General features: G+C 36.0%; 2 protein-coding genes across 2 annotated transcripts; one reads left to right on the top strand and one right to left on the bottom strand.

The window, feature by feature from the left end:
- Positions 1–6,924: 6,924 nt before the first annotated feature.
- Glg1 (Golgi apparatus protein 1) lies at positions 6,925–194,867 on the top strand. The gene is made up of 23 exons (XM_090378712.1): positions 6,925–7,367; positions 26,357–26,395; positions 44,850–44,936; positions 62,840–63,055; positions 84,114–84,359; positions 88,664–88,844; positions 94,452–94,675; positions 100,233–100,354; positions 103,616–103,717; positions 113,974–114,136; positions 126,488–126,625; positions 130,796–130,945; positions 132,395–132,514; positions 135,031–135,119; positions 140,987–141,101; positions 144,704–144,796; positions 147,153–147,320; positions 158,327–158,527; positions 173,138–173,275; positions 183,361–183,453; positions 187,749–187,869; positions 190,991–191,097; positions 194,561–194,867. Exons 1-23 carry the CDS (start codon positions 6,990–6,992, stop codon positions 194,726–194,728), a joined length of 3,459 nt encoding a protein of 1,152 aa, XP_090234838.1. The 5' UTR covers positions 6,925–6,989; the 3' UTR covers positions 194,729–194,867.
- An 18,588-nt stretch (positions 194,868–213,455) lies between these two features.
- On the bottom strand, positions 213,456–225,626 carry LOC150082617 (adult-specific rigid cuticular protein 15.7-like). Its single transcript, XM_090378711.1, has 4 exons — positions 225,603–225,626; positions 220,334–220,426; positions 216,956–217,415; positions 213,456–213,682 (listed from the first exon to the last, which is right to left on the bottom strand). Exons 1-3 carry the CDS (start codon positions 225,609–225,611, stop codon positions 216,999–217,001), a joined length of 519 nt encoding a protein of 172 aa, XP_090234837.1. The 5' UTR covers positions 225,612–225,626; the 3' UTR covers positions 213,456–213,682; positions 216,956–216,998.
- Between the last annotated feature and the right edge of the window lie 3,820 nt (positions 225,627–229,446).

Raw genomic sequence — 229,446 nt, 5'->3', positions numbered from 1 at the left:
TCAGTTCCATTCAAAGAGTAATGCTCCTAAGGATGTGCATGGCATGCAGAACTGTGTCGACCCCAGCTTTGCAGATTGTGACTGGAAAATTGCCTATTGATCTCCATTTATTGTATTGTGCACTGGCTTACTTCATCCACTGTGGCATTCCCTGTTCTTTTCTGAATATACAGGTGGACATTTTGGCAGATCCCAGGAAGGAAAGAACAAGAATCTGGGATGCTTTGGTAAATGTTTGGCAAGAGCGTTGGGGTGTTTGTGATAAAGGGCAGATTACACAAATATTTTTCCCAGATTTAAGAATTGCAGCCTCGATAAAATTCAAATGATTTGCCCCAAACTTACAAGCTATATCTTATTAACTGGTCATGGTTCGATTAATGCAAAGTTGGATGACTTAGGAATTAATGAAAAATCTAGTTGCCATTGTGGCGAAAGAGAATCATGGGAACATATTATGTACAACTGTGAGGAGTACTGCGATCTACAATTCATTTGGTATCTCGGGTTAGTAATCGCAATCTTATGGCAGAAGGCTGCGAGACAATTCTAGTTGATAAACAGGAGAACTTCTTGGATTTCCAAGTCTTTGCAACTGCAATATTTGTTAGGCGGACGACTCTTCTGCATCTGGAAGCCATGGATTTGCAATGCGGTATGGTGTATGCCGAATTACCTAGAATTCTGTGAATTCGTGGAGGCTTGAATCTGCTATATCCACTGCCACTCCAGCTCCTTGTACTCAATTACCTAAAGTTCTGTGAAATCATGGAGGCTTGAGTCTGCTATATCCACTGCAACTCCAGCTCCTTGTGTTGGCATTTCTGTTCTCGGCAGCTCCTTGTGCTGTAATTTCTGCTCGCGGCAGCTCCTGGCGCTGGTATTTCTCCTCTTTCCCAGCTCCTAGCGCTGCTGGCTTTCTAACAGACTGTGAACAGATGCAGATCTTTCCAAGGAAGTTTGGACTTTGTCTGAAATATAATTATATGTATATTTTATTTTCTATGCAATTTGATTATTTTTCAATTTGTTTATATCAATGTTTTTTTGGTGATGGCAGGTTTTTTTCCATCCCTGTACTTGGGCAAACAGGAGAGGGAGTATATAAGAGTACTGCTAAATTATGTGTAACTGACAGCGGGGTTACCATTGGTTGGCTAGGACCGCTTTATGTAATAAATATCAAAATATCAATCTCTCTTGCCTGTAGGTGTGTAGTTAGAGGCAAATTTTGGGATTCGGTCTGGGTTCATTCTTGCTATGTGGCTGATCCATCTTTTCTGGTACCGTTTTATTTAATTTACTATGTTATCTACTTTTAATTTATCACAAATATCTAAATTTATTTGGCGATTTAGTCTTCTAAAGCCTAATAATGGTCTTAAAAATCTCATTTGTGCATCTTTGTGTGCATCCTTGAGGTTGTCATTTGGTCCTTGAGGTTGTCACAGACATTCTCTCAGATATGCCAGACAAACTGTACTTGCTACCTGGGAGTCTAAACGCTGATGGAACTGATATTCGGGTGACACTCAAGTCAAGTGGACCCAATTTCGGCGAAGTCCGGACGGTCTGTGAGAGCCAAATCCTCTGCTTGCACCTTCACGATGGTGGGTAATCCTGGGTATAACCTCCATGCACAAGTACATGGTGGGTGACCACCCAGGTGTGGACCAACGTAAGTAGGGGTCGAGGTTGGCGCCCACACCACATGGAGGAACGCCGCCCCTCTATGTTACCAGGCAGTACTAGGTGGTAGATGACTCTCATCAACCGGTGAAATACCACCACTTTGCTTATTGGAGGCTTGAAGTGGTGGAACCCATGTTTAGTCTCTAGAGCTAAGTTCCAGTCAACCCTTCTCTATCTCTTCCATCATGCACTATGATTAATGACTTTTGAGGTTATGATGTACGTCGTGGCGAGATCCAATATTCCTTACATTTCTAGGGTACAGCTCTAAAACGTTGTTCGCAGGCCGGCCGCTAGTTAGTACACCGGACCAAATCTATTGGTAACTCTCTAGGAGGCTTCCGGATCAGCTAGTGTATAACCTTGCTACCTCTACTCTGCCAGATAGTGACAGGAGGGAGTCCGAGTAGTGTGTATGCGGGGAGCATTGTCGAGGCCACGTTATGTCAAGGATCTGGGTATATTCTTACCATGTGTACGCCATATCCAAAAATTTCGTTACTTCATACAGCATGTCCCACCCACTTTTTCTTACTATCGAATTCACCATGAATTGTTAAACTAATAGAGCAAGCTTATCTGCGAAAAGATCTAAACCTCCCACGGACTTCCTAATTAATTTCACAAATATACGTGGTCTCAATTCTAATCTCAACGATGTCCATTTCCACTTGCAGTCTGCCAAACCCCATGTACTTTTTCTGACAGAATCTCAGTTATCGGTTGATTCAACTACTGCTCATCTCAGATGCCCAAATTATTCGCTGTGTGATTCCTTTCGCCTCAAAGGTGGTACTTGTGCATATGTCCGTTCTGATATTCCCTGTCAGAGACTTGGCAATTTGGAATCTCCTCTCTTTGATCTTCTCTGGCTTAAAATCTCTCTACCTCATTGTGTCAAATTCATCGGTTGTCTCTACCGTTCTCCCAACTCCACTAATCACTTGGAGCTCTTTGACTTTCTCTCTTTGCAACTTGACTTTCTCCAGTCCAACTTTCCTAAGAGTGAGGTAATTTTCCTTGGTGATTTTAATGTTCACAACTCCAGCTGGCTTCCGTTTTCTAGTCACACCAACCCAGCAGGTCGACATGCTGAGGCTTTTGCAATTACTAATGACCTAGCACAGATTGTTCATTTACCTACAAGAATACCGGACAATCCTAATCATACAGCCAATACGCTTGATCTTTTTCTCACAAACAACCCTTCTAAGTACACGGTCGAAGTGAGAGGTCCTCTAGGCACTTCAGATCACAACTTGGTGATGGTCTCTTCTCCAATGGAACCTTGATCTCATGGCTATTCCCAACCTCGTGTTGTTTGGCATTACAAGAATGCAAAATGGGATGACCTGCGAGACTTCTTTTCTTCTTTTCCTTGGTCGGATTACTGTTTCAAAACTTCTGATGTCAACGTTTGCTCAGATCGTGTCAGTGAAATTATTCTTGCAGGAATGGAATCCTTTATCCCACACTCCACTTTAAAATCTCGTCTTTTATCTAAACCTTGGTTTTCCAATAAATGTGCTAAGGCTGTTCAAGAGAAGAATGTTGCATATCGTAATTGGCTTGTTTCTAATTCTTCAGTTTCATTTTCTGTCTATACCAAAGCTCGCAACAATTGTAAAGCAGTTATTAATCAGTCCAAACTAGAGTTTGAACAGGCTAAGAGTAGGAAACTTGCTTCTTGACCTAATGGTAGCCGAGTATTCTGGTCTCTTTACAGAGCTGTTGGCCGCAACTTTTGCCCATCTCTGCTCCCACCTCTGTCCGAACCAGATGTTTCTGTTGCCACTTCAGCCAAGGATAAAGCTGACCTGCTAGGATTCCATTTTTCTTCCAGCTCATGTATTAATGATCTTGGTAAAACACCTCCCACCATTCCCAACACGCTCCATTCAATGCCTCCTGTGGTCATCCGTCAAAAGGATATCAGAAGGATCTTGATGAATCTTGATGCTAAGAAAGCTCCATTTCCTGATGGTATTTCTCCACTTGTTCTCAAAACCTGTGCTCCTGAACTTACTCCTATTCTTTGCCTCCTTTTTTCACTTTCTTATTCCAAAGGTGTTTTTCCTTCTGCTTGGAAATTTGCTCATATCCAGCCAGTTCCTAAAAAGGGTGACAAATCCCTCCCATCCAATTATCGTCCCATTGCAATTACTTCTATCTTTCTAAAGTAATGGAGAAATCAATTAACCGGCAACTCTTAAACTACCTAGAAATCTTCCGTCTGATCAACGATCGCCAGTATGGATTCCGTCAGTGTCGATCCACTGGTGATATTCTGACTTATGTTACCCATTTATGGACTAATTCAATGGAAAGGTTCGGTGAAACACAAATAGTTGCTCTTGACATCTCAAAGGCTTTTGATCGTGTTTGGCATAAAGGTCTTCTAAACAAGCTTCCATCTTATGGTTTGCCAACTGTTTTTAGTAATTGGTTATCCAGTTTTCTCTCTGATCGTTCACTGAGGGTGATGGTAGATGGCTCTCTGTCTTCTAACTTCTCCACTAATGCCGGTGTCCCCCAAGGTTCAGTTCTTTCCCCCACTCTTTTCCTCTTGTATATCAATGACCTTCTTCCATCGACTGGAAATCCTATCCATAGTTTTGCCGATGATAGCACATTGCATTCAACTTTCCATTTTGAGAAACCTTGTCGTGCTGAATCAGCTTCAACTTCTCGAAAATCTGCTTCCAATTCCTTAAATGCCGATCTTCAGGTAATTCTTCAGTGGGGCAAAAACAACTTAGTTGATTTCAACCCTTCTAGAACTCCGTCTTGTCTTATATCTCATAAAAAGGATTCTTCTGCTCCTACGCTTATCTTTAGTGACACTCCGATTTCTAGGCAAAATGATATATCTCTTTTGGGGATTACGCTGATGTCTAATCTCTCTTGGCACAAGCACATTAGAAATATTGCTTCCTCTGCATCTAAAAAACTTGGTTTTCTCTTTCGCTCTCGGCGTTACTTTTCTTCCAAACAGCTGCTCATTCTGTATAAATCGCAAATCCGCCCTGCCATGGAACATTGTTCCTACATCTGGGGTAGTGCCTCCAAAACTTCTCTCAGGCTTCTTGATTCCATTCAGAAGAGGGCAGTTAGGTTAATTAATGATTCATCTCTAACAGAGTCTCTCCACTCGCTTTCTCATAGACGCACTGTTTCTGCTGCATGCCTGTTCTACAGATACTTCCATGGGCACTATTCTTCTGAATTGGCTTGTATAATTGCCGGTCTCTCTTTCAAAACAGTCCGAACACGTGCCGCCACCAGCCAACATCCATTTACGGTCCAACTTCAAACCCACAGAACCAACTTTTCATCTTCCTCATTTATTCATTCAACTGCCGTTTTCTGGAACAACCTTCCTTCATACGTATTTCCTGAAAATAACAGTCTACAGAAGTTCAAGTCCAATGTCAACAAATATCTTCTTTCGTCTTCTCAGCCTCCATCCCAAGCACGGTACTAAGTACAATAGTTTCTAATACCTCTCGTGTTTGGGGTTCACATAAAAAAAAAAAAAAAAAATCTTTATTATTTATGACCCAAGTCTCACATGAGTAGAAGAGGGCTGATTTTGAAGTGATATTGTGCAGTCATAATTTTGTTTCAGTTGTCATTTGTTTCCGTAGTGGCGTTTAATCGTTCCGTTCACTTTATTATATTTTTGTAGTGTACTGTGGTTGTCTTTTCCTTCATTATATTAAATTTTTCCAAACATGTGAAATCAGATACTTGTTCTATTATTTTGTCATCAATAACAATTTTGACTCTTTGTGTGTTTTTTCCACATAATCCCATTGATTTTGTTTTTGAGGTGTAGATTTTCATCTCATACTTCTTATTTATTTTATTCAGTTCATTTGCTGCTCTCTGTAGTTCATCTTTGGATTTTGCAATTGTAACTGGATCATCCACATATAATATAGTTTGTATTTTATTCGTGTTGTTCAACTGTATTCCGTTTTTAATTGTTTGTTTCCATTCTTTAATAATTTTATTGATGTAGATATTAAATAAATTTGATTATAGTTTACATCCTTGTTTGACTCCTTTATTGGTGTTAATCGGGTTTGATAGTTGGCCATTAGAATATTTTATGAAGACTTTCGAGTTTTTATATAGGTTTTGCATCGTTTTCGACAGTTGGGTTGGGATATTTTCTTCATGTAGAATCTGCAAAAGTTTTTTTGCGGTTTACATTGTCATATTCTTTTTCATAATTAATAAACAGCAGAAACGTTGGTAGGTTGAATTCTCTTCATTTCTCCATAATTTGTTGTAATGAGAAAAGGGCATCTATTCTGCTTCTCCCTTTTCTGATCCCACATTGTTCTTCTAAGGATTGTTCACTATAGAGTATTCAAGACTTTATTCAAGAGTGCTTTGGAAAAAATTCGGGAAAGTGCAAAACTCCAAGAATTCCTACGGCCAATTACAAACATTACATAAATGGGTATAAAGAAGAAATAGCAGATCTTAGATGGAGGGTGTAGCGTTTTTTTCCCAGTGAATTATTCAGGGTTTTTTAAGGCTGCACAACATGTAAATTGATCTGTGAACACACTTATGTAAATATAATTCACTTAAGACCCCAGGCGCTAACATCTGGTCAGCATGGGCTTGGTAAACCCATGGACCTGAGCTGGATATCATTATTCTTCTCTTTCTATTTCTTGGTGATTCCTTTCTACTTCTCTCTCTCTCTCTCTCTCTCTCTCTCTCTCTCTCTCTCTCTCTCTCTCTCTCTCTCTCTCTCAGGGTAACTCGGGAATTTTTTATTTTAATTTTTTGGTTGGTGCAGCATAAGCCTCAGGCTTCCCTGCACCATATGGCTAATATTAATATTATTAATAATAATAAGGGCATGCTTGGGGGCCGTTAATACAAATATTTATTATTTATTTATTTTTGCACCACTGGCCATTTTTAACACTTCGTTCAATTCAACACTAGTTAGCGACGCTGTGACTGCGGTAATTTAGCTCGTGCCATTTATTCCCATTAATGTTTCTATTATACATTTGTATTCAGTTTTTCACGATTTTTTTTTTTTAATTCATAAAGCTACCTCTGGATCCATTGTAGTGTTCCAAAAACTGTCATTTGCAATGCATTTTTGTAATTGTGATGCACCGATTTACTGGCACCCCAGTTATTATACGTTGAGTTTGTTTTTCACCGCAAGGTGGTCAAAGTGTACTAGTCAGAAGAATAACCGTGTTAATCTTTGGTATGGCGGTGTATTTTTTCATCATTAAAAGTTGAGTTATAGAATCGCGATGTTAGTTTCCGTTGCGGTTTTCGCACTGTTATTTCATACAGTTATTGTACATTGTAATAATGTCGAAGTCGCTAAAAACGTTCTTCCTAAAAATGGAGGAGGAAGATTATCTTTTGGTAACCTGAGCGTGTCTAATTTGAAGAAAGATGGCATGGATAATGTAGATAATCGATTGAATAAACGTGCTGAACCAATTCTTCCTCGAAATGGTGATCTGAATGTGAACAGGCGTAATAGTATTATGAAACAGCATACTACTAGCAGTGGTATAAAATTATACGAAAGCCCTGAATGCTCATCGGATATTCGACGTATCTGTGCATCCAGCATTTTGACTAACAATTTTGCTGTTCTGGAATGTATTCAGAATGACAAGGTACGTTACCACAAATCATGAAATTGGTATTAACAAAACCATCATTATTGACTAGTGAAATGTCATAATTGCTGCTTTAGTGATTCGCTGACGTTTGGTAAGGATGGGGGCGAGTGACTGAATTATTCTATTTTTATTTTATTTTTTTCTTGTAATCTGTTTTTTTCAAATCTGAAATTGTGTTCATTAAAAAGAAATGAACGTTGCCAGTTTTGTAAAGTTGAAGGAGGGCCCAATTGAAATAAATCGACCAGCCATCTAGACTTATGATTTCAATCTTAATTTTACCATACGAATTTAATGTTCATGGAACTAAAGTTAGTAAAATTTAATGCAAAACTTCACGTTTAAAATAAACACATGCATTATTAAAGCAACATTTTTGTATTGTTGTACAAATGGATGTACTTTGGTTAAATGAGAATTGGAACCTGGGAATTTTACAGATAAACTTCAGTTCATCAAACAGCCATTTACTGATATCTTAAAATCATCATCTACATGAACAACTGTACAGGTTGGAGCATTGTGAATTCGAGGCAAGTTATTGCAAAGGATAAAGGGATAGTTGATTGGCAGAAGACGCATTGCTATTGGCACTACTTTTCATGGGCTAATGCTATTAGTGATGTCCCTCAAGGTTCAGTGCCTTATTGTTTTCATTACTTATTAACAATATTGAGGAAGTTATATTGTTTAATTTTTAAATTTGGTAATGGTACAAAGGTTGACAGGGTGATTAATGATAAGAATCAAGGTGTGCTACTCCACCAATACCTGGATCAATTGGGAAGAGGGTGCCTGAAAAGTGGTAATTGAAGTTTAAATTGATAAATGCAGACTACATCATATGTGTAGCACTAGCATTAGTAGAGGCATACGATGCAAGAAAGCAAGCTTATGCAGCATCAGCCAAAAAAAAAAAAAAAAACCTCCCGTTTCACCCCTCCATTCGTTCCAAATGCCTGTCCAGCTCAGCCTTAAATTTATTTAGGCTATTAGCTTCCACAACAAAAGATGGAAGCCTGTTCCACCAATCAACTACCCACTGGCTAAAGGTAAGATTCTGCACATCTATTCTACAACTATCTTTCCTCAATTTGAAACTGTGCCCCCTCAGGTTCTTAGTCTGAGCAAGAGCAAGAATCCCGTCAGCATTCAGCTTGCTCAACCCATTTAAGGCCTTATACATCTCAATCAGATCACCTCACAGGTGCCTACTCTCCAGGCATTGCAACTTGCAGAACTTATAAGCCTTTCTTGGTAAGAGCACCCCTTTGTTCCCCTCACCAGTCTTGTTGCCCTTCTTTGTACTCATTCTAGCAACTCTACATCCTTCCTAAAATTAGGCCTCTGAACCTGTACACAGTATTCTAGGTATGGCCTGACCAATGGGATAATCACCTCTCTGTCCCTTCTAGCAAAATTCCTATATATCATTGACAAGACTCCATGACCTGCCCTGGCAGCCCGTCTGCACTGCTCAGCAAACTTCATATTTCACTGCACAATTACCACCAAGTCTTTTTCACTTTCCACTTCCCTGAGTGTAGTACCACCACACATTTGGTTTGTTTCTCTTAGATTATTGCTACCATATGCAGTACCTTGCATTTGTCAATGTTAAACTTCAGTTGCCACTTGCTGACTGGGCTAGCCGGGTGGGTAAAGTGCCTGCCTGGCAACCCAAAGGTCGCGGGGTCGAATCCTGCCTTGGGCTTGGATCAGAGTAGAAAATACAAAAAAAAATACCCTTGGGAGATGCAATATGGCCACAGAAGACGATGTGCCAACAACTAACAAAAAAAAAAGTTGCCACTTCTCAGCCCATTTTCCCAACTTTATCTAAATCCAGTTGGAGTAGCATACTGTCTTTACTGTCGTTAACAACCCTGCCAACCTTTGTATCATCTGCAAACTTGGACAGTAAACCTGTCCAAGGCATATACTCCTGATATACCCTCATCAATATCATTGATAAATATACAAAACAACAATGAGCCCAACACCGAACCCTTGGGAACTCCACTAATAACATTTGTCCACGAAGGGCAGTTTCCATCGACTACCACTCTGTCATCTCCCACTCAACCATCCCTTTATCCATTGTAGAAACTTACCCTTAATGCCATACCTCTCCAATTTGTATAGCAGTCTTTTCATGTGCAACAGTAACAAAAGCTTTCCTGAAAGCTTTTGATTCTGATTCTAAGATTTGATACTAATTCCACAATAGCATACCAGTTAGGTGTTGATATGCAAGTTAGTTGCAAACAGAAAAAGATACCTAGGGGTTATTGTACAGACCAGTGTGAAATTCTCTGAATGGTGTAGGGGTAGGCTGCTAGGACAGCACATGGGGTTTTTCAGTGATATGTAGGAATTTTGCCATCAGGAACAAGGTGTATTATCCTGCTGTATAAGGCAATGGTTAAACTGCATCTTGAGTATTGCATACATGTATGGAAGTTTCATTTTAGGAATGACGAACTGTTGAAATGGGTACAGAGAAGAGCAACAAAGTTAGTCAGGGGCACAAAAGGGTCCTCTTGCCGGAAAGATTTCAATTTTTCATATTACAGAATAGGGAAACAGACTTGCAAGGAGGCCTGATAATTTTCCTCCCACAAAACATATCAAAAATTCACTTCTGTATTGTGAAGAGAAATTTTATGCACAAGATGTTGAATTTCTGAGCTCTGGTATCTATTATTTTTGATATTCATTTGTCCAATGAAATAAAATCATGCCTCATTGAAAAAAAATATTAATTCTGGGTCATTTCTTTGTAGTGAACTGACTTGAAGGAACTATTCACAAAATCTGATTCTGGTTACAGGAGATGTGTCTGCAAACACTGCACTAGGGCCACAGTTTTAACAATTTTGTCACTCATAGTATTCTTCAATATTACAATTTTTTTTGTGCAAGGCTTAAGGGATTTACTAGGTCAATTTCCAGACAAGTGCCAATTTCATTTCTGTTGATACTCACTAGTTACATTGTTGTTTATTAGCATTCACATTAGTAGAGGCATATGATGCAAGAAAGCAAGCTTATACAGCACCAGCCAAAAAAAAAAAAAAAAATCCTTCCCATTTCACCTATCCATTTGCTCCAAATGTTTGTCTAGTTCTGCCTTGAATTTATTTAAGCTGTCCACTTCTACAACGGCAGAAGGAAGTTTGTTTCAGAAATCAACCACCCGTTGGCTAAAGGCAAATTTCCACACATCTATTCTACAGCTGTCTTTCCTTGATTTGAATTTGTCCCCTCAGGTGATTAATCTAGATTAGAGGAAGAATCCCATCACCATTGAGCTTACTCAAATCATTCCAGACCTTATACACCTCAGTCAGATTACTTCACAGGTGCCTAGTCTCCAGACACTGTAATTTGCATAACTTAAGCCTTTCTTTATAAGAGCACCTCTTTGTTCCCCTCACAAATCTTGTTGCCCTTCTCTGTACTCGTTCCAGCAGCTCTACATCCCCCCCTAAAGTGAGGCCTCCAGATCTGTATATAGTACTCAAGGTGTGGCCTGATCATTGCCTTATATGAGGGATAATCACCTCCTTTTCCCTGCTAGAAAAATTCCTGTATATCATTGACAAGACACCATGAGCTACTCTTGAAGACCATCTGCACTGCTCAGACAACTTCATATCTTTCTGTACAATTACCCCAGGTCCTTTTCATTCTCTACCACCCTGAGTGTAGCACTACACAGTTGACATATTACTCTAGGGTTACTGCTACAAATATGCAGTACTTTACATTTGTCGGTGTTAAACTTCAGTTGCTTCCTCTCAGCTGATCTGCTCAACTTTTCTAGATCCTGTTGCAGTAGCATACTGTCATTAACAACCCTGCCAACTTTCGTATCATCTGCAAACTTAAACATTAAGCCTGATATACCTTCATCAATATCATTAATAAATATAGAAAACAACAATGGACCCAACACTGAACCTGGGGAACTCTACTAATTACATTAGTCCATGAAGAGCAGTGTCCATTGATTACCACTCTGTCTTTTCCTACCCAACCATCCCTTTATCCATAGCAGCAATTTCCCCCCAGTGCCACACTCTCCAATTTGTACAGCAGTCTTCCATGTGCAACAGTATCAAAAGCCTTTCTAAGATCCAAGTATATGATATCAAAATTATTCTTTGTGACCATATCATGGTAACCAATCAAATTGGTCAGTCAAGACTTCCCCTTAACAAACCCACTCTGTGTCTGAACTATAACTGAAGTCTTGGCTAGATGATCCCATTGTGCTTCTTTGACCAGTGTCTTCATTAATTTCCCTGGAACAGAAGTTAAATTAATAGGTCTATAATTACTTGTGTAACTCTTTGATCCTCCTTTGTGAATTGGGATCACATTTGCACATCTCCAGTTCATGGGTACCTCCTCTGAGTCCAAGGAAGCACTCATAATTATGGCTAAGTGTTTGCTTACTTCCTCTGCTGCCTCCTTTAATATAACTGGATAGATCCCATCCACTCCTGGTGCCATTCTTATGTTTATCTTCAACAGTTTCTGCTCCACTTTGCTCTTAGTTATTACAAAATCATTTAGCTCACTCCCAGAGTTTAATACACCTCTGGCATTCCCCTCCCTGAATAACTCCTTGTGTGCAAATATAGATGCAAAATACTCATTCAGTTTGTCAGCTACCTCAATAGGTTCATCAACAATCGAACTGTCGATATCAAGTGTACCAATCTGATTCACCCCCTTCCTTCTAGAGTTTACACAAGTAAAGAACTCTTTGCATCATTTGTCAAAGATTTCTCATAATCTGACTTTGTCTGCCTATCCTCCTTTGTGACTTGATTACTGACCAGCTTATATCTACCATAGGCTTCTGTGTCATCTGTTAATTTATATGTATCCCATGCATCTTCCTTCTCTGCCACATGTCTCATTAATTTATCGGACAATCGTTTAGGCCTAAACCTTGAACAATATTTCTTAGTTGGTACAAAAAGACTAGTAGGTTTCAAGATTAATTCTTTGAATGCTTCCCATTTAGAATTTGCTGTTGGTAACATCATCAGTTGGTCCCATTGTATAGAATTTAAAAACTGTCAGACCACTGAAGCAAAACCCTTCCCTTTACCCCTGATGGTAGTTACCTCTTTGAGTAAATCCCACATCAGAACACTGATCACTGCCACCTAGTGGTTCCTTTATCTGCAGATTTATAATGCATGAAGAATCACTACTGATAATCAGATCAAGACTATTACTCCCTTTTGTTGCCTCCCAAACATGTTGCTGTAGAAAACAATCATTTAATAAATCCACAAAAGCCTTGCTAATGTGTGAATGGCCAACCCACAAGTTCCAGTCAATACTTGGGAAATTAAAATTACCCATTATAAGACAATCTGATTTACTGGCCCACTCAATTTCTCTGTACATTTGTTCATTATACTCATCTGAGTCATCAGGCCTATCACACACTCCTACTCTCAATTTTGCTTTGCCAGTGTTTGTCACACCAAACCGACTCAACACTGCACTGTCTACACATATCAACTGGCTGCACTTCCTTAGGTTTTTTTTTTTTCTTAACTAATAGCATAACCTCTCCTTCCTCCCTAACCTGTCTATCATTTCTGTACACATTGTACTTCCCAACTTCCAATTCTGCATTCCTTATATCTGTGTGACACCACCTCTATGATATCCAACAATATCTGCTTTTGATGTTTTGACCAACACCTCAAATTCATCAAATTTATTTAAGAAACTCCTAGCACTGGTGTACACACAAGTATACATGCACCTGTTCTTATTCTTAGCTACCCTAACAGAGCCTGTGTATTTACTTGTTCTGCGATGACTCCCAGCAGTCTGGAATCCCCCGCACCTTGTTTTCCAAGTTGCTGCTCATTCCAATAGAAGCAGTGCAAGAATCTCTTTCACTTCTGCTAGTGGCTACTGCTAATCTTTTAGTCTGTGTATTAGTCTTACATGGTGTATCCAGGTATTACAAGCTAGGTCTTGCTACCTGGAAGTCTGAAATGGTGATGGAACTGATATTCAAGTAACACTTGAGTCAATTATTATCCAATAATACACCTTTTGTTTTTATTTTATTTAGTAAATTCAGAATCTTATTTTCATGTGGAATACAGATGTGAGGAAAGTTTCTTGTGACACCACCTAGCAGAATTATAGTCTATAACAATTATACAAGAATGCTTGCTGATCCTGTGTAAAGTTAACCATGACTGAAGTTAGGATAAGCTTACATAGAACCTGGTCAGATTATTATTATTGTTAGCCATATGGTGCAAGAAAGCCTGAGGCTTTTGCTGCACCAATAAAAAAAAAAAAAAATTTTTTTATCCTGGGTGTGCCATACCATACTCACCAGATGTGAGCCCCTGGGGTTGCTGTAATAATAAGGCTCTACTTGTCCTCATCATTGCAACTCAAAGCGACCTCTTGTTCACTCCAGCTGAGGGAGCATACATGCTGGCAATTTATATACACTTGTTGCCTTATGGCTGCTGTCTCCTGAGCCGACCGGGCTAGCCGAGTGGGTAAAGTACCTACCCGGCAACCCAAAGGTCGCGGGTTCGATTCCCGCCTCGGGCTTGGATCAAAGTACTGCAAAAACCTTGGGAGGTGCAATATGGCCACAGAAGCCGATGCGCCAACAACTACCAAATCGCTGTCTCCTGAAACAGCCTAGGGGAAAAAAATCTGTATTTGGGGATGATGCTTGGTTTAATGAACTTAGCATCTTAGGTGTTATGGATGCAGCTGTTGTAGGTTTTAGTAGTTGTTTTTCTTAATGTTGCTGTTTACTTTTTTGGTTTGTAAATTTAATCCCTTTAGCTAAAATCACCATCACCTACTAGTTATAAATGTTTCTTTTATTTTGAACACTTAACTGCATATAAATCTCTTGTTATGATTTATATAGTGCATTAGCATCTAAGAGCATAGTGTTAGATGTGATGTGTAGGCTGGTGCAGAATGGCTTACACTATTCTGTATCTTATTTGGGAAGAATAACTCACATGGAAAACCCTACCTCTGTTGGCTGAAATTACCTTCTGTTTTTATTTCATTTAGTAAAATAGAGACCAGAGGAACCCAATGGATTCTTCTTGTCTCCATTGGGACTCAAACTCAGACCTCTCCAAACAGGTGAAAAAGCACTGAAACCACAGCACTGCCACAGAGGATACATATGACCTTTGAGGTGTCACAGACATTCTCAGGTATTATAAGCTAGATCTTTGCTACCTGAGAGTCTGAAATGCTGATGGAACTGATATTTAAGTAACACTTGAGTCAAGTGGACCAAATTTCAGCTAAGTCCAGTTCTGTGACAACCATATCCTCTGCTTGCACGTTCATGATAGTGGGATTGTTAGTAACCCTGGATTAACCCCATGTGCAAGTCCTGAAATATGGCACCTAAGTATACTGGATGGTATCACCCATGTGTGAACCAACATAAGCAGGGGTTGAGATGTGTCATCCACACCACACAGTATAATGCCACCCCACTGTGTTATCAGGCAATACTATGTGGTAGATCACTGTCATCAGCCACTGCGCTATGACCACGTTGCTTATTGGAGGCTTGAAGTGGTGAAACTCATGTTTAGTCTCCAGTGCAGCGCTTCAACAACCCTCCATCTCTTCCATCGTGCAGTATGATTGTTGTTTGAGGTTATGATGGGCATCATAACCTCATATAACAATGGGTTTTTTTTCTTTTCTTTTTTTTTCCAGTGCAGCAAAAGCCTGTGGCTTCCTTGCACTATATGGTGAATACTATTGCTACTATTACTATCATGGCGAGATCCAGTCCTCGTTATATTTCAAGTAGTCTCTCTTCACATGCACCTGAACATTCAGTTCGTCCCTGTGGTTCTCTATAGGTTTGGGGTCAGAGCTCTGGGCTGGCCAGTCTAACTTTTCAATGCTCTTGTCCTCAACATGAGCAGTGTGATTTGGAGCATTGTTCTTCTGATTCAGGCATGGGCTTTATCTGACATGCTGCCACAGGATAGATAATGCTTTATTGTCCAGGACAATAAAGCATTATCTATCCTGGACAATAAAGCATTATTGTCCAGGACATCTAGATAGACCTTATCATTAGAGATTTTGTCTAAAACAACTGAGGTTCCCAGGCCAAACTGTGAAAAAGAGTCCCAGACCATCACACTGCTAAACTTCATTGTTGGGTGTGCAGTCTGCCAGGTAGCTCTTTCCGGGCATACACGCAGCCGTCAGAGTGGTAGACTATGTACTGTGACGTGACTCATCATTCCAAAGCAGAGCTTTCCATCAGTTCAAGAATCTTGAGACTTTCACCAAGCTAGACTGAGTATAGCATTAGTTGAAATGATTAGTGGCTTGTGGATGGCTATATGACCATGGTAACCTATATTGTGCAGCGTAACGTGCATTGAACCAGTGTTGATATGTGTCCCAATCATCTCATTAAGGGCTTGTGTTGTGTGCTGTGACAATATTGACCTGCATTCCAAGTAGGCGATTATTTGCATGTTGTTTCTTATTTTTGTTTATACTCTGGCATGTCTACTTCAGAAGAGTTAATCATTTTGACAATGAATACAATCATTAACTGTATTTAGTAGTCACATGGGCTTGAACCATGGTCCACTCGAAGCTTTTGTGATTCTGCTTTCGTTTGCAGATCACATCACCAGTTATCAACTTAGGGATCTTCAGTGCCATTGAATTGTCACAGACAGAGCAGCTGATTACTTAGTGTTCCCCCTTATTATCATTCTGCACTGGAAGTCTTAATTCCGTCAATTGTTTGCATTTTGCATTCATTTGTACCACTGTTTTCTCAAAGGCCTATGAGCATGTTTATAGTTGGTCACATCTTACCCAAGCACAAGAGATATAACTGTCGACATGGATGTCCAGATATTAAAACTAATATCCAAAAATCTCCCTAATATTCTATTAATATTATTATTAGCTCTTTACCGTACCTTGGAAGGTCATTACTTTGGTTCTTCCTATTTATATTTCCATATTATATTTTTTTGTGATTAAGTTTAAATGATGTACTGAATATTGTAAGTCATCCTCAGGACTGACAGTTAAAACTTGATTATCTGTAAACAGAGTGACTAAATATGTTCCTTGTTTTAAAGAGATATTACCATGGTATCTTCAATTGCTTATCACAGGTTTATGCAAATATTAAAGAGAAAGGTGAGGGCAGCATCCTTGTCTATCCCTTCTGTTTACTAGCTTCTAATCTAAAATCTTTCTGTTAATTGTTTTGTTATTGCTTTCTTCATGACATTAAATATGTATAGCTTTTATTATATGATTTTGGCTTCCGTTATCATTAATTCTGCACTTCATTAATTGGCATAAACCTGTAAGGTTCTGTTAAATAATTTCTAACATTTTATCTTTGATTGGATACTGTGATGTGGTCACAAAGGAACTGGATGCAAAAAATAATTTTGATATCATATACAGTACTTCGATTTTAGGAAAGCCTTTGATACTGCTGCACATGGAAGACTACTGTACAAATTGGAACACTATGTCATTAAGGGCAAATTGCTATGAATAAAGGGATGGTTGAGTGGTAATCAATGGATACTGTGTTTCATGGACTAATGTTACAAGTGAAGGTCCCCAGGGTCTGGTGTTGGGTCCATCGTTTTCTGTATTTATTAATGATATTGATTAATAAAGTATATCAGGCTTAATGTCAAAGTTTGCAGTTGATACGAAGGTTGGCAGGGTTGTTAATCACACTGACAGTACACTACTGCAACAGGATCTAGAAAAATTGAGCACAAGGGCCGAGAGGTGGCAGCTGAAGCGTAACATTGACAATATAAGGTATTGACCTTTCATTGAAAAATGTAAGGTACTGACAAAAGTTGAGTTGTTTTAACATAAAACTGAATTTTCTTTTCAGAAAACCCAATGTTCACATGCACGCACGCACACACAATATAAATATATATGTGTATATATACCTTGGACTCAGGGGAGGTACCCATAGACTGGAAATGTGCAAATGTGACCCCAATTCACAAAGGAGGATCAAAGGCTGACACAAGTAATTATAGACCTGTGAGCTTAACTTCTGTTCCAGGAAAATTAATGGAGGCACTGGTTAAAGAAGCACTGCAGGATCATTTAGACAAGACTTCAGTTATAGCTCAGACACAGCATGGTTTTGTTAAGGGGAAGTCTTGCCTGACCAACTTGATTGGATACTATGATGCAGTCACAAAAGAACTGGATGCAGGGAATAACTTTGATATTATATACTTGGATCTTAGAAAGGCTTTTGATACTGTTGCACATGGAAGACTGCTACACAAATTGGAGCAGTGTGACATTGGAGGCAAATTGCTGCTATGGATAAAGGGGTGGTTGAGGGGGAGAAGACAGAGAGTGGTAATCAATAGACACTGCTCATCGTGGACTAATGTTATTAGTGGAGTCCCTCAGGGCTCAGTGTTGGGTCCATTGTTGTTTTCTGTATTTATAAATGATATTGATGATGGTATATCAAGCTTAATGTCCAAGTTTGCAGATGATACAAAGGTTGGCAGGGTTGTCAAGGACACTACTGACACTATGCTGCTGCAACAGGATCTGGAAAGGTTGAGCAGATGGGCTGAGAGGTGGCAAATGAAGTTTAACATTGACAAATGTAAAGTACTACACATGGGAAACAGCAACCCCAGAGCAACGTATCAACTCTGTGGTACTACACTGACAGTGGTAGAGAATGAAAGGGACTTGGGGGTGATTGTGCAGGCAGATATGAAGTTCTCTGAGCAGTGCAGACGGGCTGCAAGAGTAGCTCATGGAGTATTGTCAATGATATACAGGAATTTTTCCAGCAGGGATAAGGAGGTGATTATTCCATTGTATAAGGCAATGGTCAGGCCACACCTAGAGTACTGTATACAGGTCTGGAGGCCTCATTTCAAGAAGGATGTAGAGCTGCTGGAACGAGTACAGAGAAGGGCAACAAGATTAGTGAATGGAACAAAGGGGTGCTCTTACGAAGAAAGGCTTAAGTTTTGCAAATTACAGTGTCTGGAGACTAGGCACCAGCGAGGTGATCTGATAGAGGTGTATAAAGCCTTGAATGGTTTAACCATGCTCAATGCTGATGGGATTCTTCCTCTAGCTCAGAAAAATCACCTGAGAGGGCATAAATTCAAATTGAGGAAAGACAGATGTAGGATAGACGTGCGGAAATTTGCCTTTAGCCAGCGGGTGGTTGGTTGGTGGAACAGACTGCCATCCCTTGTGGTGGAGGTTGATAGCCTAAATAAGTTTAAGGCTCAGCTGGACAGGTATTTTGAACGAACAGAGGGGTGAAGTGGAAGTGGGTTTTTTTTTTTTTTTTTTGGCTGATGCTGCATAAGCTTGCTTTCTTGCATCAAATGCCTCTACTAATGCTAATGCTATAGGAGTTAATAAACTTGATTTTTGAAAAGGTCTATAGATCTCAGTAGTTTGGAAACCACTGGCATAGAAAACTACCTTCGTATATTGTACATTTGCATGCGCATTACTCTTCTGCACTTCGTTAGCACTTTCAAAGAGACCAGCTGCAGAGAACAGTAAAGTGGTATAAATGTGGATCCCCCCCCCCACCTTCCAGAGGATATTTTTCAATTTTGATCAGTATTTTGGTAGATAGTACTGTTTTTTTTTTTTTTTTTTGTTTTTTTTTTTTGTTTTTTTTTTCCTCCAGTGCTTATAAAGCAGTGGCTTATATGTAAGTTGAAAACCTGCAAACTTAAATGTGTACTACATTTGCTTTTTTGGCATTTTTGAACATAGAAATTTTAAATATTCATTTTTTTTCCCTAACAGTTAATTCTGAAAGAATATTTTGGAAAGCACCAACAAAAAGATTTTGTTTTGTTTTGTTTTTTAATTTTGTTTAAGATTTTGTAAAATTTTTAAAATAAAATAAAAGGCTTCCATCTATTGTTATGGAAGTGGATGGGTTGAATAAATTCAGGGGAGAAATAGACAAATTCTTGGAGGGTACGAATGCGTGAACTGTTTTTTTTTTTTTTTTTTTTTTTGTGGCTGATGCTATGTGAGCTTGCTTTCTTGCATCATTTTCCATTATTACTACTACTATCAGTGGTGAGCTGTGAATATTTTAACAATGGGCTCGCAGTTTATCTTTCTTTCTACTGAGTAAATTTGATCAGTCACAGAAGTGACGTCATCCGCGGTTTCCACCAGAGGTGCTTCCTACACTCGCACTAAATAAAGTAGTGTGATTAGTGCTCGTGACGAATTTTTCGTGATAGGTATGATATCTCGAGTCGGGGCCAATTTAGGGGAGAGGGGATTGGACAGGTGGGCTGATTATCCCTTAACCATGCATATAAGTGTATGTGTATAACTTTCCTAAGTCTATCTTAATAAAAAAATATAAAAAAACCTTTAAAACCTGGTCACCATGCCTCCCCTTATGATGATACATGGATATGATAGTGTCTGGAGTTCTTTTTAGAATCTTTGAATAGTATAACGTCACAATCATACTTCCTGAACTGCAACCATACAAATATTTGACAATATCTTTATTTTCATTACATTTCATTGTTAGGTGCCCCTAACAGCTGTGTATGCCGTTTCAACTACAAGATCGGTACTTCAATCGACGCTGTTTTCCAGAGACATTTAGATATGTTGCAATCACAAGTATACATCTCTTACTAGGTGCATTATAGCCATAATAGCTTATGTGCCTTTAAACTCCCATAACAACATCTCTTTAGTTATCATAAATCTATTATATCTTGTCTTCCAGAAATTATGAAAATTTGTGAATGATCAATAAAATATTCACAATACAAAAGCTTTTATTTCGTAATCAATATATACAAATCAAAATACCCAAAAGAAATGTGAAGGATGTTTCACATAACCCATCTACCAACGAGCTCGGCACACGTGCACCTGTTTTTTTAACAACTAGGGAAATATGATGGATACAATTTTTTCATGACAAAATTTTAATATTGCAAATAAAAAATAACACGAAATATTTCCCATATCACAAATAACATAAAAACTATCACAAAACATTCCACAATATAAAAACTGATATTTCATAAAAAAAACTATTCTAGAAAAAGTACACAAAAATCACAGATTACATAAAAAAAAAAATAATGCAAATATTCAAGAAAATTTTATTCTAAAAATGGCAATTTACTTCTTTATTAATATTTGTTGTCGATCTTCTGCTTTGCTTAATAGCTGAGCGCAAATTATGCAGTTACGTAAAATCATTCCTCAGTACAGAGGAATGATTTGACATAATGATCCAGATCAAATTTAAGCAATGGCTTTCCATTTAGATGTATGGTGGTCATAATCTGCAACGTGTTTAATTGTCAATATTATTCATTCATTCACTCAATATTTATTTATTACGCTGTTCGCTCAGCTTCAGCACTTCTAATTGCAATGTTTTCAAAGATATTTTCTGGCTTTCTTAATTGAAAAGGGAATTTCACTTGATTTTAAAGATAAACTGTCTTTGACATAATCTCTAAAATCATTAATTTTTATTTCATATTTTTTATCAGAAAACTTAAATTTCTCATTCTGTTTTTGCCGTCTTGCCACCGAGACGAAAGTTCTTTCACATTCCCTGATTTCGTGTAGCATATGTTTAAAATTCTTTCAATTCCTCGTTGTCAATAGTATCATTATTTTCTTTATTTAATTTAAAATGACTCTGTTACATTAATAACTTGTCATGAGGTAATTTTTTAAATGTGTTCTTACTTTCGAATTTGATTCCTTCAAGTTCTTTCCACTTTAACGTGCTCTCAATTTTAGCTTCATAATTTCCTTCAGAATTTTTCAAATTAGCAATAGCATTGATAGTTCGAATAATTGTTATGTTGTTATTTGGTTTTTAGGAGCATTAGACTAAGGCCATATTGCTCCGGGGATATGCGGTGGTCATTCCCTGACCTTTCTGCCTCCTCCGTATTGGTGGTCACGGGCTCGAACCCCGGTCTAATCAAGAAGCGTGTGCTATGCACTGCTGCTCCTGCCCACCTGGCTATGGAGGCACCATTCGAATAATTAATTTATCTGCTTTTACCATAGTGATTCTATAAAGCTTCTGAAAGGTAAGAGGCTCCTGCAGGATGTCGATCATTAGTGCTAAATCATTAAGATATTCCAGATATAAAAGTCGATTTAATAATCCGGAATATTTGCACAAAGTGGGATAATTCCTCCAACCCGCAATTGCCGTCTGCAAGCTACAGGTTGCCAATCGTGGCCCGAACAATCTTTATAGTTTCCACATCAAGTCCTTTAGCAATCATCCTTAATTCATGCTAGTTCTTTGGAGATTGGTGATAGTTTTTTTAATTATTGCACCTATGCCATATTTTAGAACATTTTCTGCATAGTGAAAGCCTTGACGAAGTTTCAAAATCTGCCAACATTTCATCTTCGTAAAGTATATGTAAAATCTTAGTTGCCTCAATGCCTCCCCCCCTCTACGTTGCTACAGTCGTTAGTTCTTTGAATGCTGTGCAAAATGTCGGAATCGTGCGGATATTCAGCTACTGTGACCATGTAAACTTAGACAGGAGAAATTTACTGGAAGGCGTGGATCACTCACTTCTCCAAAAAAACATATCCTGTTTGTTGGGGTAAAGAGGAACCAAAATGCAGGTTGACCAGAGGCTATTACCTGTGTCGGGAATCTTAATCCTCTGACTGGCTATGGAAAGCATATTAATTAGCACGACATTCTCAGAATGTGACTGCATAGGTTTTAGGGACACTATTAACATTGTGAAATGGTAATCCTTTCACCCTTAATTCGCACTTTTTAATTGCCTAAAGGCCAGAGGTGAGAACAACGCATACAAAGTTGTCTCTCCTAATCCATTCATTACATGGAAATTTTCTTCGTTCAAAGAAACTATTTAAATGTAATTACTAAGAGGAATTAAAAAAAATTGTTATAAAGAAGTTGGTTAAACAGAGGTCAGACTGTAATAAAATTAAATGAAGCAATGTTAAAATACAACTGGTCGATTTCGCCATTAAAATGATGGGGATGGGGACCCCCGCTCGCGCCACTGTAGTTTTGGCTCTGGATACTCAGTGATTGCATTTAGGATTTCATTTGTAAAATAAATGATCGTCTCAACAATGGGCTTGCAAATTTTCAAAAAAAATAACAGTGGGCCCATGCGAGCCTACTATAGCTCACCACTGACTACTACTAAAATGCAATGAAATTAAATTAAAGCTACTAACAGAAAAATCCAGTAATTTGTAAAGATATTTATTCTTTCCTGTCAGGTGCAGCCAAACAATAAGCATCTAGCCTTTGTGGAATTGTCTAGGAGGTATGAAATACTATGGAAAAAAAGTGTTTTTTTTTTCCCCCATTCACTTTGATCCTTGGGGTTCTTGGCAAACAAAATAGAGAGCGAGAGAGAGAGAGAGAGAGATCTATTGTAAAATAAAATGGCATTCATGCTATTTTATTTACTTTACAATTTTTTGCTTTTCACATGTATTGGTTACAAATTGGAAAATATCATTTTAGCAATCATACAAGTGATATGCCTTTCTAGTGGTGCTTTCCCAAATATTCATTCAAAATCAGTGTAAGGTTAAAAATGTACATATGCTGCCTTACTTTGTTGTAGTAGGCTTCTGCTATTAGCCCATAAAAAAAAGTTAGGCTCATTAATGCTGAATATGTCAGTTTTCCAGTTCTGTAAGCTGGTTTCAAAAGCTGGAGATGATGTATTGAAATACAGGCGGGCCTTGATTAACGCGATTAATTCGTCCCGCACGCGCATCGCGCAAAGTGGAAACGCGTTAATCGAATATAATAACCAATAGGAAAAATTATAATTGGTTCTTGACCTTCTGGAATGTCCATAAAGAATTTTAAAAATACCTTTTAAATAACTTTTTAACTGTATATAATGTAAAAGATAATGAAAATAATTATGGAATTAAATGTTTATTGCATAAAACAGTGGTTCTTAAACTGTGCGGCGCGGAATATTTTAAATTTTCGAGGGAAACACAGCGATACTTGACATCTGTTGGACACCTCGCGAACTACTAGCTCGAGGTAGTTCACAGTTTCAGCATTTCTTATTAAGTTGTTTGGACCTAACTACTAAACGAAACTGTTAGGTATTTCTTTTGGTCTGGGTGCGCCTTGAAAAAATTACTGAGACATTAAAGGCGCCGTGAACCGAGAAACTTTGGGAACCTCTGACATAAAATACATAATGAAGAAATTACTGTTGCGGAAATATTTGAACAGTGTTGACTTTCTCATTTCATCAATTAATTTCCGATAGCCAACAACAATCTTCTCTGGGCCCTGGCGAAATAAATATCGCAGAGAACATCAAACGTTTTGTTTGAAGTTCTATGCGATATGAAAGATTTCATCTAATTCTTTTACTGTTATCTCCTTCACGGTAACATTTTCATCTGGCTCATTTAAAAATTTGAATTTTTAAATGCAAGGCTGCATTGACTTTATTAGCAGGAGACAAACACGTCTTCTTCCGATGGTTGATGGAACACACCGAGGCGGGCAGCAGGGAAACGTTTATTGACCGTACAACTCGCGGTAAGCTTAATGGGCAATTCAAATCTGTTTCAACTATTGCATAAAAAAAAAAAAGATCGCGTTAACTGAGAATTTGTAAAGTGAAAAGTGGTATCATTTTTCAAATAGCGTTAACCAAATATCGCGTTAATCGAACTCGCGTTATGCGAGGCCTAGCTGTACACAGTAGATCAATCTCTATTATTTTGCATTGTTAAAGTGCAAATCGTTCTTTGTGCTTTCTGCTTTATCAGGAAAGTAGTCAGTCATTCCATGAAGCATTGAAAATTCACTTGTTTCAGAAAAATCAGTAATATTTTTTCAGATAAATAACTGTACACAGTAAACCCCCGCTATTTGCGGGGGTTACGTTCCTGAGAAATGCTGCGAATACTGAGTTATGGTCCCCATAGTAATACAGGGGTTCCATTCCAAAGTATGAAATATATAAGAAAAACTAGTCTAAAATTTTGTCTATGAATGTATTATACATACCTTGATAATATGACATAGTGAACATAGTGACAGTACATAGTGAAATGTAAGCATAAGGCATTGAAATGAAAATAAGAAACAATTTAATATTAAATGTAATATTTATTAGAAATTTCAAACAAATCTTTCAATCCAGCACCTTTGCTATAGCTAAAAAACTTATCCCGCCAGTGCTATCACCAGTTTCGCTAAAGTGTTGATAAGTCTTTTGCCTTTTCACGAATGATGAGTGAACTTAAGGGAATTTTATTTTCAGTTCGGTCTTCTATCCACAGTTTTAAAGCCTTTCCATTTTTTCAAATTTAACATCACGAGTTACAGAGCAAATTTTTGAAGCAATTAGTGCGTTTTCACGGACACTACGGCGGATTTTTTCTTCCAATTTCTTGATTGATCGTACCGTTGACTTATTGATTTTATAATGTTTTGCCACTGACGAGTTCCTTTAACCATTAGAAATTTTGTCTAATAACTGAATTTTATTTGCTAATGTCATCACCTTCTTTGATCTTTTCACAATTCCCTTGTTATTCGTAGCCATATTTTTGTAGGGGTTAGAAAAGAATTTGTCCACAATAAAGTCACTTTCTACCATTAATACACTCGAAAAAGTCTGTTTACACTAACACACTGCAAAACGTTAGATTTTTCACTTTTGTAAGCATATCAATTTATAAATTGATAAATTTATTCAATTTATAAGCATATAAATTAAAAGCAAATGACGAAACCTTCCATGATAAGCACATAACACATACTGAACAAGGATTAGTGAGAAACATCCACGCTCGCGATTTTGTCACCCCTCTCCCCCCACCCACTGAGCGCTGTTTTGACTGGGAAAGATGATTTTAGCCATGCCCATGTTTTTTGTGGCGGAAAATGTTCACGGCGATTTAAAATTCACATTTTTTTTTAGGTTTCATTTTGTATTAAATCAGCGACCGCGAATATCGGGGGTTTACTGTATTCATTAGAATATACAGGTATTTATCAATTTCATCATTACAGTGTACAATGCTATTGTACACTGTAATGATAGTATGCACTAAAAAAAAGTAATAGCATAATTAAGTTACTCATTATTGCTCCTAAAATGACTGCGTATACTTACTTCACATTTTGTTTTTACATAAGTAAATTCAATGCATTAAGGGCTTATGCCTTAAGTTGTGAAAGAGTTAGGCTATGTATATCTTAGTGCACTTGCATCATTAATACACAGCTAATTATAGATTAGCCAATATTTGCAATAGCGGCATTGTTTAAGTTACATCTCATATTGTGAATACCTTCACGATGAGTTCCCATGACATTTTTATTTCGCAGCTTGAGGCATAAGCCCTTAATGCATTAGAGTCCTAACTTATATCATACACCATCAGGCATCTCTCATATTGTGGATTTATACTTCACAACTGTTTTGTCATCATTACATCACTTGGGTACCTACTCACCCACTGAAGAAGGGCCAAATAGCCCTGAAACGGTGCCATCTGGGTGGTGGTATCCACTGAGAATAAGTAACAACAGTCTTCTCCTTCGGGTGAAGCGTTACTTATTCGAAGTAGTGCAATGTCGTGGCAACCCGTCATGAAGGTATTCACAATATGAGATGTAACTTAAATGATGCCGCTGTTGCAAATATTTACTAATCTATAATTGGCTGTGTATTAATGATGCAAGTGCACTAAGATATACATAAGTAAATTCATTAAAATAAATTTTTCAGTTTGATATTCATATGTATAGACAGAGTGAAGACATTTTTTCTTCAAATAAATAAAAAGTAAAAATTTAATTTTAGATTTTCTTTTTTTAGAGGAAAGAAGATGCTGATTTAGATCCAGCATGTCATCATGTAAGTACTATGAGTCTTAATTTTTTGCTTTTGCTCTAGCATATTATTATAATTTTATGTAGGACAGCTGAAGAGAACAATCTTATTTTTATTTTAACAAAAACCTACTAATGGATGATTTTCAATTGAAGAGGTTATTTAATAAATGAAATTAATAAATATTACTTTAAATTCTCCCATTAGTGAATATCTTCTGGTAAAGAGTGGTTATAGTATCACTGTTTGGAATGGTTAAAAATTTTGAGTACATTGGTGTCTTACCTGTATGCTATTTCATAGTTGAATCTTATCCATGCTCATTGTAAAAATAACATATAAATAGGTGTTATATTTACTCCATTCTGTTCACTAATGATTAACTCTGTTTTCCAGGTACTTTTTTTTTTTATCACAGTTCCTTTTAAAATTTTGGGAAAATATTGAATAGAAACGGTGTGACAGTATGTTGTATTTGATTTCATATAACTTCCAGTGGATCAATAGCCCAGAGACAGTCTGGCCATAAGACTTACTGGAGAAACCCTGGCAAGTCAGAGGATGGGGACCGATGGAGGCCGGTGTGAATTTGGTCATAAATACTAGTATGAGGCCACTACAAGTTTTCCCCAGTAACAATTTTTGACCCAGACCACCTTTGATCAGGCCAGTTTGAAACTACGCATAAGGAACTTTCCAAACCATTTTGAAGATTCACTCTTTACATAATGAAACTGCCTGTACTTGTTAAAGCTTAGTAAGGTGATACTTGTTTTAATTTTATTGCAGACATTTTATTTCACTTCTTTTATTTTTTGAAAACTCATATGCTGATAAACCATAATTCTGTTTTTAGTGTTGAAGTACTCCTGTGAAGGAGTACTTTTATATATATATAAATTGAAACCTCTTATTTCAAGAAGAGGTCAGAATTTCCATATCAATGTTATCGATGGCTTAATGTATTAATTCTTAACACGAAGCTCTCACTCACATATAGGTTTTCCCCACTTGTTGCTCACTTGGAGAGGTCTCAGTTTGAATTCCATTAAAGACTGGAGGTATTCTTGAAGTTCTCTTCAGTTGGGCTGTAGTAATCCAATCTCAGATGGAGGGAGTATGCTTTTTCTAAATATTATTCTGACTTATTCACCCTGCACTTCATGCGTATTGGTTTGTGAAGACACTTGTACAATCATGATGCATAAGAAAACTAAGATTCACTGTTACAGTATAAAGTATGTTCAGGTATTATTCAAGAAGGAAAAATCAGGTGTGATCAAAGTTTCAGCTTATGTTCAGTTGGTCCCTTTATAATTTTAAGTTGAATTCCAATTTCAAACCCTCCCAGCTCTGGCAAACATTTTTTGAGTGTACACAATTGTTTGACAATCAGTAAGAATTTCGGTTAAACGTGTTCTCTGAATATTTGCATTCATGTGTTTAGTGGGCATTCATTATTTCAATTCATTGTATTTAAATTTTTATCAAACTCCAGGAGGAAATAAGTAAAGTCCATTATAAAAATTTGAGTGAATATTACTTTGTGAGGTACATGCAGTGAAATGGGGGGGGGGGGGAAATCAGTTATATGGTAAGTAACGAATTTGTGAAAAGTTAATTATTTATTATTTTTCACTTCTATTAATTGTAGAAATGGAAAAATTTAATTTAAAAAAATCAAATTTGCTGAAAATGTAATGCACTGGTACATTGATTCAACTTGTTTAATTTTAAGAAACTGATTTTTCTGTCCTATAAAACAGGAAAACCATATAATATACATAATTTGCACAAACTATATACTATTCTGCATGACCATAGCCTTATTCTTAGTAACCTATCCAAATAAAAGCACCAAAAGATCCAGTGGTCCAGACACCACTAATGAAGATCGGTGCCATATTCTGTCATAACGTGCAGAAATTTCTACATTTGCATTTCCTTGATATAACGTGTCTTATTTTAATGTAATTAAATACAGCTATAGTTTATCCACCATAGTGTTAAGCAACTGTTTACTTAGTATTCACCTGAGTTTCTGTTACAACTGTAGGAGGACTGGCAAAATTTTAAACAGGCATAAATGCTAAGATTTGCAAATTGTTATAAATATTGCATAGGGCTTCTGCTAGAAGACATATAAGATTTTTATTTGCAGGCAGATATTTTGTTTTTTATTTTACATGTGAAAATGGATACTTTCATGAAAGTTTATAATTGTTTTCATAGTAATGTTATATGTCAGTCAGTGAATTGTATTTGCTTGTGTGGTATCTCCCAGACACCATGCAAGTGAATGTATTCTAATGGAGGTTTTAAAATATTGTGAGGTGGGCTGAAGTTTCTTGAACTATATTCAAATTATTATTGAATAACAGTGTAATCCAAAGTTACAATTCACTGATTTCATGTTATTGTTAATTCACTGATTTCACATTACTGTTAAATTCCTGTTAAAATTCACGCCTTATTTTAATTATGAAAAAAAAAAAAAAAAGCTTTTTTACTGTTGCTTTTTTACAAGAATTAACATTGTATTAATTATGATTTTATAAACTTAATTGGAAAATGTCAAACAAAAATAAATGAAAGAAACCAATAATAATAATAAGGAAGGTTTAAAATATTTTTATTGTCACCCCTGAATTGAAATGCAGGTGTCCACATGGCATCTGGTAGATGAAATGTGAATGTGTTTTTTGTCAGCTCATATTAACTGCTATTCATGTTAACCAGTGAAACCAAAGCTCTGTGACAAGATTATCCCCTTCCCAGGACAATTTTTTCTGGAAAATGTGCTGTAACGGATTGACTTTTTTTATTTTACAGATTAAAAGTATGCATCATGGAAATACTTTGTGTTTTTTATTAGTTTTTTCATAGAAAATACATGGGAGTAATTAACCCATTTGGGCTATCCCGAGTTATCTTGTGTATGCCAAAAAGTGTGCAAATTATACAGATTTTTTTAATAAATTAGCACTTGAGCTAAAAGAAAGGAACAGAAAAACTCTTCTTTACTCATTATATAAATAAATTTAAAAAATCAAGTGGAATGCACAAGCAGTAACCTCTCACCACAAGCAATAATCACGAACTAACTGCATTCTGACACACAGCCACCCCAGTTGGATAGGCGAGGTAAACGTTGCTTACGGGCTGCAGCTCAAAAGGGTGCCAAAATATTTTTTGATATTATTCTTGTTAATTACAGTAGACTCTAGATTTTCCGGGATAGATAGTAAAAACAAATCCCGGTTAATCCAAAAATACAAAAGTTCCCGACATACATAAGAAATACGTTCCAGGACTTCTTACTTCGTCGAGTTTACATAACTCGGGAATGACTAATAACATATTGCTACTATATTATTATTGACAAATCTGAATTCTGCGTGATACTTGTTGAAGGTTGGCCATTTTGATACATCCTTATTATGATTCCTTAGAGATTTAACGGATGCACCGTTTTCAAACTTTTGAATAATTTCAAGTTTTTGTTTACCCATCATTTTCGCGATTTCTAAAAAAAAAAAAAAAAATTTACTATAAAAAAGATTGACATCCCTGACATAAATAACGAACAAAATTTGTCCTTTTACGCTGCAACGGAACACAACAATCGACGCGACGCACTAAACATTTGGTCTCTCTTTTTTTTTTTTCTTTCTTTTTTTTGAGCGGCGGATGTGAAGACAGCAGGGATTGCAAGATAATAGGTACACTAATCTCCCAATGACGACATTTAATGCCGCTTATTTACGACTTGCAAAATATCTGTTTATACCTATTCTAGTTATTACTTGAATTTTTTTGATATCTGGTTGATTTTTTTTTTTTTTTTTTTTTTGAAATTTGGAGTCTTGAAGTGTCCCGGTTAATCGAGAGTCTCCTGTATTTTTGTGGGTTCAGTATTCTTTTTTTGGACAGCAAATTATATTTTGTTTACTGGCGGCACAGGAACGCACGCTACTATTCTTACATTGCTGTACAATATAAGTAGTCTGTCCTCGTATAGCACGATAGTTGTGTTCCTAGAAACCCTCGTGCAATGCAAAATCGTGCAATATAAACAACAGGCCCTATGGGAAAAGTGGGGTTAGGTGCTGACCACCCAAGATTGAACACACATTTGGAACCAGAACATTACCAAACACAATAAATAATCTGGTAATTTTAATCCATTAAAATACGTAATAAAAATAATATAATATTTTTTATTATAATATAATAAATAAAAAATATTTATTTTTTTATTATTTATTATATTATAATAAAGTGTTTTTAGTATTTTTTAATACTAAAAAGTATTTTTTACGAATAAAATACGTATTTTATTCATAAAAAATTTATTATATTAAATAAAATAGTCGTAATAAAATACTTAAATATTTTATAAAAGTAAGTATAAATTATAATACGTAAGTCGTAATAAAATGCTTACGTATTTTATTACGACTATTACGTAATAAAATATTGCTAATGCTTTTGCTTCTATCGTAAGCAAACTTGTTTTTTGTTTGATTTTCTATCCAAACAGATAGAAAAGACAGCCGTTCCATCTCTTCCAATTCTTGTGTCTTAATCTAATGGATTTTAATTACACTTTGAGTTGTTCCTGCTATGAAAGTTGTTTTTATTTTCTCCGCATTCTTTGTAATTCTCGGTTGCCTCATTTAGGTCTGTAGCACGTGCAATATCACATGGTCTTTCATTTCACTCAAAGCGTTTCACAATTTCATATTTTTTTCTCTATCGACAGAGGCGGACTGGCCATAAGCTTTACCTTGGAAACCCTGGTGGGCCGGAGGCCGGTGTGATTTTGGCCATAAACCGTAGTATGAGGCCACTATAAATTTTCCCGGGTAAGAATTTTTGACCCAGTCCGCCTCTGTTTATCGATATTGCTTTTTTTTTTTTTCTCTCTGAATCTGCAGTGTCTTCGCCAGGACGCTTCCTTTTCACACCTTTTAAGTATTTTACTCATTTTTAAAGCACAATTACAAAACGAGGAGGCACCCTTAATACACATAAACAAAGCTGCGTGCGTGTAGCAACTGAATAAACAACACCGTAAAGGCCGAGATACACTATTAACACCTCACATTTTACTAAAGCACATTTCTGGGGGTGACTACCATAAAACAATTTCCAGTTGCGTTTCTGCTAGTGGAATCTGTTATAAACTGGTAGTAAACTCGATCTAATTGCATTTGCGATTACATCGATAGCTGGAATTGTGTTGGTTTTTACGTTATTATGGTGAAATGTGTTTCCCCTTCACTGATATAAAAAACAAATACATTTTCAGAATCTTCTCTTCATTCCTATCGTGTTGCGTTTGGTTGGGGTGATTCTGCGTTGACCGCCATTTCTTGTAAACACAAAGGCGAATCGTGCATAAGCGAATTCGGTTCGTGTTATATAAGATATCGTTCCCCTATTTATAAATTGTGTATGATCGAATTTGTGTAATGTAAACACATGTTATACGAGGACCGACTGTAAAACAAAAGCCAGTTGTCTGCTGCCAGGCATAAGAAAATCCTGAGAAATCTCGGAATTTACCTGGCTAATGCAAAATTAGCCAGATAAATGCCCGAGAAAATATGTTTCAGTCCTAAATTTGGAGGTATTATTGTTTGCTTTGGGTATTATTGTATCCCGAGATATTTTGTGTAGTTCCAAATAACTTTTTAAACTAAAAACAAGATATTTCGGGATAATCCATGAAGGGGTTAAACAGCTCTTGCTGGCATCTCACAGATTGCGCAGAGTAATAGGAATTGTTTATTGTTTATAATTGTTTAATCCTACACTGCTAATGTGGCATCTGCCACATTAGCAGTGTAGGATTAAACAAATGGCTGATTTAATAAGACAGAATAGGAACATAATTTTGAGTGGTATTACAATGAGTGGACAGAAACCATGGGATACCTACCTAGTAATGGGTAGGTATCCCATGGTATCCACAGGTATTTCCATGCATGCTGCACTGCTGTCCATAATTCGGTCACATTCCTGGGTGGAGGATCCAAAGCTCGAATGGACCTTTCCGCAGCATCCCAAAGATGCTCCACAGGGTTCATGTCCGGTGAACAGGGAGGCCATTCCATGGTGGTAAAATCTGCATAATGCTCTTCGAACCATGTTCTAGTCACCGTGGCTCTGTGAGGAGGTGCATTATCCTGCTGGAAGAGTCCATTGGCCTGTGGGTGCACGATGGTTTCCGCCAGATACACACCCACCCGTCAGCTTGAAATAACTGGAAACAAGACTCATTGGACCAGGGAATCCATTTACAATCATCCAGGGTCCAGTGTCTACGTTCTTTTGCCTAGTTGAGGCATAGAGTCCTGTGGCATGGTGTTAGCAATGGGACTCTAGTGGGTCGGTGGCTCCCATAACCTATTGCGACTAAAGATTGCTTGATGGTCTCGGTGGAGACATTTCTGGCATCTCCCTCATTGAAATTGGTGGTGATTTGTGCCACTGTTGCTCTCTAGTTGGCTGAAACAATGCAAGATGGACTTCGCCAGCTACATTCATCCACCACCTTTCTCCACCCGTAGCGCTGTCCGCGGTGAGATGTTATTCTGGAAATGGCATATTTTTGATACATTCTTGATACTGTCAAACTGGGATAGTGCAATTTCTGTAACACCTCTGCAATAGTGCCCCATATGTCGGGCATCCATTATCATCCCTCTTTCAAAGTCTGTTAACTCACCACGTTTATCCATACCGACATTGAATTACTGTCTACATGAATGCAGTGTACAGTAATACCCCGAAGTTACGCGATAGGTGGGTCCGACGAAAATCGCGTAAGTCAAATTCGCGTAAGTCGGGGTACAACTTTGCATATAAATACATATAAATTTTGCTTAATTGGGACCAAGGACTAACAAAAACACTAGTTTAGAAGAAAAATATTAATAAAATTGCAGTTCTTTATACATATTAATACAAAATATGTATTAAAAAAACAAATGACTTACGTAAAAAAGTTATTTCGATGTCGATGGCTTCATAAAATCTAACAAATTCGTCTGACGACACAGCGCCTTCTTTTTTTCACGCAGAATTTCTTCGTAGCAATCTAATAATTTTTTTATTCCTTGCTTTGTAGCTATAATGCGTTCTTCGTTGGAGTCTATGTTTTCTAAAATTTTTAAGCCCTTTACAATTGAGCCCTTTTCAATTTTCAACCTGTCAAGTTTGCAATTGTCATGTGCTTTTCGCCGTTGCTTCATTTAGGCCTGTAGCACGTGCAATATCACGTGGTCTGTCATTTCGCTCAAAGCGTTTCACAATTTCATATTTTTTCTCTATCGACAGAGGCGGACTGGCAATAAGCCTTACCGGGGAAACCCCGGTGGGCCAGTGTGATTTTGGCCATAAACCATAGTATGAGGCCACTATAAATTTTCCCGGGTAAGAATTTTTGATCCAGTCCGCCTCTGTTTATCGATAATTGCTTTTCTTTTTCTTTCTGAATCTGCAGTGTCTTCACCAGGACGCTTCCTTTTCACACCTTTTAATTAAGTATTTTACTCATTTTTAGGGAATAAAGCACAATTACAAAACTAGGAGGCACGCTTGATACGCATAAACAAAGCTGCGCGCATGTAGCAACTGAATAAACAACACCATAAAGGCAGAGATACACTATTAACACCTCACATTTCTAGGGGTTACTACCATAAAACAATAAAAATCCAGTTGCGTTTCTGCTAGTGAAATCTGTTATAAACTGGTAGTAAACTCGATCTAATTGCATTTGCGATTATACCGATAGCTGGAATTGTGTTGGTTTTTACGTTATTATGGTGAAATGAGTTTCACCTTCACTGATATAAAAAACATAAAAGCAGCAAAGTTGAATTTTGTTCATCTTTCGCTCTCATTCTCCGCCGTCGCACTGTATATCGATAACATATGAAAAACGACCTTGAAGATAGTGGGCGGCAGCGTTGCCAAACGAAAAAAATTAAGAACCGCGTAACTCCGAGTTCGCGTAAGTCGGGGTAGTGTAAGTCGGGGTATTACTGTACTTATATACCTGCTAAGTGGTGGGTTTGTCCACTAGTGAGAGGGGTGACAGTTGTGTTGCCCAGGAACCGGGTATTCATGAATTCTGTCACTTCAGTGTACATGCATAAAATAAAAATTATTATTTAATAAAAATAATATAAAAAGACTTATAATATATTAGTTCAGTGTACTTGGTTTGAATTAAACATATTTTCATAATATGTTCTTGTAGAGTAGTTTTAATTGCAATTTTACTTCTTTCCTTTGGAAAAAAAATGAGCAATAATTTTCACAAACTAGATTATTTTTACTTGGCGGGGGGCGATTCTCACCTCAAGAAATCCCGACAACTTAGATGACAGTATACAGGAAACCCACCTAAGTTTCCATAGGATGTATCTTATGAGGGCGATCTTGAGATGAGGGCGATCCTCATCTCAAGAAATCCCGACAACTTAGATGACAGTATACAGGAAACCCACCTAAGTTTCCATAGGATGTATCTTAAACTACAAGTTCTCAAATCATTTTTCCATCAAAATAGCCATCGTCAGCCTACATCAAAAGAGCCCAAAAAATTTGCAGCCAACTGGAATTACTGGAACAGGAAATCTCAACCATAAAAGCAATAACTTTAAAAAACCTATATCCTCTAGCATTAACTAACAGACAACATCATCAACAGAACTAAACAATAGTTCCAGACCTCCACACAAGAAAGAAGACAAACTTAAGACCAACACCATTATCCCATACATCCCAGGAATTAGCAGCATCGTAGAAAAATCCACAACACCTACTTTCTATGCAAGATCTCACTGTCTGAAACAAAAACTGTCCTGGAGGCAGCATTAACCATCTAACACTATAGGCCCCGTGTACCTTATCCTGTGTTGGTGCAACTCAGCCCACGTCAGAGAAACATATAGAAGACTTGAAAAAAGGATACAAGAACATAAACAAGACACTCAATGCAGCAGAATCAAGACAGCTGCACATGCCATTTCCTGCGGAGGCACAAGGGATTTCTCCAACACCATAGTTCTAACAACAGATTCATCCTACTCCAGAAGAATCTTCAAAGAAGCCTACTTCATAAAATGTTTCAGAAGCTCTGTAATCAACATTTAGGAGTTAACTTCTACAACACTTATCACAACCTAATCCATAGAGATGTCTTAAGAAGTTATCAGCAAAAAAGAAGATCCCAAACCTCTTAATAAGAAAAAGAAAATCTAGGGTCCCAGTCAAGATTTAAAATCTTAGGGCTTTAATTTTTAAAGCCCTAACTTAAATTTAATAAGCAATTAATCAACAAAAATTAATTATCAGTATTGTAATAATCGTAGCAATTTTATATAGACCTTGTAATAATCGTAGCAATTTTATATAGACCTTGTATAATCGTAGCAATTTTATATAGACCTTGTAATAATCATTGCAATTTTATATAGATCTTGTAATAATCGTAGAAATTTTATATAGACCTTGTAATTTAATTTTAATAGTATTGCAACACAATCAATTATTGAATACTTTATATGTCAATCTAATAATACCTTAACAGATTAAAAAGTTTAGAAATATCCATAGATAGGATATTTCTAAACTTTTCTTGATTAGACCAGGGTTCGAGCCCGTCACCACCAAATACGGAGGATGCGGAAAGGTCAGGGAATGACCACCGCATATCCCGGAGCAATATGGCCTTAGTTGCTAATGCTCCTAAAAAAAAATCAAAAAACCTTCCCTCCCTTAACCTTGGAACTGTTCTAATTTCTTATCATATTATATAATGAAAGGTGACACGGTAATTGAGGAGCAGTTAGTTTAACTTCTGTTCCGGGTAAAATAACGGAGTCACTGGTTAAAGATGCATTGCAGGATCATCTAGACAAGACTGCAGCAATAATTCAGACACAGCATGGGTTTCTTAAAGGAAAGTCTTGTTTGACAAATTTGATTGGATGCTATGATGTGGTTACAAAGGAACTGGGTGCAAAAAATAATTTTGATATCATATACAGTGAAACTTCTCGTAACGGACACCTCTCTTTAACAGACATCTCTGTACAACGGACATTTTCAAATTCCCCAACTCACCTCTATTGGTTTTAACATGTTTTCAGCTTCTCTCTAGCGGACATTCTCTGTAACGGATGCGGACAGGCAATCTGCACTGTTTTGTTTAGATTAGCACTTAATTTGATCTCCCCATAACGGACTGCGGGAGAGCTCACGGCCCTTTTTTCTAGGATAATCAACATTAATTGAAATTATAATTTAAAAATATTAATTCCTATTATAATTTATGTAAACAAAGGCACATTTAAATAATTTTTCTGTTTATACTCCGGGACGACCTTTTCTTCCATGTATTGCCTCATTCGTGTGTTTATTTTCTATTTCCGATTCTCTGAATTTTATCAAGGTTTACCTCGCGGTTCTAAACCCTTTTTCAAGAATTTTAAGGCACGTGTAAAACTTCTGATGAATTCGGTGTGTGCAGGGGGAGAGGGGGAATTTGGTCGGACTTTCGTATTTTCATTTTTGTTCAGTGTCGGATGTCAGTGTGCCATGTCTTCTCGTAAACATTTAACTTTAAAAGATAAAGTCGAACTCATTAATGCGTATGATTGGCAAAAAAATAGTGTTCACAATCTCGCTGCAAAATTCAAAATCGGGAAGATGCAGGTAAGCGAAATCATAAAGAAAAAAAATTAACTGCTCAAACAATTTTGGCAACACGAAAATGATCAGGTTGAAAAATCATTCCCGAAAACTGTTGGACTTCAAATTGACAATGTTATATATGAGTGGTTTTGTCGGCGCACGTGCTAAAAAAATTCCCATTAATGGGCCTATTATTAGGGAAAAGGCTTTGGAGGTTGCGAAATCTATGGGAGTAAATGAGTTCAAAGCTTCTGTGGGATGGCTAGACAAGTTCAAAGCTCGGCATAAAATTTCTTGGAAAACCATAAGTGGTGAAGGTGGATTGGGGTTGTAACAGAGTGGACCGTCAAATTGGAAGATTTCATGTTGTGATTTTGAAGCTAAGGATATTTACAACTGTGACGAAACAAGGTTGTTTTTTTAAAGCTCTTCCTGAAAACACAATGAGTCTAAAAAACGAAAAGTGCCAGGGCGGAAAAATTTCTAAGGAACGCTTGACTGTACTATTGTGTACAAATATGCTGGGAGACTTTGAACAACCTCTTGTTATAGGAAAACCGCAAAATCGTTGTTGTTTCAAGGGCATAAAGTTGAATCTTTTGAATGTTGACTGGAAGTCTAATAAAAAAGCGTAGATGACACGAGATATCATGAGCGAATGGATAAGTCACTTTAATCAAAACATGATTCGTCAAAACAGAAAAATTATTCTTTTCATGGATAATGCTGCATCTCACCCGCACATTGAATTGTCCAACATTCAAATCATTTTTCTGCCACCAAACACATCTGCAGAGTGTCAGCCCTTGGATCAAGGGATAATAAAAAAATTTTAAACTTCACTACAGAAAACGAGTTTTAAGACATCTCATTGCAAACATGAACGATGTAACATGTGCGAGTGACCTTGCAAAGAAACTCAGCATCCTAGATGTGATTCAATGGATTTCCTCTTCAGTAAACGCAATTAGAAAACAAACTGTCGTGAACTGTTTTGTAAAGTCTGGCTTCTCAAACGCAAAAATTGAAGTTGTGAACAGCAATGTGGAGCACCAAGAAGAACAAGAACTTCAACATCTATTGATAATGTACGATACTTCAGCTACAAGTGCCCCTGGCTACAAAGATATAGACTCGAACCTCACTACAGAAGATGGTGCTCTAGATATCAACGACATTATCATCGATATTTTTCAAGAAGTTCCTAATGGGAATGAAGAAATGGAAGGAGGTCATTTTGTCGAAGAACATATTAACGACGAACCACCGATGAAAATAGAAGAAGCGCTCATACAAATCAATCATTTAAAAATGTTTTTCGCAGCTGAAGAAGATACTGAAGGACTTTCGATGGTTTCTTCACTCCAAACAAATGTTGAAAACAAAATTATCAGCCGGAAGAAGGTGCAGAAGAAAATAAGTGATTACTGTATGTATTTTTCTTAAGATAAAGCCATAATATGCATAGCACAATTGTATGTATATTATTTACAAAAATATTGTGCAAAATCTGTATATAATTAATTTTACATTAAACGTTTAACGATTTTTCTTTATCTCTTGTGTATGTAATTGTATATTATTTACAAAAATATCGTGCAAAATCTGTATATATTTTAATTTAATTTTACATTAAACGTTTAACGATTTTTCTTTCTTTCTTTTTTTTTTCTCCCTCAGACTTCTTGTTAGCGGACACTTCTCTCTAACTGACAGATTTTCGTTCCCCATGGCTGTCCGTTAAAGGGAAGTTTCACTGTACTTGGATTTCAAGAAAGTTTTTGATATGGTTATGCATGGACTGCTATACAAATTGGAGCAGAATAGTATTAACTGTAGGTTGCTACAATGGATAAAAGGGTGGTAATCAATAGACACTGCTTTTTGTGGACTAATGTAATTAGTGGAGTTCCACAGGGTTCGGTGTTGGGCCCACTTTTGTTTTGTATGTTTATCAGTGATATTGATGAAAATATATCAGGCTTAGTGTCGAAGTTTGCAGATGATACAAAGGTTGGTAGTGTTGTTAATGACAGTAATGGCAGTGTGCTACTGCAGCAGGATATAGAAATTTTGGGCAGATGGGCTGAGAAGTGGCAACTGAAGTTTAACATTGACAAATGCAAAGTACTGTAATGGGTAGAAGTAACTCCAGAGGAACGTACCAACTGTGTGGTACTACACTTAGGGTGGTAGAAAATGAAAAAGACCTGAGAGTAATTGTGCAGTCAGATATAAAGTTTTCTGAGCAATGCAGTCAGGCTGCAAGAGCAAGTCATGGGGTTTTGTCAATGATATACAGGAATTTTGCTAGCAAGGAAAAGGAGGTGATTATCCCTCTGTATAAGGCAATGGTCAGTCCATGCCTTGAGTGGCCTGACCATTGCCTTATACAAAGACATACAGGTCTAGAGGCCTCATTTTAGGAAGCATGTAGATATGCTTGAGCATGTACAGAGAAGGGCAACAGGATTGGTGAGGGGAATGAAGGGATCCTCTTACCAAGACAGGCTTAAGTTCTGCAAATTGGTCCTTGAGGTTGTCACAGATATTCTCTCAGATAGGCCAAACATGCTGTACGTGCTACCTGGGAGTCTAAAATGCTGATGGAACTGATATTCGGGTGACACTCAAGTGAAGTGGACCCAATTTCGGTGAAGTCTGGACGGTCTGTGACAGCCAAATCCCCTGCTTGCACCTTCATGATGGTGGGACTGTTAGTAATCCTGGGTATAACCTCCATGCACAAGTACATGGTGGGTGACCACCCAGGTGTGGACCAACGTAAGCAGGGGTCGGCAACGTAAGCAACGGCGCCCACACCACATGGAGAAATGCCGCCCCTCTATGTTACCAGGCAGTACTAGGTGGTAAATGACTCTCATCAACCGGTGCAATACCACCACTTTGCTTATTGGAGGCTTGAAGTGGTGGAACCCATGTTTAGTTTCTAGAGCTAAGTTCCGGTCAACCCTTCCTTATCTCTTCCATCATGCAGTATGATTGATGACTTTTGAGGTTATGATGAACATCGTGGCGAGATCCAATATTCCTTACATTTCTAGGGTACAGCTCTAAAACCTTGTTTGCAGGCCGGCTGCTAGTTAGTATACCAGACCGAACCTATTGGTAACACTCTCGGAGGCTTCCGGATCAGCTAGTGACCTCTAATCTTGCTACCTCTACTCTGCCAGATAGTGAATGGAGGGAGTCCGAGTAGTGTATATGCGGGGATCATTGTCGAGGCCACGTTATGTCAAGAATCTGTGTATATTCTTACCATGTGTACACCATATCCAAAAATTTCATTACTTCATACAGCATGTCCCACCCACTTTTTCTTACTATTGAAAACACCATGAATTGTCAAACTAATAGAGCAAGCTTATCTGAAAAAAGATCTAAACCTCCCAAACACTTCCTAATTCATTTCACATATATACGTGGTCTCAGTGATGTCCATTTCCACTTGCAGTCTGCCAAACCCCATGTACTTTTTCTGACAGAATCTCAGTTATCGGTTGATTTAAGTACTGCTCATCTCAGTTGCCCAAATTATTCGCTGTATGGTTCCTTTCACCTCAAAGGTGGTACTTGTGGCATATGTCCGTTCTGATATTCCCTGTCAGAGACTTGGCAATTTGGAATCTCCTCTCTTTGATCTTCTCTGGCTTAAAATCTCTCTACCTCATTGTGTAAAATTCATCTGTTGTCTCTACCGTTCTTCCATCTCCACTAATCACTTGGAGCTCTTTGACTTCCTCTCTTTACAACTTGACTTTCTCCAGTCCAACTTTCCTAACAGTGAGGTAATTTTCCTTGGTGATTTTAATGTTCACAACTCCAGTTGGCTTCCATTTTGTAGTCACTCTGACCCAGCTGGTCGAGATGCTGAGGCTTTTGCAATTACTAATGACCTTGCACAGCTTGTTCATTTACCTACAAGATTACAGGACAATCCTAATCATACAGCCAATACGCTTGATCTTTTTCTTACAAACAACCCTTCTAAGTACACGGTTGAAGTGAGAGGTCCTTTAGCCACTTCAGATCACAACTTGGTGATTGTCTCTTTTCCATTGGAACCTTTATCTCATGGCTATTCCCAACCTCATGTTGTTTGGCATTACAAGAATGCAAAATGGGATGACCTGCGAGACTTCTTTTCCCTGGTCGGATTACTGTTTCAAAACTTCTGATGTCAATATTTGCTCAGATCGTGTCAGTGAAATTATTCTTGCAGGAATGGAATCCTTTGTCCCACACGCCACTTTAAAATCTCGTCCTTTATCTAAACCTTGGTTTTCCAATAAATGAGCTAAGGCTGTTCAAGAGAAGAATGTTGCATATCATAATTGTCTCGTTTCTAATTCTGCAGTTTCATTTTCTGTGTACACCAAAGCTCGCAACAATTGTAAAGCAGTTATTAATCAGTCCAAACTAGAATTTGAACAGGCTAAGAGTAGAAAACTTGCTTCTTGACCTAATGGTAGCCGAGCATTCTGGTCTCTTGCCAGAGCTGTTGGCTGCAACTTTTGCCCATCTCTGCTCCCACCTCTGTCCAAACCAGATGGTTCTGTTGTCACTTCAGCCAAGGATAAAGCTGACCTGCTAGCATCCCATTTTTCTTCCAACTCATCTATTAATGATCTTGGTAAAACACCTCCCACCATTCCCAATATGCTCTATTCAATGCCCCCTGTGGTCTTCCGTCAAAAGGATGCCAGAAGGATTTTGACAAATCTTGATGCTAAGAAAGCTCCAGGTCCCAATGGTATTTCTCCACTTGTTCTCAAAACCTGTGCTCCTGAACTTACTCCTATTCTTGCCAAAAAATAAGAAAGTTTTTCACTTTCTTATTCCAAAGGTGTTTTTCCTTCTGCTTGAAAATTTGCTCATATCCAGCCAGTTCCTAAAAAGGGTCACAAATCCCTTCCATTCAATTATCATCCCATTGCAGTTACTTCTACTCTTTCTTAAGTAATGGAGAAATCAATTAACTGCCAACTCTTAAGCTACCTAGAAACTTTCCATCTGATCAACAATCACCAGTATGGATTCTGTCAGTGTCGATCCACTGGTGATATTCTGGCTTATGTTACCCATTTATGGACTAATTCAATGGAAAGGTTCGGTGAAACACAAGTAGTTGCTCTTGACATCTCAGAGGCTTTCGATCATGTTTGGCATAAAGGCCTTCTAAACAAGCTTCCATCTTATGGTTTGCCAACTGTTTTTAGTAATTGGTTATCCGGTTTTCTCCCTGATTGCTTACTGAGGGTGATAGTAAATGGCTCTCTGTCTTCTAACTTCTCCACTAATGCTGGTGTCCCCCAAGGTTCAGTTCTTTCTTCCACTCTTTTCCTCTTGTATATTAATGACCTTCTTCCATTGACTGGAAATCCTATCCATAGTTTTGCCAATGATAGCACATTGAATTCTACTTTCCATTTTGAGAAACCTTGCCCTGCTCAATAAGCTTCAACTTCTCGAAAATCTGCTACCAATTCCTTAAATGCCGATCTTCAGGTAATTCTACAATGGAGTAAAGACAACTTAGTTGATTTCAATCCTTCTAAAACTCAGTCTTGTCTTATATCTCGCAAAAAGGATTCTTCTGCTCCTATGCTTATCTTTAGTGACACTCCGATTTCTAGGCAAAATGATATTTCCCTTTTGGGGATTACCCTGACTTCTAATCTCTCTTGGCACAAACACGTTACAAATATTGTTTCCTCTGCATCTAAAAAACTTTGTTTTCTCTTTCGTTCTCGGCATTACTTTTCTTCCAAACAGCTGCTCACTCTGTATAAATCGCAAATCCGCCCTGCCATGGAATATTGTTCCCACAACTGGGGGCAGTGCCCCCCAAAACCTCTCTCAGGCTTCTTGATTCCTTTCAGAAGAGGGCAGTTAGGTTAATTAATGATTCATCTTTAACAAAGTCTCTCCACTCGCTGTCTCATAGATGTACTGTTTCTGCTGCATGCCTCTTCTACAGATACTTCCATGGGCACTGTTCTTCCGAATTGGCTTCTGTAATTCCTACTCTCTCTTTCAAAACAGTCCGAACACATGCCGCCACCAGCCAACATCCATTTACTGTCCAACTCCAAACTCACAGTACCAACTTTTCATCTTCCTCGTTTATTCATTCAACTGCCATTTTCTGGAACAACCTTCCTTCATATGTGTTTCCTGAAAATTACAGGCTACAGAAGTTCAAGTCCAATGTCAACAAATATCTTCTTTCGTCTTCTCAACCTCCAACCCAAGCACGGTACCAAGTACTATAGGTTCTAATACCTCTCGTGTTTGGGGTTTACATAAAAAAAATAATAAATAAAATTGCAATGGCTGGAGACTAAGCACCTGCGAGTTGGTCTGATTGAGGTGTATAAGGCCTTGAATGGGTTGAGCATGCTGAAGTCTGGTGGGATTCTTCCACTTGCTCAGATTACGAACCTAAGGGGGCCATAAATTCAAATTGTGGAAAGACAGTTGTAGAATAGATGTGCGGAAATTTGCCTTTAGCCAGTGGGTGGCTAATTGTTGGAACAAACTTCCATCTATCGTTGTGGAAGTTGATAGCTTAAATAAATTCAAGGAGGAACTGGACAAACATTTAGAGGGAATGGTTGTGTTAATTTTTTTTTTTTTTATTTGGCTGATGCTACATAAGCTTATACACTTGCTTTCTTGCATCACATGCCTCTATTACTATTACCCAAAATCTGCCAGGTTTACCATGCAATAAGCTCCCATTGGCTACACCAAGCCTATTTCAACCTATATATACAGCAACCCACTCCTTCCACCTCATTCTTCCCGAACCAGACCAATAGAAACCATGTCCAGATCATGTTATGAATCACCATGTCCCCATATTGTAAATATGGCCTTGGGAAAATTTGCTCGAAAAGAAAAAAATGGAGTTTTAAAAAATGCAGCAGAATAATTTGATATCATGCCCTCTGCTGATGAAGGGTGGAGAGTTGTAATTCTCTTGCAGTTCCATTTAATGTTGGTGTCTGTCTTGGCTTCTCTGAAATTCCTTCTTTTGCTTTCATGTTCACTATGAACATTGTAATTAGTAAATTATAAATTCTGAAATCTAAATGATTATACTTTAAATCCAGTAGTTCTCCCCTCCATTCTCCTGCAGTCTCCAGTGGTATCACATATATTGGCATCTCTTCTCCAAAATAAAAGAAATTGAAATTTGGATATGAGGTGAAGATGGTTTGCCCTGTGAGATAGTTACTTTTTTTTTTTTTCTTTTTTGTTTGCCTCGTTTTTTCACAAAAAAAACTCCCATTAAATTCATAATCTTGTTTTTAAAGAAGTTTTGAAATTATTTTTTGAATTTTTGTAAGTGTTGATCATAAAAAAAACAAAAATTGATATATTAATATTTGAAAAGGCAATAAGTTATATCTGTACAATGTTTTAAATTCCTGGTATATTAATATCTGTACATATATTTTTACTTTTTTTTGTAGATATTTTATCACTATATTTATCGATTTTGAAATTGGTGTTTAAATAAAACTGGAAATAGAAAAATTCAGCAGGATTTATTTGAATGAATAATGGTTCTATAAAAATAATTCTGAATGATATTCATTGCAGTAAAATTACTATAAAATGATTTATGCGTGTCCAAGAAGTTCCTTCTAATGGGATTTTATTGTATTATATTTTTTAGTTATTTTTAATTAATTTTTAAAATAATAATAAAAAAATTTTTTTTTTCTTATAGCTCATTTGGACCTATAAGAGAAACTTGACACTTGACAATAGGTTTGTGACAACAGCAAAACGCATGTGTTCTAAATTTTTAGAAAGCGTAAGTATATTAATTTTTAATAATCTATTCATGCCTATCACATACATTAGTATCTTATATGTTAGCATTAGCAGAGGCATCTGATGCAAGAAAGCAAGCTTATGCCGCATCAGCCAAAAAAAAAAAAAAAAACCCTCCCATTTGTTCCAAATGCCTCCAGCTCAGCTTTAAATTTATTTAGGCTGTCAACTTCCACAACAAAAGATGGAGGTCTGTTCCACCAATCAACTACCCGCTGGCTAAAGGCAAATTTCTGCACATCTGTTCTGCAACTGTCTTTCCTCATTTTAAACTGTGTTCCCTCAAGTTCTTAAACTGAGCAAGAGGAAGAATCCCATCAGCTTGCTCAACCCATTCAAGGCCTTGTACACCTCAATCAGATCACCTCGCAGGTGCCTACTCTCCAGGCACTGCAGTTTGCAGAACTTAAGCCTTTCTTGGTAAGAGCACCCCTTTGTTCCCCCTCACCAATCTTGTTGCCCTTCTCTGTACTCGTTCTAGCAACTCTACATCCTTCCTAAATCGGGGCCCTCCAGACCTGTACACAGAACTCTAGGTGTGGCCTGACCATTGCCTTGTATAACAAGATAATCACCTCCCTGTTCCTGCTAGCAAAATTCCTATATATCATTGACAAGACTCTATGACCTGGCAGCCTGTCTGCACTGCTCAGCAAACTTCATATTTGACTACACAATTACCCCCAGGTCTTTTTCTCTTTCCACTTCCCTGAGTGTAGTACCACACAATTGGTACATTTCTCTTCGGTTATTGGGGTTATAATGTTAATAGGGAACTTTTTTGAAGAATCCTTTAAAGGGGAACTTGTGGCATATTACGCAATATTCTGCATTTGAAAAAAAAAAAAAAAGAAGAAAATTATTCAATTTCCCCTTGAATTTTGCCAAACTCTTTGCTTCAGGCAACTTAGTTGCCTGCAACAGTGGCTGAGGCATTAATGATTTTATATTTTTGCCTCTGGTCCTTGTCTCACTCACCAGTGAGAATATTCCTCCCACATTCATTTTACTATTTTTCCTCAGGATCTTATATACTTCAATCAATCTCCCCCTTCCCACCCAGGGTTGCCATTCTCTGAAGATCACATCTTGTAAGCCATTCCTTAGGGATAACACTTAGTGCTTTTCACCAGTTCTATTCACTTCCTCTAGAAGTTCTCCATCTTTCTTTAGATGTGTCCTCCAAACCTGGATATAATATTCTGTGTCTCTCTCATCATTGACTTAATGGAGAACTAAATCTCTCTGAATCCTGATTGATTAAGTACTGGCTTGTGGTGGTGGGTTTTCTGGCTGGCATTTTTAACAATTTCTGTACACCCATGATAGCTAGCATCACACCACTTCTGATTTCACTGGCCCCTTTAATGTTATTGGGCTGTGTTGGAATTGTTACATTTGCAATTCTCTGTATCGGAAGCCTTGTAGATCTGTTGAAAGGGAAGAGAGTTGTAATTGCCTTGCAGTTCCAGTTATTGTTGGTTCCCTTGTTGGATAGCCAAAGCTTCTCTGAAATTCCTCCTTTTGATTTGATGTTCAGTGTGAATGTTGTAACTATTAAATTATAAATTGTAATAGATAGTTTCACCAAGTTGTAATCAGAGTTTAGCTTATTTTTTTGTTTCGAAAGTTACAGCTTAATATTCATAGAACCCTTGTTATTGGAAATTTTGGCGGGAAATATGAGTCACAAATAAGAAAACAATTCAGTTGGCACACATGCACACAGACACACGCAAGGTGGTAATTAACCAGTGTTCTTCTGAATTTATAAATAGATATTTAAAAGTGATTATGGATTTGCCTAGAAAAGCATTGCCTATAAAAATAACAAAAAAAAAAAAGCAGCTCTTGTTTATACTTTAGCATGACCACCAGATAAGAGGAGTTTACAGTAAATCATGAATGTAATCATTAAATGCATTTAGCAGTTCGAAAATTGTAGATCCCTTAAAGTACCATTTATAACTGACACAATATAATAGCGTAGCTTAATTTAATTTATTATGATACTCACCTTTTTATAATCTGCATTGATGTTGGAATAAATTGGATGATAATTTTAAATTTAAGTTAGCATGAATGAGTTAGGATTTAAAAACAGAATTAAAATGTGCGCAGGGAAGTAGAAGTGCTCGTCTTCGTCCTTGGTTGTCAATGTTGAAATTTGAAACGATTTAAGTTATACGGTTGGAAACAGAAGGCCAATAGCCATAACAAGTGGCTTTCGTTTTACACGTCTTCAGTTGACAATGGTAGAATGAGAGTAAACGCGTGTATTTAAGAAGACTAAGTTCCCGTGATGCTCCTGGATACACGTGGGAATCTCAGGTGCATGAGATTCCAGACCGGTGCTATGTTATAGGGTAGTTTGGAATTTAATACTTGAAGAGTGGAATGGCGGCGAAACCATTCTATAACTAGGGCTTCGTATTGGAAAATTTTAAAGCTGGATTTTAATTTGATAATAGGAATGGCTGAATCTACTAAGGAGGTGTGGTTGTGGGATTGAACATGTGTTGCTAATTCAGTATTGGTCTGTCCTGTCCTAAAGCTATTGTAGTGGTAGTACGCACGTGTGTTTGATGTTTTGGTAGAACCGTATTTTGTGGTGGTGCTACCAAGGTAGCAAGCGTTACAGTTATCTTGACATTTTATTAAGTAGATGATATTATTCATGTCGCTAACGTTGTAATTTTGTGTATCTTTATATGAGTTGAATAATGAACCTAGTTTATTGTAAGATGAGAATGTAAGGGTGATATCAGTACTTTTGAATAAACAGCGGAATTGGTTGGCAAAATTACTGTGGTAAGGGAGGATAATATGTGAATTATTATTGGACATGCGTTTGGGTGGGTTGTTGATATTATTTTGAACTGTGATAATAGTTTGTTTGATTAATTGAATAGGATATTTCCTAGATATGAATTTACTTGTAAGATATTGTAGTTCATTATTAAGGTCATAATGTGTGGAACTGTATTTTATGGCATTGTAAATTTGATTATAAAGGACTGCTTTTTTGTATTGAGGGAGTGATGTGATTCAAAGTGTAAGTATTTGCCCGTGTGAGTATTTTTTCTGAAAATTCTTGTTCCTAGTTTTGTATCGCTTCTGTATATAGTGAGGTTTAGGAAATTAATTTGTTCCTTTTCTTCCAATTCCAGGGTATATTTTAATCTATTATGCATGGAATAAAATTTAATGAAAAGATCATTTATTGTGGATTTGTGCCCTATTAAGAGGATATCGTCAGCGTATCGTATAAATAATTTAATATCTGGGGGGGTATGGTTGTAATATATGATTTTCTACGGAGGCTAGGTAAATTTCAGATGGGGTGCTGAGATCCCTAATCCCATAGGTAGGCCATAGGTTTGCTGGTAAATCTGATTAAGAAATCGGAAGTATCTGGCATCTAATAGAAAAGTTGAGCTCTTTTAATTAATCGTTTAATATAATCGTTTCAAATTTCAACATTGACAACCAAGGACGAAGACGTGCACTTCTACTTCCTTGCGCACATTTTAATTCTGTTTTTAAATTCTAACTCATTCATGCTAACTTAAATTTAAAATTATCATCCAATTTATTCCAACATCAATGCAGATTATAAAAAGGTGAGTATCATAATAAATTAAATTAAGCTATGCTATTATATTATGCATTTAGCAGTTGCACAGGCTTGAACCACAGTCCATTCAAAGAGTATGTGCTACTGCACTCCTGCTTTAGACCTCTTGGCTATATTAGGCTTCAAATGACTGAGGAATATGGCAAAAATCTCTTTAGGCAGATTGAATAGTCTACTTCTGATACAATTAATTCATTATGGTGAGAGAGAGAGAGAGAGAGAGAGAGAGAGAGAGAGAGAGAGAGAGAGAGAGAGAGAGAGAGAGAGAGAGAGAGAGTGAGTGAGTACATGAAGTCTTAATATTATTGTAGGTCATTCTCACCAAGGAGCTTAATTGTAACAAAAACGTGACAGCGGATGCAGGCAATGACCATAATACCCTAAAATGGGTTTGTGTAAAGAAACTTATTAGGTAAAAGCAAAGCTTCATTTTCAAGAGAGAGGCCTATAATGGAATGAGATATTTCTTGGGATTGAATAACTGGAAAGTCTACTCTATGGTTGGATGCATAAAATACTAATATGCTAAGGGATATATTCAAAGCATTTATCCTCGAAGCCGCTAACATATTCCTATCAGTGATCAAGTTCTGTAATTGTTAGATGCCAAAATGGATGAGAGGTTGAAGTTAACAGTTTAAATGAGCAAAAGAATAATCATGGGAAAGTTGCAGACATTGTGTGATTCCAATTTGTATGAGTATTACACTGAAAGGACATAATTCATGGAATACCTGGTTCATGGGCAATGCGATGCTGTCACTCCTCTAGCTGGTGGAGAAACCCACCACTTGGCAGGTATATAGGTACACTGCATCACTGTATTCATGTAGATGGTAATTCGATGTCGGTATGGATAAATGTTGTGAGTTAGCCGACTTTGAAAGAGGGATGATAGTGGGTACCCGACGCATGGGTGACTATCACGGAGCTAGTACAGAAATTGCACATCCCCATTCAACAGTATTAAGAGTGTATCGGGAATATGCCATTTCCAGAATAGCATCTCATTGTGAACAGCGCTGTGAGTGGAGAAAGGTGGTGGATGAACATGGCTGTTGATGTCTGTCTCACATTGTTTCAGCCCAACTGGACAGCGGCACAAATCACCACCAACTTCAAGTCCAAGAAACATCTCCACCAAGAACATCAGGTGATTGTTAACCACAATAGGTTATGGGAGCTGCCTACCCACCAGAATTTCATTGCTAACACCACAACACAGGGCTCAACTGGGCAATAGAACATTGACACTGGACCTTGGATGATTGGAGACTGGTTCCGATGAGCCCCGTTTCCAGTTATTTTAAATGGATGGGAGGGTTCGTATCTGGCGGAAACTGCAAGAAGCAATGCACTTTTTTGAAGAATCCTTTGGCAGGCTATCTGATGATTTTAGGAACTGTTCAGGCAGGTGGATGGTCAGTAATGGTCTGGGTCATGTTCAACTGGCGCACGTTGGGACCTCTGGTACATCTAGATGCATCTCTGAATGGTCCAGGTTACGTGTCTATCCTTGCAGACCATCCTCATTCCTTCATGGTCATTGTGCACCCAAAGGGCAATGGACTCTTCAAGCATGTCAGTGTGCCTCCCCACAGAGCCATGGTGACTAGAACATGGTTCGAAGAGCATTTCACAGATTTTACCACCATGGAATGGCCTCCCTGTTCACTGGACATGAATCCTGTGGAAAGGTCCGTTTGAGCTTTGGATCCTCGACCCAGGAATGCAATGGAATTGTGGACAGCTCTGCAGCAAGCATGGATAGAAATACCTGTGGAACGCTTTTGTGAACTAGTGGACTCAGTGCCACGCTGTGTGACTGCCCTTATATGGGTGAAAGGTGGGGCTACCTGTTAGGTATCCCATGATTTCTGTCCACTCAGTGTGTGTGTGTGTGTGTGTGTGTGTGTGTGTGTGTGTGTGTGTGTGTGTGTGTGTGTGTGTGTGTGTGTATTATGACCACCTACTTAATACTGTGTTGGGGCACTGTTTGCACAGGATAACGGCCACTATTCATCCAGGCATTGACTAGATATTTGAAGACATCTGTAGTGATCTGTATGCTTCTCTGAACAGTCCAGGTTATGTGCCCATCCTTGCAGGCCATCTACATCCCTTCATGTTCATCTTGCAACCACAAGGCAATGGACTCTTCCAGCAGGACAATGCACCTCCCCACAGAGCTGTGGTGACTAGAACATGGTTCGAATACCATTCCGCAGATTTTACCACCATGAAATGGCCTCCCCATTCACAGGACATGAACCCTGTGGAGCATCTTTGGGATGCTGTGGAAAAGTCCATTCGAGCTTTGGATCTTCCACCCAGCAATGCGACTGAATTATGGACAGCAGTGCAGCAAGCATGAATGGAAATACCCATGGAACACTTTTGTGAATTGTGGAGTCAATGCCTCGCCATGTGAAAGCTGATTTTGAGAAAGAACAAGATTGGTGAGGGCAATGAAGGGATCCTCTTATCAAAAAAGCCTTAAGTTCTGCAAATTTCAGCGGCTGGAGACTAGGCACCTGCGAGGTGATCTGATTTAGGTGTATAAGGCCTTGAATGGGTTGAGCGCGCTGAATTCTGATGGGGTTCTTCCACTTGTTCAGATTACAAACCTAAGGGGGCATAAATTCAAATTGAGGAAAGACAGCTGTAGAATAGATGTGCGGAAATTTGCCTATAGCCAGCGGGTGGTTAATTGCTGGAACAAACTTCCATCTGTCGTGGAAGTTGATAGGTTAAATAAATTTAAGGAGGAACTGGACAAACATTTAGAAGGAATGGTTGTGTGAATTTTTTTTTTTTTTTTGGCTGATACTACATAAGTTGATACGCTTGCTTTCTTGCATCACATGCCACAACACAATTACTATTACATGTGACTGCCCTTATCTGGGCGAAAGACGGGCCTACCCATTATTGGGTAGGTATCCCATGATTTCTGCTCACTCACTTTATAATTGAATATGTCATAAAACCATCAATGGGATGAGTTGAGTGAAAGCTGATTTTGAGAAAGCACTTGCAGATAGAGAGAGAGAGAAATGAGAATGAGGATAGGAAGTTCTCATATAAGAAACAAGAGCTTAAATTGAATATATCACTAATTGATTGCAAAGGACATTCTATATAAATATAAATCCCAACAAAAGTGGCAGATGAGTTAACAGATACTTCTCAATAATATTTGTAGTTGAGAGCAAACTTAAATCTCTTGGGAATGTTAAAGAAGTCAGATTGCTGTTGAAATGCTGCCAGTAAATCAGAATGTCTTATAAAGGGGGATTTTAACTTTCTAGATGTTGACTGGAATTTGTGGGTTGGTCACTCGCACACTATCAAGACTTTTGCCGATTTCTTGGATGACTGCTTTCTACAGCAGCATGTTAGAGAGACAATAAGAGGAAGCAGTAATCTTGATCTGGTTATCAGCAGTGATCATTCATTCATTAAGAATCTGCAGGTAAAAGACCCAGTGGGTAGCAGCGATCACAGTGTACTAATGTGGAATTTAATTAGAGACATAACGCCTGTCAAGGGTAAAGGTTTTTTTCTTTTGTAAGGGTTAGTGTGGTGATCTCAGACAATTTTTAAATTCTGTGCAGTGGGAACAGTTGATGATGTTACCAACAGCAAATTCTAAATGGGAAGCATTCAGGGAAGTAGTCATAAAAGTTAAGCTTTTCATACCAATGAATAAACACTGTTCAAGGCTTAGAATTAAATGTATGCCAGATGAGCTATTGAGACACCGGGCAGAGAAGAAAAGTGCATGGAATTTATATAACTTATGTGGTAGATATGAATTGGTCTACTCAAGTTACAAAGGAGGTTAGGCAAGCTAAGACAGATTATGAGAAGTCTCTGGCAAAGATTGCCAGAGACTTTTCATAATGGGCCACTTGATGTCAATAGGTGATAACTGTTGATGACCCTGCTCAGGTTGCTGATAAATTGAATAGGTATTTTTCATCATCTACATTCACACTAGAAATTCTTTAGGGGAGGAGATGCCAGAAATCTAATTTCAGTGGAGAGCTAAATGACTGTGATAACTGAGAGGAAAGTGGAAGAGGAATTGTTGAAGTTGAACATAAAAAAGACGTGGGGTGGATGGGATATATCCAGTCATATTAAGAGAGGCACTAAGGGAAGTTTGCAAGCCATTTAGCCATAATCATGAGAGCATCCTTGGATTCAGGGGAGTTCCCTATGGACTGGAGATGTGCAAATGTTTCCCCAATTCATAAAGGGAGATCAAAAGGTGATATGAGTAATTAGAGACCTGTTAGCTTAACATCTGTTCCAGGATAAATAATGGAGTCACTGGTTAAAGAAATAATGCAGGACCATCTGGACAGGATTGCAATTACACTGCAGTCACGGCATAGATTTGTTAAGGATGGTCTGCTCAAACCAGTCTGATAGGTTGCTATGATGCAGTGACCAAGAAACTGGATGCAAAAAATAATTTTGACATCATATACTTGGATTTCAGGAAGGCTTTCGATACTGTTTCACATAAAAGACTGCTGTACAAACTGGAGCATTGTAGCATTAAGGGCAAGTTACTGCTATGAATAAAGGGATGGTTAAGTGGAAGAAGACAGAGTGGTTATCATTGGGGCTACTTTTCTTGGACTAATGTTATTAGTGGAGTTTCTCAGGGTTCAGTGCTGGGTTCGTTGTTGTTTTCAATATTTATTAATTATACTGATGATGGTATAACAGGCTTAATGCCAAAATTTTCAGATGATACACGGGTTGGCAGGGTGGTTAACAACAGTAATCGGGGTGAGTTACTGCAACAAGATCTGGGAAAATTGGGTCAATTGGCTGAGAAATGGCAGTTGAATTTTAACATTGGCAAATGCAAGGTACTGCATATGGGTAGCAGTAAACCCAGGGTAACTTATCAGCTGTGTGGTACTTACTATACTCAGGATAGTGAAAAATGAAAAAGACCTGGGGTTAATTATGCAGTCAGATATGACTGCACAATTCTGGCGGCATGTCTGCACTGAGCAGTGGAGACATGCTGCCAGAACAGCTAACGGAATTTTGTCAATGATATACGGAAATTTTGCTAGCGGAGATGAGGAGATGATTATCTCATTGCTCTTCATGGACTAATGTTATTAGTGGAGTTCCATAGGGTTCGGTGTTGGGCCCACTGTTGTTTTGTATATTTATCAATGAATATTAATGAAGGTATATCAGGCTTAGTGTTGAAGTTTGCAGATGATACAAAGGTTGGCAGGGTTGTTAATGACAGTAATGGCAGTGTGCTACTGCAACAGGATCTAGAAAATTTGGTAAGATGGGCTGAGAAGTTGCAACTGAAGTTTAACATTGACAAATGCAAAAGTACTACATATGGATAAAGTAATCTCAGAGGAACGTACCAACTGTGTAGTACTACACTAAGGGGATAGAAAATGAAAAAGACCTGGGAGTAATTGTGCAGTCAGATATGAAGTTTTCTAAGCAATGCAGACAGACTGCAAGAGCAGGTCATGGGGTTTTGTCAATGATGTACAGGAATTTTGCTAGCAGGGAAAAGGAGGTGATTATCCCTTTATATAAGGCAATGGTCAGGCCACGCCTTGAGTACTGCGTACAGATCTGGAGGCCTCATTTTAGAAGGATATAGATTTGCTTGAGCATGTACAGAGAAGGGCACAAGATTGGTGAGGGGATTGAAGGGATCCTCTTACCAAGAGAGGCTTAATTTCTGAAAATTGCAGTGGCTGGAGACTAGGCACCTGCGAGGTGGTCTGATTGAGGTGTATAAGGTCTTGAATGGGATGAGCAATCTGAATTCTGATAGGATTCTTCTGCTTGCTCAGATTATGAACTTAAGGGGGCATAAATTCAAATTGAGGAAAGACAGCTGTAGAAATAGATGTACGGAAATTTGCCTTTAGCCAACGGGTGGTTAATTGCTGGAACAAACCCATCTATCATTGTGAAAGTTGATAGCTTAAATAAATTCAAGGAGGAACTGGACAAACATTTAGAAGGAATGGTTGTGTGAATTTTTTTTTTTTTTTTTTTGGCTGATGCTACATAAGCTCATATGCTTGCTTTCTTGCATCACATGCCTCTATTACTATTACTAAAAGGCCTTGTTTAGGCTGCATCTTGAGTATTGTATACAGGTCTCTGGAGACCTCACTTTGGGAATGATATATATATATATATATATATATATATATCTGCTGGAACAGGTGTAGAGAAGGGCAACCAGATTTGTGAAGGGAACAAAAGGGTGCTCTTACATAGATAGGCTTCAGTTCTGCAAATTGCTGCTTCTTGAGGCTAGGCTCCTGCAGAGTGATCTGATTGAGGTGTTTAAGGCCTTGAATGGATTGAGTAAGATGAATGGGAATGGAATTTTTCTTCTTGCTGAGGGACAAATTTAAGGTGAGGAAGGATGGTTGCAGGTTAGATGTGTAGAAATATGTCTTCAGCCAGTGGGTGGTTGATTGTTGGAACAGGCTTCCATCTGTTGTGTGGAAGTGGATTGGTTTGAATAAATTGAAGGAAGAACTAGACAAATTCTTGGAGGGTACTGATGAGTGAAGTGTGTAATGTTTTTTTTTTGCTGATGCTATGTAACCTTGCTTTCTTGTATCATTTGCCCCTACTACTATCACTATTATGTGAATGTATCAAAATATTGGGAATATTCAGGAGAGAGAGTTATTATACTGTAGTAAGATCTCTTTTGACAGAAAAAGTGCTAATGTCTCCCAAATCCATAAAGGTGGTGTTAAAAAGGAGTTGAGTAACTGTAGGCCAGGAAGATAGTCTGGTTAATGATGCATTTCAGAAGCATCTCTACAAGAATGGTAGTGATGTTCCCACATGGATTTGTTAAGGGGTGGTAGTGCCTGACCACTCTGAAAAATTAATATGATATAGTCATTAAACAATTGGATGCTGCAGGTAACAATTTTGTCATTATATATCTAGCCTTTAGTAACACTTTTGATACCATCCCTCATGGAAATTACCATATAAATTTCTAGAAGTTCGAGTTGATGTTAAGATATGGATCACAGGCCAGCTAATAGGTAGGAGACAGATGTTATCCTTGTTGTTATATATGATCATTCTTCATGGTGGCTCCATGGGCAGGAGCAGCAGTGCGTAGCACACGCTTCATGATTAGACTGGGGTTCGGCCCTTGACCACCAAATACGGAGGATGGGGAAAGGTCAGGGAATGACCACCGCATATCCCGGAGCAATATGGCCTTAGTTGCTAATGCTCCTAAAAAAAACCAAATAACAAATAACTGTTATTTGGTTTTTTTTAGGAGCATTAGCAACTAAGGCCATATTGCTCCGGGAATATGCGGTGGTCATTCCCTGACCTTTCCCCATCCTCCGTATTTGGTGGTGACGGGCTCGAACCCCGGTCTAATCAAGAAGCGTGTGCTACACACTGCTGCTCATTCCCACCTGGCTACAGAGGCGCCCCAAATAACAGCAACAACATTCTTCATGGTGACCATTGTAACAAGTTGGGGACCCTCAGAGCTTGGTGTTGAATCCTCTCCTATATCTAATTATTGGAAATGATAAATGACAAGGGCATGTCAAAGTTTGTTGATGATTTGAAAGTGGGAAGGGTGGTTAATAATTCAAACTCTGTGGTGTTTCAAAAGACTTGGATCAATTGCATATATGGGGAGAAAAATGGCAACCAAAGTTTATTGCTTTTAAATGTAAGATTATATTTGGGGAACAGAAATACTGGAGACAGACAGACAGACAGACAGACAGAGAGAGAAAGAGAGAGAGAGAGAGAGAGAGTTAATGAAACAAATGTCATTAGCTCTTGACATTTGTCTGTGGTTGTATTAGTGAGCATATAATCCATGTTAAAGCACATTGGTATGCCCCTGTGTTTAATGGAAGTATTGGGAGATTTCTAAGAGAGCTTAGAGAGTAGCAGTTGGGTAGGATGGGTTTGTAGCAAATGTTAGGATAGAGACTAACCACTTGATGAATACCATCCATGAATGTTGCTTTCTGCAGTGGTGTAGATCAGGTGGCCTAGCTTATGTGTCTAATGTTTTCAGAGATGGAGGGTTCATTCAGAGTTATTGAGATTGATGTGCTTGAAAACTTACTGGTTAGTCTCACCTGGGTTGAGAAAACCTCTTAGGATTTTCATGATGCAACATTCCAGAATGCTTTGGTAGGTGACATTTAGGACAAAGCTCTTCACGCTGCAGTTTTCCACAAAGAGTTTTGATGATGTGGATGAAGTGGTCACCTTTCAGATCTTGTAGGGCTTTTCTCTTTCTTCTATGATAAGCATTTGTTCTTAGGGGAGAGCTGCCTTTCTGTTGGCCCTATTATTTAAAGACAGTTCCTCTTTTTTTTTTTTTTTTTTTTTTTGATTTGGTAGTTGTTGGCGCATCGGCTTCTGTGGCCATATTGCACCTCCCAAGGTTTTTGCAGTACTTTGATCCAAGCCCGAGGCGGGAATCGAACCTGCGACCTTTGGGTTGCCGGGCAGGTACTTTACCCACTCGGCTAGCCCGGTCGGCGACAGTTCCTCATGTGCACACTAATACTAGGAGTATAGTTAATAAATTTGATGAATTTGAGATACTAGTTAAATCACCAAATGCAGACATCATAGGAATATATTAGAAACATGGTGTCATTCTAATATGCTAGGTGCTAAATTTGAATATAACAAATATAATGTGCACAGGAGGAATAGATTTGGCACAAGGGATGGAAGAGGATGGGGTAATGCTTTTAATCACCTAGCATATAGATTCAAGACAAGCATGTCTAGTAGATATGCTTGTCTTGAATCTGCATCCATAAATGGCTATATTGAATCAGTGTGGTGAGACATAAGGATTGCAAAAACAAAGATGAGAGGAGTGTGTTATAGACTAAGTGGTGCACCAGAATTTTCATTACTTTGCAAAATGATTGAAGGATATGAAACAACATATTGTCCATGAACTAAGCTTGTCTATCACACTCCTTCAGTTGTGTTTCAAAGAATCTATTTTTAAGTTTTATGGTCCCATTCAGCTGTGGTAATGGTTTCTTAATATTTCTAATAATCATTACTTGGTGAATATAGAGTTTCAGATATGTGCGCTATCACAAATACTTGTAATTTCTCTCCTGCCCTTTTATTTATTGCATTCTAGTGTTATGCTTTCTTTCATCAAGTTGGCCATAGCTAGTAGTCAGTCTGAAAGAACAGAGTTTAACATGCCACATTTCAAATTCATGTGATACCACAAAATACACTAATATTCTTGTAAATTTCTCTATAATTCCTTCCTAGTACAAATAAAATGTAGATATTTATTTATCTATAATGAAAGTAAATTACATTCTCCCACAGTTGTCTTGGAGATGCAATGAGTTGTACTGTACTTTGACTGTAGATAATTCCATTTCATGAGAGTACAGCATTATATTGTATGATTTATGGATAAAATCAATAATAGCGAAAAATAGGCAACAAACTGTAGCATTAGAGTAATCTAATTTTTCTAACTTTATTAATTTATGATTTTATCTATTGGAAATTAATAGTTATTCATGTATATTTTATTGATGTTATAGGTGGACATAAGTTACAATTGGAGGTTGCTATTTATTTTTTTATCAAAACTCAAAAAAAAAAACAAAAAAACTTGTTTTTCATGTTTCTTCTGGGGAAAGCCAAACAGATTTCCTCAGAAGAAACATGAAAAACCCAAGTTGGTTGTATGCTTGTAGTTATGGATTCTGATTGATGGGGAAGTGGAGGTTTCCCAAGTGACGTTTCCCTCCTCTGTGCAAAAAAAAAGCAGCTAATATTATGCTGTTGTTTGCTGAAATATTTACATTCTTTCAGATTTCAACATTCCATTTAATAGTACATTGAAACCTAATTGAATGTGGTTGGACAAAAGTTCAAGAGAGTTTGTTAGGACAGTGAAGTCTGGAGTTGTTTGTGCAGTTTTGAAACTTTGTGTAGATGTTTAATGTAAGGTGAAAGGCATGCTTTTCAGGGTCTTTTAATGGCAGAATATCTTTTGAAACATTTTTGGGCTAACCCCTGTGCAAGTCATTGGTAGTGGTGCCTTTTGTGGGTGCTATCTACATTTCTAGTACATGTTTGATAATGGCCATATAGAATTTGTGTTTTCAAGTATTAACTGTTCTGATTACTTGGATATGATTGGGTCTGTGGTTGTGATATCCTGAGAATGATCAAGCAGGAAAAATGGTGGTGGTGGAATTTCAGAAGACTTGAATTGGTCAAATCATCCATTTAGGATGGTGTTGTGCTCTTATCTAGAGAGAACCACTCTTTCAATCTGTGCATTCCCAAGATAGTTTGCATTAAATATTACAACAAAAGAAGATATTTCAAAGAGAAATGGGTTATCCAACATAGCCCAGGCAACATTTACTAGAACTGCAAGAGAATCATAATCCTTTCCTATGGCTACCACTTTTTTTTTTTTTTTTTTTTTTTTTTGAAACATATTCAGTAAATCCACAAGGTTCCTAAGCCTTGTAAAAACAGAGTAAAAGTTTTGAACTTGTCTAGAAGCTGCATGTTAAATGTTGTCAACTTACACATAACTAGAATTTTGATACAATAGAATAACAACACCACTAATTTTCTTGCTGATGCAGAACCCTGGCAATTAATTACATGTGTGTACGTTATATTATTAATGCCCATACAACGATGTATAGTTCTTTTCATATAATATTAATCCTATGTGTTTACTCACTTCACTTTCATGTTTGATGGATCGCCTTATATGAAGGGCATTTGAAAAGTTCATGGCCTGAATATGAAGGGTTTATTTGAGAAGTCTAGTTAATATGTTACTTTTCAGTATAGCTGGTGGCAACTTTCAAAGGGGTCAATACATTTTGCCACTGGTGCTGCTATGCATTGATTCCAGCTGTGAAGTAAGTTTTCTCTTGGGCCTTCAGGAATGTAACCACTGCAGCAGTGACTTAGAGAACCACTGAAATTCACTCAACATAGTCCAGTGATATAAGACTGCTCATAACATCATCTGTTGTAGACATCAGTGAGCATAGCAGCCAAAGGCTCCATCACCAACACAAACCAACCAGTTTGTTATCCACACAGACAGATAGATGTAATTCTCCACTGAGGCTGCTGCACTACATGGGACATAATCAATAGGAGCACCATCCCAAGAAAGGCAGAGCAATACTGCTAGATCTGGTGAATGTGAGAGATGGTTCATTGGCAAAAAGAATACAGCATAAGTTCTTTCTTTGTTCCCTGGGTGAATGGACTCACGTGCAACCCACATAGGAGCCCTCTTAGCAACAGAAATGCAATTTTTTTCTTTCTTTTGGACGAATGTTTTATGCAGATGAATGTTTTAAAGGTTACACCTTAACATACAGATGGCTTCCCTCCTAAATTGATGTTATTATTATTTTATGGTGCATTTCCCTTCAGAAATATCTTGAATTTGTAGACTCACAGGATCAGTTAACCTTTATTTTAATAAATTTGTTTTTACTTCACAGAGCAATGTTTGTATTCAAATTTAACTGTACCCACATAATTTTGCACTTTGATCAGAAAAAGTGTTGCTATCACCCTTCGAGATACCAAATGGAAGGGGTTTCATGGTTAAAAATTGTTGAGTAATGCAAAGATTCATAAGCAGAGTAAAAGTTTTGAACTTGTCTAGAAGCTGCATGTTAAATGTTGTCAACTTACACATAACTAGAATTTTGATACAATAGAATAACAACACCACTAATTTTCTTGCTGATGCAGAACCCTGGAAATTAATTACATGTGTGTACGTTATATTATTAATGCCCATACAACGATGTATAGTTCTTTTCATATAATATTAATCCTATGTGTTTACTCACTTCACTTTCATGTTTGATGGATCGCCTTATATGAAGGGCATTTGAAAAGTTCATGGCCTGAATATGAAGGGTTTATTTGAGAAGTCTAGTTAATATGTTACTTTTCAGTATAGCTGGTGGCAACTTTCAAAGGGGTCAATACATTTTGCCACTGGTGCTGCTATGCATTGATTCCAGCTGTGAAGTAAGTTTTCTCTTGGGCCTTCAGGAATGTAACCACTGCAGCAGTGACTTAGAGAACCACTGAAATTCACTCAACATAGTCCAGTGATATAAGACTGCTCATAACATCATCTGTTGTAGACATCAGTGAGCATAGCAGCCAAAGGCTCCATCACCAACACAAACCAACCAGTTTGTTATCCACACAGACAGATAGATGTAATTCTCCACTGAGGCTGCTGCACTACATGGGACATAATCAATAGGAGCACCATCCCAAGAAAGGCAGAGCAATACTGCTAGATCTGGTGAATGTGAGAGATGGTTCATTGGCAAAAAGAATACAGCATAAGTTCTTTCTTTGTTCCCTGGGTGAATGGACTCACGTGCAACCCACATAGGAGCCCTCTTAGCAACAGAAATGCAATTTTTTTCTTTCTTTTGGACGAATGTTTTATGCAGATGAATGTTTTAAAGGTTACACCTTAACATACAGATGGCTTCCCTCCTAAATTGATGTTATTATTATTTTATGGTGCATTTCCCTTCAGAAATATCTTGAATTTGTAGACTCACAGGATCAGTTAACCTTTATTTTAATAAATTTGTTTTTACTTCACAGAGCAATGTTTGTATTCAAATTTAACTGTACCCACATAATTTTGCACTTTGATCAGAAAAAGTGTTGCTATCACCCTTCGAGATACCAAATGGAAGGGGTTTCATGGTTAAAAATTGTTGAGTAATGCAAAGATTCATAAGCAGAGTAAAAGTTTTGAACTTGTCTAGAAGCTGCATGTTAAATGTTGTCAACTTACACATAACTAGAATTTTGATACAATAGAATAACAACACCACTAATTTTCTTGCTGATGCAGAACCCTGGCAATTAATTACATGTGTGTACGTTATATTATTAATGCCCATACAACGATGTATAGTTCTTTTCATATAATATTAATCCTATGTGTTTACTCACTTCACTTTCATGTTTGATGGATCGCCTTATATGAAGGGCATTTGAAAAGTTCATGGCCTGAATATGAAGGGTTTATTTGAGAAGTCTAGTTAATATGTTACTTTTCAGTATAGCTGGTGGCAACTTTCAAAGGGGTCAATACATTTTGCCACTGGTGCTGCTATGCATTGATTCCAGCTGTGAAGTAAGTTTTCTCTTGGGCCTTCAGGAATGTAACCACTGCAGCAGTGACTCCACTGTCAGTGGGAAGAGAAGGCAGTTCAGGTATATTTAAAAAATTAGGAAATAGGTGAAGTCGAATACTGCTAGATCTAGTGAATATGGGAGATGGTCCAATATTTCAAAGTTACACTTTTGCAGTGCAGCCGCAGCACTGACAGACTTATGAGCAGGCACATTGCCCTTGGTATGTTTGTCTTTGATATTTTCAAGAAAATGCCTCAAGTTCTGTGTAATATATCCCTGTGACTGTCTGGCCTGTTTGAAGCTAATCCACTAGCAACACTTCATCAATATCCCAACAAACCGATGCCATCACCTTGCTAACAGAAGGAATTGACTTGACTTTCTCTGGAGGGGGAGAAGAGCTGTGTTTCCATTGTTTGGACTGCTCCTTTATCTCTGGTTGAATGTGATAGACCTATGTCTCATCCACGGCCACAGACTTTGCAATGAAATTTGTTGGATTGCTTGAAAACAATGCAAATGTTCACTTGACATGACTGCTCTTGTGTGTTTTTGATCTGCTGCAACTGCTTTGGGCGTCATGATGCTGACATCTTTTTCATAGTGAGAACCTGTTATGTGGTAAATGTGTTCAGATGAGATGCCCAAGACCCTGCAATTTACCGAACTGCCACTCGTTAATCACTCATGACCAGATCATGCACATTGTCGAACAACTTTTGAGGACATTTTAGGTCTTCCACAGCATTGGTGCATTAATATTTGCAGTGTTATTCATTAAGTACAGAAATTTTTCAGGCCATGTACTTTTCAAATCCCTCTTGTTGTACTATTATGTTACTGTGTAATGCTAAAAATTTAATTGTACCACTCTATTAATAGTATATATATTAAAAAATTAAATTTGACTTTATTGAGTTAAAATTCATATTACTAGAAACAGTTATGTTATTAAGTAACTTCAGTTCTGTTTATATGTTTAGTATCCCGAATGCAAGCCACTTGAAAATACCAGGGGACATCTTCTTTCATGTTTGATGGATCACATAGAAAATGCTACTGAATTAGAATGTCGTTCTTACCTTAGGAAGATGGAAGCTATTGTTTTCAGTGATTTTAGGCTTATTTATAAATTCACAGAAGAATGCCATAAAGATATTGAAGATTTGAAATGTGGTCGTTTAGATTTGACATCAGAGGTAAAAAAAAAAAAAAAAAAACTCCACTTAAGTAAAATTTTAATGTGGTTCAGTATAAAGAACCAATAATAATAATAAAGTTATGAATATATAGATTAATGAACATATCGAAAATCTAATTGGTTTAATTTTGATTTGTGCATATTTTGTTTACTGCTTACTGTATTAAGACTAATGAATAGAATAATAGATTGGAGATGGGGACATTTTAGGTTAGTTAAAGAAATACACTAAAAACTTTAGCATTCTGAAATCTGATACATTTTGAAAAGTTTACTCTAAAAAAAATAATTTAGGATTACTGGAAAGTGCTATTGTGTTAGCATTATAAATTTATTATACTTTAGTGTAGCTTCCAAATTCAGAGTGCTTCTTTATATTAATGAATCTCTACTGTTGTCATTCAATCTATGTTGTCATATAGCCTTTACTAGAATGTGATATTAGAAATCACTTTGGCAGCTTTATTTGAGCATGAGTTTTCTTAATTCTGGATAGCTGTTGAAAAAAATAATAAATAATCTTTGTTTCTAGGTAAGGCATAAGTTGTACATGGTATTAAAAAATTATTGCTCATCGTGGTGATATGGCCAGGAGTGTTACGATGAATAAGTGTGAACAATTAATTTGGGTATGCAGGAGGTGGACAGTTGGCTAATTGTAGCCAATTATTTACAGTGGTGGGGGGGGCGGCAACACAACAAAACTGTTACCATATTTCTTGTTTCATGAAAAATGAGTGCTATGTGGGTGCATTGTTGTGCAGCAGCTTCCAATCCCTCTCCTCGCCCACTGTTCTAAATGCTTGTTCTAAATTGTCTCTTACAACTAGTAGCTTGTGAAAGGAAATTTGGCAAACAACGAATTGTTATCAGATGCCATTACAAGATCATTACAAATTGTAATTGCTCATTGCATAAGTTGTTACTAAGCATCAAAGTCACCACATTCTGAACAATGTGGTGCATGTTGAAATCATTGCTTAAAATTCTATTACAGTTTCTATGTGGAATATTTAAGCTTCTGTAGGTTTATCAGCAGTCACACGCTGGTTCTGATGCACAAGTTGTCTGACTGTTTCAGTTTTTTTTTTTTTTTTTTTTTGGCTGTGCAAGAAGTTAAAGGTCTTCCAGCATAGTTATTATCTGTTAAACTTTTTTTTCCTTCCTCTTTCAATCTTCAATGCCATTCAAACATTGTAGTGCAGGATAGAAAATTCTCTCTAAATCTGATACCTAATTTCCAGTGTTTCAGAAGTAGATATCCCTATGTATTGACAAAATTTGATATTAAATATGTTCCAAAATTGATAATTTTCACACTTGAAAATCATGATAAAATAAATTTGCTTAAAATGCACACAGCATGGAAATGAGTATTAATCATTAGGAAACTTCTACATATATGAAGGTACTTGCTGAAATTTGCAATTTGACAACAGCAAATCATGTAATAAGAAGCCATTCAAGAAACTTCATGACTGTACTGTGTACAATATAACTTCAGTAATAAAAATCATATGTATATATAGACTTGTATTATGCTGTATCAGTTGCACTGCTCGACAAAATTAACAGAACACGTAGAAAATGTGGTGTAACTCACGCAGCTTGCAATGAAGCAGGACAAAATTTGGTACGGTGGCGTACTATAGAATGAAGAGACAGTGAGGAACTTCGAACAGTTATGAGGGACATTTATAGGGGTTGTATAAGAATTACCAAAAAGGTCACGTTACAGAAGTTCATAGAAGATGCCTGAAAATATGGTCACATGACATCAGTACAGTGTACGATCCTTCCAAAGGCTAAACAGGCCTGACAGTGGTGAACCTTGCTCGATATAAGGGTGTCTATAAGATTCTGTGACAACAAATATTCTTTCACCGGTGCAGACTTTAGCACACCAAGTGATCCAGGAGTTAGCTGTTGGTGTGTCATGCATGAAAAGAAAATCTGGGCCAACTGCACTCCTAAAAAATCTCACACAGAGTTCGAAGATCTGTTCTTAGTATTTCTGCACAGTTGCAGTACTCCTATCGAAAACATGAAGAGAGGTGCAGTCATTGATCGTTATTCCACCCCACATGCGAGAACACCACCTCTACCATAAGTGTCTCTGATGTTGGACGGATGGTACTGGAGATGTGGCTATCCCACTGAGCACTCCAAAAAACGGGAATGAAGTGATGTGGTCACAACCCTTGTTTTTATAGGCATGAATAATTAGCATAATGTGTGGCTCTGTAAGGTGGTAGCTCGATTTCTATTGGATACTCAGAATTTGCATGCCAGAATGCCTGTTATATCAAATATTTGCATTCAGTGTCATTGTTCACAATAAAATATTCATGAAAAACACTTTGTTCTGTTAATTTTGTTGAGCAGTGTATTATGGATATAGCACGCTCAGTTTGAGTGCTTTTAAATGGTTAGCAGGTTGTGAGAGTGAAATTTGAGGAAATTATTTACTGACCAGAAAGGAGCAAGTACATTTTGTGTTTGGATACTAATTATGGTTCCCAACCTGCAGTATGTATGCCACTAATAGTATTTACACTGCTTTTGAAATAATACGTGGATATTTCAAAAAAGAAATGTGTTGTTAGAAGTTTTTTTTTTTAGTAGTAGTTTGTACTCTAGTTGAAGGTTGGGAACTGTTATCTTCGTTGTAAGATAGTTTCCTGCTGGGATATGATTTTGTGGTTAATCTTTGTGTGATGTTCTGTATGTTTCATTAAGTGACATCACAAATATGACAAACTTCAGTCAGTCTTATGACAAATTTTGATCAATATCTTTCCTTTCTAAATTTACCCTCAGACAAAAACCTTATCTTATATTCCATATTTGATAGCATATAAGATGCACTTTTTTCTGAAAAAATGCCTTGAAACATCACCCTGTATCCTATATGCAGAAGTGAGTCCTCCCTCATCAGTGTCAGGGCAAGGGGCAGTTTGTGTTTTTCCGTTTGGTCAGAATATTTTTATTTCTGAAGGATAATGGGACACCCTAGGGTACTTTTGGACTTGCAGAGTTGTTTGGACTCAGTTCCAAGAAGTTTCAAAAGCCAGGGAACACAATGCAATGGAAGGCAATGGAAGCCCCAAGATTCTTCTCTAGGTTTCTCAATACAGTCAGTCCTCGTATAGCACGATAGTTGTGTTCCTAGAAACCCTCGTGCAATATAAACAACAGGCCCTATGGGAAAAATAGGGTTAGGTGCCGACCACCCAAGATTGAACACACATTTGTAACCAAAACATTACCAAACACAATAAATAATCGTAATAAAATACTTACGTACTTTATTACGACTATTACGTAATAAAATATTGCTAATGCTTTTGCTTCTATTGTAAGCTAACTTGTTTTTTGTTTGATTTTCTATCCAAACAGATGACAGCCATTCCATCTCTTCCAATTCTTTGTATCTTAATCTAATGGATTTTAACTACACTTTGAGTTGTTCCTGCTATGAAAGATGTTTTTATTTTCTCTGCATTCTTTGTAATTCTCGGTGTTGCCTCATTTAGGTCTCTAGCACGTGCAGTATCACATGGTCTTTCATTTCGCTCAAAGCGTTTCATATTTTTTCTCTATCGACAGAGGCAGGCGGACTGGCCATAAGCCTTACCGGGGAAACCCCGGTGGGCCAGAGGCCGGTGTGATTTTGGCCATAAACCATAGTATGAGGCCACTATAAATTTTCCCGGGTAAGAATTTTTGCCCCAGTCCGCCTCTGTTTATCGATATTGCTTTTCTTTTTTCTCTCTAACTCTGCAGTGTCTTCACCAGGAAGCTTCGTTTTCACACATTTTAAGTATTTTACTAATTTTTAGGGAATAAAGTGCAATTACAAAATGAGGAGGCATGCTTGATACACATAAACAAAGCTGGGCGCGTGTAGCAACTGAATAAACAACACTGTAAATGCAGAGACACACTATTAACACCTCACATTTTACTAAAGCACATTTCTGGGGGTTACTACCATAAAACAATAAAAACAATTTCCAGTTGCATTCCTGCTAGTAGAATCTGTTATAAATTGGTAGTAAACTCAATCTAATTGCATTTGTGATGAAACTTCCCTTTAACGGACAGCCATGGGCAACGAAAATTTGTCCGTTAGAGAGAAGTGTCCGCTAACAAGAAGTCTGAGGGAGAAAAAAAAAAAAAAAAAGAAAGAAAGAAAAATCGTTAAACGTTTAATGTAAAATTAAATTAAAATATATACAGATTTTGCACGATATTTTTGTAAATAATATACAATTACATACACAAGAGATAAAGAAAAATCGTTAAACGTTTAATGTAAAATTAAATTATATACAGATTTTGCACAATATTTTTGTAAATAATATACATACAATTATGCTATGCATATTATGACTTTATCTTAAGAAAAATACATACAGTAATCACTTATTTTCTTCTGCACCTTTTTCCGGCTGATAATTTTGTTTTCAACATTTGTTTGGAGTGAAGAAACCATCGAAAGTCCTTCAGTATCTTCTTCAGCGGCGAAAAACATTTTTAAACGATTGATTTGTATGAGCGCTTCTATTTTCATCGGTGGTTTGTCGTCTTCGACAGAATGACCTCCTTCCATTTCTTCATCCTCATGAGGAACTCCTTGAAAAATATTGATGATAATGTTGATATCTAGAGCACCATCTTCTGTAGCGAGGTTCGAGTCTATATCTTTGTAGCCAGGGTCACTTGTAGCTGAAGTATCGTACATTATTAATAGATGTTGAAGTTCTTGTTCTTCTTGGTGCTCCACATTGCTGTTCACAACTTCAATTTTTGCGTTTGAGAAGCCAGACTTTACAAAACAGTTCCCGACATTTGTTTTCTAATTGCGTTTACTGAAGAGGAAATCCATTGAATCGCATCTAGGATGCTGATTTTCTTTGCAAGGTCACTCGCACATGTTACATCGTTCATGTTTGTAATGAGATGTCTTAAAACACGTTTTCTGTAGTGAAGTTTAAAATTTTTTATTATCCCTTGATCCAAGGGCTGACTCTCTGCAGATGTGTTTGGTGGCAGAAAAACGATTTGATTGTTGGACAATTCAATGTGTGGGTGAGATGCAGCATTATCCATGAAAAGAATAATTTTTCTGTTTTGACTAATCATGTTTTGGTTAAAGTGACTTATCCATTCGCTCACAATATCTCATGTCATCCACGCTTTTTTATTAGACTTCAGTCAACATTCAAAAGATTCAACTCTATGCCCTTGAAACATCGAGGATCTTGTGGTTTTCCTATAACAAGAGGTTGTTCAAAGTCTCCCAGCATATTTGTACACAATAGTACAGTCAAGCGTTCCTTAGAAATTTTTCCGCCCTGGCACTTTTCGTTTTTTAGACTCATTGTTTTTTCAGGAAGAGCTTTAAAAAACAACCCTGTTTCATCACAGTTGTAAATATTCTTAGCTTCAAAATCACGACATAAATCTTCCAATTTGACGGTCCACTCTGTTACAACCCCAGTATCAACAGATCCACTTTCACCACTTACGGTTTTCCAAGAAATTTTATGCTGAGTTTTGAACTTGTCTAGCCATCCCACAGAAGCTTTGAACTCATTTACTCCCATAGATTTCGCAACCTCCAAAGCCTTTTCCTTAATAATAGGCCCATTAATGGGTATTTTTTTAGCACGTGCGCAACAAAACCACTCATACATAACATTGTCGATTTGAAGTCCAACAGTTTTCGGGAATGATTTTTGAACCTGATCATTTCTGTGTTGCCACAATTGTTTGAGCAGTTCATTTTTTTTCTTACCTGCGTCATCTGCGTCATCTGTCGCTTACCTGCGTCATCCCGATTTTGAATTTTGCAGCGAGATTGCGAACACTATTTTTTTGCCGATCGTACGCATTAATGAGTTCAAATTTATCTTTTAAAGTTAAATGTTTACGCGAAGACATTGTGCGCTTCACATGACACTGAACAAAACTGAAAACTCAAACTCAAAAGACGAAAGGCCGACCAAACCCCCCCCCCCCCGCGCACACACCGAATTCATCAGAAGTTTACATGTGCCTTAAAATTCTTGAAAAAGGGTTTAGAACTGCGAGGTAAACCTTGATAAAATTCAGAGAATCTGAAATAGAAAATAAACACACGATTGAGGCAATACGTGGAAGAAAAGTTCCTAGAAAAAGGACTGTGAGCTCTCCCGCAGTCTGTTATGGGGAGATCAAATTAAGTGCTGATCTAAACGAAACAGTGCAGATTGCCTGTCTGCATCCGTTACAGAGAATATCCGCTAGATAGAAGCTGAAAACATGTTAAAACCAATAGAGGTGAGTTGGGGAATTTGAAAATGTCCGTTGTAGAGAGATGTCCGTTAAAGAGAGGCATCCGTTAGGAGAAGTTTTGCTGTATACCGATAGCTGGAATTGTGTTGGTTTTTATGTTATTATGGTGAAATGTGTTTCCCCTTCACTGATATAAAAAAACAAATACATTTTCAGAATCTTCTCTTCATTCCTGTCGTGTTGCGTTCGGTTGGGGTGATTCTGCATTCGACTGCCATTTCTTGTAAACACAAAGGCGAATCGTGCATAAGCGAATTCGGTTCGTGTTATATAAGATAACGTTCCCCTATTTATAAATCGTGTCTGATCGAATTTGTGTAGTGTAAACACGTGTTATACGAGGACTGACTGTAGTTCGCCTATCCTTTAAAAGTTGATACAACTGGTGGGCCAGTTAGTTCTATGCGGGCTTTCGTGATGTTGACTGTGTCTCCGTGTATAGTAGTCAGGGCCGTGCTGTGCTATGATACAGAGAGGCGGCACCGTAAGGGGACGGCATAAGCAGCGAAATCAAAATACAATTTGAACCATTAAGGGGCGGCATTTCGAAGACTTGTATCATACTGAGAAAATCTATCCCACGGCCCTGATGGTAGTGTACTTTAATTGTGTGTGAAGTGACTGAAATAAAATAAAGAACAGTGTTAATTGTATATCAGTTGTTTTTAATTAGAACTCTGTTTCATAAAAATATTGTTTAATCTTGCCATTTAATATTATTTTAAAGCATTTTACCCTCAGAAAATGGCTACAGGAGAAAAGAGGTTGAGTGACACTATCAGATATAAATTAAACATAATAGATCACATTAAAAACATGATAACAGAGCTGCGGAAAGGTTTTTTGGGCCACCACCTACGGAAAAAATAATACTCGTCTGGCAGAAGCAAGAAAAAGAACTTCAAGCTGCTGAAAAAAGTAAATGTAACCTTTGTCATCCCGCCCCACATTGGCCAGAACTTGAAGAAGATATAAAAACAGTGGGTAGTGGGTGTAAGGAAGTTATGAAGAAGTGTTTCTACCAAAATGATTATGCATAAGGCCAGGATATTAGCAGAAGGACAAAGAATTCCCAATTTTTCTGGAACAGAAGGTTGGTGGATTTGTGCAAAGGTATGGTTTATCAATACATACAAAAACATCAATTGCACAAAAATTACCAGCAGATTATGAAGAAAAAAAAATACTGGAATTCCATAAATTTGTAATAAAGGCATGAAAACAAACTTCTTTTGAACTTAGCCAAATAGGAAAATGTGGACAAGGTCCCACTAACTTCTGATGCACCATCGAACAAAACTGTTGAATATCAAAGGGTCTGAAACGGTATCAGTAAAAACCACCGGGCATGAGAAAACACGTTACACACGTTACATAGTTTTGGCATTCAATGCTGATGGCACAAAACTACCACCATTTTTAATATTTAAAAGAAAAACTCCGCCTAAGGAAAAAATTCCAAAAGGTGTATTTGTTCATGTTCATCCAAAATGATGGATGGATGAATCTAGAATGAATCTATGGCTCCAAAAAATATGGACAAGGTGTCCTGTCCTGGTGGTCTCTTAAGGATACCATCTCTTCTCATTTGGGATCAGTTCAGAGCCCATAGAACTGAGGTCATTAAAAAGAGGGTGAGGGAATTGAATACACAGGTAGTTTTCATTCCTGGTGGGCTGACAAGCCAATTGCAGCCTTTGGATGTGTCCATAAACATTTAAGCAAAATAATGGATGGGAGAACCCAATCATGACCTCACACCCACAGGAAGAATGAAGAGGCCCACCATTGCACAGGTGTATGAATGGGTTAAGGAATCTTGGAGAAATATAAGTGGTAAAATAATTGTAAAGTCTTTCAAGCAAACTGGAATTAGTAATGTCATTGATGGCACTGAAGACGCTGTTATTTGAAGACAATGATACCAACATTAGCAGCGAGGAAGAGTTTTTGGGATTTGAAGGCGATGATTTTTTTTGGTTTTCAAAATGGCTGAACTTTCCATTTGCAGAACACTAATGTTTTTTACCATTCCCTCACTGTCTTTTTGTTCATTTTGAATTCTAATGGTAGTTTGCTTCATATAAAATATTCTAATGTAGCTAAGATTCTTTTATTTAATTGCTGTATTGATAAATTAATAATAATAATTGTGTTATTATACAGTATTAGTATTTTTCTTGCTGTTCTGATCACTTTTAGGATGAGTTTTTTCCTACTATACACATTTGAATAAATATTAAATGCCTAAATACACAAACTTTTTTCTTTTCTAAAGTGGGGGTACATCCTATATGCCATCAAATATGGTAATTTACAAAACTTAATTCTTGTAGTTCCAGTAATCTGTATAAATATCTGCCCTAAACCAACTAATATTGGACCTTTTTGCATTATGTAATTCACAATGCACTACTTGGATTACAATAATTATTACCTTTTCATATATAGCAGGGATGGCCAACTTAATTTGTGATGCGATCGACTTTTTTTCTTCAAAATGTGCCGTGATCTACCGTCTCAAGAATTTCATTGCACATGGTTAAAAAGATTAATCAACACATATTGAAAAATGTTGTTTATACATTTTTAAATTAAATACGATTCAGAATTCTTCTCTTAAATTCATACGTATTTAAATTTTTAATTTATGTGAAGTTTGTGTCTTAATGTGATCTGCCAAGCTTTCAAAATTGGGGATATATGTGATAAGGCCAACAGTAAAGAATCTTCTGTATGCAAGTTAGTAAGAGTAGAGCAATTCTTCGTCTTTTTTGTTTCAAATACGAAAAGGCCAATTCACATAGATAAGTGGAACCAAAACATGAAATTAAAAAGTTCACTGATTTTTTTTACATTTGAGTACTTTTCTCCGCAAACATATTTCAAAAAGTCTTTTTCTGATAATCTGGTTTTTAGGAAGATATCGTTCGAAATGTAAAAATTTCATTTTCAAGTAATATTTTCTCCATGCGAAAAATCTCAGCGATTTTTTTCTGCAATTTGTTTGTTAACTAACTCAACATTAAATGGATAAGAAATATATTGAACGATGTCTTCATTTGTTTAAAATCACTGAATCTAGTTTTAAAATCATCCGCAACTTTCTAAATTTCAGAAACATATTTCTCACTATTAAATTCAAAAACAGGATATTTTTGCAAATGATCTTGCATATTTGTAAAATGATCGAATTTTTTTTCTTTGAGATCCTTAGAAATTGCCAAAAATTGATATTTGTATGCAGAAATACTAATAATCATGCCATCAACATTTTTAATTTTTCTTTGTAATTCCAAATTCAGATCACTGGCAAATTTTACTGGTAAAATTTGCCAAAAAAAGCCAGATCACACAACCACTCTGTATCCTGTAGCTGTTGATAATCATCTACCCTTTGATCAACAAATTTTTTAATTTCATTCAGCAAATTTTTAATCTCTGTAGAAACTTACTCTGACTCAGCCACCTCACATCTGTTTGTAATATGAGATCTGGTTCATTTTCATCAAGTTGCATTTTGAAAAGTCTCTTTTGAAGAGATTATCCTCTGATGGAATTCACGATTTTGAAAGCTATGTCCATAACACTTTTAATATTTAATCTTTTGCTAGCTAGCACTTCCTGCTGGATGATACAGTGGTAACTCAAAACATCTGGGAATTCATCATACTTTTGGCACAATGCGATGAATCTGTTAAAATGCCCTGTCATTGCTTTAACTCCATCTGTTGTTATTGATACGAGCTTAAATAGTGGTAATTTAATTTTTTCAATAATATTTTTGAATGCGTTAAATATATCAAGACCTCTAGTTCTTTCTTTTAACGAAACCATACACAGCAGTTCTCTAGTGGCAGAATCATCGAAAACTATACGAACAGAAACCAGCAATTGAGCTGTATCACTGACAGCTGTAGATTCATCCAGTTGTAAAGAAAAGGACACGCAATTAGCAATATGAACACATTGTTCGCTCACATTTTTACTCATTTTTTTTAATGCGTTGCATCACACTATTTTGAGATAATTGCAGATCTTGAAGAGCACTTTTAATTTCATTTTTGTTCTTAAAATTTTCAAAAAGAGAAGCTGTTATTTCTAAAAATGCATCTTTGATGACCATCAGAAAATGGGTTGCATTTTTTTGTAAGAAATGACTCACTTTAAATGATGTTACAATTACTGCTTTAGATTGTAAATTAGGTGTCACGAAGAAATTTTGTTGTGCGAATAATCTGGATTTAAATTCTTTTAATTTATTTTTTCTAAGGTCACTATTAGGCGGAAAATCCGATTGGTATTTATGAGGAGCAGTGAAGTGCCTTTCTATATTTCCTTTTTTGGGTACAGCCACGGAAGCATTGCAAATCAAACGACAACATTTTTCTTTTATCATTACAAAAAAGTATTCTAGTTCTCACTCTTGACGAAAATGATATGTTTTACTCTTTTTCGTAGTATTCATTTTAAATCAAAGGGTATTAAATTAACAGTATAAGTACTGTCTAGTTATTAATATTAAGTAAGCTAAATAAGAGAGGCCTCCGTAGCCGAGTGGTCAGGAGTGGGAGTGCAGTAGCACACGCTCTTTGAGTAGACCAGGGTTCAAGCCCCTGACTGCTGAATACGGTCGATCTGCCAACCCACACTGGACCAGCGTGGCAGATTATGGCCCATTTCCCTCAGCATGAATTGTTGAGGAGGCTTCCTTCCTGCAGTGGGTTGTTAATAGCTGCACTTTACCTTTAAGCTAAATAAGAATTCGACGCATATGCTGTCCACAACGTAACTGCATGAATTTTCACTAGACAAGCCTAGCGGCTGCGTGGTGACAAAAGTAGTCATTTAGTTCAACGGATTTGTAATAAGTGTATGCAGTGGGGTGCATAATAATAATATTTTGATTTTGAATAATCTATTTTATATACAGGGTGTTTCAGTTAAACGTTTCAGAACTTCTAAGAGGGGTAGGGTACATCCTGACAACTCGAAATCATATAGCAATGTGGGGTCGGAAATGCTTTCCTGAAGCGGTGTTGTACACAGAAGCACCATAAAGAAAAGAGACCGTAAGTGAGAAATCGTTTTAATAATACATGAAAAGAAGCAAAAGGTACATGGATTAAAGTAAGTGTTCGAAGTTTCTTCCACGGGCTACAATGCACGCCTCACATCTCCGACGCATGGACATCCGAACATTCTAGAATACTCCAGGCGAATTTCTTCGGCAGCTACTGCGATTCTTGCAACCAGCTCCTCAGCATTGTCAACAGGGGTGTCATAAACTAGCGATTTCATATGACCCCAGAAATAAAAATCAAGACATGACAGGTCGGGTGACCGAGCAGGCCAACGCACGGGACCACCACGTCCGATCCACTGTTGACCAAATGTGACATCCAGGTAGTTACGAACATCTCCGCTATAATGGGCAGGGGCTCCATCGTGTTGGAACCACATTGTCTGTTCATCTCTCAAAAGTTGTGGCAATACTTGCTGCAGAAAGATCAAGTAGATAGGTCCGGTTAGACGACACGGTAACAGGTAAGGTCCGATGAGGTGATCTCCCATAATACCGGCCCATACATTGACCGAAAATCGAATCTGTGCTGCACGACGTCGTATTGCATGCGGGTTCTCGACCGCCCAGATATGGTCGTTATGCGTGTTGAAAATTCCTTCCCTTGTGAAGGATGCCTCATCGAAAAACAACACTTCAGCAGGAAAAAGGGAATTTCTAGCACATTTTCCAAGGTACCACTGTACGAAAGCAATACGAGGTGCATAATCCTCCGGTTGCTGTGTCTGGACACGCTGCCTGGAGTATTCTAGAATGTTCGGATGTCCATGCGTCGGAGATGTGAGGCGTGCATTGTAGCCCGTGGAAGAAACTTCGAACACTTACTTTAATCCATGTACCTTTTGCTTCTTTTCATGTATTATTAAAACGATTTCTCACTTACGGTCTCTTTTCTTTATGGTGCTTCTGTGTACAACACCGCTTCAGGAAAGCATTTCCGACCCCACATTGCTATATGATTTCGAGTTGTCAGGATGTACCCTACCCCTCTTAGAAGTTCTGAAACGTTTAACTGAAACACCCTGTATATATTTAAAATTCTTCGTGATTGACCGAAATTAAAGCCACAAGCGACTGGTAGATCGCGATCAACTTGTTGGCCACCCCTGATATATAGGCTGTTTTTTGTAATCAAATTTTAAATGCTTTTAAATTTTATGTCTCTCTAGATAGTACTGCAGTAAAATTTTTACTATTAATGAAAAATGTTTTTAAAAAGAGGTTAAAAAAGAGATTGTCACCACTTTTGTCATTACTAGCACTTGTGATATAAAAAATTCACCCATTTCATTTAGCATTATTATGTATGGAATAAAACAGTAAAACAGTACAGTTTTATTCTATACATATTCTATCATTATCTTGCTTCAAACATAATTTAAATATGGTTTTTATACCTGTATACAAGCTGTCATGAATTTTACAGACTTGTATTGAACTCCTGGAATTATTTTAGCTATTACAACATAATTTACCATATTCCTTTTTGTGATTTAGTCTACAGTGTCCTCAGATAATCCCCCATTTCAATTTTTTTAATGCTTTACTAGGGGCTCCGCCCCCTGCTCGCTTTGCTTGCCAACCTCTGTGCACACTTTTCTTTTCTTTCTTTTTTTTTTTTATGTAAACCCCAAACACGAGAGGTATTAGAACCGTGCTTGGGTTGGAGGTCGAGAAGACGAAAGAAGAAGATATTTGTTGACATTGGACTTGAACGACGGTGATTTTCAGGAAATACATATGAAGGAAGTTTGTTTCAGAAAACGACAGTTGAATGAATAAACGAGGAAGATGAAAAGTTGGTTCTGTGAGTTTGAAGTTGGACAGTAAATGGATGTTGGCTGGTGGCGGCACGTGTTCTGACTGTTCTGAAAGAGAGAGCGGGAATTATAGAAGCCAATTCAGAAGAACAGTGCCCATGGAAGTATCTGTAGAAGAGGCATGCAGTAGAAACAGTACGTCTATGAGACAGCGAGTGGAGAGAGTCTGTTATAGATGAATCATTAATTAACCTAACTGCCCTCTTCTGAATGGAATCAAGAAGCCTGAGAGAGGTTTTGGGTGCACCACCCCAGATGTGGGAACAGTATTCCATGTCAGGGCGGATTTGCGATTTATACAGAGTGAGCAGCTGTTTGGAAGAAAAGTAACGCCGAGAGCAAAAGAGAAAACCAAGTTTTTTAGATGCAGAGGAAACAATATTTGTAATGTGCTTGTGCCAAGAGAGATTAGAAGTCAGGGTAATCCCCAAAAAGAGATATATCATTTTGTCTAGAAATCGGAGTGTCACTAAAGATAAGCATAGGAGCAGAAGAATCCTTTTTGCGAGATATAAGACAAGACTGAGTTTTAGAAGGGTTGAAATCAACTAAGTTGTCTTTGCCCCACTGGAGAATTACCTGAAGATTTACATTTAAGGAATTGGTAGCAGATTTTCAAGAAGTTGAAGCTCATTGAGCAGGACAAGGTTTCTCAAAATGGAAAGTGGAATGCAATGTGCTATCATCGGCAAAATTATGGATAGGATTTCTAGTCAATGGAAGAAGATCATTAATATACAAGAGGAAAAGAGTGGGGGAAAAAACTGAACCTTGGGGGACACCGGCATTAGTTGAGAAGTTAGAAGACAGAGAGCCATCTACCATCACCCTCAGGGAGTGATCAGAGAGAAAACCGGATAAACAATTACTAAAAACAGTTGGCAAACATTAAGATGGAAGCTTGTTTAGAAGACCTTTATGCCAAACAAAATCGAAAGCCTTTGAGATGTCAAGATCATCTACTTGTGTTTCACTGAACCTTTCCATTGAATTAGTCCATAAATGGATAACATAATAAGCCAGAATATAACCAGTGGATCGACACTGACGGAATCCATACTGGCGATCGTTGATCAGACGGAAGGTTTCTAGGTAGTTTAAGAGTTGGCGATTAATTGATTTCTCCATTACTTTAGAAAGAGTAGAAGTAATTGCAATGGGATGATAATTGGATGGGAGGGATTTGTCATCCTTTTTAGGAACTGGCTGGATATGAGCAAATCTCCAAGCAGAAGGAAAAACATCTTTGGAATAAGAAAGTGAAAAAAGGCGGCAAAGAATAGGAATAAGTTCAGGAGCACAGGTTTTGAGAACAAGTGGAGAAATACCATCAGGACCTGGAGCTTTCTTAGCATCGAGATTCGTCAAAATCCTTCTGACATACTTTTGACGGAAGACCACAGGAGGCATTGACTGGTGTGTGTTGGGAATGGTGGGTGGTATTTTACGAAGATCATTAATACACAAGTTGGAAGAAAAATGGGATGCTAGCAGGTCAGCTTTATTCTTGGCTGAAGTGACAACAGAACCATCTGATTTGGACAGAGGTGGGACAGAGATGGGCAAAAGTTGCATCCAATAGCTTTGGCAAGAGACCAGAATGCTTGGCTACCATTAGGGCAAGAAGCAAGTTTTCTACTCTTAGCCTGTTCAAACTCTAGTTTGGACTGATTAATAACTGTTTTACAATTGTTGAGTTTTGGTGTAGGCAGAAAATGAAACTGGAGAATTAGAAACAAGCCAATTATGATATGCAACATTCTTCTCTTGAACAGCCTTAGCACATTTATTGGAAAACCAAGGTTTAGATAAAGGACGAGATTTTAAAGTGGCGTGTGGGATAAAGGATTCCATTCCTGCAAGAATAATTTCACTGACACAATTTGAGCAAACGTTGACATCAGAAGTTTTGAAACAGTAATCCGACCAAGGAAAAGAAGAGAAGAAGTCTCGCAGGTCATCCCATTTTGCATTCTTGTAATGCCAAACAACACGAGGTTGGGAATAGCCATGAGATAAAGGTTCCATTGGAGAAGAGACAATCACCAAGTTGTGATCTGAAGTGCCTAAAGGACCTCTCACTTCGACCATGTACTTAGAACGGTTGTTTGTGAGAAAAAGATCAAGCGTATTGGCTGTATGATTAGGATTGTCTCGTATTCTTGTAGGTAAATGAACAATCTGTGTAAGGTCATTAGTAATTGCAAAAGCCTCAGCATCTCGGCCAGCTGGGTCGGTGTGACTAGAAAACAGAAGCCAGCTGGAGTTGTGAACATTAAAATCACCAAGGAAAATTACCTCACTGTTAGGAAAGTTGGACTGGAGAAAGTCAAGTTGCAAAGAGAGGAAGTCAAAGAGTTCCAAGTGATTAGTGGAGTTGGGAGAATGGTAGAGACAACAGATGAATTTTACACAATGAGGTAGAGAGATTTTAAGCCAGAGAAGATTAAAGAGAGGAGATTCCAAATTCCCAAGTCTCTGACAGGGAATATCAGAACGGACATATACACAAGTACCACCTTTAAGGCGAAAGGAATCATACAGCGAATAATTTGGGCATCTGAGATGAGTAGTAGTTGAATCAACTGATAACTGAGATTCTGTCAGAAAAAGTACACGAGGTTTGGCAGACTGCAAGTGGAAATGGACATTGTTAAGATTAGAATTGAGACTACGTATATTTGTGAAATGAATTAGGAAGTGCTTGGGAGGTTTAGATCTTTTCGCAGATAAGCTTGCTCTATTAGTTTGACAATTCATATTGTATTCAATAGTAAGAAAAAGAGGGTGGGAAATGCTGTATGAAGTAATGAAATTTTTGGATATGGTGCACACATGGTAAGAATATATCCAGATCCTTGACATAACGTGGCCTCGATAATGCTCCCTGCCTACACACTACTCGGACTCCTTCCAGTCACTGTCTGGCAGAGTAGTGGTAGCAAGATTATAAGCTAGCTGATCTGGAAGCCTCCTAGAGAGTTACCAATAGGTTCGGTCATGTGTACTAACTAGCGGCCGGCCTGCGAACACCATTTTAGAGCTGTACCCTCGAAATGCAAGAATATTGGATCTTGCCATGATGTTCATCGTAACCTCAAAAGTCATCAATCATACTGCATGATGGAAGAGATAGGGAAGGGTTGACTGGAACCTAGCTCTAGAGACTAAACATGGGTTCCACCACTTCAAGCCTCCAATAAGCAAAGTGGTGGTATTGCATCGGTTGATGAGAGTCATCTACCACCTAGTACTGCCTGGTAACATAGAGGGGCGGCATTCCTCCCTGTGGTGTGGGTGCCACACGTCGACCCCTGCCTACGTTGGTTCACACCTGTGTGGTCACCCACCATGTACTTGTGCATGGAGGTTATACCCAGGATTACTAATAGTCCTACCATCGTGAAGGTGCAAGCAGAGGATTTGGCTGTCACAGACTGGCTGGACTTCTCCGAAATTGGGCCCACTTGACTTGAGTGTCACCCGAATATCAGTTCCATCAGCGTTTTAGACTCCCAGGTAGGAAGTACAGCTTGTCTGGCCTATCTGAGAGAATGTCAGTGACAATTGCAAGGACCAAATACATAATATGTACAGGTATGACGGAGTAAGTCAAATCTTTTCTATGTAAAAGATATCTGTCGAAACGCACTGGTCGATATCTAATCAGGAAATGACCTGTGTAATTATTTACTTGTGCATTTGTAGTGCATGGAATTCTCAAGGTCGAATAAATATCACTATGTAATTATTTATCTGTGTTTACATAGGCCACTTAGGAAAAGGCGTGGTAAAAATTCAGATTTTGGGTACCACTCCATACTTCGTGTAAAAGTCAGGAAAAAGGCAGTGATTGGCAGGTGCCACTCAGTGTTTAGTCCTGCCCCTTTCCTCCTAGGTTGACATTCCTGGGGTGTTTATCCCTCCACTTGCCACTGTTTTAAAATCGGGAACTCGTTTTCCGATTTTAAAACAGCGGGATGAAGAGGGATAAATGCCCCTTCCTAAGCTAAGCACCCCCCCCTCGACAACATCAAAATATATCATTGTCGTGATGAGACATCAGAAAGAAGAGAAATAAGGCTTTCTCAGATTCTTCTTTGTCTAGAAACAATCAGAAACAAAGCATTCACAATAATCACCCAATCACAGAACTCGACTGTACAGTCACTCTATTCTACAACCACGTCCACTGCACTGAGACAAATGGTACCCAATAATATATTTTAGCCAAAGGCCTTCTGCTTTGGATTCCATAATGCATGAGGAATATTGTTGTATCCAAAAGAGCAGGACTAAAATATTTAACTGAAATATTTGCTAACTATACAAATATTTAAAATATTTACAAAATACTAAACTATTTACAAATATACAACATTCATTAATATACAAAATATGTTATAATGGAACATCAAATGTTAGACAGTGAAGCATGTGCATGAGGTTGGTGAACATTATGGAGACAGTTGTCGATAATTTATTGCATTTGTAGTGATGTAATTGCCTCACCCTCTTCTCCCATTGGCTCGAATAAATATCAATAGGAGGAAAACTTTTTTAATGTATAGAGAGATAATAGATCTTCAACCTTTTAATTCAAAATTATTGGCATCTGAGGCAGTTGGAACTCATGCATAGTGCAATGCAATTTACATCTGCCACTCATTTGTCACATCTAGTGTGACGAATGAGTGGCAGATGTAAACAATGGACAGTTGCTCTTAAAATTTGTCATAATTACTCAATATTTCCTCCATCTCTTACTTTACAAAATGAGCTGATACAGTAACGTAATTTTCATCCTCCCAGTCCCACTTGGTATTTCCCAAATGAAGCAAACTGAAAGGCAGTGTTATTATTATCATTTCAGTTTAATTTTGGATAGTTTTAGTTTATATTTTATTTGGAAATGTTTTATAGAGGAATTCAGTCTGCCAATTCTCCTCAACAGTATAGTGCATTAGGCACTTGTTACTCAATTTGTCACTTGCCAAAATCTGGTTTCAAATTCCATCAGAGATGGAAGGAATTCTTAAAAGTGCTCTTCAGCCAGAGCTATATTTGAGTAAGCTCAGGCAGAGGGAATAGGGTTCCCTTATAAGTTATTTCAGATTTTTTTTAGCCTGCACATATAAATTAACATATGAACATACCCTTATGCATACCTAATAAACAATACCATATGAACTCCCATACCCTGTGAAGCAGTATTCTGATCAAAGTAGTCATGTGCCAGAAATTCCAAATCAATATCTGGTTGTAATGTCTCCTGCCAATTATATATTTAAGTGTGTACAACACTGAAGTACAGAAAGCTACTAACAGCTTTCAATTTGGGAAAAGAAAAAAAAAAAAAAAGCCTAATAATTACTCTGAACCTTTTCAGTATGTACTAATTGTATTACTATATAATTTATTAAACTTAAGTAAATAATGTGCAATTTGCTCTATGTAAGAAGATATTTAATTTTATAATAATTCATAGAAATTACAATGAAGCACTTATGGTCTTCAATATCTGAAGAAACTAGCTGTTACACTCTGTTTTGAGGCTTTTCTCTGTATTATTAAGAGGGTCCAAGGATAGTAGCTATACTTGAAACTGATGTTAGCAAACAAAACATATAGTTCCAAAAGTTTTAGTTTAAAACAGATCACATAACAAAATTTTCCTTATACTGTAACCTTTTACCATTGAAACCAAAGCTGTAATTTTTCTATATACTCTTTAATTATGCATAGATGTACTCTGGTGAAGATTTCATTGCTTTAGGAGACCAGGTTACTTGTTTTATTAGACTCCGTAGTCTGCTAGACTATGGAATTTAAAACAACTTCAAATACTGGTCAAATATTGTTCAACTTGGGAATAGTGATATCATTATCTCAAACTTGAAGGAGAACAGCAGGGCTTATTTGTATGGGAGGAAAGTACACTATATTCTGTTGGGATTGAAGGATTTTAGAATGTTAGTCACACAAATAAATAGAACTGTCTCAACCAATGTGTATCCATTTATCAACATGATGCCATCATGTTGATAAATGGGTACTTTTTTTGTAGAGCACATGGCTTGTTAGTCCTTCCTGGTATAGTTTTTAATGATGTTTTTTGGCTGAAAGTTTCCTAGCTCACCAGAAGATGTATTGTGGAATCAGGAATGTCATGAACATCTAGAGGATTTTTATAGAATGGAAGAGAAGCTCTAGTGTAGTAGCAGTGGATGTATAGTTGGGATTGATTATTGTACCATCATTTTGTTATTGTTATTACTGTATATATATTATTGATGAGGTTTGTATCAGAAAGCAGCCTTTTAAATATATTGATCCAAGTTGATGTAATCTGTGCTGATTGCTTTGTTTCCATTAAAATTGTTTTGGATTATTTGAATGAAATAGCCTGTTTTGAATGTGTCCAGACTAAGGATCTTAATATCATTATTGTATTTGATATTATCTGTCCATACTTAAAAGTCATTCTTGTGTTCCTTCAGTCTTTCCTTATAGTGTCTGTTTGTTGGGTACTATTGGGAGTCTAGTTGATAAACCAGGTTTCTGCACTGTTCAGTGGCTTGTTGGTAGTATTTTGTACTTTTAAATTGGAGCATTCCAATTTAAAAGCTATAGTAAACTGGGTGACAACATCACCCAACTGTTTTATGTTTTGGCTGCTCTTGCTGTTTTATGACCAAGACTCTGATGAAGAGAATGCAATTCCTGTGGGTTCTGGAGGTTTTAAAACTTCTGTCTGGTTTTCTGAATGGTTTTGGAAACCAGTTCCTCCGGATATCTGTTGTCAACAATTTATGTTACCTTGAAGTTCCATCTCTAGATTCAAACAGTTATGGCTTGTATGGAGAGCCAAATATAAATCCACATATAATGCCAAGGTTTGATTATAAATGTGACTGTGTATTCATGTGTAAATGTGTTTGATTATAAATGTGTGTGTGTGTATTCTGACACAAGTTACTCTACAGGCAGCAACACCTATCCCACTTTTAAATCTGCTGCCACTACACTGGAGGATAATTCTCTTCTATTACAGACACATTCCAGAAGAAACTACTCAGCTATGTCTCTTATGATGAATTGCCATTATGTGAAGAACAACTGCTTGTGGCAACCAATGCACACCACTCAACATTAGGCAAGACAGTTCCAGTCATTTTTTTGATCAGCAGTGTAAAAGAACCTTTGATGCCAAAAAGAATGTAACATACTTTTCTTCTGCACAATTAATTTTGCTATTCTCCTTCTGGTTTTTGAGATAATGTCATTACTTCATGTTGAAAGACCTTCAGCCAGAACTTCTAACCTGGGAGAATATAACATAAGCAACTCAAGTTACTCAGCAACATGGTCTATGCTGGAGCACACATCTGTGCATGCTCACTGAAGCCTGCCAAGAACTGACAGTTTTGGATTAAGTTTCTGTGATAAAATCACATTGCAAGGTAAGTGTTGTATGTGATTTGTTTTAGACCATGCTTATGGAACTGTATATATTTTGTGGATCAGTTTTTGTCACAGTTTTCAAGTATAATGTCACAGTTTGCAGTATAGCTGCTGTTCCCAAAATTGTGCTACTTTGAAAAGCCTCAAAATAGAGGTGAAACATCTAGGTCTTTAAATATGCAAGACTGTAAGTATTGCTTCATTTTTCTTTGTCAACCCATGTTTGCCCTGTAGAATACACATTTCATATAACTTATAATATGCTATATAGTTACTGTAATTATTAGATGTAATTTATAAAAATTATAATGATTTATAAAAGTGGTTTCTGTGGAATTTTTTTATAGGATAATCTTTCTCAAGGAGAAACAATTGAATGTCTTTCTAAGGAAACAGAGAAGTTAACTGATACATGCCGACATGAGATATTGAGAATTGCAGAATTGCAAGGAGATGATTTCCACTTAGACAGACCTTTATTCTTTGCATGCCGAGAAGATAGAGAGAGATTCTGTGAAAAAGTAGAATCTGGTGATGGCAGAGTGTACCGATGTCTAATGAGGCATAAGATGGAAAGAGATATGAGCCACGAGGTAAGTATTCTTATAAAATACAGAGGTTTTAGTATTTCCTGAATATTATTTGCCATTTTAACACATGTATGAAGATGAGCAAGTCTAATTTTGAAATCACTAATTTTGTATAGGTAAGTCTCACTTGCACAGCCTCTTCTTAGCATGAAGAGTCTTGCGTAGTTACCAATTCATTTCATCAGCAACATCAGGTGGTTTATCTAAGACTTTCCCACACCCAGTACACAAGGGTCCAATCTGATTCACTTTGTTGATTCTTCATTATATTCACATACATGAAAAATTCCTTGTTCCCATTATTTGCTCTCTTTTCCAGTGCTTTCTCATATGCAGCCTTGGCCTCCTTAACCTTATATATGGCACTATTACAAACCAGTTTGTAGCTGTTGTAGGCATCAGTACTTTCCATTGCCCTGTAACTATCCGATGCTATCTTTTTCTGATCTTATAGACTGGCCAGCTCCGCATTCATCATCCTTCTAATGCAATATTTTCTTAATGGTGTGTGTGCGTTCATGGCTTCTGTGATTTTTTGCTCTAAAGTTATTCCATAATTCAAATGTATTTGCCCTCACTCTGCACTGCAATCTACCCAATTAATAGATGCTATATAGCAGCTTACACTGTCATAGTCACCTCTTCTAAAATTATAATCTATACCTTTACCTTTAACTACTTCAACATCTTTCCTCATCGTCTAACAAACAACTGCATGATCGCTACCTGCCACTGGTTCCTATACTTTAAGCTCTCTGATGTCATCTGGTTCATGAGCAATGATGAGTTAAAGAATATTGTTTTCAAATAGATCCAGCAAATTTTTCTTGCAAGGTGTGTGACCACAGAAGAAATATTGGTCCATCACTTTCAGCCAGAGACAAAGGGCATTAAATTTTTTTCTCTATGGTTAGTTTCCCTCTCACTTATTCCAATTAATGTGGGGCAGATTGAAGTCACCCATAATAAGACATTCACATTTGCTAGCCCATTCCTTCTGCATGTAGAGATGCTCATCTTACTCTTCACAATCTTCTGGTCTGTACATTACTCCCACTCTCATTATACCTTTACTTCCAATGAACTCACACCACACAGTTTCTGCACTGGCAGACATAACTTCTGACTTGGTTTATCTTCCCCTTGATTTGAAATGTTGCTACCATCATAACATCTTGCCAACATTGATTGTTGCAGCAACAAACACAAATTGTTAAGGTCATTGCAAGTACGACTTTGACCAACATCATCAGATAAACATAGATCTATATTACCCTTATTCCCCCTAACTAGCAGTTTCCCTGAACCTTTAAAGTATCCTCAATGATAACTAGCGAAAATCCTTCTACCACCTTTGTTCAAATGAATACCATCTCTACAAAATATATTCCTTCAACCAGAAGGAATACTGCTCTGGTTCACCTTCAAGCAGAACAATATGCAATTGACTATTCTTTTGTGGGACTGAAATCAGGGCTGTCGCTTTTCAGGTCATGACATACTTGAGTGTCCTTGATGAGCTTCTAGTTACATTTGTTTCTAGGGCCAACACCTGTTTCTTCGATGATTAAAATTCTTCTTGTAATACACGAAGTTCTGATTTGAGATCGGTACATCAGGTACAAAGAAAAGAGTCAGTTGAGCTAAGTTTGTCTACTAGACCAATATTAAAATACATGCTACAGGCTATAAAATCAACAAACTCATGACCCACACTGGAAATGTCCATAGTCATTTCCAGTGTGGATCATTTCTAAATATTTATCTAAATTTTCAGACTGTTCCAAATCCTTTTCTAAATATAAAAATAGACTAACCTGCTCATAGTTACGCAGGTTAGTTTTTGAAATAAATTAATTCAAAAACTAACCTGCTATGCAGAGATTCATTCTGAAATGCACAGCCACACAATATAGCCTCGTTCCCAGTGTAAGTATAATTAGTATCATATTTTGTTTGATAATTCCTGTACAGGGTTAATTTCTAATATATTTGTCATTTAAATGTTATATGCTTGTTATTTTCTAGGGTGCTTAGTTTACAGCATCTCGGTCGTCGCTGAGATTCTGTGTGGTGTGTTAGAAAAATCCAGAGGAATCAATGACTTGCATAGGCCTATCGGCCTACGCAATTCATTGATTCTTCAGGATTATTCTAAAGTTCTAGTTAGGCCAGTTTGTCCTTGCTTCACTACATTCAAATATTTATCGAGTACACAGAATAAGAATAGTCTGTTTGCCACTGATAATTATTTAAATTTTATATTTTTAAGCACTTCATTGCAAGGAGAAGTGGGTTGGTAATTTGCATTAATGTAATATTAAATAACCATTTAATATTACATTAATGCTATTCAAATTGTAATAAAATAAAATAAAATCTATAATATAGATACTTTACTTAATTGTTCTTAATTAATAGTCATTCTTTAATTCTCACACACTGCTTGAAGTGGGTGCACTCTTTCTGGATACATGTACTAATTCCAAATTAATTCTGAGAAACTTTCTTTGGACATGTAGTAAAATGATTGAATTTTCTGCTTATCTTGTGAAAGTTCATTAGCAGCAGTGAACGTTCTCCAGTTTAAAGATAGATGAAAGTGCCATTCTTTTTTTGTTTTATTCTGTTTCATTTCAAATACCAAAATATAGCAATTAAAATATCATCCACCTCACTATGCATTTTATACATGACTAATAGTAAACAAGTTACATGTTGTGGAGATTTCTATTTGTGACAAGTCACAAATCTGGTCATCTTTGATGGGGAGAAAGGTCATTTTATAGTAGGTCAATGCGAGGAACACCTAAAAGCAGTACCATATTTTGTTTTCAATTTTAAATTTATACCATTGGAAATGGTAAAAAAAAAACGAGATTGAAGTCTAATTTCTAATTTAAAGTTTAATTTTGTTTTGTTGGGAACTTGAAATTATTTTTGTTTTCTAATAATTATGACTGTCAAAGACTACTGTAGCTAACAAAATTGGCTTTCTTCTTAGATCTGTTAACCACTATCTTGAAGTATGCCATTCAACATATTGCTTTAGTATTTTCTTTAGTATTTAGTAGGAGGCACCTCCGTGGGCAGGAGCAGCAGTGCATAGCACACGCTTCTTGATTAGACCGGGGTTCGAGCCCGTCACCACCAAATACGGAGGATGCGGAAAGGTCAGGGAATGACCACCGCATATCTCGGAGCAATATGGCCTTAGTTGCTAATGCTCCTAAAAAAAAAAAAACCAAACCAGTATTTAGTATTGGTGTTAGGTAAAAACTGGAGTAGAGTGCAGTTTAAAATGCATTTGCTTACCCTTAATTCCAGTTAGAAATTATAGAACCACTGGAACTTAGTAATTATTTTGTTGGGATGACCTCTTATAATTAATAGATTTATTTTATTATTTTTTATTTATTTTATTAAACCACATTTACAGTAGTATATTTTTCTCAATCATGCATTTAATCAATAGTATATAAAAAAAATACAGGCTGGCCTTGATTAATTCTTCCCGCGAGCGCATCATGCAAAACAAAAACATGTTAATCAAATATAATAATCACTAGGAAAAATTATAATTAGTCCGTGACCTTCAGAAATGTCCATAAAGAATTTTAAAAATACTTTTTAACTATATACCATGTAAAAGTTAATGAAAATAATTATAGAATTAAATGTTTACTGCATAGAATACACAATGAAGAAACTGTTTGTTATGGAAATATTTGAACAGCCGTTGGCTTTCTTGTTTTTCATCAATCAATTTCTGATAGCCAACAACAATCTTCTCTAGGCCCTGGTGAAATAAATATTGCAGTGAACCTCAAACCTTTTATTTGAGGTTCTCTGCGAATTTTTGACTGCAAGTCTGCACATGACTTTATTAGCAGGAGACAAACAAGTAACACATCTGCTTCCGATGGTTGATGGAACGCACTGAGGCAGGCAGCGGGCAAATGCTTCATTATTGCCCATCCGACACATGGTAAGCTTAGTGCACGATTCAAATCTTTTTCAACTACATGTATTACATAAAAAAATGTTGCATTAACTGGAAATTTACATTGTATAAAGTGAAAAGTGCTATGATTTTTTCAAATAGCTATAACTGAAAAACACGTTAATTGCACTCGCATTATGCGAGGCCTGGCTGTAAACACAAGATTAGGAATTTATTATTTTATTTTATGTTTTTCCAGAATGATACGATATGATTATATTATGTGATTATAGTTACAGAAATTGAATATCTTAGTTATGTAAAATTTTTGTATTGCTAAGTATTATCTTCTTTTTCTTTCAAGTGTCGGGAGAAACTGTTTCAGCGGGAAAGGCTGGTTGTACATGACTACAAGATAAATAGAGGTCTTGCAAAAGCGTGTAGGGAGAACATCAAAATATATCATTGTCGTGATGAGACATCAGAAAGAAGAGAAATAAGGCTTTCTCAGATTCTTCTTTGTCTAGAAAATACTTTACGTAAAGGTATGAATTATTATTGCATGAGTTATACTACGAATGTATAATCATTTTGGATTGTAAATTATAATTCTGAAAGGCATTTTTCTGGATGACAAGAAAAATGCCTTTCAAAGCTCTGACAGCAATAACAAGGAATTTTCTTGGAGATGATAGTCTTGCATTCATTTTTCATATGTTAACATTCTAACATGTTAGCAAAACATATTCAGTTGAAAAATTAATCTGATATTCACTATGGGAAGATTAAAGATAATCAAAATGTGAAGTTGACTCCAACTTAGCCACTTTGTGAGATAGTCACTAGCCACTCTAATTTAGGTTAATGGTATTGCTTTTCAGATCCCCATGTCTCTGGCCAAAAGTTATGGTATTTTAAACTTTTTTCAATAATTACATTGTATTCTATAACTGGATACACAGAAACATGCCTCACCATTACATGAGTTGATGGTCGCTGTTGCATGCCATATGTAAACCACAGACTTTTTTAGTTTTTAATTATTTTAGATGTTTTAATAATTTTAATTTTTTTTTATTTCATTTCAAAATTTCTTTGATTATACACATCTTATGTCTTTTATCAGTTAATATTTGCAAGATATCCTTTGTCTAGGATAAAATTTCCAGTGTCATAAATTACTTTCTTTGTTTTTGCATGTCTATCCTTTGCTGGTCCACCACTTTATCCATTTAAAGTATGCCTTTCATTTAAATACCTTTTCTATTTGTTAATCAGTATTATATTGTGTCCTCATAACTTTAATTTAATACAGTAGTATTATGTACACTTTCAAATATTTGATTTCTCTTGTAATTTATATTTTTCTCTGGCTTGTGTGCGTGTGTGTGCATGCACAGTATACAGTGCAACCTCTGTCCCTATGCCTCATTATCCTGTAGTTTCAGATATAGTGCAGATGTGATCATGTCCTCTAAAATGATTATTAAAAAAAATAGTTTATGGCAAAACACAAATTTTAAAATAGAATCTGCTAAAAGTGTGGGGGCATGCCCTTGGAGTTGTTTATATACATCGATGAGCCAAAACATTATGACCACCTACCTAATATGATGTGGTCCTCCACGTGCAGCCAAAACAGCTCGTACCCGGTGAGGCATGGATGCTACAAGATTTCTAAATGTGTCTTGTGGTCATCATCAGCTATTTTCAATCCACCGCAGGATGAATGCCTCTCCAGCAACTTTGCAGTTCCATCTGTTTTGTGCAATGGCCATCCATTTACTACCCACAAACTCATGAATTTCATCTGTCCATCTCCATTGTTATCTTCTAGCTCCTCTTGGGTACCGGTCCGTTATTTTCTTAGTCCATCTGTCATCATGTCTTCGAGCTGTGTGTCCTGCCCAAGACCATTTTAGTTCTTTAGTTTTGATAACAGTGTCCTTTACTTGAATTTGCTGCCCAATTCATGTGTTTCTCTTCTTATCTAACAGTCTGATTCCCAATATAATTCATTCCAGTCTTCGCTGTGTAGTTCTCAGCTTCTCTTCCATTCTTTTGGTGAGTGCCCGTGCGTCATGGTGAGGAGTAAACATTGGTTCATTATTTTACGTTTCAGACAAATTGGGATATTGCTCCTCAGTATGTGACTATATTTCCTGAATGCTATCCATTCAAAATTTATTCTTCTCTTGACTTCCAGCCATTTATCATTATTACAGCTAATGACTTCCCAGATAAGTATATAACTCCACCTTTTCAATTACTGCTCCTTCAATCATTATATCCCTTTCTGTGTCATACTTGTTCATCATTACTTTTGTTTTAGCCATATTCATCTTTAGTCTGAAATCCTTACTAAATCTACATAACTGATTAAGATTTTCCCCTAATTCTTTGGGATCGTGGCTTATGACCACAATGTCATCTGCAAATCGTAAATGGTTTAGGTACTCTCCATTCACATTGACTCCTTTCTGCGACCAGTCTAATCTTCTGAAAGCTTCCTCAAGGGCAGCAGTAAACAACTTCGGAGATATTGTGTCTCCTTGTCGAACTCCTTTCTCAAGTTTAAATTTACTACTGTCTTTGTCTAGTCTAATAAAGGAGGTAGCATTCTCATATATTTTCTTCAAAATCATAATATATGGGGTACCTATGCCTTGTCTTTCCAGTGCCTGAAATATTGCCCTATGCTGTATGGAGTCAAGTGCCTTTTCATAATCCACAAATGCCAGGCATAATGGTATTTTATATTCATTTGCTTTCTTCATTGGCGGCTCCGTAACCAGGTGGTCAGGACAGCAGTGCGTAGCACACGCTTCTTGATTAGACCGGGGTTCGAGCCCGTGACCACCAAATACAGAGGATGCGGAAAGGTCAGGGAATGACCACCGCATATCCCCGGAGCAATATGGCCTTAGTTGCTAATGCTCCTAAAAACCAAATAACAAGCAAACAAACAGCTTTCTTCATTAGATGTGACATTACGAGAAGGTGATCCATAGTTGAGAATATTGTCCTAAATCCACCTTGTTTGTTTGCTATTTGGTTTTTAGGAGCATTAGCAACTAAGGCCATATTGCTCCTGGGATATGCAGTGGTTATTCCCTGACCTTTCTACATCCTCCGTATTTGGTGGTCACTGGCTTGAACCCAGTCTAATCAAGAAGCATGTGCTACGCACTGCTGCTCCTGCCCACCTGCCTACGGAGGTGCCTAAAGCCAGCTTGCTCTTTTGGTTGATTCTCATCAAGTATTCTTTCTAATCTGTTAGTAATGACCCTTGTGAACAACTTGTAGATATGGGATAACAAGCTAATTGGTCTATAATTTCCAATTTCTGATTTATTTCCTTTCTTATGCAGCACAACTATGATTGCATTATTCCACTCCTTAGGGTCACACCTTTTCTAATTGCGTTTTGTGAAGAGTCTTGCCAGTTTTTGTGTCATGTCTCTTCCTCCCAATTTTAACAACTCTTTAGTAACTTCATCTTTCTCTGGGGCTTTCTGATTCTTCATTTTCTTCAATGCATGTTCTACCTCATCAGGTATGTTGTATGTGTTACTAATTTGTGATCCCTCTTTCCCACTGCTGGCATCAATTCCTCGCTCCTTGTAAAACTCTTTATAGTAGTCTTCTGCTATTTGAATTATGCCTTCTCTGCTATTTATAAGTACACCATCACTGTTCTTCAGTTTCAGTATCATTTGTCCTTCTGTATTATTGCTCATGGCTGCTGATTTAAATTCTTTGTTTTCCCTTGATGCTTGTTCTACTTTTCTTGTGTTAAATTTTCTTATGTCCTCTGAGTTTCTTTCTAATGGCTTTGCATAACTCAGTATACTCAATTTTCTCCTTGTCAGTGTTTTTCTTGCTCTTCATTTGTTGTCTTTGGTTCATCATGACAAGTGGTTCTTGACTAATTTTTTCTTCTTTGGATTTCTTTTTATCTATAGGTTTTGTGGGCTTTATCGCTTTCAGAAAGTTGTATTCCTTGTCAATATCGTGGTCCTGAAAGATCTGCAGAAGCTCAAGCTTGTTCTTAAGTTCCAGTACATACTGCTTTTTCTCCTCTTCTGTTATCTCAAAGATCTTTGTATTATTTACTCGAGTCAGTTTTTTCCTTTCTTTTCTTACATCTATACCATCTTACCATTCTGTGATCACTTCCAACATTTACCTTGTTCAGGACAGTAACATCATTCACGATATACCTTCTGTTAGTGAGGACGAAGTCAATTTCGTTAGTTGTTAATCCATTTGGGCTCTTCCACGTCCACTTTCCGTTCACCCTTTTCTTGAAAAAAGTGTTCATTACTGGCATTCCTTGAGATTCTGCAAATTCCACAAGTCTTTCACCACTTTTGTTTCTTTCACCAATTCCAAAATTTCCTATAGTTCCTCTTTCTGCACTGTTTTGTCTCTTTCCAACCTTAGCATTGAAGTCCCGAATGATGATGAAAGTGTAGTGAGTTTCTGTTCATCTAGAAGGCTCAATTTCCGTGTACATTTCTTCAACCTCTTCATCATCATGGCTTGATGTTGGTGCATAAATCATTATAACCTTTAGCTTATACCTCTTAGAAATCCTGAGTAGTAGTCTTGACACCCTTGGTGATGTGCTTTTGAATTCCAAAATGTAGTTTTTTATATCTTTATGGACCAGAAAGCCAACTCCACCTTTACTCCTTTCACTGTTTCCATTGGTGTACAGCAGATTTCCACTTGATAAACTTATAAGTGACTCATTTCTTCTTCTTCTTGTTTCAGCCAAACTGATGATATTCCAATTCACATTTTCTAGTTCCTTTTCCAGCTCTAATATCCTGTCTTCACCGATGAGCGATCTTACGTTTTAACAGGCCAAGTTCAGTTTCCGTGCATGGCAGACGGGTCGTACCCAGAGATTCTTAGCATCCTCTGCTTCCACTGTGATCCTCTCGCTGCCGTAAGAAGTGGAGTGAAAACCACTGGGGACTGAGGGCCATTTGTTTTGTCTTACTGTCATGTGCTGGAGGGTTTGGTCTTTTCCTTTTCACGCTGACTAGGCATCTTGAAGAGAACCACTCTTCACTTTCGTTGCCACCTAAGTGACATAACAGGGCTTACCATCGAGAAGGTGTGCATAAGTGGATTTTAGGGAGGCAGGCCAACCGGACTTCTCCTAAATCTTCTGAAATAGAAAGATATTGGATCCATCAGTGTTTTAGTCTGAGTAACTCCTATAAAGTCCGTGGTTGAGATGTCACAGATCGGAGTTGCTGTTCCAACACAAACCACAGATGCTTGATGGCATTGATGTCTGGGGAATTTGGAGGCTAGAGCAATAACTGGAAGTCTTCCTCATATTACGCGAACCAGTCTCATTTTTCCAAGCAGTGTGGCATGGCGCATTATTCTGCTGAGAGACTGCACCACCAGAGGGGAAGACCATTTCCATGAGATGTATACCTGGTCAGCAATTAAGTTTGGGTAGGTGGTAGATGTCAGAGTGCCTGGCTCGCAGAGCGGCCTGTGGCCATGCAGCCCCATTTTCAGCAGGGCTCGATTTACTGTGTGTTGTGATACATTACTCCTGTCACCAGCATTCCAATTACTGGCGAGTTGCACCACAGTTGCCCTTCTGTTGCCACATACCTCCGGGAGAGCCTTCGCACCTCTAGCATTGATGAGCCTTGGTTGTCCAACACCTCGCCGGCAGTTCGTGGGTTCCCCCTCCTCGGACCACTTTCGATAGGTACTAACCATGGCTAACTGTGAGCATCCCACCAGCCATGCCATTTCGGATATGCTCTGACCCAGTCATCTGGCCATTACAATTTGGCCTTTATCAAACTTGCTTAAGTCTGCTGCCTTTCCCATCTGAAGAACAAGAGTGACACTGATTAACAGCTGAGTATCAGGTGTTTTTATACCGTGTCCAGACCTGCGTACACGCTGTAGTTCACCTACAGTTGCTTCGATTTGCATAACGACTCGCTGGACATAATATTTGGCTCATCGGTGTATTACAGTTTTACCTGTTCATTATGAAAGAATTTAGTCATGACTGTAGTATTAAATAGCATTTTAAACTGCCTCGGAAATAAACTTTTATATAGAATTATTCATAACATGAAACAGAGCATCTGTTGCATTTTTAGGTTATCCTGTAGCTGGTGAATGCCAAGCAGAAATGATGGAACATCGACGAACCTTGATGGAGTATTATCAGCTTACTCCAGAACTAGCTTCTGCATGTGATAAGGATATTAAAACCTTTTGTAGGAGACTGGAATTTGGAGGTAAAACATTGCATTGCTTAATGGACCATGTGAAGCCATCACGTCATGACAATAATCATATCAGCGATAAATGCAGAAGAGAGGTTAGATTAATATATATGTATTTATATATATATATATATATATATATATATATATATTAACTTTTGTGTGTTTCAATTTTATGTATTTTATTACCATTCAGGTTTTAGTATACAGTCTATCCTTGTATAGCACGATAGTTGTGTTCCTAGAAATCCTCGTGCAATGCAAAATCGTGCAATATAAACAACAGGCCCTATGGGAAAAGTGCGGTTAGGTGCCGACCTCCCAAGATTGAACACACATTTGGAACCAAAACATTACCAAACACAATAAATAATCGGGTAATTTTAATCGTTATAAAATACGTAAGTATTTTATAACGATTAAAATACGTAATAAAAAATATAATATATTTTTTATTATAATATAATAAAAAATAAATATTTTTTATTATTTATTATATTATAATAAAGTATTTTTAGTATTTTTTACGAATAAAATATGTATTTTATTCGTAAAAAATTTATTATATTAAATAAAATAGTCGTAATAAAATGCTTACGTATTTTATTACGACTATTATGTAATAAAATATTGCTAATGCTTTTGCTTCTATCGTAAGCAAACTTGTTTTTTGTTTGATTTTCTATCCAAACAGATGACAGCCGTTCCATCTCTTCCAATTCTTGTGTTTTAATCTAATGGATTTTAATTACACTTTGAGTTGTTCCCGCTATGAAAGTTGTTTTTATTTTCTCCGCATTCTTTGTAATTCTCGGGGTTGCCTCATTTAGGTCTGTAGCACGTGCAATATCACACGGTCTTTCATTTCGCTCAAAGTGTTTCACAATTTCATATTTTTTTCTCTATCGACAGAGGCGGACTGGCCATAAGCCTTACCCGAGGAAATCCCGGTGGGCCGGAGGCCAGTGTGATTTTGGCCATAAACTGCAGTATGAGGCCACTATAAATTTTCCCGGGTAAGAATTTTTGACCCAGTCCGCCTCTGTTTATCGATGTTTTGCTTTTATTTTTCTCTCTGAATATGCAGTGTCTTCACCAGGACGCTTCCTTTTCACACCTTTTAAGTATTTTACTAGTTTTTAGGGAATAAAGCGCAATTACAAAACGAGGAGGCACGCTTGATACACATAAACAAAGCTGAGCGCATGTAGCAACTGAATAAACAACACCGTAAAGGCCGAGATACATTATTAACACCCCACATTTTACTAAAGCACATTTCTGGGGGTTACTACCATAAAACAATAAAAACAATTTCCAGTTTCGTTTCTGCTGGTGGAATCTGTTATAAACTGGTAGTAAACTCCATCTAATTGCATTTGCAATTATATCGATAGCTGGAATTGTGTTGGTTTTCACGTTATTATGGTGAAATGTGTTTCCCCTTCACTGATATAAATCACATAAATACATTTTCAGAATCTTCTTCATTCCTATCGTGTTGCATTCATTTGGGGTGATTCTGCGTTCGACTGTCATTTCTTGTAAACACAAAGGCGAATCGTGCATAAGCGAATTCGGTTCGTGTTATATAAGATAACGTTCCCCTATTTATAAATCGTGTATGATCGAATTCGTGTAATGTAAACACGTGTTATACGAGGACCGACTGTATTTTCATTTCATCTGCTGTAATAAGTAATTCTATATATGTGACCACTGAGGCCAAAGGAGCTTTCAACTTCAGTAGTTGTTTCAGCAAATAAACAGTTAAAATAACAGAGAACACTGTGCTGTGCATTTTTGTTGCAGCACAAGAACTCTATCTTGTAGCATGCATGCATGCAAGTGGCTGTATGTTATTCCAAGCCGCTGCAATTCTAGTATGAATATACAAATTTCGCCTTCTTGAGTATTTTCATTATTAAATTTAAAAGTGAACAATGCATTGAGTTGACACAGCCAACATTGCTTTTTTCCCCTTTAAATTGATAATTTTATTAAGTTTAACCAGTTCATAATTGATATCAAAAGAAATAATTTTATCAGTATCAGTATTATTCCATAGTGCAAGGAGGGCGCCTCTGTAGCCAGGTGGGCAGGAGCAGCACTGTGTAGCACACGCTTCTTGATTAGATCGGGGTTTGAGCCCGTGACCACCAAATACGGAAGATGCAGAAAGGTCAGGGAATGACCACTGCATATCCCTGGAGCAATATGGCCTTAGTTGCTAATGCTCCTAAAAACCAAATAACAACAACAAACAGTGCGAGGAGGCCATTGGCGAAAACAATAAAACAACCGAATAAAAATAAATATATGAAATTAATAATAAAATAAAAAATAGATAAAAAAAAACAAACAAGCTATATGTTTCTCTCCTTGTGTAGATAAATATCCAGCTGACCTTTGAATTTTCTAAGCTGTCAGCCTCAGCTATCCCTGTAGGTGATTTATTCCAGTAATTAGTAACGCTCTAATTAAAAGTAAACTTCCTACAGTCTAGTCTGAATCTCTTTTTCCTGTAATTTGAATTTATGGTCTCTAGTTCTGGAATCATTTATAAATGAAAAATTTCACCATGATTCATTTTATTTTCCTTCTCAGAGCCTTATAGACCTCAGTGAGGCCCACTCCTAGCTGTGTAGCCCACATAATCAGTCTTTCCTTGTACGAGTTTCCTTCCTCCAAGCAGGTTGTCATTGGACTCTTTCAAGAAGCTTTAAATTTTTTTAGGTGTGGTGTCCATACTTGGACACAGTATTCCAATTGCAGTCTTACAGAGGCGCCTCCGTAGCCAGGTGGGAAGGAGCAGCAGTGCGTAGCACACGCTTCTTGATTGAACTCGGGGTTCGAGCCCGTCACCACCAAATACAGAGGATGCGGAAAGGTCAGGGAATGACCATCGCATATCCCGGAGCAATATGGCCTTAGTTGCTAATGCTCCTAAAAACCAAACAAACAAACAACAACAGCAGTCTTACAGTTGTCTTATACTATGAGATTGGGACCTCCTTGTCTCTGCAAGCAAATGTTTGATAATTAAAAACTGTAGAACATTTGTTCTACAAGCAAATGTTCTACAGTTTTTAATTCAACCCTACTAAGTATATAAGTTATTTTGGATTGCTGTTCCACATGTGCAAGATGTTGCATTTTCTTCCATTAAAAGCTGCCACTTTTCTGATCATCTTTGAAACCTATCAAAATCATCATTAAACACTGGTCGGTGCTGATCATTAACTACTCTCCTGATCTTTACATCATCTGCAGCTTTTGACATCATGCCCTTTGTTCCTTTATCCATGTCATTTATGAAAATCAGAAACAGCAGTCATCCCAGAATGTATGTAATTTGTATGCATTTCGGGACTTATAAGAACTTTGCATTTTGGGTCTTCTAAGACCTTTGTATGCATATCATTTTACTGTCATTTTAAAGTAAAATCAGTTAGAAATGAACCCTTCCTTCGGAAATGTGTCTACTAACAAAAGAAAGTGTCTCTCGATTCACAAAAAAGTTGAAATTATTCGTGAGTTGTAACGTGATGTTGAAGTGTGTAAAAAAGTTTTTTTTGTCCTCTTAAACAGTATCGACATTGTGGAAGAATAAACATGTTTACATATCGGCACTGAAAAAGGATGTAACCAAAAGAAAAAAAAACAATTTAAAAAGTGCAAGATTACAAACATCGATGAAGCATTGCTGCAATGATTCACTACACAAAGAAGTGCTGGGGTTTCAATAGATGGTCTGATCTTGAAAGCTCAAGTGGAAAAATTTGCTAAACAATTTGGACGCATTGATTTTGTATGTAACAACAGTTGACTGGATCAATTTAAAAACCAAATACAAGCATAATAAGACAAATAATATGGCAGTATATACTAACGTTATTTTTTTAATCTCTAATAGTTCTTTTGTTTTTTTGAATCTATCTTTTTATCGAGTTATTGAATTAAAAAAAATAGGGGGTAAATTTAACTCATCACTGATATAGTAAATAATAGTTATAACGAGCAAATTTTGTTGGTCCCTTGATGCTTGTTATAACCAAGTTCGATTGTATATTCATTCGTGGCTTCTGTGACTATTGCCTTAAAGATATTCCATAATTCTAATGTATTAACCCTCCCTCTACTATTTGCCTAATTGATAGGTGTCGTGTAAGATCTTAAACTGACAGTCTCCTTTTCTGAAATTTAATCTTATGCTTTTACCTTTAATAACTACAGCCTTTAACAACTAAGGGCTGTGTGATCACTTCTTGCTAATGATTCCTCTACTGTGAACCCTATGATGTCATCTGGTTCACAGGTAATGATTAGGTCTGGAATATCCTTACCCCTAGTATTTTCTTTAACATGCTGATGCAAATAATAATTATGTTTATTTAAAAATTTTGTTCCACATGGTGGGGTTTCTTCCCACTTTCTCCAGTCAATAAGGAGCAAATTGAAATTGCTTACCCATTCCATCTGCATATAGTGGCTCTCTTCATAATCTGGTTGTTAGCATATCTCCCACTCTTATTTAACTTTTTACATCTAACTTCTTCATGCTACACAGATTCTATGCTGACATGCAATAAGTTCTGAATCACAAAAGGCTTTTGTTGTGCTCAAGCTGCTTTTGACAAAAATCATGACCTCCCTCCCTCTGCCCTGCATCTTATAAAGACATAAATCAAAAAAAATAATCACAAATACAAGTTACAATAGCATATTTCATGTTCAAATAACCACATCTCATCAGATTTATTATTATAGTTAGTATTATTACAGTTGTTAGACTGCTGCACTTCAGTTAGAAATGTTAAAAATATCTAAAGTTGCTCAAAAACATTTGTACTGATACTGTACAGCACCATTTTGTATGCATCTATATACATTAAAACAATAAAGTTCAGTTTCTGCAGGCATAGCAATCAGGCAGGTTTGGGTAACTGAGGCTAAGTAGATGTCTTTTGCCATAGTTATTTTAGCCATGCTGCAGGAACCATTCATCAGGAAGGTTCCTACAGCATATCCTGTACTCGACTAGGCAACTTTCCACATCAGGGATGGCACACTGATATCTGCATTTATGGTTCAAAAAAATCCCGATACGGAATTATAGTGGTGGCGGTAGCCATAACTCCCTGGGCATCATCCTGCTTATGCTCTACCACTTTTTCACTAGTGCTTGGATGACCAGACCTATTCCTGTGTTGAACACTTCCAGGTGTCTTGAATTTTGTATACAAGTTTTTGATGCTAAGTAATTGATTTCATTTAATGAACTATTCATCACATTGTGGTTTCTTCCTATAACCCTGCCATTTTCACTTTGCTAATGTGGTGTACCTCCAGTGAAAACAAAATCAATTCAACCCACCTTGAAAAACTTTCACTCACTGTATCATATCCAAGAAATCGTTTCTTCCTGCCATATTTAGTTCATCAGTTAGGACAAAGTGAAATTGTTGCAATGTTTCAGCAATGCCCTATAAATATTGTCATCAGACTACTCAACTTTTTTGTTATTTAGTTTATTTTCATAAAGGGGGGGGATGTTTATCTCCTTTTCTTTAATTTTAAAAATTTTATAAAAAATAAAAATTGGATTACTGTGAATTTACCAAAATGAAGTGATCTATTTTCATGTTCTAGTTGGAGAGTCTTTTAAAGCAAGCAGATGTTGGTGAGGATTGGAGGGTTGACCCAGTACTGCAGGAAGCTTGTCAACCTGTTGTTGATGCTGTATGCTCTGAAGTAAAACCTGGAGAGGGAAGGTATGTTTGCTTGGTTGCCTTTTGGTGTTTTATGATAAATTCAGACAGTTATCTAAACTTATTTATTTATAAATTCCTTGCCATGCAGATTGAAAATTGTAATATCTCCGTAATTGCGTGTGTTCTGAAACAAATTGATTTTTTTTTTTTAAAGAAACCTTTGGGTTAAAATTTATGGCAAGATTGTGAAACCCTACATCACTTCTTGAGAAAAAAGAAATTTGCATAACTTAAAATAAAACAGGAACTGCACATTAACTCCACTGCTTTCTGCCAAACTAGTGGGGGGGGGAGATTAGATAGCAATTTGGTGTTCAAAATCAATCTTTTATAAATAACAAGGATATAACTTGTCAGTATTAAAATCACCAAACGATATAAGGAAGCCAGACTTTTACGATGTCTACATATAAAATAAGCTCTTCCCCATTGTTAGCATGGCCTGCTAAAAGAGTAAGTGCCTGTCTAGTTCCTCCTTAAATCTCTCTAAGCTCTCGGCATAACAAACCTGGGACATAATTTATTCCCATGGTTAGTCACATTGTGGTCAGTGGTAGTCATATACTTCCTGATATGCAATCTGTTATAGATGACAAAAGCAATTATCTGCTTCTGCCATCTACAGAGTCATGTATATTTATGTAAGGCGAAAATACCCCACTTGGGTTATTGATTTACATTGATTGTGCTACTTCATAGTCATTTTTTAGGGTAGATAATGTAGCCATGCTTATCTTGTTTGACTTTGTCTATATATAAGTATAGTCCCCCTTATCACCAGTGGGGAGGCTTCAAGCTCAATTTGAAGCAGTAGTGAGAACATGTGTATTATTTGAGATAGTCCTTTTGTTACAAGCTATACTGAATTATAATTTCATTATTATTACTCTGTAAAAAATGTCATAATCTTCTGATTTGTTTGGGGTAATCTGTAATTATCTCATGCTTCCTTCTTTAGATGTATAAGATTAATCAAGTGTTGTCATTCATTTTGGAATCCTCCTTTTGTGATATTTTACCACTGGAAAAATATGTTTGTAGCTTCCAGGATAATTGCTTAAAATGACAATGATGACTAAAGTAGTAAACAAAGTTTTTAATAAACATAAGGGTTTATAGTTTTTCATCTAATCCCTACCAATTCTCATGATTATCCCATGCTTTCTTCTCCTTTCCTCCAAAAAAACATTTAAACTGTTCTAAATTTTCAAATTCCCAAACTATTAGTGAAATGCAAGGGGGTGTGAATTTTCCTTCTATCTTCTTTTTGCCTATTACTTCCCCCCCACACACACTTTCGAAATACTTCAATGGAACGTGCTGTGGCTATAAATATGGCCTTCGACACTTGTTAGCTTCCCCTTTGCAGATGGTATGCAATTATTCCTGAAAAAATCTCAGGTAAGAGAATTCCTGACTTAAAATTTATAAAATATAATATTTTTTAATATCCTTTATACTAGGGGTGTCAAACTGGTGGGCTGCATGTGGCTCATAGCTTTTTTTTTTTTTTTTTTGTGGCTTGCACCGTCTCCGTGGAAAATAATGATGTTTCTAAAATGGGTTTCTACTGCTTTTCCCTGCTGTCTACTGCTTTCTGTGATCGTACAATTTCCAGAATTTTCCATTGCCTATTTAAGCGACCGTTTCGCATGCTGACAGTTAGTTTTACTGTGACTTTCATACTGTTCGGGTCAGTTACATCGTAATGCGTGAGCTAATATTTGTGCTGCCTTTTCTATTTATAAGCAAACAGTTTTTGTTGTGATTCTTATATATGCATGATTCTGATGTGATGTCGCTTTCCAAGCCAACAAGAAAAAGAAAGGTTGTTGATGATGGGAAATGGGTTACTTTTGCACAGAGGTAAAAGGTAAAATTGTGTGTATTATTTGCAATGAATTGATTAGTGTCATCAAAGTGTACAATATTAAATGACACTACGATGCAATTCAGAAAGAAAAATTTTCCCGCTTCAAGAGTAAAATAAGAGAAGAAAAACTAAAGGATATGAAGAACTCACTTCAAAGGTTGATTGTATGGCAAAATCAATTAAAAGAGGGTACTCTGTCTTACTTTTCTATGTGTGAACAGGCGAAAAATCAGTCAAAGTTATACCTTTTCAAAATATTGTGACTGAATAGAAAAGATTAAAGACGAATTTGATAAGCACTTTAAAGATTTCAAGTCACACCAAGAAGATTTTTCTCTTTTCATGGGTCATTTTTCTTTTAATGTTGAGAGGGCTCCATTTCCATACAAATGGAACCAGTTGATCTGCAGAATGACTCAGTTTTAAAAGAGAAATACCGAGAAGTTGGGATCCCAAAAATCTACTCATATTTAGGGCAAAAATATCGAGAGATAACAAAGTTTGCTGCACAAATTCTGTGTTACTTTGGGAGCACATATTTATGTGAACAATTGTTTTTGCATATGAAAGCTAACAGAACAGCCCACAGATCAAGGCTAACTGATGCCAATCTTTCTTCCATAATGAAGGTTGTGTCTTCTCAATCTTTGACTCCAAATCTCACGAAGCTCATTGCAAGCAAATGGAGTTGTCTTGCAAAAAGGCTTAGATTACTTAATTTCGTGTATATTCCCTCATTGAAATATTGCATTATCTGGAATAAACTTGCTTTTTATTATTCGTTCTGTTGTTTATTCAGACTTTTATTTCCTTTCAGTTAGTTATTAGTGCATTCTCAGCTGCGAGTATCAATCAGCAACAAGCAACAATTGAGCAATTAAAAGGCGTCTTTAGGCTTGGCAAAGGCAAGGTTTGTAAGTCGTTTACGGCTCACATGAGATACACTAATATGGGAAATGGCCCAAATGAGTTTGGCACCCCTACTTTATACCATTGATTTAAATTCAAAATGAGGACCCAGCTCTTCTACAAGAGGAAATCACAATAAGTTTGCATTTGTCCGATTTTACAAATTTTAGCGGTTCTCAATTACACAAGTTGTCTGTACAACATGTCCAGTATCAAGTTTCAAGACATAGGATTCCCATAATGTATTTTATACGATGTCTATTATCTTCATGTGAATTGAAACATTACTGAAGTACATAAATATATATATTTTTTGCTCTAAACTAAATTATGTTTATTTTATATTCAGGGTTGCCTTAAGTTTAAAGAAATGCAAATGATTTTAGTATTATACTGCATATTAAAAAAATTATAAAAGCTAATGCAATTTGTCAGTGGCTTGTGAATTTTTATTTAAAAGGTAATATTTTGTTTTTTAGGGTTATGACTTGTCTCATGGATCATATTGATTCAACACATATGAGTGAAGACTGCAAAGATAATCTTTTGCAGATTCAGTATTTTGTTGCTCGAGATTTTAAGTAAGGCTGTTTTCATTATTATAATATAGGTAAATTAAAACAGCAAATATATGTGGCTTATTGATATCTGTAATTTTTTTTTAAAAAAGAGAAATAAAGATTATTTACAACAAAAAAAAGTAGCTGAATAAATTTAACTACTTTTTTTTCTGAAACTGAGTAAAAATAACTAACAATGTTAATTTAGAAACATATTCTTATTTAAAAAAAGGTGCATACTTGCAATACGTTACTATCAGATCTTCACCAGGTTTTAGATTTTACGACTGTGTGTATGAATTAAAATTCCATGAATCACATGCATGAATCTAAATAATGAAAATTTTTTGATATAATATTTCTTAAATAATTAAAATACCATAATCACAGTTTGAATAATTGTTATGATCATGTGTTTTGAAGTAAAAATAAATTTTAGTTCAACAACTCCCCCCACCCACAGGAGTAATTAGCCAATCTCAAATGGAGGGAGCAGTTTCTGCATTGAATTATCCCAGGTTTTTTTTTAGATTGGCTAATTACCCCCTGTGGGTGGGGAGGAGTTGAACTAAAATTTATTTTTACTTCAAAAACACATGATCGTAACATTTATTCAAACTGTGATTATGGTATTTTAATTATTTAAGAAATATTATATCACAATTTTCATTACTTAGATTGCATGTGATTTCATGAAATTTTAAGCCACATAATCGTAAAATCTAAAACCTGGTGAAGATCTGATAGTAATGTATTGCAATTATGCCTACCTCTTTTAAATAAGAATATATGCTTCTAAATTAACGTTGATAGGCTTCAAACTTTGGTTGCATAGTTTACTAATAATTTTCCTTCTGAGATTTCATCGTGGTTCATGAGCTTCTATACATGAAAATCAGCCCACGAACACATCATATCTGAGAAAATGTCCAGTGAACTTCATAGGAAGTCATGCAGATTGACCAAAGTAGTTGATACTCAAAACAACTCCTCTCCCCCCCACCAACAGAAATTCTGACAAATGTGAAACAAAAACTATTCATTCTCGACAGGTTAGTCTTATTAGTCTTCAGTCCAAATAAAAGTGGACAAATTTAGTTAAAATTTTACTACTTTTAAAATAAAATAACAAAAATGAAAAATCCATTGCTATCCTAATCCTGTTTTTTGAATTGCAAAACACTACTTTTTGATTCCCCCTTCCTTCTCTCTCTCTCTCTCTCTCTCTTCATATTTAAAGGATTTCACTTTGCAGAATTTGCCTCTATATATCAAATTATATACATTTTTAAATATTTACTAAAATTAATTAAATTTTAACGAGCTACATACTCCCAGACTGATGCAATAAAAAGAATGCAAAGTGAAGTTGCTCAAAAATGTTTATTTTTAATCAAAGTGCCCAGACAGATGATATTCAATTTTGGCAGTTACTTTTTTCCTTTATGTCATAAATATCCTTAAATCTTTCTTTGAGAAAGAGGAAGGAGTCCACTTGTGTTAGATTGAGAGAGTAGGGTGGGTGGTTGATATGTACAGTGCCATGTTTCTTCAGAAATGCCTTCACAACAATTGGAATATTGTTTGGCAGTAAAAACCAGCTGGCTTTCTCTCGAAATTGCAGCCTCATCCAGGAAACTGCTTCATCTTGGAGGCACTTGTATGTAGAATGCAGCACTGGCTCTCTTCCCTTTAGGTGCATATTCTGTGTATATCACATCTTGTTTGTAAACAAAACTTTTTTGGGCCTTAGTATTGATTTTGAAGTCCACTGCCACTGATGGTACTTACTTATTGGGTCATTGCAAATATCCTCATGTCTGTCTTTGGACCACTTATACCATTCAGACACACTGGTATGACTTAACATTTCATCACCATAAAGTTTTTAACATTTGCAGATTTTCCCAGTTTAAAGCAAAATTCAATATTTGTTCGTTTGCTCCATTGTAAAACCGTAACTCAGAACATTAATTCTCCTAACTAAACTGGTTGTTATTTGCAACCTCTCAGCCTACTGGACAGTCTCTGTACCACCGCAGGAGCAGCAGTGCATAGCACACGCTTCTTGATTAGACCGAGGTTCGAGCTTGTGAGCCACCAAATATGGAAGATGCGGAAAGGTCAGGGAATGACCACTGCATATCCCTGGAGCAATATGGCCTTAGTTGCTAATGCTCATAAAAACCAAACAACAAAACGAACTCTGTACCACCATCTGTTGGAGGAAGTTTGAACTACAACTTACTATTTTCATTTATTTTTTAACTTATTGAACATAACCTCCACAGCCCCAATCTGAGAACTTTATTGCAACATTGTATTTTATCATAAAAAGATGGGAATCATCTATTGTATTCAATCATAATAATTATAATTAATGCAAATATACTAATTTAATTTGTAACACCTTGTTTATCATCGTCTCCACATCTGCTATACCATGTGTTTACAATGTATATCAGTCTCGATTCACTGCTTTTTCCCATGACATCTTATTTCCTATTAGGTTTTTAGCTATAGCTAGAGTAAGCCTTTATTTTTCTAACTAGAACACCTGTGGCAAATATTTTGTCAAAACAGTTCAGAGAAGAAGTAAAGATTAATATCGAAGTAATTACAAAAACCTCTCTCTTAGCTTCCTTCGCCTGCTAGCTAATGTGCCAGTGGGAAGGACTTGGGTAATAAAATTACTAAAAATCAATTTGATAATTGTTGTTAACTATGGATACTTTTTGTTGCACTGATCTATGGTTTTCTTTTTCTCTTTAATAGATTTCAGCATTATATTGAAGTCTAATTTGAGTTTTCTCATCAGAGTCATTGCCATTCTGTTTGCAAATATTTCTCAGTGAAGCTCGTGTCATCTGTCTATTTCTCCCGGTGCCTCCATAGCCAGGTAGGAAGGAGCAGCAGTGCATAGCACATGCTTCTTGATTAGATCGGGGTTCGAGCCCGTCACCACCACATACGGAGGATGCAGAAAGGTCAGGGAATGACCACCGCATATTCCCGGAGCAATATGGCCTTAGTTGCTAATGCTCCTAAAAACCAAATACAGTCAGTCCTCGTATAACACGTGTTTACATTACACGAATTCGATCATACACGATTTATAAATAGGGGAACAATATCTTATATAACACGAACCGAATTCACTTATGCACGATTTGCCTTTGTGTTTACAAGAAATGGCAGTCAAACGCAGAATCACCCCAACAGAACGCAACACGATAGGAATGAAGAGAAGATTCTGAAAATGTATTTATGTGTTTTATATCAGTTAAGGGGAAACACATTTCACCATAATAAGGTAAAAATCCACACAATTCCAGCTATCGGCATTATCGCAAATGTAATTAGATCGAGTTTACTACCAGTTTATAACAGATTCCACTAGCAGAAACGCACCTGGAAATTGTTTTTATTGTTTTATGGCAGTAACCCAAAGAAATGTGCTTTAGTAAAATGTGAAGTGTTAATAGTGTATCTCTGCCTTTACGGTGTTGTTTATTCAGTTGCTACACGTGCGCAGCTTTGTTTATGTGTATCAAGCGTGCCTCCTTTGTAATTGTTCTTTATTCCCTAAAAATGAGTAAAATACTTAAAAGGTGTGAAAAGGAAGCGTCCTGGTGAAGACACTGCAGATTCAGAGAGAAAAAGAAAAGCAATATCGATAAACAGGTGGACTGGGTCAAAAATTCTTACCTGGGAAAATTTATAGTGGCCTCATACTATGGTTTATGGCCAAAATCACACCGGCCTCTGGCCCACTGGGGTTTCCACGGTAAAGCTTATGGCCAGTCTGCCTCTGTCGATAGAGAAAAAATATGAAATTGTGAAATGCTTTGAGCGAAATGAAAGACCATGTGATATTGCACGTGCTACAGACCTAAATGAGGCAACTCCGAGAATTACAAAGAATGCAGAGAAAATAAAAACAACTTTCATAGTGGGAACAACTCAAAGTGTAATTAAAATCCATTAGATTAAGACACAAAGAATTGGAAGAGATGGAACGGCTGTTATCCGTTTGGATAGAAAATCAAACAAAGCAAGTTTGCTTACGATAGAAGCAAAAGCATTAGCAATATTTTGTTACGTAATAAAATACGTAAATAATTTATTACGATTATTTATTGTTTTTGGTAATGTTTTGGTTACAAATGTGTGTTCAATCTTGGGTGGTCGGCACTTAACCCTATTTTTCCCATAGGGCCTGTTGTTTATATTGCACGACGGTTTCTAAGAACACAACTATCATGCTATACGAGGACTGACTGTAACATAACAAATAACTATTTCTTCCTGTGTTGCAATCCTTTGCTTGTTTGCTTTACTTTCTGCTACCTTTGTTCTTATTTCAGCTGCTTTTTCATCACTTTGCCAAACTCTATATTTCTTCTTTCATTCTTGAGCTCGTCAACGTGTCTTTGAAAATCAGTTCCTCCTGGCATTTTCTATTTTCAAAGAATTAAAATATAAAATAATGGAAATTTTGAAAATTAGTTGGAAAATATTTTGGAAAATTTTACTGCCAAATTAAAAAAAAAAAAAAATTTTGAAAGAAGACATTGAAAGATAGAGCAGAAGAAATTGTTTTAAATGGAGTAGTCATCAATAATATTTGCTATGCCAATGATACAGTTATCATTGCAGGAAGTGATTCTGATCTTCAAACACTCATGAAAATAGTTAATGCAGAAAGTAATATGATGGATCTTCGGATAAATCCGAGGAAGACTAAGTGGATGGTAGTTGACCCCAAGAATAATACAAATCTCAGGAGACTGATTGAAAAGGTTAACATTTATGTCTGTTTAGGAAGAGAAATTAATGACAAAGGGGATGATTCAACTGAAATTAAAAGAAGAGTTGAAATAGCAAGATCAGCCTTTTGCAAAATGAAAGGTGTTTTATGTAATCTAAAATTGGATCTAAATCTCTGACTGAGAGTAATGGAGTGCTACGTCTGATCCACACTACTCTATGGTTTCAAGACTTGGACATTAAAGAAAGCAACAATTAAGAAATTGGAGGCATTTGAGATGTACATGTATAGAAGAATATTATGTATTCCATGGACAGCTAAAGTTACGAATGTGGAAGTGTTGGGATCAATAAGCAGAGAAAGGAAATTGCTGTCTCTAATCAAGAGAAAAAAAAAAAAAACTTTTTTTGGTCACATTATAAGACATCAAGAAGAATATGCAGTGTCACTAATCATTCTGACTGGAAGAATTAATAGTAAGAGGAGGAAGAAGAATGTCATGAAGAAATAATTTGAAGGAATGAACAGGTAAAACTGTGGAACAGTTATTTCATGATGTTTACAACAGATGCGGATCGCCAACCTCAGATGGGATGACAACCTATGATGATGATGAAATAAAACCTAGTGCAAAAGGTTTTAGCACGATGCATTCCACTTTCCATTTTGAGAAACCTTGCCCTGCTCAATCAGCTTCAACTTCTTGAATATCCGCTACCAATTCCTTAAATGCCAATCTCCAGGTAATTTCCAGTGGGACAAAGACAACTTAGTTGATTTCAACCCTTCTAAAACTCAGTCTTGTCTTATATCTCGCAAAAAGGGTTCTTCTGCTCCTATGCTTATCGTTGGTGACACTCCGATTTCTAGGCAAAATGATATATCTCTTTTGGGGATTACCCTGACTTCTAATCTCTCTTGGCACATGGAACATTACACATATTGCTTCCTCTGCATCTAAAAAACTTGGTTTTCTCTTTCTTTCTCGGCATTACTTTTCTTCCAAACAGCTGTTCACTCTGTACAAATCGCAAATCTGCCCTACCATGGAATATTGTTCCCACATCTGGGGCGGTGCCCCCAAAACTTCTCTCAGGTTTCTCGATTCCATTCAGAAGACGGCAGTTATGTTAATTAATGACTCCTCTCTAGCAGAGTCTCTCCACTCACTGTCTCGTAGATGTACTGTTTCTGCTGCATGCCTCTTCTACAGATACTTCCATGGGCACTGTTCTTCTGAATTGGCTTCTATAATTCCCGTTCTCTCTTTCGAAACAGTCCAAACATGTGCCGCCACCAGCCAACATCCATTTACTATCCAACTTCAAACTCACAGAACCACCTTTTCATCTTCCTTGTTTATTTATTCAACTGCCGTTTTCTGGAACAACTTTCCTTCATACGTATTTGCTGAAAATTATAGTCTACAGAAGTTCAAGTTTAATGTCAACAAATATCTTCTTTCGTCTTCTCAACTACCAACCCAAGCACAGTACTAAGTACTATAGGTTCTAATACCTCTCGTGTTTGTGGTTTTCATTAAAAAAAAAAAAAAAAAGGCTTTTAGATCCCCACCCTGTGATTAACACCGAACACCTTCCTACTGCCTTGGTGACCATGGGAACATGTTTCACAAATGTTGGAACAACTTCAATTGCACTTGAAATCAGTGCAAGAAAACAGTCCTTTCAGAGAAGAAAATGTGTGTTTTTATTCAAGATGTGGAATTTGAATAACAATCTTTTGGCATATAATGCAGGTTTCAAACAATTTATCCATCAAGCTTGATATTAGGGATAATAGTTTTCAGAGTTTACCAGTTTTCTGAATGATACGCATACCTGTACTGTGTTATTGGGCAGTTGTGCTTTTGAACATTAGATAAAAAGTGACAGTAGTAAACAATTTTCTGTAACTGTGTTCTTTAATACAGTACATGCATGTATGTGCATTTTACTTAGTGAAATATTAAACAGCTATATAGTACATATTTGAAAAACCAAGATTAACAAATGCAGCCATAATAAACACCTAAGAAAAGCTTCCATGACGATGTTATGGAAGCAATTAAGCAAATTTTGTTCTGTGGTTTTTTTTTTTTTTATTTCCAGTACAGTGCAAATGATACATTGCAGAGGTGATACTCCTGATTGTAGAAAGCAGTAAAGATTTAACTAATATAAAGGTTAGCAAAAATTACTATCACTAAAATTTATTTTCTTTGAAAAAAAAAATGCATGAAACAGCAATTCTAACTGTATCGCTGATAGTCATAAGTTCAAAAATATGAACCAAAACACTGCACTCACTTATTAGCATATCAGTTAAGGTTGCCTCCTCTGCCAACAATAATTATTAAAGACCAGTGAGCAATGAGACCATTAACAGGTTAATTAAATTTTTTAAATAGACTGCTGTGTTTGACAGTAGTCTATTCAAAAAATGCACAGGTACAAGAAGAAGTTACCTTAATGTTCCTGTAATGGAGATGTCTTAACCTGTTGCTACAAAGTTGACAATACAAGATATTGCCAACTTTATAAAACGTTTTTATCATATTCAGCAAAGGCTTCTTGAATTTTTAGTAGAGAAACTAAAGATTGCCTTGGGCAGCTCTTGGTTATTTTAAGTAAGTGGTTTACTGAGTAAAAATCTCATCAGTATAGCAAAAATAAAACAAAAAAATTGGATCAAAATTATTGCCCATTTTTTGCATAATTTGAATAATTGAAAGGTGAAATTGTGATTAGGGTGGAGAGCACCACTAATGAAATTATGATCCATGAATAAAATTTCCCACACTTCGTGATTGTTGTGCCCTCATTGGTAGCACAGTTGGTAGAACCGCTGTACTCCCTACACATCAGGTAGAAAAGACCTAAGTTCAAGTCCCATTGATGGTGTGAGGAATTTTTATGAGCTTTCTCATAGCGTGGCTGAGTTAGTCAGGCAAGGGTGGCATGGTTTTTTCCTCCTGTAAACTTGGATTTTTCATCCAACAAACAGAAAATTGACCACAGAATACATGCAATTTACAGACAATATACACACAATTTACCTTGTGTGTATTACTACTACAACATGATTATTGTGATTTCAGAAGCAGAGCTGTAAGTGAAATACTCTTATAAATGTATGGCAAATCAAATTGTCTTTTTTGAAGACTATGTAATAGGATAAATATAAAATGAACATTTTATCATATTTATCCTATTAATAATATGTTCATTTTGAATGAACATTTTGGCACCGACTGTAAAGCAACCACTTATCTGAAATATTAACAGAACAAGGACTGATCTCAGGCAACAATGCAAGTACACAAATCTGTGTAGGAGCAAATATTTATTTATTTATTATTTTTTTTTTATGTAAACCCCAAACACGAGAGGTATTAGAACCTATAGTACTTAGTACTGTGCTTGGGTTGGAGGTTGAAAAGATGAAAGAATATATTTGTTGATATTGGACTTGAACTTCTGTAGACTGTAATTTTCAGGAAATACGTACAGTCTGTCCTCGTATAGCACGATAGTTGCGTTCCTAGAAACCCTCGTGCAATATAAACAACAGGCCCTATGGGAAAAGTAGGGTTAGGTGCCGACCACCCAAGATTGAACACACATTTGGAACCAAAACATTACCAAACACAATAAATAATCGGGTAATTTTAATTGTTATAAAATACTTACGTATTTTATAACGATTAAAATACGTAATAAAAATAATATTATATTATAATAAAGTATTTTTTAATACTAAAAAAGTATTTTTTACGAATAAAATACGTATTTTATTCGTAAAAAATTTATTATATTAAATAAAATAGTCGTAATAAAATACGTATTTTATAATACCTAAGTATAAATTATAATACGTAAGTCGTAATAAAATATTGCTAATGCTTTTGCTTCTATCGTAAGCAAACTTGCTTTTTGTTTGATTTTCTATCCAAACAGATGACAGCCGTTCCATCTCTTCCAATTCTTGTCTTAATCTAATGGATATTAATTACACTTTGAGTTGTTCCCGCTATGAAAGTTGTTTTTATTTTCATTGCATTCTTTGTAATTCTCGGCGTTGCCTCATTTAGGTCTGTAGCACATGCAATATCACATGGTCTTTAATTTCGCTTAAAGCGTTTCACAATTTCCTATTTTTTCTCTATCGACAGAAGAGGACTGGCCATAAGCCTTACGGGGGGAAACCACGGCGGGCCAGAGGCTGGTGTGATTTTGGCCATAAACCGTAGTATGAGGCCACTATAAATTTTCCCGGGTAAGAATTTTTGACCCAGTCCGCCTCTGTTTTTATCGATATTGCTTGTTTTTTTTTTTTCTCTCTGAATCTGCAGTGTCTTAGCCAGGACGCTTCCTTTTCACACCTTTTAAGTATTTTACTAATTTTTAGGGAATAAAGCACAATTACAAAACGAGGTGGCACGCTTGATACACATAAACAAAGCTGCGCGCGTGTAGCAACCGAATAAATAATACCGTAAAGGCCGAGATACACTATTAATTAACACCTCACATTTTACTAAAGCACATTTCTGGAGGTTACTACCATAAAACAATAAAAACAATTTCCAGTTGCGTTTCTGCTAGTGGAATCTGTTATAAACTGGTAGTAAACTTCATCTAATTGCATTTGCGATTATACCGATAGCCGGAATTGTGTTGGTTTTTACGTTATTATGGTGAAATGTGTTACCCCTTCACTGATATAAAACACATAAATACATTTTCAGACTCTTCTTCATTGCTATTGTGTTGCGTTCAGTTGGGGTGATTCCGCGTTCGACTGCCATTTCTTGTAAACACAAAGGCGAATCGTGTATAAGCGAATTCGGTTCGTGTTATATAAGATAACGTTCCCCTATTTATAAATCGTGTATGATCGAATTCGTGTAATGCAAACACGTGCTATACGAGGACCGACTGTATGAAGGAAAGTTGTTCCAGAAAATGGCAGTTGAATGAATAAACGAGGAAGATGAAAAGTTGGTTCTGTGAGTTTGAAGTTGGACCATAAATGGATGTTGGCTGGTGGCTGCACGTGTTCGGACTGTTTTGAAAGAGAGATCGGGAATTATAGAAGCCAATTCAGAAGAACAGTGCCCATGGAAATATCTGTAGAAGAGGCATGCAGCAGAAACAGTACGTCTATGAGACAGCAAGTGGAGAGACTCTGCTAGAGATGAATCATTAATTAACCTAACTACCCTCTTCTGAATGGAATCAAGAAGCCTGAGAGAGGTTTGGGGGACACCGCCCCAGATTCCATGGTTACATGGAATATTGGGAACATGGGAACAATATTACATGTTTGCAATGCATAATTGTATCTGAAAATATATCATATTGTGTGTTAAAGGACAAGTAAATTGAAAGTTTTTTGTAGCTTGACAAGTTGTTTCAGTTGGCAGTTTAATTAGAATAAATTTTCTTATATATATATATTTTTTTTTTTTTTTTTTAACTTTTTTAAAATTATCTTCTATAAGGCTAGATCCTCTCCTGTACAAAAGATGTAAGAAGGAGGCTGAAAAATATTGTCATGCCAAAAAGGAGTGGCATGATAAACCATCCCGAATGGACCCAGAGAGAGGCCCCATTGTTTTGCCTTGTTTATATCGTTATGCCTATCACCCAGATCAAAATACCCGGGTAAGATGTTTATTAGATAGCATTGTATCACATAATTTATTAATAAATTTTCTCTATATATATTTATATATGTAAATGTATGCACTCAATTGAAGTATCCTATTGAAATATGATCACCCATCTAATAACAAGTTGGGTGTTCATGGTCATGGATTAGTTTGAACACAGTGTAATTGAATCTAAATGAGATATATAAACACATTTGAGGATATGGTCTATTCTGCTGCTTGCAGAGTCTAGAACAGTTATACCACAATAGCAGGTAATAGATTCACAAATCATATAACCAATCATATAACCTTCATTCTCTCATATAACCATTCATTCTCCGTCATTCTTTTCCCTTGGCAAGCCAAGGGAAAAGAATGACGTCTTCTGGATTACTATGCCACTGTAATCTGCCTGCACTGAGAGAATCATTCAGATTTTACTGCATGTGTCTTGTTTACTATCATCATTGAAAATGTTATTCATCAGACCAGCATGCCTTTTCCTTTTGTTGGCTATCCATTCGGGATGGTTATTCCACCACACAAGTGATGTGGAGATAGCTGGGAGGGAAGGGGATGGTATAGGCTTGGGCATTAGGTCTTATGCCATGCCTGACAAGAATTATTGCCAAAAATAGATTGCAGAAAACAATCTCTTATTGCAGGGAAAAAATTCATTCTTCACCACTGTGGGGAGCAGTCATATTTTAATTTGCCATGAGTACACATGTATTTTTAAAAAAAATGGGGTCTTCAAATGTGTGTATAAGTTTGTATTTTTTTTTTTTTTGTATTTCAGCTGTTGCTGCATCTGTTCCTACTGGAAAAGATGCATCAAAGAGCAACATGGTTAGTTGTTGGTGTAAAAAAATATTCTTACAGAGAGAAATATAAGTTTTATTAGGAATCTCTGAGACCAGGTGTTTTCTGGGGACTTGATCTAGGTATATAGTATTAGAATGGCCAAATTATGCAAGGATGCATACTTTTTCCATCACAAAAAAAAGTAAAAAGTCATCTGTTTCCACCCTGAACTTTATTAAACTCCACTCCCTGCCTTAGCCACACAGAGAGGTAAAATATTTCAGTGACATATAGCACTCTGCCAAAACAAACATAAAAATCTGTTATTTTTATGGCTGAATAGAAATAACAGAAACTTAATTATAGACTCCATGATCTTACCCATCACAGAAATTAAACTTTCCATGTCTTTTGCAAGCTCTTTCTTCTATCCCAGAGTCTAAGGTCGACTTCATTAATATTTTCAATGGGTTGATGCATTTACATGCCGCCTTTTTAGTATACCATCTACCACTTGGAGCCTTACTATCCCTTTCCTCAGTTTGCACAATGCATGATTTCCGGCGCCTCTGTAGCCAGATGGGAAGGAGCAGCAGTGCGTAGCACACGCTTCTTGATTAGACCGGGGTTCGAGCCCGTCACCACCAAATACGGAGGATGCAGAAAGGTCAAGGAATGACCACCGCATTTCCCGGAGCAATATGGCCTTAGTTGCTAATGCTCCTAAAAACCAAATAACAAACAATAACAAGCATGATTTCTAGATTCAAAGGTTTTTATTAAACTCACTACTATAATAGAAAAGAAATTGCATGTTGAAGGTAGAACAGGGACGGATTTATTAACAATGATTGCATTTTACTCTCTCTGTCGTTTTGTTCTACCAGTTCTTATATTGTTATATATATTAACATTTTTTTTTTTCTGGTGGCTTAAAGTTTATATTGGCAGCTGAAATTTTAGTGTTAGTAGCAGAAAATGATGCAAGGAATCAAACTTATACAGCATGAGCCAAAGGGGAGGGGGAGTAAAGGAAGAACTGACCACCTCATCCATCCCCTCTAATAATTTGTCTAAACCTTAAATTTCTCTTTGACTGAAAGCAGATTTTCACATTTCTATCCTGCAATAAACCTTCAATTTAAGTTTATGTACCCTTATCCGTGTTGTCCAATAGAGTAAGAATATCAGAAGCATTTAGTTTACTCAATCCATCCACTGTCTTAAACACTTCAGTCAGGTCTTGCAGGTGCATAGTTTCCAAGTGCTGCAGTTTGCAGAACCAAAATCTTTTATAGAAAGAATACCCTTTTGTGTCCTTGACTAATCTTGTTGCTCTTCTCTGCACATATTCTAACAGTTTCACAACCTAAATAAGGTTTCCAGACCACCCTTTAGTGTGGTACCACCGAATTCATATGTTATTCTGGTATTACTGCTGCTCCTGTGCAGTACTTTTCATTTATCAATGTTGAACCTCAACTGTGACTTCTCAGCCCATCTACCTAAATTTTTTAGGTCTTGTTGCAGTTGTATGTCTTGATTCTTGTCATTAACCACCTTGCCAAATTTTGCACAGCATCAATACTCTACATTTTATTAATGTTCAGAATTTCAGTTGGTTTCCATATGATCGCTTGAGTGATTGTTAGGTCATGTGTCAGAAATAAGATAACTTGCATTAAAGGTACTAACTGATTTGTTTATTTGGAATTTTGTTGCCTGTACAGAAGCCCTTTACATTGCAGCAGCTTTTTCACTGCATTTTTCAGAGGGCAACTAACTGCTGAAAATGTTTCAGCACTTTAATATTTAGCCTCTGAAAAATGTGGTGAAGAAGCTGCTACAACTTAAGGCTTAGCTTATACAAATATGTCTACCAGGTTTTGAATTATAAATTCAAAATTAATAATATTGTTCTTAATAGGGTATATATAAGAATTATAACTTAGTTTATAACAAAACTGTAGATAGGGTTAGTCCATAAAAGTCTGAGCATGAGAAATCACTAGCCAAGAATGAGGATAAAGAATTTTATTGTATGAAAATACAAACAGGAAATGAACAAACTAATTATAACCTTTTAATGATAGAAATAGTAAAACTGTAGACAATCCAGCTGATGTGGCTGGTAAACTGAATAGCTACTTTGTATTGATCTTCAGCCTTTTGTGCTGGAGAATACTGTGCTAGTGTACCTGAGGATAAGCAGTATTGATATCACGGGGAAAAGCCTAGAAGAAAAACTGTTGAGATTGATAATGGGACAAGTTCCAGGTAGTGATGGTATTTAACCAGTCATGTCAGGAGAGGCTGCAAGTGGGTATTCTGAATAAACAAAAGTCAGCCAAATTAATGATCATGAAGTCATTAACTCAGGGATAATCCTTTTGGATTTGGGTGCCAGTGTCTCACTAATCCATGGCAGAAGGAGTTAAGGATAATATAGGTAACTGTAGACCCAGCCAGTTTTACCTCAGTGGTAAGGAAGTTCATTGAGTCTGTGTTAAAGAATGCATTACAGAGTCATAACGAGAAGTATAATATCTTAAAAATGGATTACAACACAACTTTGTAAAGAGCAAATTGTGTTTAACCTGATAAACTACTATGATTTGGTCATGTAGGAGTTAGATGTAAGAAAAAATTTTCACATTACAGGCAAACCCCGTATAACACGGTACTTCTACAACATGCTCTAATGGTTTCACTCTAACACAATTGATAAATTGCGGCGATCCTTGCACAACACTGTACTTCTACAGCAAGATTTCCCTCTAACACGGTTTTGAGAATTGCTGGAAATCTCGCATAACACGGTATTTTTGAGCTTTTGTGCTGGGAAAACCCTGTTATTATGTTAGGTGTAATTTTTAGCATTTCCATTCCTTTTTGTGAATCCCCGCTGTTGACTCGCTAGTTGTTACCGCTTTTGCGATATTTTTCTGAAGCACATTTCTGGAGGTCACTACCATAAAACAAAAAAAAAACAATTTGCAGTTTCCTGTTTATTGGTCTTTTCTGTTAGTGTAATCAGTTATAAACGGGTAGTAAACTCTATCTTCTTGCATTTGCTATAATACCGATAGCTGAAATTCTGTGGGTTTTCATGTTATTATGGTGCCTCCGTAGCCAGGTGGGAAGGAGCAACAGTGCGTAGCACACGCTTCTTGATTAGACCGGGGTTCGAGCCCGTCACCACAAAATACGGAGGATGCGGAAAGGTCAGGGAATGACCACCGCATATTCCCAGAGCAATATGGCCTTAGTTGCTAATGCTTCTAAAAAACCAAAATAACTAACTAACTAACTCATGTTATTATGGTGAAATGTGTTTCCCCTTCCATGAAATATTCAATCATACAAAAAACATAAATAGTATGAACCACAGCTGTAATGCTCAATACTATCTCAATACCTAGTATACAACATTTCTTGCCATGATTGCAATTCGTGTTAATCAACATGCAGCCTCAGTTTGTGCTTCTTGTTCAGCAGCATCAGAATTATCCTTTCACAGCATTAACAAAAAACATAGTTTTTTATTTAACGAGGCCAAAATACTTAGTGTCCAATGTAATTATACGTGACTATTAGTTGCAGAAACCGTAGAAATTAAATTACACGAAAATTCTGTTAATGTTCGTCGGCCATATCTCATCTCTGATTCGTGGGCTTTTATGTGCATGCGCGAAGACAAATAATCCCTATTTAAGTTTCATACCACTATTCAGTAATTTTCATTCCTGTGATCACGACATACTGTCGAAAAGCATTGTCAGCTTCAGGGGCCCCAAGTGCCAAGCGTTTCTGTGATCAAGTGAATTTTTGCTCTGAATTAGCGCTCTTTCTTGAAGTAGAAATCGTTTCCTTATTTAAAGCATTTATTAACACACAATTAAATAATCCATAGTAAAGAAAGCAACTTTACTAGATTAAGAAGGAAAGCAACCTTCTCTTTCCCTTTTATTTTCTGTTATATCTTAATTACTAACCTCGTGCTTGGTCACAGGGCGGCACTGCTCCTGCCTCCACGTGGCGGGGCCGGTAACCTGGAAGGGAAAAGCTCTCCCTTTCAGGGCGAAATGAAGCGAACTGACTCCAATACCCAGGAATCCACTGGGTCAACGGACCCGAAGAGAACTGATCCAAGATATGAGAAATCTAGTTCTTTCGGAGACACCTCTAAGACAATCAGAAAAGGCGATAGAAATGAATCTGTCTCCACAAAGAGATTAAAAACTGACTCTCAAGTTTTAATTTCTCCAACATATATTATTGTACGCTCAAATACTGAGAAAGCGGTAGGACAATTGTCACCCTTTCTCATACAAAAGACTCTTGAGAGTTATGTTGGCACACCAAAACAAGTTAAAAGACTAAAATCAGGCGACATTTTGGTAGAAACGGCCAATGCTAAACACTCAGAAAAATTATTACAAATGACAACCTTTGCAGGAATACCAGTAATAGTATCCCCGCACAATACATTAAATACTTCAAAAGGTGTCATTACGGAATGGGACCTTCTAAATGTGCCCGAAGAGGAAATTCAAATGGAACTTCAGGAACAAGGAGTCATCAGTGTTAAAAGAATTACAATTAAAAAAGAAGGGATAATCACCCCCACCAGGAATCTGATACTCACTTTCAACACGCCTAAATCACCCAGATCAGTAAAAGCTGGATATCTACACTGCAATATAAGACCATACATCCCGAATCCTCTCCGTTGTTTCAACTGTCAGAAGTTTGGTCACTCACAGACAGTATGTAGAGGAAAATTAACATGTGGAAACTGTGGTTCGCAAGAACATGCCACTTCTACTTGCACAGCTGGATCCCATAAATGTGTAAATTGTAAAGGAGATCATACTGCATATTCAAGGGAGTGTGAAATTTGGAAGAAGGAAAAAATGATACAAAAATACAAAGCAGAAAATGGAGTTTCATATCAGGAAGCTAAAAAGGCAATTACAATAAATATAACAAACAAACCTTCTTATGCGCAGATTACCACAATCAAAAAGGCTCCGGAAATTAAACTACCCAATTCAAAATGTTGTGGCACACAAACGGATGTTACAATCCCCCCAGGAGAATCCATCTCAGAATGGGTTCGTGAGTTTTACAAACCATCTCCTTCACAAAAACAAGAAAAGATTATCAATACTCCTTTATCTTTCCCACCAGATAATTCAGAAAATGTAAGAAGAAAAGCAAACAAAGAAAAGATAGGTAGTACAGGAAAAAAGACTGCAGAACAAATGGACACGGATGCAAGAAACCAAGGAGAGGAACCAATTCTCGAAATCTTTACTGAAGAAGAAATGGATACGGGTAGACCCTATTTTTCAAAAAAAGACAAAACCAAGGTAGACAAAAATAAATCAGGCCCAAGGAAGCAATCTGAGGGAACATCTAACCCCAAATGACAGATACGATTATCCAATGGAACTGTCGAGGTTTTCGCTCAAACACTAATGATGTTATAGATCTCATCACCCAGTACCACCCACTAAGTATCTGCCTACAAGAAACCTATTTAAAACCACAGGACAATAGTATAATCAAAAATTATATCACATATAGAAAGGATCGCATAACGAATGGAACAGCGAGAGGAGGAGTTGCAATACTAATTAACAGACATGTCCCCTCCCAAACAATACCATTGAACACACCATTAGAAGCAGTTGCAGCCCGTCTAGCAATAGGCTTCAATATTACCATAGCCTCAGTATATCTATCCCCTAATCAAGAATTCCGATTTAAGGATTTCGAAGAGCTGATCACTCAACTACCACCTCCATTCTGCATCTTAGGTGACCTAAATGGACATCACCCACTATGGGGCGATCACAAAATAGACCAGAAGGGTAAGCAAATAGAAAAATTAATTGTCGAGAACAACCTAATGATTTTAAATGACGGCACACACACATATTTCCACCTTCCGTCAAAAAGTAGTTCTGCAATAGACTTATCAATCTGTTCCCCAACACTGTTCCCTATGACTAAATGGAGCGTGCACGAGACTCCATTGAGCAGTGACCACTACCCCATTATTTTGAAAATCATGGAAAAAACGCCATGCCAAGCCAATAGGCACCCCAGATGGAAAATATATGATGCAGATTGGGAAACATTCAGGATACTAGCCAAGCTAGACTGCAACATTATTAAAAGAGAATCAGTACAAACATCAGTAGCCTATGTTAGTGATAGTATGCTTCAAGCTGCGGAAAAGACAATACCTAAAACATCTTCTAACATCAGAATATATCCAAAACCATGGTGGAACAAAGAGTGCCAGGAAGCTAAAAAAGAGCGAAATAGAGCCTGGAACCTTTTTCGCAAAAATCCAACAACAGACAATCTGATACAATTCAAGAGAGCCAGAGCCAAGGTCAGGAAAGTGAAAAAAATAAGCAAAAAAGCTGCTTGGATGAAATTTGCATCCACTATAACTATTTCCACCCCAGCTACACTTATCTGGAAAAAGATCAGAAGGATAACCAACAATTCTCAATTAAACCACTCTCCATTGCTAAATTGGAAGGGACAGTTGGTTACAAACACCTTAGATATAGTCAACGTGCTTGCTGAAAATTTTTCAAATACATCTGCTAATTGTACATACCCCACAGCTTTTAAAATGTACAAGAAAGAGGCCGAAAAAATAAAATTAAACTTTTCTACCAATCAGTGTGAACAATACAACTTGCCACTCACGGCAGCAGAACTAAAACAAACTCTGCTACAGGTGAAACACAGCGCAGTCGGTCCTGATGAAATCCATTATGCAATGGTACAACAATTAGATGAACAGTCCCAATTAGCCCTGTTAGATCTATACAACAAAATATACCTTGAAAATTCTTTCCCAAACAAATGGCACCACTCAATAATACTAGCTTTCCCAAAACAGGGAAAAGATCTCTCAGACCCACAGAACTACCGTCCCATAGCTTTGACCAGCTGCTTAGGCAAGATCTTAGAGAAAATGGTCAACAATAGACTAACATGGTATCTAGAAAATAATAATCTTCTCAACCCAGAACAATTTGGCTTTAGAAAAAATCGCTGTACCTTGGATGTTCTTATACAACTGGAAAATCAAGTAAGAAATGCTTTTCTCAGGAAACAACACCAAGTCATGGTTAATTTTGATATCCAAAAGGCATATGATACCACGTGGCGATATGGTATACTCAAAAGGTTACATCAACTTGGCCTTAGAGGACATCTACCCCTCTACATATACAATTTCCTTAAGAATCGGACCTTCCAAGTTCGAATGAACAACACACTTTCCAATGTATTTTATCAAGAAGAAGGGGTCCCTCAAGGATCTGTACTTAGTGCCACACTTTTTGCAGTCCACTTCAGCACAATAATAGAACAAATCCCAAACAATATCTTTACAACAGTTTATGCTGATGATTTCAGCATTTCTTATCAAGCGCAGCATATGAGGACAATAGAACGGCAATTGCAAGTAGCCATTAACAGAGTCATAAAATGGACAGAAAGAAATGGATATAGAATATCGGTACAAAAGACTGCATGTATACATTTCTGCAGAAAAAGGAATCTCCATCCTGACCCAGAACTCAGGCTGAAAGAACAGATCATCCCAGTTAAAAATAGTGTCCGTTTCTTAGGATTAGTTTTTGACAAAAAACTGACTTTCCTAGAGCATATCAGTCACATAAGAGTCAACTGTTTGAAGAAAATGAACATCTTGAAGGTCCTATCCGCTATATCCTGGGGAGCAGACAGGACAATCCTACTATGTTTATATCGCCTTCTCATTCGGTCTAAGCTAGACTATGGTGCCCCAGTCTATGACTCGGCAAGACCTAGTGCTCTGAGATGGCTCGACCCGGTACATCACTGCGCACTACGTTTAGCCCTTGGAGCTTTCCGCACCTCACCTGTGCAGAGCCTGTACGCCGAAGCTCAGGAACCTCCTCTGCAAATCAGAAGACAAAATCAATTACTCTCTTATGCAGCTAAAATAAAATCCTTACCAGACCACCCTCTACAGAAAACTCTTTTTGCTTCTGAATGGGAACAACATTATCAGCAACAACAAAGAATCAATAAACCTGCGAATGTGAGATTAAAAAACCTTCTTCTCAGTAGAGAGCTTAACCTAGATAACATAAATCCGCTACCGAAGCAGTCTACTCCACCATGGACAATCAGACAACCTTTATGTGACTCCTCCTTCCACATTTCGAGCAAACAAATCCTTTCTCATATAAATCATCAACAGCTGCATGCTGCTTATAAGGCACAATTTTCAGATCATTGCTTTCTATATACAGATGGATCCAAAACTGATTCTCATGTGGGAGCGGCAGTTTACTTTTATGACATCACATTGGCCCAAAAACTTCCAAAAGACTGTAGCATTTATACCGCAGAACTGCAAGCCATTATGTTAGCACTAGACGAAATCGACCATTCAAGTTTTCAAAACAGCATAATTTTTACTGACTCCCGTAGTTCCATGATGGCAATACAAAATATCAGCTCTAACAAACATCCTCTACAACAGCAGATTCAATACAAAATATCAAGACTCCTTGAACAACAACGTAACATTAGATTTTGCTGGATCCCAAGCCATGTCGGAATACATGGAAACGAACAAGCAGACAGAGCTGCCAAAGAAGCTAACAACAATATTTCTGCATCAGAATATATCCCTTTCTCAGACTATAAACACGTTATTGATCACAGTGGGATACATCACTGGCAGCAGCAATGGCAAGTACTTACCACTAACAAATTGCATCAGATTAAAAGATTACTCCAACCATGGAAATCCAGCATTCAGAAAAATAGACGCGATGAAGTGATACTTTCTAGGTTAAGGATAGGACACACGTATTTCAGTCACTCTTATCTTTTGCGAGGAGAGGATCCCCCTCTATGCCCTATCTGTCACATACAACAAACAGTAGAACATGTACTGATTACTTGTCCAGCTTTTGCAGATGAGCGCCGAAACTCCTTCAAAGAGCTAAACAAACATCACTCCCTCACTCTCAAAACCATACTGGAAGATAGGAAAAATATAGCAGATGTTTTTCAGTTCCTCAAGAAAATAAATTACTACAATCAAATATAAGACTAAATATTATTTCTAAAGCAAGCTATAGTCATTTTCTGTTACTCTTGGAAATCATTAGCAGCAATATATGAAATAAAACAAAACCATTATATAAAATAAAATTTTACAGGCGCATTTTAGCCGCAGTAGCTCTTGCGCCAAGAATTCTTAAAACAAATCAAGTCAGCTTCAGGAAGGAAAATCGTTTTACAATTTTTTTGTTAATTGCGTTAAATTGATTTGTTATTGTGTTAAATTGATTTTTAATTATTTTTTAAATTATTTGATAGTCTAATGTAAGTTTTTCGATTTTTTTCGTTTTAATTTCTGGAGAGTATCATACGGATTGAGGTAAACTTCTTTTATTATTTTACAAAAAACAAATAAATTTTAAGAAACTCATTACTCTGTATCATGTTTTTTTGCAACTTGTGTATGCCGTGTTCTTTGTTATTTATTGCTTATCATTTTTACTGTTTTAAATTTTACAACAAAAAAAAAAGTCAGTGAATAGAAATATCAATTAGTTAGTATGTACATATTAATTAAACTATGTATGTAAGCATAAATTTATTTTTATTTTGCTAACTAGAAAAATAATCTTCCAATTTTCACGTATCATTTAAAGCAGGAGTCCACTGTATTTTGTTGGGAGATCCCTGGGTTAGGTTCTGTGCTATTGAACTTGTGCTTGTTTGAGACCATAAAAAATAATTGTGACTTCGAAGAGTGCAGTGTGACTTTTAAAGAGAGCAGAAGGTACTCGAAATCTAGATGATGCAGAACAGATTGTGCTTAGCAATGATGAAGAGGAAGAAAATTAAATTAATGCACATTATCTCACATATAAGTATCACACTTTGTAAGGTAAGACGGTTATTATTATTATTATTCAGTTATTATTGTTTAATTTAAAAATATTTAGTTATTTCCGATAGTTATAAAAAAAAAAAAAAAAAATGGCGTATTTTTGTTAGCTTTTGGAACATAACCCCCCTTTTTGTAACATGGTTTCGCATTACACAAGATTTTGTAGGAACCAAACTACCGTGTTATACGAGGGTTACCTGTATATACTTCAGCAAAGCATTTTGCATGGTCCCACATGGAAATTTGTTACACAAGCTGGAGAATATTGGGATTACAGGCAGGATCCTGAAATGGATTGAGGAATGGATGAAAGGCAGAAGGCTTATGACTGTTATCTAAGTTGTCCTTTTAGTAGTATTACAAATGGTCATTTTTCACAGTGCTGCAAGTGGGGTCCCTCAAGGTTAGAGTTAAGGACACCCTTGTTTCTGATTTTCTTAAATAATGTCAAGAGAATAAAGAGTGCAAAGTTGAAATTTGCAGATGATATGAAGGTAGACAGGGTTATTAATTGAAATAAAACAGTTTCAGAATGATTTAGGCAGGCTTTATAGAGGTTTGAGAAACAGTGGCTGTTTTAATGCTGCCAAATATGAGGTTCTACATTTGGGAATAATAACCTGAGAATAATTTATACTAAGTGATGGGGGGGTAGAGCTGAAAGGTATTAGTGAGTGGGAGGCAAGACTTTGGTGTTATGATACAATCAGACATGAGATTACCATGTATTGCATGCAGGAAGGTGCTTACCATACCTTCTCATATAGGGATAGGAAAGCTATTGTCCTCTTATACAAGTTTTAGTTACTAATCAGTGGTGAGACTTCATTTGAAATAATATAGGATCCAAAGAAGGTTTCTTATCTTGTGAGAATAGCAAAGGGACAATCTTGTGAGGAGAGACTGCAAAGGTGTAGGTTACAGTGATTGGAAACCGCATCTTGGGAGGGGGGGGGGAGATATCAGATTGAGGTGTGTAAGGCATTGAGGAAGTTGGGAGCAGAATTAATGACAGTGGAATTTTCTCATCGAAAGGGCACAAGTACAAACTATTCGGGAAATTAATAGACAGGATTTTGGGAAGTTCATATTTTTATCACTGTGTTGTTAATCACTGAAATAAACTGCTTCCCTGGGTGATTGTTGTGAGACAGCTGAATCAGTACTTTCTGCCTGGAAGAGTCTTTTGGCTTTTACTTATACAAATTCAGTATGTGTTTTGTAAAATGCTCTTCAGCCTTAATTTTAGCGTTTATTAACATCAACAATGAAATGGAATTTAGGAGGGTGTGGAGGAAGACAGTGAAACCCCTACTACTGAAACTTTAAAAATCTGACAAATCGATTGAGAGTAAAAATAGTGATAATACTACCAGTGAAGTTCCATGTGTAACTCAAGTGACAATATAAATGCTGTGGAAATCACTTGTGTTTACTTAGGTCATATGGCTGAGGACATTCATAGTGTAATGTCACATTTAATATATAATATGTAAGCATGTATAGGTAACTAATGTTCATCGAGATTCTAATTTACTTACTATTCTTTATTAATTTTAGCTTTCAAGGGAATGCTTATATGAACTTAGAAGAGTAATGCGTCAGCGAGCTGTTAGTGTGGACCTTCTACCGGAAATTGAAGAACCTTGTATGACTGATCTCTCTCTTTTTTGTAATGACAATGTTGAGAAAGGAGAGGTGAAATATTTTAATATATTAATTTATTTATTTTTATATAATTAAAGTAAGTTTGATATTATATCGTGAGCCAAAGAGTTTATAATTCGATATTTATGGAGAAATTGGCTTACATTCCCACTTAGCATTGTACTTAGGGTGCAGACATCCCCTACTTGCTTTACCCTGCCAGTCTTCTGAGCCACAGCAGGTTGTGATTTCATTAGCATAATGGAATAGTGGTGCTTCTGAACTTTTCATCCATTTGGATAAGATGAACTGAGATTTGATTTCCACAGTAAGGCTTTTGGCAAGGCATAGGAACTCTTCCCTCTTGTGGAAACTTTTTTCTTTCCATGTATATTCAGATCTTCTCAGAATCTATGCAATAATACATAGATTCTGAGAAGGAATAAGACAACAATATTAATGATATTGTTGTCTTATTCCTCAATGAGGCAAATAAGACAACAATATATTAAACAGTCCTACTTAACTTTTGTAATCCCATGTGATTGTTGTTATTCCATTTTATACGTTATGTTAGAAATTCTATACAGTAATACCCCGACTTACGCGAACTCGGAGTTACGCGGTTCTTGATTTTTTCGTTTGGCAACACTGCCGCCCACTATCTTCAAGGTCGTTTTTCATATGTTATTGATATACGGTGCGACGGCGGAGAATGAGAGCGAAAGATGAACAAAATTCAACTTTGCTGCTTTTATGTGTTTTATATCAGTGAAGGGGAAACACATTTCACCATAATAACGTAAAAACCAACACAATTCCAGCTATCGGTATAATCGCAAATGCAATTAGATCGACTTTACTACCAGTTTATAACAGATTTCACTAGCAGAAACGCAAATGGATTTTTATTGTTTTATGGTAGTAACCCCTAGAAATGTGAGGTGTTAATAGTGTATCTCTGCCTTTATGGTGATGTTTATTCAGTTGCTACATGCGCGCAGCTTTGTTTATGCGTATCAAGCGTGCCTCCTCGTTTTGTAATTGCGCTTTATTCCCTAAAAATGAGTAAAATACTTAATTAAAAGGTGTGAAAAGGAAGCGTTCCGGTGAAGACACTGCAGATTCAGAGAGAAAAAGAAAAGCAATTATCGATAAACAGAGGCGGACTGTGTCAAAAATTCTTACCCTGGAAAATTTATAGTGGCCTCATACTATGGTTTATGGCCAAAATCACACTGGCCCGCCGGGGTTTCCCCGGTAAGGCTTATGGCCAGTCCGCCTCTGTTGATAGAGAAAAAATATGAAATTGTGAAACGCTTTGAGCAAAATGAAAGACCATGTGATATTGCACGTGCTACAGGCCTAAATGAAGCAACGGCGAAAAGCACATGACAATTGCAAACTTGACAGGTTGAAAATTGAAAAGGGCTCAATTGTAAAGGGCTTAAAAATTTTAGAAAACATAGATTCCAACGAAGAACGCGTTATAGCTACAAAGCAAGGAATAAAAAAAATTATTAGCTTGCTACGAAGAAATTCTGCGTGAAAAATAGAATGCGCTGTGTCGTCAGACGAATTTGTTAGATTTTATGAAGCCATCGACATCGAAATAACTTTTTAACGTACGTCATTTGTTTTTTTAATACATATTTTGTATTAATATGTATAAAAAACTGCAATTTTATTAATATTTTTCTTCTAAACTAGTGTTTTTGTTAGTCCTTGGTCCCAATTAAGCAAAATTTATATGTATTTATATGCAAAGTTGTACCCCGACTTACGCGATTTTCGTCGGACCCACCTATCGCGTAACTTCGGGGTATTACTGTATATTGCTTGAATGAGTTATTGAAATGATCATTTTAGAAATAAGAGTCCATGAAAGTAAACTTCGAGATCAAGTTTTTTTGAACTCTGAGTGTCTGTGTACTTTTTTTTTTTTTTTTTCCAATAAAGCATTATGACATGCAAAGGATATTGTTTAAAAATTCCAAAAATTATTTTGTTTCTGCAAATCTTTATCAACGGCTATATGTAATTAAAATGTTGTTTTCGATATGAGTTAGAGAGCATCAAGTTTCCAATGGATAACATTTTTTTTTATTATATATTTATTTTCTTTCAAGATAAACTTATATTCTCATTTTCTTTATCATTTCAGATTTTTCATTGAAAACATTTTTTTTTTCTTGAAAACTTGTTTATTTTTCAAAAATTGGGAAAGTAATAAGTTTGTTAGCAGCTGTTAAAATGAACCATTGTCTGATAAACATCAAGTAGGAAGAAAATTTTTGTGATATTGAAAACATGTTCACTAAAAAGGCCTCTGTAGTCAGGAAATTTATCCATAATTGATGCTGCCAACTCTGACTAATTATAACTTTATAAACATAAATAAAATAAATAAGTAAAATTGACTGTAAAATGTAGTATAATTTAAAATACAATAAATCATATAAATTCATATCAAATCATAAAAACTTTTAAAAATACTATGCATTAAAAGCATTAAACCCGCACTACTGTAAAACTGAAGCTTTTGGCAGCATCTGCCTTCCTCATCATAAGTAGTGTTGCATCAACAATTTATTTTAAAGCACTAAGCCTTCCCAGCAGACTCAGGATGCAGCACTACTTATGTTGAGGAAGGCAGATATTACCATTTTAAGGTAATACAGCCCTGTGCCACTTTCAGTGCTGATATACGGGAAATGGAGTATGCGCAGATACCATAGCACGGGGCTGTATTACCTTAAAATGCTTATCCCTATTCAAACTATGATCACCCAAGGAACAAATCCTTAGGCTCTCCAGCCACTTCCAGTTCCAGAAACCCTCTACCTTATCTGTAATTACAGCTCCTTTGGCTGTTATACCATGCCCGGTTTCCCAGGCATGTTCCGCCACAGCCGATCCCGAGACATTAGTCAACCTAAGCGCCGCCCTACTATGCTCTGTCTTATCGTGTAATCTGCGCTTAGTCTCACTTACGTAACATCCCCCCACAATTCGGACATTGAATTTTGTAAACAACCCCACTGTTGTCAACTCCCACAACAGGGTCTTGAACCACTGCCATCACCATGCACAGCTTCCAATCCGGAATGGAAGCTGTGCACGGCTTGCTATTTATGCCTGAGACCAACTAGGTCTCATGCATAAATAGCAAGTTCCCCCCCCCCCCAAGAAACTGGGGTTTTTCATCCAACAAAACAAGCAAATCACCCAGAGAACACGCAATTTACAGACACAATACAAATGGGTACATGAATTAACTTTCCGGGTGACCCTAATGTAATAGTTTGGATTATATCAAGTTTGTCACTAAACTTTAGTGTTGTTCTTCTTTTCTTCTCTGTATGAGGTTTATTAATTTCAGCCATGGTGAGGGATTTTTAATTTAAAATAAATGTAAAACAGTGTTATAATCAGTGATATCAGTACAGAATTCACTTTCAAAATGGCAAATGTAAACAAATACAGTAACCACATGACTTGCTGTTTTCTTTTATTGGAACTGCAAGACATCTGCACTGTATGTAAATATCCGATCTCGATGTGCCATTAGTTCAAATGTTCCATTATTTGGGGTACCATTATTTCTACAGTCTACTGTAAAACAAATTCATGTTTGTAACACAACTGTTTTATTTGTAATAAAACTGAATAAATTTGAACACTGAATACATTCTAACGCTAAAAATATCATGTTTGTTATATTTATCTTTGTTCTGTATTTTGTAAATCTTGCAAATTTCTTTGGACGGAATGGCAACAGTTGTCTGTCAGATAGAACATGAGCAGATGCTCGTATTCTGAGTCATTTTGGTATCTTGGTTACGTAGAAGGTTAATTTATTCTGAGTCATTTTTTTCCTAAATTCAATTGAATTAGGTCAAGAAGCAGTATTTTCCCTAGTTGCTCTTATCTTTTGTTAACGGATACTCATTCTCTAATACATTTTCCATAGTAGAAACAGAAACTCTATTAGTATCATATTAGATTATATTAACATGAGTTGAGTTCTTGATATTAGTCATAATTTATTTTTATATTTTAATATATTTCATTGAATTTTTTAAAAATTTCTGATAAATTACTCATGCATTTGTTATTTTAAGCTGTTGCATATTTTCTAGTTCATTTAGTTTCTTTTATTGAGTATGTAGTTATATGTGATATGAACTGCACGGTGTATAGCACTAATTTTTTTTTAAGGAGATGCATTGCCTTCAAAGTAGTTTGGATAAACTGAACCCTGAGTGTCAGAAGGCTGTAAGCAATTATACAGAAGAGGAAGCAGAACATGCAGAGCTCAATTATCCATTGTTCCGGGCCTGCACTCTGGTCCTTAGTAAGTACTGCAGTGTAAGTATATTAATTTTATGTATGTAGAATTGTAAAATTAAAGTAGTTTACATGACATAACATTTTGGTATCTTAGTATGCTTTAATTAAGAAATATGAGCACACCATAATTGTTGTTTTTCAAGTTACATAATCATCTAAAATTTTTGAAACATAACAGTGCACCTTTGTACTTATGATTCATACGGGCAGTAGAATGTGGTGGCTTTTTTTTTTTATGGTGAATCCAAACACAAGTGATAGAGCCTGTGGTACTATGCTTGTATTAAAATTAATTATAAAGCCAGAAGACACTGTTAATATTGATCTTGAATATTCTGTTGATTGTAATATTCAGGAAATATATGAGAAGGAAGGTTGTTGCAAAGTGCAGTGGTAGAAGGGATAAATGAGGAGGAAGTTTTTCACTGAGTTTGGAGGAGAACTGTGAATGGATATTGGCTAATTGAGGCACATGCTAAGAAAAAGGCAGAATTGCAGATTTCAACTCTGAAGAATGGTTCCTCTGGAAGTACATGTAGAAAAGGAATGCAGCAGAAATGAGCATCTGTGTTATGTTGAGTGAGTTTGTAACAGATTGCTGATAGCCCTCTTTGGGGGTGGATTACCCCATATATGGAAAATGATATTCCATGAACAATTTTGCTTGCTGCTTGTTTAGATTCAATACATTTATTCATTGCTCAATACAGGATTACTAATTGAGGCTACCTCTTGACTGCTGATGGAGCCAATTGCTTCAAAACCAATCAGAACAGTGCCTTTGAGTGTTTAATGAATAATGGATTCATCTTCTTGGTGATGCTATTCATTTAAAAAGGTTATTAGTAACTTTCAATTGACTCATGGGTAATCGTAGTCATTTCTAAAAAGCATAAGCTAAAGCTCTGTCATTGTCAGGGGTGAGAGAATAGTCTTTCCAGATAGTAAAGAAAGAAAAACATAATGCAAAATAGCATTATTTTCAAATTTTGAAAAATCACAAAAATGTAAATAAATTTACATTTTACATTTTTATGATATTTTCAAGTATTTCTTTCATTTTGCAAATTATCCAAGATTTAAATTTTAGGAAATTTTATTTTGCAACCTACCCCCAGATAATTGAGTGCCTTCTACATTCCCTTAAATGTGAACTTCATTACCTTATTTTCTCTTTGTGTATTATTTATAATTACAGCTTGAATTTTTAATCTTGTTCAACTCAATCTCTGATATAATATAGATATAAATCATGTAAACTTTCCAGACATTTAATCATCATTAAGATAATTGTGTTTTTTTTTTTGATTTTTTTTTCTTGGGTAAATGGATCTTTTCACCCCAGTTACCAAATACCACCCCTGAAAGTACTTTTGTTATCCTAAAATATGAACCTGCTTCTGTAATTACAGCTACTTCTGGTAATACAGTGCTCTGTTAATAAGAAATATTTTAATTTTCCAATAGGATCTACAGTCCAAAGATGTTGATCAAGGAGATGTGATTCAGTGCTTAATTGAGCATAAGAATGATATAGAAATGAAGAAAAATCAAAAATGCAGAGCAGCAGTAGAACACTTTCAGTTGGTAAGCATTATCTTTTTATATGTATGAGAAATATTCCGTCCTAATAAAATTATTGCAATGCTCGATTGAGATTGGAGGTTGTGCATCTATATTCTTGTGTTCCCAAACCATGTTAAGGTGTTTCCAGGATAAAGAAACATCCACAGTGATTATTGCAAGTACCACTAATGTGTGTGTGTGTGTGTGTGTGTGTGTGTGTGTGTGTGTGTGTGTGTGTGTGTGTGTGTGTGTGTGTGTGTGTGTGTGTGTGTGCACACAATTAACTACCGATCATAAAGTACATTATAGATTATAGCTATTTTATATATCTATATATAATATTAATTTGACATAAAAAAGAAATAAAATACACTGCTGGAGAAATTTAAAAAAGTTAAGGGATGAAAAATATAAATATATATAACTGTCTATCTCTGCACAAAGTGACAGAGATAAATATAGCATAATATAAAAGATTAGAACATAAATTAGATCTGATAAATGAAATATGAATGCAAAAGAACAGAAATACATTGACCGTGAAACCATTAAATTTAAATAGAAATACTAATTAACAGCAAAGGGTGAAAAAATACCTGGTAACATCTAAAGAAATAAATTTAAAAGTCATTGAAGACCAGCGGTAGATTCCAAAAGTGTGAAACCCAGGAAAAGGCTGAGGGTATACTGTATGCTTATATCATATCTTGGTCATCTGCTTATATATTAAACTCTTAAATCTTTCTCATCCTGAACCACCTTTAATTGTTTGTTATCCTGAACCATTTTTATTTCTTTGTCATCCCAGGATTTATTTGTCACAAATGCATGTAACTTTTCATTTAACAGGATTAAACTTCTGATCTAAATTGTTCTGAAACAAAGCCTGGTCCACTAAATCACTAGTCTTTACTTACTCATTGCCACCTTAGCCCACTCTCTTATAAGCAAGTGAGACAGTTGCACTTCCCTAGTGATTATCTCAATAGCTTTCTTAATGATATTGTCACTTTCTTTATTATAATTGGATGTACTCCTCCTATGCATGAATGAGTCTTACCCTCTCTCAGCCTCATTTTTTTCTTTTAGGTGCTTCTTTGAGATCATTGTATCACCACTCTTACAGCAATCTGACTTTCCTCTATTTCCCCCCCTCCCTGGTAAAATGTGATTTCGATTGTAAATATGTTTCATACTATTTAAAATTATTTTTTTTTTATCGTGTGAGTAAAGAGTAAAAACTGAGATCCATTCAGAAATATCCAGATTGTGCTCATTGTTGAAAGAGACAGCAATATGCTCAGCTGAGACAGCAGAGCATATTGTAGCAAAGCATAGCTTGTTTAGACATGTCTCATGCTTACCTCCATATTGAAAGCTGTTTACTTGGTTACAGCTGTCTGTTATTCAGCCACTGAAAATGACGTTTTCATTCTCATCATATTTCAGAATGTCAGAGTGCACTGAACTCTCTCTCTCTCTCTCTCTCTCTCTCTCTCTCTCTCTCTCTCTCTCTCTCTCTCGCTCGCTCTCTCTGTGTGTTAAATTTTGCTTTAAAATCACACAGGTTTTCAATTGGCACCATTTCAAATAGTATTAATGTACCTGTCAAAATTTATCCACAATCTGGACAGCCCTTGGCTTTAACAGATGAAGAAATCATGTCTCGGTAGGAACTTTGACACTAAGTGACTGAAGATTAACTGAAATCGCTGGAAACTCATCTCCGTTGGATCATGTCATCCATTTCAATGACACTTTGAACCTGAACATTTCCAGAAAGTTCATTCTGTGGCTGTTAACAGAGGAACAATGTGAACAGCAGCAGAATTGAGACAGCAAAACTAAAATCATGTCGCTAGTGTTTTTTGATTGTGAGGGTGTTGAAAATCACAAATATGCTTCAGGGGGACAAATGGTAGAATTTTTCATTAACTGTTGGTTGTGAGAAAGATTTTTGATGCAGTTCCAAGAAAAAGTCCAGAAAAGTGGAACTCCAAAGACTGGTTGCTTCACTGCCAAATGTAGTGGAGTTGCACTCATTACTTATTCAATTTTTGGCCATACATGAAACTGCTGAAGCCCAACAACTGATTCACCAGATATGGCTCAGTGTGATTTTTTTTTTTTTTGTTGTTTCCTAGTCTGAAAAAAAAAAAGCTGAAATAACATTGATCTGCTGACATACAAACAATAACAAGTAATATGATGGAAATTGGGTTTTTAGCCAATTGACAAAATCATTAGGCTAAATATGTCACCTCAGATGGATACTATTTCAAAGAGGGATTAAGTTTCCCACCATGTAAGTGTGCTTATTGTTACCCTGTTATAATGGTGCAGAGACTTCTTGAACAGATCTTGTATATAAAGAATTCTTTGTTGATTTCAAGTTCAAGATGATTTGCTTTTCATGTGTTGAATAAATTTTAAACATCACAAAAATTTCTGGTTCTTCAAATTATGATTTTCAAGTGATTTAAATAAAAGTAAAATTTTATTGTCTTTTTAATACATGTGTTTGTATCTGCCCACAGGTTTCACTCAAGGATTACCGTTTCAGTTTCAAATTTAAAGAGGCATGCAAGAAAGATGTACTGGGCTACTGCAAAAATGTTAAGACAAAGTAAGTTTTTAATTACTTAAATTCAACTGTCAGTTAATCAAGAAATTGATTTAATTGATGTTGTGGGGTTTTTCATTTTTTTTACTATTGATAATAAAAATTCATCACGTATTGGAAATTGCCACAGTTTGATGTGATGCGAAAATTTGTCACACAATAGAAATTATTTATTTGTCTATTTATTATTTATTTTTTTTTCACATTACCCTTTTATCCATTGCCTCATCACTTCAGATTGAGTTAGCATAGTATTCTACACATGAGCACATGATGATCATATGCTGTTGTTTGTTTATAGCTGCTGTCTTCTTTCCATGACTAGACTTTACTTCAATATTAGTAATAATAATACCAAATAATGCAAGGAAGTGGACTTTTTCTGTATCAGCCAAAACAATGTATAATAAATAAAAAAAATTAGAATAAAATAAAACCAAAACAGAATATTCATACTGTTCCCGTTAACACAAGGCAACCATCCAGTTCTGTTTTGAACTTAGCCGGGCTCACAGTCACTGGCACATTGGGAGGCAACTCATTCCAGTGTTCAACAATCAACTGCCTATATATGAACTTCTTGATATCCAGTCTTCTTTTATCCCTTGAGATCTTAATATTATTTGCATGTTCCTTGTCTCACCTATGAAGGAAAACAGCCCTTCCTCATTAATTTTACTCAACCCTTTCAGTGCTTTATTCACATCAATCAGATCTCCCTCTAGATGTCTAGTTCAATAAATAAATGAGGAAGATGAAAAGTTGGTTCTGTGAGTTTGAAGTTGGACAGTAAATGGATGTTGGCTGGTGGTGGCACATTTTTGGACTGTTTTGAAAGAGAGCAGGAATTATAGAAGCTAATTCAGAAGAACAGTGCCCATGGAAGTATCTGTAGAAAAGGCAACCGAGACAGTACATCTATGAGACAGCGAGTGGAGAGACTGTTAGAGATGAGTCATTAATTAACCTAACTGCCCTCTTCTGAATGGAATCTAGAAGCCTGAGAGGGGTTTTGGGGGCACCGCCCCTGATGTGGGAACAATATTCCATGGTAGGGCGGATTTGCGATTTGTACAGAGTGAACAGCTGTTTGGGAGAAAAGTAATACTGAGAGCAAAAGAGAAAACCAAGTTTTTTAGATGCAGAGGAAGCAATATTTGTAATGTGCTTGTGGCAAAAGAGTTTAGAAGTTAGGGTAATCCCCAGAAGAGATATATCAACTTGCCTAGAAATTGGAGTGTCACCAAAGGTAAGCATAGGAGCAGAAGAATCCTTTTTGTGAGATATAAGACAAGACTGAGTTTTAGAAGGATTGAAATCAACTAAGTTGTCTTTGCCCCACTGGAGAATTACCTGGAGATTGGCATTTAAGGAATTTGTAGCAGATATTCGAGAAGTTGAAGTTGATTGAGCAGGGCAAGGTTTTCCATACTGGCGATCTTCGATCAGATGGAAGGTTTCTAGGTAGTTTAAGAGTTGGTGGTTAATTGATTTCTCCATTACTTTAGAAAAAGTAGAAATAATTGCAATGGGATGATAATTGGATGGGAGGGATTTGTTGGAAATCTCCAACAAAAAGGGCGAATATCAAGTGTTGAAAGGCACTGGGAGGCATCCAGTGCTAATTAAAAAAAAAAAAAAAAAAAAGCAGCTGAGACTTTTAAAATTGAATTCCAAGCGTTTGTTGATCAGGAGGATTATCTTCCCCAGCAGGTTTTTAACATGATGAAATCGGCATCTTCTGAAAGTGAATACCCAGGAGAACGTACATCATTAAGGGTGAGGCTAGTTTACCTGGGCATAAGCCCATGAAAGATAGGCTCACTCTCCTGTTGGGTGTATCACTAACACCCCCAGACTGTTTTAACAACAAAGGCATGGGTTAGAGGATATGTCTTAAATGAATGGGAGCTTGAAGTTTTCTGTCCATCAGTGAAGTGTTATCTTGAAAAATAAGCTTCCTGTGAAGGCAGTGCTCCTGCTGGATAATGCACCAGCCATAATCCCATCATTGCTCAATTTCTTGAGGCACAATTTGACTTTGTTCAAGTCAAATTTTTGCCTCCTATTAACAGTCCTCTTCTTCAACCAATGGACCAGCAAGTGATTGCAAACTTCAAGAAAATCTACACCACAAAAATGTTCGCAGGTTGCTTTGCAGCGACTTCTGATGAAAATGCTGTCGCCCTCAAAGATTTTTGGAGGTTGAAGTTCAATATGCTGGACTGTGTGAGGCTGATTTGTAAGATCATGGAATGATGTTTCCACCAGGTTCTTAAATTGAGCCTGGAAAAACATCTGGCCTTTAATTATCCATAAAGTTGATGGATTTGATGATGATGGTGCCTTGGTAAATCAATGGGTCTGGAGGTTGGCAAAGGGGATGTGGAGGACCTTATTTGACACTCGTGGGCATGAGTTAACAACAGAGGAGCTGCAAAAGTTGGAGAAAATTATGCAGACACTATACAGGAAGAAAAAGACACCCAAAAAGTCAGCTGAAGAATTGAAGACTGTCATTTCTTGTTGGGAACTTTTAGGAGAAGTGGTAAAAAAACACCCTAATATTGAAAACACTGAACTCATGATGTGCAAAATGCAAGACTAAGTCATTTCTTACTTCAGGAAGCTACAAAAAAGTTATCAGAAAAAGACAAAAGACTCCCGATGCTTGATATTGTCCAACCTCCATTGATTATCAGCTCTGCGTTTCAAGGCTAAAGTAAATGCTAAATTATTGCTTGTTTTTTTATTTTTAAGATGCTTTATAATTATTTATTAAATCTTTATAAACCACTCATTTTTGATGTAAAAATGAAGTTTAACATGTAATAGATATTTTATGTAGTAGTAATAGAGGCACGTGATGCAAGAAAGCAAGCATATGTGCTTATGTAGCATCAGCCAAAAAAAAAAAAGTAATAATAATAAAAACAATTTTTCATTATTAACATGTTAATAATATTATAAATAATATATTTTAAAAAATAATATTATTATTATTTTTTTTGGAAAAACTTTTAGAACTGGACAAACTTTTAGAGAGAATCTCTAAAAGATTGTCCAGTTCCTCCTTGAACTTATTTAAGCTATCAACTTCCACACTGATAGATGTAAGTTTATTCCGGCAATTAACCACCCACTGATTAAAGGCAAATTTCTTCAAATGTGTTGTTGGGGAACGAATTACAGGAAATCAATGCATTGTTGGTTTCAACTTACAATATTTTAAACATACAATGTTGTGGAATGTTGTGGTTTTGTGGAATGAATTACCATCGGATGTTGGGGCCCCCCACTATACATACAAGAGTATTTCAGACATTCTTAGGGAAAAAATTGCACTGTATTTCTTGTCAGTGATTCTTGGGATGGATTATTGGCTGAAGGTGACCAAAGTAATTCTGAAGATTAGCATCCATTCATGTGCCACTTTCTTAACATTATCTGTCTACTATACTGTTATTTAGAAACATCAACTATATAAAGTCTATTCATGGAAAGGAGTCAGTGGCTGTTAACAAACAAAAAAAACAGCATGTGGTTATCACATGTTCGTGTATATAACACTTTACTGGCTCAATAAAGTATAAACATAATACACTACTTTATTTGGGGAAAGGACATGCACCACCTCCTTTCCCTAAATAAAGTAGTGTAGTATGTTTATACATAACCATATAGAGAAATGGAAATGCATCATCAGACTGGGTGATGAAGTTTGAAATCATGCAATGGTTAAGGAAGGGTCAGAGTGCTTCCAGTGTGGCAAAAAGTTTGGTGCTATAAGAACTATCATTGATAATAAAATGGAGGTCAACAATGGAGTTGTAACTCAATGGAAGACTGTGAAATGTGCCAATCACAACCACCTCGGTATTTTAATGTTTCAGTGGCTCATTCAGTAATGATCAAGGAATTTCTTTAACAGGGAACTAATAATAGAGACAGTCCTTGGTATAATGAAGACCTGAATGGTAATTCATATTTCAGAACAAGTTCAGGGTGGCTGGACAAATTCAAAACTTGACATGAAATTTGACATCTGACTATTGAAGATAAAAAGCAAAGTAGACAGTGCGGTGGTATTAGGCCACGTTAAAAAAAAATATCAAATAGTGGATTAACGATTAATTCTTATTAAAAGCGAAAATTATAGTTCCTCAGAGCGGTTTAATATACTTAGAACATACATACAAAGAATGGTTTAATATACAAAAAAGCTTTCGGCTGAGTAGACAGCCTTCTTCAGTTAAACAGAAAAAATATTAAATGACAGTTAGAATGGATATGTGCACTGCCAAACTGGGGCGTGAGGTGCGTGGCTAATTGTTCGAGGTTGAAATTTGTGGCTGTGACGTATGGTGGTGACGCGGCCAGCGTTTGTCTATGGACAGAATTATTGCTTCTGTGATGGGGTTAACTTGACAACCACTGTTCCTGTTCAAAGAGGTATCCGAGCATTTTATGTTTAACGATTCCAACCAGGTGCGCCGTAGGTAATGGTAGGACCTGTCCACAACCACAACATCGCGGTGTGGATCAATGTCGTGGTGGGTTGTCCAGACGTGTTCGGCAATAGCTGAGTGCTCCACATCTGCCAAACGGATCGCCCTTTTATGTTCTGAGAGGCGTTTCTCGAGCCAACATCCAGTCTCTCCAAAGTAGCAGCTAGTGCAGTCACGGCAAGAGATGCGATAGACCAAACCGCTCTGCAGAAGGGTGGGGACAGGTGTTTTCACGTTGGAAATGAGAGAACGTAGTTTCCTGCCTGGGAGTTGGATGCACTTTATCCCATGTGATTTTAGGATTCTACCGATCCGTTGCGACAGGTTGGGGTAGTATGGGATAAATGCCCTCGTGGATGACTCGCCACTGTTGATGCTACTGTTGGTCGCCACGTTGTCGTGTGCCTGTAGGTCACACCTGTCAAGGGTGTCGATGGGATAGTGGACCTTGCGAGGTGTGAGCAGAAACATAAGCAGTTTTCATTGCAGCGGGTCATGGAACAAAATACTAAAACAGAAGGAAAGTGGGGAAAGATGAAATGTGATTTTCACAGGGTTTTTTTCCAGTTTTTGACAGTATTTTTTTATTTTAAAGAACCTACGCCAAGATACGCAACAAAACATCTTTGTATGTGTTCCATTATTTATTATTATTATTTTTTTACCAAGTTTCATGAGTATGTAAACAGTGATAGGGCACAATTTAGAACTTAATCTCGATTGACTAAGCTTCAGTTGAATTCTGTTGGTGCAACAGTAGTAATGGCGATGTGTAAATTAATCTTAAAGTTGAGATTAAGTAACTACAACCTACCTTTGATCTGACATGGTGCATGTGAGGAAAAATCGAGATGCACAAAACTGAGACAGTGCAACAGCCAAAATTGTTTGTGTGCTAAATGATGAAAAACATAAAACATTCTTCTGTTTGAAAACTGCAAAAAAATCATACTAAATGAAATTCTAATAAAATCTATTAAACAGGGGATACCTGGACGGCTCGTGCTCCCCCCCCCCCACACACACACACACATACACACTGGTTCACAAGTCTATTTTTGTAATATTTTTTCTACAAATACTTTTCAGGAAAAAATATCTGAAACCTGAAAAAAAAGCCACCTTTCTTTTTTTTTTTGTTGTTGTGACGAGTGCATGTTATGGTTGATTTTTTTATTTTTATTCTTATTTATATTGATTGTTTATTGTTTCCTTGGCAGTTCATTAGCTGTAATATTTTTGTTGGGATTCAGCAACTTTCAAACATGCACTTATAGTTATATCATTATGTGTATAATGTTGACTATATCACAAATATAGATTTACGTACATATTTATTTTTTATATTGGTTTTACCCACAGATCAGAAGTTATATTTTGCCTAAGTGGATTGGTTACCAATGATACGCTTTCTGATAACCATCATCGGGTATCTAAGGAATGTAGGAACCAGCTAAAAGCAGAACTTTTACAAAGAGTGAGTATGGCACTGTAACTCTTGTATTATGTGGCATGATTTCATTATGATTTAGACCAATGTCTGTTACAATTATACAGTGAAGAGTTAAGATATGTGAACAAAGACTAGCAATGTGTTTTTCCTTAGTTTAATAAGACAACACTGCCAGCTGTCTGGATTTATGATGGAAATGGTTTCACATAACTCATTTTCACTCCTCTTTTTCACATTAGTAACATAATTTTTCTCCATCTTTTTGTAAAAAAAAAAAAAAAGTAAAACTACAGCTGTCATTAAATACGGAATTTTTTTTTAAATTCTGCTAATTTCTGCTTACTTTCAGTAACAAATTGGTTGTCTGGTGTACTAGTCTTATGTTGTACAGTCTAGCTGACACTCATGAAACACTCAGTGTTGTTCTCTGTTATGTGTGACTGTATTTCATCATACCTTTTTGTAGATAAGTTTCTGGTAATTCTTGATCTCATTGGAAATAAATAAATAGAAGAAACAATAGATGCTTTGCGGTATCAGTTCTTTCGGTAATGGTCAAGGAATTGAGAACCTACTGGATCAAGGTGTGAAAACCTACCAAACATTACGGAAGAAAAAGAATTGACATACAGCAGTCCTTGGTTGGGAACTGACAAGTGCATAAAAAAGCTTGATAACAAATTATCTGAAGTCAAGCTTGGCATATTAAAAATTCCTTGTAGCAATGCTGAGAGTGAAAAGATATTCATCCAGGTGAAAATAAGCAAAAATGCACTTCAGATTTTCTCTTTGTGGTGAAGCTCTGGTAATTCTCTTGATAACTATATCTAAACAGCAGTGCTCTTGTCATAAACAAAACTTTGACTCAACATTTCTGAAGAGGGCAGTATCAGTTCTTTCATTCTTTCATAGTAATGAAAGAAGAAATTATTGATGTATGGTGGTCCTTGGTTGGGGAACTGACAAGTGCACAAGGAATTCTGAAATATAACAAATATCCCAAGTAATGCTTGGCATTTTATCAATTCTTTATAGAAATGAGATTAATGAAGGGGTAGGGGGGGAAGAATATTCAGATCATCTTTCTGCTGAAGCATTTGGAAATGCTCTTGACAGCTAAGCCTGAATAGCAATGCCATTGTTATAAAAAAACTTTCACTGAACATTTCTGAAGAGGGTAAAGTCTGACTGTATCTTTTTTGAAGCAGTCATAATCAGTTGATGTCTTAAAGACAATTCAAACATAAATTTACTAACACAAGAATCCTAGGTCAGCTAATGTTTCAAAGCATTCTGTACTCGTAAACAACCTGTAGCCATATTTTAATATGAAACACATATAAGTGAAATTCCAGCAATCCAAGTTCATGCTCCTATTAAGAAGGCATGTCTCCATTAAAGTTGACAATTAAATTCATGTATACTTGAAAGTTACTCTTATTTGGTGGATCAGTCAATCACCATGTGCAGTTATTACTTTTACTTTAAACATTCAGTGTATGGTGGCTATTCATGAAATGACCCAGTCATTTTTTGTCTTTACCTCTTACAGGTGAAGTGTGACATTTTAAGCAGTATTAACCAGTTGGTAGTAGTGTCCTTGGGGTGGCATTTTGGTAGTGTTCATTCTCTTCATTGTAAACAGTAATGTGAGATTGGTGGTGTTCAGATGTGTTTGGTTTTTTATCCAGAGTGAAGAGAAGAGTTTGCATCATGGAAAACCAGTATTGGATTACCTTTAGGCCACTGTTATGTAATCTACACTAAGTAATGAATACTACCTTTGTTTTTTCTTGAAGATAGAATCATGTGCCTTTGAGCATTATTAACAGTTCATACAGATTTTAACCCTGTATTTCTAAGAATTATATGCTAAAGTAAAAAGTGTGAAAACTTAGTTCTTTTCAGTACTATACAATTGTGGGGATAATATTTTAACCCAGTAATTGCAATCAGATCAGATTCATACGCTTTACTACTGTGTTGATTTTGATCATGGGGAAGTTTCTATTCCCAAGAAGACCAATACAGAGTATTTGACCTTAAGTCTGAACTTATGTTCAACTTGGAAATGCTGTTATTAATGGAATACAGCCTTAGTTGCTAATGTTTTTTTAAATTATACATTTAGCATGTGAATTTTTGTGAACACTTGATTGTAAGATGTGGTGAAAAGAAAGCATTATGTAATTTAGATGAATGATTCATTTGAAAAAAAAGTGTTTGAACATATCAGTTGTATTTACAGTTATTTTCGTGTGTCTTGTTCAATCCCTTTCAAGTTCATGACAAATAGGTTGAACCGTCTCTTATATATATATGTAAAATCTCTGCACCTCCAACTGGTGCATTTTGAGATGAAATGGAGAACCAGTGCAATGTTTGAATATTTTATTCATTAATGAATAAGTTATTTTTTCTTATATTTTCTGAATCTGTCTAAATATTTGTTTTGTCAGTTTTAGTATAAGGTAAGAAAACTTGCCAAATTTATTCACAATTTAAGTTATGTTTTATTGAAATAAAAGTAATTCTTTGTTTACTGGCCATTTTGACGTGGCTTGTCTGGCAGTTGTTTTGATGCAAAATTTCATTTGTTGGAGTTATAATTTTGTATCACTAATTCCCCCATCTACACACATGACATTCAAGAATGTGCCAACTAACAGTTGGCTTTGGTTCATTTGCCTGCAGAGCAAGTTTGGATTTCTAGTATAATGAACTCTATAAAATCCAGCACTTAAAAAAAAAAAAAAAAAAAACAGAGATTTTTTATAATCTGGAAATATTAAGAAAACATTCTGGTACTCATATCAGCAGTCACATCTGTCATTAAGAATCCATGCAAAAAAAAAAAAAAAAAAAGAGTAATATTTCTTTCTTTATAAGATGATTGCAGAACTATTTTGAACTTTCATCTGTTTTTGCAACCAGCAGGATTTAACTGCATAGATAATACAGTGGTTTTAATTCTTGCAACAAAACAAACTTTCCTTTTGCAGTGAATTACCATGGTATTGGACTGCTTTCACACAGATGGACTCTCCAAAAGGTTAATTAGTTATTTGCTTAGAAGCTGAGATTGCTATGCTGGCCTGTTTCAGGATAGACTTGTCTCCTCATCAGATAAGCAGGTAGTCTCTAGTGACACCATGCAGACAAAAGAGTTGTAAAGGATTTGTTTGATGTGAGCTGCCATGCAGTATATGAGAGTAGTTTTAAAAGTTGTACTTTGTAATATAGCTAAAGCTATGTTGAAAGTTGTGCAATATCAGGGCAGCTCATTGTAAAGGCAACTTTTTTCCCTTCTGTTGGAATTAAGACCATTGCATTTTCTGCGCAGTTTCAATTCTCCTGGCTGCAAAAACAGATGAAAAGACAGTATCGTCATTATGGATGTTTACAGATGTAAATAAGTTCGGTTTATCGTGTTTAATATTTATTGAAATATGTTTCTCTAAACCTGTCCACACCTCTCAATCCCTGGGGGTCCTGGATTTTAAAGAGTTTACTGTATATAATAAAATGTTTTATTATGGAAACTAATCTTTGCTAACACAACCTAATTTGACCAATGGGAAGATGTTAATTTTGTTATTTTAGCTAGTTTTGATTTTTTTTCTTAGGAAGAAAACATTAAGCTTGATCCTGATTTGGATGCTGCTTGTAGTGAAGATCAGAAAAGGCTTTGTAAAAATGCAAGTCCAGGTGAAGCACAGGTAAGATATGATTTAAAAATAGAAAGGATTGATTAATAATATATAGGTCTTATCTTAATATGGTTTAAATAGGAATTTTTGGTTTCATCTGATAACAAACCAGTAGGAAACTTAGATTGGATAGACTATAAGATTATTTTGGCTATATGTACTTTAGTGTACAGTATATGTACTCTAAAGTACATATACTGTCCTTGCAGCCAACGAACCAAAAAGGGAACCAAAATTTTAGATTTCTAAAAAAACTTTTAGAAATCTAAAAAATTTTAATATTTGTAAAAGAATAAGAGAAGTTTATACTATCCAGAAATTAAAATGAAAACAATTAAATTGAAAATCTTACATTACAGTAAGAAATAATTAACAATAATTAAAAATCAATTTAACGCAATTAAAAATTAATTTAAAGAAAATCAAAATTTCAGGCATTAAGCAACTAGCATTTGCCACATCTTGTAATATAGTTTTCATTAAATTAATTTTTTAAAAAATAATGTAATTTTGAGGAGATAAATAAAGTCCAACCTTATACACTGATGAGCCAAAACATTATGACCAGGCACCTCCATAGCCAGGTGGGCAGGAGCAGCAGTGCGTAGCACACACTTCTTGATTAGACCAGGGTTCGAGCCCGTGACCACCAAATACTGAGAATGCGGAAAGGTCAGGAAATGACCACTGCATATCCCCGGAGCAATATGGCCTTAGTTGCTAATGCTACTAAAAACCAAGTAACAACAACAACATTATGACCAGCGAGTCATTATTCAAATCGAAGCAACTACAGGTGAATTACGGCGAATGCGCGGGTTCGGGCACAGTGTAAAAAACACCTGATACTGTGCTCCGTTAATCAGTGTTGCTCTTCTCCTTCAGATGGGAAAGGCAGCGGGCTAAACGAGTTTGACAAAGGCCAAATTGTAATTGCCAGATGACTGGGTCAGAGCATGTCCGAAACGGCATGGTTGGTGGGGTACTCATGGTCAGCCGTGGTTAGTACCTACCGAAAGTGATCCGAGGAGGGAAAACTACGAACTGCCAGTGAGGTGTTGGATGACAAAAGCTTATCAATACTAGAGGTTAGTGAAGGCTCTCCCGGATGGTACGTGGCAACAGAAGGGTGACTGTGGTGCAACTAGCCGGTAATTGGAATGCTGGTGATGGGAGTAATGTGTCACAACACACACACAGTACATTGAACCCTGCTGAAATTGGAGCTGCGTAGCCGCAGGCTGCTTTGAGTGCATTGAAACTGGACCTTGAGTGATTGGAAGAAGATCATCTGGTCCGATGAATCACGTTTCCTGTTGCACCATGTGGACGTTGGGTACGTGTGTGTCATTTACTTGGGGAAGTGATGGCGCCTGGATGCACCGTGGGACAAAAACAAGCAAGGCGCCTCCGTAGCCAGGTGGGAAGGAACAGCAGTGCGTAGCACACGCTTCTTGATTAGACGGGGTTCGAGCCCGTCACCACCAAATACGGAGTATGCGGGAAGGTCAGGGAATGACCACTGCATATCCAGGAGCAATATGGCCTTAGTTGCTAATGCTCCTAAATAACAAACAAACAACAAAGAAACAGACAAAAACAAGCTGGTGGTGGCAGTGTCATGCTTTGGGCAATGTTCTGCTGAGATACCCTGGGTCCAGTCATCCATGTGCCGGGCACTTTGACATCCACCACCTACCTAAACATCATTGCTGACCAGGTACACCCTTTCATGGCAATGATCTTCCCCTCTGGTGGTGCCATCTTTCAGCAGGATAATGCTCCATGCCACACTGCACATTGTTGGAGACTGGTTCGTGGAACTTGAGGAAGACTTCCAGGCATTGCACTGGCCTCCAAATTCCCCAGACATCAATCCCATCGAGCATCTGTGGTTTGTGTTGGAACAGCAACTCTGATCTTCGGCGTCTGAACCATGGTCCTTACTGGGGTTAAAGGATCCGATGGTTACATGTTGGTACCAGATACCATAAGACACATTTAGCAATATTGTAGCACCTATGCTTCACCGGGTGCGAGCTGTTTTGGCTCATCGGTGTATTATGTGCTTACATATTTTCTATGCTAATTCATGTGTTATTTTTTATTTTCATTGTTTATGATTATTTTAATCATAAACAATGAAAATAAAATTATGATTAGTTCTGCCTTTTGATTGTACTGATTTTAAATAAAAAATCTCTTTTGATGGGAAATACCTTAATGATAATTATAATGTTTCCCACTTCTTAGTGAAATATTATTTCAAGTTTAAAATAAATTATGAAAAAAAAAATCAGATATAATATTTGGTTAAATGTTATATTTATTATATTTAAAATAATGTAATAAACCTATTTTATAGATTTTGGAATGCCTTAAGAATCACCAAAAGGAACTCTCACCTAAGTGCCACAAGATTATTTTCAATAGAGAAAAAGAAGAAATGATGGATAACTCTATTGATTATGCTCTTGTTTCTACATGCAAAGCTATGATTAAAAAGTTTTGTGATAATAGAGATATGTCTCAGGTAGGAGGAATTTTGTGTATATTATCTTTTGTTAAAAATAACTTATTGATATCCTAGACTGAATGAACAAAGAAGATAATTGTGCACTTGGGATGAATCTGTGTCATTAGTGTCTACCTACATATTATTATCTCCTTTTGCTCCCATTACAAACTTTTTCTTGTAACCCCACAAATTTCTTAACTGCCACCAAAAAATCATCTTCAGAATAGATGTTGACCAAACCAGTCTCTCCCATTCATAGATACAGTTTATCCAGGTTAATTCTATATCAAATTATTCAAAATGCAATGTATTTTGAAGTTTTTAGTATATCCTGACTAACATTGTATGGTGTTAAATGCCTTTTAGTGGGAATAATTTGAAAAGAATGCCAAAAACAACTAGTCAGACATCATTATAACAAAATTGGAATGGATGTAACAAAAATATGCTATTATACAGTATATAGTACAGTAAAATCCCATTAGAATGAATACTGATTTAACAAAAATTTCATTATAACAAAATATTTCTGTCCCAACAGACTTCTCTTATTCACTAGTCAACAATTTTTTCCCCATTAAAGATGTAAAGACACGTTTTTCTAAACCAGTTTTTTATGCTGATTTCAAATATATATATATATATATATATATATATATTTTTTTTTTTTTTTTTCTGTTCCCTAATATATCTGCTTTTTGTAATATTAATGATGATAATATCAGAACTAATTATGACAGTTTCATCACAAAACAAGAGACTGGTTACAATTACATTTTTATCACTTACATAGTTTAAACCAAATACATTTTAAGCACATTGGTGTTAAAATGAAGAAGTACACTATTGTTTAAAAAAAAAAATTGTATTATTTAAAAATGCATGCGAATAATTTCCTTTATTACTCTGTTTGGAATGTTATCATACAACATTCAGCAGTATGCTGAATTATTCCAGAAACCTTGGTAGCAATTTTCCATTGACTTAATGTCTTGATGGAATGGTTCCCCCTGCTTATCACTCGCTGTGCCAACATTTTTGGGAAAGAATTCTAAATACAAACAGAAGAAATGAAGTTTCAGCATTCAACACTCCATTTCTTTATATGCATTGAGCTGTGTTTGAACTCATTTTTATGTATGGGATTCCTGTAGTTACCCATAAAAGTTTCCACAAAGTCACTTTGAAAGCCTGTCATGCTTTTAGTTCTAATGCATTGAGGAATGTCTGTTTTCTTTTATTGGCACAATATGGTCTAGTAGGTGATATGCCTAAAACCCTACAACAACAACAGTGATTTCATTCTGCAGAAACTCTCTGATTTGAGGCCACAAATATTTCCTCTTTCACACCACTGATCTTTGGAAATTTCTTACTTCAGTAATGAAAAATTCTCCAATTTATCTTACCCATCACTTTCACAGAACTTCACTAGGCCCAGTTTAATGAGGAGAGATAGATGGAAATGTTCATTGGATCTACTAATGAAACATACTGCACACTACTTGTTCCTGCTTGGTTGTGCTTCTTTGAGGCTAGTTGCATCTGGTATAATGGCTCAAGGTAGAACAGATGCCCTGTAGCCATAGGAAACAATAGTATTTTGCAAACCCTCCATGCATGTCTATTAACATAACAGTGACTAACAGAGGCCACCATAGATATTCCATTGCTGAGTGCTGTAGTGTCTTCGTGTTATATATAGTATGTCTCCTTTAGATGAACAGAATGGGCAGCAGGGATGGAGGCTTTTAAGTTCTGTTATGCAAGAGAACAGCTTTCAGACTTCATTGTGAGGAGTCGATGAAGATGTGCCATTCAGATGTAATATGTACTTGTGACAGTTTCCTAAAAAATTTCATTGATATCATGGCAGTAGCAGAGCAGACATTTACTGTAAAGAATGTCGTCAAAACTTTGTTTCTCTTTTGATAGTGAGATACGTTCAAATTGTTCAGATTAAAGAAATCTGAACAATCAAAGAGATTAAAAGATAATCTTTTTATTGGAAAATCAAGAGAGGCATTGAGAGATTTATCAAGGTTGTCAATTTAGAGGAAAAGTAAGATTTGGCTTTAAATGAAGTTATATGATATAAAAACTTCTGCATAACTAGTACAATAAAATGTTTTTCTGATAGAAAGATAATACTTAATTGTAATCATGCTAGATAGCAAAATGCATGCATAACCCATGCAGAATTACATTTTTAACTAAAATGCCTTGCAGAGGCTAATTTTGATTTTTTTTTTTTCCTTTTTTTTCTTTAAAGTATTGTTTTTACATCGTGCTAAACACAGTAACCTGCCATTGGTTTATTTCAAACATATCTGTATTCAACTATAAGCCAATGGGCACACAGTGTGTATCATAGTTAAATGTGGTGCAAATCATGATTCCAGGATCTTTTTTTTCCCTGTGCTAAATGCCACTGGGAGGAGTGGAGGCAGGGAATCCTGAAAAACCAAGAGTGCCAACACATTTGGCAGGTAACTACTGCCTTTTTGTTTTAACTGTTTTACATCATTTGTAGTAAAACATCACACAAATGATGTTATCTCTTGGTACACACTTATAAATTTTTACAAAAAGAAAGATGTGGTGTAATCAACTAAAGATTAACAGTCTCTATTGCGGGAGAATTTTGCTCCAAACTGCAACAGCATTATGATCAAGAGGTACTACTACTAACTGCAGTAGTACCTCACTGTAATTAAACGGCTTAAAAAACAAAGAAAACGCTAAGGGGAAATAATTATAAAACTATTTGGGATCCACAATCCACAGCTGATGACAATCTGATGAAGATATTAGTTCATTTCCTCAAATCTTTTATCTTTTAATTATTTTTCCCCCTTTAATTGAGGTTGACATTTACTTTTAGGTTTTGCACATACATAGAGACCTTATTTTTGCTATAGTTGTATATTTGCATTGCATTAGTACAGGTACATGATGCAAGAAAGCAAGCTTATACAGCATCAGCCAAAAAAAAATAACCCTTCCCATTTCATCGATCCATTCATTCCAAATGTTTGTCTAGTTCTGCCTTGAATTTATTTAAGCTATCAACTTTCACAACAACAGATGGATGTTTGTTCCAGCAGTCAACTACCTGTTGGCTAAAGGCAAACTTCCGGACATCTATTCTACAACTGTCTTTTCTCGGTTTGAATCTATGCCCCCTCAGGTTTATAATCTGAGCAAGAGGAAGAATCCCATCAGCATTGAGCCTGATCAATCCATTCGAGGCCTTATATGCCTCAATCAGATCGCCTCGCATGTTCCTAGTGTCCAGAAGCTGCAATTTGAAGAACTTAAGCCTTTCTTCACAAGAGCACCCCTTTGTTCTTTTCACCAGTCTTGTTGCTCTTCTCTGTACTCATTCTAGCAACTCTACATCCTTCTTAAAATGAGGTTTCCGGGCCTGTACACAGTACTCAAGATGTGGCCTGACCATTGCCTTATACAAGGGAATAATCACCTCCTTATCCCTGCTCACAAAATTCCTGTATATCATTGACAATACCCCATGATCTACTCTGGCAGCCTGTCTGCACTGCTCAGAAAACTTCATATCTGACTGTACAATTACCCCCAGGTCTCTTACATTCTCCACCACCCTGGGTGTAACACCACATAGTTGGTACATTTCTCTGGGGTTATGCTACCCATATGCAGTACTTTGCATTTGTCAATGTTAAACTTCAGTTGCCACTTCTCAGCCCATCTACCCAACTTTTCCAGATCCTGTTGCAGCAGCTTACTGTCATTACTGTTATTAACAACCCTGCCAACCTTTGTACCATCTGCAAACTGACATTAAGCTTGATATACCTTCATCAATATCATTGATAAACATACAAAACAATAATGGGCCCAACACCGAACCCTGAGGGACACCACTAATAACATTAGTCCACATAGAGCAATACCCATTGATTACTACTCTGTCTTCTCGCACTCAACCATCCTTTTATTCGTTGTAGCAACTTACCCTTATGTTTCACTTTGTGCAAGAAGAGTAACAGTATTTAAGATTTTTTTTTTTTTATTATTAGTATTGTTTGTTGTTATTTTATTTCTCCCTGGTGGGAGTGTTCACTCCCGTGACTGGTACTGGTACTGAGTGCACAGGTGTGGTTGTTATGCTTGATGTTACTCTTGGTCGGAAAACTCTCTGACTATCCTACTTTCTAGAGTTTCTTGTATGTGTTCTCTGGGAGACCTATTACTGTTATGTAGTATGGTCTTTGGTACCATACTGGTACATATCTTAGATCTGTGTATTTCCTGATCTTTTCCTTGTGGGTTTTCTGGAGATTGCTAGTGTTGGACACTGCTGTGTAAATCAGATAGGTAGCCTTTTCCTTCTTGTCAACAAGGGTTATGTCTGGTCTATTATGCGGGATTGTCTTGTCCATTATTATGATGGTTTGGTCTCAGTACAGTTTGTGGGTTAGGGTCTTTAGTATGGTCTGGGATTCATATTTGTAATATGGTACACTTTCTTTGATCAACTGGTATTTCCTCGCTAGCTTCTGGTGTATTATTGTGGCTACCTAGTTGTGTCTACGTGTGTAGTCCATCTGGGTGATCACTTTGCATCCTGTGATGGATGCAAGGTTTCTTGGGGTTGCTGGTGTTGGGCATGACATGGACAAGAAATCGACAAGAAATGGAAACGCACTGCTATGTCTAATCGATATAGCAGTGCGTTTCCATTTCTTGTCGATGAGGGTTATATCTGGTCTGTCATTATGGCATGATCCCAGCATAGTTTGTGAGTAGAGGTCTCAAGTACAGCCTGAGGCTCGTACTTGTAATACAGTGAACTTTCTTGGATCAGCTAGTGTTTTTGCTCCAGCTTCTGATGTATTATCCTAGCTGATCCAAGAACGTTTACTGTATTACAAGTACAAGCCTCAGGCTGTACTAATCCATCTGGGTAGTGTGTTGGATTATTTCTGGGGCCAGGTGGCATCGTTGAAATGCACCATCTATTATTCCAGTCTATAGTTCCTCGTGTTGGTTGCCTGGTCTTGGATGGTGAGCATGGATCCTTCGGTCTCGGGGAAAGAGCCTTCTGTTCATGAACCAAGTGTTCGAAGCTATCTATGTAATCTTGATGGAGATCATTGTAGTGTCTGCCATGGAGTGTCTTCTTCCCCCATCTTTCTTTGTTTCTTCTATCTGTGTCAGTGTGGTCTCCTTGTCGAGGTTGAGTTTTGTGTGCTGTTTGTCTATACTTCTTATGGCTTGGTAGATTGGCACCAAAGCAGTGTTTTACTGGAAATAATTGTGCAGGTTCTTAATTGCCTTCTCATCTTGTTCAATTAATCTCCTTCTGTATGGACTATAGTCAGTCTCTCGATGACCAACATGTTGGTCCAATTTATGATCCCAAATGGGTATATTAGTACTGGAACTGCAAAGTGTTTATGGCTTTCACCATGTTCCTGTCATTCATCTTTGATTTTAGCAGGCTTCTCAGTCTCTGATGGTATTTCTGTCAGGCAAGCCTTGCTCTCCTTGTGTTCTAACTGATGGGCCTGCATCATCCCCAGATATTTGTCTCTCTCCTTCTGTCATGGCTTCTGTCTCTTCACTGGTATTCAGCTGGTAGTTTCATCCGACTGGATGTCCTTGATGGAATCCATGTGTCTTGCTTTTGTCTAGGACAAATTTCATCCTGATGTTAGTGCTGAACTCTTTGGTGATCCAGAGTAGCTGTAGTTAATTCTCAGTTGTGGCATAGAGTTTGATGTCATCCATATACATCAGGTGAGAGAGGTTGTACAGGTTATTTCTCCCTTCTTTTAGGGTGTACCCATACTTGCTGTTATTGAGCACGGTGGACAGTGAGTTGAGTGCTAGACAGAACCATAGTTGGCTCAGGACATCTCCCTGGTAGATTCCTCTTCAGGTGGGTATCAGTCTAGTTGTGATGTTCTCGACCTTGATGGTGGTCCTCCATTTTGCCATGGTTGTATCGAGGAAGTGTGTCAGGATCATGTTGACTTTGTAGACCTTGAATGTCTCTATCACCCAGCTATGGGGCACAGAGTTGAAGACCTTGCGGTAGTTGATATAGGCCATGTACAGGTTGCGGCACTTCTTGTAGGCTTGCTCCATAACTGCAGCGTCAATGATCAATTGCTCCTTGCCTCCTCTGCTCATCTGCCCACATCCCTTCTGCTGGTCAGCCATTATGTTCTGGCTCTCCAAATGGTTTCATATCTTAGTTATACAGCTGGTTGGTATCTTGTACATTATTGGGAGACAGGTGATTGGTCTATACTTTGCTTTTTTTGGTGTCTTTATCCTTGGCCTTCAGGTAAGTAATTCCTTGAGTCAGAGCCTCTGGGATTGTGTCAGGGTGCCATATCTGGGTGAACTGCTCTGCTATGTGCCTGTTGTGCAGCTGAATTTCTTGTACCAGTAGTTGTGAATGTTATCTATTCCTTGGGTTTGCAGTTGTGACTTCCTGATTGACTGTTGTATTTCTTCCTCCTGAATCTCCCATTCTGTCATCTCTTTTTAGCATTAGCATTAGTACAGGCATTTGATGCAAGAAAGCAAGCTTATGCAGCATCAGCCAAAAAAAAAAAAAAAAAACCCACTTCCACTTCACCCCTCTGTTCGTTCAAAATACCTGTCCAGCTGAGCCTTAAACTTATTTAGGCTATCAACCTCCACGACAAGGGATGGAAGTCTGTTCCACCAACCAACCACCCGCTGGCTAAATGCAAATTTCCGCACGTCTATCCTACATCTGTCTTTCCTCAGTTTGAATTTATGCCCTCTCAGGTGATTATTCTGAGCTAGAGGAAGAATCCCATCAGCATTGAGCATGCTCAAACCATTCAAGGCTTTATACACCTCTATCAGATCACCTCGGTGGCGCCTAGTCTCCAGACGCTGTAATTTGCAAAACTTAAGCCTTTCTTCGTAAGAGCACCCCTTTGTTCCATTCACTAATCTTGTTGCCCTTCTCTATACTCGTTCCAGCAGCTCTACATCCTTCTTGAAATGAGGCCTCCAGACCTGTATACAGTACTCTAGGTGTGGCCTGACCATTGCCTTATACAAGGGAATAATCACCTCCTTATCCCTGCTGGAAAAATTCCTGTATATCATTGACAATACACCATGAGCTACTCTTGCAGCCTGTCTGCACTGCTCAGAGAACTTCATATTCCCCTGCACAACCACCCCCAAGTCCCTTTCATTCTCTACCACTGTCAGTGTAGTACCACAGAGTTGATACGTTGCTCTGGGGTTGCTGTTTCCCATGTGTAGTACTTTACATTTGTCAATGTTAAACTTCATTTGCCACCTCTCAGCCCATCTGCTCAACCTTTCCAGATCCTGTTGCAGCAGCATAGTGTCAGTAGTGTCCTTGACAACTCTGCCAACCTTTGTATCGTCTGCAAACTTGGACATTAAGCTTGATATACCATCATCAATATCATTTATAAATACAGAAAACAATAATGGACCCAACACTGAGCCCTGAGGGACTCCACTAATAACATTAGTCCACGATGAGCAGTGTCCATTGATTACCACTCTCTGTCTTCTCCCCCTCAACCACCCCTTTATCCATAGCAGCAATTTGCCTCCAATGTCACACTGTTCCAATTTGTGTAGCAGTCTTCCATATGCAACAGTATCAAAAGCCTTTCTAAGATCCAAGTATATAATATCAAAGCTATTCCCTGCATCCAGTTCTTTTGTGACTGCATCATAGTATCCAATCAAGTTGGTCAGGCAAGACTTCCCCTTAACTGTGTCCGAGTATAACTGAAGTCTTGTCTAAATGATCCTGCAGTGCTTCTTTAACCAGTGCCTCCATTAATTTTTCTGGAACAGAAGTTAAGCTCACAGGTCTATAATTACTTGTGTCAGCCTTTGATCCTCCTTTGTGAATTGGGGTCACATTTGCACATTTTCAGTCTATGGGTACCTCCCCTGAGTCCAAGGAAGCTCTCATAATTATGGCTAAGGGTTTGCTTACTTCCTTTGCTGCCTCCTTTAATATAACTGGATAGATCCCATCCACCCCGGGTGCCTTTCTTGTGTTTATCTTCAACAATTTCTCCTCCACTTTACTCCCAGTTATTTCAAGATTCTGTAGCTTACTGCTAGAGTTGAATACACCTCTGGCATTCCCCTCGCTGAATAACTCCTCATGTGTGAATGTCGATGCAAAATATTCATTTAGTTTGTTAGCTACCTGAGCAGGATCATCAATATCAAGTGGACCCATCAATATCAAGTGGACCAATCTGATTCATCCCCTTCCTTCTAGAGTTTACATAAGTAAAGAACTCTTTGCTGTTTTTCTTTGCATCCCTTGCCAAGGATTTCTCGTAATCTGCCTTCGCCTGCCTAACCTCCTTTGTAACTTGGTTGCATATCAACTTGTATCTATCATAGGCTTCTGTGTCATGTGTTAATTTGTAAGTATCCCATGCATTTTTCTTCTCTGCCATATGCCTCATTAGTTCATCTGACATCCATTTTGGCCTAAACCTTGAACAATAAACCTCTTGTACATTCTTGGTTTGGTTTTCTTCCTTTCTAGATCTATCCAAGGGACACAGCCATTATGGCTAACTTTGCTGCTCCACAGGTTTCTTTGGAACCCCTTGAGTACCTTCTAGTTGGGGAGTCCGTTGCCTACTTTCTCCTTTTGTCTGATTTTCCTGTAGAAGGCACTCTGGTTTTCATCAAATATCCTGTTGTCTGTTTTCCTCCGGGCACTCTCCCTGTAAAGGCAAATTCTCTTGCTGAGACTCAGGAGTTTCTGCCCATGGGTGTCAAAGTATTCTTCAATCCTCTGATTATAGGTCTTGTGTTTGCTGTGGATGTTGCCTTTCTTGAGAATAGCCTTCACTTTTCTGATCAGCTTCTTCTTCTACCCCATTGGTATTGGGTCAGTTGGCCTATCTTCTCTTATCTCTTCTGCTGTAGCCTTCTTTCCCAGGCTGGTGGTTCCTTATCTTTGCATTTTGTTTTATGTTGATCTCTGGTTTCCTTTCTGTTTATCCTGGTGGCTGCTACATCAGCACAGTATGGCTGTGCTGATGTAGCAGCCACCAGGATAAACAGAAGATGATGTCTAGTGTTACTTTGTTGTTGTTGAGATAATCCAGTATTATTTGCACATAGAGGTGGTCTGTGACTTACCAAAGGATCTCTTGGGTCTCTGCTTTGGTATGGTGCGGGTTTTTGTGGGGTCCATTCCCTCAAGTTCTGCTAGCACTTTTTTCCACTCTTTTATTGTGGATATAATGACCTTGTCTGTTTGCACTTTAGTTGTAGTCCTTGTTCTTGCTGTTACGCCTCCCATTCTGGTTCTGTTTTCATTACTATTTGTAGTTGGTCGCTCACATTCTGCTTGGTTTTTTCCAAGATTATTATTATTTCTCTTTAGCATTTTCTTTTGTTTGTTCGGGATCTTTAATTACATTGAGTGCATGGTAGCAGTAACATAATCTTGTTGCAGTTTGTAGCAAAATTCAAGGTGTTACCTGAAGTGCCAGATATAATTTTTAATCTGTAATACCCTTTTTATGAAAATAGCAGTTTTCTTTTTTATTTGTCATCACCTTTGTTATTATCAGAATAAACTTTTTTAACTGCAACATTTGCATTTGAAATATTATCAAAGTTCAGCTACTTTATTTTCTTTTGAATATGTCTGAGTATTTATTTTATAAATTGAAATAAAAGTCCCTTCATGTTCATGTATTAACATAATTGATGACAGAGTTACTGGAGCAAAATTATTACATTTCTGTGCTTCTACATACAGCAGCTTGTTGCTCTGATTAGAATTTATGAAATATCTTTCATTTTATGGAAGAAAACTCCCTGCCTTACATAGGAACCTAGCAAATGTGTGAAGTGTGCTCTTTAAAGTAGATAGCAATCCTCTGGTAGGTTGCCTGTCATGAGCACATTAAGCTTACAATAAATTCAAGTTAACATGTTTACTGCCACTTGCTTGTATTTCCAAGGGTCCTTTATTTTTGCCTTGTGGCATTCCTGTAGAGCACTTCTGGGCTGCTGGAACAGTAGGGGGTGGTTCTCTTTAGTAAATCACCACTCCTATTAATGCTAGCATCTGTTTGTAGCATTCTGACATCAACAGATGCATTTGAATGAGATTCAGAATCCACATCACTTGAGCGTTCATCCCTGCTCCTCTTCAGTCCCAGTCTGTAGATCCATTATAACAACCCTTTAGGGTAGAATTTTATAGGAAAACACTTTTTACACAAAATTTTATCAGCAGACACACACAAAGGAGGATGTTTTGTTTTTCACAAATTAAAGAATTAAAATTCAGCAACCATAATCTTCAAAAAAGATTCTTTCACATGTAAAATACTAAACTAGATAGAATAACTTAAAACATAAGCAAAGAACGTACGAAACCGTGAACCAAGTGTACAGGTTTTATAGTGCTCTCTGGACATCGCTGTTGACACTAAGCAAAATCCCAGCCATAATGCAATGGGCCTTATGGTTCAGTCAGTGTGCTGATATTGCCGAGTTGTTCAATTCATGTGCTTATTTATTGACTGCAGTTCAGTGGGTGCATATTTGTGTTGAGGCACAATAATTGCAGTTCATTTTAATTCAAGTTTGCATTTAGGAAGTGAATGTCTTAATGGGATTTTGCAATATGTTGACCCTATAAGTATGCCCTGTCTTACAGAATTGTATGTGTTACAGACAATGGAAAGAATAAATTAAAAGTTAAATAACTAATTCTGAGGAAATAATTTAAACCTCTTAGGAAAAAATTTGATATTCTGGAAATGGATTTGTTGTAAATAACAGAATGCAGGTTCTTTTGTTACTGCTAGTCATTCCTTTCATTAACATTTTACATTGGCTAGACAGGAATTTCTGGTGCTTAGTGTGATTTATTGAAAGTTACTTGTTTTGATTTACATTATTTTATTTTTTCATTAGTGATTTTCTGAAAATCTATACCTCCTTAGGTACTAGAATGTTTAAAAGAAAAAAGAGATGATCATTATATGGAGCCAAGGTGTCGCAAGTTGATCATAAAGCGCATGGTGGAACAGAATTCTGATTATCGACTAAATCCTAGATTAAAACAGGCCTGCAGCAGAGACATTCCGAAGTTCTGTACTGTTATTTTAGCAGAAGCAAAACAAGATGAAGAATTTGAAGGAAAAGTAATACTAATTGTTGATAAAATATCCTTTGAACATGTCTTATCAAAAGGATTTCATTGATTTGTTTTTTCTTATTTATGAGAATATTAATATTAGATAAGTTTTACTTTATTTATTATGGTAATAATGAACCATTTCTGCCCTGCATGTGCCAAAAATAACTTGAAACAAAAATATAACAATTTTAAGTACAATAGAAAAATATACACTGGGTTATCTCTGAATTATAACCACCCCTATGAAAACTGAATGTGAAGTGTTGATTACATGAGTTACAAGAGTGCGGAGTTAATCGACCTACGTAGCACAGATAATAAGGTGTCAGTGGTTCAGTAGGTAGTAAAATTCCGAGCTTGATGGGTAAAAGGAAGGATTAATCAGACTTTGATAAAGGACAGATTGTGGGTGCTTGGCGAGCTGGTGCCTCGATTTCCGAAACGGCTGAACTGGTGGGGTGCTCGAGAACTGCCGTAGTTAAAGTGTATCAGGACTGGTGTCAAAATGGGCAAACAACGACCCGATAGCAAAACTGCAATGGTCAGCAAAAGGTTGTGTTAGAGGTGAGTGCCAAGTCTGACGGCACTCACCACGACGGGCACTGTCCAAGAGTTGACTACCCAATACAACATGGGCCAACCTGGAATAATATCTGGCATGACCATGCATCGCACGCTCTCATGTGTGGGCTATACCAGCAGACAACCCCTACGGCATCCTCTCCTAACCAAGATTCATCTGTGTAAAAGACTTGCCTGGTGCAAAGCGTGTGCAAGTTGAATGTTAGAAGACTGGAAGAAAGTGTGCTGGTCGGATGAGCACGTTATTTACTCCACACTATGGATGGTCGTGTACAGATTTGGCATCAACAACGTGAGGCTCTTCCTCCATCATGCATGGTATTAAAAGTGCAGGCCGGTGGTGGCAGTTGTATGGTGTGGGGCATGTTTCACTGGCAGGAACTTGGACCCCTGGAGCATGTGGAACAACGTGTCAGTGTCTCCACTATCGTCAACTGCTTGCTGACTGTGTACAGCTGTACTGAGGGCAAAAGGAGGACCTATGAAGTATTGGGGAGGTGGTTATAATTCAGTGATCACTCAGTGTCTATAACAATTTTTGTGTACCATTGTGGAAGGGGGAGGAAACGCTAAAACTAGTAACTAGTCTTTATTGGTATTATGAAAAAGGATAACAATACTTAAATTTTGAATAGATGGACTGCAAAACAAATTTATCTTCAAATAAAAAACTTTCTTTTATAATATAAACTATTTGGGTGGCTGTGTGCTGCTCATGGGATGCATGCCATTTTTTTTTTTTTTCTCTCTCTCTCTAATATTTTATATTCTATTTTAGCAAAGTTTTAATTTTTTAAAATAGAATTTGAATACAGTCTAAATATGTAGAATAGATTCTATTCTACTGGTACCCATAATCTAAAGAAGATAGACAAATGTAGACTCAGAGCCAACAAATGTATACTGTCTATTCTTACTGCTAGCTGTTCCACTAACTACAAACACCAAAGTGACATCCATGTAAGCTGATCTGATGATTGATGATACTGAGTGGTCTAACAGTAAATTTCTTCCTGTGCAGGAGGAAAAGCATTGCATCTTTCGTGTGATTCATAGCAAGCTTTCAACACTAACTATCATGTTGGTTTAGTCTTCATGGATCAGCATTTTCAAAAATATTATCTCTGCTGTAACATTGTAGTATCAGATCACTGAGGTGCCATCAGCACCTCAGTGATCTGATACTACAACTCTCACTTGCTCTAAAGCAACAACAAAGACCAAGGCTTTTGCCTAGAGAACACTTGTTTTTGGGCACAACAAACAACCACGTGCTTGTTGTGACATATGAGCCATCTGTCTTATATGGGACAGTCCAGTTTATTATCATATTTTATTCACTACTAGTTATTGAATCAAAATATGTTAATTTCTTTATTTTTCTTCTCTTCCCGAACCAGATATACATATACTTGCTTGTACACTAATGCTGATAAATAAATTTGATGAATTTGAAGTATTGGTCAAGTCATCAAATTCTTGTTATAATATTTTTAAAAACATGGTGTCGCTTTGACATTGGGGGTGCAGAATATGCGTACAGTGAGTACCGTGTGTACAGACATCTTATCATAGGGGGGTTTAACTTTGCAAATATTGATTGCATCTCATAAGTTGGCAGCTTACTAAATGCTCACTGACCATTCTAGATTTAGTCTATTAGAGAAGCAACTAGAGAAAGCAGTATTCTAATTTTCAGCAGTGATTATGAATTAAGAATCTTCAATTAAAGGAACCACTAAGCACATAGTCATAATGTATTAATGTGTGATTTATTTCAAGAAATAGCTATTATCAAAGCTAAAGGATAGGAGTTTTGTTTGAACTCAGACTTTAAATTCTTTTCAACAAGACCAACTAATGATAACAAATACAAACACTACATAAAAAGTATTCAGGGAATTAGTCATAGAAACCAATTAAGAGATTCTGTTCTGAGTTTGGAATAAAGGGGGATGTTAGATTAACTGGTGAGTTTAAAGGCTGAAAATCAAAATGTATAGGATGAGTGTGAATTTTCAGGGGACTAGAATCCTAAAATAAGTATAAATTAATCTGCAGTTAAGTTACTCAGGGAATTTGGCATGATAAGGCAGATTATGTCTTTGGCTAAGAATGCAAAGAAAAGTATCAAGGAATTCTTTGTTTGTTTTAATGCTTCTTAAAAATCTTAATACCAGAACCCTGAATAGATAACATTAATTTCAAAGGAAATTAGCTGTTAGTATTCCACAGGGCGAGATGTCAGCCTATTGAATGCCAGGTGTTGTCCTCAAATTCTGCTGAATAAGCAGTCACCTCTGAAACAATTCAAGATCTCTTTTTTTATTATCCTATTCAAGTTATCTAGCAATTCTTCAAAATCAAACACAAATTTTATATAAACGCGAACCTTTCAAATTGATGTTTCACTAGGCCATACTGTCATTCCCAAAGTTGCCACCCATAAAGACCATTTAATTCTCTGATGCTAAATTTAATTTCAGATTATACATTAATTTCCTTCAACTAAGTTTACAAAAGCTATCTACATTTTTGAACAGAACTCAGTATTCCACCTGCTGTGGAATATTGGTTTCTCAAGTGATAATATTTGAAAGAAAATTTCAAAGATGCCCTCTTTAAATCTTTCATGGTCACATGTTTCAATTACTTTCCTTCAACATGATATAAACATGAAAACTTTCTTTAGCAAGCTATACAGTGCAAAATGGTTGTCCTAACTTGTGGCCAGTGATTCATTGGTAAATTCCCCATCAGTCAAATAAATTGAAACTGAAACTCACCTGTCTTTCTAACAGACTGTGGACATTAGATATGCATTACCCTTTTTAGTTCACTCAAAGATATTAGTACTGAATATTGAATACTGTTCTATTGATGTGAGTGATAACTAAATTTTTCTGCATTCCATTTTTCTAATGAGCAAATAACAGCACAGGTACCTTACAGCTGTGCATATTTCTCTTCCCTCCTTCATATTACTCGAGTATTTATTATCCCCTTATATAACTACACATTAACTCATTTCATTCTTTAAAATGTTCACTGCTACATATATTTGAGAGAGTGCATTCATTGTGCTGTAATTTTTGGAATGTTGAGAAATAACATTACAAAAATTGGTAAATAATGGTTGAAAAATAAAATTCTGCAATTCATAGCTAAAAGTGAACATTACTTTTAGGCTGAGCTGTTAATCAGAACAATTTCAATTTTATTGAAAATTTATTCTATGTACTAACCTCAGCACAACCAAAAAAAAAATAAAAAAAATATATGTGTACCAAGCTATAAACAAACACAAAGCATTGCTGCTAATTGACATAAAGAAAAACCCTTTATGTCAATGAGAAATTATGGGAGTAAAGTTAAAAAATAAATAAGGCTCCTCAACACAACCAAAAAAATAAATAAAAATGTGTACCAAGCTATAAACAAAGCATTGTTGCTAATTGACAAAAATAAAAACCCTCTATGTCAATGAGAAATTATGGGCATAAAGTTAAAAAATAAGTAAGGCTCTAGTTGATGGCATGTGAGTGCATTGAACCATTAAGGCTAATTATGAGGGCATCCCTGAACTTGGGAGAGATTCCGTTGGATTAGAAAAGTGCCAATGTATCATCAATACATAAAGGAGGTTCTAAGAGTGCAGTGGGAAATTACTGACCGGTCAGTAATTTCAGTGGTAGGGAAAATCATGATGGCAATTATCAAGGGTGGAATTCAGAATCATTTAGATAGCAATGGAAATCTGAAGGATACACAGCATGGTTTTGTAAAGGGAAAATTATGTTTTAGATTTCAGAAATGCAGTTGACTCAGTCATTAGAAGATGAAGAAAGGTGTTGCAGTAGTTAAAGGTAAAGGCCTGAGTTTTAATTTCGGAAAAGGGGACTATGACAGTTTAAGACATTACATGGCATCTATCAGTTTGGCAGACTGCAAAAGGAGGATGAATACATTAGAATAATGGAATACCTTTAAAGTGATGATCACAGAAGCCATTAATGCATGTATACCATTAAGAAAATTAATTTCGAAGGAAATTAGCTGTTGGCATTCCACAGGGCGAGATGTCAGCCTATTGAATGCCAGTGTGAGGAGGATGTTGAGTTGGATTAATACAAAGCTGGCCAGTATAATAGAACAGAAATCGATGCTATGCAAAGTTACAGAGCGATGAAAAGTACTGAAGCCTACAACATCTACAAATGGATCTGAATAATACCACAGAAACGGCTATGGCATCCAAGGCTGAGTATGAGAAAGGAAAGAAATAGCTAAGAGAGGAAAGAATGGGGACAAGGAGTTTTTCATGTATGTGAATACAAAGAAGAAAATAAATCAGATGACACCCTTGTTTAATGGATGTAGTAATATTTGATAACCCAGCTGATGTTGCTGATGAATCGAATAGGTACTTTGCATCCATCTTTTCTGATGAAAGATCCTTCATGGTGAGAAGAGGCTGAAACATATGAAATTAGCAATTTTGAAATTACAGATGAGTATTTATTAGAAAAACTTTGAGCCTGAAGGCAAGTAGGGCTCCTGAAGTTGGTGCCATATACTCAGTAATTTTGAGGGAGACAGCCAGAGTTCATTGAACCATTGAGGTTAACTATGAGGTCATCGTTAGACTTGGGAGAAATTTCTTTGGATTGGAGAAGTGTCAGTGTATCATCAGTACATAAAGGTGGTTCTAGTACTGAAGTAACTACAGACTGGTTAGTCTGACTTCAGTGGCAAGAAAAATGTTGGAGGCAGTGATTGTGTCCAATCCAATAGTATTTCTGAAGGACACGATGTGGTTTTGTTAAGGGAAAAATTGTGTTTAACTAACCTGGTGAGTTATTTTGACACAGTTACTGATCAGCTGGATGTAGGGAACAATTTCATCTTAGTTTATTTGGATTTTATCAAGGCATTTGGCTCATCCTCTGATAAGAGGTGGTTACTGGTTAAGCTGGAACATGTTTGGATTACTGGCAAGATTTTAAGATGTATTGCAGAGTGGCTGCAAGGTAGAAGGTAGAGGGTTGTGATTAATGGATATTTTTCAGATTGGTGTAATGTCAGAAGTGGGAACAGTTCTCATGAATCAGTTCTTGAACCATTGTTGTTTCTGATTTTCATAAACCACTGACAAAGGGATGCAGAGCATAATATCATAATTTTTAATGATATACAGGTAACCCTCGTATAACACGGTAGTTTGGTTCCTACAAAATCTCGTGTAATGTGAAACCTTGTTATACGGGACTAAAAACCAGTACAAAAAGGGGGGGTTATGCTCCAAAAGCTAACAAAAATACACAATTTTTGATTTTTATACTACTGGAAACTTAATTTTTATAGTAGTAATAACTAAACAAACAGTCTTACCTTACAAACTGTGATACTTATATGTGAGATAATGTACATTCATATAATTTTCTTCCTCTTCATTGCTGCTAAGCACAATCTCTTCTGCGGCATCTAGATTTCGTGTACCTCTTTAAAAGTCACGAACTGCACTCTTCGAAGTCACAATCATTTTTTATGGTCTCAAACAAGCATATGTTCAATAGCACAGAACCTAACCCTGGGATCTCTCAACAAAATACAGTGGACCCCGCTTTAAATGATAAGTGAAAATCGGAAGAATGTTTTCCAGTTAGCAAAATAAAAATAAACTTACGCTTACATACATAGCTTAATTAATGCGTGCATACTAATTGATATTTCTGTTCATTGATTATTTTTTTTGTTGTTGTAAAATTTAAAACAGTAAAAATTATCAGCAATTAATAACAAAGAACACAGCTTGCACAAGTTGCAACAAATACAATACAGAGTAATGAGTTTCTGAAAATTTATTTGTTTTTTATATGATTGAATATTTCATGGAAAGGGAAACACATTTCACCATAATAATCTGAAAACCCACAGAATTCCAGCTATCGGTACTATAGCAAATGCAAGAAGATCGAGTTTACTACCCGTTTATTATAATTGATTGCACTAACAGAAAAGTCCAATAAACCGGAAACTGCAAATTGATTTTTGTTTTATGGTAGTGACCTCCAGAAATGTGCTTTAGAAAAATATCACGAAGGTGATAACGACTAGCAAGTCAACAGCAGGGATTCACAAAAAGGAATGGAAACATTGAAAATTACATCTAACATAATAGCAGGGTTTCCCATCACAAAAGCTCAAAAATACCGTGTTACGCGAGATATTCCCAGCGATTCTCAAACCGTGTCGTAGAAGTACCGTGTTTTACAGGAGTTGCCTGTAAATATTGAGAGAGTAGTTAATGATTAGTGCCAAGCATCTTCCCTTCAGAATGGCATCAACACTTCAAGGATGGCCAGTAAAGTAGAAACTATTTTAAATGCAGCAAAATGCAAGGTCTTACACTTGGGAATTAGCAACCCCAAAATAACTTATACACTTAGTGGGTGTAAGTTAAAAACAGTAGATGAAGGAAGGGATCTGGGACTTATGATAAAAGTGGGTATGAAGTTCTCTGCATAGTGTAAACAGGTGGCCAAGTAAGCCCATGGTGTCCTATTGGTGATTTATCGAACAATAACCTATGGAGATGGGAAAGTCATGATACCACTGCAGATGACTACAGAGTTTAACAACCAGGTGCCTGAGAGGGGGTAGTAAAATTAATGAAGGTGAAATTTTAACTGTTTAAAGGATTCTAGAACTGGGGCCATAAATTCAAATTATGGAGGGAAAGGTTTAAACTGGATTTTAGTCAGTGAGTAATTACTGGAACAAGTTGCTTCTGCAGATAGTTGAGGCTGACAGTTTAAAGGAATTCAAAGATGAACTGGATATAGCTACCCTGTGAAGAGAGAAGCACATAATTAGTGTATTTTCTTTTATGCTTTATATCTTCTTTTAATTGTTTGTATATTCCTTTTAATTTTTGTTGTTATTATTTATTATTGTTTTATTTATTTTTTTTGTTATTAATGTTGATTACTATTGTTATTCTTTTTATTTTATTATTATTTAAAATAATTTTTTATTCGTTTTTTTTTTTATATTGTCTGGTGCAGCAAAAGCCTGTCTTCCTTTCACTATACAATATGAAAAATATCAGTAATTTGAGAAACCCGACTGTAGATGATTGAGTAATCCACTTAGTTTAAGATCACCACTGTCATCCTATGCAGTCATGATACTTAATTGCACTCAGGATTTGGACATACATTTTTCATATGTTTCTCTTGAGCCAACATCATGTAGCAGGGGGAATGATCAGAATTCCATCGTGTAGCAAAACTGCTTTTAAGCTTAATTTGAGGCATCATTAAATATGCACCATTCATTAGGATTGCAGTTGATACCCAGTTTCTTCAGAAGACCACTAATATATTTACAGTAACACATAGGGTCTTCCATAATGAAATATTTTAAACTCTGGATGTTTTCAATATACGGTAATTTTAATTTCTTCTTCAGGTAACTTTACTGTTATGACCTAGAATCCAGCAGTCCTACTTGCTATTTAAAATAAGTTTAAATCACAAACTAAATCATTCATTTTTTTTTTCCCACTTGCTCATTTATCTTTTTTCTCTGGGTGTGATGCAATGGTGTGTAATGTAAATTTAAATACTAATGCATAATAATTAAGTTAAATAAGTAAGAATATAAAAGATTAAAACTAGGGTTAGTGTATACTTGACTGTAACATTTATGGTTTTGTTTGTGTTCTTTTTCTCACACATTTACACTCTCATTCATTCTTCTGGCTTTCATTTCATTTATTTGACTCTTACTTTCTGCGCTGCACTCTCTGGGCACCTCAACTTACTGTTATTCTTCAGTTGTGGTGCAGGCCTAGCCGCAAGTTTTTTGCAGGCCAGGGGAGAATGCAGTGATAGTGTTTGTGTTGTTAGTAAATGTTTGTTAGTATATATAAAGTAATGTAAGTTATAGTAGTAGTAGTGGCATGTGATGCAAGAAAGCATGTGTATCATCATGCAGCATCAGCCAAAAAAAAAAAAAATCACACCATTCCCTCCAAATGCCTGTCCAGTTCCTCCTTAAATTTATTCAACCTATCAACTTCCACAACGAAGGCAAATTTTCGCACATCTATTCTACATCTGTCTTTTCTTAATTTGAATTTATGCCCCATTAGGTTTGTAATCTGAACAAGTGGAAGGATCCCATCAGAATTCAGTATGCTCAACCCATTCAAGGCCTTATACACCTCAATCAGATCACCGCGCAGGTGCCTAGTCTCCAGCCACTGCAATTTGCAGAACTTAAGCCTCTCTTGGTAAGAGGATCCCTTCATTCCCCTCACCAATCTTGTTGCCCTTCTCTGTACACGCTCAAGTAAATCTACATCCTTCCTAAAATGAGGCCTCCAGACCTGTATGCAGTACTCAAGGTGTGGCCTGACCATTGCCTTATACAGAGGGATAATCACATTTTCCCTGCTAGCAAAATTCCTATATATCATTGACAAAACCCTATGACCTGCCCTAGCAACCTGTCTGCATTGCTCAGAAAACTTCATATCTGCCTGCACAATTACTCCCAGGTCTTTTTCATTTTCTACCACCATAAGTGTAGTACCACACAGTTGGTACGTTTCTCTGGGGTTACTTCTACCCATATGCAGTACTTTGCATTTGTCAAGGTTAAACTTCAGTTGCCACTTCTTAGCCCATCTTCCCAAATTATCTAGATCCTGTTGCAGTAGCACATTGCCATTACTGTCATTAACAACCCTGCCAACCTTTGTATCATCTGCAAACTTCGACATTGAGTCTGATATACCTTCATCAATATCATTGATAAATATACAAAACAACAGTGGACCCAACACCGAACCCTGTGGGACTCTAATAATAACATTAGTCCATGAAGAGCAGCACCCATTGATTACCACCCTCTGTCTTCTCGCACTTAACCATCCTTTTATCCATTGGAGCAACTTACCCTTAATACCATTCTGCTCCAATTTGTACAATAGTCTTTCATGCGCAGCAGTGTCAAAAGCTTTCCTGAAATCCAAATATATGATATCAAAATTATTTTTTTGCATCCAGTTCCTTTGTAACCACATCATAATATCCTATCAAATTTTTCAGAAAAGACTTTCCCTTAACAAACCCATTCTGCGTCTGAATTATTGCTGCAGTCTTGTCTAGATGATTCTGCAATGCATCTTTAACCAGTGACTCCATTATTTTACCCGGAACAGAAGTTAAACTAACTGGTCTGTAATTACTCATGTCACCCTTGGATCCCCCTTTGTGAATTGGGGATACATTTGCACATCTCCAGTCCGTGGGAACCTCCCCTGAGTCCAAGGATGCTCTCATGATTACGGCTAAGGATTTGCTTAGTTGCTTTGCCACCTCCTTTAATATAACTGGATAGATCCCATCCACCCCAGGTGCTTTTCTTATGTTTAACTTCAACAATTTCTCCTCCACTTTGCTCTCAGTTATTACAAAATCATTAAGTATCCTGCTACAATTTGATAACCTTCTGCCATTTTCAAACCTTAATAATTCCTCATGTGTGAATGTAGATGCAAAATACTCATTCAGTTTGTTTGCTATCTGAGCAGGATCATCAACAGACGAACCATCGATGTCAAGTGGACCAATCAGATTCATCCCCTTCCTTTTAGAGTTTATATAAGTAAAGAAATCCTTGCTGTTTTTCTTAGCATCTTTTGCTAAGGATTTCTCGTAATCGGCCTTCGCCTGCCTGACTTCCTTTGTGACCTGATTACAGACTAGCTTATATCTGCCATAGGCTTCTGAGTCGCTTGATAATTTATATGCATCCCATGCATTTTTCTTCCCTGTTACAAGTCTCATTAGTTCATTAGATAACCATTTAGGCCTAAACCTTGAACAATATTTCTTAATAAGTATGAAACTTTTAGTAGCTACCACGATTAATTCCTTGAATGCCTTCCACTTAGAATTTACTGTTGGTAACATTGTCAGTTGATCCCATTGTACAGAATTTTAAAAACTGTCTGAGACCATTGTACTCACCTTTACGGAAGCAAAAAGCCTTTCCTTTACCCCTGACGGTAATTATATCTTTAAGTAAATCCCACATCAGTACACTGTGATTACTCCCACCTAGTGGTTCCTTTATCTGCAAATTCTTAATACACAAATGATCACTGCTGATAACCAGATCAAGAGTATTACTCTCTCTGGTTGCCTCTCGAACATGCTGCTGCAGAAAACAATCATCCAATAAATCCACAAAAGTCTGACTAGTGTATGAGTGACCAACCCACAAGTTCCAGTCAATATCTGGGAAGTTAAAATCCCCCATTATAAGAAGACATTCTTATTTACTGGCCCACTCTTATTTCTCTGTATAATTGTTCATTGTACTCATTCTAGTCATTAGGCCTATAACACACTCCTACTCTTATTTTTGCTTTCGCAGTGCTTATGTCACACCAAACTGACTCAACAGTGCACTGTTCATCTATATCAACTGGGTACACTTCTGTTGATTTTATGTTTTTCTTAATTAACAGCATAACACCTCCTCCCTTTCTATCCTTTCTGTACACATTGTACTCCCCAAATTCTAGTTCTGTGTTCCTTATATCTGTGTGACACCACGTTTCTGCTATCCCAACAATATCCGCCTTTGATGTCTTGACCAACACTTCAAATTCATCAAATTTATTTACTATACTTCTAGCATGGGTATACATGCAAGCATACATGCTCCTATTCCTAGTTACCCTAACACATCACATGTATTCTTTCAGCCAATTACATTCACCATAATACTCATTCACTCTCTCTTTCCCTCATGCTGGGTCACTCTTTCTTTCACCAAAACTGAAATTTATTCCCTTTTACCATAATTCCTAATTCACTCTTTCACTTGGTGCCTAGCCTATTCATTCATTCCCCTCATTCATTCTTCTTTCATTCTACATTGCATCCCCTTGCTACTAGCTTACTGATTTTTCCAGCTAATCTGCTTCCCGGGCTGCCTGTACATCTCTCTCTCTCTCTCTCTCTCTCTCTCTCTCTCTCTCTCTCTCTCTCTCTCTCTCTCTCTCTCACACATGGCAGGGTATTTTTGGGGGGCATACCCAGGCCAATTTGGTTTTATCGTGTCAGGTTTCTGTCAGGGCACAGAATACTGCTAGCCTGACAGTTTTTAAGTCATCGTCTGGGTGTGGTGGGAGACATGGGCAATTTTAACTATTGATTATTTATTGTTTAATTGCTGGCGGGCTGAATTGACATCCTTTGGATGGTTCTGCACATTTCGAATACTTTCTGTGTGAAGGTTGTAAAAGTTTTATAATTTTCCTCTTCTATGATGAACAAATGTTCTTCTACCCTGTGAAGTGGGGGCCAATCTCTGCTATTAGCTGTGTTCTGGGGATGTCATAAATTATACATTCATATAGAATGTGTGCCCAGTTTTCACTCTCGCCACAGGTGCAGTTTCGGTCATCAATTAGCCCTAAGGAAGTTAGTTTTGCCTTTAGGGAGCTGTGATCTGTCAATATAAATGTAAAAAGTTCAGGTGGCTTTGGGCTAATCATTGCAACCTGTGGCAGAAACGTTTTGGCAACCAGACCTCTGGTTTTCTGCTCCCACTTTGTTTGTATAGCTCATGGAACTTTTTGACTATTCTTTTTCTTTCAGCGTAAAGGTGTTGGCTGTATCAAGAGCTATCCCCAGAAATTCTGTGGGTATACCGTTTTTAAGTTTATAATACAAGTTTCTTTTGGCTACTTCCATGTAAAGTGGGAGAACTTCAGCCAGCAACTATTGTGCAGGTGTGCTTACTGTGGTAATAGTGGGAAATATTGTCCTTTGTATCGATTCTAATTTATTCCTATTTCTTACTGTGGCCGAGTGGGTGAACCATGCACCGTTTCATAGGTGATAACAGGTAGGAACATTGAAACTCCTTGGATAAGTGTAAAGTGTATTTGTGTCAAACTACACCAGGGGTTTCCCCCATCTCCATGTAGTATACATTGCCATGTGAAACAGAACTGTTGAGGCCAGAGATTTAAAAGTGTATGGATATTGTACATGTGTACTGTCGTGCACCATTGTTCATCTGGTCATTTAGCCGCTGTACCCCTACTGAGGCCCAACATTGCCCACACTTGGCCCCGTGGAGGCAGACCAAGTATACCAGTATTACTTTTATTTACTCTGGGAAGCCCTGCCACCTAATTTCCTGAGATTTCAGTGGCTAGGGCCTATGTTTAAAAAAAATAATAAAAAAATAATAATGGGGTAAACACTAGAGGTTTAGATAAGGCCGAGATAGGTTTTAAATGAAGGTTAGGTTAATTTTTCACATTGAAGTTTAGCAGCTTGCAGGTGGGACATTCACTGTCGGTAAAGGTAGAGTGGGGGGAGACTGAAGATTGGGGGGAACAGGTAGAAGTATGGGAACGAAAGAGAAGGCAATCCCAGGAGTGTCAGTGGAGCAAGCCCCACCAGGGGCAGAAGGGGGGCAGGGGGATGAGACAGAGGCCCATCTCTTCCCCCTCTCTGCCTAGGGATGGGATTACATTGGATAATGATGTTTTGTCAAAATTAGTATACCTGTGCAATCTTCAAAAAACTGAATGGGTTGAATCTCTTGCTGCAAGGGAACAACACACACATTCTGAAACTCGCAGAGGAGATTTCAGCCTTCAGAAAAAAGTTACTATTATGGAGAATAAAATTAAATGAAAATGGTTGCAAAGACTGTTTACCCCTGTTGCAGCAGTTTGTTACATCCAGTGATGTTTATTTGACCCACGAACTTAAATATGTTTTTGAGGAGCACCTAACACAGCTCAGTGGCTGGTTTGAAAAATACTTTTCAGAAGATATGGAGAAGTTTGCATATATCCAAGACTCATTCAAGGCTAAGGCCCCTTCTGAATTTACCTCTGCAGAAGAAGAAAATCGTATTGAGCTGTCTTGTGACGAGACTTTAAAACCAAAATTTGGCAGCATGGAACTAACTGAGTTTTTGATATCAACAAAAGATGAATTTCCACTGCTAAGTGCTAAAGCTTAGTGAATCCTAATTCCATTTGTGACTTCATATCTTTGTGAAGCTGGGTTTTCAGCAGTTGCTGTGAAAAAAAACAAGTACCAAGCAAAAATCAGTGTGGAATAGGAAATGGAGGTGGCAGTACCCAACAGGCACACACATCCCATTACTAAGTAATTGTGATTATTTAAGAATGAAATAAAAATATAATTCTTTCTTTCTTTCAATTTGTGTATTATTTTTTCAAATGGCTACTAAGTTGTTTGGACCTAACTACTTAATAAACGGAACTGTTAGGTATTTATTTTGGCCTAAGGGCACTGTGAACTGAGACAGTTTGGGAACCTCTGTTGTAAACCATTCGCCCACGTAGCAGAAATTGTAAGGGTGCTTCAAACACTACCTTTCTTCTGCTTAAACATTCTAACAATATGATGTTAAGAAAAACACAGAAGAAACAGTGTGCAAACAAACTACACCTACTCACGCTACAGCTATCTTTCCATTACAATGAGAGAGAGAGAGAGAGAGAGAGAGAGAGAGAGAGAGAGAGAGAGAGAGAGAGAGAGAGAGAGAGAGAGAGCGTGTTAACCTTCTCCAACATTATTGCCATCTATGAACACTAATGCAAACATTATTTGTAGGTAATATAACAGATCAATGTCATATCTTCCCTAAGTTACAATAAAGTATGCATATTATGTGTAAACATAAAAACCTGTATATCTAGAAATTGTGATGTAATGTGAAATTTTAAGAATAATTTTTGAAATCTATACATAAAAATTGAGTGCAAGCAGCTGATACCCTAGTGGAGGTAAAAATTGTTAGCTGGAGTTAGTTTTTTTCAGTTGCAGACATCATTCTTCCTCTCCATAAATATACCTTTATTTATCAACGTCTATATTTCTTGAGGTTTGTTAATATCATCATTTTTAATATTAGTATTGGCCTTTGTAATGTAAATAAATATATATTTTTGTAGGTTATAGCATGTCTAAAACAAGAGTATAGAAAAAATCGTCTGTCAAACCACTGTGAAACTGAAGTTGTGCATATCATGAGGGAATCTGCACAGGATTATCAGCTGGATCCACAGTTAGTTCGGGCATGTTCTAATGTGGTAAGATAACTTCATTTTATGTATTTTATACTTTGTGTTGTAATATGTAAATGTAGTATTGCACCTTCGCTAGAATATAAATTCATCTTTCGGTTACACCTCATGTTGAATGGCTGCCACAGCACCTTTTTTTTTTTTTTTTCTCAATATGAAAAATTTCCTTTTTGATTTTTTGAAAATTCCATTTCGCTCATAGCTGATTTGTAATTAAGATTGTTTTCAGGGATTTGGTGCTACTTTATGAAAGCAAGCTGTACACAAGTTTTGTGTATGGTAATTTCCTATCAGAAAGACATTGATTTTTATAACAACAGCTTCATTAATCTGTGTTTTTAAATTGAAAGTAAAGCAAATCAAGAAAGAATAGGTCTTTGCTCTGGACTGTCATTTGAAGTTTACTACAGTATCAACATAATCAAGTCGTTTTTCTCAAATCAGATCAATTTCTCATAATCATTTGGTCAAATCCAGCAACATAAGTAAGAAAATTAGACCTTTATTTAGTAATTACTGATTTATTTGCCTTTACACACTCTGACACAGCATGAAGATTACCCATGAATATGGACTTATACAGACATGATATGCAATAAACCACATGAATTGACTTTCCACAGGAAATAGTGCACCACAAAATAATGTGAACCAAGAAAAACCAACCGCCTCTCTCTTCCCCCCCCCCCAGTATTTTTGATTATTCTAGTGCAGCGTTTCCCAAACTTTTTTTAGTAACTGAACACTTTTCATCTCACAATATATTTACAGAACACTTACAAAACACAAGTTTAACGGGAGCCAAAGAACTATTTTCTAATATTTTATTACATACCACTGCGCATCGGGAGCACATTATTTCCAACACATGTAAAGCCAAAATGCAAATAACTGTCATCATAATTTTCGTTGGTTCCTCTTTTTTCACTTAAGATTTTTGGAGAAAAAAAAGGCTGTGCTTTTTGAGCCTCACTTTGAAGTGTGACAATATTGTGTTCGTTTTCAATGACCACGATTGCAATACTAGAAGTACTTGCTCCTCGTTTTAAAGTTCCTTTTTTCAACCACAAATCCATGGTCATTTATTTTAATAATAATGTTTCGAAATACTGATAATTATCAAAAAAAATCAAGGAAATTAGTTTGGTTATATCAGTTTGCTTCCCCCTTTCCTTCAACCTATGTACTCCAGGCTGAATTGCATACGAATGGCATATTAGACGACCTAGTTCCTCTGTAACATTTTCTGCCTGACTTGGTTTTGTTCTTCCAGAATCTCTTGTTCCTCTCCAAGTGCCTCTTCTGCTGCTACACTCAGTGCTTCCTTAATATCTTCCTGCTTTTTATTGATGGGCTCACTATCCTGTGGTTGGTGTTTCTCTAGTTGTTCCTCGACTTTCATTCTAAGTTTGTTGATATCTTTTCTTTGTTACCCCCTCCTTTTCGTCTATATACCTTTGAGAGCCTAATTTGCAGACTGCACTGTACCAAAAAATGGTCTGAGTCACAATCTGCCTCCTCTGTAACTCCACGTCTATTACATCCATAGCATGACGAGTATTAATGAGGATGTGATCTATCTGATTACATGTCACACCATCAGGTGATATCCAAGTTTCTTTGTGGATATTCTTATGTGGGAAATTTGTGCTACTAATGCTCAAGCCTTTCCCCATTTTCATTACTGGTTTCATGTAAGCTGTTTATTCCTATAGTTGTTATGTGTACTTCCTCTCTCTCCCTGCTTTTGCATTAATCTCCAAGGATGAGTTTAATATTGTGTCTTGGGGCCTCATCTAGTGTTCTCTGCATCTTCCATCAGAGCATGTCCACTGATAATTAATGTGTTAAAAAGATCCCTCTAAGCCTTAGTGTACATATTCTTTCATTAATTACACTATGAAAACAAGAGGAATTACCTTTATTTTTGATATAGGATGTTTCTTTTCCAACCAGCTCTCCTAGTCCAACCCACTAACAATTCTTTGTGAAGGCGATATAAATTTTACAAAAAATGTGAAACATCTTCCCCACTGTCAGAACAGTAGTGTTTAGACCCCTCGGTCTCAATATTGAGCGCCCAACCCAACTTCTGTCTTCAAACACCAAACCTCTGCCAAAAAGGAAAACAGCAAGGAATGAAGAGAGCAATCACCCCATATTCATTAAGCTTTTAGACCCCTTAATTTTAATGTCAATCTACAGGAACGAAGAGAATAATCGCTCCATATTTATTAAGCTTTTTAGACCTTTAAATTTTAATTTAAATGTCAATCTACATAATGTTCTTTGCTGGCAGAGGTTTGGTGTTTGAAGGCAGAAGTTGGGTTGAGTGCTCAATATTGAGACCGAGGGGTCTGAACACTACTGTTCTGACAGGGAAGATGGTTCACATTTTTTGTAAATTTTATATCGCCTTCACAAAGAATTGTTAGCAGGTTGGACTAGGAGAGTTGGTTGGAAAAGAAGCATCCTATATCAAAAATAAAAGTAATTCCTGTTGTTTTCATAATATAATAGAATATAGGAATTATCAAGCAATTAATAGCTCTCTATTATCAAATCTATTAATTACACTGTAACTCATCATTTGTGGTTTAATATCCTTCTTAATCATAAAGTCCCTCACCAAAATGTTGTCTTTGCTTCCTTTATTTATTTAATAGGGTGTAGTCTCACAGGTCTATAATTTCTAAGTTTCCCCATTTTATCTCTTGTAACGCTGCTACACTTAAGTTATATCTCTTCAATTCTTTCTCTAATTTCCTGCTTGTTCCTGGTTGGTACAAATTTTGGACATTCCACATAGTTACAAAAATCTCTTTAATCCTTTGCATGCTTGGGTCGAATTCCATTTGAGACAGTCCAGCTTATTTCCTTGAGGTTTTGTAACAATGTGTTTGTTTTCTGGGGTGGAGTTGTTGGTCGCACACCCAATCCATCCTGTAGGACCAGGGTATTCCTCTTAGTCTGAGTCACCACCTGTAACCTGTCTGGCATGGGAGTCCCTACTGGTAGTTAAGACTACCGCTGTTTTAGCTCACAGGATCATTTGGCCACACAAGCCCCACCACTATGTCAAAGTGGAGATACCTGCAGGGGGTACTTGTCCTCATACTAATTTTAATGAAAAGAATCTTAATTTATAACTTTCATTATAGATCACAATTTGAGGTTAGTGTGGTACACAGAGATTAACATACTTCGCCCAAACTTGGATCATTGCTAATGGTTAACTTCATCCTGGCAAAGGTGAAGGTGGGAAGGACAGTTAACATTTCAAGCCAGGCTGTGATGCATCTAAGACTTGAATTAGTTGTATATATGAGTCAAAGTATAATGCTTCTAAATGTAAGGTTATTCATTTGGGGAACAAATCCTGGAATCACATATAAGCTAGAACAGTGGTTCCCAAACTACTGAGATTTACGGACCCCTTCAAAAATCAAAACATGTCTGTGGACCCCCCCCCATATATATATATATATATTGGTTAATTTTATTTAATTAAATGTTATTAATCTGGTAGGCAATTAGGTGTATATGGATCAGGCTACTAAGTTAGCAAATGTAGACTGGCTTTAGCCTGGGAGGCCTATAAACATAATATAAATGAAATGGTATTAAAAATAATATGATGTTAAATAATGAAAATAACAATAAAAATGCTAATAAACTGTAAACTTGACTAGATATCATTAAAATAATTTCAATGAGAACACAATATACAGGGTGATTCACTACCAGTGCGACAAACTTGCAGGAGGTGTAGGGGGCATAAAGACGAATCGGAATCACATAGCATTGCAGGGTCCGAAGTGCCTTCATCATGCAGTAGAGGACGTTGAACGGGAGGTCGCGTGAACAGCGATCCCGCTGGAAGTCAGCATTTGCGAACCGGTTCCCGAGGCAGTAGAATGGACGAGTATTCAAACGTTGAACTGCTGACATGCACCTCGCATATGGAGCTGTGGCCTGTAACGGGCGCGCCGCTCTGCGCTGGTACCAGGAACGTTTCCCGCACAGGTGTGCTCATCATACGATTTTCGCACGTGTGCACAGAAGGTTACGTGAGACTGGTTGTTTCACGAGAGGTACCATGAATTGAGAGCGAACGACGAGGACGCCAGACAATGAGGAGAATGTCCTACATCTTGCAGAAGGCAATCCGAGTAAGAGTACTCGAGCGATAGGCCAACGATTGGGTATTTCCCAATCCACTGTATGGAGGATACTGTCAACAAACCAAATGAGTTAATACCATCTGCAACGCGTCCAGTCATTGGAGCCTGCGGATTATCCACCCCGGAGGACTTTTGCTACTTGGTTTCTTCAATAGAAACGGTTCACAAATGCTGACTTTCAGCGGGATCGCTGTTCACGCGACCTCCCGTTCAACGTCCTCTACCGCACGACGAAGGCATTTCAGACCCTGCAATGCTATGTGATTCCGATTCGTCTTTGTGTCCCCTACACCTCCTGCAAGTTTGTCGCACTGGTAGTGAATCACCCTGTGTGTGTGTGTATATATATATATATATATATATATATAAAACTTTATTTATCATTAATTTGCTGTTAAACACACATTACTTGATACCTTCTGAACATATTGTGGACCCCCAGGGGTCCGCAGACCCCAGTTTGGGAAATGCTGAGGTAGAAGAAAAGGAGTTGAAATTTTGTTCAAAATTAAAAAGACAGATGTTATGATTCAACATGACATGAAATTTGCCATGCAGTGTAAACAAGTGGTTAGGAAAATGTGGTGGTCCATGATTTATAGGATCTTTGCTAGTAGGGAGAAGGACATCATTATCCCTCTATACAAGACAATGGTTAGACCACATTTGGAATATAGCATTCAGGTTTGGAGACCACATCTAAAAAAAGAAAAACTAGAAGAGTTCAAAGAAGGGTAATGACCAGATTACTGATGAATGCAAATCGATGCACATATGAAGTATATAGCTTAGAAGTTGTATACTAGAAAGTTTTACAACTAAACAGTTAAGGGGAGATCTGATTGAGGTGTATAAAGTGCTGAAGAGGTTGAGTAAAGTTTGAGGAAGACCTGTTCTCCCCCATAGGTAAGACAAGAACCATGGGGCACAAATGTAAAATCTGAGGAAATAAAAGACCTGATATCATGAAGTTAACTTGTGGGCAGCAGGTTGAACATTGGAATAAGTTCCTGTCCAATGAGGCAGAAGCAGCAATGTCTGGCTAAATTCAAAGCACAGTTCGATTATTACCTTGTGGGTTGTAGGGTTTTAGGTGCATTAGTAACTTAAGCCGTAATACAGCTTGAACAATATGTCTAAGTTGTGAATGTTCTCTGGTCGATTTACTGGACAAAAAACTGAGTTTGCGGGAGGTAAAAACCATGCTATCCTTGCATGAGACCAACTCAGCCACATGAAAAAGATTCATAAAAATTCCTCATGTCTTGACAAGATTCAAACTCTGGTCTTTTCTGCCCAGTGTGGGGAGGACAGTGCTTATGCTAACTGTGCTACCCACGAGGGCATACCTTAAATATTTATAATATTTATAAAATAACACTTATTTTATTTTTATTTTGCCAGCATTTCATCTTTTTGATCTTTCTGACCAGTAATGGCTCTTACATCTGTTCACAAAACCACAACATAAAACACTTCCTCATCTGACCAGATAATGTGTTTTAACAAACAGTCTCTCTTCAAACCATTGGGAAACTTCATTCTGCTGGCACAGTTTTCAGTATACAACTCTGCACATAATGGGATTTGTATAGTTCCAATGCAGGTGTTTCATTAAAATTTCCCAAATGGTCCTGTGTTCTCTTGACTCACTTTTTCTCCTTGTATGATAGACTTCTGTAAATTCATTGTAAACATCTGCCACACATATGATCCAAATTTTCTGGTGTTTTTGCAGGGGTGGTTTGCCATGGACAGAATTATATGTCATGAGTTTTTGATGTTAGTTTTTAATTGACCATGGATTCATGGTTGAACTCTTCCTGTTTCATTCCTTTACTGTTGATCATAAACTTTCCTGTGAAGCTGTTTTAGCTCTTTCTTCAGCGGTCAGTTTCTGGGCCATGGTGATTCAATTGCAAAAGGGGTGAAACTAATTAAAATCCCATTGAATTATGCTAAACTAAAAAAAAAATAATAATAATAAATAAATAAAATAATGCTTTTACCTTTAAAAACAAAGTTACAGCAATATTTTGATTTTTGATAGGTAAGCATAAGTATGGCTCTCCTTGTATAATGCAAATGGGTACATGGGGTATTCAGTATTTCCATTGTTAAACACCTGTACTTAATTACTTATAGTAATTAAGTACAGGTGTTTAACAATGTATTTAATCAGTATGAAGCAATCATTAAATAATGATTGCTTCATACTGATTACTTATGTTTTTTTTTTTCTTTATCACTCAACTCTAATACACAATACTATAAGAATTCAGCAGTAAAACATTTAATACACTCAGTTCCACAACGCTGTGATGGATTTAAGCTGACCATTAGTCAGAAAATAGTACTCTTTTTGGCATGCTGTATTCTCATGTTAGTGTTTGGAAACTGCATGTTACTCTTCGAAGCTACTCTGATCTGCAATAATTTACATTACCAACCAGTGGGCATTTTATAAAAGCAGTTGTCTAATTTTGCTGTTCATACAAATGTTTCTGCTCTGAGTATAAGTTATTCTATGAAAGAAGTGAATGCCACTGACTGGCTGTTTTAAATGGTGGTTTCAAATTAATGACAAAAACTAGAGTGACTGACTGAAATTAAAGAGTGACTGTTTCTTAACAAACATTTCTCATGATAAACCCACCCCTAGTTATTAAAACTTTAAGCAGTTATAAAAATGAATTGTTCATAACAGTTATCCAAGATACATGAAAAGACATTTGCTAAATTATAGTGAATATTTATGCTTATTACGCTAATTGTTTCATATCACTAATTCCTCTCTGTATTACAGCAACCATAACTAGTACAACTGACAGTTTCAATAATTTGTTTGGAGATGAGCATGCTAACCATAGCACCATGGCCAGGTGAAATTTAAGGACCGTGGTTGAAGGCCCAACGCTATTTCTAAAGGTTACAACCACAAAATCTTTACTCAAGGTACTCTTTACTGATGAGAGTAGATTCAGTCTCAGCAGCTAATCTGGCTAGAAGTTGGCACACATTATCACCCCGCAAACATCACTGAAAGGGATTGATATGGCGGTCAAGGTGTTCTCGTTTGGGGAGGTGTTATCTTGGATGGATGTACAAAACTCCAGATACTGGAAGGCGGTAATGTAACCGGTGCACGCTACTGTACTGAGGTAATCCTTTCCCATGTCCGTCTGTTCCGAGGTGCCATTGGCCCCAAGTTCGTGCTTATGGATGATAATGCCACACCCCATCGCACTGCAGCTGTTGATATGCTTTTGGAAGTGAGGACATTGTTTGTATAGATTGGCCTGCCCGTTTCCGCCGATCTAAATCCCATCAAACACATATGGGACGCTCTGGGGAGATGCCTAGCGGCATGTCCACACCCACCTGAAAGTGTTCGCCAGCTGAAGATGCCGCTGACAGAGGAATGGATGATGTTACTGCAAGAATTTATCAACATTGTTCTAAGTGTGGACAGGCGGTGCAAAGCCTGCATCGACATTAGGGGTGGTCATATCTCCTACTGAGGACCACCTCTTTCCTTTGTTCCATCTTTGGCAGCCAGTTCTATGTTGCCATTTTTGAATAAAGTCCTTCTATACCGTTTTGTTTCCATTGTGTCGTTGTTTCCTTCATCATTTCTGTACCTCACGAGGTTCCTTTAGTATGCTTTTCCCATATCCAGGCCACTCCTATGAGAAGCTACAACTGACTGGTCCTTAAATTTTGGCAGCCCAGTGTATTTCCCACAGTGAGGAAGCTAAAAGCATTTTGCGAAAAAAAAAAAAAAAAAATCAGTTCATCATAAATTTGCTCATTACTGATACATGACTATCTGTTTCTACTTTCAGTTTTGTCTTCTTTTCCCATTAAGAATTCTGTTTATTGGGTTTAAGACATCTCTCCTTGATTTTCCCATACTTTATTTGGCTATAGGTCTGCAATTCTTGAATATTTTTGCCCACCTGTCATCCATTCTCCATCTTATCTATATGCTTAGTACCAGATTTGCACTGAGAATCTGTTTTTTGCTTGATTTACTACTTACATCTCACACTATAGCATAATTTTCTCCATCTTTCTGGCAAAAGGGAGGGGGGGCAAAACTACATTGAAATGATTTTTTTTTAATTCTGTGAATTTCTACTTATTTTTTTTAATTAATTGGTGTCTAGAATATAGAGGAAGAATTCACCAGGTGTCATGTGGAAGAAAACCCACAAAGTACTGGAACTATCCTGTTGTGTACTGACAATACAGGCTTCCAAAGGAGATTTAATGGTGTGGGCATGTGTTTCATCTCATATGCTCGTTCCCCTGCTTATACTGGAGGACATCACGAATGCCAGAGCATACCTGAACATCATTGAAGATTGGTAAACCCAGCAATGTATGAGCAATGGTACTTTTAAATTGGCAATGCAACTTAATCTCCATTGAGCATCTCTGAGATAGACTGGGAAGGCATGTTCATCAGCACAGTCCTTTTCTCAAGTCATTCAAGGATAGTGGTTTTTTTTTTTTTTTTTTTTGCACAAATGGTTTTGTATTCCTTGTCAGTTTTCAACACCTTGACTCCATGCCATGTCTTTTGGATTAGCAATTCATTCCAGTGGCAGTTCAATATACTATTAGTTCATAGTTCTAATAAAGTAGGCAAGCAGTGTATGTACTCTAGAAAGAGGATTAAATTAATGAGTGCTTTGGACTACTAGGAGGGAACCAATATCTACCTCATTCTGTCATGCTTGTATTTATTGTAGGTTAGGTTGTATTATTTGTACTTTCAGACCTTCCAATAATTATCAATGAATTCATCATTTTCTGAAACTTCATAATGTTGATGACCTTGTGTTTACAGCATCAATGATAATATACAGTTCGTGTTGTTTTTTTTTTTTTTTTTTTTTTTTTTTTAGAGTATGTCACTGATCTTTTCTATACTGTTTTGTTGGACTCCTTAAGAATTCTTGTGAGCTTTGTTTACATCTCAAATGATTTGTTTTATTTATTAACCCGATGAACAAATATGGGGGGCATGCAGAAAGCATGGTTTCCTATCAGGAAATTTGCATTTCCTCTAATAAAACACAAATCAACCTTTATAACTTTAAAAACAAATAAGTATTCTCATTTTTAGTTACAGAATTTGAGTTACATAACAGAATTCTGTAAAATTATTCCTGATCAGCTGGGAGGCATATCTTCCATTATGAGCAGTCATATTTTAAAAACTAAAAATATTAGTCACCTTGGATATCACAGCCTGTTCATTTCATGCTTTTTTGTGTTGTCCAATGTTGTCCATAATAATACTGGTTCATTGTTATTTTGCTATTGTTGTGGCAAACTATTTAGGTTGTCAAAACAGAATATATTTAGATTCTTCTCTGCTCTGTTTATCATTAGCTTTGCTTCATTTGTTAATATTATAATAAATTTTGCTTAATGATTCAAAGTGAATGTATCACCTGAAAAGTATGTTTTTGGTTCAAAATATTTAAAGGAGGAAAAAGGTTTTTGCATTGAAATTAATAAAGAAGCAAATATTTTATCATATAATACCTTTGTATGCCAACAGAAGTTCAGTTTCTCTATTGAATTTTAATTAAATAGAAATTGAATCTGTAATGTTGATTTTGTTTTCCCCTCTGTTTATAGAACAGGTATTGATTTTAGTTTATAATATTAACAAATATAAAAACCATGTTTATATGGACATTAAGTTCCACTTAAAAAAATGTGCATATAAACAAATTTGCATTTAAAAATATTTATTTGAAACCTACTGTGATGATTGTTTTTATCCATTCACACTCTTGTATTTTAGACTTTTTTTAACTTAATTTGAATAAATCTATCAGGAAGTGTTTTCCACTTTTACTAATAGTAATTAAATTTTTAATATTCTAGATAAAACAGAAGTGTTTTGAAGAGACACGTATTGAAGAATGTTTAAAAATAAAGTTTCAAAAGAAAGAATTAGATAACCCAGATTGCTCAAATGTAAGTGAAATGTGCATTTTTCTTTTTATGCCTATGCTATATGGTGTGTGTTGAGAAGACTTGACTATTTTTTTAAAAAAACTATCAGATTGTAATGATTTTATTCCAGTAGATTCTCTGAGATTTCTTCTGGTGAGATCACTAGTAAATTCTTTTTCCTGATATATTTTAAAGCAGTATATAAAATTTATATATTATTCTGTTGAACTTCCTTTTAGCTATCATTCCTGTTATATTCATAATGGCAATAGTAACAAAAAAAAGGGGGGGGGGAAAGAAAGCTAAGCATAACTGTGTAGCGCAAAGGGAATTCCCTTTTTCAACACAGCCAAAAACGAAATGTCCATAAAGAGTATGATAGGAGTGATCCAGTTTCCCCTTAAACCTCACTAGGCATCTGCATTGTCAACAGCCTTGCTCAATCTAGCCATTACTTTTAAGTGAACAACCCACTACATTCCAACTTTCACAGGTGGCCAGTTACTTTTAGGAGAGTTTCACACAGGAATACTGTAGTGAGGTATCTTTGTGAAATGTATGAGCCAAAAATTCTGCCCTGCATAATCCCCCAACTCGCTATCTGAAATTGCTTTTGCATTTCTCCACTGTTTATTCACAGCAATGACTATTGTATCTGTTATTTGTCTTAAAACATGGTTTCATGTGACCAAATTATGTTTTTTACAATTTCTTACTAGTCTCTTCAGTCTGTTCAAGCCTGATTTTGGTGAATTCCATCCTTTGATATGTGTGCATGATACTGAGCATCCTCCGTATCATGCACACACTCCGCTTTGAACTTTTTAAAGGCATCTGATACCACCATATTTATGTTTTTATCTGACAGAAGTTTTCAACTACACGTGCTATCAACCACAGATATCATTGTCATTATCGCTTTTTGAGTTGATAGCTTTGTGAGTTGCCCAAACATGCATGAGCAGTAGTGGGAAGTTTGTAGTCAGTTTTTTTTAGTAGTGGGAATGAGGTTCTTCGTGAAATTTTGAAGTTTTTGTTTGATTAAAAATAATAGAATAGTTTAAAAAAATGAAAATAACAGTTTAAAAAATTAATTTGTTACTTCCCTCCCCCTGCATCTATTATGTATTACTTAATTTGATTTCATCAGTTTTTGGTCTGAATTGCTATGAATTTCTCCAGTTTCAGCTTATGTAAGCCAAAATCATGTTCAAATTCTCTAATAAACATAATTTAAATAAATATTTAATATGTTTTGTATTCCCACAACAGCATATTAAAAATAGGTAGTGACTTTTCCAATTACCCTTTAGATATTTCTTCACAATGGTTTTCCCCTTGAACAATAAAACTATGATCTCTGTAAAAATAAAATACTGAATAAAAAAAATAATTTAAGTAATATTGAGGGCTCTTTATTTATCATTCTAATCTGTAGAAACTTGTGACATGGCCACAAATTTTTGTTTAAAACCTTTCCTTTTCAAATACAGTGTGTAGGAAAATGCCATATGATATTAGTTTTAAAAACTTGTTTGAATAACAATTTAAAAGCAAGCAGATTTTTCCATTCTTTACAACATAATTTGATAGCCTAATATTAGTATTAGTATTAGTAACGGCCGTATGGTGCAAGAAAGCCTATGGCTTATGCTGCACCAGCCAAAAAAAAAAAAAAAAAAAAAAAAAATCCGAACAAAACAATGATAAAAACAAAAATTAAATAAATAAATAAATAATAATAATTAATAAATAAATAAAAATAATAAAATGAAATTAAAAATTAAATAAAAAGGAAATTAATCCTATCATCATATGCGCTTCCCTTACCCGAAAGTACTATCCAGATGACCTTTGAATTTCCCCAAACTGTCGGCCTCTACCACCCATGAAGGCAACTTATTCCAGTAATTTATAACTCGCTGGCTAAAATAAAACTTCCTGCAGTCCAATCTAAACATTTCCCCGCGTAACTTGAATTTATGTCCCCTAGTTCTAGCATCATTTATAATCTTGAAAATTTTGTCCTCATTCATTTTACTGATGCCTCTCAGAGCCTTAAACACCTCAATCAAATCTCCTCTAAGGTGTCTAGTTTCCAAATGCTAGCCATAAACTTTTTAAAAATCTTTTTATCCTTAAACTTCTGAATTGGTTATCAAAATATTAAGTCCCCATGGAAATAATGAACATCTCTCTCTCTCAGGTATTATTTTTTTTAAACAGCTGCTACTCCTCACAAATCAAAATATCCATCTTCCCTGAAACATTGTTCCCACATTTCAGGCAGTGCACTCAAAACCTTTCAAATTCCTAAATTTTCTTCAGTGGGCAGTCAGATTAATTACTGATACATCTGTTAAAAACTGTTCATTCTCCCATATAAATATTTGGTTTCTGCTGTGTGTCTTTTTCATAGACATTTCCATGCACACCATTCTTCTGAATTTAGCATAATTCCACTTCTCTGTTCCAAGCTAGTCCAAACAAATGGCTCAACTATACAACATCCATTCTTGGTTTGGCTGCAAACTCATTAAACTAAAGTAATTTTTCCTGTTCTTCATTTATCTCTTCTGCTTCTGTTCTTTGGAACAACCTTCCTTCTTACATATGTTCTGAGAATTATAGTCTATAGAAGTTAAAATTAAACATCAAGTGTCTTTTCAGTCTGCTCCTGGTTCTGATGACTATAGGTTACTTTTATGCTTTAGGTCATCATTTTAAAAAAATTGTTAAATCAAAATTAAACCTTTTTTTCCATGTGGGAATGTTGCTGTAGCTACAGCAAGTTATGCTTGCTTGCAAGGAACTGTTATTATCACATAATGGCCTTTTAGCTGCCATTGTGCAGTAAAATCTTCAATAACTATTATTATCTGTATACATAAACAAAAAAATTAAATTAAAAATAATTAACAGTTGGAAATTCTTTTTAATTTTTAGTTAATTATTTTTAATTTAATTTTAATTTCTTTGCTTATATAGCAAGAATAGTACGTAGCAAGCAAAACTTGTTGTAGCTATAACAGTAATTTCATGATAATACCACATACGTTCTTCTACAATTTAAAAAAAAAAAAAAAAAAAAAAAAAGGCACCATTTTCATATAACAGGTCTTCAGTGCATATCTTGTGAGCTACACGTGGCTAATGGAACTACTTTCTGAGTGTCTCACAGTCATCAGATTTATTGACTGTTAAAGTTCAGTAAAGGTTTTGACTTCTTTCTGAACAGTAAGTGAAAATCTGTTTAGCTTTCACTAGAAAGAAGTTGAGTAGAAATTAGTAAATAAGGTTGAGTGAAGTAGGAAGTTCAGAAAAAAGACAACTGGGTAACAGTTCTGAGAGAGAAATTAAACATTTAAAACCATCCAAACATGTTACAATTATATGGATTAAAGCTTAACTAAAAAGCTCTTTACAGTGGATTTTAACTGCTAATTTTTATCTTCATAATCTACTTATGGTGACCCACCAGATATTTTGAACTTTAAATGTAGCTCATAGTTGACAAAAGGGAGGGGATCTCTGCAACTAAGGATCTCCATATGGCCTGCCTGCTACTGAGATTTTGAAAGCACTTCCACTTCATAAAGAAAATGATGACAGGTCTTTAAACCAAAGTGTTGAACAGATCATAAGATGAAATCGCCAGCTTTTTCTAGGCAAACAAACAGCAACAAATTTCCTACAGATTATGCTGGAATTTATCAATAATTTTAAACCAGTATTTGTTATTAGCATTCAACCTGTTAAGCCAAATGGGAATACAGATCAAAGATCTATTTTTTTTTTAATTTTCCTACTGGTAATACGGTTGTGATATCAAAGAAGAATGTGTGATGTTGAGAAACATAGGATGAAATTTATACTGAATTAAGACTTTGAAGTAGATTAAGACTAAAAAACCATGTGACCATACACTTTAAAAACAGCATGTATCCACTATGAATAATGATTGTAATAGATTATCAGTTTAATAGTCATTTAATTGATGCTAAAGTTTTAATTTAACTATTTATTAATATTGGCAAAATGAATCAAGGGAGCAAAGATTATATAACATTAACCATTAAAAAAACAAAATAATAGTGTTCTTCATTTCTTTTATCTTTATTCATTTAAGCATTTTTCCCATCCCTCTTTAAATTTACATAAGCTTTCCACTTCCAAAAGACTAGGAATTTATTTCATTGATCAATTGCACTTTGACTAAAGGAAAATTTTATAATATAATTTGCAAGTTTTCTTCTTAATTTAAATCTATATCCATTGTATAAGTTGTTCATGTATAAATTGCATTTGAATTTTAGGAAGTTGCACGTCTAATTATTGAAGGAAAAGCAGATATCCAGTCTGATCCCCTCTTATACAGAGTTTGTGCCAGAGACATCAAAACTTATTGTCATGACATTCCATCTGGTCATGGAAGGCGTAAGTAAAATTCTCTGTATCTATCCATCTTAAGTAAATCATTTCATTAAAAAGTACGAATAACAAAATATATACTATCAAATTAATGAATACAAAATTTTTATTTTAACTCAAAAAATTGTTATTAAAGTGTTTAAAAATAAATTACTTCTGGATTATATAAAGATTGCACATTCATTATTTTATTATTATAGATGTGACTTAAGTTATCAAACTTTTAATTGTAAAAAGTTAGTACATGGGATCCACATGAAACCATTACAATTGAGAATCGCTGCTAAAAGGGAATGAGAGCATGTATTTAAATGGGTTTTGCTTTATTGATAGAACAGTTTATTATCACTAATTGCTAACATTAGTCCACTTTGATATGCACTTCTCTTATCGTTTAGAGAATATCTTTTCAACTAATCATTTCTCAACTATCAATGTATTTTTTTTTTTTCAGCATCTTACTGGAAGTTTGTAATAATATTTTAGGGTGTGTTTCGTATACTTCCAATTATGTGATAATTTAGATCTCTAGGTTCAATCAGTCTGTTGTTTTTTTAGGTGCATCAACAACTTAGACCATATTGTGCCTTTGTATATACGTGTGTGTGTTCACTGGTCAATTTGCATGTTGTGCAAGTTGAAAAACCCAGAATATCTCAGTGGCAAGCTGTACTCCCTGTGCCTGAGATCAGCTAACTATAATCCCAACTGTAGAAGTCTTTAAAATTTTCTCGTCTGTGATAGGACTCAAACCCAAACCAGTGACAAGTGGCAAAATCACTGCTGTCACAAAGGATACCAAGTTTGCTGGAGCATGTCTGCATTGATTTTTGCAACAGCATCAGTGGTCTTCTGCTGTATCATCTCTGTATTGTCTGCCTTCCCTTGGTATACATTATTCTCATCACTGAATATCACAGTGTTAGAAATCCACTGTGCTCACCAGCCATTTCATCATTTCTGTGGCAAATGCGTCACGGAAATCATTGGGCTTGAGAGCCTGTACAAGTTGAATCCAATGTGCATGCAGTCTCAAGTGCTTGAAAATGACATCTTAACTCCAAGTGACATCTTGTGTTCATTATTCTTATGTGGGACTTGTAAGCTTTAGCTTACAAGTCCCACATAAGACTAATATCAGCTTTAGCTGTTCCATTCCAAGTGGACAGTTCACGTTTATGGGTGGTATTGTTATATGTGCTTCGATGTTAGCTTTAATAAAACATCTTTTTGGCACCCTCTTCAGGATTTACTAATATCGATCTGTTAATGTTCCTAGCTTCCTGATTCTTGATTGAACTGTTGTTTCACTGTCTGTCATTCATATTTTTACTGCTGTTGACTTCAGTAGACTTAAGCCATCTGGCATGAAGTTCTGTCAGTGTTATTCCTGTATAACATTGACAGAACTTCAAGTCCTGGTAGCTTGTCTGCATTGCTAAGAGAACTTCATCTTGGACTTACAATTACCCTAGGTCCCTTTCATTCTCCACCACTTATGATGGGCATAATCAAATAATTAATTGATTATTTCAATATATAGTGTACACTGCATATTGTGATCACAGATAATGTTATCATTTGTGTAATGTTATGACTTCTATGAAGCCATGATAAGGCATGTACTAATACATAAAAAATAAAATAAATAAATAAAACATTTATTGTAATCAGTGCTTTGGTTTATATTATCACTTGCAGTTTATGTGCATGTAAGTGATTATGTAATAACCAGATTTGTTTTTGAACTCAGAATTGAGCCTGGATTTTTGGTTTAAATAAGTTTATAACATGACCATGGATGGCCAATACTGCAGGAGATGTCAAGCTGTGCCACTGGATAGATCTTGTTGTGTCACAAGGTCTTCCGTGGTCGAGTTATAAACTTTACCCTAAACCAAAAATCCATGCCCAAAGATGGATTTCAATACAGAAATCTGAAACGTAACCAAATTATTTAGCTGTTTGGATCTATTGTAATAATTCTCCTCTTGTTCCAATAAACTAATTAAATACTGCACATGGAAAAGTTTCTTTACTATACCTACTTGGTAGTAATTCCACTTCAAATTTAATTACGAAAATTTAATTTTTTTTATGACTTTCTCGGAGAAATAGTGTATTTTATACAAATTAAAGTATTGATTTTTGTGCTTTCTTTCTGTTCACTTCCACCTTTTTATGTGCACATTTTGCTCTACATCACTAAACAATGCTGAACAGCTGCATTCTTATCTCATTGATTATTGTTGTCATTCAAGTTGAATCCTGTGATGATCACAATAAGCAGGATCCACTGTAGTGGATTATGTGCAAATTAGATGATTATGAAATTGAAAACAAGAATACTGAAGAATAAAAAAAAAAAGAAATTAAAAAAAAAATTTAGTGTAGGAATTTGATCTGATGTTATCAAAATTGTATATAAATAATATATAGAACTATTGCCTGGATGGTAACAGCACTTTATCTTTAGTTTTAATAGCACTGGATCATATCCTCTCTCTCTCTCTCTCTCTCTCTCTCTCTCTCTCTCTCTCTCTCTCTCTCTCTCTCTCTCCAATTTTCTTGTTGTCAATTTCATAACTGATTTGCATATAATCAATTATGAAAGTGGTGTAACTGATTATATCAATTGTGACTCTTGATCATGCCCATCATTACCACCACCTTAAATGTGATACTGTCCAATTGGTATGTTATTCTGGAATCATTGCTGCCAATATGCATTACCTTGCAGTTAACATTATTAAACTTCAGTTGCCACTTCTCAGCCCATCTGTCTTGTTGCAATAGTATTCCTTGATACTACTGTGAAAAGGTAAGATATACTACTGGTAGTACTGCATAGTTTGCTACTTCAGAGGAACGTTTGAGTACTTCTGTGAGAATAATGTATATGATGGGACATAGTGTTATTCATTACATGACTGTTGCATAACATTTTTTTTTTTTTAACTTTTGAATTTTTCTGAAATAGACTGAAATTTAAAATAATTTGGTATTTCCTTGAGTCAAAACTGTTTAGTGGTCCACCTCTTTACTGATGAAACATCAGTTTTTATTTGATTAATATTTACTCACATTTGTATTCAAAACTTTATCAATTTTGCCCCCTTTTTTTTAGAGCTCTCGTGCTTGTTAGCCATTCTAGAAGGTGAAACTATGATACTTTCAGAGGAATGTCGGACAGTATTAACTAAAAGAGTTGAAATGTTTGAATATGCTGCACAGGTAAGTCAAACAAACTTTACATTAATAAACATGAAATTATATTTTGTTTATTCTCATTTGGTAATATGTTTTATCACTTTGATTTATTTATTTCTAATGAATTAAGAGTTTTATTAGTGTTAATATTTTCCCACATCTGGGGTGGTGTTCCCAAAATTAATATATTGTAAATTTTATTTTTATAATAAAAATGAATGAAAATAAATTGACAAGTAATATTATAAAAACTGAAAATTTTTGAAGTTGCTTTCTGCAGTCTTTTGTAAATGTAATCCTGCCTTTTAGAGCTAATTCTAGCAAATTAAATTCTTTTATGTTTATTGTAAGTTTAAATCCTTAAGTTCATAAATTTTGATATTGGTTCTTAAATTTTTGGCATATCCTTAATTACTGTAATATTTTTTAAAATTTATTTCTTACTTTAATAATGGTTGTTACAAGTATAGTTGCTTCTTAAATTTATTTAAACTACTCACTTCCACAGCACTGGACATAAATTTGTTCCAACAATCAACTACCTACTGGCTGAAGGCAAATTTCTACATATCCATCCTGCAACCATCCTTCCTTAATTTGAATTTTTGTCCCCTCATGTGTGTGTGTGTAGTCCAAGCAAGAGGAAGGATACTATAAGCATTGAGGTTGCTCAATCCATTCAAAGTCATAAACATCTCAATCAGATCTTCTCTCAGATGCCTAGTTTCCAGATCCTGCTATTTGCAGAACTGAAGCCTTTCTTGGTAAGAGTGTCCTTTTGTTCCCTCACTAATCTCAAGGCACTTCTCTGCACCCATTCCAACCGATCGACATCTCTCCTAAAATGAGGCTTCCAGAACTGTATACAATACTTAAGATGTGGCCTTATCATTGACAAAATTCCATGAGCTGCCCCGGCAGCCTATGTGCACTGTTCAGAACACTTCATGTCCAACTGCACAATTACCCAAGTCTTCTTTGTTCTCCACTATGCCAGTTGTACTACACAATTGATATATTATTCGGGGGTTACTGCTACCCATGTGCAGTACCTTGCATTTGGAAGCTTGTGCGAAACGTCTACATCAGTATCATTAATAAATAAAGAAAACAACAGTGAACCTAGCACTAAACTCTGGGGGACTGCACTAATAATAGTCCAAGAATAGTAGTACCCATTGATAACCACTCTATCTTCTCCCAGTCAGCCATCTCTTTATCCATAGTGGTAACTTTTCCCCTAATGTCACACTGCTCCAATTTGTACAGCAGTTTTTTATTTGGAAGTGTCAAAAGCATTCTTGAAATCTAATTACATGGTGTCATTTTTTTTTTTTTTTTTTTTTTTATCTAGTTACCTTGTTGCTGTCATAGTATCCAATTATCTAGTTAGGCTTTAAAAGGTGAGGAAAAATGTAGTGTAAAAATACATGTGTAATAATAATAAACTCTCTAAAATCCAGCACCACTGGAGATCGAGAGTTGTCAGATTTAAAGTTTTCTGTATTTTAGAGAGGTGTACCTAGTGGTTGAGCAATTTTGGAGAAGCACACTTCACTGAATATTAAGGACTAACAACTGAACTTGCTGTAATCACTTATAATGACCAAATTTTGTTAGTGGTTAAAATGTAAATTTTAACAGTTCAATTTGTTAAATATGAACAAATGATAATAAATACAGTCACAGCCAGGAGCGGATTAAAGTCAGTTGAGGCCCCGGCCTCAGAAGAAAATATTGGGCCCCTTAAAAAAAGAGAGAGAGATAGGGAAAATAAAAATACACGTTAACCATTTTTTTAAATAAATAAAAAATGTTATGTACTATTAATGTTTTATTTCCAATAAAATTTGAATATAATATATGTATAATATAATTAATAATAGCATAATAATAATCAAAGTTTTGAACTAATATGTTCAACTAATTTGTTGGGGTTTTGCGTGCACCCGCCGTTAAATCCGCCTCTGGTCACAGCAAATGTCAGAATATTAGTGGATGTGCTTCAGAGAAAAAATACTTTCATAATGGAGAGTAAGAAAAAATTAACTATTCTTCTTCAAGAATAATTATAATGAGGCAGCCTTTGTCAGTTTTCATGACATTTTGCTCTTAATAATGTACTGTGAAGAAATTCAATTGATTTCTTACATGTAATAATAAAAATAGATAAATTTAATTTTTTCTGCTAGTACTGTTGGCTGTGTACTGTTGTCATTCTGTTGGCCCTCTCTTCCCTAGTATTAACAAAGAGCTGAAAGCCAAGTGTGTGACCTTGAGCTGCCTGTTTTTCTCCCTACTTTAGTCATGTACTAGTGAGCTGTATGCTTATTTATAATAGTGGCAAAAAAAAAAAAACACCTTGGTTGTGTGGATCTGTTGTTTGTGCACATCAGTAAGTTGCTGTTTATAAAAGAGATTAACTATAGATTTAATGAGCCATATTTTTCAAGCTATACCACACCGGACATTTTCAATCTCCCTTTGTTCTCAGCTGTCCTAAATTGACAGAGTCACCAGCTCAAACTAGTGCCATATGATCAGCTAAAGCTATGTGGCCTTGGAGAAATTATAAGATGTGTACAGAACTACCTTCCTTTCATTCGCTTTTGTGGCCAACAAAATTTAAACGACGTTGATAATGCAGTAGTCTTAATTCTCACAGCAGAATAGACTTGCCTTTGTAACAGATTGCCCTTGTATAGCACGACTTTCCAACAGATTTACTTGCCAAAAGTTTAACAATCTATTTGTTTAAATGACTGGTATGAGAGCGTTTCTGAGACAAACCAGATAACTTTAGCTGTATCACAACTTTTAAAACTCAGATTTCATATACCCATGAGAATTCACATTGAGCAGCTTTACAACTTTCGCATTACATTTTGCATGCATGTTGCCACTACAGCTCACCTGCTGTCTGGTGAGGGACCAGTTGGTCCTGAAACAGGATGTCATAGCAGTCTCATCTTCTAAAAAAAATAGCCAGTTAGCCTTTTGGCAAAGCCTTATATTTGGAAGTACAGTAGTGCAATACCAGGGCAACTCATTGTCATGTCTATGCAGTTTAAACTGTTTTTGCAGTCAAAGATTTAAAGGACAAAATAGTAAGTATCTTATAAAGAGAGAAACATCATCCTTTATTTCATGGATTCTTAAAGACAATTGCAATCTTTCCTGTGAGTACCAGATTGCTTTGTTAATATTTCCAGATTATAAAAGTTAACTTTCTTTGTAAAATATTCCAGATTTTAAAAAATTCTGGATTGTGAAGTGCTGGATATGAGTTTTCTGTAATTTGTAAATATATTGATGTTAATTCATTTCTTTCTAACAATAAGCACATGTCTTTTATTCAAGATTAAGATTTTATACTTGGTGTATAAGTCAACCTTAAATTTTAGATGGTTTTTTTTTTTTTGCATTTATTTAAAAATCATAAGCTTCTACTTCTTTTCATGACCTCACCTTGTATTCTTATTTTTAGGTGATGTCAGCTGAAACAGTTGAAGAATTATTAAGACAAGTTGCTAGTTCACCTGCAAGAAATTACTTTATTGTAGTTGCACTAGGAGTATTAGGGGTCATTTTTATTGGGGGACTATTTTGTGGACGAGTAACTAAACGAGTACCAGTTTCTGTGAAAAACAAATGAAGTAGATGTCTTTCATATTTTCCCTGTACAGTACTCCAACATCATCATCATCGCCATCGTCATCAAAAGAACCTTCCACTATAATTTATGGTGGAACGAAGTTTTCCACTGTAAATTTTTGTATCATATGTTGTGTGGTTTTTTTTTTTTTGGTTTTTTTTCCTCCTTTCCTTTTTTATTTCATTTCATTTTTTTATTTTGTTCTGGCATTTTATTGAAAATGTATAAACAATTTCTGAAAATTATAGGCATCTTGTCAAAGATGCCTAGCAAAACCCTACATTAATGTATGGTATGTAAATGCTTGTTAGATAATGTTTTTATATATTATATAAATTGCTTAAGACAGTAATCTCTATGCATTATTTGCACTGCATTTAAATTAAAATAAGTTTTGTACTGGGGGGGGGGGTCTTTTCCTTTTGAACACTCATTTAACTTAATTTGTGCAATGTTTGTACAGTGTTTTTTTTTTTTTTTTTTATAATGCCGAATGCCTCATTAACTTGAAATCAACTTGTGTAATTATATATCTGTAGAAAGAAAGAAAACAAAATTGCTAAGTATATATATTTATATAATAATCTGAAAGAAAAAAACCCACGAGATAATGTCATAAAATTATGCCTTTTACAAACTTTTATTTGTTCACTGATGGGAATGCCCCAATTAAATGTAGATTATAATATAAAATATTCTTGTTTTAGATTTGTAATAAATATAAGATCATGTATGGAAGCAACTTTTCATTTCTGAATAGCAATTAGTAATCAATTTAATGCTTTATTGCCATACAAAGGTTTCTTAATTTATTATAAGTTGTGGCTTTTCTGTGATAAATGGTATTTGGTTAAACAATCTTCAGTAGAAATGAATTTTTTCTGAATAGTTTAACTCTAAAAAGTTTTGGATGAGTTTCATCTTGAGGGGAAAACTGCCTCCTCCCTTCAGGACTACTTGAAATGTTTACCCAATTACTTGTATACAGTTTGTACATTTAACTAATACGATTAAGTAATTTGTTTTACAGACTTCTTCAGCAGGTGCATCATAATATCCTAGAAACAAAAACAAAAGGACTTAAAATAGCTGTTAAAAGTTGAGCATATATAGTCTCTTCTTCAATTTCACTCTCATTGGTTATTCTTTAATTAGAGAAGTTTAGGCATAAAAAAATTCTGTACAGCTACATGTTCCTTCAGAAAATACATTGCATGCATGTGTTAATTTTCTTTAGAGCTTTGGTTTCAGCTTTGATATCACCCACTTCACAGGGCAAAGATTTGGCTGTGAGGTAATCAAGAAATACTTAATTTTTTGGGTCACAAAGATGCTATTACTGAAGAAATTTTTTTTTGTTATCCAATATGGTGTCAGAATTAAGGTGGGAAAAATTATAAAGTGAACTGTTTTAAACTGTTTCTTTTCTTTTTTTCAAGAAACTGGTTGGTGACCAATGTATTACGATACGTCTGCATGCATGACTTTGTTTAACTCACTTTGCTAGAGGGTTAGTAATAACATTTTTTTTCTTTTAAATCCTTGTATTCTAAAATATTTAAGCTCTCAGGAGCCACTTTTATCAGATTTGGATATTACTTTTTATAACTTTGTGCATATTGAATAACATTGTTGATTGAATTTCTCTCATACACTAACTTTTAAAGTGTTCTTTTTTAACAATACTTTCCATGCTGGATCTAATGTGTGTTCCAGTACATTACATAGGACTTGACGCATGAAGCATAAAGATACTGTGTGTGTGTGTGTGTGTGTGTGTGTGTGTGTGTGTGTGTGTGTGTGTGTGTGTGTGTGTGTGTGTGTGTGTGTGTGTGTGTGTGTGTGTGAAGATATTTTTCTTGTTATCCAATATGGTGTCAGGATTAAGGGGGGAAAATTATAAAGTGTACTGTTTTAAACCTTTTTTTTTTTTTCAAGAAACTGATTGGTGACCAGTGTATTACAATACATCTGCATGCATGACTTTGTTTAATTCACTTTGTTAGAGGGTTAGTAATAATTTTTTTTTTTCTTTTAAACGTGTGTGTGTGTTGGGGGGGGGGTATTGTTATTAGCATAAATAATGCAAGGAAGCAAGCTTATTTAGCATCAGCAAAAAAAAAAAAAAAAATGCTTTTACCTCATCTATCCATCATTCCCTCTAATAATGTGTCTAATTCTTTAAATTTATTCAAACTAGCCACCTCCACAACACCAGATGGAAGTTAGTTCCAACAATCACACTCTCTGGCTCAAAGCAAATTTTTGCATATCTGTTCTGCAACCATTCATTCTCAATTTAAATTTGTGTCCCCTTATGTGTATCATCTGAGCAAGAGTTAAGGTGCCATCTACATTTAATTTACTCAGTCTATTTTAAGGCTTGAATACTTCCCCCTCTCAGATGCCTATTTCCAGATACTGCGATTTGCAGAGCTGAAATCTTTTATGGTAATAGTTCTCTTTTGTGTCCTTGGCTAATCTTATTGCTCTTTTCTGCACTTATTTCAACAGATCCACAGGTTTCTTCAAATAAGGCTTCCAGGCTATATGCAGTACTCAAGATGAGGCCTAACCATATCCTATACAATGGAACAAACATCTTGTCCCTGCTGGCAGAATTCCTGTATATCATTGGCAGAACCCCATGAACTGTCCTAGCAGTATGTCTATACACACAGATACACACTTCATTATTGTTAAGAAATAAATTATTTCATAATAATTATGAAGTGGCATATATGTTGTGATCTTTCTATTCATGCTTACACATTCCTTTCATTAATCAAGCACTTAATGGGATGTACTGACTCCATTTATGAAGCAGTATTCTTTAAGAAATGGATTACAAAATCTTCTAGATTGCAAGGTAAGTTTTCTAAATTTTTTTTTTTAATTTCTAGTGTACAGTAATTTTAAATCCATTTTATTACTTTTTTTAATGCATTTTTTGATCAAAAATATTATGGTAATAACTTTCTATAGAATGCAGGTCTTTATTCCCAGGATAGGAGCAGTGAATTTCACATACTATTAGTATTATGGCCTTCTTTCAAAATATATGCATGCAGTTTTAAATGACTTGCATTGTGGATGATATTTTTTTTTAACATAATTGAAAAAGGCTGATTAAAGTTACAAAGACACAAGTCACTGGGCCAGCAAAACATAGAAGTATGCCTCGAAGTGATAGATTACATACTACATTCTTTACTGATTAGCCACTTCTGCACAAAGATTTCTATAAACTGAGCTAAAATAAAATGACCCCTTTCTTATTTTAGGAAACTGCTTTGTTAACATAAGATTATATTTGCTATGAGAGCTATACTGCATGCATATATTTCTGTCTGTGTCCTGTGTGTGTCTAGTTGAACTGGAAGAATTCTAAAAATAGTTGTCCTCCAATATTTTCTTTGACAATAATAAGAATACTTAACATATGTTCCGCATTTTTGGATGGTAGTGGCTTACTGCAGTTAGTTATTCTTTTTTCATTTATCAAACATTAAATCAAAATAGAGTGAGAAAAATTCAAAATTATGATATTACCATTTGTCAGATTTTTTAACACTACTGTTTGCTTTGAAACAAAGTTCTCTCAAACTTTTGGAGAAAACAAGAGTAGCTTTTAATTGACTTAAGGTTTTAAGAATAACACTTCACATACATATTGAACAAAATTATCACTTTATTGGTTCCAAGTAAACAGATTGAATTATTTACAATGATATTCCATCTTAAAACCTTAATTAATAATTCCCGTGTATGCCTTTCACCCAACATATTTATATCATTAGCAGTGGCCAGAAAAGGTTAGTTTTTTTTTAGTGTGTGACCACTTCAGATCACACATAAGGGAAGTAACAAAAAGGACAGCTTCTGGAATTAAACATTGGTGTAGCTGTAATTCTAGGAGGTCTTAGCCAACATCCACTGGACATATCAATTAACTAACCCTAAAAATCATTCACGCATGAAGAGTGGACCAACTGGATGGAGGCACCAACAGGACAAATGAAGCAACTAACAATTTGACAAGCGTGCAAATGGGTGAAACATGAGAGTTATTGAAACACGAGGCCAGTTATCTTTTAATAAATTTGTAATGGGCAATTCCAGTTTAATGTTTAATGATGGTACCGAAGATTTTTACGCTCTTTGAAGAATGCAAATGTTCAGACCATAATATTAGTAATAGATAAGTGTGGTAGTTATACAATGAAATTTTGGCATTCTATAATGAATAAAAGCGTTGTTCTTCACTGATAAGCACTTATAAATCTCTTTTCAAATATATATAACAAAATATTTTTCTTCCAAAACTTGCCTTCTGAAATGTGAGGTTGTCTTGTCATCTGGATTTTATTATTACCCTTTAGTAGGGTCCACCAACCCTTTCCTGAGAAATAGTGTCTAAGAACTATTTTATTGACTGAATAACAAGTGCCTGTTTCTGTAAAAATACAAATGGCTTATAGTGGACTATTTTTATCCATCTAAGTTGAATAAATATATTGATATATTTTGGAAAATATTAAGTAGCTTATGTGGCAAAAGGGAAAGAAATATTTGAAATGATGCATTATTTATCATATTTTCTGGTGTATAAGATACTGCTTATAAAAAGTATGCTCTAAATTATATCACATTTTACACAAGGAAGATTTAAGGCCAAATATACTAGGTATCTTGGGAGGTAGGGCGGGTGGAGTTCTATTCTGGTTAAATGTCAAGTGCACAAATTAAGTAGATATCTCACTTAATAGATATGTGCAAACAAATAAATACTATTTTATTAATCTGTATTAAAAATTTTGTAAATTACAATAATTATACAGTACTCACCTTTCAAAGCCATAATGGTTAGATATTGAAGTGATTAAAAGGGTGAAAGAATTAATTGTGTGATTCCATATTTTTAGTTTAGCCAAGGAAACTTATCTAATGTTAAGATACCACATGCTAGAAATTTCAGTCGGATCATAGGAGGCATTGAGAAGTTGTAAATAGTTCTTTTGAAAAGTTTCGATGGCTGGCAATTCGTATATTTCTAAGTTGTTAGCTAACTTAACTTTCTTACCTGTATTATGTGGCAACTGCTTGTTTTATTGTATTTTAATGGAAAAGGATTGATTAGCTTATGCTAAAAATTGACTTTACATTTAACTTGTTTAATGATGACAAAGCTTGGACGATTAGAAAGGCATTTAATAATTGATTATAAAGCCTTCTCCCTCCCACCTCCAATTTGAAATTTGTGGTGTAAATAAAATGTATTTGCCCGTGATTAGGTTTCTTGAAAATTTTGAGTTTGGAGAACATTATTAGTCCTTGTAATGGTAAAGGTGAGGAAATTAATGCTATTGTCATTTACTCTTTCCATGGTACATTTAAGTCTACAGTGGAAGAGATTAACTTTACAGAATAATACTGACAATAATTTAACTATTGATTTTTCAGATAATTAACACATCATCAGTGAACTAAATAAGTAATGTAATGTTAGGTTGTAATGTGTTTTCTTCAACCTAAAAGCCATATATATATATATTTGAAGTGGGGGGGAGGGGAGGGAGCTGAAATGCAATACTTATATCGATATGGCTGTTCATAGATATTAATTGATAATTCTTGATAGAGGGTACTGACTAACATTTCTAATTGAATCGGTATTAAGTGAAATGTGTTTTCTCATATATGGCAATAGAAATGGAGACTTATACAAAAATTTCTTTTGTGTTTAAAACTAATAGGGTAGTTAAAATTAGTTTATAACTATAAAATATAATTAAATGAAGCAAGTCTTGAGATTGTCCAGAGGAGGAATAAAAAAAAAATAAATTTATGACTGCCTCCAGTTGAACCACATCACCCACCTAGACGAAACTCACAACACTTTCCAAACACAGTCTGCTATTAAATTATTAACCCATTGTTGATTGTTTTTCACTTGAGTAACTGCTTTTGAAGGTAATTTTTTTGCCACCTCTTATAGGGTGATGTGGTTCAACTGGAGCTGAACCACATCACCCTATAAGAGGTGATGACCTGACTTCTAATCACGAAAAATCTTATCTTGTATGTAATTTCCCATGATTCCAGCAAGCTAAATTAAGCTTGAGATATCCCTGTGTTCTTTTTATGAACAGCATCATATACAGGTAGTTCTCGACTTTACGAGTTAATCTGTTCCTAGTGCACGCTTGTAAAGCGAAAACTCAAAGCGGGAATTTATTTCCCATGGGGGTTACGTTATCAACGATGAAATCAGTTAGCTAATTAGTTTGTTTAAACAATGATTGATTTATCCAAAGAAACGAAAATGTAGCCTGTAAAATCAAGCAAATAATAATAATAGGAAATTATTTATGATACTACATAAATAACTTTTATGTTGAAGATAAAGAATGTTTATTCTTCATCATTATCATCGACTAAATGCACACTTGTTGATCACTCATTATTGGCTCGGCACCCGTTGGTTTGTTGCACAAGGAATCGTCTTCTTCAGAAATGCTTCAAAGGTATTTATTTCCAAGATAATCTTTTCTTTTCTTTATAAATTTCGATAGCATGCATAAGCATTTTTTAACGGAACACACAAATTGCAACTAACACGATTTGCGTGGAGTAACAAGTTTACGAAACTTAAAAAAAAAAAAAAAAAGGAATGAAGAGAAGATTCTGAAAATTTATTTGTTTTTTATATGATTGAATGTCAGTAAAGGGCAAACACATTTCATCATAATAACGTAAAAACCCACACAATTCTAGCTATCGGTATTTTCACAAATGCAATAACATCGAGTTTACTACCCATTTATAATCGCTTGCAGTAACAAACAAGCCCAATAAACCGGAAAGTGCAAATTGTTTTTATTATTTTATGGTCGTGACTTCCAGAAATGTACTTTCAAAAAATATCACAAAGCCATTCAAAATTGGTTCTTATAACATATGATATGAAAGTGTAGTGCTTTTAATGATTTGAATTGGTAACTAATACAATTTACACTATAAAAACTACCTTTTAGGGAGTTATGTAGCGAAAATTTGAACTTCTGAGGTTGTGAAATGAATTACTAGAAAACTGTTATTGGGTTCACATTACGATATTTTTGCGATACAATGGTAACGGATTAATATCGTAAAGCGATGTACACTGTATTGTATAGCTACATGTGTGGTTTGAAGTGCAGTATTTATGAATGTTTAGCATTCATTTTTTGCAATTAATGTTCATATTTTTGATTTTGTTGATACTTGATACTTAAAAAAAAAAAACTCAAAAGCGGGAAGTACCACTGAAAAAGAACATCAAGGTATACCAGGCTTAAGTTTTTAATATAATTTTATTTCGCATATGACACGAAATAAAAATAATTAAAATATAAGTAAGAGTAAATTGTGTTTTTTAAAGTGAGTACCTGCAACAATTTTCTATCCTGAAAATTGTCTTCTTTTTTACATACATATTTTACATACCAGATAATGTGATACATTTAATCTTTTAAGTTTAGTGGATAGTTGTTGCTATAAAATAATCCAGTAGGTTTTTAAATCATATGAACATATCAGTAGAGATGCAAGTTGTGCCTTCACTGTTTAGGCTTTTTTCAGTATTTCACTTGTTCATTAAGTCTAAACTAGATCATCCTTAAAATAGAAACTGTAAGAAAAGAGGTTTTAAAATGCAAATGTCTTTTTATTATGATTAAAATCCTCAATATTTAGTGGAGAGTTATAGTATAGCATTCTCCTTTTTTTAAGTGATGTGAGATCATGCCATTTATTATTTATAATTCAAATCAGTTTGAACTATCCATTATAATGAGAAACTTAAATAATTTTTATGTTGTAACATAAAAGATCCATTGTAACAATAAATACTGCTGAAACAGTGTTATACATGTATTACTTTTAAAAGGTTAATTGCAATGTTGCAGCAGTTCATAAGAATGTTGCGTGAAAAAGTAGTCAATGCTTTAAAAACTTTAGATAAATTTGAATGTGTGCCCAGCTAGCACATCACAGTGTACTATTTGGGAACAAAATCATGAATAGTTATGGTAACAGTGAGTTTCTTTGATCACACATCCTTTCTTTAGCCTGTAATAAATTTCCCTTAACAGAAATTAATTTTTAGTGTAAAAGTTCCTGTACAGTGAACTTTGGAGAGCAATAATTTTTTGAATCATTTTGTTCTAATGAATGTTGCTTAATTATATCTTAAAAAGACCTGTTATTTATTTAGACAAGTTCTACATTTTTCAGTCACAGAGGAGTATTTCCACTCTACAGGACTTTTGACTTAGTGGACTTTGGATTTATGCATTAAGGAATTCCCCAAAAAGTAGAAAGTTGAGTTCATTATAACAGGGGAGGCATAGAGTTATGTTCATGGAGTTCAGGGCTCAGATTTATTTTTCGATATTTTAACACCTTTTACATTTATAATTCCATTGTTTTTATTATAAAATTGTTTTATTTTTTTTTTTTTATTATAAACCTTTATAAGCAGTTAAAAATATTAAAAAGAAATAAGCCAAAAATCTAAAGTCTCTAGATAGGCACAATGAATACAATGCAAGCAACTATTTTGCATCAGTTGGGAGTGGAAGAGGAGAAGATAATCATTATAATATATTTCAGCGCAATTCCAAAATCTGAGTATAAAGTCCAAACCTGCATACCATGCCCCTAAAAGAACAACTTATACCTTAGGAAATTTTAATAAACATATTCAAATATGCAGTACAAATGGATATAAATTCTTTTTATTTTTCACTTATCAATACAAAATCCTAATTTAATTTGATCTAAAATTACCGATTGTAGTTTGAAATAAAGTTTAATTAATCAAAAACAGAAGCAGTAATTCTAGAGTTTCCCCCCAAACAAGTAACATTTCAGTTTTGCTTGAGAAATGTTTCCGTAAGAAGGGATCATGATTGCATTTAGCAGTTATGAAAGCTTGAACCATGCATGATCCACATAGAATGTTTGTTACTAACATGTCGCACCTAATTCTTAAAGTGGTTGTATTACATTTTAAAAGTACTTCTTTTCATAGTTGATTCAGTTAAAATATGTGAACAGCAGAATATCGAGGATATTGGCTTGTACAAAAATGCAGTATGTTTCTTGTTTTTGTGTGCTAATTGAAAGCTTAAAATGCAGAAGTCCCGTTATAACATTATTTCACTCAGAAGAATGAATAAATTTAATAAAATTGGTGATAAAAATATTTCTTGTGATCAACTGTAGTCCCATTGTTTACAATGTTTAAAAATTTCTGTTCAAAATGGAAAAAGATTGTAATATACATAACCATTTACAATTGTCCACTTATGTGTGATATATGATAGTTTCAAAGAGAGTAAGAGAGGGAGATATTAAATTGAAGATGTGGCTCTTCGTGTGTGATCATCATTCGTTCTTTGATTTCAGTGTTTTGAATTTTTATGCCGTAATCAACCACTCGATAACTTGTATTTACATTTTGTAGTTTAAGGAGTATTTTTCCTACATAGAACATAGTTCCCTGATAATAATTTCCTTGAATGAAATTCATACTTATTAAACTTCCCCAACAAAGTAGCGAAATATTAATTTTCGTTGACAGCCATTTACAACTTATTATAAAATAACTTCGTTTAGCTTTTCTCATTTTACATTCTTCTTCAGAAAACCCTAATTGGTACAGGCACAGGATACTTGTAGTTTAACTGCAACCATTAAAACTTAATGTTGTGGGTGTATATATATATATATGTATGTATATATATGTATGTATACATATATATATATATATATATATATATATATATATATAATTCACACTGATATTGGTGGGGGGGGAGAACATAGTATAATAGCAAAATTTAGAATGACAACTGGCATATATAAACATAACTTTGCCTCAAATATTCAGCTTGTAAACGATATCTGTGTAAATAAATCAGCGTATTGATTGTCAACAGATGGCAATATGTTTTGCTTCAGAAAGAGGAACATCGCTAGAATGAATACAACAGTAAAATAAATATTCACTTTTTGATTGAAACTTTCTGAAGAGAGAGAGAAGGGAAGGGAATCATTTTTTGGAGATAAAAACTGTGTTCTGTTGCCATAATTCAATGTTATGTGATTAGTCTTATCTTTAAATCATAATTTACCACTCATTTGATAGAAATGGCATTTCTTATTGAAGGTTTGTGTGTTCATTGCAGATAACAGGAAAATTTGAACATATACTTGTCTGACAGGCTAAAAATTATGGTGAATCTATAAGAGTAGGGATCCATGAATGAAGAAAGATATTTGCACCTGGGACAGATTCACTATCTGAGTTTAGTGAGTTATGGAGTTTTCAGCTTAAATAAATGCTGGTTAGTTGGAGTTTACATTGCAATATCATGGTATGTTTGTTAATAACTTTTGGTCTACCACAGCTGTTTTATAGAAAAACAACCTTGGTAATTAACTAATTGATATCAAAATAGAACTCTTCCTTTCCTGATAAAAATTAACTCTGTATTATAACCGTGTTTAAGGAAATGTGTTTTGGTTATGTTCTGTTACATTATATTAATTACTTAAATGGCAGTCAATTAAATTGCCCATTTAGATTACTCTTGATAGTCAAGTAAATACAAAATATGGTAAACTCTCATTATAACACTTTCTGAGGGACTGTGCCCCAAAGATTCTGAACATGATTGATGTAATCAGAATCCTCTTTTTGAAGGCTATTTTTCATTAATATTTTGGTAGAGAGGAGAGAGTTTCCAGTGTTTATGAAGCAATGGTTTATATTAAGTTGAAAGTAAAGTTGAAAGTAAAGTTTAACCACTTAATATGTTATGCTTGCTTTTTTTGACACCTTCATTCCCCTCCCCAACTTTTTTTTTTTTTGTTGCTTTTTTGCTTTAAAAGGAAATTTTTAAAAAGGTTTTATTAAACTGAATATATCTTGAGTATTACTGTATAAACATGATAAATAGCATTAATATAATAACTGTTGTCGTTAATGAAATCTATTAGTTAAGGAAAGCAGATGAGTAACATTGGATTAAAAAAAAAGCTGAGGAGAGCATGCAAATGCATTGATGAATAGCTAGACATTGATTTGTAAAGTGGAACCTATCTACCCTCAGAATGTAAATATAAAATAAATGTCACCTGCACTGGAGACAATTTCTGCAAAGTACACAAAACTGCACAATTAACAGTTCCTAGAATTTTATCTCTGTTGTCCCTATTATTCCTTTTTGGGACTTTAAAAAGGGGGGAAGCAATATAAGTGGCTAAGTGTTTAAATGGGAACACTGTTAAAAAAAGTTCATTGTACTTCATCAGATTGCCCATGGAACTAGAAGAAAAGGGCATGATAGAGCTGTAAACAGGAGTGTTATAATAGAAGTTTACTGTATTTGTAAATTAGGTTAACTTCTTTTCTCTTTAATAAGGTTCCTAGAATGTTTTTGAATTGACATTGCTCATTAATAATTGATATGAGAGTCCAAGCATTGTTCGAGTGCTGGTTTTATTTTCTAATATACAACTTAAACTGTAAGTCATAAGCAAAAAAAAAAAAAAAAAAAAAACTGACATTAAAGTTATCAATTTTAATGTGGCTTTGAAAGTCATATCATCCAAAATATGGATATAATTTCTAATTGTAATTTCTTTGGAGTTCCCAGATTTAGATTTTTTTTCTACAGTATAACAATATAATGGTCGATAGCTCAACAAAGTGTGGTGTAAATTATGTTTTTTAAACAAACTTCATAAATTGCATGGTCTGACATTTGCATCAAACTATGTAATGCTAATATAGGACTGCATTTTAATATCTGGATAATTTATATGTAACATTAGCAATTTTAATAATAATTTTAAATGTTTTAAATTGTCTTTTGATGGTTTGATATAGACTTATATAAGATATGCAGTTCTATACAGGGTGTTTCAAAAATGATGGTCAATAACATAAAGGTGAAAAGTACAAACTAAAATAAGAAAAGAAGTCCCAGTGAATATTGGGCTGCAAATGAACTGTTTTCAAGATAATGCACATTTTCTGTTAAGATCTGCCACTGACAATGGGAGCACTAGTTTAGTAAAAAGCTGTGAATCCTTTGCTAAGAGTGGTTTCATTAAACATAAGATAATACATTTTTAATTTTTGGTTTCAACACCACAGGATTTTACAGATGTTACATGTTACAAGATGTTCTTTCTAACATCCTTTCCTCAACGTCAGGTGTTATGCTTCTGGGCCTACCTGCTCATACTCCATGTGTGGAGCACTTGTGTTCTCTAAGGCATTGATGTACACTGATGAATGTATACTGCCCGTTGGCTTTACCATACATGAAGTGCATGTTCACATACTCTTCGTTGCTGTAACCTCTTTCCATATTGACTATCCTTTGAAAAGTACTAGTATGCCTGCTACGTCTTAGAGCATTGAGAGAGGGGAAACGGAGAGAATGAGCATAACCTAACCTAAACAAGTCAGTAGTGGATCGCAACTCTGTACAGTTCACCTTGTCAGTGGCGGGTCCCAACTAGAAATGTGCAATATCTCGAAAACGATTCACTTGAAGATTTTACTAGGCTTTTTTTGCATATTGTAGTCTGTACAGTTCACCTTTAAATTATTGACCATCACTTTTGAAACACCCTGTATAGAAAAGTTAATATCTGTGTCTTCCAGTATTGCCTTAGTTAAAGAGAATGTTGGCACCATTTATTTCCGTCCTCCTCAAGATGTTTGTGGAATTTGAGGTAGAAATGGAAAAATGGTTGTAGTTCAGCTTGTACTTGGATTAAACTTTGTACTTTTTTGTAATAGCAAAAGATTTAGGACTATTTTTAAAAAATCTTCAAAAGCATTTTAAGCAGTTATGCTTGTAAAAAAAATACTAAAGCTTATACAATATGATCTTTTTAATTTTTATTTTTTCATGGCAAATGTGGTACAAGATAAGTCCAAATCATTTCAGTTTAAAATTCATTTCATTCTTTTCGTACTTATTTCATATGTTAGCAATACATACGTCCAAAGATATAATTACTGTTGATGTATATTTTTATTTTTTTATGACAGCATTATGAAATTTAATTTTAATGGAAAAAGATTTGTATTGAAGTTGGTTTTTAAGGTATGCTGTTGTACTTTTTAAGACTACCTTACATACAAAACTATTAAAGTGTATTTAACAACATAGGTGAAATTTTAAAAATGTAACACTGTTCCTATCCAGCCAAGTTCCCTGATTGTTTTCAATTAATGTGAGTTAATTGAGAAATTAAATTCTGCACCCAAAATAAAGGTCTTTACAGATTTTATTAACTTGATTGAACCTTGGAAACTAGCAGGTTCCCTTGGGCAGCCAATGTAAAGTTGAGATTTAAAAATCTAGATTACAACAAAAATACTTTTTGTATCTTATAATATAAATAACTGTTTTCAGATTTGAAATCTTGCTTCTAACTGGAACATTGAGTTTCTTTGGAGAAACTTGTTCAACAAACTCGTTAGGTGATACCCTTGAAGCATGACAGAAATTTGTGAAAATTACATCAAAACAAAAGAATGACTGTTGTGAGTGGTTTATTCAGACCAAATTTGATACCTAGATTAAAAAAAAAAAAAAGAATTCCAAACATATAAGAAAGAACCATCATTATGAACATCAATCTTGGTATAAATTAAGGGGTGGGGGGTTTCTTTTTAAGAACAGTGTACACCAGCAGTTTTCAGTCTTTCTGGATGTGATCTGTATTTGTAATTCATTAAACCTTTCAACAGTGAGTTGACCATTTGTATGAGTGCCCCAGAGAAATGTTTTCTGATAGTGAGTGCACTCTTAAGGAGTGAACTTCTTTGTTGAATTTTAAAGTTGTGTAAAAATGAGAGCTATGTACAGTGAGCCCGCACATGAAAAATATAAATATGCCTCCTGAAAGGGCTGTTTTACAACAAAGTGTGATGCCCTATAAAATTATGAAAATACATCCAGATCTCCAAAATGGTGATTTAAGAGCATTTTCAAGACAACACTGATACTGAAGCTGGAATTTCCTATGTTAGCCAGCAGTAAGAACAGCAGGCATATGTACCTGTCCTGTCACAGAGAGTAGAGTGTATATTCCATTTTGTGATGGCCTTCAAAGGGCAAGGTGCTAACACAGGTAAATATGTTATATGTTAGTACTGTGGTACTGTGCCTTTTATTCAGCTCATTCTGTATATTTTATTGTATGTCATATAAGTTCTGTTCTGTAAGGATGTAAAATTGTTTTTAATTTCGAGTTAATTTTCCAGAATTAAGTAATTAATAAGTTGTTAATTTATAACTGAACAACTTACAAGCATACAAGGTGCACATTGTTTATAGCTGCAGTTGAAGCAGTTTGGTCATTATTCCTCTGCATGAATGTATAAATTGGGGTTTATTGATACCAGTGTTCCCAATAGGCCGGGGAACACCAGTGTAGACACTACATGCATTTGGCTACCAACTTTCTTTTGAACGCCGCCACATCTTTAGAGTTTTTACTGAGCACAGATTAATGGGCCTGATGGTGATGCTTTCTTATATGAATGTTATATATTTCTTATATCCATTTGGTACTAATTAACCACTCGCTGCATTGTGTGGCAATATTATTTTTCACTAATTATTATTCCCATCCAAAGTATGCATGGATAAATGTCTTCACAGTACTAGTACTGTTTGAATAAATTAAATTAAAAAATTCAGTTTTATTTAAAATTTCAAAAGTAAATACCTGTCTGCAATTTTTATATTTGACAGAAATTTTATTGTTTCTTCTATCCTTAGATAAAAATCAAATAAAATTATTACAAAAAAATGTCCTTCAAACTGCCATATTTCAGTTAAATCTTTTAGTATTCCACATACAAAGTAGTTTTTCAGGATTACAGTTTATTGACAAAATTATTATTACCAGTAGAATAAACTTCACCAGACGTTTTAAAATTGACTTCAGTAATTGATTACTGCTTTAGAACTTTTAAATATCTGTTTTATGAATTTCGATTTCTTTCTGTTAAAAATATCTATCCAGTTTAGTGGATAGATATCTAGAAGAATTATGTGATGCTTTTACATGGATAAATTTTGTTTTCATGTAACTCATTGCATTTAACAGTATCATTCTGTCATCTTTGTTCTTTAAGTTTACTTAGTTAAATAAGTCGCTTACCAAGTACTAAATTTATTCTTACTAATACTGTACTAATAATCTGACTGTAGAAACATCTATAGTGAATGTTCAGTTTTGTTTACCATTGTGTGACTTTTTTGAAAATGCTGCTTAACAACCTACATAGCAGCATTTCCAAAATTGGAATTAAGCTTTTTTGTCTCTGAGGTTATACCTCCTTAAGTTGATCTTTTTACTGATTTATAATCATAATGCCAAAAAAAAAGATTAAATATCTGCACAACTAGCTTATGAGATTTAAAAATAAATGTACTCCTTTAAAAAAAAAAACAAACTGAACTTATTAAATGTGTTTGGTAGGCAGTTTTCTCTTATAGTAGACTAGTGCTGATCTGCAATAAAATTGTGACCAGCCCGAGGTACACATTTCCGTCTATACAAAAAAAAAAAAAAAAAAGTACCCCTTAAAAGCAGTTGGTAGACCATTTTGCAAAATTATCTTTTTATTTGTGAAATAACTAAACACTTTCCATAACTAGAAAAAAAAATGCAAATTTGAAGTTGTACAGAAACGATTTTTATATTCTTATTACTTAAATAATTCGGGATCTTATTTTTATAGCAGAAAATATCAAACTTTTCACCTAGATAAGAATTCTTATTGTCACAACCTTGAATTTCTAAATGAAAATGCCAATTTACAGATCTGACTGTTAAGAGTTTTATTTTTTTACTAATTAATCTTTTTTAATCAAAATCTTGAAAATAGTTTGAATCTCAATTTTTGCCCATTTAAGCATTTTTTAAAATGGATCCATTTATTTCCCAATTGCAGTTTGAGAGTGTAGATTCTGCAATGGTGAATCTTGTATTAAGAAATGCAATTTTTTAGAAATCGTACATTAATAGTTTCTGGGAGCACAGAATAAGTACAAAGAAAAATCACCATATATTTTTACCCATCTGAAATTTATCTTTCAACCGATCCTGTCTTTAACCCTTACGACAATACCATTTTTGTTCCGTTAGCAGTATGATGCAGTTTCACAGGACACTAGTTTTTTTCATCTGATGTATGCAGATTTTGCTGTATATTTTAGTACAATAGGATTTTTTTATATATATTTTGTTTCGTGGAAGTTTACATAAAACATGAAAAATTAAACATTGAAATTTTACTAGTTTTATTGAAACTTAAAAGATTAAATATTTCCACTTTTTAAAATATGAAATAGAAATACATGCAATAAGAAAAAATTATTTACAAATTTTAAAAAAAATTAGTATTATAATATATTCAAAAAGTATTATAATAAACAATATGGTGCAACCAGAATTTAAAAATTAATTTCATTCAAAAACAAAACATGAGCAGGCTACAAATTTATAAGGACCACATGGTAAATGGTACTGAAATCTTGTGGCCATGAATAAACTAAACTGGCACAAGTGGGAACTTCAAATGCCTTGCAGTCTGAGAGAATTACACCATACTAGTTAGAGATTAAGTTATATAATGAAAGCTTTGAAGAATATTTGAATTATTTAATATTAAAATTGTCCTTTATACTTAAATCTTAAAATAAATCTTCTACGATTGGAAAACTCTGCTTTCCTTTGCCGTTTTAGGAATCAAATTTCAGTTTTGCAGGAAAGTTACACAAGTAAATTAATTTTTAAAAAAAACGATAGAAACTTGATGCCCAAAATCTGTTTATTGAGTTTTCGCCATTTTAAAATAGCAGTACGCTGAACTTATGTAGAGAATGTATTTTACACAGCTGATGGAAAATATTTTCTCTTTCTACTACAAATTAAATATTTTATAAACATTAAGGGACAGCTGAAGAGTGGTATAGATATAGTTGGAACTGATTAATACAATTTTGGCAGTTTTATTTGTAGGACATGGGAACATTGTTCCATGATTAAAAAATTTTATCTTCCTTTCAGTGAAATAGTTTTTATAAAATAATTATATGGTTTGTATTAACGAGTTTCAACTGTATTTAAATTTATCCTCTATTTATATTGAGATATGTACATAGCTTTAAGAATTAAAAAATACATTAAAAATTAAGAGATCATCAGCTTTTGTTCTATAATTTACTGTTGCTACCTTTATGTTATGCTCTTCCCAGTATGTACTTTGATTTGTTTATTATATATTAAAATTTAAAACTAAATTGATTCATTCGATTAATTTAAAGATTTTTCTTCTCTTTTGTAAAAATGTTATTTTATCTCTTTTATCCAGCTAAATTCTGTGACTGTATTGGATCCTTTCTAACTGAATTGTGTATAAATAACTGTTAGGTGACTGACAAGTTAAAGTATAAAACAGTCTCACTGTATTTCAGTTTGTTTATAAACTGCACTGTGAGTTTGTAATGGCTGTACCTTTTGCAGCACTTTTCTTGTAGTAAAAGAATGATTTACTCTGAAATATGTATTTTTTTTTTATCTTTTGAATATTCACCAAAGTAAGAGAAATTCCTGTTGATAAATTTTGCGTTAAAATAAAATTGGGTATTGGATGTTTTAAGCACATAACTTGAACATTGTTTTAAATTTTGTAACAAAAAACTCCTCTTATTCATATCTCAAGTACATATGGCAGTATAAGATGTACTTAAATACCTTACCAGCTTTATTACAGCTTTTAAAATTTAATTCCTTAAAATAATTTTGGTTCACAATTAATTTTAAGATTTATACCTTATATATATAAAAGAGCTGATAAATTACAAGAAAACGTTAGCAAAAAATAGATCTGAAAGGCTAGAAAATTAAAGGCCGAATATTTGTAATCCTGAGATAAAGATGATAAAATTAATCGGGTTTATTTAATTTACTATTTCTAAAAAAAAGTAAGAAATAAGTAGGCAATCTGAGGATTTACTCTGCAAGTATGAGGCAGTGTTAAGAAAAAGCCAAGTTATGGCTAAATTTGAAAGTGCAGAATTTTGCATGGATATGATAGGAGCCAATTCAGCCCTGAAGAAATTGTGCAAGACTCATGGAGTAGATTTTTTCCCAGTGTGGGATGGGATTGAGAAACAGAAAGGTTGCAATAATATTTGTACCTTTTTTATCATATATTAAAAGGACAAACCATATATTTTTGCACTTCACAGGAAGGTTAGAGATGATGCATCATGATAGGTCAGCTCCTTACTGCAGACAGAGTGAGCTACTAGTAGCTCAGATTGGCAAGTGGTAAAATTTGTTGTGGGCACTAGTCAACAGACATTATGCCTGGTCAAAATTGGTAATGCCACTGGTGGTACACCCTAACTTAAATGTATTAAAATATGAAATGAGTCAATCTTGGGAACTGCCTCCACCCAAAGGCCATGCAGAAATAGAGCAGCAGTGGTTTAGCATGGCCTAACAATCATAACTATGGTTGAATAAATTAAAATGTGAGGATATATATGTATTATATAAGTGTCACAGTGAACTATAAGTAATCTCAAAAAATATTGCTACCTATTTTAATGCATGTCTTTTATTTTTAGTAAATATTCCTTGTCTACAGAAAGCAGTCATGCCCATATCCCACCATTTTGCAGCACTAGCAACTTTATATAAATATACAAATATTCTGTGTCAATATATATACAAAAACACAATCTCCACAAAAGTACTACAATGATTTGAAAGTGGGAACTTTGGCTGTACAATTATCTGGTACTGGATGTCCTGATTATCCTCTTTAAAGCTTCATCTTCTGGAGGGCTTGACCTGTTTGGAGGTTAAAATGATTAACTTTCATATATAGTACAGATAAAAAAAAATAAATAAATAAAAAAAAATTTTTTTTTTAAATATAAACACCAAATTCTAGATGTTACATTACTCTGAATTTGGCCTGTCAGCTTTCAGCAGTTTGCCAATGTATGAAGTGAATTTAAGTATACAAGGTGTGGCTCAAATGAAATGAGAATCGTTGCTTACCAATGTCTCACTACTGCACATATCAACAACAATTGTATTGTTCTGTAGCTTTTTTTCCTGTACAGATCACTTGTCTCATTTTAATTAGTTAAGTTTTGATTGAACTGTGCTTCTTTAAGTGAATCAGTATTTTAACCCTTTGGCAGAAAAATAAGCATTCATAATTTAGATTTTTAGTGACACTCAGTAAATGAAAATGATTTGAGGATTTAGAATACGCTCAGGAGAATACAACTCGGCAATTAAAGACAGTCTCTTCCAAGGACTTCCGCTGCTGTTTTAGATCCTGGAAATTGTGAATGGAGTGCTGCATAGTCATAGCTTGAGGAGATAAACATTGAAATTATATTAAAAATAAATGGTTTAAAAAGTATTTCTCGTTTATTTTGGCCACACCTTGTACATTTTTTTATGGTGCTTTTTTTTTTTTTTTTTGTTGCTCATTCTAGTTTACTGGTGAATGGGGAAAAAAAAAAAAAAAATCAGGAAATGATTCTTCATCCTTCCCTGAATTTATGCATCCAACTGCATATTTTTCACATAAATCAGACCTGGACACTTCAGACATCTGGTGAATATTGATGGGACTATGATGCAAAAATCTGATAACACTGCTCCTCCAAGGACATCACTTTCACAATTTAATGAAAATAATGTCAAGTGTTGCAGTGTTATTGCCATTGCTTTACATAATTTTACATGCATAGTTGTCTTAGAGAAAGCACGTTAGACAAATAAGTTTATTCCAACTGCTTATACAAGGTGGGATCGCCGACCGGGCTAGCTGGGTGGGTAAAGTGCCTGCTTAGCAATCCAAAGGTCGCGGGTTCGAATCCTGCCTCGGGCTTGGATCAAAGTACTGCAAAAACCTTGGGAGGTGCATTATGGCCACAGAAGCCGATGCGCCAACAACTACAAAAAAAAAAAAAAAAACCGAGGTGGAATCAAAAAGTTCTAAGAATGAACTTAAGAAGTTCTGAATCTCAAATAAAATATTTTTAACCTGGAATGTCCAGAACTTTTTTTCTTAATAGTAGATTGCAATCAGTTGCATGCCTGGAAAAGTTTATTTTTTATCTGTTGTTAGTAAGTAATTTTGAATTGTCATTTTTAAGCAAAGATTTATTAAATTTTTCTTTTTGTTGAAGAAATCAACTTTAGCCTATAAAAATGATAGTTGAAGCATATGGTGAAAAAGTTTTATCAAGAGAAAAGATATTCTAATGGTATAGAGCTTCAAAGATTGGTACAATTATCATTATGAATGATATAAGGTACAGATCTTGCATATTAACAGCAGATGAACTCCTTGTACAGATCTTGCATATTAACAGCAGATGAACATTGGAGGAATAATTTGGGCCAGTCATCAAATGAGAATTAGATCTCACCTCTCAAGTTAGAATATCATGTGATATTTTAAACATAAAAAGATAAGGAAAATTCTTTGTTCCAAGTTTTTATGGGCAGATCAGATAGAAATGAGTAACTTTAAAAACAAATAGAAAAAAATTGTAATTGGGATCAATAAAATATTTCTAAAAACAGTGACAGGTGATGAAACATGGCACTTTCTTTATGACCTGCTGACAAGATGTCTGTTTTCTGAATAGGCAATGCCCAGCTAGGTCTAAAGGTAACTGCGATAATTATTTTTTGGCTATAAAGGTGTATAGCAGATCATGTTTATAAGAACTGTGTACTTGGAAATCAATAAGTGCTTGAATGGTTGCAATTAAGTGAAAGAAACCTGAATTGGAAATTATTTCATGACAGCACGCCTGTTCACCATGAAACAATTTCCCATGCACACACACAAAAGAACTCATTAAAGGGATAACACTTCTGAGGAGGCAGAAGTTACGACAATCAAGGAACTTTTTAAGAAACATTTTTACAATTACGTAATTAAAGGAAAATATCTGTAAATAGCCAAGGTCACTATTTTGAGGAAATTCACATAGGGGCAGTGTGCATATTACATCACAAATAATGAAAACTAGGAGATAAACAATAAACCTATATTGAAGAATTTTCAGATATTTGCGTAAGTTAAATTGCAAGTTTACGCATACAAAACACTAGAGAATTGAACTATGACAAATGCAACAAAAGCTAAAAATTTTTTTTAAAAAATGAACTTAGTATGAGAAGGAACGTGATAGCCACACTATTTTCAAAGTTTTACAAGCCATGATATTTAGTCCGTAAAATGCTACAAATGAGACATTTTGACTGCAATTTTTGTTGTAGTCATTATGAACTGATTGCTTTGGTACTAGGTGCCTCCGTAGCCAGGTGGGAAGGAGCAGCAGTGCGTAGCGCATGCTTCTTGATTAGACCGGGGTTCGAGCCCGTCACCACCAAATACAGAGGATGCGGAAAGGTCAGGGAATGACCTACGCGTATCCCCGAGCAATATGGCCTTAGTTGCTAATGCTCCTTAAAACCAAATAACAAAATAAGCTTTGGTACTACAATTCTATGCATTTCAGTTGTGGTTTGATACTGCCTTCTCACAAAATTTATGTAATCACAGAGCACATTGTAATTCTTTCATATTACTGTAACATGAAAAAATTCCTCTAAAAAATAGCTTTTTTTGTTAAAATATATTTGCAGGAGCAAAACGTTTTGCACTACTTCAGAAACATGTTTCATACTGTTTGTCACAAGGAGGGGAAATAATTTAAAGATGGTGATAATGATACTTGTATCAAGTCATGCTGTATAACCCCCTTTTTTTTTTTTTTGAAAAACTAACAGAATGGAAAGTGACTGTATCAAAATTAGTAGTTATCAGTTGCAGTCATTGAATGTTTAAAATGTAACCATTTTGTTCTTTATATTGTTTTTCAGTTTAGTACCTTTTACTCAAATTTTGTAGCACAGGTAATGAAACTTTGTTATACATTAAAAGTATATCAGATAAACTAAAAATTTCACTGATATTAATTAGTACTAATTAATAGTTAATTTTAGAACTGTGAATTAAATTGTCAAGTGACAAAAACTTTACTTAAAGTTCACTAAAAATAGCTTTATCTGCTTTTTACTTACCCAGGTGGGGAGATGTAGTGATAATACTGATTGTTACTTTGGTCTAATAATATGCTTTGGCATATCCATGACCATAGCCAAAGGGTGCCCTGGGTGCTACTTTTGCAACAAATGGAGCTGCATATACAGGGGCAGCATATGCAGGAGCGACTGCCACAGGTCCATAGTATGCAGGTGCTTTATGGACAATTCCAACTGCTTGACCAACTGGTCCACCATAGGGTGAGGCAATCACTGCAGCTGCAGGGGCACTGGCAGCTGTACCAGGTTCATTGGTCTTGACAACAGCTCGAAAGCCAGCCTTATCTGCAACATATTCTACTGTTCTGGCCCGTCCATCAATGTCGGTCAAGGTGTAGGCACCACGTTTGTTGCCCCATGGATCACCAACTTCCCATCGACCATTCGTTGCTCCAATGCCATCAGCAATTTTGTAGTCGAACTTGTAGTTACCAAAATCCTATAGAGAAAAAGAAAAATAGTTCAGAAGTAGTTATACAGTGGATGTCAGCATTTATATAATTATGTACTACTTGGAGAATCAAGACAGAAAATATGTTAACTATCAGTGGCAGCTAAAGTGAATACAACAGACTTGTTTATCTGGCTCTGATACGACTTCAGCAAATTCTAGATCAGAGTTTCCCAAACTTTCTAGCTTTGCGGTGCCCTTAGTGTTCCAGTAATTTTTTCACAGTACCCCTAGGCCAAAAGAAATACCTAACAGTGGTTTTCGACCTTTTAATATATACCTGTATAATTTTATTCTTTATATTGAGGTACTGAATAAAGATCAGTTATAGATCACCACAAAATTAAAAATATACGGTGCAATGGATACTCTACACCATTTTATAATGAAATAAATGTATAAATTTCAAAAAATAAATAAAAATAACTTTAAACTGAAATTACACGGCACCCCGGTTGAAAACCACTGTTCTAGATGTATGAGGGATATCTGTGATTTGGCACTATGAATATGAAATAACCGAAGCCTTGAGATACATAACCAGTGGGAAAAAAAACCATAAAAATAAAATATTGAAGTTGCCTTTTCAAAATTTAAGAATGTTCAGCATAAACCCTCATGTGTAATACTGTTAAAGTTAGTTTAAAAAATGTATTTTTAAACTAACTTTGACAGCATTTTTGCAATAGCTGCAAGTTTGCAGCTATCGTAAAAAAAATTTCTGTCAGCACAACGTACAAATTGACCAGTGAATATCATTTGCAGAGATGTAATGTATGCTGCAATGTCATTCGATGCTATCGCACTGTATAGATATTTAGGTGTCAAGTGTGCATTAACCACTAAAGCAACTAAGACTATGAGGTATCAGTATACACTAATAAGGCAAAACATGACCAGTGAGTTGTGCAAATCAAAGCAACTGCATGGGTCGGGACATGGTATAAAAACACCTGATACTGAGCTCCGTTAATCAGTTACTCTTGTTCAGATGGGAAAGGCAGCAGACTTAAACGAGTTTGACAAAGGCCAAATTGTAATGGCAAGACTACTGGGTCAGAGCATATCCGGCATGGCTGGTGAGATGCTCTTGGTCAGCTGTGGTTAGTGGTCTGAGGAGGGAAAACCGCTGGTGAGGTGGACAACCACAGCTCGAGGTGAGCAAAGGCTCTCCTGGATGGTATGTGGCACAGCTTGTCAGTAATTGGAATGCGGTGATGGGAGTAATGTGTCACAAAACAGTACATCGAACTCTGCTGAAAGTGGGGCTGCAGGTGACTCCAAGTGCCCATGGTTCACCGGCGACAGTGCCTACAAAGGGCACGAGAGCATCGAAACTGGACCTTGAGTGGTTGGAAGGTCTGGGCCGATGAATCATGTTTCCTGTTGCACCATGTGTACAGCCGGGTATGCGTGCATCGTTTACCTGGGGACGTGATGGTGCCTGGATGCATTGTGGGATGAAAGCAAGTTGGTAGTGGCAGTATCGTGCTTTGGACGATGTACTGCTGGGATACCCTGGGTGCAGTCCTCCATGTGCCGAGCATTCTGATGTTTACCACCTACTTAAATATCATTGCTGACTAGGTACATCCTTTCAAGGCAATGATCTTCCCCCTCTGGCAGTGCAGTCTTTTAGCAGGATGAGGTGCCATGCCACACCACCCAGATTGTTCGAGACTGGTTTGTGAACATGAGGAAGACTTCCAGCATCTAGACTTCCAACACAAACCACATCTAGCATCTGTGGTTTGTGTTGGAACAGCAACTCTGATCTGTGGTGTCTAAACCATGGTCCTTACAGGAGTTAAAGGACCTGCTGGTTACGTGTTGGTGCCAGATACCACAAGACAGAAGTCTTGTAGTGTCCATGCCTTGCTGAGTACGAGCTGTTTTGGCTGCATGTGGAGGACAAGCATCATATTAGGTAGATGGTCATATTGTTTTGGCTCATTGGTGTATATTGTGAGAATTCTTTGGTTTGCTGGATAGTTTTTCTGGAGAAAAAACATGCAACTCCCGCTTGAAATTGACTAACTCAGCCATGTTGAGAAAAGGCCCATTGAGCATCATTTGAAGACTTTGAACTTTAGCTTTTCCAATTGGTTGGACAACATGCTTATGATAGCTGATTTAAGTTGATCATGCTTTTTTTCTTTTCTTTTTTTTTTTCTGGCATCGTATGAATTACACTGTTTAACGTGTATAGCAGTAGTAGTGGCATGTGATGCAAGAAAGCAAGTGTATGAGCTTATGCAGCATCAGCCAAAAAAATAAAATAAATAAATAATCACACCATTCCCTCCAAAAGCCTGTCCAGTTCCTCCTTAAATTTATTCAACCTATCAACTTCCACGACAGATGGAACTTTGTTCCAGCAATTAACCAACCGCTGGCTAAAGGAAAATTTCTGCATATCTGTTCTACATCTGTCTTTTCTTAATTTGAATTTATGCCCCCTTAGGTTCGTAATCTGAACAAGTGGAAGGATCCCATCAGAATTCAGCGTGCTCAGCCCATTAAAGGCCTTATACACCTCAATCAGATCACCGCGCTGGTGCCTAGTCTCCAGCCACTGCAATTTGCAGAACTTAAGCCTCTCTTGGTAAGAGGATCCCTTCATTCCCCATAGCGTATGTGTGTTTGCATTCACATACGTTACCCCAGGTTAACACATATCAAGAAAAATCTATGAAGTTAAATTACTTTTAATGACATACAACTTTCTGGCCTCGAGTGATGAGAGAAGAGGTGTGTCAAGATTCAGATACCCAAATGAAAACAATGAGAGCTGGTGCATGGATGCCGTCAAGTCTAAGCTTCCACCTTAACACAGCTCTGCTGAATTAATTTAAAAAATTAACTTAATATTTTGATATTTTGTACAATAATGTAAACATACTTACATCTTGTTGCCTTGAGGTACTGCTTACACCACCATGTGCATATGGCACAAAACTGGCTTGGGTTACCATGAAGGCTGCACAGAGAAGCACACACTATAAGGTAAAATGTTTCAGTATTAATATCGCAGAACGATGCATGGAAGTAGCTGACGTAAAACAAGAAAGAACAAAATATCTTCCTTTATAAAAAAATAAATAGAGTTTAATTTAATATTACCCAAGGCCCTACAAACGTTAAACTGGTTCTGTCGAACAGGGCCTCCACACTCAAATGGTCAAAATAATATGTAAAATTTGAAATAATAAAAAATTAAAAAATCGATATTACAAAAACACCCTGTATAAGTTTTGCGCAGGACCCCAGGGCCCACAAGTAATTCTTGAACAGGGTCCCACAAATTTTGGGGCAAGCACTGATATTGCCCACTTCAAAATTTTATCCACTCTTTAAAATTAGCAAGCTCTATCAAGTGTCCCTGCCCAGCTTCCCCCCCCCCATATAGAATAGAATAGAATAGAAATGAAATTACTATACCGATATAAGACATTTGAACTAACAGAAGTAATTTGATGTTTGTTGTCTTTCAGATATGTACACAGAGCACATGGCTACCGATTGAGCGCCAATAAAAGGAGAATTTATTATTAGCCATGTGGCACAGGGAAGTCTGAGGCTTATTCTGCACCAGTCAAAAAAATCTGAGTTACCAGGGTGAAAAAGAGTAGAAGGGAATCGCCAGGAAAGGTAAGAATGATGATATCCAGCTCAGGACCCTGGGTATGCTAAGCCCATACTCACCAGATGTGAGTGGGGTAATATTTATGTTCCTTCATGGAAAAAGAACTGAACATGAGAAAGAGTTTTTCATTTTAACATCAGCAAAGTGATCTGGCAGGTTGCCAAAGCAACCGATCTATAAAAAAAAAAAAATGGTTGTCCTCATTTTCCGATTACTTTTTTTTTTACGTGGAGCTATATTTTCCTCTTATTTTCCCTGCTTAAAGATATTCTTAGTTTTTGCTACTTATTCGGGGGAATTTTTCATTCTACTCGATAAACGTTTCGCATAATTGGCAAGCAATTAATATGTAGATATACGTAAAAGTAATAAAATTTACAATCAGTTTAACCTTCATTGAAATGAAACAAAAAAAAAAAAAATCGAATGTTTATAGGTGGTTTTGAATAATATGACGAAAAATAACAATCGTGATTAGTTTTCTAACCATATACTGTATTTTAAACAACGCACCAAAACTCGATAAACTTTGGCTACGTAAAAGGCTAACATAAAATGTAGTTTAACGTAGAATTGTTAACAGTATGACTACAATAATCTTTAGTCAATTTAAAACAAAACGGTAACCATTTTGGTCAAATAATTCCTCGTCAATTCCCCATTTTGTTTCTAAAATCGCGCACTAACCGTTCCTTAAGGCATATTACAGATATGCTATGCTAAATCATTCTTGTGACGCTTTTTATTTTCTAAACAGCATATGATACTATACTTAAAACGGACCACGACAAACAGAATCCTCATATGAATATGAGGATTCTGCTTCCTTATCCATATCCAACTCATCAGCCATCATTCTGACGGTCAAACAACAATCTCTTGCCACAATTTCCCAAACTTTTGCAAATCTGCCCTTATTTCAAGAGGCTGACGCCCACTTCTTGGATCATCGCGAACATCTTCACTTCCACCTTTGAACCGCTTATATCAGTCAAACACACTGGCATGACTTTTTTTTAACGTTTCATCACCATAAACAGTTTTTAACCTTTCATGCGTTTCTGTAAATTCTGTTGCAGATTTTTTCAGTTTAAAACAAAATTTGATCTCGGTTGGTTGCTCGGCTACAAAATCATCACACGGAACATTAACGCTACTAACGAAACTGGTTGTTACTGACTGGCTATTGTCATTCTACTCGACAGTCTCAGTACCTCCATCTGTTGAAGAAGTTTGAACGAACACACACCACTTCGTTTATTTTCAAGCTCATCGAACATGGCAGCAACAGCCCCAGTGTGCGAACTTTAATACCACACCTCACAAGTAACATGCTTTTTCTGTATGCAGAAGTATTGCAGCTGGGAGCCAATAGATTCCATTCTTTTAAACCAGATATCAAGCTTCATTGGATTTGGTTTGTGAGTATGGGCTTGGCAAAAGAGGGAAGTGGCATTTTTTTTTATTTTTTTCCTTCAGGTTTTTTGAGTTTGAAAATCTCTACTGAAATCTTAACCAGCAACTAACACAGAAGAAATGAGTTGCCCACAAAATGCCTTGATCACTGTAGGCATTTACAAATAAACTTGACAATCACTTCATAATCTTGGTGCCACCAATAATGTTATGGTTCACCTATTTCAGTCCTATATATCCATGAACATACAAAACGAATCTGAAGAAAGCTTATATTGTTGCCATAGCAAATTGCAAAAAAAAAAAAAAGTCCAAGGGCCGGCGTAATATTTTGGAAATAATGAAGCTTACTGGCTGTTCAGATGGATCTACAAGGCAGCAAAAAAAAAAAAATCATAGGAAGCTAAATGCGATGAATAAAGCGGATGTGGGGGACTGTGGTGGAGAGTTTTGAAAGAAATTCTTGAATGGAAAACGATGAATGGCGCTGCGCATCTCCGAACAACATTGCGCAGTCGCTGTAGAAATAATGCCCCGTAAGTCAAAAAATGTGATGAGCATGATCCTTACATTTAATGGAGATTGGGTTGTTTTTTTTTTTTTTAAGGCATCGGAAAAAACAATCTTCCATTTGGGAGAATTGGGCTTTCGTCAGAAGCAGGAGTGCAGTAGCAGACGCTCTTTGAGTAGACCGGAGTTCAAGCTCTTGACTGCTAAATACAGTCGATCTGCTAACCCGCACTGGACCAGCGTGGTAGATTATGGTCCATTTCCCTCAACATGAATCGTTGAGGCTTCCATCCTGCAGTGGGTTGATAATGGCTGCAGTTTACATTTTTTTTATATACATACCAAACCCACGATTCGTCACTAGTAATGATAGAAGAAACAAAGTGCGGGTCAGCAGCACGTTAAGGACGATCCCAATATGCTCGAACTCGCCCTCTTTGTGAGGACGGAAGCAGACGAACCTGATTGAAACGAGTCACATTTCTAAAATTCGTTAAAATTGATTGACATCAGTGGAGTAGCTAGGACTTTTTGTCAGCAAGTACGTTCACAAAAGAAAGGCGCGATTGTAATTCACAAAAAATTTGCTTTCTATTTGTTTTTTTTTTTTAGAAAGCGCCATAATACCAGATTTCGGCATCAGGTTGTACAATGTACCGGGTATGGGATATATCAAGTTCAGTTGAAACTTCGTAGACATTAAATATCAGTTACTACTGACCAGATCACAAACACGAGGAGTGAAACAATGAGTTTCTTCTGCACTCTTCCATAATTTAAAACCAAATTTGATGAAAATTCGTTGCTCAGTAAAATTACATATTTAAAATTCGACGAAACACCTTCGATCGATTCGATGGGTGCTTTATTCAGACTAACTCAAAATAAATCATGCTCATCATATGAATATCGCAAAAACATAAAAATCTTCAATTTCCACCAACAGTTCTGAACCAAGGTATCTTCGCGCCCCGAGCTGAAAGATTTTTCGGCTGTCCACCAAGATATTGACTCTAGAGAAAAACCAAAGACACTGTTAGATTCAGCAAACACACAATATTCTTACATCGTGTAATATATACTCGCTGGCCAAAAAATTAGAAACCTTTTGCCATTGGAGTAAACAGATAATTAAACGTACAATATGCCAATGTAAGTTTTCACATGATATGATCACAAGTTCCTTGGTATCAAATAAATACTGTACGCTTTTCTGGGGCTTCTTAGTCGATCGAGTCATGGAGAAGACAGGTGATCTTTCCGATTTTCAGAAAGGCGTTTCTCAGGAAATTTACGTTTAGCAGAAGCTACAATTGAGAAAACGAAGGAAATGAGTGGTGTGTCGAAGGCAACCACCTCAAAAGTATATAATGAGTGGAAGACGAAAGGAGAATGCCGCAGAGAATTGGTACTCCAAGGACGAGACCGTAGTTATTTAAAGCGAATCTTGCATCAGAGTACCAGGGATTTGGTAGTTTTCTGATACGAGAGCCACTTTTGTAAAAAAAAATCGGAAGATTCGGCTGGAGTAGTACCACCAACACCAAGACTCGACTGTAGCGTGAAACTCATGAAGCCGTGCATCCAGTCTGTCTCGTGTCGAGCTCAAGCGACTGGAAGTAGTATCATGGTACAGAGTATGTTCTGTGGTATTGATTAAGTCCGCTCCTACCGTTGGAGGGGACTCAGTCCATACCACAGAACATACTCGATACCATGCAAGTTGTCATATAGATGGATTCACTCAAGACAACAACGCAACTATCCACAGTTCAAAAAACTGTATCGAATGGTTCGAGGTTACCATCTACCCTGGCCACCTAATCCACCAGATGTGAATCCAATTGAGAATGTCTGGGTTGCGATGGAAACGGCAATTGGGATTCGCAGTTCTCCACCGATCATAATATAGCAGCTGACAAACGTCCTGATGAAAGAATGGCCAAATCTGAAACTAGATTTCCTCAGACACCTAGTGGAATCCATGTCACGACATGTACGGACTGTAATCCGGACAAAAGGTGGCTCTACTAGTAACTGAATAAAAGTTTCTAATTTTTTGGCCAGTGAGTGTAAAAATTGGCCATAATAAGAGCGCATTAACATGGCCATTAATATAACGTACCGAACTGTGCAAAGTTCGCTTTTATTAGAGTTGAGTTTTAACACAAAGGCAATTCATGCCTTCTAAAAACTCAACTGCTAGGTAGAAAACTCTGCCTATCACCATCAAAGATCAATTTAGCAACAGTTAAAAAGCAGAAGGTTAAAAATAAATAAATAAAATTACCACTGATCATCGACATTTTACCCAAAACGAGAGAGGTCGCCAAGGGCCCTGAGGTAAAGAATTCAGCAATTTACAAAAGACTAACTGCGTAATGGTATTTTATACTACTTAGAGTTCTAAAATTAAATTATATAATCAATAATAAATAATAGGAATATTTTCAAATACCCGAAAACTGCTTTCGCCTATTACCATGCGAAATCTTCATCCGGTTCTGATGCCCTAATACCAATGCGGTATAGCCTCTGTTCGCAAACTAGTCATAGCCCGACCCTGCTAACTAATATAGACATCGATAAACACTAGGACTTACCTTGATCATGATGGTTGCTGTAATGAGAATGAAACTGCTTGTAGAAATGTCCGCGCTTGCTTTTATAGATACCTACAAATGGGGGGGGGGAGGAATATGAGGGCCTTGACACTTTCTTCAGAGCGAAATTTTGTTGGTAAGACGTGATTTACCGAGTTGCTCATAGAGGGAGCCACGCCCTATATAGCGCCTACGATACCTCATTGTTCTATTTAACATGCATTGTCTCTTTTCCAGCGGTGCTCCATTTTTTTTTTTTTTTTTTTTTTCCCACGCACATGTCCTTCAATGGACAGCTGCAAATTTTCTCAAAGGGTTGGGTAGGGGATTGAGATTTATGGACGTTGTGTGAATAACGATACTGTTCTTCAACATGCACGCACGTATCTAAAGAAGCCGAACAACTAAGTGAATGAGTTCTTACACTTACCTTCACCTAATTCCTTGTCAATCGAAAGTGTTAGTATCCTGCTTCCTACTTCATTGATCAGGTAATACTCCGGATGTTAACCTTGGTTAAGACTATTCTGTACTTGTGTACTAATTGTAATTTTTTTTTTCAAAATCGTTAAATTTTTAAATAAAAATGTTCATCCTTATTGAACGTGTAACTCGACAACGTTACATAATCATCAAACATGCAGATGACAGTTAGCTTTAGTTATATCCACTTGGGGCGCTTATTACATTAATTATATCACGTAATTCACAAATTGTTTATTATCAACAAATTATTATATAAATTCAGTATTTTAATATATATTTTTTTGAGCTTTTGTGCGATATACCTGCTATTATGTTGGATGTAATTTTTCAACATTTCCACTCTTTTTGAATCCCCACTGTTGACAAGTTAGTCAAAAAAAAAATATTGAGAAATCTCTCTATTTATTTTGTTGGGAAATTGCGTTATTGAACTTTATGCTTGTTGATCTTGTGGAAAATTTTATATTTCAAAGTTTTATTACTATTGGATAGCACACCAGACCATCCAAAAGATTTAAGTCATCCAAAAATTAAAGTTATGTTTCTACCACCACAGGTTAATACAACTTGTTTCACTCAGCCATTAGATCAAGATTATATCCACCTTTAAAACTCATTACATCAGAAAAAATTGTTACAATGGATTTTGGAAAATATTGATTCCGAATTTATTGAAGCAGACATGGAAACATTTCTCAGTTGTGGACTGTATCAAAATCATAGCTTTATCGCTCAAAGAAGTAAAACCGTCAACGTTAAATCTTGTGGAAAAATGTATGGCCAGAGTCAGTTCATTCAGGAAATATGGTCGAACTAGCAGAAAACGGAATCGGTGCGATAGTAGAACTTGATACGTCGTTAGGGGGGGGAAGGTTTTGATGACATGACTACTGAAGTCCTCGTGGGTAGCACAATTGATAGAATCGCCCTTCTCCTCACACCGGGTGGAAAAGACCTGAGTTCGAATTCTGTCGATGATGGGAGGAATTTTTATGGATCTTTTTCACAACGTGGCTGAGTTAGTCGGGCTCAGGCGAGGGAAGCTTTATTATTATTATTATTAGCATATGGTACAAGGAAGCCTAAGCTTATGCTGCACCAGCCAAAAAAAAAAAAAAATTCTGAATTACCCAGAGAGAGAGAGAGAGAGAGAGAGAGAGAACAAGAATCAGAAGGGAATCACCAAGAAAAAGAAGAATGATGATATCCAGCTCAGGACCCTGGGTGTGCCAAGCCAGATGTGAGCCCCTGGGGTTATAGTTTTTTTCTCCCGGAAACTTGGGTTTTTCGTCCAGAAAAACAGTAAATTTTACCCCAGGACACACGCAATTTATAGACAATATACGCAGAGCAACTTGGCCTTAGTCGCCAATACTCCTATAGAAATAAAAAAAATATATGATTATTGAAGACGTTCAAAAATTACTGATAGAAAAAGTGGCTGGCTGGCGAAGCAGATTTGGTGGAAATGGCATCGTAGATAAACCAAATCAATTCAGAGGATGATAGCGCAGATGAAAATTCTAAACTTCCAAATTTTGCACTAAAAAACATACGGGAAGGCAAAAAGTTAGCCGAGCAATTAGAATCTTATTTTTTGAATGCAGGTTCTTGAATGAAAGGAGCCCAAAGTTCAAAAGGGAGCTTCAAAAATGCTTAGTTCCATACGATGAAATTCACAGAGTTATCAAGCAAAAGCAAACAAAACCAGATTACTGATTTTTTAGAGAGCAGAAGATACAAGAAATCTAGAATGGTGTATATTTGTTAACATTTTGTTAACAAAATAGTGTATTTTTGTTAGCTTTTGGAACGTAACCCCCTTTTTGGACTTTTACTTAGTCCCGTATTTCACACAACACGACATTTTATGGGAACCTAACTACTGCGTTATACGAGGGTTACTTATATATATGTATAGTGACCTCTTAATTTACTCGAGGATTACATTCCAGAATGTATCGCGCAATTTAAATTCACGCCTAATGTAAATAATCACCAAAAAAATTCGATAATCGGCCTATGAGAGTAATTCTCGCATCTAGCTAAGTTACTCCTATCGGTATTCGTTTTCTTTGGTTGGAAGACTGGGCAATAAAGAAAATGATGAATTTGGACCAGAAAGATAAGGGTGAGGTGTTATGCTAACCCAAGAGATGGAGGGTTCACTTCACTGCTCCCTTGAGCGTTTGAAAAAGGAATCCAAAATTAGTTGCTTTTCACATTGCCCCTTCTCACGCACAACTCATAGTAGCATCCAAGTTCTAACTTGACTTTACGTTGCATTTTTCAGCTTCATTCTGTTAGCTGTCTTCGTCAGCTAACAGATTTAGGCCTTCATCTATAAGATTTAAAGCTTTCGATATTCCTATCACTGTCAGGCTTCGTCCTTCTTTAACCTCTCGGCTTTCGCTCGCTGCTGCCTCCTCTTGAATGCGATGCTGCTCCAGTGCAAACAGATCTTCATTTGCCAATTCTTGATGATGCGAATCAATAAAATCATCGATATCAGTTGCCTCCACTTCAGTGAACCCTATCCTTTTAGCGAGTTTCAAGCATTGTCTTTAGTTTGTGCATAATAATCGTCATCGGTATCAGAGCCTTTTAAGGAGTTGCTAAGATCTGGACATAACTCATGATACAAATTTTGAATACAGTTCTGTGGAACTTCACGCCATGCTTGTAGTGGTAACTGCACAGGTTTCAGTTTATAACCCTCCGTATTAGCACCAAACAGAAGTGCTAGCCGATCTTTCGCCGCCTTAAAGCCAGGCACACAGTCTTTTCAGCAATGAAAATATAAGTGCAATCAGGCATTTTTTTCCCAATACTGTATAAACCTGTTTCGTCGAGGTTGAATATCTGTTTGGGTATGTCTCCCCTTCTCGTGGCGCTTTCCGTAAATATGGTTGCCGCGCGTTATTTTAAATTCGCATAATTTAACTACCCGTGAAGTAACAAGCCACTGTATATGCAAAATAGATTATTCTATAAAAGATCATTGTATAAATCTTTAAAAGAAGTGAAAACAGAAAGTCAATAAGAGAAGGAAGGAAAATAAAAACAAAATTTCAGGTGGATTTTATTTTGCTATAAAATAACACATTGTGTACTTAAACAGAAGAAACATATTTTAGAAATTTAACATTTAAAATAAATGAAATAATACGCATAGCTTAGAAAGGTCAAGGTGAATTATTTTTCTTAAAAGGATCTAATTATTTCCAATGAATTCTCGAGAAATGAAGTCAATAAGATCTTAGGTCTTCTGACTAAGACAAAAATTGTCTCATCTTACACCGATGAGCCAAAACATTATGACCAGCGAGTCATTATGCAAATCGAAGCAACTGCAGGT

The sequence above is a fragment of the Mastigoproctus giganteus genome, chromosome 7 (assembly GCF_048544385.1).
Source record: "Mastigoproctus giganteus isolate SK-2022 chromosome 7, ASM4854438v1, whole genome shotgun sequence".
In the NCBI taxonomy this organism is placed as follows: Eukaryota; Metazoa; Arthropoda; class Arachnida; order Uropygi; family Thelyphonidae; genus Mastigoproctus; species Mastigoproctus giganteus.
Note: the sequence above shows the minus strand (reverse complement) of the source record. Positions and strands in the feature narration are given on the sequence as shown.

What these genes read in the sequence shown, in the direction of transcription:
- LOC150082617 (XM_090378711.1), bottom strand. An exon ending in GTACCTCAAGGCAACAAGAT is followed by an intron (nt 217,416 to 220,333) that starts GTAAGTATGTTT and finishes TTTTCTCTATAG; the next exon opens with GATTTTGGTAACTACAAGTT.
- Glg1 (XM_090378712.1), top strand. Translation starts at nt 6,990, where the DNA reads ATGTTAGTTTCCGTTGCGGTTTTCGCACTGTTATTTCATACAGTTATT. An exon ending in GTAAAACCTGGAGAGGGAAG is followed by an intron (nt 100,355 to 103,615) that starts GTATGTTTGCTT and finishes TTTGTTTTTTAG; the next exon opens with GGTTATGACTTGTCTCATGG. An exon ending in ATAACCCAGATTGCTCAAAT is followed by an intron (nt 183,454 to 187,748) that starts GTAAGTGAAATG and finishes TTTGAATTTTAG; the next exon opens with GAAGTTGCACGTCTAATTAT.